The following is a 249,236-nucleotide window of genomic DNA, read 5'->3' as shown; positions in this document are numbered from 1 at the left end:
CATTTTAATTCTTCATTACAGTGTATGACCACAGCATTTTTCTGCTAAGGGGAGCAACATTTTAAATAACTAATTACATATTAGCTTATATTTTAAGGACCCATTTGTATGTCAATTATGCATATTCCTGCAGGGCCGATTCTAGCATATTTGCTGCCTGAGGCGAATATTAAAATGCTGCCCCCCCCCGATCCCTGTTAAGTAAATCCTTAAACTTTACTAACAATTAACAACCCTACAGACGGCTCCCTGACACTGTGTGACTGACACTGTGTGACAATCTCTTCCATCAGGAGGACTTTTTTCCAGGTTCTCCAATCCATGATGTATCACTGCTGAATTCACGGGCAGATATCTTCAGCTCCATGCAGCATCTCCACCCGGCGTCCCTAAAAATACCACAGTCACTTACAGTATGAAGTCTCTTAGATCACAACACTGTGCTCCTAAATAATATATTCCCCTCACAACACAACTGACCGCACTCTCCCCACATATAAAACATCCCTTCATTATATATATATATATATATATATATATATATATATATATATATATGTCTACTGGAATTATAGCATGCACAGCACCAATCAATATACAACACCCCCATTGTATTAATACAGACCCCCCCCCCCAACATTTGGTTTACATGCAAAGTAATCTGTATCCTATAACTAATATGTCCCACCCTGTTATTATGTTACATAATTTTACATACAGTGCAACCCTGATAAAATATATAGCACCCCCTAATGAATATATATATAAATAAATACACTCACCGGCCACTTTATTAGGTACACCATGCTAGTAACGGGTTGGACCCCCTATTGCCTTCAGAACTGCCTCAATTTTTCGTGGCATAGATTCAACAAGGTGCTGGAAGCTCCTCAGAGATTTTGGTCCATATTGACATGATGGCATCACACAGTTGCCGCAGATTTGTCGGCTGCACATCCATGATGCAAATCTCCCGTTCCACCACATCCCAAAGATGTTCTATTGGATTGAGATCTGGTGACTGTGGAGGCCATTTGAGTACAGTGACCTCATTGTCATGTTCAAGAAACCAGTCTGAGATGATTCCAGCTTTATGACATGGCGCATTATCCTGCTGAAAGTAGCCATCAGATGTTACAGGGTACATTGTGCTCATAAAGGGATGGACATGGTCAGCAACAATACTCAGGTAGGCTGTGGCGTTGCAACAATGCTCAATTGGTACCAAGGGGCCCAAAGAGTGCCAAGAAAATATTCCCCACACCATGACACCACCACCACCAGCCTGAACCGTTGATACAAGGCAGGATGGATCCAGGCTTTCATGTTGTTGACGCCAAATTCTGACCCTACCATCCGAATGTCGCAGCAGAAATCGAGACTCATTAGACCAGGCAACGTTTTTCCAATCTTCTACTGTCCAATTTCGATGAGCTTGTGCAAATTGTAGCCTCAGTTTCCTGTTCTTAGCTGAAAGGAGTGGCACCCGGTGTGGTCTTCTGCTGCTGTAGCCCATCTGCCTCAAAGTTCGACGTACTGTGCGTTCAGAGATGCTCTTCTGCCTACCTTGGTTGTAACGGGTGGCGATTTAAATCACTGTTGCCTTTCTATCAGCTCGAACCAGTCTGCCCATTCTCCTCTGACCTCTGGCATCAACAAGGCATTTCCGCCCACAGAACTGCCGCTCACTGGATGTTTTTTCTTTTTCGGACCATTCTCTGTAAACCCTAGAGATGGTTGTGCGTGAAAATCCCAATAGATCAGCAGTTTCTGAAATACTCAGACCAGCCCTTCTGGCACCAACAACCATGCCACGTTCAAAGGCACTCAAATCACCTTTCTTCCCCATACTGATGCTCGGTTTGAACTGCAGGAGATTGTCTTGACCATGTCTACATGCCTAAATGCACTGAGTTGCCGCCATGTGATTGGCTGATTAGAAATTAAGTGTTAACGAGCAGTTGGACAGGTGTACCTAATAAAGTGGCCGGTGAGTGTATGTATCCCATATACAGCCCCCCAGCTTAGTAATATACTGTATCCCATATACAGCCCCCCAGCTTAGTAATATATGTATCCCATATACAGCCCCCCAGCTTAGTAATATACTGTACCCCATATACAGCCTCCCAGCTTAGTAATATACTGTATCCTATATACAGCCCCCAGCTTAGTAATATACTGTATCCCATATACAGCCCCCCAGCTTAGTAATATACTGTATCCCATATACAGCCCCCCAGCTTAGTAATATATAATATATACAGCACCCCCCCAGTATAAAATGATTCTGTCCCCAAATAATATATACTGAATCCCCCCCAGTATAAAATAATTATAGCCCCAAATAATATATATATAGCACCCCCCCCCCAGTATAAAATAATTCTGGCCCCATATAATAAATACAGCATCCCCCCTAGTATAAACTAATTATAGCCCCAAATAAAATATACAGAAACCCCCTAGTATAAAATAATTATAGCCCCAAATAATATATATAGCATCCCCCCTAGTATAAAATAATTATGGCCCCATATGATATATATAGCGCCCCCCCCCCCCCAGTATTAAACGTTTTCTAGTCCCATGTAATACATACAGTACCCCCCCTTCCGTCCCAGGAAAACATGACACATCCCCACACGCTTATTAGCGAGATTTAATTAATTAAAGTACATGAAAAATAATAAAATAATACTCTCCTGCAGGTAGCTGCTCCCTCGGCGCGCGGCTCCCGTCTTCAACCGGCTCTTCTGTGAGCCGCAGCTCCGCACAGTGACACAGGCGGCGTGACGTCATGACGTGTCACTGCTTAGAACGGAGCGACGCAGCTGCCGGAAAGGCGCTGCGTCGCTCCGCATATAAATCGCGCCTGTGTCTTAAAGAGACAGGCGCGATTTATTTAGCTGGTGGGCGATTCGGGAGTTAATGGACGCCCGAATCGCCCACTTTAGAGCGGTAAATTTCAGCGCCCTTTACAGGGAACGGCATTCTGCCGCTAGTGATGCATGGATATTAGATTTCTCTAAATCTCACAGCGCATGCGCCACAAATCGACACAGGCACAGTACAGTTGAAGACAGGCCATGATGTCATGTTGGATAAGGGCAGCAGAACAGTAAATCTAGAAATAACCTCAAACCGACTGTCTTTATTTTCTCGGCAGTATCCCTACTTAAAGGAGACTTGCTCCAGAAAAAGAAGAGGACACAGTGTCAGTATAAATGCCTTTATCTTAAAGTGGTATTCCCATGAAGACAAGTTTCTTATATGTACTCAGGATAACAAAATAACACATTTTCTATTTCACTGTTAGTAACAAAAATGGCTTGGGGTTAGCCACCATCTTGGATGACATTGTGCAGATGAGATTTCTGTCTGTCTCTGCTGTGTGACTGTACCCCCTCCCCTGAGCTCAGAGACACTCACTGACTACATCCTGCCTGCACATGGTGAACAGAGAGAGAGGCTGCAAACTACGAGCTACAAGGAGATAAGTGATCCAGGGGAAGGGGGAGGCAGGCACATGTATGTGAGATGTAGCAGAGCTCACAGTTTAATAGTGTAATAGTTTATCAGCCTGTGTTATCATCTCAAAAATACATGAAAAAATCCCTAAGAAGAGAGATTAAAAAACTTGTCTGTGTGTTGCTGAACAAGATCCACATGTCCCGCCGGATGATGTAGGAGGGAAGGTGTGGTTATGCTGAAGAGGAGCGGAGGACCCCGTCTTGTCCGTACAGGCCACGCCCACTTCGTCTTGCTACATTACCTGCCTGGTTACCAAGTAGGAAATCAAAGTTCATTATATGCATTTTGCAGCAGGATGTTTTCTAACTGAATCAAGACTGCCCTTGTGGTATAAGGGCTCTATGGCAAAATTTCAGCCAAAAGTGACAAGTTCCCTTTAATCGCATTTCGTTTCAACTTTGTTGGCCCCTAATCTCACTCACTGCTGAATGACCTCCCAAAGAGGTTGGTCTTGCTTCCACCAATACAGTACATTATCTTGGCTTCTATCAAACTATTAAAATAAAATAGATCATTGACTTGGAAGGATTCAATGCAAATACACAACACAAATGACAATATGAAAATATTGGGAATGAGTCTTCGGCGAATTGCAGAAATGTTATTATTGTAATTATTCTTACGTTGCTAAAATATTTTGCATGGCGACTATGTCTTCTACTGAGGACACAGGATGTATGGAATCTCTGGACATCTATAGCTGTGCTTTTAGCATAGGACACGGGCAGGAAGCTATGGGTGATGGGGCACATATATATATATTGGTACCCAGGCTACTCTGAATGGATCAAGGTTATCTAAAAAGTAATATACTAGTTACATAATATATGCCAATACACATCTGAAAATGTATGCACAATGACAACAACCTCTTTTATATGCAAAATCAAACTTTGGGAAGATCTTGACATTTCACACTCGCCATCATGGCACTAGTTTGCTCTTACCCCTCAACTAATGTTTCCATTAGAACTCATACCCCTTCTTGATATAACAATACCCTATCATTTTGAAGATTCAGGATGTGTGTAGAGAAGAGGGTGTCAGTCTAGGTTAGATCACACCAGAGTATCCTTGGTGTCACCTGATGACATTCCAGGGAGGGGAGCAACAAAATCTCACAGAAGAAGGAGCTGAGTGAGAGAGAAGAAGACTGAGGTTTTCTTTCTCAATCCAACTGCTTTATTCACATTAAATGGAACCTGTCATCAAGGAGGTGATTCTCCAATAGCCTATGGCATGTTCATTTAAAAAATAGCAGCAATATAATTGAATCCAGGTCTTTCTAATTGATTATATAACATTACCTGGCTCCCTGCCAGCGGTGTGTGGTGAGTCCCTGGTTGTTGGGGTCCCAGTTCAAATAGCACAAATCATCCTCCTCCATTCCTTCTCCTCACTCAGCAGGGGAGAGTCTGAGTGGGGAGGAGGGATTAAGGAGATGACAACACATGCACTCTTATGTTATCAACCACTCCCTAACCCGGGACTCACCACATGCTGCTGGCAGGGAGCCTGGGAATGTAAAATAATTAAATAAAAAGCACTGGATTTATTCCCATTCACAAAGGCATTTTTACATGAATGCTATTGGAATCTGTTTTCAAGTAACACTGACTTATCTTATGACAGGTTCCCTTTAATACTGTTCATTACTTATCTATAATGTCTCCCACACTGCTTGTAAGTCAGTTTGATCAAGGGAACAGAACATAAAAATTTTTCCCTTGTGGTCATTACAGAGGATATTAGCGTCAGTCCCTCCTGTCTCCTAAGATAATTTAGGATTAGAGATGGGACAGTGGCTAAAGGAACAAAGTAAAGGATTTTCATTGTCCATGTCATTTCCTCATGAAGACAAACACATGGAAGCCAACTGAGGTCCTTTTTTGGCCTTTTAAAAATGTCTCTGTAGCATTATCCTCTTCCAGACTGTCCACTAACTTTATACTTTGGGGAAGAGACTTATGTTTGAAATGACAGAAACAGAGGAGCAAAAATATATTCAGTCTTTAATGGGATCCCAATATGTTGCAAATTTTTTTGTCCCAAATTTGTGATTCTGCAACAGGCTCTAATACATGAGTCAAATCTTACTAACAACAAGTAAGAAAGTTGATTATTGATTTTTTTTGTTTGCATTAGAATAAGGCTTAAAGGTGAAAGTCAATACTATACATTGTATGTTATTATATATAAGGTAATATTTCTACTACCGGATTATTGTATATAGGGCAGCACGGTGGCTCAGTGGTTAGCATTGCAGCCTTGCAGTGGTGTGGACCTGGGTTCAAGTCCCAGGGTCAACATCTGTAATGAGTTTGTATGTTCTTTCTGTGTTTGTGTGGCTTTCCTCCGGTTTCCTCCCACACTCCAAAACATACTGGTAGGTTGATTAGATTGTGAGCCCCATTGGGGACAGGGACTGATTTGGCAAACTCTGTGCAGCGCTGCATAATCTGTGTGCGCTATATAAATAAAGAATTATTATTATGTGTTATTATTAGTGTAATGATTTCTTTTGAAACAAACCATTTCATGCATTACCACATTATTGCACTAGATGGCAGCATAACCCTGTACATTTTTGCACTGTATCATGAATTTTAGCCTGAACTTCTAACTCTCTGTGTAATTAACCCCTTAAGGATGTGGCCTTATTTGGGCTTCAGGGGTGCAGATTTTTTTTTTCTTTTAATCTCTCTATATTGAATACCAGATATTTTTAGATTTTATCCATCAATGTGAAATCAGATACGTCTTTTTTTCAATTTTTTCCAACAATATCATACAGTTCCAGTACGGCAACTTCCATAATCCAGAGCAAGAGAACTGCTCAGTATACGACACACCAATCACATAGCAAGTTTATACTGACAATCAAGTTCCTTCTCACTGTAATGTTGTTCCCAATAGTCCAACCAGTCCCATTCTGTCTCTCAGTAATGTCAAAGAAGCCGGTCCTGGGGTACCCAATCAGGGACCCCATATCTATTTGGCAGGTGTACCCCTGATTGCTCTCTCCAGACATTCAGATATAGTAGGAGTTATCTGCTGGAGCATTCATGTGTCACCTGCAGCACATGGCCAATACCAAGCTCGCCACAATTACCTAATGGCAAGTCAATTGTATATTGTAGTCTACACACTAGTACATTCCTAAGAAGGCGAAAAGTAAAATACTTTAGTACATTTAACACCCCCAGACCAAAATGTGAAGAGATAGATACAGGACCAAAGCACATGTGGCTTTTGTGCAGGGAGGAATCCACACAAGAAGGGTCAGGGGACACCCCAATATTACTCAAAAAGTCATGTATACCCTATTATGTATATCTAAAATAGGCTTCTCACTTCACTCAAACAGTCTATTATCTCCAATGTTCGTCACTACGAGTTCCTACTGCAGGCTTCCACTTTTATCTCACCCGGAGAGGATAGAAAACATGAAATGTATCTAACAATAAGTGATACAATAAGGATATCAATCCTGCTGTGTAACCGGACGTAACAAAACAATGGATGACCTCATTAGGTTGTATTTCCAGCTGCCTAATGCTCTATTATATACTATATATGCTATAAAAACTATGACTAGGAGGGTAAATAGGGATTGTAGCTGCTGGAATAACTTTATCTGGGATCCATCCGTTGAGGAAGCTTATAGAGACCTATCAATTGCCAATAGGAAGCGCATTCCAACATACACAGTTCATAAAGTACATAGTGCCATAAGGAGAAAGTTGCATAAAACCAGTCACTCCCTTATCCCACAGCTTATGTACAAGCATTGAGTTGTATTTTTATTGCTGTTTGCCTCTGTCTCCTTTAGCATACCTTCCATATTTCGGTCTAGAGAAAGAGGGATGAAAAGTGCTTCCCCCTTTTTCATAAACCGCACCCATTTCCACGCCTGTTGTCCCAACCTCAAGCTTAGTATAATATAGTATAATGCCCCCTTCCTGTGGCCAACCCCCTTAAGGACCAATATAATTCCTAATGCAACTAAGCAACATATAATGCCCCTCTTTAATTTTATTCCCCCTTTACATATGGTCACCCACTTTTATTTATCTCCCCAGACTTATAAAGCCCTTTCTGTACTCCTACACCCTTCCCTATCCCTCTCTGTCCTTATTCCCCCTCAAATTGTGGCCCCCTTTCCTCCATCCCCTTCATATTATGCCCCTCTGTCCTCCATCCTCCTCATACTTTTGCATACTGTCCTCCATCCTCCCGCATATTGTTTCCCCTGCCCTCCATATCCCTCATATTGTGGCCCCCTGTCCACCACCACCCTCATATTGTGGCTTCCTTTCCCCCATCCTCCTCATATTGTGACCCCTCTCCTCCTCCTGTTGCTGTTATTAAGCAAAATAAAAAAAAATAGTTGCTTACCTTTTCCCGTTCCCACGCAGCAGTCCTACTTTCTCTTCTGCTGGTGCTCTAAAGATCACTCAAAGAGGGGGGCGGGACCAGTCTAGGGGAGGAGCTACCTCCTCACGTGTCTACTGAAGAAATGATCACCCCATGGACAGTAATTCTAGTTGGCTGGTTATTGGTTGCCTTAACTTTATTGATCATGAACATTGGACATCTTGGGAATCCATACAACAGTCTATTGAAGGAATGTTTAATGTAAGGTCTTCTTCAAAGCTGATTACTGCGCTAACCATTTAGAATTCTCTAAACCCTACCATCAATATGTTCTATTATCATTTTTTTTATTATACTTTGACAAAACTCTGATATCCAGTATTTGATTTAGATATTTAGATTTTTTTTCTTGATAATGTGATACAATTACTAATAATAATGGATCAGAAATGTTCAACAATTATTTTGGACACGTTTTTGTTCTTTGCCACGAAGAGGGAAAGTTTTCATTGATCAATTGTATCAATTTTTTTGGCAATTTTTATACCACCAATGGGTGGTTTGAAGTTTTACCATAAATTAGCACCAGATTTATCATTTAGCATGGAGCCATTTGATACATGTGGCTCACAATACCCCGCTGTCACTCTCCTGACCCCTCACCCTTGCAGGTCTCTGTAGTAAGTGTTCATCTACCCTGGAGACCCTCTGTAAGGGTTACAGTCTGGTCTTACAATATAAAGGAATTCTAGACCATGGGGGACAGAGGTTATTCTTCTCCAATATGAAATGGTTATGGATTTAATAGCAGGTACATTGTGCTTTAACCTTTTCTTTGTGACATTTAATAATCTGAAAGGGCAGACACATTCTATTCCGAGTACAAGTTTATATAAGATTTAACAGATAAATATCTTCAGATTCTCCAATATGGGAAACTAGTGAAGACTCATTTTATGGTTTCATAACAGATTGAAAGAAGTTTCTAGAGGGACTTCTACCTACAGTAAAAATTCCAATACTTCAGCATTTCCAGAATTAAAAATATTGGATTATTGGAAGAACAAGTTTTAAAAATAAATTGCAGATAAGTGCAAAAAATTAATTGAGAAATATACCACAATGCAGATAAAAAGAAAAGTCAATGTGAAGTCTTAACAAGAAATTGGATACAAAATCAAGAAAACAAAAGCATAGTCAAACAGTCCGGGCAAGCAACAAACAAATAACAGACAACATAGCAACAGTGAAAGTCACAAAAAGTAATCACCGGCAAGGAAATCCAATACCAGAAGTGTTTTTTCCCAATCCAGGTTATGGTACCCAACGCTAGTAGCTGCAGAATGTGGTGGACAAGGCAGGAGATGTTTGGCTGTGTAGCAGTAGTAAAATATGGACAACATCTAGAATTTCACCAAAAGCAAAAAAATCCAAAGTACTTTATACTTTTCAGTTTTTGGAAAGTTGTGTTTAAAGGGTTCTGCTGTCTAAGCGGCACAGAGGAATTGTGTAAACCAACTGAAATAAAATCACTCTAATCGTCTCTAATCTCTACATGAGAATTTTCTTCCTCTATCAATCATCTTTCGAAACCACTATCCTTGGTCTCTGTTTCTGGACTGATATTGAAGTTACTATGAAGAAGAGCTGAAATGAGCAACAGACACAGCACTTTAGTTGTATACACAGGTATTCCCAGAGCCAAAACTACAGTTGCTCTGGCTACTATGGGGCCCGCGAGGCACATGGGCCTGTGATGCATGGGCAAATCATATCACGGTAGTCTTCCTCTCTGTAGCCTCCATTTGTTTCCTCTATGTATTTGTAGTTGGATTCCGACTGGGAATCACTGCTCCCCTCTCTTCTTCATGGAATACTGAGCTTTTGTTTTTCTTGTAAGCAAAAAGGAATTCAGCTGGAGGCGAGAATCAGATTAGGGAAACCGGAGGATGGTAAGAGTAAATTTTTCCTAATATATTAAAGAAATATTACAAAGTAACTTGTGGTCACTTGTACAATTGATTTGTGCAAAGTTTATGGAAATGCGGTGGGTAGCACTACAGCCTTGCAGCGCTGGGGTCCTGGGTTCAAATCCCATCCAGGTCAACATCTGCAAAGAGTTTGTATGTTCTCTCCGTGTTTGCGTGGGTTTCCTCCGGTTTCCTCCCACACTCCAAAACATACTGGCAGGTTAATTAGATTGTGAGCCCCATTGGGGACAGGGACTGATTTGGCAAACTCTGTGCAGCGCTGCATAATCTATGTGCACTATATACATAAAGAATTATTATCTCATCTGAACTATTGATATAATGATATAATACGAGCGCCATGCTGGCACTATACCCGTATTCGGGTGTCCATCCTTCAAAGTTTACATGAGAACTATATCCTACCACCCAAGGGGGTGGTAACCTTTTGGGGCAGATTTATTAAGCAGTCTGAAAGTCAGAATATTTCCAGTTGCCCATGGCAACCAATCACAGCTCAGCTTTCATTTCACCAGTGCTCATGAATATTTTAAAGGGGAGCTGTGATTGGTTGCCATGGGCAATTGGAAATATTCTGACTTTCAGACTGCTTGATAAATCTGCCCCTTTATCTTCTTTGGGGGTGCTCTGTATGAAGATATAAGGCTACCACCATTTTGGCTTGTATGTACTAAATCTATATAAAATAGGGACCAACAAAGAAAAGTAATAAATTAAAAAATAAAAAAAATGTAATATTGCGATGAAACGAGTTCTCTTTTGTGTTTGGGACCTCTTAAAGGCAATAATACTCTAACAGGAGAAGGACAACAAGGGGTTTGTGTAACATGAAGTCCTTGTGTATAACAGGACATTGTAAGGTCAGGCAGAGCGTTGTCATGAAATTCAGATTTGGTTAAGGCGCTGAATGTGTGATATTCTTCATAGTAATGTGCGTATTATCTAAGAAGATGATCCAGGAGACAATAGGAGAGCGAATATTATCTGTATTTATTCATATCCAGGCCACTCATAGCAGCCCAAGGTCAATGTCCCGTCTATGTGCCCCGCATGGAAATACACAGAATTCCTGCTATTTATTGAAAGCTTCTTCCGAATATTCATATTCTCCCGACCAGATTTAATTAGTAATGTTTAAAAGGTGACAGATAATTATTCAACTGACCTCCTTTCTTGTATCAATCACTGTCCCTGTTTTATTTTATAGCCAATCATTGTGTCACCTGATGCCATCCTTCCAGAACTGATTGGTTATAAAGGGCAATTGTCATACAGTCGGACAGGCGTTGGGTTGTCTGCTTTTGGTTGTTGTTATACTATGGGCCCAAGGTGGACTTAAAGGACATCTACCACTAGGATGAAATACTGTATGCAAATGAGCCTGTGGGGCTCCAGGCTCCATTAACACCAAAGGAGCCTGCAGCCCCAAAGGCTTATTTGCATACAGGCCTCCATCCTGAGAACTAATACTTACCTAGTCTGTGCATCTGGTTCTGTCCAGCACTTCTCACAACCATTGGTTTACGTTGATATACCGATGCTTAGTGGTGATGTCACATCGACTGTGTTCCTCCGCTCCAGCCTCTGGACACTATCCATCACTTTAACTGGACATAGACTATAACTACTGTAGGAAAAAATCTCGAGTCGGTCAGGAAACCTTCTTTCAAGACATTCTTTTTTGGATTACTGTTTCCATAAATGGTGCCCAACAATAGTGGATTATGATATAGGTGGCTTCGGCAGTAGCCCGGGGCCCAAGCCTTCTACGGGGCCCATAGCCACCAAAATCACCCATTAATTTTATGCTGAGAAGGACCTTCACTTTGTACATCTGTTCCTGCTCTCAGTACACATGTACACAAGAGCCATTTCAGGACCTTTGAAGGTCATCCAAAGGTCCTGAAACCACAAATTGAAATCAGGAAGAAGGGACGTATCCTCCAACCCCAAGAAGCTGATTCTAGTACCATATGTAGGAAGTCATTCCAGACTTGTAGGGGCTTCAATATTTATACAGCCCAGGGCCCATCGCAGTCTTAATCCTCCCCAGGTGCCAAGTCAGCTCCCACTCTACCTATCCCTTGCCTAAGGCTTTATGGGGCAGATTCACTTACCCGGTCATGTCGCGATCCCCGAGGTGCGTTCTCCGACGAGGATGAAGTCCGGCACGATTCTTCAAGATCGTGCATCCATTTTTCTGCATCTGTCGCTTCCCCGTTGAGGTCCGCCGAAGTTCACCTTCTTCTTCCCGGTGCATGCGAGTGCATTGTCTCGCGACACAATTTGAATTGTAAATCCTGCGCTTAGTCCGAATCAGTTGGGTTGTGCGATGCCCCCCCCCCCCCCGATTTCTGTTGCAAGACGGCGCAATTGTGCCAAAATCCGATCGCTTGCGCCAAAAACCCCACTTAAATGTGGCGCAAATTGAAAATAGTTGGGAAACCCAATGAAAATGAGCCGTGCGGACCCTTAGTAAATGTGCCCCAATGTTTCCAAAAAATTTCATAAATCGTTAAAAAAGTGTTTTGACCTAAAATTCTATGTCCGCCAGTATGAGAATAAAATAACGTTTAGTGTTACCCAGCAGAGGACTGAGTTTCCTGCCATCCAGTGACATAAAATCCACCACCAGGACATTAACATAAGAAGGTCAAAATGTCACCATAAGGATTTTATGTGATTCTAAGAAATTGATGTTCCATCTCTATGTGAATTGTGGAGGAGAACAGGTGGCAAAGCATTAAATATTTTACAGTAATAGTTATAGCGCCTCATTATCATAATAATATAACAGCAGAGAGAGTTATGGGAAGGAAAACATGAATTAAAAAAACCCATGGCGCTTCTCAGAAAAAAAAAACGGCAACTACTATCAGCCCGGGAGTGCAAGGACATTACAAGGTCACTCAGGGAGATGAGATTTAGATTCGGTTCAATCTACCAGTGAAGGTGTGATATTCTTCATACGTATTATCTAACAAGATGATCCAGGAGACCACAGGAGAGCGACCATTATTTAGGCCGCCAAGGTCAGCGCCCGTGTCCTGTTTATGTGATCCGCATAGAAATCCATGGAAATGCTGCTATTTATAGAAAGCTTTTACTGTATATTGCTCCGCTGGAAACTGTTAAAATGTTAAGTAAACGGCACTGAACGTCCATGTTTTATGCGCTGAATGTCCATGTTTTATGCTAAGCTTACCCCTTGCATTTGTGATTCATCACAGCGACACAATACTATATATACTATATACTAACTACACACTGAAACTTGCTGTATTACTACAGTTAAAGGGCTAGTCTCATCACAGAAGATCCCTTTAACATGGAGACTGATTACCATGGGTTGAAAGTTGACATAATGCTCATGGGAGGTGGGGATAACATCTGTATCTGCATGATGCTTAGGTTAGATCTAAACCCAAAGGGAATCCATCATCAATTTCAACCAAATTAAACTGCAAACATAATAGACCCTGGACATTTCTGTAACCATACCATGGGTGTAATGTAGCAGCATGACTGAAAAGTGACTTCTCAATCCAGGTTTGCAGTTCCCCCTCCAAGTACTCTTTCATCCTGAAGAGCTTTCTGCTCTTTGTAGTGAACTGTTCTACAGCGCCTCCTCTCTCTTTTGAGTGACAGCTGTAAGCATCCAACCAAAATCCAGGATACAGCTCCTACATGCAGCACAGTGCAGAGAGCAGAAAACTCTTCAGGCTGAAAAACCCGCCCAGAGCCCTCACAAGAGCTGGATTATAACTTAACTATACACAGTCATGTCACTACTAACAAGACACATAAACAAGTTGTTCTTCTACTTCATTTTAGCTAAATAATGAAAGGGTTCTAGTGTAAATTTAGCATAAGTGACATGTAGGGGACAAGGGGGTCACTGGTGAATGACCGGCATATTGTCTCCCATACACAGCACACCATAGAAGATCTGCTCCTTTCTCTGGAATGGAAGCACAAGCCTGGAGGATATGATACAACAGTACGGAGCAATGTAGTTGTGGACCCAGCACTGGGGTGAGAGGGGCCGCATCTCTGCACCTCTTTCTCTGCAGAGGGTCACTCCATCTCCTCTACGTAACCTACTTCCAAAAATCCATCTGCTCTAGGCATTGCTTATAGATTTTATCAGTGTGCGTTGAATGATTAATTTCCATGTGCAACACCCTCGCCGATGCAAGGCAGAGAGGTTGTTGCGAATACGTCCCACCATGTAGCTTGCAGCCTGTGAAGGGTCTGATCAACCCCACAGCAGTTCACTACATAACACAAATGAGCACTCCAGCGGTAGAGCCTGCCTGGTAAGACAGGAGTTAATTGTTTTCTGTGATGTAATTCCAGCAACCAATCACATGTGTTATACTGTATGTCTGTGAGCTGAGATGTAATTGGAGGAGTAGCCACCACCTGACCAGTGGGAGTAACAAAACCCCTGGTCAGGAAACTTCTAGAGGAGAGTTTAATCTAGTTAGACAGGAAGAGTCCAGAGTGTGAGGAGAGAGTTCACTCTCTCAGATTACAGACTCAGAAGAGTCAGTGCAGCCATCACACCAGACAAGAGCAGGTGAGCCCAGCTCCCTGCCTTAGTGTAGTGAGTAAGTGAGTGAGGAAAGGGGTATCATCCTACCTTCAAGGGTGATACCTGAAGCAACCCAGGACAAGCTGAAGCATCCTTCCAGGACACAGCTATCTTCCAGCCTGCCCATTGCATCCAGGCTGAGGATCCATCCTGTGGCTCCCTCCAACTGCATCTCCAGCATGCTACCATTCTGTTAAAGGCACGTTGCTACGGTTCCTGTCGGTTCCAATAAAGAACTGTAAGTTATTTCTGTTCAACATCTGCCTCCGTCTGGTCCCTGCTACTACGGCTCTCACCATCACTGGCACCCTGTCCACCACACAGAGACTCATACTCCAGACACCAAAGGGTTGCCCCAGGGAGAAAAGCTATAGCAGCCTCTCCCTCATCATTTCTTGCCAACACCACCCTGCTGGAGACCTGCCAGGCTGTAGGACAGCCCTCCGGTTCCCCATACCAAGCACTGTGACACTAGCGTGCCTAGGCCGCATCCACCAGCCACTCAGGTACTGCGGGCCCCGGCTGTCTGTAGGCCCCAAGAAAAGGCTAGGCCCCGGTGGGGGATGTTGCACATGTAGTGACTTAGATTTCACTTATGAATATGTCCAAAGATTTTGAAAGATTTTAAAGTGTTCCTCATCTTTCAATTGGATTTGCAAATATCTGTAGTTCAGTGTGTGCCCAGGAGGAGCTACCAGTTTGTGGACATTTTGTGACTCTGTAAATCTCTGAAACCTGTAACTCTTTATTCTGTAGGTGGATGTTATAATAATAATTCCTTTATTTATATAGTGCACACAGAGTTTGCCAAGTCAGTCCCTGTCCCCAATGGGACTCAGAATCTAATCAACCTACCAGTATGTTTTGGAGTGTAGAAGGAAACCAGAGGACCCAAAGGAAACACACGCAAACACAGAGAGAAGATACAAACTCTTTGCAAATGTTGACCTGGATGGGACTTGAACCCAGGAGACCAGCGCTGTAAGGCTGTAGTGCTAACCACTGAGCCACCTTGCTGCCTGATACTGCTGTGACTCAATCCTCCTCTTCATAGAAATTTTGATGCACTCTGACAACTCAGTGAGCATCTGTCAGTCTTGTTGGTAAGACAGAATTCAGCAGAGATTGCAGAGTGAAAAGCAGATTGGAGGATGATAAAAGCCAAAGTAAGTGGAGAAGGAAGAACTTTACTCTGAAAGGTTGTATGGCAAAGTTAATGAAGTTAGTGTTCAATCACTTAGTTTAGGAGTCAGGGGAGTAAGTAATAGGTTTAGTTATTCATGGGTTGTGATTGGCCAAATGGATTGACCTATGTCAAGGAATGGGGTGTAATTGAAAAATGCTCCACTGTCCTATAGGATGTCCAAATTAATGATTCCTAAAGTAGCATCAAAAACTAAATTTAAAGGGGTTGGCCATTAATAACAAACTACACCTGGGTAAGTCAAAGACCTCAAGAATGTTACCAATATTGGACTTAACCCGGTAAGGTTTGCTTGAAGTCCACAGGAGCCATAAGTTATGTGATTCATCAGCAACAGGATTAAGGACTCCTGTGATGTCCTGTCTTCTGCTGGCTTCCGGCAGATAAAGGAGGATGGACAGTCATTACTGTATGCACGCCCCTTCCGTCATAACCACTCCCTCATAAGTGGTTGGAAGAGCCCTTGGTATGCCCTTCCAAACACTGATATGGCAGTGGTTATCATGGAGGGGACGTGCAGACAGTAATAGCTGTACACTCCTCCTTCATCTGGCAGCAGGACAGAGGACGTCCCAGGAAGTCCTGAACCCTGCTGCCAGTTGGTCAGCTCTTAAGGGCTTCAGATAAAGTTTACAAGTGTAACTAAAATATGGGTGACCCGATACAGTCTTAGACTTACCCTGGTAAGGTTTTTTTAATTAATGGCCAACTCCTTTAAGTAGAATAAAAATCTATGACCACATATTAAGAAAACAGTCTTTATTGTCTACCAGCATGTTACCTGTTTCTTCCAATGCCAATTGAAGGACTTTAAGGATCACACATAGAAAATTTACAACCCAATGTAACACACAATAAAAACAGCGGACCATAGGAGATCTATTATTGCCGTACAGGTTGCATAGTATATTGCTGGCTCCGATTCATTCTTCATATATTGGAAACAGGTCATTGAGATCGAATGAATATAATAATGTACACTAGAAGCAGAAATGGGCTGGAATTTGGAGAAAAAGTTAGAACGCTTCTCAATTAATTATCCAGTTCAACAATCACGAAACAGTTCAGTGACGCGACAAAATACTCATTTTATTAGGTGGCCGGGCTCCAACAACACTCCAGCCCTTCATTTTCTCATTTAAGCCAAAGAGCGACCGATGAGGACTCATTTCCAAGTCAAAACGAACTTGTGCTGTTTTGTTTTTTTTTTACTTCGGATTAAAAAAATATTTGAATATTCTTCTCAAAATTGTGTTTTTTTTTTTTTTAAATATAAATATGCATCCCAACGCGTTTTTGTGATTTTTATATTGAAATCCTTTCAAACAAACAGCAGTCACCAGTTAATATAAAATGCGCCACTACTATCCGGTGGCTCAAAAACCTCCCTCATTGACAGTCTCGGCTGTATTCCCGACAAGTGGATTTCGTCGCGGCTACCGACAGATACAACTTTCCGTCTGGGCAGACACATATTTCATAGAGTTCCTGAGAGCTGTCAGCTGAGTTAGTCTTTGTACCTTGAGGCAGTTTGGGTAGAAATATTTTTTCAGCATCCAGCACCACCTGTGTTATGGAGAAGACAAGAAATTGTGTATATACAGATATCTCAGGATTATATAATATATAATAATACAGAGTGTTAGAACCCCCCCCCCCATCCCCTCCATATCCTAGTTTAAATACAGGCAGTCCCCAAGTTACAAACAAGATAGGTTCCGTAGGTTTGTTCTTAAGTTGAATTTGTATGCGAGTCAGAACTGTATACTTTGTAATTGTAATCCCAGATAGAATTTTTTGGTCTCTGTGACAACTGGATTTTAAAAATGTTGGGTTATCATAAGAACCAGAATTAACAAGAAAGCTTCATTACAAACACCATTGCTCTTACAGCAGATCATTATATCCTAGGGCTAAAGTACAGTGAATTACCAACATCAGAGGTCCGTTTGTAGCTAGGGGTCGTCTGTAAGTCAGGTGTTCTTAAGTAGGGGACCTCCTGTACATATGTCTCCTATTGATTCAGTTAAGGATTGTGTAACTTTTGATTTCCCCTGTGGGGGAACTGCAAGGAATTTTAATAGATGAAGTGGACATACACATATTGTATCATGACTCATAATTGTTAGGGCACATTCAGTAGTGGATGGTAATATACCGTATATACTTATGTATAAGACAAGTTTTTCAGCACAAAAAATGTGCTGAAAAACCTCACGAGTCAATAAAAAAAACTTACAATTTCCCCCCCGACGCCCCGATGCCCAGCACAGCTCCCGATCCACAGTGCGGCTCCTCTTCTGGCTTCGCTATGCTGTAACAGCTTGCAGAGACACGTCCACGCGATCTGCCGGCCGCTGCACACTATGATGACGTCATAGATCACGAGCCGTGCCGAGCATCGGGGTATCGGAGGGTGAGTATGTAAGTTTGTTTTTTTTTTCAGCACATTTTTTGGCTTGCTGGCTGTATACTACATGGGTCTGGCTGGTTGTATACTATATGGGGCTGGCTGTATACTACATGGGGCTGGGTGGCTGTATTCTACTGGGGGCTAGCTGGCTGTATACTACATGGGGACGTCTGGATGTATGCTACTGGTGGCTGTCTGGCTGTATACTACATGGGGGCTGGCTGGCTTTATACTACATTGGGATGGCTGGCTGTATACTACAGGGGGCTGGCTGTATACTACATGGGGCTGGCTGTATACTACAGGGGGGCTGGCTGGCTGTATACTACATTGGGATAGCTGGCTGTATACTACATGGGGCTGGCTGTATACACCATGGGGCTGGCTGTATACCACATGGGGCTGACTATATACTAGAGGGGGATGGCAGGCAATGTACTACAGGGGCTGGCTGTATACTACTGGGGGCTGGCTGGCTATATACTACTGAGGGCTGGCTATATACTACAGGGGGCTGGCTATATACTGGGAGGCTGTGACCAATGCATTCAAAGGATCCACGTACCCTTAGTAAATAAGCCCCAAGTTGCCCCTAAATACATATGCATGCCATCAGTTTTTTAATTAGCAAACATTTGTAAAAGCGTGTATCATTTTCTTCATGCTTCACTAATATTTGATACTTTATGTTGTTACATCACATAAAATATCAGTAAAATAGATTTAACTGGGCTCAGTGGTTATGTGAACAAAAAGAACAGGTGTCTGCTGAGCCAGGTCAGCGGCTAAATAGTCTCATGTAAGATGAATGTGCAGTCGTAACTCCAGGCCAGTCAGAGATCAGTAGCTTGCAGCCATGGTACAGAATGTCCTTCATGTTCTCATGATCATGGTACAGTAGGTCCTTCATCTTTTCCTGATCATGGTACAGTAGGTCCTTCTTCTTATCCTGTTCATGGTACAGTAGGTCCTTCTTCTTTTCCTGATCATGGTATGGTAGGGCCTTCTTCTCCTGATCATGGTACAATAGCTCCTTCTTCTTCTCTTGATCATGGTATGGTAGGTCCTTCTTCTTCTCCTGATCATGGAATGGTAGGTCCTTCTTCTTTTCCTGATCATGCTACGATAAGTTCTTCTTCTTATCCTGATCATGGTACAGTAGGTCCTTCTTCTTTTCCTGATCATGGTATGGTAGGGCCTTCTTCTCCTGATCATGGTACAATAGCTCCTTCTTCTTCTCTTGATCATGGTATGGTAGGTCCTTCTTCTTCTCCTGATCATGGAATGGTAGGTCCTTCTTCTTTTCCTGATCATGCTACGATAAGTTCTTCTTCTTATCCTGATCATGGTATGGTAGGTCCTTCTTCTTCTCTTGATCATGGTACAGTGCATACTTCTTCTTCTTCTGATCATGGCATGGAAGGTCTTTCTTCTTCTCCTGATCATAGTATGGTAGGTCCTTCTTCTTCTCCTGATCACGGTATGGTAGGTCCTTCTTCTTTTCCTGATCATTCTATGATAGGTTCTTCTTCTTATCCTGATCATTGTACAGTGAGTCCTTCTTCTTCTTCTGATCATTGTACAGTGAGTCCTTCTTCTTCTTCTGATCATTGTACAGTGAGTCCTTCTTCTTCTTCTGATCATAGCAGGATAGGTCCTTCTTCTCCTGAACATGGTATGGTAGGTCCTTCTTCACTTGATCATGTACAGTAGGTCCTTCTTATTTTCCTGATCATGGTACGGTACGTCCTTCTCATGATCATGGTACGGTAGGTCCTTCTTTTCATGATCATGGTACGGTAGGTCTTTCTTCTCATGATCATGGTACGGTAGGTCCTTCTTTTCCTGATCATGGTACGGTAGGTCCTTCTTATCCTTATCATGGTACGGTAGGTCCTTGTTCTTCGTTAGGAAAGGGTGCATTATAATGAGTGAATTACATGAAAAGTGGCATTATAAGGGGGGCAACTGCAGGAAATGGGACACGATAAGGGGGGGGGGGTTATTATATTGTTTGTAGTTAGGTAAGGGCAAGGCACGCACATTTTTTCCCCCAGGGATCATGGGTGAAGGGGGCGTGCAAACCCTTGCGGTCCCTGAAAATCTTTTTTAGGTGTAGCTTGTCCCCGGTTACAAAAGGTCGGGGACCACTGCTTTTGTTTTTGTGTTCATGAATAATGTTGAAAATTCTCTCAATACTTTCAATAAAGAAAAGGGAGCTGACGGGTAATGATAAAGTATCTACCACAAATGCCAATCAGTCTCTAAAAGTTAAAGGAGCCTCGATCACTGGTCCTACTCACCACACAGATATGACAAAACAAGGTTCCTCCCGCACTGTATGTCTATGGCTGAAGTGCAAAGTATTTGTAGCCTGAAGTTCAAGAAACTTATAAAAGTTCAAGATGCTTTTGTGGTTTTAAGGGTGAGAAGCCTTTATGCCCAGAAGACTGGCAGCGTAGTGCGATTTTAAAAGCCTGACCTGGCCCCCATGGACTTTTTTTTCCAGGCCATTATAAATAATGACATTTTAGAAGCCAATATCCCAGTGTGACTTCTGCAGGGTTTCCATAATGGCCCCAATGCTATTATTTTGCAGTGTGAACATAAAAAGTGTCAAGTGCCTTGTTCATCCTAGAAATGATTGATGGGTTTGTAGAGCGGCCGCACAGCACTGGAATGATTTCTATCAGGTAATGGCTGATATTTTGGTAAGAAAACTGGAAACACATAGAAACGTGTATTTCAATTAATAGTGAATGTAATTTCTATGAATAATTGCACCAAGCGATGAATATGCTAATGACATGGAAAGTAGAACTTTAAAATGAATATACAACTATATCGTTCTTTTTAGCTCTTTCCTTTTACTCATTTTAGATAAACTCTTAGCTATGACCAAGGTATTAACCCATTAATGCTGCAGCCGTCTTCCTGTTTTTAAATCGCCTCCTTCAATAGTCAAGACTTTTTTATTTTTCCATTTACAATGCTGCAAGGGCTTGTACTAGGAAGTTGGTCCCGCCTTGATCCGCCTTGTTACCTGCTGTACCACGACCATTTTTTAAAGTGATGCATGTGGTACGAAAAGATGTAATTTCCACTTTTCCATGCCATATACACCAAAAAGGGTGGTGAGCAAGGACTGAAACAGCAGATCCTTTGATTTTACACCTCTCACTGTGCGGTCCATAGGACACGTTCCCTCTATCCCTCAAACAAAGTATATTGAGGCATTAGATATATGGGAAATATAGAGGCTTTATCAAACGGAAGACCAATCAATTGTGCTCAACAACCACCTTCGGCATCACAAGAAATAATGCAATAAATATAAATAGGGTGACAAGCTGCGACGTTAATTTATTACTTCCACATGTGTTTGTCTATCCTTCCAAAAGGACATACAGGGGCTGATTTACCGACCATTTTTGTCAGATTTCCCTACGATTTACGTTTTGTGCCGCATCGCGCCAGGGATTGTGTCGCAAAAATCGGGGGGGGGGGGGGTTGATTGGGTTTTTCGTAGGACAACCCGACGGATTCCGACGGCGCGCGGGATTTAACATTTAGAATTGTGTCGAAAGACACGCACTTACAAGCACCGGGAAGAAGAAGGTGAACTCCAGCGGACTTCGCCGGGGAAGCGAAACGGGGATCGTGACAGTACCAGGTAAGTAAATTTGCCCCATAGTTTTTATATTAAAAATACCCAAATTTATTCAAATTTAAAATAATAAATAAAAACTTGTATAACAACTTGTACAAATGTAAACCCAACATATATACGTTGTGCTTTTAACTTCTTAACTTACAAATTTTCCAGCCAAAGTACAATGTTAATAAGTTTGTTAATAAAGTCTTGTTGTACTCAAAACGTCCACCTCTAACAATACCAGCTTAAAATGGTTACCTCACTGTCGTGTGGATACTCTGGGATTTCAGTTTGGTATAGTTTTGGTCAAAACCTTTAGAGAGTGGCTGTAGAGTGTGCGCAGGCCCACAGGCCATTCCGGCAATGTCCGTGCCCCCTCCATGCCCACTTGACCTGGAAGTGGTGTGAAGGGGAAAATAATCCCCTATCTTCCTATCACGTGTACCAAATACTACAACACAGCAAGATATAATATTTTATACACATGTAAGGGCTTGTTGTAAAATACTTCCTCTACAACTCTATAGCTTCAACCTGCTCTTTGAAACTTGAAGACATTAGCAGGTGGTTGGAAATGTAGATGTAGGTGTTGGGAAAGGTGTCCCTGATAACATGTATCACCCTTCCTTATATAACATAATGGAAGAGTGAGATACTTTTGCCCCAAAACCTTATCTCCATCATCTATGAAGATCACTAACCGATCCATCACTGCTCTGTAATTTTATATCTCTCCGTGAAATAGCCTCGATTTCTCCAGTCTGAGCTTTGATGTAGACTCCTTTTGGGGCGTCCATGCTCAAGGATCGGGTTGGGGACTCCAGTCTGAAACATAAATAAGAAATAATATCTGAAGTTATCAACATATAAATAACCACTGGACAAATTGATCAATCAAAAGTAACAATGGATGAAGAAACCAATCATGAATTTACAAATTCTAATCTCCGTCTTTGGGCAACCCACTATTCGTCTACACATCCTGGTGATCATTATGGGTCAGGGGGGGAGGGGGGTTGCTTTCAGAGATTGGCTGGAAAAGAGTGACATTTGGGAAGGGGAAAGGAGCAGGGATCATAGTGATTATCACTTGCATCCAGTGTTGGGTCTTATTCACACATCAGTGATTTAGTCAGTATTTGGGTCAAAAACACAGAATAGTTTTAATTATGTCTATTATACCTTATATCTGTGTAGTCTCTATGTGTGGTTTTAACTCACAAAAACTAATCTGAAACACTGACCAAATTATTGACATGTGAATAAGGCCTAAGGCAGATGGAGAGAAGTAAGGTAAAACAGTGTAAGGCTGCGGTCACACGTGGCGTTTTGAACAAGTTTTTGTCCTGATTTTAAGCAGTCCGTTAAAAGACACATGCGTTTTTGCTGTTTTAAAAAAAAGTAAAACATGACAGAAGAGGAAATATAGGGAAAAGCAGTCCATCCATTCCAAGCCTAAAATATTCTATAGAAAGTAGGGAGAGCAGAGGCTAAGAAGCCTTACTCTGCGTAAAATGCCTGGTATAAGGCTATGTGTACACAGCTGTAAATGAGGGCTGTAAGCTAGACATGAAAATGGCAACTAGCTCATGGCCTGCATTGAGGTATATTGTGGATGGGGCGATGAGCTCCCCATGTCTCACTGCACCATGCCCGAGTTGGGTGGCTGCAATGCAAATTGTAGAGCAGGTCCTTTTCCTGCCGCCTTCCCATTCAGCTCCTCCCTCACCTCTCCAATCTCCACCTGGCCAAAAAGGGCCACAAACTTTTTCCAGTTTTGTTCTGTTTGTGTACATGGTCGTGCGCACATGGCCTAAATCCTAATTTTTATATTCCAGCCTCTTCTCTATAAAGTCCTAGCTTTTGGGAAGAATGTTATGTTATACTACTATACAGATAGGATTTTGTCTTTTATCTACTGACACTGTTAAAAATGGGAGAGGAAAGAATGAGCAGTGAGTGTTACACACAAAAGGGAAGGGTGTGGCTGAAGCAGGGAAGCAGCAGAATTGTGCTGTATCAGACTGAGCTGTCTGCTATGAGAAGGGGTAAGGCTGGGGGAGGTATTCAGTATTAGTGTGCTGTATCAGACTGAGCTGTCTGCTGTGAGATGGGGGTGAAACTCGGGAAGGGATTCAGTATTAGTGAGCTGTATCAGTCTGAACTGTCTGCTGTGAGATGGGGTGTGGCTGGGATAGGGATTCAGCATTAGTGAACTATATCAGACTGAGCTATCTGCTGTGAGATGGGGTGTGGCTGGGGGAAAGATTCAGTATTTCTGAGCTGTATCAGACTGAGCTGTCTGCTGTGAGATGGGGGTGTGGCTTGGGAAGGGATTCAGTATTAGTGAGCTGTATCAGTCTGAACTGTCTGCTGTGAGATGGGGTGTAGCTCGGGAAGAGATTCAGTATTAGTGAGCTGTATTAGACTGAGCTGTCTGCTGTGAGATGGGGGTGTGGCTCGGGAAGGGATTCAGTATTAGTGAGCTGTATCAGTCTGAACTGTCTGCTGTGAGATGGGGTGTAGCTCGGGAAGGGATTCAGTATTAGTGAGCTGTATTAGACTGAGATGTCTGCTGTGAGATGGGGGTGTGGCTCGGGAAGGGATTCAGTATTAGTGAGCTGTATCAGTCTGAACTGTCTGCTGTGAGATGGGGTGTGGCTCGGGAAGGGATTCAGTATTAGTGAGCTGTATCAGTCTGAACTGTCTGCTGTGAGATGGGCTGTAGCTCGGGAAGGGATTCAGTATTAGTGAGCTGTATTAGACTGAGCTGTCTGCTGTGAGATGGGGTGTGGCTGAGGGAGGTATTGAGTATTAGAGAGCTGTATCAGACTGAGCTGTCTGCTGTGAGATGGGGTGTGGCTGGGAGAGGGATTCATTATTAGTGACCTGTATTATACTGAGCTGTCTGCTGTGAGATGGCGTGTGGCTGGGGGAAGGATTCAGTATTAGTGAGCTGTATCAGATTGTGCTCTCTGCTGTGAGATGGAGTGTGGCTGGGGAAGGGATTCAGTACTAGTGAGCTGTATTAGACTGAGCTGTCTGCTGTGAAATGGAGTGTGGCTCGGGAAGGGATTCAGTATTAGTAAGCTGTATTAGACTGAGCTGTCTGCTGTGAGATGGGGTGCGGCTAGGGGAGGGATTCAATATTAGTGAGCTGTATTAGACTGAACTGTCTGCTGTGAAATGGGGAGCGAGGTGTGGCAGAGTTCCCTGGCTTAATGGAACTTGCACAGAGGTTGGTGCATGAGGATAGAGAAAGAGTTGATCATCTGAATCTTACTTACTACTGATTGTAGTGGAGAAGTTGAACAACAGTCTTCAATGCAAACAATCAACAGAAAGGTTATGGCGTTTTTCTTGCATCCCTATTGGTAAAATTATTTTATTTTCTGTATAAAAAAAATAGTCAATAAAGAAAAAAGTTGGCAAAGGTGAACGTAGCCTTTAAAGGGTAAGCAGAGCTCAAACTTTGGCTACAAATAGTTAAAGACTCCAGTTTTATCCAGATGTGCTGCTATGATGTTGTCTGCTACTTGAAAGTCAGCAAGTTTTTGCTTTTTTGGTCCCTATAAATGAATTCCCCTTGTGTAAACACTGCTTGTATTTTATCATTTCCATTTATTTTTGTTTCGCTAAGACTCAGGGTTTTGAAATCAACTTGACCTTCTTCAGAAAGCTTAGAAAATGTTCACAAAGAACCGAAGAGACATCCCATGTTCCATTCTCCGGTTGAAGAAAGGAGACAGATGAAGAGATTTGGGGTCTTTCAATGAAAGCATGACAGAGCCCAAAAGGTTACAAAAAAGCTCAAAAGCTCAAAAAAGAACATTATTGATACAAGAGTTGCTGCCCCTTAAGTCACCTCTGTGCGCAGGGAATATAATAAGGCTGTTTTTACGTTGTCCTTTTTGAATGGAATGATCCAAAAAATTGCTGCCAATTATAATAGTATCTAATGATAAGATTAATACAAAAAATACTAATGTGTAATTCCTCAGAACCTCAAGTTCCTCATCCTCTCAGGCTTAGGATAATTGAATGTGACACCTTTCTGTGCGCCATTCTTTGGTCGCTCCCTTTATTAGCGTTCTTCGGAAATGAGACGTTTTACCTTAAAAGACACAATGCTACGTTCACACCAATTGATTTATTCTATAACGCTTGCGGAGCAATAAAGCTTCTGCTGTGACATGTGAGCCGCCGCATAAAAGTGTCAAATAAAATTCAGTAGCCGCGTAAAAGCTGTAAAATTAGCAAAAAAGAAATAAAAATAAAACAAACTCTGATCAAGACGGAACTCTACAGTAAATAACCAATTATGCTACAGATGCTGGACCCGCGTCGGGAATGCTGGCAGAGACTCGGAGTAGACTGGGAAGATATAAATATGAGCGGTCATTAAGAGAAGTTATCACAGTATTAGGGCCACTACTAAGTAGTAGGGCCATAAACGGTGATGTTAAGGTGGGGGGCACTATGGGAGCAACATATAACTAAGGCCAAGAGCAATAATTTAAATACCTTAAATACATAAGTGTTCATTACTTCTATAGCACAGTCATGATAATGGAGTATTCCGAAATGGATAACCCCTCTTTATATGTAATATAAAACCCATAGAGTGAATTTCTCAGTTCGAGACCTTCTACAAGACTGAAGAGTCACTATAAAGAGGTGATCTTGCTGTGATAGACTCATGGTGAGCTCATGCAACACAGCATTGCATATCCCTTACAGATTTCCTTGCCATTAGAAAATGCAGATTATTGAAAGCCTGTATTGTTTGCTTTATATAAGAGGCTGTTTTATTTTATTTACCGAAACAGGACTCCTAGGAAAGACAGGGAAAGTCCTAATAACCCCACCCACACACAAACAGATGGAAAGTGAAAGTTCTAACTGCTCCAGCCACACATAGTGATTGGCAGTGAGAGTCCTGATTACTCCGCCCACACACTGACACTGATAATCCAGATTACCCCACCCACACACAGTGATTGACAGGGAGAGTCCTGATTACCACACCCACACACAGTGATTGACAGGGAGAGTCCTGATTACCCCACCCACACACAGTGATTGACAGGGAGAGTCCTGATTACTGGTTCTTTGTTAAGGCCACTATAGATTAAATTGAACTTTCTACTTCTTGCTGTATTGAAACTCAACCTGTTTGGCATTGATGACCTAAGGATACAACACAATCTCACAACACACTAACTAAACCCATGAAAGCCTGCAATACGAAACACACATATCATATTCTGATGCTGGGATTCTGTGCATATGAACTCAGCATTGACAGGGCCCACTGGATACCTAAACCATCTAACCTCCCTCAAAACTGAGTGAGATTTACATTTTACCATGTGAAAGATCAACTTCTCTCTCAATCTAGGAAGCTAAAAACCCTTCCTGCACCATATGATTAAGTGAAAAGGTTTGTGGACCTGTGAGCAACGACACTTCAAGCAAGACCCAACCAAATCCATCCCTCCTAAGAGAGAAATACTTTTCTAAAGGTGGAGATTCTCCACAAAAATCCCTAAAATCCCTATGAAATGGAAAAACTCCATCAAAGCCATTAAGTCGCTTGAAGAAGGATTAAAAGTTTTGGAGATGTGGGGATTAACAAAAGAGCAAGACCAACTCATCAGTGGATCCAGAGTGGCGAGTGAACGGACTGACATAACTTCAGCTCCTTTAGAAGTTAAGAATTGATGACCCCTAAGAAAGTACTACGTGCATTGTGGGTATCAAAACACATGTTAATAATTGTTATGTATGTTTGTTCTCTTTATGTTTTGACTGTAGGCCTCTCAAACTACCATGGAAAGCGAATTCTAGGCATTTTGTGTGTAGATATGCTTTATAGTTATCAAGCAGGTAACTCTCAGATACATGAATAACTCTCCTATCACTTAATGTGAAGGGACTAAAAGCCACTTCAGACATTCTACTCTTTGGAGGGAGGCACTGAAAGAAAAGTGCAGAAATTTTGGGTGACAGGTCCTCTTTAAGTAATCTTGTAGGTAACTGTGTATTCTGTAATCTGAGTTTCCAAATTGTTGAGGGATTTCTGTAGACAGGCGCCCACTTGCCTTATTATTATAATTTAATAATAGAAGTATAGGTGGTGGCAGTGAGGATTGAAGCAAGTGCCAGGGCTAAGAGAGTAAAATTTCGAGTTAAGTTGCCATCTTGTATAAGTGGACGGGGCTTTATGTGCTAAATTTTGAGGCTTTCTAGCTTAGGTACATCCCATAACGTAACTCCAGAGTGGATTCATCACAGGACACTAATAGGGAAGTCCTGTCTATATAGAGGTGGATAACAAAATCAACGCTTCCCTTTAACAACTACCCTAATGATTTCTGTATCCCACCACAGTTCTTTGTGCCTACATAAAAGCTGGTCTAGGACATCATCTTTGTAAACATCTATCATGTACTTTGAGGACAAAGAGTTGGCAAAACAAATTCAGCACAAAGAACAGGTAATAGCTGGGCCACTTCAGCAGATATATGACTAACAGATTACATAGAGTTTTATATGCAGGGAGCACGATGACCTTTCTTTAATAATGCCGTAACTCATAAGATAATTAGAAGAAGACAAAGGTCCACATCAAATCATTGCATTAGTCAGGGTGCAGATGTTGTCAGACTCCTTAAGTCATGTTAATTATCTCTTCAGATAACATTGGCGCAGAATCATAGCATCTTTACCTTGAACAAGAAACATGGGCGATACTTGATTTATGGTTAGCGCTGTCACAGACCACAACGTTCTCGACAAGGCTATCCTCAGTGTTTTTTTCCTGCTTGAAGGCTGTCTGATTATTTTCAAGGTGTATTAAACCTTGGCAACACACAGTAGCCACTTCAAACCAATAGGATGACAGCTCAAAGTAATGTACAATATACACTAGAAAACAGATGCGTACCCACTGTACCACCTAACCTATGGCTTTGGGCTAATCACAAGACATTTGGCAAAGTGTCCTTTGCTGGTTTTCAGCCTTACTTCCAGTGACATTCTGGAACCCTTCTGTCAGGTCAATTAGTTATTGTTATATAGACAACCCATGAACACATGGGTTCAGGGAGACACAGAAAGTGAGATAAAGTTGTCTACTCAACCTCCGGTATGGCACAACACTCGCCCATAATCCTGAAAATCCCCTTTCACTCGCCTCAGCACGATAGTCTTCCACCAACTTCTCATTTAATATAAGCCTAGTCTGTAAAGGAATGATATCAGGCCAGAAGTCAGCCCAGGTAGCATATATATCACTTAGACACAATCATGGGGATTCGTGGCTCAAGATAAAAGAACATTGCCTAGACAGACCTGGGATGGATTCTAACTTCTCAATGGGAGGTCACAGGGAGGTCTATGGTTGCAGTGCCATCAGACCCATCTGAATCTCTAGTGTCTTTTAAGAATGATTATTACCCACTTACTCTGCTTCAATTGAGAATTCTGCATATTTCCTCCTTAATAGAATAAGACCCAGGTGTGTGTTCACCCCGATACAAGAAATGTATTTGGCATATGGCTGGAATGGCCCATAATTCCATATATGACACATGAAGTTAATGGCCATATATTCTTTTTTAATTATGAAGTGAATTCTTGGTGCCTATGAGTCTGCTCAAAGTCTGAAAAGGCTTACACCCCCAGTGGAGTTAAAGGGATATTCCAATTTGAGAAAATTAATGTTATTGTTGCACCTGTGTGACCATGGTAAGTTTTATGTCTATTGGAAAAAAACATGGAAGCTTTCTATAGAAGCACAGCAAGCAGAGAACTAGAAAACCGTGAGGAATTGATACAGAAAGTGTATTGTATTGGAAAGTTGTATAACCTTTTATAATACAAACAATAACATTAATTTGCTGTAATGGGAACATCCCTTTAATGGTCCTATACAGCTTGCATTAAAAGACATCTACCACCAGGTTGAAGAATTGTAAACCAAACACATTTACACGCTGGTGTGTGCCCCCTCTGGTAGGATCCACTCTTCTTTTAGCTTCTTATGCTATGGTCTTTCAAAATCATGCAAATGAGCCCTCATCATGCAACATCTATGGAGCCGGCAGCCCCTCAGGCTAAGAAAACAAGGGCAGAAGAAGCTAAAAGAAGAGGGGATTTTTGCCAGAGGGGACACACACCTGCAAATAAGTGTGCTTGGTTTACAATCCTTGTTCCTGGTGGTAGATGTGCTTTTAGGCTGGGGGAGGTGGGGGGTAGTTGTGACATGTATAATGCACTAATGTACATGAAAAGACCTGACATGCAATCCCCCATTGCTGTATATTTCTATATTCATGACACCGCCTATATAGGGATCTCAACTTCATTGCAACAAGGTCAAATGCTACCTGCTACCTTTCAGAGTTGTTCTGGTGGAGGGGACAGCTGGCCCAGGAAGGTAGGAGTATGCCGGTGGTGAAGCACCATATATGAGGCAGCTAGTTGTCAGAGACATACCAAGTTCAGGGCAGACAACAGAAAGACAAAGGGGCACATTTACTTACCTATCCGGTGGAGTTATAACAAAAGTGCATTTTCCGATGATAATGCTCTCTGCTGGGACTCACATAGACTGTGGGGGTCATTTACTAAGGGCCCGAATCGCGTTTTTCCGTTGTGTTTCCCGAATATTACCGTTTTGCGCCGAATTGCCCCGGGTTTTTGGCGCATGCAATTTTTAAATGTGTGCTTGACACGCACTTACCTGCACCCAGGGTGGCTTGGTGAACTCCAGCGGACTTCAGCGCAGCAGCAACACCTAGTGGACATCGGGCACACTACCATAGTGAATCGCCGGAAGACACAAATCAGCGTCGGAAAACCTGCCGCTGGATCGCGAATAGACCGGGTAAGTAAATCTGCCCGTGTGTCGCTTCCCCGCTCAGGTCCGCCGGAGTTCACCTTCCTCTTCCTGGTGCATCTAAGTGCTTGGCTTGCGACACAATTTGAAACTTAAATCCCGCGAATCAGTCAGATTGTCCAATGGCACGCCACCCTATTTCTGTCGCATGAAAGCCAGCGCAGCTGCGCCAAAATCCGTACCTGTGCGATACAATCCACTGTTACCCGAAAACATTGTAAAATCCAACGAAAGTGTGTTCAGGGAAGGCAGACAGAATTCAAGGAAGAGTCAAAAGGGTTTTGCAAGGTCATCAATAGAACAGAAACCAGGATCACAATTGTAGACTTAGAATACAGATGTGATGGGAACATGGACATCCAGATAACGCAGATACAAAACACCTAGGGAACACAAAGAGCCACAATGCCCATGCACCTCCATGTCTCTGTATAGGGCGCATACACATAATTGCTTCTATTATTGCTCTTTTCAATGTACATATAAATATGAAGTTTATAATGTAGTTTTTCAACCTCCACCCTGGGCATTCCTCTCCCACAGCATACGCGATAATTCTCGGTAAGTAGGTGGGATTCCCATATTTTTGTACATAAAATGCAGGTACTTCTACTTTCACTTGGAATAATGGGGTTTACATAGACAAAGTAAAAATAAATTTGTTGTGTTGGAGGATGTACTGGAAGAGACTTGTTGCCTTGGTCAATTTCTTCTCCAAATCCTCTCCATCACAGTCTTCACTGGAAGCTGCAGCTATGAAGCAGTCTTGTGAGTCTACTACTACAATACCGCAATGTTTCCTTTTCCCTCTTTTATTAGAGATAGTTCTTGAAGGTGTCCTTGGTCGTACTGTTTGTTCTACACGGTCCTTCACCTGTATCTCTGCTAACATCTCACATGTCTGATGAAGTTCATGATGAAGGATGCTGACGCATGGAACCACTGCTTGTTCCACATCTGGTACAAAATATTAATATATATTTGAGTGAGGATGACTTTACATGGCCATCAAATATCGAGAATATGTTTTCCTATAACTGAAAGTTGTGTCATTCCTTATTTATATTGTTATTTCCAATTGAGTTTTGCTACATAGTCTGACAGCTTAAAGGGAACCTGTCATCAGGGACCTCATTTTCACTAAAGATAGATTGTAAAAGCCTATAAATCCTGCAGTGCACATCTGCCTCTCTGCCTTTTCTAAGCATTTGCATTACAATATAATTGTATGTTATAACTTACTCTTGCATCCTGACAAAATCCTGGGGTAGTCACAGGGGCTGGACTTTGGTTTGGATGCATTTCAAAAAACAACATGTGACTTGTGTGTTACTCACTCCTCAGAGCTTGGCCCCCACCTTTGTGCTCCTGTACAGCTCTACCTCCTGCTTCTTCTCAGAGGTCACAGCCTGGTCAACCTGACATCAGTACAGGAGCACAAACATGGAGACAGCCTGCAGCTCAGACAAGTCACATGTTGTTTGAAATGCATGCAAACCAAACCCCAACCCCTAGGACTACTCCAGGATTTTGTCAGGATGCAAGAGTAAGTTATAACACAATTATATTGTAATGCAAATGCTTAGAAACGGCAGAGAAACATTTTTGCACTGCAGGTGTCATGGGCTTTTGCAACCTGTCTTTAGTGAAAATGAGGTGCCTGGTGACAGGTTCCCTTTAAGTAATGGTTGGAGAATGTGACCCACAAATGGCGACACCCAGTTATCAGTTTATTAAGACATTTTGAGTTGGAATAACATTCAATGAAATCTCTCTGAATCTAAGCTACATTAACCTGCATTAGCTGCATAAACTTGCCGCAGGCACTACACAATGAATGGAGCTGCGCTTCCAGGGTCCCCAGTTCTCAAGGTGAGCAGTTGCTGTGATCATCTGATTGCTGGGGGTGACCCCACTGATATTAATGACCTACACTTTTAGCTATTTTACCCTATTTTACGGCTTTGATTTCAGGGTCTTACCATAGACAGGCTAGACATTGCTTGAGAGAACAAGAGATGCTGTAGGTGGTAGAGACAGACCTTTTTTTCCCAAAACTTGCATCTTATTGAGAAAAATACAGAATCCAAAACACGTAGATGTCAGTACCTGAGTTGTTTAGATGAGTCGGCTCTAACTAGAGGGGTTTCCACCGAATGTTCAAACAAAGCACCTCCTGGTCCTGCAACAATATAACAATATTATATTTTTTTAACTACTGAATGGAATGAAAACTTAAAGGCGCGCTATTATTTCAGCACATAATACATAATAATAGTACAAGCAAATATGAGGAACATTGCTTCTTGCCTCATTTATCAGACTCCTTTCCTCCTTGCAGCCGTTTTCTAAACTTCTCGTTCACTAGGGGAGATTCATCAGACGTGTCTGAGGTAAAACCGCTTCCCCGCTGAGGTCCGTCGGAGTTCACCTTCTTCTTCCTGGTGTATGTGAGTGCTGATCTTGCAACACAATTTGCTATGTTAAATCCAGTGCGTTATCTGAATCCCTCGGATTGTCCGACGGCCCATGCCCCGATTTGTGTCGCGTGAAAGCCGGCGCTGATGCGCAAAAATCCAATTGTGTGCACAAAAAAAACCCTGTTAAATGCGGCACAACACAGAAATCATCAGGAAACCCAGCGAAAAACCCTTAGTAAATGAGTCCTAATGACTGCTTGACTTTGTTCTCGATAAAATGCATCAAAAAGATGATAGTTAAAGGGATTGTACAAACTTGTTTTCACAACACATAGACAGTCAATGAGATATCCCACAGGAGATATCGGAGCACTGTACACTATCATTCCCAGTACTGAATGGAGCGTCCAGAAACATTCTTGACCTTCTGTTTCATTCAATTATTTTGAACATGACCCCATTACAGTTGACTGCGGGGGCCAGTTCTCATGATCGGTAGGAGTCTTAGCAGTCAGACCCCCACCAATCAGATGAGCACTATTATGAATACAGCCTGATTTTGATATTGTATATTCCCTGTTGTGATGTGCAGTATGATATGATGGATGGACATTTAGATGAATGGCCATCCATTATCTTAGGACCGATTAGGACTCATGTGGGCCAGTGTCAAGGATGCCTTGCCTTAAAGGAAATCTACAATTAGTTTTTATGTATTGTGAACCAAACATACCTTATGAATGCAGTAGCTACACTGATGATGAAACATATCTTGTTTAATCCCTTATCCGGGTGCTTTTGCTCCAATAAAATTCAGGACCTTGGAAAAGCTGGGTTGCATGCAGGTTGCTTGCATAAACTCATTATACCGAACTTCCTGAACTGTCCAGACAGGACTAATCAACCTGAGCTGGATGACTCATACACAGCAGCTGGGGTATAGTGCACCGATTACATCTGCCTGTCAGGGACAACACAGTGTTGACTTATTCTTGGCTTATGCTGGGAAGGACAAGGCGGGAGCAGCGGATAATAAGGGTAAGGAGAAGTGCTGAGCCAGCCACAGTAGCGATAGAGCCCCAATATTATAAATTTAGAATTGTTTTTTCAGCAAAACCACTCGGTTCAGGGATTAAACAAGATATGTTTCTGCATCAGTGTAGCTACAGCATTCTCAAGGTATGGTTGGTTCATAATGCATCAAATCAAATGGTAGATTTCCTTTAAAGGGGTTTTTTAGTTCATCAGAGGTACTGCTGGCACTTCAGACCTCTTTACTCTGCCCCTCCATGGATTTTCCAATAAAAACCTCTTTAACCTCCCAGTGTAGATTGAAACCGACATTTTTATTTAAAAGCCAATTTCTAGATGTTCCATAATCCCTTTACATTTTACTGTAAGGGTCATTGCCAGCAAGTTTAGTATACATTAATACATACACTTATCGTAATAAAAATAAATTCCAATGCCAGCATAAATCATCCGGGAGCTCTACCTTTCCGAAATCCACTGTGCGCTGCTAATGGCCGGTGCTCTGACTGTCCTATATTACAGCTGTGGTGGAAATTGCTGAGAATCTGTCATCTCCCGACCTAACATAAAGATTCCAGACAACAATATAAGCCTATTGTTCCAGTTTTATAGAGATATCCGGATGTTCTCTCTCCGAAGCCCAGGCCATCTATTAAGTCGTCTAATTGGACCACAGGAGGTTTGGCATTTTGTATAATTATTTTTCATTCCAAGTTTAGGTTATTTTTGCCAAAGGTACAGATATAAAAGCTGTGGTGATTACATGGCATTTCCAGCTCCATGGATCCCATAGGATACATGAAGACTAGGAGATGAATCCTGGAAATTTTTCAAATATTTTTGTTGAAATTCTGGCTCTGAAGGATTGTAATGTATGTATCAAGTGCTAATATGTAACTACCCATTAGGAGTCATACAGGCTGTCTAATTATAGAGGGCCGGTATGACTCCCCATAAGATGTAGTTCACCATAGGGATGGGATAATTCCAAAAAATTTGATTTTGGTGGTTATGTGTTTTATATTAAATAGGTAATGAAGACATCAACATTAGCATTTATGCTGTAGTCAAAACCTGTGTCTGCCTAAAATCTATTAAGGATCCAATAAAAGAAAATATGGATCGAGACCTGACATAGAAATAGTCTTATGGAGTTGGGGAATGAGTTGGATACAGTTTGTTAAATGTATTCACATTGCTGGTGTTCCCAAAGGCCAAACTACATTATTAACATCTACCACCAGGATGAAGGATTGTAAACCAAGCACACTGACAGGGAGGATCTGCTCTTCTTTGAGCTTCTTATGCCCCCTATAGCAAAAACGGCTATATAAATTATGCAAATGAGCCGGAGCAGGCTCATTTATACCCGTGGACCCAACAGCCCCTGAGGCTCATTTGCATAATGGAAAGCCTTTTTTTTAAAGCAGTGGATAACAAGCTAAAAGAAGAGCAAATCCTGCCATAGGGGGCACAGACCAGTATGTCAGTGTGCTTGGTTTACAATGATTGATTCTGGTGGTAGGTGTCCTTTAAGTGTGATTGTATTGAAGTACATGGAGTAGGTCCTTCAGGTCCTACTGTGCAGGTCTTCAAGTCAAAGATGAAATGTATATAAAAGACCCAGTTGGAATAGCTGCTAAATGTTGCAATGACTGATGTAACAGATATAGTTCATTGTAATAATAACCCCAATACTTTGGTCATTTCAAGGTTTTAAAGGAAATCTACCATCAAACTCAAGGGACAGTTACTCATAGATCCAGGCACTGTCACTGTGATAATCTTCTTATATGTGTTATCAATGGCCTCCTTCCTTCTAAAATCAACTATTACTATTATGCTAATGAACCATAAGGGTTATAGAAGACGTTACTAGAGCCCCTCCGTGCTACAGCTTCACAGCCTAAAATTATGGTGACGAGCCTGCAAGGCTAATGGGACGTTACCAGAGCCCCTCCGTGCTGCAGGCTGTTAGTGTGTCACCCTCTGCTCCTACACTACACTTCCCTCTGCCTCATGTAATCTCATTGTAGCACACGAGGTATCAGCACACAGTGAAAGGGGGAAGTGCTCCGTGCTCACTGCAACAGCCTATGAATCTGTAGCACGGAGGGGCTCCTGGAACCACCCCAGTAGACCTTTAGGCATCTTAGTGTAAGTTTACATTGATTTTAGAACATATATAAGAAGATCACCACAGTCACGGTGCCTGGATCTATGAGTAAGTGTTTTTCATGCTTGATTTGATGGTAGATTTCCTTTAATAAGAAAAATATAGGAATAATATTTTTACTGCACAACCTCTGCGGGAATATTAGACCCCTGGTAGACGCTGTACAGGACGTACGCGGCATTACGCCTATATGCAATAAATCACATTTGTAGAGTAAATTAGATAAAGAAAATGAGGAGAGGATAATTACGTTTTACTTTAATTCCGTCAATCTATTATCAGCACAAATCCTGTTAGGACTTCATAAACTCTTATTAAAAATGGGGTAAATAAATCCCCCGTGTAATTTAATATGGCAGTAAATACCGGGAAAGATTAATGTGGCGCTTGTTATCTAGTATTGCCGTTAGGATACTTCCTTTTTTATTATGCCTTGATGTGATCTTTATGGAGACACTGGACTGGTTACATCCCTGTTTTATTAGGAACATAAAAAACTTGTCCTGCACTTTTTTTTAAGAACTTCTGTTTAAAGCCCCTGCTGCATGATATAGTCACGTGGTTAAATAGTTACAATGGGGCTTATTTACTAAGGGTCCGGGGATTGCACTTCCATGGTCAGACAATCCGACTGATTCGGACTGATTTAACTTTCGAATTGTGTCGCAAGACAATGCACTTACATGCACCAGGAAGAAGAAGGTGAACTCTGTCGGACCTGAGCGGGGAAGCGACACATGCAGGATATCATGCGCACAATCTTAGTGAGTCGCTGCAGATGTGTGAATCGCGGACAATGCACTTTCGGGGAACGCGGTCAGGACAGGTAAATGTGCCCCAATGAGAATAAGAGCGAGCTCAATGGAAGAAGGGAGCAAACCTGTACATCACATCCGGTCACACAACCATCTTCCTTCTGCTCCAGCCTTAGAAGGGAGATAAGTGAAGGATGCACAACTATAAGCGGGACCACCAGGGCCACAGGTACAGAAGCTGCAATGGGGCACATCAATCAAAGAGCCCATTTATAGTTGGACATACAAACAGTGATGTCAGTGGAAGGTGGAAAGAGAAATGTAACTGAACAGTGATAATTGTGTGTGTTATCCCTGTACTGTGACATCACATCCCTGTCCTGGACATCACTGTGTGTATTATCCCTGTACTGTGACACCACTGTGTGTATTATCCCTGTACTGTGACATCACTGTGTGTATTATCCCTGTACTGTGACATCACTGTGTGTAATATCCCTGTCCTGGACATCACTGTGTGTATTATCCCTGTACTGTGACACCACTGTGTGTATCATCCCTGTACTGTGACATCACTGTGTGTATTATCCCTGTACTGTGACATCACTGTGTGTATTATCTCTGTACTGTGACATCACTGTGTGTATTATCCCTGTACTGTGACATCACTGTGTGTAATATCCCTGTCCTGGACATCACTGTGTGTATTATCCCTGTACTGTGACACCACTGTGTGTATCATCCCTGTACTGTGACATCACTGTGTGTATTATCCCTGTACTGTGACATCACTGTGTGTATTATCTCTGTACTGTGACATCACTGTGTGTATTATCCCTGTACTGTGACATCACTGTGTGTATTATCCCTGTACTGTGACATCACTGTGTGTAATATCCCTGTCCTGGACATCACTGTGTGTATTATCCCTGTACTGTGACACCACTGTGTGTATCATCCCTGTACTGTGACATCACTGTGTGTATTATCTCTGTACTGTGAAATCACTGTGTGTAATATCCCTGTCCTGGACATCACTGTGTGTAATATCCCTGTACTGTGACATCACTGTGTGTATTATCCCTGTACTGTGACATCACTGTGTGTAATATCCCTGTCCTGGACATCACTGTGTGTATTATCCCTGTACTGTGACACCACTGTGTGTATCATCCCTGTACTGTGACATCACTGTGTGTATTATCCCTGTACTGTGACATCACTGTGTGTATTATCTCTGTACTGTGACATCACTGTGTGTATTATCCCTGTACTGTGACATCACTGTGTGTATTATCCCTGTACTGTGACATCACTGTGTGTAATATCCCTGTCCTGGACATCACTGTGTGTATTATCCCTGTACTGTGACACCACTGTGTGTATCATCCCTGTACTGTGACATCACTGTGTGTATTATCTCTGTACTGTGAAATCACTGTGTGTAATATCCCTGTCCTGGACATCACTGTGTGTAATATCCCTGTACTGTGACATCACTGTGTGTATTATCCCTGTACTGTGACATCACTGTGTGTAGTATCCCTGTACTGTGACATCACTGTGTGTATTATCCCTGTACTGTGACATCACTGTGTGTATTATCCCTGTAGTGTGACATCGCTGTGTGTATTATCCCTGTACTGTGACATCACTGTGTGTATTATCCCTGTACTGTGACATCACTGTGTGTATTATCCCTGTACTGTGACATCGCTGTGTGTATTAACCCTGTACTGTGACATCACTGTGTGTGTTATCTCTGTACTGTGACATCACTGTGTGCATTATCCCTGTACTGTGACATCACTGTGTGTATTATCCCTGTACTGTGACATCACTGTGTGTATTACCTCTGTACTGTGACATCACTGTGTGTATTATCCCTGTACTGTGACATCACTGTGTGTATTATCCCTGTACTGTGACATCACTGTGTGTATTACCTCTGTACTGTGACATCACTGTGTGTATTATCCCTGTACTGTGACATCACTGTGTGTAATATCCCTGTCCTGGACATCACTGTGTGTATTATCCCTGTACTGTGACACCACTGTGTGTATCATCCCTGTACTGTGACATCACTGTGTGTATTATCTCTGTACTGTGACATCACTGTGTGTAACATCCCTGTCCTGGACATCACTGTGTGTAATATCCCTGTACTGTGACATCACTGTGTGTATTATCCCTGTACTGTGACATCACTGTGTGTAGTATCCCTGTACTGTGACATCACTGTGTGTATTATCCCTGTACTGTGACATCACTGTGTGTATTATCCCTGTAGTGTGACATCGCTGTGTGTATTATACCTGTACTGTGACATCACTGTGTGTATTATCCCTGTACTGTGACATCACTGTGTGTATTATCCCTGTACTGTGACATCGCTGTGTGTATTAACCCTGTACTGTGACATCACTGTGTGTGTTATCTCTGTACTGTGACATCACTGTGTGTATTATCCCTGTACTGTGACATCACTGTGTGTATTATCCCTGTACTGTGACATCACTGTGTGTATTACCTCTGTACTGTGACATCACTGTGTGTATTATCTCTGTATTGTGAAATGACTGTGTGTATTATCTCTGTACTGTGACATCACTGTGTGTATTATCTCTGTATTGTGAAATGACTGTGTGTATTTCCTCTGTACTGTGACATCACCTCGGGTATTATCCCTGTACTGTGACATCACTGTGTGTGTTATCTCTGTATTGTAACATGACTGTGTGTATTACCTCTGTACTGTGACATCACTGCGGGTACTATAACTGCACTGTGACATCACTGTGTGTATTATACCTGTCATGTGACATCACTGTATGTGTTATCCTTGATATTTTGGGACTTTCTTTGCAGCTGTTTTTCTAAATCTGCCTGAACTTTTTCACAGTACTGAATGTGTAAGAGGCCTGAGGCATAAAAGCCTGAGCCACCGCGCAGAGCGGAGCTTAATAATCCGCAATTCACTGTCCAGGCCTCTATGATTAGTCAGATTGTTCCCCTCCATAAAATGTAACATGTATTTTGCATCACTCTTCTTTACCACAGGACGTGGATCTCACGTGGAAATCTCAGGAAATAGAATAAAATCACAAGTGAGGGGTTTTTTTTTTTTACCAAGTTGAAAGCAAAGTGCAGCGACTGTGACACTCACAAAGATTTCTACTAATGGCTTTGGCCGGTGAATGGACTTTGCATAAAGTGCGCACTTACCGGATTTCTCACACCGGCGCTATTAATGTCAGTACTGGGAACACTTCACGCATTGTATTTTTAACCGACTGCATTATTTTACCTTTTACATTCTGTCATCCAGTCGAAATTGGTTGCCATAGAACAACAATGCCTGGGAAAAGAGGGAATGTATTTCCAGGTCTATTGTGACTGTACCAGGCGTCCAGTGGGCAACAAATTATTTATTTCAACCCCTCTGTACATGCAGTACTCTACACGGGAAGTACTAGTCGGGTAGCATCAGTCTCTACTTCTTTAGTTTTGAATTCTAGAAAATGTGTTTCATTTGAATTTTTATTTTAAATAGAATTTATTATTGAGTTTTTTTTTAAATGGTTCCATAGTGTAAAACAGTAGTTTTACAGGGAGTTAAAGGAAATGTACCATGAGGAACCTACTATCAGAAGTAGATCTGCTGGTAGATACCTTCTGCCTGCCTCTGCCCTAATATGTAATTAAATAATCCTGGAACCTAACCTAACTTGTTAAAAACTTAATTTTAGCAATATGTAAATTGACTGCAGAGGCTACTGGGGCGTGGAGTAGCCTTAGCTCCCAGTGCCCGCCCAGGCTAGTACAAGCCCCAGAAGGCTCTGCAGTTACTTTACATATTACCAAAATAAAGTTTTTAACAAGTTGGGTTCTAGGATTATTAAATTACAGATTAGGGCAGAGGCAGACAGGAGGAATCTACCATCAAATCCACTTCTGATGGAACAGAACGGGACAGCTAACAGAGCGGGAAAGCTAGATTCCTTGGGATTTTTTCCAGGGTGAATCCCAGAATAGGCTGCCTCGGAAGTTCCTTTCTGTATGGGAAGTGTTAGGCCCTTTTCACACTTGCGTTTTTCACGCACATTTTCTGCACGTGCTTTTGACATGCAGAACTTGCATTGCATTCTGACCCATTGTAATCAATGGGTCTTTCAGACTTGCATTTTTTTCATGCACACACGCACGTTTTTTTAAACACGCCTGAAAAACGCATCATACAAGTCTATGGAGATGCATAGTCTGAGACACATGCAAGTGCAATGCGTTTTTGACGCATCAATTGCCATAGAAAAGATAGAGCTCAGTCCTGAGTCCTTTTCACGCGCATTATCTGCGGGTGAAAAACGTATTGAAATTGCATTGAAAATGCACGTAAAAAACTGAAGACACTGAAAAAACTGTGACTAAAACCTGATTGAACTCTGATGAAAAATGTCAGTTTTTCACTGACCAAACCCTGATCGCACCCTGATCAAACTCTGACGTGATCTGCAACGCAAGTGTGGAAGGGGCCTAAGTGGGAATTTTTGTCCCCCATTTTGCTGATTGCATGGTCTACAGGACGGACCCCCCAGCAAGTAGACTTTTCTCTACTATCCTGTCCCCTATTCCAAAACCACTTTCAATTAGAGGGGATCTGTCTCTTGTCACCACTGCCGATCAGGTGTTTGAAGTGAAACCTATCATCGGAAATCTACCTATTAAGTTAGATCTGATGGTAGTTTCCTACAGAAGATGGCAAAATGAAGATATATTTTTTTTTTGTACAGAAGGTTTTAATTAATAAACATTACCATATTGAACTTTGGTATCAGGACTTGGCTCACCTGTGACCACCAGCTTGTCTGTACCGACTAGAACTTCCTTTTCATCCACAGAAAATAACATCTTTCCTTTGTCAGAGTTGATCTGGAACTGTTGACCATGAGTTTCTACTAGACCAGGACCTGAAATGAAGAACACATTATAAATGAGGTCCACTGGTGCATCATCCAATGACAGAGACATCCGGGTCTCCAATAATGAGTATTTTATGGGCGCTATATGGCAATATAAAGTGTTTTGAATGTATTATGTGATGGCAAAGTGGGAAGATTAGCAAGAAAAGCCAGGGACTTGGACTGAGTAAGAGTTCTGGGTCAGGAACCTGATACCCCTGGCTATAGACCTTGGAGAGGCAGGTGGACATCTTTCAAAGATAATCTACTGTAGCTTGCATAATAGTTGTTTGAGCAGAACGACTCTAGGAAGCCATTTACCTACCATCCCAGGTTTCTGGCCACGGTAGGTGGTACCGTTTCCCGGCCCATTTATGCTGGGACCTGAAACCCTGTCCTGAAGACTCAACTTTTCCCAATCTATGTGAACGAACGTAGAATGAATTTCAAAAGTTTTGGATACAGGCGGTCCTTGGGTTGATACAAGGTTTGTTCTGAAGTTGAATGTGTATGTAAGTCGAAATTGTATACTTTATAATTGTAACCCCAGACAAATTTTTTTTGGTCTCTGTGACAATTGGATTTTAAAAATGTTGGATTGTCATAAAAACCAGAATTAGCAAAAAAGCTTTATATCAGACACCTTTGTTAACTGTTATAGCTGTTTATAGTAGCCTTGGGCTAAAGTAGAGTAAATTACCAACATCCAGAGATCTGTTTGTAACTAGGGGTCGTCTGTAAATCGGGTTTTCTTAAGTAGGGGACCGCCTGTATATGTCTTAAGCTTAAATTTTATACAGAGAGAAAATTTGTACTAAATCAATTCTGCTTCTAAATGAATGAGCATTCGTAGTGATGTTTTTACTGGATCCCCTAATATGGCGCTAACCGTATCCCACAACTGGTTACGGACCCTCTGATTTACAAGTCAATGTTATACATTATGTTAAATGATTTCCCATCTGGTCCATATTTATAGCTTATGTGCTGTAGACATGAATATTGATCCGTCAATGGCTCGAGCCCTAATGTGATTGCCTGCTGTGTTGATTTTAACACAGTGTCCCTTACACGCAAATAAGCAGATCATTACCATATAGATTATTGGGTTATAAATACATACAAGTAAATTAATGTAGATATAGTAGTATGGAAAATATACACTTCTGATGTACCATCTCCAATACTTAGCTATGATATTAGGTCTTAGACTAGATACAATTATGAAAATTCAAAGGAAGGTGACTTGTATAATCAGCTCACACTGTATCACATCCATGTGTTGTACTATAGGTTTTATGTACTTGAACTGACTTTTAGTGCTTCAGTATTAGTTTTTTTTTACGTATCCCATAGCCATTGATAGAGCAATACTGCTGAAAGGTGTCCATTTCCATTTTATGATATGAAACCGCATTGGGAAGGGCAAGTTCTACTGTGGGCCAGTACAATTGTATAAATACCAAATTTTGTATGGTTTTCATTATGTTGTAATTTCTTATATGTTTTTTTTCATATGGAAATATTCTAACATTCATTTTATACTACTTTATTGGGAAATGGGTAAGGCATCAATTTTTGAGTCGTAAGTTGTTTGTTATGACAAAGAAAGGGGTAGCCGACCCTAAACTCACCCACAACCCCAATTACCTACCTAATTGCCCAGGCTGTGCTAGTCACGGAGGACAACCCGAAGACTATCTCTAGTCTATGTGTGTGAGTATGTGGCAAGCAACAGAAACAAATGAACATACAGACACTTAAGAAACAGTGATTGGGTACAGGATTGAGGTACAGGCTCAGGATAACGGTGCTGGCTCAATACAGGGTTCAGTGTACCAGATCAGGATCGGGGTAAAGGGTACAAGTTCAGGCTAGATACAGGCTCCACTTCAGGTTGTGCTTAAGGGGTCCTGGCTAAGGCTTGAAACAGGCTCAGTCATAGATTCCACTTCAGGTTGGGGTTCAGGGAACCGTCTTAGGATGGATGTAGGCTTGGGGATCATTCTCAGGGCCGTACTGGGGACCTTGATCTGGCCGTATGCTTTGCAACCAGATCACAGCCCACATGGACCTCTATGGCTCCCGGTTATGGCGTGGTAAGCACATCACACTGTGGCGGTCCTATACTTTGGCGGATATGGGGCACTGTTGCTTGTCTGCATATGGAGGGAGGAGGGATAAAGAGCAGTCACTCCTGCCATCTCCTCCTCCCGGTCTGGGCGAGTACACGGCCGTGGGAATGGAGCCTCAGATATAGCTTAATGTTTAGGCTGAGATTCAGAGTACAGGGTCAGGCTGGATACAGGCTCAGGTACCGATTTCAGTTCAGGTTGGGATTTGGAGTACAGACTCAGGCTAGGTACAGGCTCAGGTATAGGTTCCAGTGCAGGCTGCAGTTTAGGGAATTGGCTCATAATGGATACAGGCTCAGGTATAGGTTCCCAGCTCAGACTGGGGTTCAGGGTACTGACCTAGGCTGGGTACAGGCTCAGGTATGGGTTACCGTTCAGGCTGGGGTTCAGGATACTGGCTCAGGAAGGACACAAGGCTCAGATACAGGTTACAGTTAAGGTTGAGGTTCGGGGTACTGTCTCAGGATGGATACATGCTCATGTACGGATTCAGATCCATCACAACACAAACAGAGAGAAGTACTGCAAGTCACAGGAGAGGGTATGACCAGCCTGAATAAACTGGGAATTAGCTATTTATCCTGTTCCTGGATGCTACCCTGGAAGCTGAATCACTCAACCGATAGGTAAGACTAACACTGAGCTCCAGAACGAACTACCCAGCTTTCCAAAGAACAGAAACAGGAAGATACTTGTCAATCACAGCTCACTGCTTGAGAAAGGCTCTATATTGTAAAAGGCGAAACATTGTGGGAAAAAAGTAACCCTTTTCTTGGATTGAAACCTGTGAGTATTACTATTTTTATTGATTCTATACCTATAGATTTTTTTTAACTTATTCTTTATATGGTTTGTATCACTGCAACATTATATATATTGTATTCTGTGGTAAAAACATTGCCAGGAGCAATACTAGTAGGCATGCCTGGAAGCCTACAGACACAAGTTAGTAGATTCTCTTGAACAATATACTACCAGGATGAAGGATTGTAAACTAAGCAAGCTTACATATTGGTGTGTGCCCCCTTCTATCAGGATCCACTCGTGTTTTAGCGTCTTATAACCTTGTTTTTTTAAGATTTAATAATTATGCAAATGACCCTGAGGTGCTCAGGGCTCCATAGTTGTTAATTGAGCCAGAGCCCCTCAAGCTCATTTGCATAATTTAAAAAACCCTTTTTAGTAAAAACAAGGGCATAAGAAGCTAAATGAAGAGCAGATCCTGCCAGAGGGGGCACACACCAGATTATCAGTGTGTTTGGTTTACAATCCTTCATCCTGGTTGTCGAGTTCCTTTAACCTGTACATTTTCCATAATATTTAGCGCATTAAGAACATGGGAAAGTTTTAGAAATATAAAAATGAAGTTTAACATAAAAACCTGATTTAAACAGCCGTCCATTTTCTGATGACACATTTCATATAAAAGTTATCTTACAAAGAAAAATGTAGTGAACTGCCTAAATGAATAAATTTCCATGAGACGAGCCTCGTGAATAATTATACAGTGTCAACGCTACAACATGTAATTACATCTCATCAGATCAGCATTATTTTAACTTCCATTCCATTGTTCATTAGGAATCCTTCATAACCGCAGTTAATACGCTTCTAGATAATTTGATAGACTTTGTAATATATCGTCGGCAATCACCTCTCTATTAAATCGGTGGCCCTAATGGACCGGCTCCATATTAATTAAAAAAAAAAAGTACAAAAGACTTTTGTAGGCGACAGATCAGAAACAAAAGAATCTCTTTCTTTAGTAAGAACAGGCGATTTAGTAAAATGAATTCTAAGCCGCCCTCATTTGAGATTCATAAAGGATACAACCCTAATGAGATTATGATGTTGGTCATTAAGACAAGTTTGCAAACCTGGCTTTAGGGTGTTTGGTGAAGAAGTACCCTCTGCACACGCTTCATTAACGCCGAGCAATCATTTCCCATAGAGTCGTAATGAACTAATATGTGCTTAAAAAACATATTTGGCTAAACGAGACCTCTATAACATGCACAAAATAATTTCCTCCTAGATGTTATTATAGAGAGTAAACAACAGACTGAAGCTTAGTTAATAACGTGGTAAAAAAATGAGTTTCGTCTTATCACCACGTCTTGGGGCAGATTGGAGCTTAGGCAGCACTTTGCTTGATTGCTTTAGTCTCCTGTTATTTGGGTACAAGTTATCATTTATTTGGGTAAATTTATATTATTGATACCGAGATAACGCTACAGTAATTTTTTAATTGACTTTGAAGTTTGTCCAGATGCTAAATATCTCGTCATTTGTCAAACCAAAGGCTCCAGTCCATGTGCTAGGCCACCACAATACGTGTCCTTGTCGTACTGTTGTCTGGATTTGTTTTCTTGCATCTACATAAAAGTAAATGAACTGCATCATTTATCCTTATTTATAGCTGGTTTTATCATTCAGCTGGTTGTCAATTAAAGCCATCAGCAATATTGTTGACAAACAGATTCAGCTTAAAGCCTTATTAGGGTCATCAATATTACACCTACCCTGTTAAAGTTTGGCGCTCACACCCCGGGAGCCATGGGTTACATGACCCCCGGGCAGCAGAACTCTGGACTTCCTGTGACATCCCGTTTCCTGCTGATTTCAACAGATGGAGGGGGCCAGGAAGTCATTACTATCCGCATCTTCTTCTGGATGTATCTGACCGCAGACTGACTGACTACATGGCCACCTCCAGTGGTGAGCGCCATACTTTAACAGGATAAGTATAATATGAGTATATAATATAACTTGAGGGGGGGGGGCAGAGGGTGTGGTCACAACTGGGAAGGAATCCTTTGTGTAGAGGTGTCGGGTAAGTGGCAGAGCAGGGACCACGTCATCAGGGAAATATCATGAACTGTCCTTTTAGGGTGTTTCTACATCTCCCAGTGGGGGTATTTACTGACACAAGAGGGGGGGGCATATTTATCAGGGCTTCAGTGCCTAAACACTGTGGATACATCAAGAGGTATCCGGCTGTGTCTTTTGGGCGCCGGGGCTATGATAAGCTATCACACGAACGCCAGCATATCAAATTTTTTGGTCCATCCGGGCTTTAAACTCACAACCTTCATGCTTGCCATACCAACCTGCCATAGGAATACAGTGCCTCTATCCACTAGACCATTGATGGCAAACCTTTTAGACACTGAGTGTCCAAACTACAACCAAAACCCACGTATTTTTCGCAAAGTGCCAATGCGACCATTTAAGCAGTAACTTATTACTACCTGCTTTTTCAAAGGTTTAAATTGTATAGGCACCTGAGGACACCAATACAGTAGAAAGAAGGAGAAGAAGTTTGGATTATCATTGTAGCTTCCTTCTGGTGTCCTGGGCTGCCTGGGACTGTAAGAGGCCCTGAGTCCTGTCTGGCGAACTCTACCCTGGGGTGATGGCAAGGGTGCCCATAAAGAGAGCTCTGAGTGCCGCCTCTGGCACCCGTGCCATAGGTTTGCCACCACTGCACTAGACTATGGACTTACTGGTTGTCAATGAGAACATTTTTTCTCACTAAACACAATGTTAACACCCATGTGACTGCACCCTTAACATATAATTCAGATAATCCTTTTTTTTTTCTTGAAAGTATTGTATCGGTATCAAATATCGGGATACTTCTTTGGACATCGTATTGCACTCAAAATTCTGGTATTGGTTCAACCCTACTCTGAATTTTTTCATTTCTCCCTCTTTCTCTTCTGCATTCATTGGTTCCTAATTTCATGATGCCTCAGCACGACATCACATTAACAGATGGGGCAGAACCATCTCTGCTTGCTAAGGGTGCACCGTGTTCTTCCACTCATCTCAGATATCATAAGTAAACAGTCAGGGAGGCTGAACTGCAAGGACTTCAGGATAAGGGTCAGAAAATCTCCATTCTTAAGATAGGTGTGGACGGTTATCTTATGTAGCAATAGCTCTTCCACTTCATCATAGTTTAAAGCCAATTCTCTAACAGCAATATGTCACATCTCAATCTTTAGTGTCTGACTCCCAGGAACCTACATTAATCCATGAGTAATGGGTCTCTTTTACTTTTTTGAGTGAATGCAGTGCAGTTGTGAAACCTTTCCATTCATATCAATAAGACTGCCCCAGATAACACAGGATTACGAATAATAATAGGTAACAGGTAGGTCACATCCTGTGGCCATTGTTTGTAGTGACTGAAAAAGAGCAACATTTCCCTTAAAGCAAATAGGTAATTTTTCTCTTTTAGTTTTTTTGGCTTTAATGTTTTTTTATCTTTAATTAAAATGTCAAGAGCTGATGTTACAAAAACATATAGTAAACGAAACAAAAAATATACAGCCAAAAAATCTGGTAATAAAAAAAAGGAGAGAATGGACCAGAAGAGAGAACTCTGCACCTATTACGGCACATAACTGTTTCCTCAATTACCGGGCGAGAATGCGGACCGTATCCGGCTGCCTGGACGCCAATGTGTGAATGTCGCCCCAATGGCTGACTCTAATCACAGTCTGCAATGTACTAGTATAGCAGCCAGTATTATTTGGTGTGCTCTTTCAAACAGTCAGTATGGAAATAGTTTGCATATTCATTCAAATAAACATAAAACATGTACAACACGTAGAAAAAATTCTACAATTGAGTCACAGCCTTTATCTGCTGCAAATGCAATGCAAGGTGTAAGGTCTCCCGCTGAGGTAATAATCTTTTGCATTTGGCTAAAAATTACATAGCAACAAAAAAAGGAACAAAACTGAAATTTTGGATATTTTTCTGCTTGGTAGTTAAATTTACAGCAAAACTACAGAAAAGGGAAAATGTTTATTTATTGAAAAAATTCTTTCAATTGAAATCTTTAAAAAGGGGGTCCAACCAAACACCATGCACTTTGGAGGACACTTATCAGGGCCCTAAAATAATTGCTACTACTTGCGAAACGCCAGTAACTATGATTCATTTCCTCTTCATGACATCTTCCTGCTATGTGGAAGGGGCGTTAAGTGGGCGGGGCCAGTGGCAGAGTGGGCCGGCACAGCCCTGCGCACTGCTTAGACCAGTGGTGTGAACCTATGGCATGGGTGCCACACATGGAACTCAGAGCTCTCTCTGTGGGCACCCAGGGCATCAACCCAACACAGTTCAGCAGACAAGGCCTTCTTCTGCAGTCTAAGGAAGCCCAGGACATACTATGTTGAGCGCTATTTTAAAGTGTCACATCCTGGGTTACTCGGAACTAACGAAGAAGGTGTGGACAGACCTAGATTAATCACTGAGCTCCTGCTCTGGTCCCCCCTATTGTTCTCCCCCCTCCTTCTATCTACTGTATTGGTGTCCTCAAGATGCCGATACGATTGAAAGCTGTGACAGAGAAGTGAACAATAAGCTAGTTCTTATATTACCATGTTGGCACTTCGCAATAAATTATTAGGTTTTGGTTGTAGTTTGGACACTCTGAAAGGTTCACCATCACTGGCTTAGACCAACCGAATGTTTACCTTGACCGATCACATGGTCTTCACGCAAAACTATTACTAGCCATAACGACCTTGTATGCAATGTTCACCGATATCCACATGATCATAGACTCCGCACATACTACAAGCCGTGACCATGTTTCTCGAGTTTACACCGATCCAAACACAAATTAATAATAAGTGAAGGAAAACTTGACGTTTTTTAATGACAGGATTCTGAACATTTTAATTTGACATCAGAACACAAATTCCCTTTGCTCTGACAGAAAATTATTGAGCCGACTGTCATAAGGGGGAGACGTGGAGGATAACTGTGATTAGGATAATGAATGACTTACATAATTAATGACTTTATCCAAAGTTCTTTCCTGAAATAGATCAAACATAGTTTGTGAAGAGAAGATGCGGTTATGCGCTTACATAAATCCACGAGAAGATAGAAGGAACACACACGATATGTTGTGCTTCATCCAAGACGTAGCTAAATATACACTGTACTAACCTCTTCTCTATGTCATCCTTTCATATAGTGTGAAAGGATGACATAGGGAAACAAGCAGAGGTGGTCTAGACAAGGTCGGGGGTCATCTCACAAGCCCCACAGAACAGAAGACCTTCTTTTGATTTTATTTTTATGTAAGGTCTACTGTGATTTTCTGAAATTTAAGGAAAATGTGTTACCTATTTTAAAATAAAAAACAGGCTTTTGCCAGAGAAATAACCTATATGATCTGTCCACATACTGTATGTATTTCTGAAAGGGCTTTCATGTGAAGGCAGTGTCTTATTTGGAAATTAGCCTATTTTTGATTGAATATATCACCTTGGAACTTTGTTGTAGAGCGTTCTGTAGTATGATCACAGCCACGGTGCCAAGGGTGGCCTTGGCCCGGTGAGGGGGGTACTGGCGGAGCAGGGTGTGTATGATATAGAGGGAACATGTGGCGTAGACATGTGATGACACATTTGGATGCGCAAGGTCAAAGGTCTATGGGCGAAACTGACCCCGCACAGGTGGATGTCTGATGTTATCACACGTTGCCTGCACCAGAGGCAGAAGGTGAGTATGGTTTTTTTTCTCTATTGGCTACTGGGGTATTCTCTTTAGAGCGATTCCTGTGCATAAAACTTAACTTTTATTCAAACCACATGAAATAGCACAAAAATGTATGTGATGAGATATTATAAAGATACTGGCATATCCTAATGTTATTTAGTAAAGCCGCATTTTTATCGTAGTACAGTTAAAATTGTCAATTATACTCCATCACCATAGCTACCTGCTCATGGAACCTTCAGCAATATCAACAAGATATCCCTTACCGTGGTTCAGGCGTGTGATGTTGGTGGGGAGAATGGGCATAAGTTCTCTGTCCCTAGATCCACCATTGGCTCCCGCCTTTACAAGGGCAGTCCTTTGACTCGCCCTATTGACAAAAAAATTACCCCCATACATACACAGATTTCCCTGACCCATTTTATCTTCCATGTGATTCATCAGAGAGATTTACGTGTTTGAGGTTAAAAAAGATTCTGTTCGGTAGATTAAACCAGGTAGAAAGGGGCACGCTGTAAGCTGCAGCCCCGTAATGACAGCTGGGAGTCAGACATCCAAGTGGTGGATATGCAGACTGGTTTGGCAGGTTGGTGCCGGGTCCACGCCACTACTGACTACTTCCGAATATTTACGTCAAAGCCCCCCCTTACTCGTACTCGATTGGATATTCACTACAAAGCAGGGCCTAGTGCTGACACATGCCTCCGATCAGCCGGCTTGTTGTGATGGATGCTTCAAAGTACGAAGGTAAAATATATTTTACACCAATTAAAATATCCTTGTTGGGTGGTACCGGGTGCCGACAGTACTACACTTGGCTTTTCCCTCTGTCTCAGATTTATGTTGGCGCTGTGGAAAGGAGAAGGGGGACATGCTGCACATCTGGTGGACTTGTGATGCCCTCAAGCGGTTCTGGGATCAGGTATTTGCCACGTACCAACAAATAACAGGTAAACAAGTGACAACTTCCCCAGAGATAGCGTTGCTGTCGATGCTCCCAGGTTCCATTAGCCTCCAAAAGAAAAACATTCTGAGGTTCTGCTTGATAGCAGCACGAGCGGTAATCCCCAGACACTGGTGATCGGCGGTCTGCCCGTCCATGGCGGAATGGGCCCAAGAGATGTTGGCGCTGTCCCGCATGGAGGAGCTGGCCGCGGTGACACCGGACGCTTATGAAAGGTACTTTCACGTGTGGCAGTCGTGGCTGGATTTCAAGGAAACTAAAGCCTTTAGCGACCTCATGGGGGGAAGGGATGCTAAGCCACCGTTCTCCTTTATCTATCTACTCACCATTCATGCCCTCCACTACATGTTGCCCAAGCATCTAAATCTGCAATGGTTTCCCTTTCCCTTTAAGGGGAGCCCCTCTCTCTCTCCCTCCCCCCTGCTATTCCCTTTCCTGCCCTCCTACTCTTTCCTGTTGATATTTGTCCGTTATTTTTATAACTCATAGAAAGGAGGCGCTAGCAGTTAGCTGGGAATAATTGGGTGATTGCTCAAATATGCACTAGTTATTGCCGTCGTCATATTATGCCTCTTCAGACGCAGAAGCTAATATCACCTGGACCGCTAGGGACTTTGGGTCCGACACGGGGCCCATCCATAAGAGCCTAGCGGTTTCTCAAGACTGGTATTGTTTATATCTGTGTAATTTTGAGAAGTATCACCATACCTTATGTCTAGTACCCCTCCATAGTATGTATTGATATTGTAAATCATACTGTTGTTATCCCTGCGTGGAAAACTTTCTTATGTTCTTACCTGTTTTGTTTTTCTGTTTTTTGTTATTGTTTATCGTTTGTTGAACTGTCTCAATAAACTGATTCAACATAAAATATCCTTGTTGGTCGCACAACAGCAAAGCACACATAGCTATGTTTCATCCATACATTTACACACATAGCTCTGCTACATCCATACATTAATATAAATAGCTCTGCTATATCCGTACATTAACATAAATAGCTCTGCTACATGCATACATTTACACACACAGCTCAGCTGTACACAAACACAAACAGAAATAGGAACACACTGTTATACACTGTCAGGGGTTCTCCTGCGACCCATGTCCCGGATCGCAAACGCACCCGTGCCCCTCTCCGCTTCCCAGGACCCCGTGGCTGTCTGACTCCCCTTGCCGCGTTCCAGCAATGGTTCCGGCAGCCGATAATTGGTGCTGGCCGGCTGCCCATTCTGTTACATTTCTGGCCCCTTCCTGTGTCCCCTGCAGGATCTTTGTGCTTCCATGCCTCAGAGAAAGCTGTGTTTCATGCCCTGTTCTGGTCCTGATCTTGCTTCTTCGCTGCCTGCCCTGACCTCCTGCTTTGCCTATGACGTTGATCCTGTGCTGCCTGTCTCAGCCCATATATACTGGTTGACACGCGGTGCAAGTGGATAGCACCACTATCAGGGAGGTTGTACATATACAGCACCATCGCAAATACATAATTTTTTTTACAAAGTATTAGAAATTAACATTTTATTTACAGTTATTCAAATTGTCCAGTTACTTTTTTGCAATCATTTTGTTCAACCCAGTGAATTAAAGCTAAAAGTCTTAACTCCAACTGCAGACAAATTATTTTGTTCAATATTCATTATTGTAATGTACAGAACCAAAATGAGAAAAATGTTGTCTCTGTCCAAATATTTATGGACCTAACTGTACCTCATCACCCAAGGTGCCGCCCTCTGTCGTCTCTTTGTGTGCTTCTTTTTTTTGTAAAGTAAATGGCTACAGACAGGCAGAGGTCACATCAGGTGGTTGTAAAGCCACAGGTCAGGGAAGGCCGCTATGGTTCAGCGTCTGGTCAAGACGGGGCCATCACTAAAAATTGGAGGCGCTGGTCAAAGAGGGAATCATATACAGGAACCTGCTAGTTGGACCACACAATCCTCAATGTTCAAAGGACTGAAATACCTTTCATATGTAAACTGTGTATAGTATGTATGATGTCTTTTCATACAGAAGACCCCATAAACTGAATGAAACTTGACTTAACAAGTCATTAAAACTGTGTTTCTATTGAGATGTCACAGGAATAGATGAGCTTTCCTCTGTATGGCGCCTCGTGCCTGTTCATTACTCTGTCCTAATGGCCACATACACCAGGAGGTTATTGATTCCCTCTGTCTGTCTGTCTGTACGCTGAAGGCCTCAGCAGCATTAATGAGGCACAAAGTTTCAGTGGAAATATAAGTTTGCACCAGTGAAACAAATCATTTCATTATTTATCATCCTTGCTAAGGAAGAAGCAAATATGTATGGTAAAGGACGGATCATCACAATGCCAAACCACACAGAGGCAAAAGTCAATCGTTAGTTACAATCAAATTTTTCTGTAAAATATGATCTGCAATGAGGCGTATTATGAATGGGAGGGGCGGCACTGTGGGCATCAAATACATTTTCTCCCAAGTAATAAGTTACTATAGTACTGGTAATTACCTGGGCTGCCAAGGAGGGATGGTTACTGCAGTGTAGCGGCCTTGGCAGATAGGGCGATAGGGAGGAGACGGACAATATATCGGTAGGCAATTGGACAAACTTGGTGCTCTTCAGACAAGCCAACTGCATGACTGTTCAATACAGAACTTAAAGGCCATGTACACAGTTAACAATGTATTGCTCCAGTGCATAGGAAATGTAAAATAAAGCACCTCTACCAATAGGTTTCATTACAAATTATCAAAAACAGTGTGCACCAGGTTCATGAATTGTGGCGCACGTTCTTCATGAATCTGGCAATTTGTACTGGAAACAATGTGCATAGTCAGACATAAAACTGGTGCAGGGGCTTTAATAAATGTGGGCCATTGTGTCTACAGCTGCTATGCAGATCTCTAAGTCACCATAGTAACAGACAACAAACCCTGTGTAGTCTGATCTTGAGGAATTATGACCTACAATCTGTCTCGCGTTACCCATGTACTAAATAAAAGAAGAGGAGAAATGGAAGGTGCCAGACTACAAAGAGTTTGATTGCCATCTCCGGCACGCATGCCATGGGTTCACCACCACTGGTGTGAATGGAGCCCATAAACATCTGACAAAACTTGGCCAACTTTGGTGGAATCAAATGAGAATATTTTTTACTTTGCAAAGCCATAAACTTACATGTTACAAGTCCTGCTGCCTCAACTACAGAGCCGAAACCAAATAGGAACTTGTATTTTCATGCTGATCGAATTTCCCTCATTTATTTACCATGAAAAAGAGGGAACCTAGTCCTGGTTGGTGCCATTGGCCTGCTATTCGGAGTTGCAAATCGCCCAAGGGCTTGCAAAAACTGGGTATCCGGTAAAAGGGTATAAACTAACAGATCCGTTAGTACACTTGCCGACTTAGGACACCCAAATTACTGATGACCCCTAGTTACAGACGGACCCCTCTGCCCCCTGTGACCTCTGGTGAAGCTCTCTGGATGGTCTCTGGATGCTTTACTTTAATCCCAGGATGCACTGATCAGCTGTAAGGTGTCTGGAGCTACAATGATAAAGTATAGATGATACAAAATCAACTTAAGAACAAACCTAAAGAACCTATCTTGTATGTAAGCTGGGGACTGCCTGTATAGAAGAGCCCCACACTAGAGTAATAGTGGCCCAATTCGATCTTTTCTAAAAGGTGGAATCTTTTTCCATTCAAGAAAGTAAGCAAAATTGAGAATTCCATCCATTGATCATAATAGGTATCGCTTGCCCCCGAAACACTCTTTATTCCTAAATCAAAATTTGACATTTGAGTGAAGGCAAATTACACAAGGAGGGGACTTGTCATCCCTGAGTTTAGAAACCACCACTTAAGTCTTAGTTCAGATTTGACAACCTCTCCATTACATTCAGCTAATGCCATTTCCAAGTCGAGAACACATCAATGGAGTCAATTATTACCTTTCATACAGTTCAGGTCAGTGATAAGTAGCTGCTGTGGTTCTCCTCCTTAAGAAGTTATTAATAGATATGTATGTATACTGTGTGCCAGTCACTGCATTGTCACCCACAAATCGCAGCAAAAAGTAACCCAACACAAGGGCTGACAGGTTGTCATGTGGTGTGTTATTGCCGCCTGCCGACCCCTGTAACACAGCCTTTAATGTGACTGTTTATTGCAAGCCAGACAAGTTCTTAAAGGTCCTGCGTGCGGCAGACCCCATCGGATGATGTAATCTGCCATAATGGTGGAGCGGGAAGCTGATGTACACATCTAAAGCAGAAAAGAGAAGAAGACTGCTGCGGCAGAATGTGAAAAGATCTGAGAAGAAAAGAAGATGGGTGTGTGGGCTATGATGAAAAGAGGGCCCTTATAACCATGAGAGCTTCAAAAATGGGGACATTTTTGGTTCTACAGGAAAGTGACCTTAAAGGGGTTTTCCCACGAGAGAAAATTCTCATATCTCAATCCGCTAGTGAGATACACAATAAATATAATTTTTTTTACTTTACAATTTTACTGCTGTTTTAGCTCCTATCACTCCCTAGGCTGCTCAGTGAAAAGTTCCAGGGTGTGGACAGGGCCTCTCTAAGCAGACACATTGGTGCTCATTTACTAAGGGTCCGGCGGACACATTTTCATCGGGTTTCCCGACGATTTCCGTTTTGTGCCGAATTGCCCCTGGATTTTGGCGCACGCGATCAGATTTTGGCGCATCGACGCTGGCTTGCACGTGACAGTAATTGGGGGGCGTGGACGTGGGACAACTTGACGGATTTGGACAAACGGCGGAATTTAAAAAAGGAATTGTGTCGCAAGATCAAGCACTCACATGCACCGGGAAGAAGCAGGTGAACTCCTGCGGACCTCAGCGCGGAAGCGATGGATGCAGTAACTCAGGCGCATGAGCTTAGTGAATCGTGGCAGACCCGAATCCTCGTCGGACAACGAACCACGGGATCACGACAGGACCGGGTAAGTAAATCTGCCCTATTATTATCCATCTTGTTCTGTGGGGTGACAATGTGGTTAGATTATCAGGGTACAGGTGTATATACACTTTCATCTGGCCTCTGTACTAACACACTGACACATAGAGATGAGACAGATCAGAGATGATGAGATGCCTATTACACAGAGGCTGACAGACTTTTACACTGTCAGCACTGCTACTTCTCTGTTCTCACAGATATTTGCCTGCCTCCCCCTCCCCTGGATCACTTTTCTTCTTGTACTTTGCAGCTTCTCTCTCCTCACAGTGGGGGAGATTTATCAAGCAGTCTGAAAGTCAGAATATTTCCAATTGCCCATGGCAACCAATCACAGCTCCCCTTTAAAATATTCATGAGCACTGGTGAAATGAAAGCTGAGCTGTGATTGGTTGCCATGGGCAATTGGAAATATTCTGACTTTCAGACTGCTTGATAAATCTGCCCCAATGTGTTTGCTGGCAGGAAGTGAATCGGTGTGTGTCTGTGAGCTCCATGCAGGGGGCGTGGCTAAAGGCTCAGAGCAGAAAGACATAGAAACTCAGTAAGCTCGACTGTCACACAGGAATCCAAGATGCTGGCCACCCGACCCTAAGTCAGAAGATACAGAGTTGTGTCTAGGAGCAACTGAAATTTGTCTTCATGGGAATAGCCCTTTAAATACGGAGGCAACAGAAAGGTTGACATTACTGAGTGGCCAGAGAAATGGAGGCATTATTGGGAGGGAATAGAGAAAAGGAAGCATTATAAGGAGGGGCTAGAGAAAAGAGAGTACTATAAGGAGGGGCTAGAGAAAAGGGGGCATTATAAGGAGGGGCTAGAGAAAAGAGAGTACTATAAGGAGGGGCTAGAGAAAAGGGGGCATTATAAGGAGGGGCTAGAGAAAAGAGAGTACTATAAGGAGGGTCTAGAGAAAAGGGGGCATTATAAGGAGGGGCTAGAGAAAAGAGAGTACTATAAGGAGGGGCTAGAGAAAAGGGGGCATTATAAGGAGGGGCTAGAGAAAAGAGAGTACTATAAGGGGGGGCTAGAGAAAAGGGGGCATTATAAGGAAGGGCTAGAGAAAAGAGAGTACTATAAGGAGGGGCTAGAGAAAAGGGGGCATTATAAGGAGGGGCTAGAGAAAAGAGAGTACTATAAGGAGGGGCTAGAGAAAAGGGGGCATTATAAGGAGGGGCTAGAGAAAAGAGAGTACTATAAGGAGGGGCTAAAGAAAAGGGGGCATTATAAGGAGGGGCTAGAGAAAAGAGAGTATTATAAGGAGGGGCTAGAGAAAAGGGGGCATTATAAGGAGGGGCTAGAGAAAAGAGAGTATTATAAGGAGGGGCTAGAGAAAAGAGGGCATTATAAGGAGGTGCTAGAGAAAGGGAGCATTATATGGAAGGGCTAGAGAAAAGGTAGTGTTATATGGAGGGGCTAGAGAAAAGGAGCATTGTAAGGAGGGGCTAGAGAAAAGGGGGCATTATAAGGAGGGGCTAGAGAAAAGGCGGCGTTATAAGGATGGACTACAGAAAAGGGGGCATTATAAGAAGGGGCTAGAGTAAAGGGGGAATTATAAGGAGGGGCTAGAAACATGGGTGCAGCTTTTCCTCTAGCAACCTTTGTTCAGAGACCCCCGCAGGTCAAATGAAGCATTACACATCTACCATTGAAACTGGTTAGGTATGGTCCTCCAGAGTTAGAGTCCGTCTTTGCATCTGTTCTCTTTTCTGGCTAATATAGTAAAGTTGGTTTTTAAAAACTAGGCAACCCTTTAAAAGAATAATAGGCCATTGAAGTTATAGGTAGAAATACACAAACAGCTCAGGAGTTTTTTTTCTTTTCCGCCTTTCTGTAATGTTTTAGGCTCACTCTCCTAATGTTTCCACACTTCAGCTGTCCAATATTTCTCATTTATAGTAGCACAATTGAGTATTCTTTCATCTTATAATGATCTACAGTAGCATTGTGACTAATACACAGCCCATTGGAGAATACGCAAGTTTTCTGCTGTTTAATCAATCCTCGGCTTCTACCTAAATATATCGAACATTACGCTGAGAAATACTGTCACGGAATATGTTGTTTATTTGTCATATTCCGAATTTCCTGCTTCATTATTTAGTGCAGTAAGCATATTCCTTACACAGAAACATACAGTTTTCTGATAATTATCATCCCGAGGCCATTAATTATGTTAGTGTTGTACAGATACATTAATAGTGGTGGTTTTTGTTTATTCTGAGAATTGCAGCCACACAATCTCATGCTGGTGCTATGTCAAAGAGCAACTTTGATTTGATTCAGTTTTCCAGGTTTTTCAGGTTCCCTGGGGCTATTTTTTATATTGATGAGTAATATGCTGATAGGTCATTAGCAGGGTTGGACTAGCCCACAAGAACCGGGAGGATCATCTGGTAGGCCCAGGCTCTAACACATTGAGGCGCCCCAATGTCAAGCAGAAGACAACCCAATGTGGAGGTTACTTTTTTATTCTAGAAGATGATGAATGGTGGGCCCCCCACTAAATTTTTTATCTGTTGGGCCCAAGGAGCCCCAGTTCTACTGTACAATGGTCATCTATATAAGATCGGTGACAGTCCAACACCCTGTTCAAGGCCAACTATGGTACTGACACTATGGGGCAGATTTACTTACCCGATCCATTCGCGATCCAGCGGTGCGTTCTCTGTGGTGGATTCGGGTCTTCCAGCCATTCACTAAGGCAGTTCCTCCGACGTCCACCAGGTGTCGCTGCTGCGCTGAATGCACTGGAGTTCACCAAGCCGGGCTGAGTGAAGGTAAGCGCGTGTCGAGCAACACTTTTTTTTTTAATGCGGTGGTTTCTCCGAATCCGTCGGGTTTTCGTTCGGCCACACACACGCCGATGCGCCACAATCCGATCGCGTGCGCCAAAAACCTGGGGCAATTCAGGAAAAATCTGCGCAAATCGGAAATATTCAGGGAACATGTTGGGAAAAAGCGAATCGGCCCTTAGTAAATGACCCCCAATGTGGTTAAAGTGGCTACAAGCAGAAAGGTCAATCCAAAGAATGGGATATTAGCTATGCTGTCGCCTGGAAAGCTGCCTGGTACAACTGATGATGTATATGTGTACGTTCTGGGTTTTGTATAGGTCATCAAAAAAAAAAAAGAAGCAGAAAATCGTTAGGATCCATGTGTTCTCACCCTCATATGTTGACTTACCTACTGTCAATCTGCCGGTAATTTGCCCTTCAGAGTTTCTTGCATTTACAGTTACATTTTGAGAAGAATGCAAATGCAGGGAATTGTCCTATGGGAAAAGAGAGAAGCATTAACGTAAGATTCCTGGAAAACCGCATGTCTGGCAGAACTGTATGTTATGTCCGGTTAATAAATGTTTTAGGAAATACTTACCATATGTAAATAGTTGGCCATCTTCTCATACTATTTGAAATTACCCAGATGCCTCGGTCTGTGGATTATGTGGCCACACTTGCAAACTGCTTTTACATGGGGGAGGCACAGTACATGTCCCTCCTCAAACCTATTCCACAAGTGATTATGTGATGCCCCTATAGATGCTCCACATCTTTCAGTTTAGCACAGGCTGAATTCAGCATGAAAATGACAAGTCTATAATTGGTGCTTCCATGTCTGGCACAGCATAAGCTCCGTGAGTACAGCGCAGGCTAAATACTGAATGAGATGGCCTCACTGAGCCAGTGCTGGATATGGGAGAGGTACAGGTATCTTCTCAAGTACTCACAGAATAATGTGGCTGAATATTGTGGCGCCACTAGGTCTAGACTTGTCATTTCCTACTGAATTCAGCCTGTGCTGGACTGAACACTTTACCACAGCTTGTGCTGTACTCACTGAGATACCGGTACGGCTGAAAACAGTGGACTGTGCCTGCCCCGGACTGGAAAACGCCACCAGTTGAGAATGTCCTAATCGTTGTGGCACCTCGCTCCGTCCAGCGCAAGTGTAACCATGTCATCTCACATAGAATTAAGCCTGTACTGGACTGAATAATGTGTCACAGCTATTATCCAAAAATCCTGCTTTGGATAAAGCAGTCACAGTAGGTGCGTAACTGCAGGGGTTGTAGCCGCTATGGGGCCCTCATTGGCAGGGGGCCCAAGGATCTAGGGTATTGGGTGAATATTGGTTGTGAATATGCTATATATGTGTGTGGTGTATAAATACTGTAATTGTATGTCTGTGCATATATACGCTGTATGGCTGTATATGGTATTATATATGTGTTTATTTGTTGTATGTGTGTATATGTGATGTGTATATGCTGTATGTCTGTGTATATGATGCATGGGTGCATATGGTACTGTATGTATGTGTGTATATGATGTATGTATATATATATAGTGTAAGAAATTACACAGAAATGGGTCAATGCGTAAGAAATTGAAATCCTCTTTAAGGAATTAATGGAATATTTTTAGCAGGCTGGACCAATATTACCACCATAGATAACTAAAATGACTCCGGAGACTGCTCCACCGCTTTCCACTTTTTAGTTTTTATAGTCGGTCAGACCCTTTAATATATAATGAAACAGGAAGCAGACAGCTCCATTGCTAGTGTAAGTGGCCAGACCAGGTTACAGCAGATGAGTTCCAATTCATTTATCTGTGCTCTTAGACGCAGTGACTCAGTTCAGCCACTATTTAGACAATGGCGCTGTCTGCTTTCTCTGAATCAGTTACTCAGAACAGCTGATCTGTGGGGGTTTTGGGTGATGGATCTGACCAATCTGATACTGATGACCTATCCTTAGTATAAGCCATCAATAATTTTATCCCTTTAATCTTATAAACCGTAGAACCCTGTGCCTCAGACACATATAATAACTTCTATGAGTTTTTCTTCCTTGACCCTCCATAACCTCCTATTTATTTGTTTCTCTCTTTTTTACATTCTCTAATGTTCTTGCTACACTTACGTCTGAGATCAGAACATAAAATACATGATCCATCTAATGACTATAGCAGATCAATGCTAATGTAATATTTCATTGCCATTGTTGTCCGGTATTAATTGTGAACATAATTGAGGACACCACGAGAACCAAAGCAAAATAAAAAGATTGTTTTCAACAAAAAACATTTATTACAATAGATTAAATGCCACAAAGGAACATACAGAAAATAAATCACATTGGATTTAGTTAAGAAGTAGAACTCTATTAACGCCGACAGTCTTTAATAGCGACATTTAATCCATCGCTAGGAATGACTGTGGAGATCTGCTAGTCCCCAATTAGAGAAGATGAAATAGTTATATAATCAGCGGAGAAAATGCAAACTTCTCAAAACACAAACAAGTGAATCATTTCTGGCAAATAATGCACGTGTTATAGTGTAACCCATTAATAAACATTACAGAAAGCGGTGATCCAGGGTGTGTAAGGGGGCATTACCCCAGCCTGGATCCTGGGCGAGCATGGGGCCGAGCGGAGGAGGAGTATGTGCTTGGCATCTCTCTTCCCTCAATAGGCAGAAGAGCGACCACTCGACACGGTCATAGTGCGCTCACCATGCTGTGACCTGGCGCCATAGAAATCTATAGGGGCCCTGAACTGGTTGCAAATCATGTGACCAGATTAAGGCCCCCATAAAGGCCATATAAATGAGCCCTAAGGGAGAAGTAAAACATTGGGGCAAATTTACTTACCCGTACCGTTCGCGATCCAGCGGCGCGTTTTCTGCGGTGGATTCGGGTCCGGCCGGGATTCATTAAGGCAGTTCCTCTGCCGTCCACCAGGTGGCGCTGCTGCGCTGAAGAGCATCGGAACGCACTCAAATACACCGGCCTATCCTGGATGAAGGTAAGTGCAAGCTCCGCGACACTTTCGGTTTTTTAAATGCGGCGGTTTTTCCAAACCCTTCGGGTTTTCGTTCGGCCACGCCCCCCCCCCGATTTCCGTTGCGTGCATGCTAGCGCCGATGCGCCAAAATCCGATCGCGTGCGCCAAAAACCTGGGGCAATACAGGGAAAATCGGCGCAAATCGGAAATATTCGGGTAACACGTCGGGAAAACGCGAATCAGGCCCTTAGTAAATGACCCCCATTGTTTCTAGAAATTATGGGACTTGTAGTCTTCATTTTCTAGAAGCTTTACTCTCTTCACTGTATGGAGACCTAGCTGCTGTGACTCACTTTCCCCCCTCCCCTCTCCATGGAACTTCAATGTAATCTGACACTTTAGTGAGTTTTTGTCCATCTTGCTAGAAAGAAAGAATTAAGAAGATTTCAGATTGAAAATTAGATTAAGGAGGGAAGGAAGATGATAAGAGCCATTGTCAGTAAAGAAAGAAGCACTCTGGAAATTATTAATTTATACAAATTTTTGTCAAACAATTCTGACCATTTTAGTCTGTCGATAATTTGATAATTATATGACCTTTGCTCTTCATTTATAACAACTTTGTCTGCAGTCACTTTCTCTAATTCTTGCGTCAACTTTAATCTTTTGTCTTGCTGCTAGCAAGATGGAATTCAGAAGAAATTTCAGAGAAAAAAGTAGATTAGGAATGAAGGAGGAAGGATGACAAGAGCCAAAGAAAACGGAGAAAGAGGGATATTTTCCTTATAAGAAATTGTAAGTTTACCTTGCACTATTAATTTATGTAAAGTTTGTTAAAAAGTTACCAACTAATGTTGAGCATACTCGAATGGCAAAGTTCAGGTCCGTGCCAAACAGGTTTAGTCCGAAGTCGGGTTCAACCCTCTCCCAAGAACACCTGGCATCTCTATGTGTTATCTCTATGTGTGGTACCAGCACCGATCGCGGGTGTAACCGATCCTGGCCGATTTTAAGGTCCAATATTTAAGGGTCAGTAATAGTGATGAGTGGACCCGATGAAGTTGGAAAACTTGAAAATTCTGCTTGGGTCCTCTCATCACTATTACTGACCCCAAAATATTAAAATGACAATTTCTTGTGTTTTCATATCTCCATAGAATTGTAATAAATACTCACCACCCTTGAACGAATTTCTTTGGCATACAACGGATAAAGGAACTCAGATTCCCCCTCAAGGCGAAGACCTTCACTTGTAACGCGTAAGTGTCCCATTCCAGACTGCAAGGAAAGGAAATAAATATAAATTTTAAAAAATATATTAAAAAAAATAAATGGAATGTTTTTGCGATTCATTTAAAAAAGTTTTCTTAATACGGATGAATCCTTCCTTACTTTTTCCATTGGTTGATCGCAGGATGAGCAGATTTTTTAGATAATGCTGTTCTGTGATATTGTGTCACTAATTAGGTGCCTAATTGTGGACAACCAGTCTTTGTGTTGTGAATTGTAGTAGTCTTGTTAGCATGTTGCAATATTGTATTAATTATTTTGTTCATGAAATTCACTCCATTGACCAAATTTGAGCTAAGTTAAAGGGGTTGTAGCAAGATATATTATCCCCTATACAAAGAATAGAGGAAAGCAATGTTATTAGTGGGGGTCCAACTGCTGAAATCACGAACATGAGAATGTGGGGCCCATCCTTATTTATTGATAGCTTGCCGCTTTATTAGTGGTTTATGAGAGTCCTGGAAGTTACGGAGCACAGCACTTGGCTATATCAGGCACTCTAATAGACAGACAATGGAATCACAGGAGATGCTCCTCCTCTAGATAGGGGACACATCCCATATCTTGTGTACTTACCCCCACTGTGCTAATACTGCTCCGATCCACAGCCACACTCCACTTTCTGTATAGTCTCTTGACGTTACAGGAAATTCAAGGGAGACAAGGAGCAGTGCAAAGGAGAAGTATGGTATAGTACAGTACAGTGAGGAGACGTACAGTATATACTCGAGTATAAGCCGACCTGAATATAAGCCAAGGTACCTAATTTTACCACCAAAATCTGAGAACACCTATTGACTGAAGTATAAGCCTAGGATGGGAAATGCATTGGTCAAAGTCTCCACCCATAGCTATCCGGCCCATAACCCCCAGTTTATAGCCATCTGCTTGCCCCCAGTATATAGCCAGCTAGCTCGGCCCCAGTATATGGTCTGCCAGCCAGCCTTCCCCTAGTATATAGCCAGACAGCCAGCCCAAGTATATAGCCAGCAAGCCTGTCACAGTATAAAGCCATCCAGCCCACCCCCAGTATATAGCCAGCCCCCACTGTATAGCCAGCCAGCCCCAAGATTATAGCCAGCTAGCCTGGCCCCAGTATATGGCCTGCCAGCCTGCCTTCCCCCAGTATATAGCCAGACAGCCAGCCCAAGTTTATAGCCAGCCAGCCTGTCACAGTATAAAGCCATCCAGCCCACCCCCAGTATATAGCCAGCCCCCAGTGTATAGCCAGCCTGCCCCAGTATATAGTCAGCCAGCCCACCCCCAGTATATAGCAAGCATATATAGCTAGCCCGTTCACCCCCCAGTATATAGAACGCCAACCACCCAGTATATAGCCAGCCAGCCCGCCCCAGTATATAGCCAGCCCCCAGTATATAGCCAGCCAACCCCCACTGACCTGCCGCTGCCAGAAGAAAAAAGAGGACTTGGGGGAGCATTGGAAAGCTGAGTATAGTTTTCTTTTACTCAAATATAAGCTCAAATATAAGGCTTATATTCCAGTATATACAATAAGCTGAACCAAGTGTGCTGCATAATCTGTAGGCGCTATATAAATAAAGAATTTATATTATTATTTAAGTCCTAGTGCCATCCTAGTGCAATCCAAATGTTTTTGCCCTCCTAGTGTAAACCAAGTTGTGTCATATTTCCACAGCTCTCAGCTACTTTCTTAAAACATGTGCAGGAAAAACTGACCACACTAGGACCCAATGCATGACTCGGATGGGAGTAGTGCATCCATGTTCTCAGATAGGATCAGATCACATCAACGGACCCTGAAAAATGTGTGTATACCACAATAGACTATTAATAAGTCAGAGTTCTGTGCAAATGCAAATCATTCATGGGCCAGGAACCGTAATGTATTGCCAGCCCCCAACAACATAGGGAAGACTCCTGGGAAGACTCCCTTATAGATTTTACTCGTATATGGTGCATGGTCTATTTTTTTTTAATGATTGTAAAATTCTTTGGATATTTTCTTTCTTTGAGTAGATCCTCTAGTCATATATAGATGGTCTCCCATCAGCAAAAACTTGTACTGTAGATAACCTGCTAGAAAAACTTGCATTATTACCCTTGGAATCCCTTTTCCGAAGGATGAAGTAGGCACACGCCATAAAGCAGCAGGAATATCCGAGCAGTGAGCTTTTTGGTTTATATATATCCTGTTTATGTGATCTGCATGTGCATACGGTTCTGGTTTTTATGTCTGCTCACCATGTTTTATGAGACTAATATTGCCTGGCGACTCTCGAATACTCATAAAGGGGGTTTCCTGGTTCCTGCGTGTGGTGAGGCTGCGCTGTAGTGAAGCACACAGATCCCTGGCACCTCTGCTCCGGTAGCTGGAAAGGATTTTTAATGAGCAGCAGCTATTACTGCTTTTGGAAAGCGTCAAAGAAGAAAGTAGGTTGCAGAAGAGTAGCTGTGGAGCTCCTCAAACTTTTGTAAATAAGGTAAGATCCATAAAAGTTAATGTTTAGCTGTAAAGTTTGATACCTGTATTGTAAGGGTTAATACTATACACTAAATCAAATTGTAGACCCCTTAAAATGATTCACTCTTTGTTTAAAGAGGTTTTCCCACAAATTCAAGTGATGAGACCCCCACAGATCACAAGAACAAGTGTTCAGATGGGGTGCCAGGTACCTCAGTCGGACCCCTCGTTGCTCCTAGAGATGAGTGGAGCAATGGCTGTGCATGACCGTTCTGCTCCATCCATCTCTATGAAGCTCAGCAATTTCCATTGGCTCCATTGAGATGTACGGAGCAGAACGGTCATGTGTATTTAGACCCTTTGCTGTGACACAATAGGGCACATTTACTTACCCGGTCCCTGCCCGATCCGGACTGTTCGACGAGTATGAACTCTGCCGCGATTCACGTAGATTGTGCTCCCGATTTCCTGCTTGTGTCGCTTCCCCGCTCAGGTCCGCCGGAGTTCACCTTCTTCTTCCTGGTGCATGTAAGTGCTTGGCTTGCGACACAAATGTAAATGTTAAATCCTGTGGTTGCAGTGATTGAGCCCAGCCACTATAGGAACACAGAGCCATCTTGATCTGTGAGCTTTGTTTAAGTGTCTGTACACCACTATTGGTCCAAACTGTTGTTAGCCTATCCAGAGGAGAGGCCATTGGCACCAAATTCTGGAAAACCCTTTGAAATCACTGACTGGACAGTGTTAGCGTGTAGCGACATCTCCCACTGACACAGAATTATCAGTTTTTTAATACAGAAGGATGTCTCCTTTAAAATCCTATAAAAAGATGCTCCAGAATTTCCTATAACTGAGATGTCGGAAGGGCTGACAGGTCCTCCTTAAATTAGGTGGAAGACAAGGCATCAGTAATATAAAGTATATAAAGCCATTTTGGCTTGTTTTATGTGTAAATGATGCTTGTTACCGCGTCTGTATCTCTGTACATCACGGTGATAAAAACATGGCGTTTAATAGGCCGCGCTGCTTCCGTATTCCCACAAGCATTGAGCTCGGCTGTTGACCTCAATGACAGTTTCAGCACCAGCAGCGTCAGCCACCTCCGAGAGCGATGATACAGGCTATAAGCTTTAATGTGGAGACCGCCAGCACGCTTATAGTTTAGTGCTGCCGTCTATTATACAGCAGAGGGTATTAGACCAGTGTTTTCCTACAGAGATCTGTTATTATGTCACTTGTGTAATAGACGTTAAATTACAGAAATGAAGGAGAACTGTCATCATACTGTGATAACAGAAAAGAGACATTCCTGCTTGTGTAGGCGTGAAAGGCGTTTTATGTTGGGATATTAGACTATAGTGCATTACATGGGCACATGGTACATATGCAACTTAGTCCTATGCAAGTGACATGGGACTGAGCAACAATACCAAGAACAGCCACTAGGTAATGTATTGTGCCATCCTTGATAAGCACTGAAGGGACCATAAAGCCACGCACCTAGTGGACGTTCCAGTGGGGGTGGGACATGCTGCCGTCTCGGACAACAAAAAAAATTACCCCCCATTGTGAATGCCAGTGGCATCCTGTGGTACATAGAGGCCACTGTTTGTCCCATGAACCTTGGAACTTTGGCCAGGCTCAGTGGCAAAAAATGGAAATATTGGAAAGAGGCCGAAACCAGGTGCCACCCCTTCACTGGCCCACTGGGAAAAGCCCATTAATTACCTATCCTAAGGCCAGTCTATTAATTTCGTAGTTTAATTAAAACCTTTTGATTTCCAAGAAGCAATATATTCCCATTTTTCATTAGATATACCATACCATCACATACCATATTCAGAAATATTATTTGGTGTGGATTTCATAAGTCCCTATACTATACTTTTGTACACTGTGCCATCTCTGAATGGAGCCCCAGATTTACTCACAGTAGCCAAGATTGCCATTAGGTCTAACCCATCTATCCACTAGATAATGACCAAAGGGGCTGCCGGGACTCCACAGTAGGTTTGGGGACTATAAGTCCCTCTCAGCTGCCCAGTAGTGATTTGGGTTTCCAGGAAGGGCTGTCCTCATTTGGTCCAATGCAAATCAAACTGGACTTCCAGGGCAGCCCATCGTAAAAGTCCTATGCAGGGTAGCTGATCACCAGAGAAAATAGCCGTCATACCCCCAGTGATCAATTACGCCTTACCCTTAGCGTCATAACCCCAGTGATCAATTATTCCTTTCCGTTAATTACCGACAATTAATAAGTTTTGATTGTTGAAAGTCCAAAAACGGAACCCTAAAAGATCTCAAAGTTGAGCACTAGTACCTTAAATTCTGTTCATCTCTCTCCACAACGATCGTATACATTTTCTTAAAAGTTTGTATAATTTTTATGAACCCTTCCACTTTTTGCCCCAAAAGCCTTCTAAAAACAGAAAGAAAGGGGTACAATGATGGGTTGAGCACTTCAACCACTAGCTACTGTATTGGTGGGGCTACCAGCACCTGACTCATCCCCATTAAAATGTTTGATTTATTAATTTGACACTTTAGACCTCCACAGAGACAGTCTATCTTCAAGTACAGGCGTCTCACTCCTCGCTGTATTTACTTTCTAAATCCTATTTTCCAGTTTTTGTTCCATCGCCAACAGCAAAGTTTTCTCCGTGGATTAGATGGGAGCTAAGATAATGTTCTCTGGCTGAATCTCATCCTGGTGCACTATATTTAATCAGACATTTGTATTTTATTCACATTATGGTGTAATTAACAGGGTGTTAAAAAATCTGCAATAATCTGCACTCGTTACCCTGACCATACCGCGTTACGTCAGGCCCGAAACATCTGGGGTTAAACGAGTGCATTGCTACTGATTTACTGACGGTTCCCATAAAATCTCGCTGGCGGTTCTACTTTGCAGCGACTGCCAGGATACTTTGGTAAACAGGTCAGGCCTTTACTAAATGAGACTGCACAGTACGAGACTTCTGAATCGAATATGTTACATCCTGGATTTGCAGGTACTGAAATGTTACTATTTGGAAGTTTAAAAAAGCTGTCTCATATTAATGGAAACTCTTTTTTCATGGCACTTTGAACCAGAATTACAGTAGTCTTTTGCATTTTTGGAGTGAGGATTAATTTTTCCCTTGTGCTGTAGACCAATCAGCCTCCTCCATGATTTGTTGGACCTATGTCTTTATTCAGAATAACTGATCATGATGCATCCTTTCGTCCTTTTTTAGTTTCTTCCAAAAAGAAAGAAATTCTTGTGCTTTATTTTATTTGGAAACTTTGAAGAGTGAAGGTCGTGTAAAAGATGGTCAAAATGTAGACATTTTAGTCTTACCTTCAGGACTAGCCCAACCCAACTATAAATGCCCCTTTTGGACAGTGTTAGCATAAACCTTACCGCTTTTTTGGGCAAAATTATTTTTAAAGAAAATCTACCCTCAAAATCCATCATGATAAACCAGGGACACTTAGGCTATATTCATAAGAACGTATGGGGGACGTATATACGGCCGACGTATATACGGCCGATATACGTCCCCCATACACTCCTATGGGCGCACGGCACCCTACGGGGAGCGTACCGTTCCGTACCCGGGAAAAAGATAGGACCTGTCCTATCTTTTCCCGTAATACGGCGCCGTGCGCCATAGGTTGCTATGGAGAGTGGCGGGGGTGAGCTGCGCTCACCTCCTCCTCCTCTCCCCGTACACTGCCGTTGCCCGCTACGGTACGGTACGGGCGGGCAACGGCAGTGTGAATATAGCCTAACTCATAGATGCAGGCACCATGACTGTTGTAATCTTCTTATATTTGTTATTCATGGCCTCCTTCCTTCTAAACTCAACTTTTAAATTATGCTAATGAGTCTGAAGAACTCTTGCGAGTGTTACCAGAGTTCCTTCATGCTCCACTTGGTGTAAAGCTATTTATAAGGATCCCCAAAGCATAACTTTGGTTGGAGCCCCAGAAATACTTCATCTGCCCCTGTCTATAAATAACCCTGTAAATGCCCTGTTGTATCCATTTAGTGGACAAAAACAGCACAGCCGCGTATCTCATAACATTTTTAGTATTTTGAGATGAATAATGCTGCAGAAGGTCCCACATTTTGATAACATAATGCCCCCTCTTTTGTTGTAATGTTAGGGCAGAATGTGAACAATCAGAGACTAAAAAGACAATGTCCAAAAGTTCTAACTAACATCTTAACACCTAATCATTTTATAACTGATCCAGGTTGTGCTATTGTATTATTCTCTGCAATTTTTTACCTAGAAATCTAAGTGATAACCAATCCAGTCACCAGTAAAATTCCTTCATGAATTAATCTTTACTTTACCAGATACTCCCGGGTAATAATGACTACCAGAATTATTAAAACATGGACCGAAGAGGATAACTTTATTATGAGAAATAAGATTTTCTGGTCTGATGAGACAAAAAGAACATTTTGGTGTTACTTCTAAGCGGTATGTGTGGGGAAAACCAGGCGCTGCTCATCACCTGCCAAATACACTCCCAGCAGTGACACAGGGTGGTGGCAGCATCAGGCTATGGGGGGAGGGACAGGACCAATGGTTGTAATGGAAGGAAAGATGAATTCGGCCAAGTACAGAGACATCCTTGATGAAACCTCTTCCAGAGCTCTGGATCTCAGACTGGGCCAAAGGTTCAACTTCCAATAAGACAATGACCCTGAGCTCACAGCTAAAATAACAAAGCAGCGGCTTCAGAACATCTCTGTGACCGTTCCTGAATGGCACAGCCAGAGCCCGGACCTAAACCCAATGGATCATCTATGGAGGCACGTGAAAATGGCCTCCACCAATGTTCACTATCCAACCTGAGGGAACAGGAGAGGATCTGCAAGGAAGAGGCAGAGGATCCCCAAATCCAGGGGTGAGAAACTTGTTGCATCTTCCTAAGATGACCCATGGCTGTACTAGCTCTAAAGCTGCTTCTACTCAACACTGAGCAAAGGGACTGAATACTTAAGACCTGTGATATTTCATTTTTTCCTGTTTTAATAAATTAACAAAGATATCTACTGTGCACTGCCCTATGTTCATTTGGTGCAAAGGAAAGTCACAAAAACATCAATTGCAATACAACTGTGCCAAAACAGCGCCAAACATAGACAAAAAACAATGATGCATGACTCCCAATGTGTTTTAGAAGGTTATTCAGTTCTGATTGCGTGGTGAGAGGACACAAGTAAGAGAGGTAACGGGAGTCTGCAGAGTGTTCTACATTTTGCGAAATGCAAAAAGATGCTTTATTTAGTAGTAAAGGTTATCCGTAAATTACATTAAGGTGTTTTTTTATAAAAACTTAGCAGCATTGTAAATTTATGTTGCTCCTATTTCCAACACCACAGGAAATACTAGGGGAGGCCACTCAGCCAATCATTTGTAGTATCAGTAACCCGCCTCAACCACTGATTGGCTGAACGGCATCTCCTAGTGTTTACTGTGGGGACTGGAGACGCAGAGGAAGTACAGTGCAGTGGGAACCCGAAGCAGCACTACCAGTACAGTTTTATTAGCAATTCCCAGTAGGACTTCTTTTAGCATAGTTTTACACTCACCGGCCACTTTATTAGGTACACCTGTCCAACTGCTCGTTAACACTTAATTTCTAATCAGCCAATCACATGGCGGCAACTCAGTGCATTTAGGCATGTAGACATGTGGCATGGTTGTTGGTGCCAGAAGGGCTGGTCTGAGTATTTCAGAAACTGCTGATCTACTGGGATTTTCACGCACAACCATGTCTAGGGTTTACAGATAATGGTCCGAAAAAGAAAAAACATCCAGTGAGCGGCAGTTCTGTGGGCGGAAATGCCTTGTTGATGCCAGAGGTCAGAGGAGAATGGGCAGACTGGTTCTAGCTGATAGAAAGGCAACAGTGACTCGCCACCCGTTACAACCAAGGTAGGCAGAAGAGCATCTCTGAACGCACAGTACGTCGAACTTCGAGGCAGATGGGCTACAGCAACAAAAGAACACACCGGGTGCCACTCCTTTCAGCTAAGAACAGGAAACTGAGGCTACAATTTGCACAAGCTCATCGAAATTGGACAGTAGAAGATTGGAAAAACGTTGCCTGGTCTGATGAGTCTTGATTTCTGCTGCGACATTGGGATGGTAGGGTCAGAATTTGGCGTCAACAACATGAAAGCATGGATCCATCCTGCCTTGTATCAACGGTTCAGGCTGGTGGTGGTGGTGTCATGGTGTGGGGAATATTTTCTTGGCACTCTTTGGGCCCCTTGGTACCAATTGAGCATCGTTGCAACGCCACAGCCTACCTGAGTATTGTTGCTGACCATGTCCATCCCTTTATGAGCACAATGTACCCTGTAACATCTGATGGCTACTTTCAGCAGGATAATGCGCCATGTCATAAAGCTGGAATCATCTCAGACTGGTTTCTTGAACATGACAATGAGTTCACTGTACTCAAATGGCCTCCACAGTCACCAGATCTCAATCCAATAGAGCATCTTTGGGATGTGGTGGAACGGGAGATTCGCATCATGGATGTGCAGCCGACAAATCTGCGGCAACTGTGTGATGCCATCATGTCAATATGGATCAAAATCTCTGAGGAATGCTTCCAGCACCTTGTTGAATCTATGCCACGAAGAATTGAAGCAGTTCTGAAGGCAAAAGGGAGTCCAATCCGTTACTAGCATGGTGTACCTAATAAAGTGACCGGGGAGTGTATAGCACCAGAAAACCTCTTTTTGAAACAATGTGTGCCTACAGTCCCAATTTAGTCCCAATAAACAGCTATAAAGAGTCAAATCTTCCTACTGTGTATGTATGGTTGTATGCTATGTGCTGTAGCACAGGGACTATTGGAGTATAGAGATGTTTGATGGACAGTCCTGGGAGATACTGGAATATTCGTTGGTTTTACACAGTTTTTAGAAATGAATGGCAAGATATTTTTTATAAATATGAAAGAAGAGGAAATTTCTCATGAAGTGATTTATTTTTATCATCTAGTACAGGACAAGATAAAAGTTGATGATGCTCCTGTGGGAAAGACTACAGATCTATAAAAGTGAATATTATTTGCACTGCTCCTGTGCATTGTCGTGGTATATTTTTTACAAATAGGTTACGCACTCAAGTATAGACATTGGGGGAAATTTATCAGAAGTGTCTGAGAGAAAAACTGTTCTAATTGCCCAAAGCAACCAATCAGAGCTCAGCTTTCAATTTCCCGCATCTTCTTACAAAATTAAAACTGAACTCTGTATTCTGTTCTTGGACTCTTCTGGTACATCAGAGTGTAAAATCAGACAACATAGCACTGTAGTCTGTAACCATGGAAATGATTAGGTGTTAGGTATCACAGACAGTAGTGGATTTTAATATAGGCAGTTTGGGTGGTAGCCCGGGGCCCAAGCCTTCTAGGGGCCCATGGCCACCCAAACACCCACCAAATTTTGATGGCACTATATAAATAAAGATTATTATTATTATTGAAGGTTCTCCAAATGTCCTGAAACCGCAGATTGAAAGCAGGCTGAAGGGATGGATTGTCATTCCCCAAGAAGCTGATTCTAGTACCATATGTAGGAAGTAGGGACTATAGTATTCATACAGCCCAGGGGCCATGGTAATCTTAATCCGCCTCTGATTACAGATTCATCTACTCAAGGTGATCAACCATGTTTAGTTAGCACAGAAAAGGACAAGCAAATGGATATACCAGACACTGATTGAAACAGATATCATCATACCACCTAATGTCCCATTATTGTTGTTAACTGTGCCTAATTGGATGCCCAAAAACTGTGTTGTTGGTAACAGCAGTACATATTTGAAATCTATGCCAAAGATTTGTTTTCTACCTCTACAAACAGTGAACCCACCAATATCCTTACTCTCTTCGATTGAGTGTTTGCATCCGCCATGCAAGTAGTGTCTTCGCATCCGTGTCTTGCACTTTGACAAAGGAATGGAATATCAACTAGTGATCCCATACTGCTTACGGTAGATGAGGCAGTTAGGTAGGGACAGATGGAAAAAGGGTTTAATTTTAGGGCCCAATGTTTTTTTCTGTGTCATCTGTCCATTCTCAGATCCTACATTTAATATTGTCTGTGTCAGGAAAACGTATCCAATTTTCCAATATACTTTCTGCATCGATTCTTTGTGGTTTTCTAGAGCTCTGCTTGCTGTCAGTCAGTAAAAACTGGTTCCTGGTCATGCGATGCCACACAGCTGCACAACTTGTTATATACCTGCTCATGTGATACAGGTGCCGACGATGGGCGCGCAATGCCGTACAGGAGTGGTATGGTGCCGTGCGCCATATATCCCATGAAAAGGGGCGGGGGGAGGAGCGCTCACTCTCTCCTCCTCTCCCAGGCACCGACGTGTGCCCGTTGTGCGACAGTACAGCGGGCACACGTGTGTCTGAATGTAGCCTAAGAGTCACCTATTCACAACCTCAAACACTCACACTCCAAACTCCACTATGGTAAAGACCAAAGAGCTGTTGAAAGACACCAGAAACAAAATTGTAGACCTGCACCAGGTTGGGGCGACTGAATCAAAAATAGGCAGTAGATTGGTGTGAGGAGATCAACTGTGGTAGCAATAATTAGAAAATGGAAGAATATAGGACACTGATAATCTCTCTCGATCAGGGCTCCACACAAGATCTCACCCTGGGAGGTCAATGATCACAAGACCGGTGAGCAAAAATCCCAGAACTACACGGGGAGCAGGGCTAGTGAGTGACCTGCAGAAAGCTGGGACCAACGTAACAGCTACCAACAGCTACTACACCACCAGCTATTCTGTAGTGCCAGTACATATCTTGGCCTGTCTGAAGTTTGCTATGGACCATTTGGATGTTCGAGAAGAGTATTGGAAGAATGTTTTGTAGAAACACAACTCGTCTTATTTGGAGTTGCATCCAAAGAACACCAGACCTACCGTGAAGCATGCGGTGGGGGCAGTATCATGATGAGGGGCTGTTTCTCTGAAAAGGGACCAGGATGACTGATCCGTGTACATGAAAGAATGGATGGGGCCATGTATCCTGAAATTTTGAGTGCAAACCTCCAACCATCAGCAAGGGCTGTAAGATGAAACATGTCTTTCAGCATGACATTGATCCCAAGCACACCGCCAGGGCAATGAAGGAACAGCTTAATGAGAAGCATATCAAGGTCCTGGAGGGTCCTAGCCAATCTCCAGATCTTAGAACCCCATAGAAAACCTTTGGAGGGAGTTAAAAGTCTTTGTTGACCAGCGACAGCCCCAAAACATCACTGCTCTAGTAGAGATCTGCATGGAGGAATGGGACAAAACACCATGGTGTGTACCAACCTTGTGAAGACCTACAGAAAATGATTGAATTCTGTCATTGCCAACAAAGGAAATATAACAAAGTATTGAGATGAACATTTATTATTGACCAAATACATATTTTTCACCATAATTTGCAAATAATTATTTCAAAATCAGACAATGTGATTTTCTGGATGTCTTTTCTCATTTTGTCTCTCATAGTTGAGGTTCTTCCTATTATGTCAGTTACAGGCCCATCTTTCTTTTTACATGGGAGAACTTGCACAATTGGTGGCTGACTAAATACTTTTTTTACCCACTGTATTTTCTATATATATTAATAACACAATTTTGTTTTGGTAACAGAATACTTGGCCAGAGAACACTTTCTATTCTTATTTCATTTTATGTTATTATGTTGCTAATATTATGTTTTATTATTACCAATGCCACTGTAATAGACAAAAACAACCCTACAATTTTAACACCATTTTTACTGACGACCCAAACATTTACAAGAACAATAAAGAACGATGCATGAAACAGATCTATTATTCAATAAAGGTCAGAGCTTTAATGGATGATTTGCTATGTTATTGCTGACTGTGCATGTTTCAGGTTTTGCCACAGCTCATTTATCATGGTCTGCGGTCGTATAAAATATGTATTCTCCGGTCTCATAAATCAGGATCAGCATCATGTCTGAAGCATGTCACTTCCATCTGACTGACCAGCAATGGTTCTTTAACCAGGATTTAAAGTGCACCAATTCTTAACTTTGCATAGCTCTCTATATCACTTGTATACACAAGAGGTGGACCAGCACTGCCCAACAGTAACCACTGATCAAAACATGCCAAAATATATAATCAAAAGCCACAAAAAGAACAGAGGCATGAAAAATAGATCAAGCAAATAATATCTTTATTAATAGAAAAATACACCACAAAACATGCTTAAAAACCTTTAAAAATTGTGAACGAAGTCACAAATGAATGACATCCTCGGGAAAGTGCTCAACACATGATAATGTGCACTGTTCCCGGAACTCCAGCTCCCCCTACTGGCCACAATATAGTATACAACAATGTACAGCAATAAATATTATCAATGGTGAGCTAATCAAATCTTTGGACAAGTCCATACAAATGCAGGATAACAACAAAAAGAGGGGTGAAACACAATAATGGATGGACACACAATTCAAGGATCAGCACAGAACCATGTACAAATAAGAAAGTTGTATACCTAAATGCTCAGGCCATGAGAGCGGGGTGCTGGGGATAGATGCCCCACGCGTATCGCTACCTCGTGGTAGCTTCCTCAGGGGTAAAGATATCATCTATATCACTTGGACCTGTAAAACAACTTCTACAGATTGAGTATTAATAGTATAGGGGTTCAGAAAACCCCTCTAAGGCACTTGCACATGACCGTGGGGGTGCCAGGACTAAATCCCAGGCATAGCACATGGTCAGGTTGAGAAGGATGGGGGAGTGAGTGATCCTCGCCCCTCCTCTCTCTATTGAAAAATGAGCGGCAATAAATATGGTTCTCGCCCAGTTGTAGCCGCACGGGCACACGTCAGAGCCGTTTGGCCGTTCTTACAGCCAAAGATAGAGCAGGCTTTATCTTTTTTGTGGCCACGGCACAGTACGGTGAGCACATATTGTGCTTACCGTACCGAGCCCGGGCACCATAGAAAACTATGCAGGATGTATATGCGGCCGTCAATATACACGTCCCCAATACGTTAGTGTGCATGGACCCTTACATTGAGAAAATTCTCACCTTACCCATATTATATGCAGTTCCTTGGTCATGGTGAGGAAGGGGGTACGCAAAATGCGCATTTGGGTGCTGCGCCATTGACCAAGGAACTGCATTTAATATACGTAAGATGAGAATTTTCTCAATATTACTATGAGAACCATATTTTTGTCACTAATTGTATTATATACATGTATATTTTATATTAAATATATATATATTTTTTTTCTTTTTTATAAAACAGTTTTTATTATTTTTGACAACCAATAATGATTTACATATATGTACTTTGTGTCAAAGATTTCAAAGTATTTGCAACGGACAATGTACAGTTTAGTAGAATTAGGTGATAATATTCTTGCTACATCTCTATATTGTTAGATCTAACATCTCACATTTTATGGCTACAAAGTTGGCAATCACAAGATTTTGGACGGACAGTAGAAGTCCCAATATTGGGGATGTGATAGCACAAATGAACAGAACATATGCCTATGAAAAGGCAATATCCATACAAAACAACAAATATAGTTAATTCCATTCAATGTGGAACATATGGTCCAAAAGCACATACAGGCAGTCCCCCCCGGGTTACGTACAAGGTTCTATGGGGCATATTTATCATACGCTGGCGCCCTCCGCTCGGCCGTCCGCGCCCCCCCCCCCCTTCACGCCCCACTGGCGTGAAGGTGGCGGATCGGGGCAAATAATCGCAAGTGCTAGCAAGAGGCGCAGAGGTCCTGATAAATATGCCCCTATAGGTTTGTTCTTAAGTTGAATCTGTATGTAAGTCGGAACTGCATACTTTATAATTGTAACCCCAGCCAAATTTATTTTGGTCTCTGTGACAATTGGATTTTAAAAATGTTGGATTGTCATAAGAACCAGAATTAATTATAAATCTTAATTTCAGACACCTGTGATAACAGTTTTTGCTGTTTATTTTAGCCTAAGGCTAAAGTACAGTAAATTACCAACATCCAGAGGTCCGTTTGTAACTAGGGGTCGTCTGTAAGTCAGGGAGTAAGGGACCCCCTGTACTTCTCCAAATAAATACCTTCCATAATTCACAAGAAAAAATCAGCTCAAGGCCTCTTTGTTATCTTTGTTATCCTTTTTTCTTTTTGTTTGGTACCTCGATGTTTTATTTGCTTTTGACTGTTTTACCTGGGAAGATTTGTATAATACGAGTGATAATCACCTGTGTATAATACATGCACAAGCAGTTTCCTTAGAGGTTGAATCTTGTGGCAATTGCTTAATATATGGAACACATCAATAATTAAACAATTGTATTGTCTACCCTTTTATTATTCTATATTTGGAATAAAGGAATTTATTTTTATAGGATACAAGTATACTATTGTCGTTCTTGGACTATAAACACTAGTTTTTGAACGTGGTTGTTTAATAACAAATATAAGCTATCCTATGCTGGTTATCTGGTTGTTAATTATGCTTTTCAGTAGTTGCCTACTAGCTTGCCAAACTTCTGACGTTTTATGTTATAGGGCAGTGGTGGCGAACCTATGGCACTGGTGCCAGAGGTGGCACTCAAAGCCCTTTCTGTGGGCACCCAGGCCATCACCAGAGATGACTCCAGGTATCTTCCTACAGTCCCAGACAGCCCAGGACTTGCTGTGCACAGAGCTATATTAAAGTGACAGCTGTACCTGGGACTATTTTCTGCTTTATTGGTGTCCTCAGGGTGCTGGTATCAATGAAAGCTGTGACCGAGAAGGGAGTATAAATCACAAATTAAATTTCTGTGTTGGCACTTTGCGATAAATAGGCGGGTCTTTGTTGTAGTTTGGGCACTCGGCCTCTAAAAGGTTCGCCATCACTGTTATAGGGGTTCAGTTAGTAACCTGCTGCCTAGCTTATGCCCCTGACTTTTTTGGGGGATCCTGTCAGTAGCTTCTGCCTCTCCCTGGCATCTGACTGTTTCTTTTAGCTGGTCCTGTCAGTAGCTTCTGCCTCTCCCTGGCATCTGACTGTTTCTTTTAGCTGGTCCTGTCAGTAGCTTGTTGCTTAGCCCTTGCCTCTGACATTTCTGTTATAAGGTACTGTCAGTAGCATTTTTGTAGGGGTCCTGTCAGTGGCCTGCTGCCTAGCACAAGACTCTGACTTTTATGTTATAGGGCACCGGTCAGTATCATGCTGCCTAGCCCTTAACTCTGTCTGTTTATTTTACTTGGCGATGTCGGTAGCCTGTTGCTTATCCCAGACCTCTGATTGTATGGGGGTCTTGTTAATATCCTGTTTCCTAGCCCTTTCCTCTGACAGTTTCTCTTATAAGGTATGGTCAGTAGCTGGCTGACTAGCCCTGTCTCTGGCTCTTTCTGTTATAGGGATCCTGTCAGTAGCCGGCTGACTAGCTTATTCATTTGACTTTTTCATAGGTAACCTGTCAGTGGCCTGTTGACTAGCCCAAACCTCTGACATTTTCTGTTCCCAGGTCTCTGTCAGTTATCTGTTGCCTAGCACATGTTCTTGTCTCTTTCTGTTATAGGGGTTGTTCCAATTACTTTTTCTGTTGAGGGAGTCCTGTCAGCATCCTGCTGCCTTGCTTCTCACTTTTTCTGCTAGTGGTATCCCGTCAGTAGCCTGCTACCTAGCCCTTATTTCTGACTGTATCTGTCATAGGGGTCCTGTCAGTAGCCTGCTGTCTAGCCCCTACCTCTGGCTGTATCTTACATAGGGGTCCTGTCAGTAGCCTGCTGTCTAGCCCCTACCTCTGGCTGTATCTTACATAGGGGTCCTGTCAGTATCCTGCTGTCTAGCCCCTACCTCTGGCTGTATCTTCCATAGGGGTCATGTCAGTAGCCTGGTGTCTAGCCACTACCTCTGGCTGTATCTTACATAGGGGTCCTGTCAGTAGCCTGGTGTCTAGCCACTACCTCTGGCTGTATCTTACATAGGGGTCCTGTCAGTAGCCTGGTGTCTAGCCCCTACCTCTGGCTGTATCTTACATAGGGTTACTGTCAGTAGCATGCTGCCTAGCCCTTACCTCTGACTGTATCATTAATGGGGGTCCTGTCAGTAGCTTGATGCCTAGCCCTTACCTCTGATTGTATCAGTTATGGGGGTCCTGTCAGCAGCCTGCTGCCTAGCCCTTACCTCTGTTTCTTTTAAAGGGTTCTGGCAATTGTCCGCTGCCTTTGCCTTTTTGCTATTTTTCTGTTCCCTCAGTGACAGAGGATAAGTGTTCTGTATAAGAACTACCCAAATACTAGCAGTAAAATTACCTTTGTATTATCTAGAATGTAATTTATATGACATTTATATATTTGTTGGCCACAGGTGGTGCATATAATCTGTACAATACATTTACAAGTAAATATTAGATTACTGCTGACACGTCCAGGAGAACATGAGCCACACTTATATAGACCTAATAAAAAGCATCAGCTAAACTGGAGAGCCTTACTAGGCTAATTTTATATGATTTTACATGCACTTACAATGCCGTCATTGCACGCCAGGCTATAGGACGCCCTTGAAAATCACTTCAGTCCTAATTGTATATTGTAAAAAAAAAAATGGTAGTTTTTTTCTCTGGTCAACCCTATTGACATTAGTCAAGCTCACAGTAACATTACATCGCACAGAACAGATCCCACCAACATATAAGTGGATCAGCTGGTGTCTTGCTGCTGTGACTCACAACAATCATACAGAATATAAAGGAAGGTTTTCCATTCCCCTGCAGCGCCTCCAGAGGGTAAATGAAGTATTACAAAGCGCCCACTGAATATAAGGAGGTTGTCATGTAATGCACAAATGCGACACATCCCCAGGAGTAAGATATGCTGTTTGTAGCTGTTACCTGTTCTGACTTGTAGATCCCCAGAGGTGTAAGTTTTGAAACGAATGCAAATCTGTAATTGGAACCACCAATAATCAGAGTCATGTCACTGAGAGTGATGTCACACACCAATGTGGTGGTCAAAATGAACACAAGAAAAGGTAAAAGTACAGTGATAAGTCACAAATTGGTGTCACTTAATGGAGATAATATAAGCAGATAAGTTAACCATGAGCATAAGAGTGACCTATTAGTGACAAACTGGCTACTGGAAATGTAAGGGGAGACTTTTGTGTAGACTATAGAGAGTACTACACTAGACTGCGGTAGACTGTTGTATGAACTGAGGGATAGCACAACAAGTTAATGGGAAAGGCCACTATGAGTCTAGAAAAGAAGTCCCGGATTCGGCAGGACAGTCCCGGTTATTGGGTGCTGTCCCGCTGATGGAGGAGGACAGGAGGCCACTATATGGGGGCAGATGGAGGAGGACAGGAGGCCACTATATGGGGGCAAATGGAGGAGGACAGGAGGCCACTATACGAGGGAAGATGGAGGAAGACAGGAGGCCACTATACGAGGGAAGATGGAAGAATAAAAGAGGCCACTCTATAAGAGGAGATGTAGTTGGACAGAAGATAAAATTAAAGAGGGGTATTATATGATGCTGAGTTGCATTAGAAATTAGTATTATATGGGTCCTCAGTGGGCGGTTGACCACCATTAAGGTTGATATTATACTATGTTTGGTTTCTGAAAAAGGGAGGGACTTTTTGTCCCTCTTTCTCTAGCCTGAGAGGTATGACAGGCCTATGACCTGTATAGTTGGTACTAAGAACTGTCATCTGTTCTGCCATGCTGTGTGATTCCGCCAAGAGTAAGGCCTCTTCCACACTAGCGTTGCATTTCACATCAGGGTGCAATGCGTGAAAAACTGACGTTTTTGGCTGCGTTTTTGTTCCATTTTTCCTTGAAGTAATTAGCGTTTTTGCGTTTTTCACGCGCATGTTGTTAGCGGTTTTTTTGCGTTTTCGGCGCATTTTTCACGCGTGAGTCAATGGGAGAATCGAGCATTTTTCAAAGGGACCATGGTTTGGGATTAAAATGTGTTATTTAATTGAAAAATAATGTCTTCTGATAAGTTGCAAACATCTGCGATCTATTCTTCACTGTTCCCCGTGTATATTATCTCCCGACAAGTTAGCAGATGTGAAGAACAGTGAAGAATAGAATAAAAACAGTGAACACAGGATCATTTAAGAGAAAAACACAGTGCAGAACACAGTGCAGAATAGATTACAGATGTTCGGCACATCTGCTTACTTGTCGGGAGATACGCGCGGAACGGTGCGCCCAAAATAGCATGTGAAGAACAATATATATGTGTGTGAAGAACAAATTGCAGATGTTTAAATACATCTGCAATGTGTTCTTCACACATATATATTGTTCTTCACATGCTATTTTGGGCGCACCGTTCCGCGCGTATCTCCCGACAAGTAAGCAGATGTGCCGAACATCTGTAATCTATTCTGCACTGTGTTCTGCACTGTGTTTTTCTCTTAAATGATCCTGTGTTCACTGTGTTCACTGTTTTTATTCTATTCTTCACTGTTCTTCATTGTGTTTTTTTAATTAAATGATCGTTCTCGAGCAGGGGAAATACTGTTATTCTGGTCACCTAGCAACCCTTACGTTTAAAACGCATTGCACTCGCATTGCACTTGCAATGTTCGCGAGTGCAATGCGTTTTTGATACGTCCCCATAGACTTGAATGGGGCGTGAAAAACGGGCGTGAAACGCAAAAATAGAGCATGCTGCGATTTTGACGCACGTGCAAACGAACGCAAGCACGCGCGTGAAAAACAACGCTAATGAAGAAAGAGCCATTGAATACAATGGGACAGAGTGCAATGCAAGTTCTGCGCGTCAAATGCACGCACAGAACTCGCGCGTGAAAAACGCCAGTGTAGAAGGGGCTTAAAACCACCAAGAACGTTGCCTCTGTTTAGACAAGTGCCAAGCCCAATCTCCTAATTAGAAACCAACTATCTTGTCTACACCATACTTAAAGGGATTAACCACATAAAAGAAAGTTTACCAAGGTAAGTAGAATCCCCTAATACGGATGCCGTGGTAACCTTTGCCTTTATCCCCAAAGGAGTTGTGGGTCAAGTAACTGTCTGGCAGCTGCTTTCGGGACTTCTGTGATGTCCTGTATTCTGCGCTCTCTTTAGGGGGTCTGGTGGCAGTGTACTTATTATCAAATAGGGATGTCCTAGACGTGCTCCGCTGTTTAGAGGTGTTCATGGAGGGAATCCAATAATTTGCACATGGCCCTGCTCAACTGGAACGCAGGACGCAGGATGTCACAGGAAGTCCTGAAAGCAGCTACCAGTCAATCACATATCAATTCATTAATAACGGATTGTACTTACCCTGGTAAATGTTCTTGTAGGTGGCCAAAATCTTTAAATGGGGACGCAAATCATACCACTCATAACTAGAGATGATCGGACCTGATGATCGGGTTTGGCCACCAATCAAGCAATCAGTCAGGAGCCCGCACCAGTAACCAACCAATGGGTCCGGTCATCTCTACACATACCACCAATAATCTTGGTAAGAACAGACTCTCCTTACAAGAGGACAATTGCCGATGCAATCATAAGGAAATTCTGTTAATGTGCTCAATCTTTTGCCAGACTTCGATCTCAATAATACAGAATAAGAAATGGCGCTCAACACAACAACATATAGTACAAGACCCTGAGCCAGGGACTGTATACAAGTCTAAGTGTGTTATCTGAACCTGCGCTTGTAGTGCAGTCTAGAGTTAATGCAGTGAAGCAGGTGACATGAAGAAATGTTTGTAGATTTAGTGATGTGTGTAGACAGTTTGGAACATAATGTAATATGCAGGTGTTTAGTGGTGTGCATAGAAGTTTGGGTACAGTCAGTAGGGATGACAGCTGAATGATTGATCTATTTCATTTTATTTTCATTACCAGAGCTGGAATGTCAAATTGCAGGCAAAAAAGCATCACAACAACAAATAACTGGAAGTTACTCCAACAGATGAGCTCCGAACAGTGGAATACGGCAGAATCCTATAACCAGCCTGCCACGGGTACAGCCGATTGCACATACATGTGATCCAAATCCGAGATGGACCAAGGATTGGGAAACCTGCCCTCTCTTTTCCCAATCCTGCTCCATTATTCAGGCTTTTACAAAAAGCCAACTTTGGTTAGTCTCCACTTTTCATTACATACAAATTCCCTGGAACCAAAGACACACAAGACAAGACACATTGATATATCTCCCCTCAATGACCTTACCTGTCCATATCTCACACCATGTACATGAAACCCATGAGAAATAAATATGGGGGTGCTGAAAAGAGGAGAATTAAAGTGTAACTGTAAAGCTATAGTCATTTTACCAAATTATTATATGTGATTCCCCCTTTGAAAACAGACAGCAGGATGCCTATGATGCCCTTTTCTTTACAAAGTTAAGGCATTTTCTGTTCTGAAAGTGTTTGACAAAAATCTTTCTCACCAGAGGTGAAGTGGGTGGAGACTAATATGTGTCAGTCTATGCCCTCAAGCTGAGACCAGTTAGCTTGCCCACAGATCCCATGATGCCTTGTTTTGTCTCATAAAGTAATTTAGCATTAAATTCATTTAGTTTCCCACAAGTAATTCCACTGAACACTGCACATTGCACATACAGGATGTATATGGTGACCAGCCTGGCAGCTTCCATCACATGGGGGATCAGGGAACATGTACAGCACATACAGGATGTATGTGGTGACCAGCCTGGCAGCTTCCATCACAAGGAGAAGTACGGAACATGTAATAAGTGGTAGAAATCATTAGGACATGAAATCTATAGCCTGTACTGCGTGACCACTAAGGGTTAATAGCTTATCTGCACAAAGCTGATGTTGGGGGAGGGGAGCAACATGAGGTGCAGGGAGACAAAGAAAGTTCTGTAGAATCACACACTGGGATGGAGGGTCTGATAGGAAACAAGGAGATCTTGTACCTCACTATTATGTGCAGGAGACATCTCTGTCTTGGACCCATCCAGCTCTGCTACATACACTGTCACATGGCCTCCTCCCCTGTGAGCAGGGAGCAGCAGCTCCTCCCCTCCCATGAAACCGACTAAGAAACAAAGTGTAAATAAAGTACGAATTCCCAGGGAGAGGAAGCAGAGATTGCAGCTCTGAGGTAATCTGAGGAATATAGCAAAGAAACTACTGCATATAGGTAACAAAGATAATAGGCAAAGTTGTTTTACATCCCAAGAGCTATTGATTTGTGGAAAAATAAACCTTTACAGTTACTCTTTAAGTGCCCATGGGCCTTTAATATACACACATAGGGGAGTATTTATCAGAGAATCTGCGCCAGGACACTTTTGAACGTGCAGTCCACTTCAGACACAGATCATCAGAGTAAGGGCAGCATTTATTCATTCTATAGATCGACAGAGCAGCAACGGAAAAGCCCGAAAAGTTCAGAATATGCGATGCTTACAGAGCGGGCATCATAGATGGAAGGTAAGCTCAGCATCGCTTACAATGCATTTTATACTATGTTACAAACATCATTATCATAAGGTCATATACAACATATGTATACAAATGTTAATGGTTACACATCACAGTTTAGGACACTATATATATTTATATATATATATATATATATATATATATATATATATATATATATATATTAATTTGGGATATGTCTAACTTGACCCATTGAACCTCTTCCACTAACTGTATGTTGACATCTGATGGCATGAATTATATCCTCAGCCAGTCTCCAGCTGATCATTCTCATGGGGATGTTGTGATGGCATACCATTAGTCCCCTTGTTTATTTCCACCATGTCCACAATAGGGTTATTCTATACTTACATTTTCAGCTATAAGTACATATAATATTAGACTAACATATATCTCTCTATTTGACCATAAAACTATTGTGGACCTCCATTTACTCATTAGTTTTGGATACATAAATTTTAGGTTCTACCACATCTCATGACACTTCTATCCACCAAGCTCACATAACCACAATATCCGTTGTCAGAGCTTTTCTGAATTTGCTTCCTATGCTGTCATCTTTACAGAGAAACTCTCTTGAGTAAAAATACTTTTACTGAGATCCATTTATTGATTAGGAATGTTCTATCTTTCCTAAGAAATCAAGATGGCTGACTTACATGGCTTCTTCTTTCTAAACTATATTCTCTTACAGACACCCTGAAATAATCACTGCAATCGGCAACTTTTCATGTGTCTAGAGCCTTTTGATTTATCTGGCTGCATCCGGAGGGGCGGGGAGGGGGGCGGGGCAATCATTCACTGGTGCTCGAAATAGACCTGGCGTAGAATAGACGCTACGCAGCCATCTGCTGGATACGTTAAAAGGCTGGAGCCAATTGATGTATCTGGCTATGCCTGGAGGGACGGCGGGGCTATCATTCGCTGGCGCATAAGTGTCGGCATGAGACTGAATGAGCCTCAATGTTATCTAAAAGGTTAAAAAAAAGCAAATTTCAATGTATTCAATTACTTTGCACCACAATCTACATTAGACATTGGAGATAATTCTTACTAATGTATAACGGCACCAAAAAAACAATTCTTTAGAGATGTTATAACTATTTTAAGGGGACTACAATGCAAACACTGTGTTCCGGGTAATTCCAACTTCACAAAAGACAATATGGTAAAACACAATTTTTAAAAAAAATTCTACAAATGGGATATACTACCATTTAAACAGAACTGTGGTTTTAGGCTGCATTCAAGGGCGACTTTGAAAAGCAACGCAAATCCTGTGGGGGAGTGGCTTGCCCTGTCATCTATGCGTTTCCATTGAAACGCTTGCGATTGGGAACAAGCTCACAGGTTTTACATATAAACAATGGAAAATACACTCACCGGCCACTTTATTAGGTACACCATGCTAGTAACGGGTTGGACCCCCTTTTGCCTTCAGAACTGCCTCAATTCTTCGTGGCATAGATTCAATAAGGTGCTGGAAGCATTCCTCAGAGATTTTGGTCCATGTTGACATGATGGCATCACACAGTTGCTGCAGATTTGTCGGCTGCACATCCTTGATGCGAATCTCCCGTTCCACCGCATCCCAAAGATGCTCTATTGGATTGAGATCTGGTGACTGTGGAAGCCATTTGAGTCCAGTGACCTCATTGTCATGTTCAAGAAACCAGTCTGAGATGATTCCAGCTTTATGACATGGTGCATTATCCTGCTGAAAGTAGCCATCAGATGTTACAGGGTACATTGTGGTCAAAAAGGGATGGACATGGTCAGCAACAATACTCAGGTAGGCTGTGGCGTTGCAACGATGCTCAATTGGTACCAAGGGGCCCAAAGAGTGCCAAGAAAATATTCCCCACACCATGACACCACCACCACCAGCCTGAACCGTTGATACAAGGCAGGATGGATACATGCTTTCATGTTCTTGCATTCATCCGAATGTCGCAGCAGAAATCGAGACCAGTCAATGTTTTTCCAATCTTCTACTGTCCAATTTCGATGAGCTTGTGCAAATTGTAGCCTCAGTTTCCTGTTCTTAGCTGAAAGGAGTGGCACCCGGTTTGGTCTTCTGCTGCTGTAGCCCATCTGCCTCAAAGTTCGATGTACTGTGCGTTCAGAGATGCTCTTCTGCCTACCTTGGTTGTAACGGGTGGCGATTTGAGTCACTGTTGCCTTTCTATCAGCTCTAACCAGTCTGCCCATTCTCCTCTGACCTCTGGCATGAACAAGGCATTTCCACCCACAGAACTGCCGCTCACTGGATGTTTTTCCTTTTTCGGACCATTCTCTGTAAACCCTAGAGATGGTTGTGCGTGAAAATCCCAGTAGATCAGCAGTTTCTGAAATACTCAGACCAGCCCTTCTGGCACCAACAACCATGCCACGTTCAAAGGCACTCAAATCACCTTTCTTCCCCATACTGATGCTCGGTTTGAACTGCAGGAGATTGTCTTGACCATGTCTACATGCCTAAATGCACTGAGTTGCCGCCATGTGATTGGCTGATTAGAAATTAAGTGTTAACGAGCAGTTGGACAGGTGTACCTAATAAAGTGGCCGGTGAGTGTATGTGGTGCTTGTTAATGATCGTAAGCGCTTAAGTAGAAATGCATGTAGACCCTCCCACGTAACACTTTTGTTGCATTTTAAAACGTAAAACAAACGCTGCACGTACTACTGCCACCAGCTTCTGGATTGGGCTGATTATTTTGTTATTTTAGGACACCATTAGAAAGTCGATGAAAATTATGCATTTCTCTTAGACTTCTTAAATCATTAAACTGAAAATGAACAATTAGCAGACACACCTAAGCGGAGACGCAAATGAAACTAAATTGAATCATGGAACATTAACAGGCTGATATCCATAATAATTAACATCAATTGAAAAAAGATTAATTACAACATTAGGCTCTAGAACTTCTTATAATCGCTTAAGCAAAAACCTTTAGCAATGTGATTAACTGTGTAACCAGCACGAAGAGAAATACAAATGAAAACATTAACTAAACAATAAAAGAACTGGCAAACAATTACATTGTGGCTGACAATTAAAATAGATGGAAGCGGAGATGTAATAAAGAAGATGAACGCTTTCACTCAAATGGCTTTCAAGACCGTAAATAATTAAAATAAAATTTGGAGTAATATAAAAATGACATTTTACAAGCTTGGAAATAATAATCTTCAGACCAATTTAAGATCAATTTTTCTATTGTTTGCCAAACAGGCCTTGTCATAAAATTATCATTAAAGGGGCATTCTTTCATCTTTCTGTTAGTGTGTTCTATGCTTAGTGTCAGAATGGGACAGGGATACCAGCAATGAGTCAGGGGTGCGTCTCAGAATACCACAGACTTCCCGTAGACAGGGTCGCTAGATTGTAGTCACAGATAACAGCTGTGATCTAAAGGAAATCTGCTAGCTCATGGATCGCATATCAACTAAACATGTGTAATTGTAGGGGGGCATCCTCTAGTCTAGAGGAGAGGCAGTTCTACCATCACCATAGACATCCTTTACACCAAGAGGAGAAGCAGCTCTACCATTAACATAGATGGGGGCATCATCTACTCCTAGAGAAAAGGCAATTCCACCATCGCCATAGACAAGGACATCCTCTAACCTAGAGGAGAAGCATTTCTACCATCGCTATATACAGGGGGCATCCTCTACACCTAGAGGAGAGGTGGTCATACCATCACCATAGACAGGGGGCATCCTCTACACCTAGAGGAGAGGCGGTTCTACCATCATCATAGACAGGGGCATCCTCTACCCGTAGAGGAGAGTTGGTTCTACCATCGCCATAGACAGGGGGCATCCTCTACACCTAGAGGAGAGGAGATTCTACCATCGCCATAGACAGGGGGCAACCTCTACACCTAGAGGAGAGGTGGTTCTACCATCACCATAGACAGGGGGCATCCTCTACACCTAGAGAAGAGGAGGTTCTACCATCACCATAGACAGGGGGCATCCTCTACACCTAGAGGAGAGATGGTTATACCATCACCATAGACAGGGGCATCCTCTACACCTAGAGGAGAGGTGGATCTACCATCACCATAGACAGGGAGGATCCTCTACACCTAGAGGAGAGGCGGTTCTACCATCACCATAGACAGGAGGCATCCTCTACACCTAGAGGAGGTTGTACCATCACCATAGACAGGGGCATCCTCTACACCTAGAGGAGAGGAGGTTCTACCATCACCATAGACAGGGGGCATCCTCTACACCTAGACGAGAGGAGGTTCTACCATCACCATAGACAAGGGGCATCCTCTACACCTAGAGGAGAGAAGGTACTACCATCACCATAGACAGGGGACCCCCTCTACACCTAGAGGAGAGGAGGTTCTACCATCACCATAGACAGGGGGGCATCATCTACACCTAGAGGAGAGGAGGTTCTACCATCACCATAGACAGGGGGCAACCTCTACACCTAGAGGAGAGGAGGTTCTACCATCACCATAGACAGGGGACATCCTCTACACCTAGAGGAGAAGTGGTTCTACCATCACCATAGACTGGGGGCATCCTCTACACCTAGAGGAGAGGTGGTTCTATCATCACCATAGACAGGGGGCATCCTCTACACCTAGAGGAGAGGAGGTTCTACCATCACCATAGACAGGGGACCCCCTCTACACCTAGAGGAGAGGAGGTTCTACCATCACCATAGACAGGGGGGCATCATCTACACCTAGAGGAGAGGAGGTTCTACCATCACCATAGACAGGGGGCATCCTCTACACCTAGAGGAGAGGCGGTTATACCATCACCATAGACAGGGGCATCCTCTACACCTAGAGGAGAGGTGGTTCTACCATCACCATAGACAGGGGGCATCCTCTACACCTAGAGGAGAGGTGGTTCTACCATCACCATAGATACAACAGGAGATGGACGGCACTCTGCAGGTATGCGGTGCTCCGGGTACGGCCTGGGCCTCAGTATCAGTAGCAAAGAAGATCCCGGCACTCGCAAAATAAATGCAAATCGTGTTTTAATAGTAAGATAAACTTACAGCATGATGTGCAGGGACACAAAAACAGGAACGCGTTTTCGGCTCGATACACGAGCCTTTGTCAACCACATTGTATAGTTAAACATCACACACTTAAATACAAAGTTGCGATCTAAACCCCGCTCACTGACGTCACATCCTACCGGAAACGGGATCTCCGTGGTGTGACGTAGTGGCTTCAGGTATTCTCCTCGTTCTGATTGCGTTTCTAGAAGGAGAGATTAGGAACAAGAATCAAAGTGTTAATGCATCGTTATCATGTCAAAATTGAAAAATAGAACAAAGATAGAGTTAGTGTAACCTAAGAACATCTCAAATGAAACTCTCACAGTACTATGAAAAATCTCTTAAATCGTAATCGCGATTTAACCCTTGTGGTTCCAAGGTCCCCAAGGTATGTATCCAATAGGCCTCGCGGCGACGAAGAAGAACCTTAATATTGCCACCTCTACGGGGAACTTGGACCTGTTCGATCACTTGGAACCTGAGCAGGGAGATAGAGTGTTTCCTTTCGTGGAAGTGGTAAGGAATGGGCAATAATCTATTATTGCACCTAATGGTTGACTTGTGTTTATTGATGCGGGATTTCACGGGTTGCATCGTTTCCCCTATGTATAGGTATCCGCAAGGACACTTTATGGAGTAAATTACATTGTGGGAGTTACATGTAAAAAATCCCTGTATCTTAAAGGGCTGCCCGGTATGGGGATGATGTAATGTATCACCGCGAAGAATATTCGAACATTCAGAACAGCTGGATTCCATCTCATCCAGCCTATTCACCCTAGTGCTCTCATCTGACACTATTCTATGGACTCTTTGGAACTGGGAATTAGGGACAGATTTTTTTGTGGCATAAGGATGATTGCTGCGGTAGTGTAAAACACTATTCCTATCTGTATCTTTCCTATATAAGTCCGTACCTAGAGTCCCATCGGTCCTTTTGTATACCACTGTATCCAAGAAGCTGATGTTCACTTCGTTATAGGTCATAGTGAACTGAAGTTCACCACGTATCGAATTGAGATATTGTAAAAAGATCTCCAGGGTCTCATGTGGCCCCGCCCATACGCAAAACACATCGTCAATAAAGCGACGCCAAATTTTAACATGTCTTGAAAAAAGAGGATGTGTGTATACGTATTCCTCTTCAAAGGTTGCCATATAACAGTTTGCGTAGGGCGGGGCCACATTGGACCCCATTGCTGTCCCTCTCTTCTGCAGATAGTAGTTATCCTCTACGAGGAAATAATTTTCAGAGAGGACAATTTCCAGTAGTTCCAACAAAAAGGATCTTACTTCTACAGAAATGGATGCATCACGGTCCAACATTTTACCGACTGCTTCAATTCCCAGCTTATGTTCAATTGATGTATACAAGCTGACTACATCTATTGTAACCAATAGGTCGGTAGGTGTGATATCATCCAAACGTTTAATTACATCAAGAAAAGATGTTGTGTCTAAAAGAAAAGAGGTAGTCTCCTTCACGTAAGGTGTCAGAATCTTTTCTAGCACTTTAGCAGGGGGTGTCAATACAGAGTTAGTGGAGGCCACAATCGGTCTTCCCGGGGGATTGACCAGGGTCTTATGGACCTTAGGTAAGATGTATAAAACCGGTATTACCGGATCATGATTAATTAAGAATCTAGCCATATTGTTGTCTATTAAACCCTTCCGTTCAGCTGTATTGACCAATGTCAGGAGTCTGGTTTTAATCCGGGCCGTTGGATTAGACGATAGTTTCTCATAGGTCGCCTGGTCGGACAATTGGCGATATATTTCTTTACTGTAGGCTGCCTTGTCCATAATGACTATGGCACCGCCCTTATCTGCGGGCTTCAAAATTATATCCTTGTCCGACCCGAGAGACCTAAGAGCTCTGTATTCGTCACCTGTGAGATTATTAGATATTTCACAATCTTCTAGTTGGAACTGTTGGTTGGTAATGGCTACATCCCTTTTCACTACATCAATAAAAGTCTCCACTGGGTGAAACCTTTTAGGGGGATTGAATGAACTTTTATTTCTCAGACCCAGATCACCCAATTTAAGAAGAGCCCCTGTGTCGGAAAAAATAGCATTAGAAGACACGGTGGCCATATCAGTGTTTATAGGATCGGCAAAATATGCCTTCAATCTCACATTTCTAAAGAACTTCTGCAGATCCAAGTCCATAAGAAAAGAGTCATATTTTCCAACGGGACTAAACGACAGTCCTTTTTGTAGTAGACTCAATTGGGCTGGATCCAAGTTCTTAGAAGAGATGTTGATAACTAAGCTGGGTACAGTACCTGAGACCGGGTCATCTTTTCTTGATGTAATTAAACGTTTGGATGATATCACACCTACCGACCTATTGGTTACAATAGATGTAGTCAGCTTGTATACATCAATTGAACATAAGCTGGGAATTGAAGCAGTCGGTAAAATGTTGGACCGTGATGCATCCATTTCTGTAGAAGTAAGATCCTTTTTGTTGGAACTACTGGAAATTGTCCTCTCTGAAAATTATTTCCTCGTAGAGGATAACTACTATCTGCAGAAGAGAGGGACAGCAATGGGGTCCAATGTGGCCCCGCCCTACGCAAACTGTTATATGGCAACCTTTGAAGAGGAATACGTATACACACATCCTCTTTTTTCAAGACATGTTAAAATTTGGCGTCGCTTTATTGACGATGTGTTTTGCGTATGGGCGGGGCCACATGAGACCCTGGAGATCTTTTTACAATATCTCAATTCGATACGTGGTGAACTTCAGTTCACTATGACCTATACCGAAGTGAACATCAGCTTCTTGGATACAGTGGTATACAAAAGGACCGATGGGACTCTAGGTACGGACTTATATAGGAAAGATACAGATAGGAATAGTGTTTTACACTACCGCAGCAATCATCCTTATGCCACAAAAAAATCTGTCCCTAATTCCCAGTTCCAAAGAGTCCATAGAATAGTGTCAGATGAGAGCACTAGGGTGAATAGGCTGGATGAGATGGAATCCAGATTCCGTGACAGAGGGTACCCCGAACACCTCTTGAAAGGGGCCAGAAGTTCTGCCTCTATGGGTTCAACTAGACCTCAAGTACGAGCGGAAAAAAGGATAATTTTTAGCCACCAACACCATCCCTTTAATAGCAGGATTGACACAATAGTCAGGAAACACTGGCGCATACTTCAAACATCGTTCCCTAAAGTTGAGGAATTTCAGAATCCACCTTTAATTTGTAACAAGAGGGCTCCAAATTTACAGAACAAACTTATACGGGCTGACATGGGAGGCACACAAAGATTACCAAAACAAGTTTTTCTTGCGACACAGAAGAGAGGCACGTTCCCATGTTTAAGCTGTTCTGAATGTTCGAATATTCTTCGCGGTGATACATTACATCATCCCCATACCGGGCAGCCCTTTAAGATACAGGGATTTTTTACATGTAACTCCCACAATGTAATTTACTCCATAAAGTGTCCTTGCGGATACCTATACATAGGGGAAACGATGCAACCCGTGAAATCCCGCATCAATAAACACAAGTCAACCATTAGGTGCAATAATAGATTATTGCCCATTCCTTACCACTTCCACGAAAGGAAACACTCTATCTCCCAGCTCAGGTTCCAAGTGATCGAACAGGTCCAAGTTCCCCGTAGAGGTGGCAATATTAAGGTTCTTCTTCGTCGCCGCGAGGCCTATTGGATACATACCTTGGGGACCTTGGAACCACGAGGGTTAAATCGCGATTACGATTTAAGAGATTTTTCATAGTACTGTGAGAGTTTCATTTGAGATGTTCTTAGGTTACACTAACTCTATCTTTGTTCTATTTTTCAATTTTGACATGATAACGATGCATTAACACTTTGATTCTTGTTCCTAATCTCTCCTTCTAGAAACGCAATCAGAACGAGGAGAATACCTAAAGCCACTACGTCACACCACGGAGATCCCGTTTCCGGTAGGATGTGACGTCAGTGGGCGGGGTTTAGATCGCAACTTTGTATTTAAGTGTGTGATGTTTAACTATACAATGTGGTTGACAAAGGCTCATGTATCGAGCCGAAAACGCGTTCCTGTTTTTGTGTCCCTGCACATCATGCTGTAAGTTTATCTTACTATTAAAACACAATTTGCATTTATTTTGCGAGTGCCGGGATCTTCTTTGCTACCATCACCATAGACTGGGGGCATCCTCTACACCTAGAGGAGAAGTGGTTCTACCATCACCATAGACTGGGGGCATCCTCTACACCTAGAGGAGAGGAGGTTCTACCACCACCATAGACAGGGGCATCCTATACACCTAGAAGAGAGGCGGTTCTACCATCACCATAGACAGGGGACATCCTCTACACCTAGAGGAGAGGCGGTTCTACCATCACCATAGTCAGGGGACATCCTCTACACCTAGAGGAGAGGTGGTTCTTCCACCCCCATAGTCAGAGGACATCCTCTAAACCAAGAGGTGGTTCTATGATCACAATATAAAGAGGGCATCTGCTATACCTATAAGTGTGGAGATTCTACCATCACCAAGGACAGGGGGCATCCTCTACACCAAGAGGAGTAGCGGCTCTACCAACACCATAGACATGGTGCAGCCTCTACACCTAGAGGAGAGGTGGTTCTACCATCGCCACAGTCAGGGGACATCCTCTACACCTAGAGGAGAGGTGGTTCTTCCACCGCCATAGTCAGGGGACATCCTCTACACCTAGAGGAGAAGCGGTTCTACCATCACCGTAGACAGGGGGCATCCTCTAAACCAAAAAGAAGTGTTGGTTCTATGATCACAATAGACAGGGGGCATCCTCTACACCTAGAAGTGAAGCAATTCTACCATCACCATAGACAGGGGGCATTCTCTACACCTAGAGGAGAGGCAGTTCTATGATCACAATGGACAGGGGGCATCCTCTACACCTATAAGTGAGGCGAGTATGCTGATTCTGAACATTACACAATCCCAATTCAAATGAAAGACCAGTACTACAGGGTAAACTACTGTCTTTGTAATCATTATCTTCTCAGTACATTAAAAAGGTTTTCTTAATATGGGTCCTTCATGTAAAGGCCTATTAGTTCTACTAAAGAAGATGTAATTGGCAAAATAAATGTATATTTGCTGTATAGTAGCAACTGATGGAACATACTAGATTCTCAGATACCCAAATGTTAATCTTTTATCTAATCTGTTCCTTGACCTTCTGGAAGGAGAATCAATATGATGTCTCATAAGAAAGCATTGGACTTCATTCTCGGATTTTGTATACCAGTATAATATAAAATAAAATGTGACCTTTACTCACCGGTGAGAACCACATGACCTTAAGAATCCAAATGGTGAGAGCAAAATTCACTACTAAGACGATGAGAAGGAGGAGGACAAACAAGTAGAGGCAGCGTTTTCTCCAGCCGTAGATCCCAATATTGTAGACATATTGCCTCTCCGGACGCTCTAGGCTCGATCCGTCTGTAGTTGTGGTGTATTGCTCCCGGACCATCTGCTGTGAAGATCATAACAAAACAGATTTGAGTGACTTTGTTGTTAAAGAGGTTTGACCATGAAAGAAAATTCCAAATTCTAGAAAATCCCCTAGTGATGTTTACACATTAAAGATATTTTTAACCCCTTACTTTACAATTTTACTCAGTTTTATTCCTGTTTTAGCTCCTATAATTCAGTGATGGTCAGTGTAATATTCTAGGGCAGTGATGGCAAACCTTTTAGACACCGAGTGCCCAAACTACAACCAAAACGCATATTTTTCACAAAGTGCCAATTGCGACAATTTAAGCATTAACTTATTACTCCCTGCTCTGTCACGTTTAAATTGTATAGGCACCTGAGGACACCAATACAGTAGAAAGGAGAAGAAGTTTGGATTATCATTGTAGCTTCCTTCTAGGGTCCTGGGCTGCCTGGGGCTGCTAGAGGCCTTGAGTCCTATTTGGCAAACTCTACCCTGGGGTGATGGCGCAGGTGCCCATATAGAGGGCTCTGATTGCCACCTCTGGCACCCGTGCCATAGGTTCGCCACCGCTGTTCTAGGGTGTTGGCAGGGGCTCTCTAAGTAGACACTTCATGATCCCTCTGTGCTATGAGATGCTGGGAACTGACAATGTGCTGAGATTATCAGGGTATAGGTTTATATACACACATGGGAATATTCCTCTAACAAACATCTTCAATAATTTGTCATAATGGACATAATATATGCCTTACATAATACCATAAATCATTAAAAATAAAATTGTAAAAACAATCCAGTTGTACATTTTGATGTGACAGGGTCACCCCGGTTGGTGTAGCCCCAGTATAGGTGACAGCTGACCTTAGCTGGGATCACCAGAAGTCAGTCAGGAACAAGCCAAGGTTAGGTGTAATTTAATTGTGGTAGGAGAAACAGGCTGTAGGTCAGCATGGGTTTGTAGTCAGGACTAATTCATCTCAGAACTACAGGTACAGATCCTGATGAGGGACATATAAAACATATAAAGGAAATCTAGCACCAGGATGAAGGATTGTAAACCAAACACACATTGGTTTACAATCCTTCATCCTGATGGTAGATTACCTTTAAGTAGGAGTCAGGATACCCCTGAAGGACAATAGGAAACTTTATGGTCAAGCACCATCCCATGGGTGAAGGTGCCTTTTATCATTGTCTAATTTCATTGTCTAATTTGTTTTTTAAGAGTCAAGATGGATACACAACCTATGGGACATCACATATGAATGAGGAGGAAGAAGAAAGCACTTGCCTACATTCAAAGAATGATGGGTGGCGCCAGCTGGCATAAGTTTGCCTTGAAACCAGGTTATGAAATTTGTACTAGTTGCCTGTACTATTTGCACTGTTGAAATGCACTATGACAGAGAATTAAAATGCTACTGGCCCTTCAATCAGTTAGTTCCACATCAATACTAGGGTAACAGAGCAGGACAGTTTGTTAAATCATCACTAGGAGCAGAGTATAAGAGGGAGGAGGAGTTACTGAGAACTAAAGGTTCATGGGACTTGTAGTTTCCAGTGGTGGCCATCTTAATGATAACTCCACCTACTTTGGAAAGCCCATAACATTTTGTGAATCATAAAATCAAAATATTTAAGCTCCATTTTGTGACTAATGACATTGAGTTTTGTTCATTTATTTATAGCATTATGGGTTTTTGTATCAGACGTGTATGTTCCCGGTATATCCCTTTAAGTAACACTTTTAGATTTGGTTTACAGGCATCTTAAACTTTAGCCTCTCCCTCTGTGCAGTTAATACCATAGGTGGTGGTGTTATTTACCTAGAATGCACTGTTACTCCTGTATAACATCAATGTTTCCCTGAGGGATAAAAGGCTGTGCAGAAATTGCAAAGGTAATCATTGACATTATACACAACAAGGATTTTGCTGTGACTCATGGGCGCAAAAATCTATCCCAAAAGTCCTTGTGTTAAATATTTGCTGTTATCTGTTCATCAAGGACCTAATGCTTCAGGTACAAGTTTCTGAATGCATTACAAAGTTAATTCCTTTAGATTTATATGTGCTTTGTATAACTATGCTTTTAATAGATAGTCTTGAACTACCCTTATTGAATTCTTCTCCTCCAATAACCACGATCAGTGATATTTGCAGTAACTACACCTAATGAAAGACACTATTAAAGTTAATGGACTGTAAAGTTAAAGTGTATATTACTTCACACTGAGTAGTTCCTGGCATAGAGGTTTACTATATTTACAGTGCAGTTCTAATGCCAAACCTATACCACAGAATTTGCAATGTATAATCTCATTAACTTATATAATATAATGTTACTTATATAGAGTATAAGGTAGAGATGCTTATTTCTGCACCTCTTAGCGCAGGGTCTACATATGGTCTGGTTGCAACCGATTAAGATCTGTGGTCCCGGTGGTGGCTAACCTGCTATAAACCTATGAAGTTGAACATTGCACAAGACCCTATGGGGCAGATTTACTTACCCGGTCCTGTCGCAATCCCGCGGTGCGCTGTAGGACAAGGATTCGGGTCCGGCGTGATTCACTAACATTGAGCATCCGAGTTCCTACATCCGTCGCTGCTGCGCCGAGGTCCGCTGGAGTTCACCTGCTTCTTCCTGGTGCATGTGAGTGCTTGATCTTGCAACACAAATGCTTTTTTAAATTCCGCGGTTTGTCCGAATCCGTAAGGCTATGCGACGGCCTGCCCCCCGATGTCTGCCGCGTACTAGCCGGTGCGCTGAAATCCCAGGGCAATTTGGCGCATAAAGGAAATATTTGGGAAACCCGACGAAAGTGCGGTGTTCGGACCCTTATTAAATGAGCCCCTACGTGTCAGTAGGAATGCCACTTTTAAGGCAACCCTTTTTCGGCAGAAGTCATTGTCTGGAAGTCCTCCAGAAAGAAAAAACATGTCCTGATTATTGAGATCCAACATCTGGAACCACTAATGGATGATAGAACCGTTAGAAACTGGCACTACCTAAAGAGAATGTTCCATTGTTGTATCTAATGTCCTATCCATCACTGGGACAGCCAACAATCTGGTGTAATAAGGACCAAAAGTTGCACATTTGTGACCAACACTGCTGCGTTTCAATGGCGTGGTGGGATCTTGCCTCCTGTGGATTAATTGACGTAAATATAATAGACTTTCCATTTCTATTTCTCATTTCTGTTCCGTGACCTTCTGGAAGGAGAATCAATATCATGTTTCTCCTTTGATAAGAAAGTACTGGACTTCATTCTCGAATTTTGGATACCAGTATAATGTAGAATAAAATGTGACCTTTACTCACCGGGGAGAACCACATGACCTTAAGAATCCAAATGGTGAGAGCAAAATTCACTACTAAAATGATGAGAAGGAGGACATAGGTCCCATAGGTGGAGGTCACGATTGATAGAGGTCCTATCGGTGAGACCACCAGTAATTGGTAACCAACATGTACTGATGTGCAGTCAACTACTAGAACATTCCTTAGCTTGGAGCCATTTGTACTACTAAACAATGAATAAGCAATCCTCGGCCTTGCTTGTACTGGATAGGGTCTATATTGGTATGGGGTCTACATGTAGACAAGCTTTGACTGCAAATAGAGATTGGGGAAATGGTGACGGACTAAAGCACACAGCGAAGAATTTATTGATGCTGGTGTTTCATATTGTCTACACTTGCTATGAGTTGGTGTAGAGAGATTAGTTCCAATGTCTTGCAAAAAAAAAACAAACAAAAAAAAATATATATATAAATGATATGATATATATAAAACATGTGATATCATATAGGGGCGTAATAGCTAATTACGGAAACAATGAAAATTACAATAGGGGTGCTGGGAAACTTAAGGCTATAGGTAACATATTGTTAATAGTTACTTGTAAAGTAAAGCTGCGATTGTGCTCAGCAGAGAACCCCTGTAAGGTCATAGGTCATAGACTGAAGGTTAGTTCCTAAAGAAGATTCCCATGTCTGCCATGCATGTAGTATTGGACTAGTGCGGTCCTTGAGCACACACAAAAAATGATTAATGCGCTCCATCTATACAGATGATATAATAGTCCTATAACTACACACATATGACATTTACAGGTCTACTAGGATATTTGTATGTAACCCATTGGAAATAGATGAGTAGCAAGTAATTGGCTACAAAATCTGGTTTACCTGGGGCTGCTCTACTATGGTCTAACCCCCCTATAAAAGGCATAAAGATTGCTGAAGACCATGGGGCTTATTTACTAAGGGTCCGCGGACGCACTTTCATTGGACTTCCCGACGTTTTCCAGTTTTGCACGGCTGTGACAGGTATTTGGGGATTAAGCTGCACGCGATATAAAACGTGTGGTGTGCCGTCGGACGACCTGACTGATTCGGACTGAGCGCAGAATTTAACATTCAAATTGTGTTGCAAGACAATGCACTTACATGCACCAGGAAGAAGAAGGTGAACTCCTGTGGACCTGAGCGAGGAAGCGACACATGTAGGATACCGGGCGCACGATTTTAGGGAATTGCAGCAGAGTGCATTATACATGGACACTCCATACTTGGTGAACTCCTCCGGCCAGGTAAGTAAATGTGCCCCTATATGTGGTGCCGGAGAGAACCCATGAGTAAGAGGAGCGCTGCTTCTAGACAACCTCTCGAAACTATTGTTATGATTCCAACCACATCCATTAAATCTTACAGATCTAGTTAGAGAAATTAGACTTTTGTTGGATGGAGGAAACTGATTAAAGCTTGTTATTGAACGGAAACATAAATTATTTATCCGCTACAATATTATAAGACGTACTTAAAACAAAAATCATTATCCCCATTCCTGAGCTAAAGCTAATGCCTGGGTGACGGGCAGAGCCATGGAATAGTTAATTGGTAAATTTCACATTTTCAGTAAGATATTAATAATTCCTCAGAAATATAGTCTTCACAAGATATTTTTTTAATTGAAGGAAGTAAATCACACAGCCGCCGTCCTTCCCTTCAGTCCCCACATATCAAAACACAGTTTGACTATGAAGTATAGAGAGGAGCCAGCCTTTGTTCCCCTTTTCATTTTAAGGTTCAATTAAGGGTGGTAACGTTAATGTGATGCTGGAGGACAACTAAAGCCAAAACAAAATGTGTTATCGGATGCACCAATTATACGAAAATATTTGACAAATTCTCCTCCCCCCGAGGATCACTCATTGATTAAAGCATATCCGTCCGCTGAAGATTGCTTTGAAGTCGATTAGCTTGTCCACTTCTTCTGAACCAGCGGGTCACTGCCACAGATTGGGCTTCAGCATTGAAGGACTTGATCAGAAGTGCCGGTCACAAAGCATAAGGACTGTGTTACAGCTAAAACGGGGTCACCAGAAACGGGGCAGCCATAGAGTTACAGTACAGAGGATCTCTGTTAATACTGACTATTACGATATTAAAACGAATACTTTATTAATTTTTAATAAAGTTTTAATTGTTTTAAAACAGTAAAAAATGGATCAACATACGTTGTCTTTTTCTTTCTTATAGTTTTCTTCTCTTTGGTATTACACTAAATTGACTTTAAAGGTAATCTAACACCAGGATGAAGGATTGTAAACAAAGCACACTGACATACTGGTGTGTGCACCCTCTGGCAGGATCCTCTCTTCTTTTATCTTCTTATGTGCTTGTTTTTAGGGAAAAAAAGTTTTAAAAATGATTCAAATAAGCCTGAGAGGCTCCGGGTTCCATTGATGTCAATGGAGACTGGTGGCGCTCAGGTTCTTTTGCATAATTTTTAAAACATTATTTTGAAAAAAACAAGATCCTAAACAGCTAAAAAAAAAAAAAAAAAAGAACGGATCCTGCCAGAGGGGGGAAACACTGGCATGTAAGTGTGCTTGGTTTACAATCCTTCATCCTGGTAGATATCCTTTAAGCTCTCACAAGCTCACATGTTCAGAGAAGTTATGAGCAAACTTTTATCTGTACATTTGTCTACATTAAAACTAATAGCTTATTTGAATGAATAACATAAAAAAGTTCCTCCAATCTGTCTAGATATAGACAGCTGTTCCTTTCTATAAGAGGAAGTGTTAAATTTATGGCTGAAGTTTTCCAACATAAAAGAGCTCATAAAAGAGAAGAAAAATGCTATGTGTACTCTGCAATGTCTGGTTGTCACCAAAAATTTTCTCAAAGCTGCGTATTGGATCAGTATATATTGTTATGCCTGTATCGCAATGCACTTTGTCCGTGTTTGGACACATCTGGAGATCTGGAGTGTAAGACCCGAGAGTCCTTGAGGTTCTTATAATGTTCTACACCTCATCCTTCCATAGAACACTAACATATGAGCACTGACTATCCTCATCTACTAATTCTTCCTCATAAACCATAAACCCTAGCAGGCAGGGCCCCCTTCTTCCAGGCTGCTCTCCGGCAGCATAAATAGCGTCATATTAAAGGAAATCTACAATCAAAATCCAGCACTTACTCATAGATCCAGGGACCATGATTGTGGTAATCTTCTTATATTTGTTATTCATGGCCTCCTTCCTTCTTAAATCAACTTTGGGCCAATGAGCGTGAAGGACTTCTGGGGGTGTTAACAGAGTCTCTACGTGCTGCAGATTCACAGGCTGTTACACTTGCCAGAACCCCCCACGTACACACATACTGGGGGTCATTTACTAAGGGCCCAATTCGCGTTTTCACGTGTTACCCGAATATTTCCGATTTGCGCCGATTTTCCCTGTATTGCCCCAGGTTTTTGGCGCACGCGATCGGATTGTGGCGCATCGGCGCCGGCATGCACACGACAGAAAAGGGGGGGGCGTGGCCGAACGATAACCCGAAGGATTCGGAAAAACTGCTGCATTTAAGAAAAAAAGTGTCGTGGGACACACGCTTACCTTCACCAGGTATAGGATGGTGCAGTCCGGCGGACCTCGGGGAACTTCAGCGCAGCAGCGACATCTGGTGGACGTCGGAGGAACTGCCTTAGTGAATCGCCGGAAGACCCGAATCCACCGCAGAGAACGCGCCGCTGGATCGCGAATGGACCGGGTAAGTAAATCTGCCCCACCTCCTCTGCTGCTGTGAGATAACATCAGGTAGAGAGAGGGGGACGAGCTGAGGGAGCAGAGGGGGAGACAGTGTAACACCCTGTAAAGCTACAGCACAGAGGTGCTCCTGTAACACCCCCAGTAGCCCTTCAGGCTCATAAGCATGATTTAAAAGTTAATTTTAGTAGTAAGGAGGCCATATATAACAAATATGAGAGGATTACCACAGTCACTGTGCCTAAGTGTCTCTGGGTTTATCATGCTTGATTTTGATGGTAGATTGTCTTTAAAATTACAACTAATGTATTATATATTAAAAACTAGGGTAAAAACACAAAAAAAACTAATTTATTTTGCCTCCTTTTCTACATTGTTCATGGCAGACCTAAACAAGGTATATAACAAAGGGGGGGAGGGTTTACTCCCTTGTACAGAACACTCACTAACATTAGAATGTTCAATAAAGAGGCTTTTATTGTAAACCAGAACTTATGAATTCTGATCTCTGACTATTCGGCTCCTTTATCCTGTAGATATGTAAGTGGAGTCGGACTGTTAGTTCTGAAAGCTGAAAGTCTGTGTAAGCCTAATCCGAGAGGTAAGTCATCAATACCCCAAGGCCTCACCAATAGCCTATATAGTGAATTGACCTGAAACCAGAGGGCTCCATCCACTGTATAGTGGCAGTGCCCAGGTACTGCAACACAGACTATTTACTATTGGAAGCCCCAGTGATCGTGGGGTCTCAGGTTTTTGGGGCCTACCAATTGGATGCTTATGACCTAATCTGTGTTTAGTATAAAAATCTAATCAGAAACAATAAAACCCTTTGAAGGGATTTTTCTTTCAGAAAGAGTGCCCCTCTGGTGTACAGGCTCTGTCTGGTATTGCAGCTTAGCTCTACTGTGATGCACAGACAGAAGCTCATGAAGGGAAGTAGTACATACTAATCCAGATGAAGCCCAAATTGATTTATTACAGCTTTCTACTAACTCTGAGGTAAAATAGAAAAATCAATGCAGTTTTGTTTCGCGCGCCGGTGTCCAGGCGATAGTAGACTAATAATACACCAAATCTGTGCAATTTCTACTTGTTGCCTTCATTCCTCCAGACAGTACATGGTACAGTTCATAAACAATACCCTGCGGGTCACACGCGAGACACAGGCCTGTCACCGGGCTGAGGAGTAATGGCCGCCTGCTTATAGACAGCTGCTTGTGTCTGCCTGGAGGACGTCACCCTTCAGTCTATTATTGGAAAGTGCAGCTGCTCCCGAACACATATGAAGTGAGACGGAGGGGGTCATACATGTTCAATAAGTCCTTCTTCTTTATTAAATGTCATTATTTTCAATTTTTGCAAATGGTTTATTGTAGTATTCAGTAATAATGGGAGATGTCAAGGAGAAAGAAGATTAGGGCATCTGATGAGATAATCATTTCAACGGGGGTGACAGCTCATGTTCGGTGGCTCTACAGTCATGGCCATAAGTTGTGAGAATGACACAAATATTATATTTCTTTTTTCACATACAGAAATACAAGTGCAATCATATTATGAGTAACAAAAGCTTTTATAGACAGTTACAATGAGTTACTGCAGCAAGTCAGTATTTGCAGTGTTGACCCTTCTTCTTCAGGACCTCTGCAATTCTCCCTGGCAGCTCTCAATCACCTTCTGGGCCAAATCCTGACTGATAGTCGTCCATTCCTGCACAATCACTGCTGCATTTTGTCACAATTTGTTGTTTTTGTGTTTCTCGGACAATCTCAACCCACTGCATCACCCACTTATTACATTGGAAAAATGGGTCTACCTAACTCCGAAACGCATTGTGACATTAAGACATCATTTATTAATAAAATAATACTTTCATTAATATAATCTATGTCCCTCTTCTTTACCTGAGTGCGCCATTCTAGGAATGACTGTCATACAGAAGCTAAGTTCTGTACTTGGCTATCTCCATACAGTTTCTGGGGGTTATTTATCATACTATGATAGTCCTGCTGCTGCTCCGGTGCAGCCTTTACATCAAGAGGCTCCTGTCCCTGCACCTGCGCACTTGCTGGAGACAGTAACACCCGCATCTATCCACTCCCTGACGGCCATGCCCACCCCCTGACCAGTCACGCCACACCGGTGTGAAGGTCGCGGATTGGGAGAAAATAATTGCAAGTGCTACCTGATGTGGCCCAAAAGCCCTGATAAATATCCCCCTTTGGCTGTGTGCCATCCATAGCTCATTCAATGGATAGCAAACTGGCCAATGCATTTCTATGGGTTGGTATCCAACTGCCCAGGCCACCAACACTCGGCAATTTCCGTCAGCAGAGCGAACGTCTGCTCCATTAGGGGTCTGACGGACTCCTCGTTTTCGTGATTTGAGAGGGGTCTCAGCACTGAGACCCCCACTGACCAGCAAGTTAGGCCCTAACCCATGGGTAGGGCCTAACTTTTGTTTGAGGGAATACTCCTTTAACTTGGTGAAATAATAATAATAATTCTTTATTTATATCGCGCTCAGATTATGCAGCACTACACAGACCTTGCCAAATCGATCACTGTCCCCATGGGGGTTTACAATCTAATCAACCTACCAGTATGTTTTTTTGGAGTGTGGGAGGAAACTGGAGGACCCGGAGGAAACCCACGCAAACATGAAGAGAACATACAAACTCTTTGCAGATGCTGGCCTGGATGGGACTTGAACCCAGGACGCCAATGCTCCAAGGATGTAGTGCTAACCACTGAGCCACCGTGCAAACTTATTGCATTGGTGTATAGGGAGAGATATATGATAAGCGTTGCCAGTCTCTCAAAGCAACCAGAACAGTTCTGCTCTCAGACACTTCTAATAAATCTCCCCCTAATTGGCAATGACTAGTTTCCATGTCAGCATTGTATTTTCAGAAGTGTATGTAGGAAGATTGTCCCATGCACCACTGTGTAGTGAAGCACAGGGTGCTCCTATAGTTGTATAATACTATGATATTCCTCTTACTACTTGCCTTGTTATGTCATTTCTACAGGATCTATCCGGTAATAATAACAGTTTAATATAATCTAGCTACACGGTGAACTCTGGGATGTACTCCTGCCTTTGTAGTTTCCCAGTTTGTCCCTACAGTGGAGCTTTGATTTGCCGGCAGAGGGGATAGCTTGCTAAAAAAAAAAGGTGATGGCATTTTCTTAGTAAAAAAGTTTCCACGTGAGATAATTGGAGAAATTTTCCTATGAGAAATGACTAATGAAGCAGGGCTGCTAGACTCACTGAATTGGGGTCAAGATACTGTATTTAAAATATCAATATAAGGAAAAGGATAAAAAAAGAAGAGCTGGGAGACTTACAAGAGCAGACACTCGACTGGGGTCAGCTGAGATTTTAACTGGTCCAGGGTGTTGTGGACTTTTTTAGTATGCATATGTTTAACAGTTAAATAATGCAATCCTAAAATACCTAATACCTAATGTAATTTTGGTGGGGAAAACTTTGGGGGTCAATACTGTCATATTGTCCCAGTTTCACAGAGATTGTTGGGTTAACCATAAACTGATAAACTTAATGTATACAGGCGGTCCCCTACTTAAGAAAACCCCGACTTATGGACGACCCCTAGCTACAAACAGACCTCTGGATGTTGCTACTTTAGCCTTAGGCTACAATGATCAGCTGTAACAGTTATCACAGGTGTCTGTAATTAAGATTTAGTGTTAATCCTGATTCTTATGACAACCCAACATTTTTAAAATCCAATTGTCACAGAGAACAAAAAAGTTTGTTTGGCGTTACAATTAAAAATATACAGTTCCGACTTACATACAAATTCAACTTAAGAACAAACCTACAGAAACTATCTTGAACGTAACCCAGGGACTGCCTGTAGTATTATAAGTTAACAATAGTGTTTATTGGGGGGGGGGGGGTTATGGGACTTCTGTTTAGGGTCCTCTTCTTGATCTCTTAGTCAGATGAAAAGGTCCTACAGGACTTACACAGAGGAATGGTTAGAGCATATGCAATGCCAAATGGGCCCAGGTCTGACCATGTCAACACGCCAAATCAGGTGTGTGTTTTATGTGGCACATCACTCCTTGCTGTAGGTGCTGCTTGGGGAGGGGACCAAGCAGATCCAGTCTGTACTACCTGTGGTAGCACTGGCAGGAGCCAGCATGGGGGCCGGTGGCAGCACTGGACATACCTGGACAAGTGCCGGGGACCAGAACTGCTGGGGGTAGGGCCCACATAAGATTGTACATAAGGATTCCATGCGGGTGAGGGGGGCTTATATAAAACAACCATGAGGGGGCTGTGATATTTAAGAGAACAAGAGACTGTTTTTGTTTCTGAATTTTTAATGCTGCCACATGAGTTCACTGCAGAGGGGCCAACTAAGGCTCTGTCGCCCAGGGGCCTACTGAAACCTGGAGCCGACCCTGGCCAGCTTTATGTTGTTTTTGCAGTGTAATAAGAAGCCTGTTAATGTCAGTGCTGGGTGGCCTACCAGTTGTTGGGGTGGATGTCTAAAAAGAAGAATGTAAGGAAAATGTCTATGCAAAGTTGCCCGGGATTCTCAAAGGATAATGAGAAGAATGTCCCTGATAGGGATATTTGCAATAAGGAGAAGGTCCATGATGGACAATAGCCCTTTAAGGCTGACCTAGTGAAGTAAAGGTTGACAACCATGGAGTAGAGAAACTGACTTCTTGTTCATACTTCAGCTGCTCATTATTGGTCGTAACCCCCCCGATACAGCCACTAGTAAGATTCCCATCATTATCATTTACGTTATGGACCTTTCTAACAGTCCAGAGATCCTGAAAATTTTTATTAAAATTTTTACTCGACATAATTTGAAGGCCAAACACGTTAGAAATCTAGTCTAGGTCAACATCATATTGGGTTTCTTTGGACCCACCAGAAGATATTATATTGTGTCCCATACTCCATCCCTTTAAAATTTGTGCACATCCACTTATAACTGCATTGTACTTTTGGTGGTTAAACACAAGACATATCATTAAAATTAACTATGTATTTTTTTAGTTTATCCTCTAATATGAATCCTAGAAGTGAGTGACCACAAATATTTTTTAAAATAAAGGACTGTTCATGTAATGGATTGAATTTAATGTAATGGAGCAAACATGTCCCCGGGAATGTCATTTATAGCTGGTGACAGGTTCCAATAGCCTATTCTATGCTGATTTTAATATGCCTTTTTCAGCATTCAAAACTATTTCAGTAGTTTATAAAATTTTATTTCACAATACCTGGCTCCCAGCCAGTAGTGTGTGGTAAGTCCAGCAGGGGGAATGGGGAGGGCAGCTGCAGCCTGTATCCCTGTGTCAGTCTCCTCTGCTCCACACTCATGCAGCTCCCTCCCCCTTCCCAAACCATGAGATCATTTTCCAAACCATAAAATGACTTTAGTTACCATCATCCTTCCCATCATCCTGGTCACATGTCTACATTTATGTTTAGACAGCAGTGAGTCTTAATTTAATTTTGGCAGAAATATTTCAGATTGCCATAAATAACTGGAAACACTAAAGTTATTCTCATGTATTTCCATCAGAGATCTTTTGCCTTTGGGTGGGTCTGTGAAGACAAGAGACTCTCTGTATCAAAAGGGAAAGGTTTCATCTTATAAACATCATGTGACGTAAGTTGTTCCCTACTGCTGAGAGTTATACTAAAGTACTGTATTTTGCGACATACAAGACATTTAAGCCCCGAAAATATTTTTACAGGTCAGGGGTCGTCTTATATGCCAGGTCAGGAGGTGAGGGGGCACCTTATTGAAGCAAGGTGCAATATATGCAGAAAAAAGAAGTTAAAATAAATATATTAATTAATAAAACCCTAAAAATACCCCCCCCTTTTCCCTAGATCTGATATAAAATAAACAGGAAAAATCATAAACATATTAGGAATCGCTGCATCAGAAAAAGGCCGAACTATCAAATTATAATAACGGTTATTCCAGCGTTTAACCACATAACGGAAAGTAATGCCCAAATGTCTATGGTGCCACTTTTTCGCCATTTTGCAACAAATACATTTTTTTAAGTCAGCAAAGGCCGTACAGTCCTCAAAATGGTGGCAATGAAAACATCATCTCATCTCACAAAAAATGACACCACACACAGGTCTGTACACTGAAGTCCGAAAAAGTTATTAGCACCAGAAGATGGGGAACTGAAGGTTTTTTTTTACAGAAGGTTTAAATGAATTGAAATTACCATATTGAATTAAAATTTCATGTTTTTAAAAAAATTTTTACCACGTGTACATTATACGAATATATATCACAAACTCCATATTTTAACTGGGGGGGGGGGGTTGCCTTATACACCAGAAAATATGGTATTAATCCAAATATTATCAAACCCTAGCGTCCAATATATTACATAGAAATGTGATGGGGTTTGTAAGAGAATCAAAAGTTGAAATACATTTATTAGTACTTTTAAAATGATAAATTATGGCTATAGACTTCTAATGGTCACTTAGTTTTTAATTTAACAATGTCATTCACACAAAGGTTATGGATAGAATTGTGTTATTTTGGTTAATTTATTCCGTTGATGCAAAATTAAGTAACTTTCTTAATAAATTAGTTTGCATTTTTCACTGCTTCAGGCTCTCCTCATGGCGTCACTCACTGTGTCTCTCTCTCACAGTCTTCCCTCATTGACAGAGACAGGAAGAGGGGAAGAGGGAGCAGGATATCCCTGCTGCTACAGCTCCTCCTATTCATCAGTGCTCACACATGTAAACAAAAAAATCACATAGAGCCTGCAGACAGCACTAAAGTAAGAACCAAGAATGGTGAATCGCTTGATGAATATTCAGGGATTATTATTAAGGCAGTAAGGGCACATGGGCAATTTATGTAAAAGCAGGGCTGTGGAATCGGAGTCATGGAGTTGGAGTCAGTAACACTTTTGGTGTCAGAGGCATGATAAAATGGACTGACTCTGACTCCACGACATATAATAAATTCCTTTAAATGTGTGTTCTAATCCTGATGAATATGCAAATACATTTCCCAAGGTGGGAAATGTAAAACAATGCCTCCCTTTGCTGCCTTGAAGGGAAAACATATTTGAATATTTTGCAGAATCCCCTGGTGGAGCATCAATGGCTATAAGTCTCCACACACCTATGAGACAGCCTTAATTGGCAACCCTCCATAAGACCCTTCCTGACCCTGTTCTATTCCTGATCTAAGGATTTAGGCCAGGAGTGAGCAAGATTTATTGGTCAAAGGGTGGCACCTACATCCACAGAACAAAATGCCCCCTCGCCCTGAAAAAAACCCCCACAGGGCATACCACTACAAATACTGGAGACCACATAGCAAATTATAATACTGAACACCCACAATCCTTTCCTTTCTTGGCTCCTCTTCTCCTCCCTGCACCACACTGCAGCTTCTTCTCTCCGACATATGCCGCTATGCTCTATGCCCCATACTATTTATATTAGTACCCAGAGCAGAGCGGCGCCAGTAGCAGTAGAGGACCCGGGATCAGGTACAGCTAACACTCCTGGGTCCTGTTCTACTCCTGGGGGCACTCTGATCTGGGTCCTGAATTTCACGTTTACAACCAGTGTCAGGAGTCAGGACACAGAGCAGAGAGGACCCCGGAGTAGTTAGGACTTCTCAGCTCCACTCACTGCTACCTGGCCCCCTGCACCCATGGGCCCTTCCATCAGTTATGGAACTCTAGTTTAATTCTAGTCTAATAGGACTCTGACTGTCAGAAGGGTGCAGACCGCAACACATTGCTTGATAGGCTGCATGTGGCCTGTTGGTGAGGGTTGTGCATCCTGATCCCCGTTTCAGTTAAGATCAATGTGTACTGCACTTTATGTACATGCTCAGGAGCATAGCTCCTCTGCTTTAGAAGAAGAATAAGGTACTGGGAAGAAATGCCTACATTTATCTCAAGCACTGCTATCGGGACCCGGAAAATAGGACTTTGGAGTTGGAGTTGTGAAGTCCAAGACTATTTTGGGAAATTGAGAAGTCGGAGTTGGAATCAGATGTTTGGCTTCCCACCTCCACAGCTCTGTGTATAAGAGTGGTCAACCTCTTTAACATAGCTGGATGTGCTGCTGCTTCTTACATAGACCTATTTTATCTACCCTTCCCATTCCCCAGTGTTAGAGACAGTAGCAGGGCAGGGATGGAAAAAGCTGATCAGAGTGGAGAGTTGGTGAGTAAGTTTTTATTGCTACACTGTAACACATTGAAAATAAGGTTGAGTGTGGAAAGTACTGCATGGGTGCATAGCAGGGCAAGAGATCATCCACTGCAGATTTAGCAACACAATCACAATTCAGTGGGGGGCATGTATTATCGTATCTGCGCCCAAAAAAATGCCAGGATTTTACTTTTTTTGGAGCAGAGTTGTTGAGGATCATTTATGAGTTTGTGGGCATGGCCTAATTTTTCCACATTATCCGTCACATTTATGTGTGTTTTGTCGACATCTTTAGGCACAAATTTTGGCGCACAATAGACCTGGAAAAAAATGGTCAGAAAGCAAAATAAAAGCGCAGTCCATGTAAGATTTTGGCGCACATCTCATTGATGTCGGGATTTTTATGGAGCACGACTGATTAGTTCCGTCTACCCATTAATTACTGACAGCTGTGCACCACTTTAATACATCCGATGCCGACAGTCTTGCTTGTGCCAGAATTAATAAATCACCCCCAGTGTGTCCGTAAAAAAAAGCCTGCATTTATTCAACTGCGCCAGTTTCGGTCTGACTTTGCACTGAAACTGCTTGCACAACTGTTTATGAAGTGTTTGCGGCAGTTTTGTGGTACAGCTCCACTGTGTCTGCTGTGCCACAAAATTCTGCACCTAAAGGGATTTTCCTGTGCCGATTCACACCATGGGAGCAGATTTATCAAGCTGTCTGAAAGTCAGAATATTTCTAGTTGCCCATGGCAACCAATCACAGCTCAGCTTTAAAAAAATTCATGAGCACTGGTAAAATGAAAGCTGAGCTGTGATTGGTTGCCATGGGCAACTAGAAATATTCTGACTTTTAGACAGCTTGATAAATCTGCCCCACGTGCCACATCTTTTTACAGCGACTTGACAGAAATGTGGCGCATGCCCTTTAAACTGTGTGCACCAAAAAAATAATCTGGCGCACTCTGGACATAGTACAGTTTATATCACTACTGATAAATCTGGTCCAAAAACTAAGCACAACTTTTCTCACTCAAGGTGCCCCCTGAGGCTTTGTTCACATCAGCGTTAAAGCTTTGTGTTTTTCATTTTTGTATGCAGTACTTTTTCATCCATTATTTTTGATGATACTGTGTTTCCTCGAAAATAAGGCAGTGGGGCACATTTACTTACATTGCCGCTGGAGTTCACTGAATTCTCTGCACTATGCAGCAATTCACTAAGGTCTTGCACCCGATATCCTGCATGTGTTGCTTCCCCGCACTGCTCCGACAGAGTTCACCATCTTTTTTGTTTTGCACCCTTAATATAGGGTGTGCAAAACAATTTGGTGCTCAGTCCAAATCAGTCGGACTGTCTGACGGCACGCCCCCTAATATGTGTTGCATGGAGGGCAGCTGCGCCACAAAAGGGTCACATGCAACACAATCGCATCGTGCACACTTCTTAAATACCTGTGAAAGCCATTTTAGCCATGAAAAACGTGAACAGTCCCACTAAAGTGCAGCGCAAAGCCCTTAGTAAATGGGCCCCTTACATTAATTTTTGCTCCTAAAGAGGCACTGGGGCATATTTATCAGGACCTGAAATAAAGCCCTGAAATAATCGCAAATGCTAGCTTATTGCTAGCACTTACGATTATTTACCCCAATCTGCCACCTTCACGCCACTGGGGCGTGAAGGGGTGTGAAGGGGGGGAGGGGGCGCGGCTGGCCGATCGGAGGGCCGGCCGAGCCTCCCCTTCACACTCTTTTGAAGGTGGCAGATTGGGGCAAATAATCGCGAATCACTGGCGATTATCAGAGGTCCTGATAAATATGCCCCTATAACTCTCCAAACTCATGCTGAATTTCTTGTGACTCCACAGGGGGAAATCACAAAAACAGTCTAAAATGCCTTCCCATACATTTATGAAGGCTTTTAGACCATTTTTTGGCCGTTTTCCGACTGGTCCGACAAAAGGGGCATGGTTTTGGAGAAAGGGGGCGTAGGTCTTATTTTCAAGGGATGCCTTATATTTCCAATCTTGAAAATAATTGTACTAGGTCTTATTTTCAGGAGAAACAAATGTCCTCACTAATGCTGCTGGTGAGATCTTACATGTTTGAACATTTGCTTTCTATGTCAAGCAAGGGATATTTTTACTCTTTATTGGCTTTGCCTCTATTAACCACCTAATATCCCAGGCTGTGTATGTTCCTCGCCTTTCTTCCTAAACAGAGAACAGTTCACGCCTAAGGAGGAACATACAAGTCCTGGTGATCTGACAGTGACAGCCTGGTTTCTATTGCATATGCTCTAAATTGAGAAAAAATACATCCCAACCTGCAAATAACAAAGCCTTGTATGCTAATAATGTCTTCTGAATTGCAAGGATGGAAAACTTTAAAAAATTGCTTAAGGACCAAACAGGCCCAGTCCTTAAAGAAAATCTACCGTTAAAATCCATCATGATAAATTGGGGACACTTACTCATAGATCCAGGCACCGTGACTGTGGTAATCTTCTTTTATTTGTTATCCATGGCCTCCTTCCTTCTAAAAACAACTTTTAAAATTATGCTAAGGAGTTAGAAAAGCTCCTGGGGATGTTACCAGAGCCCCTTCATGCTGAACATTCACAGGCTGTTACTCTGTGCAAGAGCACTTCCCCCTCCCCCTGTGTGCTGAAACTTTATCTGCTGTAGCAAGATTACATGAAGCAGAGGGAGGGTGAAAGTGCTAAGGGAGCTTCAGCTCTGGTAACACCCCCAGAATCCTTCTGGTTCCTTAGCATACTTTTAAAAGTTGATTTTAGAAGGAAAGATGCCATGGATAACAAATATAAGAAGATAACCACAGTCACAGTGCCCGGATCTATGAGTAAGTGTCCCTGGTTTATCATGATGGATTTTGGTAGTAGATTTCCTTTAAAGGGATATTCCAGGAATATGAACATCTAATAGAAAAACCCATAAAGCTATATATAAATGAAAACAACAAAACTCAATGGGGCACATTTACTACATTACATTTAATTACATATTAGCGTATATACTAATGAACTATTTAAATATGAATTATGCTTATTCCTGGAGTACCCCTTTAAGGAGTAGATGTATGATAGAGTATGTTAAAATGAGTTTTATTAACAGGTTTTTATCTGTTGTCAATTGTAAAAGTGTCAAGAAATATATATGTAGTATAGAGATGTAGCCTATCATAGAGGGACACATAGATAACTCCTCAGGAGACGTGTTCTCTATAGAAATATTAGAGCTATAAAATGACATTAAAGAGGAATGAGTGACCTTTACAAAGAGGAACCCGGCTCTGTCTAAGAGCAAGAATGATTTTTTACATTATGTCTTAAAGACAGATAAAGTCATATGAAGTGGTCTATACATTTGTAGCATGAGCCAGGGTGACTGAGGCTGCTTGTCACTGAGATACCACCCCTGCATGATCTCCATGATCTCAGGAGAGGAAACAAGACATTTGTAGAATGAAAGGGTTTTGCCACTTTACCTCATGTTTTTGTAATGTGTGTAAGTGTGGGGGGTAGCATAAGAGGTAATTTATCAATATACATCTCTCATACCACCCAAAAGTCACGATTTTTGGGCTCTGTCCCCAGTCACAGGAGGAATGTCCCGGGTTCCCCCCGCCTCCCCGGTTTGTCCCGCCTCCTCCTGGTCCCCTGGAGTACAGGAGGCTACAGGAGGAGGCTGAAGGACAGGAGGAGGATGAAGGACAGGAGGAAGCTGGAGGACAAAAAGCTACTGGAGTTGTGTGGAAGACAAGGGGCTACAGGAGGAAACTGGAGGACAGGGGGCCACAGGAGGAGGCTGGAAGACAGGGGGCCACAGGAGGAGGATGAAGGACAGTAGGCCACAGAATTAGGCTGGAGGGCAGGACAAGGCTGGATGACAGGAGGAGGCTGGAGGACAGGAGGCTACAGGAGGAGGCAGGAGGATAGGAGGAGGCTGGAGGACAGGAGGAGGCTGGAGGACAAGGGGCTACAGGAGGAGGCTGGAGGCAGGGGACCACAGGAGGAGGCTGGAGGACAGGGGGCCACAAAATGAGGATAAAGAACAGTAGGCCACTGAATGAGGCTGGGGGACAGGAGGAGGCTGGAGGACATGAGGAGGCTGGAGGACAAGAAGCTACTGGAGTTGGCTGGAGGACAAGGGGCTACAGAAGGAGGCTGGAGGACAGGGAACCACAGGAGGAGGCTAGAGGACCGGGGGCCCCAAAAGGAGGATAAAGGACAGTAGGCCACAGAATGAGGCTTGAGGACAGGAGGAGGCTGGCGGACAGGAGGGCACAGGAGGAAGATAGAGGACAGGAAGCTACAGGAGGCTTCAGGGGGAGGCTGGAGGACAGGAGGAGGCTGGAGGACAGGAGACTACAGGAGGAGGATCAAGAACATGGAAAACACCATGTGAGCAGGGTTAAGGGTAGGAGTAGGGATAGTATTATATGTAAGTTTGGAGAGATAAATAAAAGTGGAAAACCAAATTTAAAGGGAGACTAAAGGGTTTCATAAGGGTGTATTATACGGGTCCATAAGTATGAGGGGGGGGGGTGGCCAAAGTAAGGGGCATTGTACTATGTGGGGACCGTTAAGGTCGATAATAAACTATGCTTATGGATGGGACAATGGGCGTAGTTTTGTATTCATGAATATAGGAGTTAGCTCCTGGCAGGGTTGTTAATGGGCAGAGATCACATGACCATCCATCTGCAGCCATTTTATGCACAGGGATGTTCGGCTGATGAGGTAAAATACAGGAGGCTTCACTTTACATATCAAGAATGCGGAGCAGAACTATTAATAGATGTATATTGGTAAATTACCTAATATCCTGCCCCCCACACTTACACACATTACAAAAACAATGAGGTAAAGTGACCAACCCCTTTAAGGGTTGACAAAAAAGGGGTAGAGAACAGTTCTGTCTTCAGTACCACTGACTTGATTTATCCAAAACTAGTGCAAAATAAACAACGAAGATACATATTTATAAAAAGTTCCATTTTTAGAATTATTCTCCAAAATCGGGCTCTGAAATAGCTCGGGCTTTGCGTGCGTAAATGCCTGTAAAAGTGTCATTGTAATATAGGTTTATAAATGATTCCCTCTCTGGCTAAGCAGGAATAAGTATGTTAAAAGCCTGTTTAAGTGTTGAGCTGCGAGCCAATAACCTAGGACTTCAATAGGAAATTGTGACAGCGAGACCAGAGCGAGACTAGCGGGGAGTGCGAAAAAATGGGGAGCGATTTGCAATTCATCAAGCATGCCCGCTACTCTGGTGACAAGGCATCAGCCGCGCTCGTAAAGAAGAGAAGGATTCGGGCTCTTGTGGTAAATACAATTACGGATCTTATCAAATATGGCTTATACACAATATCCCCTCCGCTGTGACAGTGCATTAATAAAAACCTCACACTGTTCGGGCGCGCGAGAGGGGGGTGCGCTTCGCTCTTCATCAGCACTTTTTCTCCTCGGCTCGGTTTTGATTACACAATGCCTGGGAGAACGTTTTTGCAAAATAATATATGCACAGGAGTTAAATGTTATGGAAAATACCTCAAATAATTGGGATTTCTTTTTATAGCAAGACGAGACAAAGCAGTTTTTGGGAAAAGGGACCTGTTCCTGTGAAGGTTAACTCTGTGCTGACTGGACAATTTTCTCACCAGTTAAAGGTATATTAACGAAATTGTTGACCTGTCCAAAATGAGTAAGGTGTCTGTCACTTTGAGCCCCTATGGATCAGAATATTCTGAAAGCCTCCAGAATGATAATAAAAAAGAGGACATGGGGGCACATTTACTAAGGACCTTGCGCCAGTTTTCTGTCGGACTGCTTGCACAGGTATTTAAGAAGTGTCCGAGCCACATTTGTGTCGCAAACACAACCGTTTTGTGGCGCAGCTGCGCTGTTCTTCATGTAACACAAATTAGGGGACATTCCAGTGCACAGTCGGACCGTGCACCAGATTTAACATACAGGGGCTCATTTACTAAGGGTCCATGGAGTGAATTTTCGGCGGGTTTGCCGACGATTTCCATTTTGCAAGGCATTTAACAGGGGATTTTGGCGCACGCGATCAGATTTTGGCAGATTTTGGCGCCGGCTTGCACACGACACAAATCGGGGGGCGGGCCGTTGGACAGCCCAAAGGATTCAGACTATGAGCAGGATTTAACATTTCGAATTGTGTCGCAAGACATGCACTTACAAGCACCGGAAAGAAGAAGGTGAACTCCGGCGGACCTCGGCGGGGAAGCGACGGATGCAGGAACTCAGGCACACGAGCTACGTGAATCACGCCGGACTTCATCTTCGTCGGACCGTCTGAATCGGGAATCTCGACAGGACCAGGTAAGTAAATTTGCCCCACAGAGTCCAACAAAAGTCTGTCGCACGCCCCATGTTAAAGGAGTACTAAAAAAAGTGGTGCGCTCTGTCGGAGCTGTGCAGGGAGCCCCAGATTCATGAAGAATATACGCCAGAAATCCTGAATCTGGAGCCCCTGTACTATACACAGGTAAACTGCACATAGTCTTAGTAAATGTGCCCCATAGTCTTGCAGTGGCCAGCAGTGCGAAAAATGCAGTTAAGCTCCTGCTGCTGCAGTTCCAAGCACTGACCACTGTAAAGAGAATGGAGCTGGACTGAATTATTAGTAAGGTAAGATAGAACATCCTATGATCTGATGTCCTGGTAGTATATGTAAAACCTTCAAATTCTGATATTTTCTGCTAGTTATCTAGAGATCCTCACAATTCCAAAGCTTTTGGGGACTCCAGTTTATGTGACACACAGGAAATTACATCTCAGCCAATCAGGAGGTGAGACAGGTCCCTACGGATGTCAGTGATTGGCTGTATGGTCATTTCCTGTGTGACAAGATGGGATCAGGAAGTAGACACCAACAAAGAACCATTTAGTATTTGAAATCGAATCAGGGAGGGGGAGGGGGGGTCAGTTAATATTGTTTAATTTATGTTTTCGCTCCAAAGGAACCTATTTGGCAATATACTTATCGGACCTAAACTCCTTTAACCTTTGTGTATTTTATTATTTGATTTGGAAACAGTGTCTATAATAAATGTTCTACCACCACCATTATCCTTAAAATTTTTAGAGAACAAGAGAACATCCAAATATCATAGAATGTGACTACAAATTCCAAGAAGGGAGACTTTGTAGGTGGCCCTGTCATCACCCAACCAGGACATTCCATGAGATGACCCATCAGTGGAGATCATGTTTAGCCCAGCATTCTACAACACTATCTATGCTGTGAGAACCTCACCATATTATGAATTATATGAATATTACAAGTCACTGATGAGTCACTTGAACACACAAAAGCACAGGACCTCAGACCAAGTGTTGTATATAGGTCAATGGGCTCTTAAAGGGGTATTTTCATCTTATTCTCCATCTCTTTATTATCTGTTAGACTCCAACCCTGAGACCTCCACACTACTGAGAACTAATGAACCAAAACTCGGATTCATTACTTTGGTCCCTTCACTATTTACCGTAATGGAGGTGAGGGGTGCCAGAGCATCCTTGTACTAGGACAGAGTAAAGATCCCATATTTTAATAATATAAACCTCAGCTGCTGCTGAACCTCTTTTTGAAGGCAAGAATCCTATTCATTGTTTGTTTATGGACATAAAATCTATTCTTCAGCCTCATTGAACTCAAAAAGAAAGTCTGCAGCATCGGTAGTGTGTATTGTGATGTTCTGCAGCAGCTGAAGTGTGTATTGTGATGTTCTGCAGCAGCTGAAGTGTGTATTGTGATGTTCTGCAGCAGCTGACGTGTGTATTGTGATGTTCTACAGCAGTAGATGTGTGTATTATGATATTCTGCAGCAGCTGAGGTGTGTATTATCATGTTCGACAGCAGCTGAGGTATGTATTTTGATGTTCTGCAGCATCTGAAGTGTGTATTGTGATGTTCTACAGCAGTAGATGTGTGTATTATGATATTCTGCAGCAGCTTAGGTGTGTATTATCATGTTCTGCAGCAGCTGAGGTATGTATTTTGATGTTCTGCAGCAGCTGAAGTGTGTATTGTGAAGTTCTGCAGCAGTAGAGGTGTTTATTATGATGTTCTGCAGCAGCTGAGGTGTGTATTATGATGTTCTACAGAATCCCTGACACTTGATGGCATGACATACTGTAACCAGCAGCTATATTACTATTAAAGTATAAATCCCCATACTATAAGCACTCCTTAGTTTAAATTATAGGAGTTTAAGTATTCTACATCTTTCCATACTGACATTTATGATACACTCGAAGCCTGTCATCACCCAGGCTCAGCCTCTCCTGCTGTCTCCAGTTAGGACACTATGTACAATCTGCTCAGCTCCTCCTGCTCTATAATATGCTGCCTGCAGATAGGACACTATGTACAACGTGCTCAGCTCCTCCTGCTCTATAATATGCTGCCTGCAGATAGGACACTATGTACAGTCTTCTTCACTACTCATGCTCTATAACATGCTGCGTGCAGATAGGATACTATGTACAGTCTGCTCCACTCCTCTTGCTCTATAGCATGCTGTCTCCATGCAGATAGGACACTATGTACAGTCTGCTTTACTCCTCTGGCTCTATACCATGCTGCCTGCAGATAGGACACTATGTGCAGTCTGCTTCACTCCTCATGCTCTATAACATGCTGCGTGCAGATAGGATACTATGTACAGTCTGCTCCACTCTTCTTGCTCTATAGCATGCTGTCTCCATGCAGATAGGACACTATGTACAGTCTGCTTCACTCCTCTGGCTCTATAACATGCTGCCTGCAGATAGGACACTATGTGCAGTCTGCTTCACTCCTCTTGCTCTATAGCAAGCTGCCTGCAGATAGGACACTATGTACAGTCTGCTCCACTCCTCCTGCTCTATAGCATGCGGCCTGCAGATAGGACACTATGTACAGTGTGCTCCACTCCTCCTGCTCTATAGAATGCGGCCTGCAGATAGGACACTATGTGCAGTCTGCTACACTCCTCTTGCTCTATAACATGCGGCCTGCAGATAGGACACTATGTGCAGTCTGCTTCACTCCTCTTGCTCTATAGCATGCTGTCTCCATGCAGATAGAACATGATGGAGGAGATATTCCTTTTTACAAGAATAAAGGAGAACCCATAGCAGGACGATGCTACTTAGACTTGTTTTCCATATTAAATTTCCTTTTTACAGTCACATGGCCTGCGTAAGGACAAGACTCCTTATACATCTGTTCTCCTCATGTCCTGTGGATAATTTGGTTGCTAGGGACAAGCACTGAAAACACTGAGGTTTTTAGACAGTTAAGATCTGCCAACCATTCTGCCTTAGATGACTCAGAGATGGGGAAATTCTTTCAACAAGTTATATTTGATATCTAAGCTACGGTATGAATAATTATTTGTAAAACTCTTTTCAAAGCGTAACTGTAAAGTTATAATGACTTTATCAAATTTATTATGTGTGATTCCCCCTTTGAAAACAAACAGAACGATGCCTACTTTGTGCTGCTCGTCCTTGTGATTCCAAAGTTTGGCATTTTCTGTTCTGAAAGTGTTTGACAAAAATCTTTCTCATGAGAGGGGAAGTGGGCGGAGACTAATGTCTGTCTGTCTATGCCCCCGGCGGAGGCCAGTTAGCTTGCCCACAGATCCCATGATGCCTTGTGTTCTCTCTTAAAGTAATTTAGCATTAAGTCAATTTAGTTTCCCACAAGTAAATACACTGAACAGTGCACAGAGCACATACAGAATGTATAGGGTGACAGCCTGGCAGCTTCCATCACATGCAGGATCAGGGAACATGTAATAAATGGTAGAAATCATAAGTAACCCAGTTACATGAAGTCTATATCCTGTGCTGTGTGAGCATTAAGGGTTAATAGGTTATCTGCATAGCTGATAGTGCCGAATACAAGGTGGGGTAAGAGAGCAGCATGAGGAGAGGAGAGACAGAGAAAGTTCTGTAGAATCTGGGAGACTGGGATCGAGGAAATGATAAGGAACAGGGAGATCTTGTACCTCACTATTCTGTGCAGGAGACATCTGTATCCACAGCACTGAACACACTGAGTTCTGCTACATACACAGAGAGAGCTCTGTCACATGACCTCCTTTGTAGAGTTTGTTTATACTAAGGACTTCAAGGCTTAGCAGAGGGAGAGGAACCAGCTCATACAGCACTCACATAATCTTAGGGGGATAGCAAAATAAATGCTGTGAGCTCCATTGGGGACAGGGACTGATTTAGTAAGCTCTGTGTAGCGCTGCGTAATCTGTGTGCGCTATATAAGTAAAATAATTATTATTATTAATTATTGTTAGTCTTCTAAAGGCCTTGAACAAAATACAACTAAAATACAAACCACTCCCCCACTGATCCTAGTCTCTGCCACACTCTGCTTCCAGAGCAAACACCAAACTATTCCTACCAGTGAGTATTAATTGCGGTGTCCAGAGACAATAAGGAAGGGAAATGTGTTGCCAGAAACTGGAAAGGGTGCTGCAGGAGACTGGGAAATGTGTTGCTGGATACTTGGATGGTGCTAAGCAAGATTAGGAGGGGTGCTGCTGGATACTTGGATGGTGCTGAGCAAGATTAGAAGGGGTGCTGCTGGATACTTGGAGGGTGGTACCGGTTACTAGGAGATGTCCTGCTGGAGGCTGGGAGGGGTGCTGTCAGAAACTGGAAGGGATGCTGCCGGAGACTGGGGGGGTTTGCTGTTGGATACTTGGAGGGGTGCTGCTGGAGAATAGGAGGGGTACTGCCAGAGAGTGGGAGGGGTGCTGCAATAGACTGGGGGGGGGGGTGCTGATGGAGAATAGGAGGGGTACTGCCAGAAAGTGGGAGGGGTGCTGCAATAGACTGGGGGGGGGGTGCTGATGGAGAATAGGAGGGGTACTGCCAGAAAGTGGGAGGGGTGCTGCTGGAGAATAGTGTGGACAAGCAGAAGAGTGAAGTATATTTTCATTAAATTACTCGGCCCCAGAAGACCCTATCTTAGTATAATTTCATTGCCTAAATTCAGACCACAGACCCATTAATTCAAACACAAAACTATGAACATGACTTCTATCCAGGCCCTTCCATATTGTATCTCAGTCCTAGGTTTCTCTGCAGATGGTCCAACTCCTTATCTTGGAAGCATCAAAGCACAGGAACAGAGCAGCTTTAAGTTACACATCTGTCAATGTAATCTGTCATAGTTTATACACCTAGTTCGGGTATTGGGCGGCACCTGGAGCTGAAGAGGCTTATTAGATTCAGTACACAACACCGGGTATGGAGCTTATTGACCAGCAGTGTAGATTATCAGTCCAGGTCTGATACTAACATCAGTTTACCCATAAGTCCCATTAGTATATTTTCTGTTATGTTCCCCATAGAATTAAAAAGATCCCATTATCACTGGAGGGGAACACTTCTTAAAACTCTCTGTAACATGCAGCCTGTAGATTGGACACTATGTACAATCTGCTCAGCTCCTCCTGCTCTGTAACATTCTGTCTGCAGATAGGATACTATGTACAATCTGCTCAGCTTCTCCTGCTCTGTAACATTCTGTCTGCAGATAGGACACTATGTACAATCTACTCAGCTCCTCCTGCTCTGTAACATTCTGTCTGCAGATAGGACACTATGTACAATCTGCTTTTCTCCTCCTGCTCTATAACATGCTGCCTGCAGATAGGACACTATGTACACTCTGTTCAACCGTTTCTAGCTTAAAAAAACACTGAAAAACTTTCCTTCTATCCCCAGTCAGCTGTTCTACAACTATAACTTCCAGCACATGCTGAGAGTTGTAGTCTTACTATTAGCTAGAGACAATTTCTCAAGTATATAAGTATATAAAGTTTAATATTCCAGGAAAGATACAATACATTTTATTTCTAGAACACATCTAAAAGCCCAATAATGAAACACCATAAAATGCATAATAAATAATAAGATGGTAACTGACCTCTGCCGTCTGTAGCTCAGTTTCTTACTGATTGTATCAACGAAAAACAGAGTTTAGTAAAGTTTAATGCAGCCGGTGTTTCTGTCTTGAAGTTCCCCACCGCCTACAGATCGGGAGTGGAAGATATTTTAAGACTGGCCAAATATCAGGGAGGCAGAATGTATTCACATGTTTGGCTGTATTGTACATTCCAGCCCTGCGCAGCCACATACTCAGCTAATTTTACTCTCTCATATTGGAGCCGACTCCTTTACTCTAAATCTACAAACCTCAGGGAGAAGAAAGGAGGAGAAATGACGGCAGACGTCAGGCAATTCATGGAATTTCATGGGGATGGAAGAGGCAGCTGCTGGAAAGTGGGTTTTGGATGATCGTTATTAATGCAGGTTAATAGAACATTTTACGTTACATGGAAAGGACTCATTGACAATGTCCTTAAAATAAAGTCGTGTCAATGTGACCTGCTCAGACATTGTTATAAGACATAGTATAAGACTACACCCAAACCTATTAAATATCTGATTGAGAAGAGCATCAATGAACCTCTCCACTCTGGAGTTAAAGAGAACCGTTATGCAAAATAACCCCCCTAAACTAAATATATTTTCATACACTGCCATTAGAGAGCATTGCCTCTATCCCTTCATTGTCCCTCTACATGCCTGTAAACCTAAGCAATGAGGTCCTAAAGCTGTATGCAAATGACCTGTGAAATGTCCAATGAAGCATTAGCATATTCAAGCTGTCCACCTTATTCATGAGTGGGAGGCACAGCCACACCCCCAGTGCATGACTGACAGCCTGTATAATGATGTGAGGCTGTATAATGATGTGCTTCCTGGTGCTGGTGACCACGCCCCCTACAGCCTGTGTGTGCATGTGTGTGTGTGTATAGGAGAGATACAACAGCTCCAGGCAGCCATGTTACAGCAGAACATGTCAGGTACTTGTGTAGCTGATGTCTGTGTGTCTGTGTATTAGGACCATGCAGCATGTCAGCAGAAACAGCGCACACACACTAGCCATGCTTTACTGTACATTACACACAGACATGAGCAGGGGGAGGAGAGGGGAGGGGGAACAGGAGTGACATCACAGCCTCTGACCATGTGACCAGCCTCATTTACATAATAAAGAATAGATGATTTTACAATGATTAATGTATAAAATAACTAGATAAAGGCTGGGATGGGATCCTTGTGAGCTGCTCCAACAGGTAGTAGTGACAGGACAAGTGACACAGACCTGATGACAGGTGTCCTTTAAGTGTTAAACACAATGGGGGTCATTTACTAAGGGCCTGATTCACGTTTTCCCGACGTGTTACCCGAATATTTGCGATTTGCACCGATTTCCCCTGAATTGCCCCGGGATTTTGGCGCACGTGATCGGATTGTGGCGCATCGGCGCTGGCATGCACTCGACGGAAATGGGGGGGGGGGGGCGTGACTGAATGAAAACCTGACGGATTTGGAAAAACCGCCGCATTTAAAAAAAAAATCTGTCGCGGAGCTTGCACTTACCTTCACTCAGCCCGGCTCGGTGAACTCCAGTGCGTTGCGATGCTTTTCAGCGCAGCAGCGCCACCTGGTGGACGGCAGAGGAACTACCTTAATAAATCCTGACCCGAATCCACCGCAGAGAACGCGCCGCTGGATCGCGAATGGACCAGGTAAGTAAATCTGCCCCAATAAGGAACCCCAAAGATGCTCCAGAGGACAACCATATTTATAGGTGATGTTGTACCCAGTACTTACCACTAGGGTCTATTCCTTATAAAATGCAGTAAAAAGGATTGTCCATGAAATAGATTATATTCACAACTTTGTGGGGGCTTTTGTTGTTCTGCTCCGACCTTGGATAGAAGCCCCTTAACGTGTTAACTGATAGACAACGACCTTGCCCCAAAAGACCCTTTTGTCTATAATGAGGGTCTGTTGGGCTTCCAGTGGGGTGTCTATTCATTTTCTGAACTTAAAAAAATAATCAGTGACTCCTGACTTGTCTCGATGTAGGAGGGAATTTAGCTAGAAAGTCATTTCTGAGGTAACCGCTACATAAATGTTGTGTCAGTGACTGACCTCAGGGAAGGCCACCATTGAGCCCTGTGATCACCTGTGTCAGTGACATTTCCCGGAATAGCATTGAATCAAGCAGCTCTAGAGTAGAAGCTAATGTAAGATCTGTGTCAGCGGAGGTGCTGATTGTATCTTTTTGCCTTTCTTGAACACTGACAGTGTGAACATGGATTTATGCTTGCTAGCTATTTGGATTGATTAGCACCACACCCTTCATTCTATAACAGGCACCCTTACTAGGGTCCAGACACTACAAAGTGATTGGGTCAGAACTCAGAAATCCAGAAGCAATAGAGAAGCAAGGGAGTAATGTTAGTAGATGGAGAACCTTATTTGAACTTTGATGCAGGGAGGGAATGTCTCCTAGTTGTCTCTTATCTCTAGGGTTTAAGAGACAATCAGGTAGGAAAAGAGTGTCTAGCATTAAGGCCCACTGTCTTGGTCTTCTGTTGTAGTCTGTTCCCAGACCCAGGGCCAGCACCAGCACCCGGCATACCTGGGCCCAGAGCTGCTTGGAGGGCCCAATCTAGGTGGGAAGGGTGTGTCCCAGTGATTCAACTCCCGAGTTGATTACAATAATATTGCCTTAGGCTCTATCTCTGTGGCAATATTTGGGAGGTATAGAAAAGGGCCCACAGAGGCTCTGTTGCCCAGACCAATGCATTCCAGCTAGCTATCATTATTTTGAGTGGTTTTCCAGGAATCCTGAGCAGGAGGCTCCTATGACCAATGCTTGTTACTTCTGTTGACCATGAGAGGTCACTTCCTTTGTTGCTCCACATTTGCTGCCGGAATTACCGGAGTGTGGTGGAAACTTAGTGCCAGAACTTAGTGACACCCCCCCCCCATCCCTGCCCTGGTCCCCTTTAACATATTTTATCAATTATTGCTTTAGAGCATCAAAACTATCATCATGAAATGTATCCGGAGAGTATGAATCAACCTTAAAAACCTGTATTCACTTCACTTCTTTGATCCTTACCTACATTCTCTTAGGGCATCCATAGTGATGACAAGCCAAGTGACCATGAGGACTACCTGATGTGTCACCCCTATGGATTTCACATCAACAGAGCCTTTGCTGGGGATCAAAGCATAAAAAGATTTTTCTATTGTATCAGGAGGCCTCTATCATAACATCATCCCATCCATTTTTTTTTCTATTGTTACCAAATATTTTCTTCTGTACTGTACAGTAGGTTATGAAATGTGCAAAGCTGCAAGGTAAGGAAAAAATGAATAAAGTAGCAAAAGTAAATCATGAGACATTGATGAGCGAATGGGGAAAGACATGACATAAACATGAGGTGAAGAACAAATATATGAAAACCTAGGAAGTTATTTATAGACTATGCTATGGGATACATATGTAAGGGCAGCGATGAATATGTTATGATGACAGTTTATCATAGGAGTGAATAATCCATTTGTCCTTAGTATAAAAATTCTCCTTTATAGGCTGATGCCGCTATTTTCTGTAATATACAGTAACTGTAACATTCTCTTATATATTCATGGGTAAAGAACTTTTTTTAATTTAACTGTGTTTTTATTGAAAAAGTTTTGTGTTATTTTTTAACTACTGTCTGCATGCTAATGCTAAAAAAAAAGAAAATAGAGAAAAAAAAGTCCAAATGTGGCCTACAAGAAGCAAATGACAATGCATTATATCTTTAGTCCTAGATAACTGTAGACATTACATCCACAGATCTAAGAACAGCATGTGGTTCATGTACTGGAAAACAAGAAACTTTTCAACCCAGCAACCAAAATCATTGACATACAGGACCAACACACAAAAGGGAAAACCATAAGGAATAGGGGACTTCTCACAGGGCTTATTCTGCCCCCTGATGTAAGATCACACCCCAAAAAGCATATGTAAAGGACTTTGAAATAAAAAAAAAACAATATAAAAAAGGTTGGAGCCATATTGTAGAGTGATAAGTCTTTTCAGTCTGCTCCCAGCCATTCTTCTGCACCTGAAAAGATATATATGTGTGTAACATTCCCCACAAGGGCCTGGCCTGTGTCACGGTGCTTGGTATGAGGACCGGAGGGATGTCCCACAGCCTAGCAGGTCTCCAGCAGGTGGTGTGTGCAAGAAATATGGAGGGATTGACTGATGTACTGCTTCTCCCTGGGGAAGCAACTGAGTGTCTTTAAGGTATGTCCCTGGGTGATGGATAGGGAGCCTGTGGTGGTAACAGCCGTATCCAGGGATCAGACTTCTCAGAGGCAACGTTGTGCAAATCAACTCACAGTTCTTTATTGAACAACAGGTAGCAGGCAACGGGCCTAAACAGTCTAACAGCAGATCTGGATTGGTCAGGGAGAGCGGTCCTCAGGAATAATGCACCAGCCTGATAGTAGATGCTGGCTGGGATAATGGAGATGGAGGTGTGTACAAACTGTGAAAGCTGTAGCTCTGGATTAGAGTCTCCTGACTCAGTTCCTGGGATTGGTTTCTGTGGTAGCACTGAAAGTGTACTCCACACTGGCGAACTTCAGCGCAGCAGCGACACCTGGTGGACATCGGGCGCACTACCTTAGTGAATCGCCGGAAGACCCGAATCCTCAACAGAGAACGCCCCGCTGGATCGCGAATGGACCGGGTAAGTAAATCTGCCCCAATGTCTGGTGGGAATCAGCACCAGAAAGCCTCTTTAGCTGCACAGGTTTGCAGCCGTGACACAAAACTGGCGCAAACACTATGAATACATGAGAAGGATGAAATCTGGGCTAATTATTTGAGAAACAAATTTGAGTTATGAAAAAATTGGAATGTTTGCCTCAGGGCTAACGAGTCCATGGGGGACATGAGATATTTTCTTAATTTAAAAAATGAATTTCTATATTAAGGCTCAAAGGTCACTATACTTACAATCTAAAAATGAATGCAGATCTTAGTAGTGCATAGGCTGGGAAGATAAAAGCACTAATGTAACAAAAACAATCCCAATATATTTCTGTTATTCCTGGCCAGAGGAAGAAGAAGTCTCTTTTCGCCAATTAAGGTTATAACGGGAGCGCTGTGAGCTCCACAGGAACTTCTCGTTACTTACAGTACGAGCCAGGGTGCTCCATTAAGCCAACCACATGCAGATTTCTCAGGCAAGTCCAGGCAGTTAGGGATCCTCTGATTAATCACATATAATATTTTATATGATAAGCGAGTAACAAAAAATGCAGCGAAAGAAGTTTTAGCAAGTACAGTTCATGATAGCAGAAAACAGAGGAATAAAAAAGCACAGTAAGCTACACAGTTGTGTTGTTCCTGAAAAACATTTCGGATGTGAGATGTTACTCCCCTATCTTTTGAGGAGCCTGCACTCAACAGAAAAATCCATCTGCCCAACTATACATTCTTTGTATCAGATGTCCTATCGTGGAGGTATCATAAGGAACGCTAGAGTATAATGTAATACAAAACTGATAGAAGCAGCTTGTGCTTGTTAGTAATAATATAGGCGGAAAAATACCCTGATGTTAGACTCAAGAAGTATGGACCAACTCTGTGACCAAACCTCTTCAAATATGGGCCACTTCTAATGGTACTGTGTTAGTATGGTATCCCATTTTATGCTACCTCTTGGAGGGCTCCCGATGTTAGCAGCACTTGACCCAAGTAACTTGAGGGGCCTTGGTGCATGCAGAGACCTAGTCGAAGGTACAGGCTGAGATCTTACTTACCCGGCCACAGGAGTTCCCGAAATACGGAGTGTCTGACGATTATGCACTGCGGCGTGATTCACTAAGATCGTGCGCCCGATTTCCTGCATGTGTCGGTTCCCCGCTCAGGTCCGCCGGAGCGCACCTTCTTCTTCCTGGTGTATGTAAGTGCATTGGTTGCAACACAATTTGAATATTAAATCCTGTGCTCAGTCGGATCGTCCAATTACGCTCCCGATTTCTGTTGCATGAAAGCCGGCACAAATCCTGAAAATTTCTAAAATCCGACGAAAGTGTGATCCACGGAACCCTTAGTAAATAAGCCCCGTTATCCTGTCCGTAGTTTGCAGAGCTTGTCGGCAGGCAGTGCCTGTGTATGTAGTGCAATTCTCGTAATGCAGGGGGAGGGGCAGGAGGCAGAGAACACTGCAGCGTGCAGACAAGAGAAGCTATTCATGAGAAGAATCTGCCAGCCATGGTCAGGAAGTTCCAGTCAGATCCAGGGACAACCAAATTGTAAAAACCCCACGGGATAGGGCCTAAGTTGCTGATCAGCGCTGAGACCTCCACATATCGCAAAAGTGAGGGGTCCGACTGACCCCTCACCGCTCTTCAGACTAATGGAACAGACGGCTTTGCATGACCGTCCTGCACCATTAATCTCTTTGGAGCTGACAGAGATCACCAAGCACTGAGACCCCCACTGATCAGCAAGCCCCATGGATAGGGCCTAACTTGTCTACGTGGGAAAACCCCTTTAATAACATTAAATTAGAAAATGTGTACATTTTTATCCTGAGTATATTAAAGAATTGTGTCTTTGTGGAAATACCCCTTTAAGGCAAGGATTGGAGCATAGCACTAGGAGTAGAGAAGATGCTGGCAAAAATCATCACAAGTACTAATTCCATGCTCGGACTGGTGCACAGGTGAACAGGTGAATCCACCAATGGTCCTGAAGCTAGGTAGGCCCCCAGGCCCTGCATGTGCACTGGATGATAGAGTTTCCTCGCTGTATTTCACACAAATATTCAGCATTCATCCTCTAAACCATCCCATGTATTCATATAATAAGTTAAAGGCAGTTACTTAAAGGGGCGTCCGAACCAAAGAAAAAGTCAAGGGTAGGAAGTGAGTGGCTGACAGGTAACATTTGCTGGTGGGCAGCAAGAACAGGTTATACCGGTGGACCCTAGTCTGACGCTGGTTACACCTGTAAATCATTGTCAGCGGAAGACAATGGGGGTCATTTACTAAGGGCCCGAATCGCGTTTTTGCGGCGATTTACCCGAATTTTTCCGTTTTGCGACGATTTTTCCTGAATTGCCTGTTTTTGGCGCACGTGATCAGATTGTGGCGCATCGGCCCCGACATGCACGCAACGGAAATCGGGGTGCGTGGCCGTACGAAAACCCGACGGATTTGGAAAAACTGCCGCATTTAAAAAAAAAAGTGTCGCTGGACACGCGCTTACCTGCACCCGGCCCGGCTTGGTGAACTTCAGTGCATTCCGATGAACTTCAGCGCAGCAGCGACACCTGGTGGACGTCGGAGGAACTACCTTAGTGAATCGCCGGAAGACCCGAATCCTCCACAAATAACGCGCCGCTGGATGGCGAATCTGCAAATCGTAAATCTGCCCCAATAGATGGAGATGGATGATGGAGAGTACGGAGAATGTCTACGTGGCCACCTTGTCACTTACCTAGAATCCCAGAATCAGAACATCAGTAATATGTCATCTCGTTAATGTAAACTGTTATATCTTAATGAAAACATATCAGTCTAGGTTTTCTGATAGTAGCTGGCTGCTGACATTGCAGTATTCCCTCAAGTTATAAAATCAATTTGTTCTGGGTCCATAACTCTACTTATTGGTTTGGAAGCCACCAAAGCAAGTCCTTACGTGTATTAGTTAGAAAGCGCCGCTGGAGGCTGGTGAATTATTTTCTATATGACAGAAACCTTATGAGGAGTCATTATACTGTATAAAATATATAGCCACCCTTAAAGGGAACCTGTCAGGAGCTTTTACACCTCTAAACTACCAGCCCCCTCGGGTGCGGTATGAAATGTATTTTCTAGAATTCCCTCTTATGTTAAATCTTGCCTTTTTACCAGTTAAAAAATTCACTTCTAAAGTCATATGCAAGTGAGCTGAGAAGAGTCACTTTTGGAGGCTGGAGGGGGATTGTAATTTCAGATGCTTCTATCTAGGGCTCTAAGACACCTAGAACTATGGTATAATGCTAAAAATATAAATCACATATGTTTCTGTGAACTACACAACCGGAGATACAGCAAGTTAAAGACATATTTAGGAATGTGAGCTCCCTATTTTTTAAACTTCTTGTATCTTACAGATGCAGAATAGCTGCACATATAAAGCTTACAGAACCACCAGACTGATGTGATCTGAAAGATGAGATTCTTATCTTTAATATGAGACCAAATGTGACCATAGAGCCCAAGATATAGACATCTGATGTGACACAGCTTCTCAGCCTGACTCACCTAAGGTAAAAAGTGACTCTTCTTAGCTAGATTTCACATGACATTGGAAGATACTTTTGATATGTTAACAAGTGAGATTTAAAAACCTGGCACCTTGTTTAACCCTACAAGTCCACAAACAGTACCTTGTTTCCCCCATTTGTAAGTCCACATGTGGTCTTTTAAAATCTTTTTAATGTTGATGCATGTCCAAAAAAAGTACTTTTGTTCCATCCTAAGATGGAGTCAAGGAGGTGGGGAGCACGACCAAGCACTTACGCAATCCTGCCCCCTGACCTCTATTTGCACTGCCTACTTTGCCTCCAATCATCATCTTGCACTTCCCTCTGCAGCCTCCTCTTGCCGACATCTAACTTCGGCTATCCGGTGTTCTCACATGTGCAACGTATTACAGCTCTTGGAGCTCCTCTTGTCCAGCTATTTTTTAAGCGGTACACACAGCGCATGCGTGAGAACTCTGGATAGCCGTAGCGTGCCATCAGCGAGAGTAGGCTGTAGTGGGTAGTGCCAGATGATGGTCGGAGGCAAAGTAGGCAGTGCAAACGGCAGTCTGGAGGCGGGGTTGTCTGACTGCTTGGTCGAGTTCCCCACCTCCTTGACTGCATTTTAGGATAGAATAAAGGTATTTTTTTGGACATTCTGCAACATTAAATAGATAAAAACATAAATAGATATAAAAAGACTTTTTTTTAACAATACTAGTGCTTTCTCTACTACGTGCAGTTGCCTGTGGAGTGTGCAGAGGGCGCCAGATTCATCAAATCTGGTGCATGTTCTTCATGAATCTGGTACACAAATCAGTAATAAATGTAGTGCAAACAACTACTAAGCAGTAACAGCCCCTTTAGGTGGACATGTTTTCTGTCTTGTAGGACGCGGCACAACCGCACCACAAAACTGGCGCAAACACTTCATTAATACATGTGTAAGCAGTTTCTATGTTCTTTCTAGTGCAAAGTCAGAAAACTGGAGCAGGCGGTTTAATAGATCTGACCCAGTGTCCCTGTAACTGGTATACATAGGTGCAACTTGCCCTGGCATAAATACTACCCAATACTAGTACAATTAGATCCATGGAATTCTAATATAATTAGGAATTTTTGTCTTAACAGAAGAAAACTTCACAAAGTCCCACAAGCTACCTACAAACTAACATGTCAGAGTCTATAGCAACAAGTGTACACCATCGATAGGGTAGGTCTTGGCACCAGGTTGCCACTCTGGCTCCATGTGTTAGACTGTCAATGCTGCCTCATGGTTAAAGGGGTGTTCCTATTTTAGCCAATTATTGTTATTGTTTTAATGATAAAAGTTATACAATTTTCCAATATACTTTCTCTGCTTGCTGTCCTTCTATAGAAAGCTTCTATGTTTATCACAAGCGGACATAAATCTGACCATGGTCACACAGGTGCACTGCTCGTTATATCAGAGTCAGTGGGGGTCATTTACTAAGGGCCCAATTGGCGTTTTCCCGACGTGTTACCCGAATATTTCCGGTTTGCGCCGATTGTACCTGAATTGCCCCAGGATTTTGGCGCACGCGATCGGATTGTGGCGCATCGGCGCTGGCATGCACGCGACGGAAATCGGGGGGCGTGGCCGAACGAAAACCCGACGTATTCGGAAAAACCGTCGCATTTAAAAAACGAAAATGTGTCGCTTGGGAAGCGCTTACCTTCACCTGGTCCAGCTCGGTGTATTCCGGCGCGTTCAGATGATTTTCAGCGCAGCAGCGCCACCTGGTGGACGGTGGAGGAACTACCTTCATAAATCCCGTCCGGACCCGAATCCTGTTCAGAGAACGCGCCGCTGGATCGCGAATGGGCCGGGTAAGTAAATCTGCCCCAGTAATCAGAGCCGTGTGATATAACGAGGTGTCCACTAGTTGCCACATAATGGGGCACATTTACTTACAGGGTCACCGGAGTTCACTGAAACTGCATTTTCGTTGCATGTTGTTAATGCACTGTGCGGCGATTCACTAAGATCATGCGCCAGATATCCTGCATGTGTCGCTTTTGCGCTCAGGCCCGACTGAGTTCACCATCTTTTTTGTGGTGCACCTTTAACATAGGGCGTGCAACATAATTTAAAAGTTAAATACGGAGCTCGGTCCAAATCAGTCGGCATGCTCCTAATTTGTGTTGCAGGAGGCCAGCGCAGCTGCATCACAAAAGGGTCACATGCGCCACTTATTAAATTCCGGTGCAAGCCGTTTTAGGCCGGAAAAAGGTGCACAGTCCGACAAAAGTGCGCAGCGTGACCCTTAGTAAATGAGCCCCAGAAGCTTTCTACAGAATGACAGCAAGCAGAGATCTAAAAAACCATGAGGAATTGATATAGAAAGAGTATTGGAAAATTGTACAACTTTTTATCATAAAAAATGCATTAATTTGCTGTAATGGGAACCCCCCTTTAATAAACAAGGACTAGAAGGAGAAACTATGCCAGGAGAAATACAGGAGGGGACAGTAGTTACTACTGCAAACAGACAAGCCAAGGGAGAGCGCACAAAGTCATGGAACAGGGAACGTTTTTTTTATTAATAAACGGAATATCTTACATTATAACCTCAGAGCAAAGTCCTTTTAAAATCCTTCTCTATTTTTAAACTATGATTTTTCGCTTTGATCCATCTTATTGTAGCTCCGCTGAGACCTGAAAGATACGAACACTACGTCTGCGGAGCGGATTTGGCAGCGCACTAAAAGTACGGCAAGTGAACTAATCCATACCGATCCCTGCAAACTTATTCCTTGATTTTGCCTGAGATAAACTTGGCCTCCGGTGAGTTATGACTCCATTGATTTACATGAGAAGTGAGCACATGCCGCATTAATATTTGCTGTACAGTACAATAATTACATTTCTTCACAAAGTCACTGCAAATATCATTCATCAAAAGCAACACGCCAGCAATTATACCCGCCGTCATTTGTCATGAGCGTTTTAATCAGCAGCTGAACCGTGATTTCATTTTTAATAGTAATGAAGCAAAGTCACGGAAGAGGAAACAATTTCACTTATTCCTGATTTTATCCGGCTGTCATGAAGGTCCGGACCAAATACTGTGTAGCCGCATTTGGATAGAATGATTTAAAGGGGTTGCAGGAAATTTGAATATCCCGTCTGCTGTTTTTATCAAAAACAGCGCCACGCTTTATCATAGGTTGTGTTTGGTATTGCAGCTCAGCTTCATACACATAAATAGGGCTAAGCAATACCAGATGAAAAGGTCTATGGGCAAGAGACTTACTGTTTCTCTAAAACAAAAAACTCAAATAACTCCTTTAACTGCTGTAAAAGAAGACAAGAATCCACATGATGCCTGTGTTGCTCTTCAGAACAAGTAGCTTAAAGGAAATCTACCACCAGGATAGGACTGTAAACCGAGCAGGTAGGATCTGCTCTTCTTTTAGCTTTTTATGCTCTTGTTTTAAGAAAAAAAAGCTTTAACATTATGCAAATGAGCCTGAGGGGCTCCAGGCTCTACGGGAGAGCTCCTCAGGTTCATTTGCACAAGTTTATAAACCGTTTTTGTAAAAATCAAAAAATAAGAAGTTAAAATAAGAGCAGATACTGCCAGAGGGGGCACACACCTGATTCTGATGGTAGATGTCCTTTGGTCTCCACTTAAAGAGGTTGAGCATGTTTTTTAATTTCCCCCCCTCCCATCAGCTCTTCAGATCTGTAGTCAGGCCAGCATAATACAAAAATTATTAGGAGGAAAACTTGGATTAGCCTATCGGATAGGTTACCAGGACCCATTCAGTTGGTGGCCACCTTGGTAATGGAAGTAAAACAGAGGATTGAACCGAAATTACAGCTCTGGTTACTGTGTAGTGGTCAGCCCCTGGAACAGCAGTTTGGCTGCTGTTCACATGAATGGGAGCAGAACTGCAATTCCTGGTGCCGACCACAACACAGAGAATGGAGCTGTACATTTGGCTCTGTTCTGTGTTGATTTTCATAGTGGATGCCAGCTAGTGTTAGTCCAGAGAGTTGGATCCACAATGATTTAAAAGCGCCTTGATGACGTGTTGGCGAAAGTAGGTGCCCCCGTGCCACCCGAACTGGGGATGCGGTTGGAGACTGCAAAACGTAAAAGTTAGGAATGGTACGTGGGTCTGTAAGAAACAATGTATAAAACAATGGTCATATTTTGTTTGTTTGCCTCGGCACCAAAATGCCTTGTGTGATCTTTACTATGGAGAAAGTGGGGATTTCCTCTCTAAACTCGTGTAGCACAGGCAGTGTCGGACTGGGTTTCCTTAGGCCCACCAGAGAAAATCAATCTGGGGGCCCACTCTTCATTATCCCCCGGGAAATATACTCTAGCAGCCTTCAAATTATGTTGTTTTCTGATGCACCTCTGGGGGCCCACCGGAAGATCCTCTGGTACTCTAGTGGGCCAGTCCGATACTGGGCAGGCTATGCTGGCTACATGTGCTACTCTATGGAATAGCCAACTATGGACAGGCCAATGTACAGTTAAGGGGACTTCTCTAATTTAGCAATGTAGCTCATAGTGGACAACCCCTTAAAGTTTCTAACCTTCATACAACTTCCTCCTCTGATTTCAAGTTCACTTAAGCTTGGTGTGTATCTCACATAAAACTTTCTCCTGTAATGAGGATGTGTTTGTGCATAAAAGACGAATGGACTCGGTCAGCAGAGCTCTGCAGGTAAATAACATATTGATTTGCTGCTTGTCTGGTATCTTGGATGTGGTGACCCCTGGACACAAACATCATACCTGAAAGAAATGACCTTGTTTATTACATCTCACAGAGCAATAGCAATTAAACCAAGAATAGTGAGAATAGAGATGATGTGGGACCCTATTAGGGTCTCTCGTCTGTACAATATATTAGATTTGTTCTATCAATCTAATTTATAAAGTGATAGAGAAATTCAGCTTAAGAAAGTTTGTCCTGTAAAAGAGCATATACAGGGGCCACAAGATAAGTGTTGGAAAAATCTAATCATCAAATGAAGAAGAATAAATTCCATCATCCTGATCAAGAGAAACATCAGTAATTTTGGTCCCCAAAATGTAGGCTGGAATCCCCTCCTAATTTCATACAGTACTGTACATGTGGTGCCACCCCCAATTCATGGAGACCAATAAAGGTGAGATTGACTATGTATTCATACGCTTCCATTGCTATAGTTCCATATATTCAATTAACTGTATCTTGTCTATCTCTTCCATTTAATTTTTTTTTTATAGTTTCTTAATTGACTTGGATTATGGTGCTGAGTTAATCCAGGTGGGACTCCAAAAAAAGACATTGAAAGTCCTGATCTGATTCAGTATCAATCACTGTGTGTAGGCGGGGTAGAGTCCTGATAACTCCAACCGCATACCGTGATCTTGATTACTCCACCCACACACAGTGATTGATAGGGAGAGTCCTGATTACCATGCCCACACACAGTAATTGACACGGAGAGTCCTGATTACCCCACCCACACACAGTGATTGACAGTGGAGAGTCCTGATTACTCCGTCCACAAAAGGTGATTGACATGGAGAGTCCTGATTACCCGGCCCACACACAGTAATTGACAGGGAGAGTCCTGATTAACCCGCCCACACACAGTAATTGATAGTGAGAGTCCTGATTAATCTGCCCCCACACATTGATTGAAAGACTTTTGTGTACACACACTAAAAGAGGGGAGGCTTTTACTCGCTCTAAATCTGCATTCACACGACTGTATGAAAATAGCCATATGCTACCCCTACTGTAGTGTTTTTTTATGGGTTACATATGGCCACATTCATATTAATGGACAATTCCTCCATCCATTTATATTTCCGTTGTTTACACTGTACCGTATATGAGCCATATAAAAATATAGAGGATGTTCTATTCTCTCTCGTATTTCAGTTCCGTATGCTCTTAGAAGTCTATGGGGACGTATAAATAGGGGTTGATATGTGCTGCATACAGATGAAAAACGTCATGTATATACGGTCTCATACGGCACCAAAATATGGGACTAAGGCTACATTCACACGAACGTATGGGGGCGTATATATGGCCGAGGTATATACGGTGTATATACTTCCCCCAAACACTTCAGTGGTCTCACGGCCCTGTACGGGGACGGTACGGTGAAGCACACGTGCGGCACCATATCGTTCCGTAGCCCATAGAAAGATACGACATGTCCTATTTTTCGACAGAATATGGCGTGTGCGCTGTGTATTCCTATGGAGAAATCCATGAGCAGCGGTCATCCCCTGCTCCTCTCCCTGGATACAGATAGCGCAGGTTAAGTCACCAGGTAGAGTCATTGTAAAAGATATACTCATCCAGAGAATGTACCATGAATCCTCCTAGGTTATGTTATATTACCCACATCTAGGACCTACAGAACCAGTGGAAAAGAGTTTCATGACCATGTTTGGTTCTTTGGGCTACTCTTGAAAACCTGAATAAATTGATCTGCTTATAGGCAAGGCCTTCTAATCATTAACTTCAATCAGGAAAAACTAGAAAAAGGTGGCCAGAAGTCCGTCTTCTTTTTGATGGGTGAGAGGGTGCAGCCACACGTTCAGTTTTTCAGATGCAGTTTTTGAAGCCAAAAGCAGGTGCGGATCATAATGGGTGAGAACATATCATTAAGAACTGCTCCTCCTCTATTTTCACTACACTCCTCGTTTGGGCATCAAAAACTGCATCTGAAAAACTGAACGTGTGGAATGCCACATGTGCCGCCACCCTTAGGGGTTTTCCCATCTCTCAGACCCTATGGGTGGTGGCACACGTGCCGTTTCGAACCTGCTTCGGACTGCTTTAAAACGGCCAGCACCCTTGCATATAACCCATGACAGCTGATTGTTCTCCCTTCTGACCTTATATTAATTGGTCAATTGGTCAAATATTTCCGTGAAGCTCAACCTAATAGACTCTATAGATTCTCTATATACTTGCAATGAACTGCTCAGAGATTACAAACTGTGTATCTACAAATATGACTTCCCCAGCTGTTTTGACTGGGAAACCCCTTTAAACATAATTGTGTTCTTTATGTCAAGCTTATTTTTATATGAAAAACTAGAAGTCCATCACCGGCATCAGCTACAGCCATCAGCTCCCATTCTTATTCTCACCACGTCGCCTTTTTAACTTGATTTTGTCTGCAGAAAATGACTGTATTTGTGGGTGATCTCATGTGTCTTTTGAACACAAACAAAAAGGGAGTCAAGTAACAATCCTAAGCGAGACATTAATAAAAAGGGACAAAACATAAGCGGTCAGAAACCATTGGTAGCAAGGCTCAAGCTGTTAGCTATTGGCATCTGATTTTTATGTAGTAATATTAGATACAGAAGCTGAGGGCAAAACTAAGTTCTCATTGTTCTCAATCTTCATCTCTACATTTTCTACTTAAAAGAAATCTACTACCTACAAAACATCTTTTTAAATCACACACACCTCTAGCTAGCTGCGGCACGCTGAGGCCGGGTGTTCGTCTCTTTAGCCATAAAACCCAGCGATTATGCAAAAAAAATTATGCTAATTAGACTTAGGCCTATTGATGTGTATTGGAGGGCGGCACGGCCGCCGGGCAAAACTTTTCTTCGCTGGTTTTTCAAACGAACGCGGTCATGGGGCAGGAACACCCCTCTATGCCGCCTCTGCGTCCGCATGAAGTGGAGGTAGCATATTTGCAATGTTAATTATTATTCATCAGAAAACTGGTGTAGAAACTGTGATAAACGTTCCTCAGCGTGAGGCTCTGTATAGTTCTGCTTACCCAGGAGGAAAGAAACCGAAAAAGGAGAGCTCAGTGATGTTACCAGCATACAGGATGGGGAATGGGTGGGAGGACGGGGGGCTGGAGGCATGTATGAGCAGAGGAGAGCACCCAGCACCTCGGTATGATGTGACAGGAAAGTAATTAGCATATTTTAAAAGGGTTTTTTTAAGTGGAATTGCTGGGTTTTAAGGCTAAAGAAGCTAACATCTTCCCTCAGCATGCCTGCAGCTAGCTAGAGGTATGTGTGCTGTAAAAAGCTGTTTTGTAAGTGGTAGATATCCTTTAAAGGGATATTATATTCTTGTATGATACATGGAGGCATAGGGGGATATTTATCAGGGCCTCAATGGCGTAGAAGCCCTGAAATAAACGCAAATGCTAGCTTATTGCTTACTGCTTATTGCTAGCACTTACGATTATTCTCTCCAATCCCCCAACTTCACAATCGGAGGGCACGGCTGGGCGTGAGTGGGCCGGCGCGGAGCGTTACTGGCAGGGCCTGGCGTAGAGATAAGTGCTGCACAGGACTCCCCCAGTTGATGTATTGCACTGCGCAAGAGTAGCGGCGGGGCTATCATATGCCGATGCATGAGCGAGCCGAACACCATCTAACCAGCAACATTGAACCAGATGAATCGTTATCTACTGTTGTTGCCGTTTTCGTGTTCTGGAATAAAGGAACTGAATGTTTATGGTTGACGTCCCTTTTCTCCACGTGATCCGCGTGCTTAAAGCTGCTAAAATCAAGGGTGTCCCATTTACCATCCAACTAGAGATCCCTACACCTATATCATAAGTGCCTCAGGGAGATCTATCTTCCAGTCCTCTGGTAACCAACGGCCGTGACCCAGACGAGTGCTAGGCCGCGCTCAGCCAGCCACTCGGGTACCAAAGGGAATCCAGCTGCCCCAAGCCCAAAAGGGCTAGGCCCCGATGGGGCATTTTGCATATATGTATGAATTTCAAGAACAACTGGAGCAACATTGATTTGAACTGAATAGATGTGGACTCTAATCAAATCAAAAAAATTAGGAAAAGCGTCAGCAAAATTACATGTTTAATCATTTGCTCATCTTTGTACGATTTTAGTGAATTTGCTGATATAACCACCAGACTTGACCCAAAATGTGGCACAAGTTTGTCTCAATTCTAACAGTGCTGCTTGTTCTACATCAGAAGAAGATAATCCCATTCAACCTTTTGTAAGATGGTGGCAGTGTGTCTTCTCTCTGTTCTTATCGGACGTCTACTGTCTGCGGCTTCCATCGCTGCCTCCTTATTCATGCGTGTAGATGAGCTGGCAAGTGTCAGATATTGTGTGGAATAACAAACGCTTTATTTGTATTAGAAGTACGACACATAGAAATACGCTGAACACAAAGTAACTTCCAGCTGAGTAAAGGAGAAATAAAAACTGCTGGCTATGTCAGATAGGACGGAAGCCACCGGGGAATTTGTTGTGATGGAGCGTGAATACGGAGAACCCTACAGAGTCCTGACCATAACATATCTCACTAACAAGAAATAAGCCGCACAGGGATGGGGCCATATACATCCTACTTATTCCCAAGCCGGATGATTACATTGTATCCTGTCTACTAGGACATAGAATCTGTAGTAAATATTGAATGGACCTCCTTATGATTTATGGAAATGAGAGATAAAGCTTATACCAATGGACGCATTTGATAAGCACACATCCTTTGTATCCGTTAATCCGATTTGACTCCTTACATACACAACCATATTAGGGCTTCATACATATTACATGTCTTAGGTATATGTGAATGACTCTTAACCACTATTAACTCGGGAGCCCTAACACCTCCGATAAGCAGGTTGTTGAATTTATAAAACTCCCTAAAGCATCACTTTCCTGATCTGTAAAAGTGGCCACCATCTGTTTAGTTTTTTTTGTGTATTTAAAGCTCAGCTCCAGCCATTTGGTGTATTCGGGGGAGTGTGGGAAACCACTAATGTTGATCTGTATGCTGACTGTAAATCTCATTACCTGTTCTTATTCTCTCGGCATGCACCATTGACGCTGAAAGTAATTTATGCAATTGAAAAACATGTGCCTCCTGTGGTGCACTCGCTATGTTCTTGTCCAAAAACACCCATACGGATAGAGACTGCATGTTAAGGTCCACTAAGGCATGAAATTCTATATCTTCTGAGGAAGATTGGACTGCTCCTTTGTAAAAGGGTGGCCAACTAGCGGTGGACTAAGAATATCTGCAGAGTATGATAGAAGCACTGGATAACCTGGATGTATTGAAATTTCTTTTATTTAATTTATTTCTTTTAGTTATTTAAAAAAAGATATTTTCACACTCAGTTTTCAGATTCAAATCAGACTACAGCTAAAATTCAGGATTGTGTTTTTGTATTGCAGCAGAGTTTTTGGCTTAACCCCAGTGTCGAATTACGGGGAGGGATCCCAGGGCGCACACCCCAGGACCCCAACCACTGTGGGATGAAATGTAATCTGTCATCAGATATAGGCCTAATAAACCATTATCATTATGTTGTCAAGCTTCTGAACAGCTTCTAGATCACGTTTGGCTCATGGCCCAGCTTGGTGGGAAATTGACTTTTGAAGTGAGATGTTAGCTGGTTGTATAAAGTCATGGAGGCGGAAAGTTCAACACTGAAGTCAAGTTCTCCCTGCCTTTAAACACCTCAACCTATATGATTCACATAATGCACCAAACTTCAGTAGATCTGATGTCCTTGAATGCAGGGCCTTCAATTACACTGAAGAGGACATTCTAAGGCAGTAAAGGCTTGACTTCAGTGTTAAACTCTCCGCCTCCTTGACTTCATACAACCAAGTAACATCTCACTTCAAAGTTGATTTTTTTTGTGGACGATGCCACTACACCGGTCCATTAAAGAAACCTTATCTAGAAGCTGCTCAGCTGCTTAACAACATACTGGTAGTGGTTCATTAGGCTGATTTCCGATGGCAGGTTAAGAGAACCAGGTGGTAGCTGTCACTATGGCAGAGTGAGGGAACAATATGCTCCCTGCTCTGCCATAGACCGCGTATTACACAGGACTTCAGCACCCTTGCGCAGGTGACAAAGTGACATCTCACACTGCGATGCCCACGCCAGAATTTCTTAGACCTTTGGAAAGTGCTTGCATCATTTTTCTGTTGGACTTTGCACATTTGTTTATGTGCAAACTGCTTGCACGGGTATTTAAGTAGTAGCTGCGCCACATATATGTACATATATGTTGCACTATTCTCGATGCAACACAATTTCTGCACTGTACAGTCGGAGGATGCACCACATTTGTCATGCAGAATCCAACAGAAGTTATTGCACGACCCATGTTAGAGGTGCACCGAAAAAAAGTTGCTGCACTCTGCCGGATCAGTGCAGAGGGTGTCAAATTCATGAAATCCTGAATCTGGCGCACCCTGCACACTACACAGGCAAACTGCAAATTTTCATGTTTTTGATAAATGTGACCTCTTGTGTTTAGAAATAAAAATCATGATATACAATTCGATGGAAAATATTTTTTTTTAAAAGCCTGAAAAAAACAGGGAGACCCTATTATTACAGGGTTTGCAAACTTTTCTTGACAAAGATTTCATAGTGGAATCTACAGGGTGAGTTTCAGGACACCCTTTTATTTCCAAAACCAATGGTAAATATCTGATACCCTAGGACAGTGTTGGAGAAGGTGGTCTATATGTTAGGTCATATGGAAAGCCACCATATTGTACAAAGGGAAAGCTTTCCTATTGATAAGTTGGTCATGTACCATATTAAAGAAAACCAAAATGGTCTTGCACAGATTGCAATATCTCTTGTGGTTCAAAAGATACCAACACAGATAGTTGTAACCGCAACCAGGAAAGTTCCCTGTGATGCACAGCTATGTGACCTGTAATCACTGGTGCTGAAGGCCCTGGATCCAGTTATTATAAACCTGCATGAGAATAGATGTGTTGATAACACTTGAAATTCAAGAACATTTTATTATTTTTTTAGAAGAAAAGACAAACAGTAGGTGTAGTCATTATCCCTGAAGTGAAAGCCCTCCTGTGTTTCCTAGTGTTCCTCCGTGTTCCAGCGTTTCCAGGATTCCTCTGTGTGTCTGTACTCCAATGTTCCTCCGTGTTGCTGGTTTTCCTGTGTTTCCGATATTCCTATGGCGTTCCTTTATTCCTATGGCGGTCCTGTATACCAGTGGTAGTCCTGCCGAGGTCCTGCCATCTTCCTGCCATCCTGCCGAGGTCCTGACATCCTGTCGAGGTCCTGCCATCCTGAGGGTCCTGCCATCCTGAGGGTCCTGCCATCTTCTTGCCATCCTGCCGAGGTCCTGCCATCCTGCCGAGGTCCTGACATCCTGTCGAGGTCCTGCCATCCTGAGGGTCCTGCCATCCTGAGGTCTGTTTCTGTGTCCAGCTCCTATTCTGTCTGGTTCCTACTCCGGTGATCCGTCCCTTTGGTTCCTGTGCCATCCTGTGGTTCCTGCTTCCCTACCTTGGCTGCCACCGCGGGCCTAGTCGCACCCATAGAACAACCTGGTGGCACCCCACCGCAGTAAGAACATCCTGGTCTCTGGTGAAGACCAGGTGCCACTTAGACTCAGGTCCTGGGTTGCGGCTAGTACCATCTTCCCCCACGGTGGTCCAGAGGATCCAGAAACTCTTCCTTTTGAGACTTTTCCCTACACTTGTCTCCAGAAGTGTGACAGTAAGTGGGTAAATCTCTAAACATTAGGGGGAGAGATTTATCATAAATGTCTGAGAGCAGAACTGTTCTAGTTGCACATGGCAACCAATCAGAACTCAGTTTTTATTTTCCCATAGCTGTTTAAAAAATGAAAGGTCAGATCTGATTGATTTCCATGGGCAACTAGAACAGTTTTACCTCAGACACTTCAGATAAATCTCCCCAAATTTGTTGATCTCTTTTGAACCATAAGAGATATTGCAGACCTGATTCCAATCCACTTTTGCCTTTTACAAATGACCAACCTGTGGTTTTTTTACGTCCTTTAAATAATCAATATGTTACTACATTTTTTGCTATAGAGCTCATAACCCTCAAAACATATATAAAGTATGCAGTACGCTCCAAAATTGAACATTTTTTACTGTTTTAGACCACCCACAGCACAGGACAAGGTATGGGTGGGGTTCTGTGGGAGGGGGCCCTATGGCACACAGGGAAAGAAATGAGAGAAAAAAGCAAGACAGTGAGAAAAAAGAGAGCATACTTACCCTGATACAACTCCTGATTTTCTGGTATTTCCAGTTTTTTGGTGGGTCTGGTGAATTTCTGGTGGGTCAAAGGACCCACTTCAGCCAATGAGCTAATGGTCCTTCTTGGACCATAACTTCAGTTGACCATGGGAGATCACTCACTTTCCTGTTCCCAGGTCCAAGGAGACAACTTATTGGCTGAAGGGTGCCCCCTGACTCCCCATAACTTCCAGCCAGGAGCAAATGCTGAAAACTGGAAATACTTGAACAAAAAAAGACTGAGAGTACTTTTTTGCCCCAAGGCTTTTGTATGAGACCTATCTTCCTATTGGGTAAAAATAGTAAATCTTGCTCAATCTCCCCCTTCTGTCTACAGTATATTAATGACAAACCTGTTTCGAGGGACATTTCCTGTTTTCTAAGTAATATATCCCGAAACTATTTTATGGTAATATTCACTTTGACCTTAAGAAATTTCTTTCGGTTGTGCTAAAACGGGGTCAATGATTGATCTTCTGATGGATTGTCTTCAAATATTATATAGTTAATCTGTCTTCTAAATCAACCTTAACAATTGTTCCCCTGGGTCTGTGATCTCTTTATTATGTGTTTCTATTATAGCAGCATGATCATTGTTCAGGCTGACATGCTAAACTACCGTTTCCTTTTCTGTGCAGGTAAATGGCTTCTTCTAGGTTTATTCTTCTAGGTGAGCATTGAGCTACAAAGAAATGTCATCTGAAAATTGTTTTTCACGAGGGTATCCTACTTTTTCTAATTCCGATTTTTCCAAACTGGACTATTTTGTTCTTTGTATTACGAAATGATTCAAAAAGTGTTTAAAAAAATTTCTGAACCAGCAGCTTTCATGTCCATAGACATTGCAGTTTATTCCCATATACTGAACTGTAATATATGGCACAAGCGATGTTATGCTACCCATTTTACCAGCACCATAAACTTCAACTACCTTAATCATTGTCAGGCTCGTGCATCATGCACCTCAAAAATATTCCCTGTTTCCATCTATTTTGTATAATAAAAAGCTCTGAAATCAAAATTGTCGATCTGATTCACTTTAATCTTGATTACTGTAACTCCCTACTAATTGGTCTTCCACTCACTAAACTTTCTCCTCTACAATCTATTCTTAAAGGGGTTGTCCGAGAGTTATGAAAATAAACTAAAGGTGGCCGGAGGGGGCTGCTTAAAAAAATAAACATCCACTTACCTTCCGGTGCCCTCCGGTGTCCCGCGCTGCTGTCGCTCCGGTCCAGGTGCCATGTAAACAAACATGGCCGCCGGAGCAGTGGTGGACTCAGCTTCCGGCTGGACCCGGCAACCTTCCGGCCCGCATTCACAATGCTGTGAATAGGGACGGGTAGGCGTGGCTGGCCAAACCGGCCGGAAGCTGGCGCCCGGACCGGAGCAACAGCAGCATGGAATACCGGAGGGCACCGGAAGGTAAGTAGATCTTAATTTTTTTAAGCAGCCCCCTCCGGCCACCTTTTGTTTATTTTCATAACTCTCGGACAACCCCTTTAACGCATCAGCCAGGTGTCCCGCATCTGTCCAGAAAACAGTGCAACCACAACCAGACCTGGCGCAAGCGTGGTGGCGAACTAACCCTGCAATGTCCCTGTGGACTATGGCCCTGCTTGCAGCAGATAATACCACTCTGACCATGGCAAAACCACTATCAGAAACCTGGTAACAGATCCTGAGAGACCATTATAGGGGAACTTACTTTGTCTGGCAGCTACTGGATGGTGACAGGTAACAGAAAAACAGAGATAGATTTGTTCATGTTCACACAAGAACAAAGAAAAACTTCAAGCAAAACCAAACACTAGTCTGAGTCAGGAAAAATGGAGACACACCGGGAGAGACAAGACACAGAGGAACAAACAATGGATACTAGCAAAGTCTGACAAAACCAAGTCAAATCCAAGATATCGAGAGAATGGTCGAATAAAAGTAGCTGAGGTCAGATAAACAGAATAGAAAAGATAAAGCAACAGCAAAAATCAAAGAGTTGGACTGCAATAACCAGCAACCTCTGAAAATATGAATACTGTGAACTTCTGTGTACATTGGATATTATATGCTCCAAATGAATACAATCTTTACTATACAAGATTGTGTTGTGCTGTATCCTTTGAACTCTGATGGAACTGGGCAGAATATAAAGGGAGTATTGGACGCCGCCCCAAGCAACTGACTTTTTCAGCAGACCATCACTGCAGACAAAACAACTCAAACTCACAACCAGCTTTCCTTAAAGAAGAGATCCTGAAGGAAGCTGTTAATCAAAGGCAGCCCTGTGCTTTCCAAGCAAAGAGCCTGAAACCTGATCCCATGGAGATCAATTCAGTGACCCCAGGTTTGTTTTTCATTCCATTTGCTACACGGATGCCTCCAGTCACTGCACAGGTTGCCCAAATAAAGTTTAAATGAATCCCCCCTCATCCACAAAACACTGCACAGTACTAGTTCTTTGTTACTACACAAACCTTTAAGCCTATGGACACCTTTGTGCAAGAAAAATCAATATATATTTACGGTTCCTGTAGTAAAATAAGATGCACTTACTCTGAGCTTTTCTTTTCATGAATTCATGAAGTCACATTTATTAAACTGTGTGAGCCAGTTTTAAGTCGTACTTTGCATTGAAAAGAACGTGCAAACTGCTTGCACATGTATTCATGTATTGTCTGCGCCAGTTTTGTGGCGCACACCATTAAACTAAGTGCACCAAAAAAAACCTGTTGCTGTATCACACTGAGCTATCTGCTGTGAGATGTGAGGAGTGTGTGCAGTAGTAGAGAGCTGTATCACACTGAGCTGTCTGCTATGAGATATGAGGGGTGTGTGTAGTAGTAGAGATCTGTATCACATTGATCTGTCTTCTGTGAGATGGGAAGAAATGAGGCTGAGTGACAGGACATGACTGAGGAAGGGATGCAGCAGTAATGAGTTGTCTCACACTGTTGTTAGCTGTGATATTGTAGAGTAAGGGGCATGGTGGAGCTGCCTTGTTGCAGAATCTTGCATGCAAACTGCCTGTCACAAAGGATAGCAAATGTTTAATTCATCCCCATCTGTAAAACGATTTTAGTCTCTCAATTAATTATATAGGAAGAAAAAAAAGTTGGCAAAAGTGTACATCACGTTTAAGTTTCTCCATGTATTTTTGCTCATGAATTTATTATTAACAGTAAAAGGAAACACCATACTGTTAGACTGTGAACTCTCAGTCTGCTGGGCAAACTTTCAAGAAGCAGCCGGATAATGAGTGCAGCGGTGGCTTTACTGTGCACTTTCCAAAGGTTATGGTTTCACACATTCTGGATTCTCTTGTTGCCTTGGGAAATACAGAAATCCGATGCCTTCCAGATTGAAGTTTCTGTTTGGACAACTGGTTTTTAATGAGATTGACAAGTGGGAGCAGGGGGACCCAGCCCTTGATATAAGCAGTCTACACAGCTTAGACCAGGGGTCTCAAACTCGCGGCCCGCGGGACAATATTTTGCGGCCCCCACCTGGTCGCGCTGCATGGAGAGGGCTCACGCGCTGAGCCCTCTCCATAGCCGGTAAGTCTTTTCTGCATATTGCAGCAAAGGCTTACCGGTAACACCCGCGATCGGTGCTAGCACCGATCGCGGGTGCTTTCACAGCGATGGCTGCCGACAAAGCTGCCGGCAGCCTCAAAAAGATAGCGGCGCATGGGCGCCGCCATCTTACCTGGGATCACCGCTCCCCGTGACGTCATCGGGAGGCGGAGATCCGTCTCCATGGTAGCCTCGGGTCTTCCGAAGACCCGAGGCTATTTCGTTTTAACCCCTTCATTACAATGTGCTGATAGCACATTGTAATGAATGAGGAGGAAAATCTCCATATACTGCCATACTGTAGTATGGCAGTATATGATAGGATCGATCAGACAACCTAGGGTTAAAGTACCCTAGGGAGTCTGAAAAATAGTATAAATAAAAATAAAAAAAAGTTTAAAAAAAAAAAATAATAATAAAAAAACCTAAAATTTCAAATAACCCCCCTTTCCCTAGAACTGACATAAATATAAATAAACAGTAAAAATCATAAACATATCAGGTATCGACGCGTCCGAAAATGCCCGATCTATCAAAATATGATGACGGTTTTTCAGTGCGTTTAACCCCGTTACGGAAAATAGCGCCCAAATTCGAAAATGGCACTTTTTTGCCATTTTGAAAAATATAAAAAAAATCTATAAAAAGTGATCAAAAGGTTGTACAGTCCTAAAAATGATATCATTGAACATATTATCAAATTTCACAAAAAATGACAGCACCCACAGCTCCGTACACCAAAGTATGAAAAAGTTATTAGCGCCAGAATTTGGCAAAATAAAAAAAAATATTTTTGTACAGTAGGTTTTAATTTTTGTAAATGTATGAAAACATTATAAAACCTATACAAATTTGGTATCCCCTTAATCGTACCGACCCAAAAAATAAAGTAGACATGTCATTTGGGGCGCTCAGTGAAAGACGTAATATCCAAGCCCACAAGAAAATGGCGCAAATGCATTTTCATTGCATTTGGAATTTTTTTCCCGCTTCCGAGTACATGGCATGGAATATTTAATAGCCTTCACTATGAAGTGCAGAAAACAATCCATCACACAGCTCTTTACGTGTAAAAATAAAAAAGTTATAGTTTTTTGAAGGTGGGGAGTGAAAAATGGACATGAAAAAACAGGAAAGGGCCCGTAACCGGTTAATCCCCTTCCCTCCGGTACTTGAAGAAGATGAAGTCGCCGCTCTGAACGCACTTGGTGCAGGTCAGAGCGGCGACTTCATCTTCTTCGATGGGAGGGACACGGGGAAGCAAGTACCGGGTGGGGGGGGGGGGGGAATGGAGTGTCCCTGACTGGGCTCAGTGCGGTAGGAGCTTGGGACCCCTCGGTACACAGGACGCGTTCATAGAGAAAACACGTCTCCCAGCTTGGGGCTTTCCTTGCACTGGGAGACGCCGTGACATTTGAATCTGAATAATGATATTTTGTAAGCGCATTTTGTGTGGAAAACTTGATGCGGCCCAGCTTTACCCAGAATCTACCTCCAACGGCCCCCAGGTAAATTGAGTTTGAGACCCCTGGCTTAGACCGTAGCTACATGGAAATAGATATATTGATTATTTGATATTATTGGTTTATTTTCACAAAAAAAAACTATCATTTCTGTGACAATTCAAGATCTTTCCAATGAAAGCCTGTCGTGCTGCCCCCCCCTCCCATAGACAACAGGTAGACTGACTCTGCTCAAAATGGTGGGTCAGGACTATTTTTATCTTATGTGTACTGCTAGATTGACTGATACACGCCGACTGGGTGATGACACACGTTGCATTTTTGGACCGTTTTAAAGCATGCTTTTTCAGTCTGTTTAAAAACGCATGCGTTTTTGAATATTTACCGTGCGTTTGGCTGCTTTGAACCTGTTTGTCTTCATCTCTAGAAGTGGGGGCAGCTGTGAAACAGATTGAAACCAGCCAAACATATGGTAAACATTCAAAATTATGCGTTTTTAATGGACTGACAGCTGTGCTCAATTCGGGGAGGGCAAGGGGTCTGACTGGGTTACATGGGACCCCATCGGACACCCAGTTCTCGTGATCTGTGGGGGTCACCTCACTGAGACCCACACCGATCAGCAAGTTAGTCCCTATCCTGTGGGATCCCTTTAAAACTTTTACACAGTACTGTACAAGTAATAGCCTGTCGTAGTTCCCCAAGATGAGCGGAGCAGCCGGTCATGCATGGCCGGGCCTCCCCGTTCATCTCTATGGAGCCGTACTCCGCAATCTACATCGGGTCCAGTCCATCCGTGACTGACAGCTGTGCTCATTTCAGGGAGAGGCAAGGGGTCTGACTGGGGTACATGGGACCCCATCGGACACCCAGTTCTCATGATCTGTGGGGGTCACCTCACTGAGACCCACAGCGATCAGCAAGTTAGTCCCTATCCTGTGGGATCTCTTTAAAACTTTTGCACAGTACTGTAGAAGTAATAGCCTTTCTAAATAAAAGTATACAAATACATAGCCGTTACTGAAGGGGTAGCTGCAATGTACAGCAAGAGTCCCCTAATTCTGGGAATAAATCTGTGTCTCAGCTCAAATATATAAACCTAAAATCCTACACTGTAGAGTTGTGTGTTCTGTGTCGTCAGATCTATTTTCAGCATGCCGGATACATGAATGAGGTCAGGCATTGAATTTCCCTGTTTACTTGTTGTTCTCCGTTGTCTATGAGTCCACATAACTTTGAGGAGGAAAAACAAACAAATTAAGAATGCGGCTTAGATGAAAGCGCGGCTCTGCGGTGCGCTCTGTTGTGAATTCACTTGTATTAATTATATGATTACACAAGAAAATCCCCCATGGATGTTATTAAGCCAAGGGAACATATTATGGGGAAATATTGAAGGTAAGCCATCTAATTAAATTAAAATGAAATCAGCACACGCTATAAATTATGAAAATCAAGTCAGAACTTAGAATTTTTTTTTAACAATTAATGATATAAAATAGAATATCAATTAATATGTGATAAGAACTTTCCAGATTGTGGGATAATTAAAGTGATTTACATAGAGGGAGCAGATCAGACGTCTCGTAGACTCTCTACTACGTCACAGCTGGAGTCTGTGCTAGTTGTGACTGCTAAAAAGTAGTGATCTAAGCCATCGAGTAACATTGTAGGGAATGAAACATTAGCAGAGCAGAGGGTGAAAGTTATAGTATTTCCTTTTTTTAAATTTTAAATTTTGATAATTTTCAGAATCATTGGAATCCCAGCAAATTTAAAGCTCCACTCTAACCCCAGAGCAGGGTTCTCATCTTCAGGTTTTTGCACTCAGAACAAGAAACGGATTGAGAAAATGAGGAGTTGCACCTCTCACTATTTTGCTTCAATTCCATTTGTGACCCACAACTGATTTTGGCTTTTAAAAGTGTATAAAAATAAAGCATTCTTACTCTGCATCAAGGTGATATGACTTTAATTTCATCTGGACCTGCTGAGGCCGCTGATTCACAACAGCAGCTCCATTGAGCACTATCACTTCCGACCAAGACTGGAGTATTGGAGTATTGGAGTCGGCCCACTGGGAAAGTTCCTGGTGGGTTGCTGAACTGATGCTCACCGCAACTATGATATCAGGAGCTATAGCAGGGTAAGCTAGTTGTTTTTCTGCAGCTGTAGCTCAAGGGGAGGTTTTCTGAGATTTCCCATGTTTTGAGTTTTACAGGTTTACATGTTCAGTCACCTATTTTGATCTTATTTTTCAATAAAAACTATTGTTATATGATATGACAATCCACCTTTTATTTTAATAACCTACTTAAAGGGGTTAGGTACCCTAACAGGGTCAATCCTTATTTCTCAGAGGCCCCTTGCTCATGAACATTTGGGGACCATTGATACGGCCAATTAGCAGGCGCATCACCTCCCCCATGAATGTCTATGGGAGACGGTGCGGTGTGCACACGCTGTCTCTCCTCACCATGACCTAGCCGGTTGGCATTCAAAGGAGAGCGAAGAGGTGAGGGGCTCTTCTCCTCCCTCCGGCACGTGCCTGGGGGAGCATACATTTGTGTGCAAGGGGCCTTACTCAGTAAAACTTTTCACTTCTGCCCAAGGGAGCGCGGTGTTATGCAACCTGTGGCTCTTTCGAGCAGAAGGGGAAAGTTTACCAGGGTAAAATTTGGATGACCTTATTAATGTATTGTACTTACTTCATGTTTATGGCAACCCCATTACATCCTGTATGGAAGATCTGGTAGACAATCCCCCCATAGATTTATTGCATATAATAAATGTGACATATGTAGCTATACCCTACATGCAGGGAAGTTCAGCTATCATTAGTCATATTGGAATACTGTTTTGTCACCGATGGGATGCCTGTCTTCAGTCTTGCTGTCCTTCCTGTCAATCAGAGTGACAGTATTCCCATTCCGAATCTTTAGCCAAAGATGGGAAATATGATGGGTATCAGTGAAAAATCTTTAGAAGATGTCCCAGTCTTCATGATTTTTATCTTATTTACGTCCCAGAATTCAGACGATTAGCCTGGAACAAAACTGAATGAACCGAGAGCCAAGACAATGGACTGTCTAACAAACCAATGCACTGTGTACTTCCATCTCTGAAATGCTCTGCGCACACACTAGTTCTTATGTGAACCCAATATCAGTCTGTGCTGTGTATGTTTTGTGTTGACTCCATTTGCAGGAGTTCACTGGGTTTAATGTGAAGCTTTGAAAAACATGACATATTTCGATCTAATGTTAAGTGCTGATTCATTTTATCATCTTCTTCTATCTAGTTTTGTTGGTACAGGGAGAATCAAGATGCTCATGTCTAACTGTTTGTGATAAATGAGTTACATCTCTTTGCAATTAGTAAAGAGTTCATTACTACATGTGTTACTATCTTATTAAGGTGGGACCCACTCTCCCGCACAGGCTGTGAATGGACTGCATAGTGTCAACCCCAACACTAACCTCACCAAGACCGTCCCCTTTAACAAATAATAAATACAGACCCCATTTTCTATTTTAAATTGTGGTATGACGACTGGAAGTAACAGCTTAATTTAGAAATAATTAACATTATACTTTGTATAACTTTTAACAGTTAAACATAGGCACCTGTATACCGCCCTGCTTGAAGGGCATGTAGGTACAAACGCATTTAGACACCGCCAGCTGTGACATTATTAAGCCAAATAAGCACAAATAACAGGGAGGGAGGGGGTCAAGATTTCCGGCAAAGAGGATGAGTAGCACCACCAGCCACCTCTTTATGAACTAAGCCCCTCCCCGCAAATGCAAATTAATATTTAAGAATCATACATTGTGATATTCCAGATTTTTTTTAGATTCTGTTTCTCACAGGTAAAGTGTACTTATGATTAAAAATTACAGACCTCTCCATTCTTGGTAGGTGGTAAAACTTGTAAAACCAGGAGTGTATCAAATACTTATTTTCCCCACTGTATATATATATAGAATATAAAGAAACAATCTGTAGATCAGGGCGTTGCCCGGTATAGTAAATAACTGCTCTTAGCTATACCAAAATAAATGCATTAACAAAAATTTTTTTTGTATCTATCTCTCTCTCTGAATGTTTCTGTCTGTATCTGTCTGTGTCTCCGACTGAGACTGAACGTCTCTGTCTCTGATTGTCTCAATCGGTCTCCAACTGTCTGTCTCCGACTATCTCCAACAATTGTCTTTCTCTGACCGTTTTTGTCTCTGATTGTCTCTGACTGTGTGTCTCTGTCTCTGACTGTCTCTGTTTCTGTCTCTGACTATTTCTGTCTCCGACTGTCTCTAACTTTTTCCGACTGGCTCTGGTTTTCTCTGTCTGTCTCAGCCTGTCACTGTCTCTGACCATATCTGTATTTGTCTCTAACTGTCACTTTCTCTATTGGTGGATTTATCAGAAGTGTCTAAAAACAGAGTTGTTCTAATTGCCCATGGCAACCAATCAGAGCTCAAGTTTCAATTTCCCACAGATGTTTATAAAATGACAGCTTATCTCTGCTTGGTTTCCATGGGCAACTGGAACAGCTTTACCTCAGACATTTCTGATAAATCTCCTCCTGTCTCTGTATCCCTATCCATCCTACATCACACATAAGCGTCTTATACTCACTGCCTATAGTAACCAATCACAGCTCAGAGCTCATATGAATGACCTGTGGCAAAATAGCAACCAATCACAGCTCAGCTTCTAATTGCGACAGCAGCAGCAGACAATGGCTCCTGTGTATGGTGGGTAATAAGTGGATTTTGGAAAGCGCAAAATTTCAGTTCATATAACGTTCCCTAAGTGCAAAATTTGGTGATTGCGATGGTGCAAATTCCTTTAGCGGACATAGGTACAAACACACATACACTCAGCTTTATATATTAGATACATAAACACTTCCTATCTCCAGACACACATTTTTCATGCCGCTTACTCTGACAGTCTCTTCACTAAAATTAGCAATGATGTCACCAGAAAGGCTTAAGTAACCGCTGACCTTATGGATTCTTGTCTTCCGTCATTTTTTACACATTGACAGTTTTATTGATTTTTCTATTTTTTCATGGCCCTGAGCACATAAACACAATGCACTTACCGAGATCTGCATAGAATAGACACTGACAGCAGTAGTATCTATGTATTTGTGCAGTATTAAGACATTTCTAGATTTTGGTGATGATATTTATGCACCATGCAATATATATGTTTATATACTATGTATAACATGACTCTGAGTATGGTAGTAGGTGCAGATAATAGACAAGTGTTGTATGGGCTCAACACTGCTACAGTATATGGTGTTCATATGGGCATTTGCAGTGGTTTCAATGTGAAAAAAGAAGCTTATGTTCCTTCAACTCTGTACACATGATGAAAATTAAGGATCCATCCATTTTATTATATAACCCATTACACAATGCAGGCTCCATCACGACATTGGCCGGACATGAATAGACTTGGAGACCACAATAAAACCTTGATGAACCCTATTCTGTTTTAGAACAGTAAAACTAGCATTGCATGTTGTGTTGGACGTCCCATTAAATATGGTAGAGATGCCAACAAAACTTGAATGATAAGATTCTGGCTACCTGAAACTACCACAAGAGGGAGCTCAATAATATAAAAATATAACAATATCTGATCGGTAAGAGTCAAACTGCCGAGACACTTACTGGTCCCGAAAATGTGGGTCCCGTTTTCGCTAATTGAATGAAGCTGCTGCTTCTGCATGCATCTTTATGCTCTATTCAATAAAATGGAAGTGGTGGAAATTGCCAAGCACAGCACTTCCAGTACCCTCAATCACTCTCTACGGGAGTACCCAAGATACCTGTGCGCATGTACTCAGCAATTTCCATCTTTCCCATAGTATTGAATGGACAGGCAATATGCATCCTTGACCAACCAATTCATTAAATTAGTGAAAATGGGACCCCCATTCTTGTGATCGATGGAAAACACACTTGCTACAACCACTTTAAAATTGTGGGAGACAGGTCACATTGGGGGTGGGTGGTATGTTGAGAACCTCAACAATTAGGAACAAAATGGGCCCTGGTTGTGTCTACATAGAGGGCAGTTACACATGCAGTTGCACATGCTCTATTCTACTACTACTTCTATTAGACTTGAACATGTGCTGCATTCAGTACGGGGCACTTCGGGCACTTCAGAAGACTAACAGCTCCCCATCAGTCCACTGGCCGGACCTCAAGCAATAAAACACCTATCTCCCATCCTGACAATAGTGGATAAGTATCTTTTGTAACACTTTAAAGGGGCTTTGCCAATATGGATGTTTGTTAGCTATTGGCAGAATAGATAGTAAATGTGTCCGATTGATCGCTAGAATGGGGGTCCTCAGCCTCTATGTTACTATGTAGCAGAGTGATACATTCTGTACAGGTAATGTAAGGGTAAATGCTATGGAGATATGTACTGTGGTGCTATAATTAGTGGGTGGGGGTTAGTCACCCCCACAGCTCCTTTTAATTCTCAACTTTGTACAAATGCTGTTAATTCCGACTCCCAAATATCTCCCAAAAAATCAAGATGACTTTCTTATTTTATCTTTGCCTGTTCCATCAGAAGCTATTACCTTATTATAGTAATAGCTATGCTAAATCTCCCGTACCTGCCAGTCATGGGAAAAAAAGATTTGGATGTCATTTTAGTAAAGCGTTTTAATTAGAAATTATGCACAATTCTTTCCTAAATCATATATTCTCTTGATCTCGGCATGTGTTCATGAATTACCAGGCTTCACCGGCTCCTTAACACTGCGGGATATTGATAAGCGACATTGTCATGTTTAAGTTAAACTGCGCTGGGGATGAAAGTCTATTCCCGGAGTGAGGAGCCAAATCAGAATGTGAGGCCGCTCCGTACTTCTGTGATATGGATTATGGGAGTTGATGCTTCAAAGTCAAAATATCAGGCGTTTTTTTAAGAAAAATATTTTTTAAAAAACCCTGAAACTTGAGTAAAAGTTTCCCATCCAAAAAACTTTTCAGAATGCGTTTCATTCTGACAGTCAGTGCTCGATCCCTAAAGGTATCATAGCAAAACAGACAAATTTCAACATGATCACCATAGATCGGTCCTAAAGGGAACCTGTCATGAATATTTTGGTCCACAAACAACCACCAATGTTATCGGATCACACTGATGTCTTTCTGTATTCCGGGGGATTTAGCACAATGCAGTAATATATCTTTGAGTAATGAGTTCAAAGACCTGTAAAGAGTCACATGGGTGGGTTAGAGTCATATTGGCATGGTCACAGGATTAATTGGTATCTCATATTTCCGGTAGATTATCACACGTCTTATTGAAAGCTTTTGGCAGTAGATTATGATAGTGGGATATACCCTATGGCAGTGATGGCGAACCTTTTAGAGACCGAGTGCCCAAACTGCAACCCAAAACCTAATTACTTATGGCAAAGTGCCAGTACGGCAATTTAACCTGAAAACTGACGGTTTAGTTTAGAATAAATTTTCACAGGACTGTCTGAGCTCGGATTACAGCAGTCCTATACACACTGAAACGCCACTTTTACACCATTTTACATCACATAAAAGAGTAATAAAAAGTTATCAAAAGGTCACGCAGTCCTCAAAATGGTAGCAATGAAAACAACGGCTCATTAAGCAAAAAAATCACCCCTCCCCAGCTCCGTGCACTAAAGTTATTAGCGTCACAAGATGGCGAAACTATTTTCTTTTTCGTACACTTTTTTAATGATAGGAAAAGTATTAAAACACAATAAAACCTACAAATCTGGTATTTTCTGTGATTTTATCGAACCAAAGAATAAAGGACACAAATGATTTGGACCGCACAGCGAAAGTATTAAAATCCGGCTTCCCAGTACACGACATGGAATAATAAATAAATGAGAAGTAAAATATAAGTCCTCACACTGCTATATATAAATGCACATATAAATTTATAATATAATATGCATATACATAAATACATACATAAAATTCACCAAAAAACCGAGCATAACTCGGGTGGTGTGTCAGCTTGACAAAAAAACATAATTTTGTGATATTTATAGTTTAAATAACAAATATGTATAATTATTTAACTTCTAGGGTACTTTAATTCTAGGCTGTGTGATTGATCCTACCATGTACTACAGTCTGGCAGTATATGGGGATTTTCCACATCGTCTATTTATTACAATGTGCTGGACAATCTCTCAGCCTCCCGGCTACTGCACCTGGCTGTGTAGGAGCCGAGGATGAAACTTAACTCTCCGGCGGCCGCGTGTCACAGAAAATGGCTGTGCGTGTCAGCACTGACACACGTGTCATAGGTTGGCCATCACTGTCTTACTTGCTCTTGCTCAGGTGTCTGTTTTTCCAGGGGGTGGGGGGTAATGCAACATCTGGAGTTCGGGGCAGTGTGGTTATGAGGCATGAGTTCCAGGGGAGGGGGTGATGGGGGGCAGTGACCGGAGTTGAGCGGGGGGGGGGTGAGAGCGGCCGGAGTTCTTCCGGGGGGGGGGGGATTGGGTGCGATAGCGGGCAGAACAGGCTGGAGTTCGGGCGCGGGGTGGGTTGGGGGTTGTGGTAGCGGGCGCAGTTTGTGCAGTGACTTTCGGGCTGGTTGCGGAGTTTTATGGGAGGAGCGGGCAGGAAATCAGCCTCCTGCTGATCTATTATGCCCCGTGGATGCGCTGAATTAAAAAAATAAATATATACACTCATCTCAGACTCCGCGTTCCTCCGGCTGATCACTGCAACGCACACGGAGTAAGGTTCCCCAGCGCTGGCAGCATAATGACATCATTTCGCTGCCAGCGCTGGGACGCTTTACCGTCCTGTGCGCTGCTGTGATAAGAGTGACAGAGCAGGCAGTGTCGGCGCCCTGCCCTGTCATGGCTGTTAGCAGTATCGGAGCACAGCGGAGTGGATTGTACGTAATGTCCTTTTTGTAAGTTATGTTATAGAGGAGGAAGAGCTAAGCATGTTGTACACAGCATCCTTTCTGAATGTGGCATGTTATAGAGCAGGAGCAGCTAAGCAGGTTGTACATGGCATCCTTTCTGCAAGCAGCATGTTATAGAATTCAATTATCTGTTCCTTATTTAGCTGCGATTGTTTATATCATGTGTGATATGTATCGTGACCATCCAGCTCTCACTGGCACACAGGTGTAACACATGGTCAGTACTACACAAATAGATAACACCAGGTTATAAAACTGAACTACTGTGCACCCCCTGCACCCATGTGCATCATAGCAGGAGCTGAATGACTCCTGGCACCCATATACATGTTAAATCACTACCAAGTCACCACCTCACTACCTGCACCCATACACAGTAACATATACAGCTCCATGTCACTACATGCATCCATATAAAGTAATATATACAGCTCCAAGTCACTACATGCATCCATATAAAGTAAAACATACAGCACCAAGTCACTCCCTCTTGCCATAAACAGTAATACTTACAGAACCTGGTCAGTACCTGCACCCATATACAGTAATACATAAAGCACCAGGTCAGTACCTGCACCCATATACAGTAATGCATATAGCACTAGGTCAATACCTGCACCCATATACGGTAATACATACAGCACCTGCACCCATATACAGTAATACGTAAAGCACCAGGTCAGTACCTGCACCCATATACAGTAATACATAAAGCACCAGGTCAGTACCTGCACCCATAAACAGTAATAGATACAGCACCAGGTCAGCACCTGCACCCATATACAGAAATACATACAGCACCAGGTGAGCACCTGCACCCATATACAGTAATACATACAGCACCTGCACCCATATGCAGTAATACCAGGTCACTACCTGCACCCATATACAGAAATACATACAGCACCAGGTGAGCACCTGCACCCATATACAGTAATACATAAAGCACCAGGTCAGCACCTGCACCCATATACAGTAATACATACAGCACCAGGTGAGCACCTGCACCCATATACAGTAATACATAAAGCACCAGGTCAGCACCTGCACCCATATACAGTAATACATACAACACCAGGTCACTACCTGCATCCATATTCAGTAATACATATAGCACTAGGTCACTACCTGCACCCATATACGGTAATACATACAACACCAGGTCAGTACCTGCACCCATATACCGTAATACATACAGCACCTGGTCTCTACCTGCACCCATATACAGTAATACATATAGCACTAGGTCACTACCTGCACCCATATACGGTAATACATACAACACCAGGTCAGTACCTGCACCCATATACCGTAATACATACAGCACCTGGTCTCTACCTGCACCCATGAACAGTAATACATACAGCACCTGCACCCATATACAGTAATACATACAGCACCAGGTAAGCACCTGCACCCATATACAGTAATACATATAGCACTAGGTCACTACCTGCACCCATATACAGTAATACATATAGCACTAGGTCTCTACCTGCACCCATATACAGTAATACATATAGCACTAGGTCACTACCTGCACCCATATACGGTAATACATACAACACCAGGTCAGTACCTGCACCCATATACCGTAATACATACAGCACCTAGTCTCTACCTGCACCCATATACAGTAATACATATAGCACTAGGTCACTACCTGCACCCATATACAGTAATACATACAGCACCTGGTCTCTACCTGCACCCATATACAGTAATACATATAGCACTAGGTCACTACCTGCACCCATATACAGTAATACATATAGCACTAGGTCAGTACCTGCACCCATATACAGTAATACATACAGCACTAGGTCACTACCTGCACCCATATACAGTAATACATATAGCACTAGGTCACTACCTGCACCCATATACAGTAATACATACAGCACCTGGTCTCTACCTGCACCCATATACAGTAATACATATAGCACTAGGTCACTACCTGCACCCATATACAGTAATACATATAGCACTAGGTCACTACCTGCACCCATATACAGTAATACATACAGCACCTGGTCTCTACCTGCACCCATATACAGTAATACATACAGCACCTGCACCCATATACAGTAATACATACAACACCAGGTCAGTACATGCACCCATATACAGTAATACATACAACACCAGGTCAGTACCTGCACCCATATACAGTAATACATACAGCACCAGGTCACTACCTGCACCCATATACAGTAATACATACAGCACCAGGTCACTACCTGCACCCATATACAGTAATACATACAGCACCTGGTCTCTACCTGCACCCATATACAGTAATACATATAGCACTAGGTCACTACCTGCACCCATATACAGTAATACATATAGCACTAGGTCAGTACCTGCACCCATATACAGTAATACATACAGCACCTGGTCTCTACCTGCACCCATATACAGTAATACATATAGCACTAGGTCACTACCTGCACCCATATACAGTAATACATATAGCACTAGGTCACTACCTGCACCCATATACAGTAATACATACAGCACCTGGTCTCTACCTGCACCCATATACAGTAATACATATAGCACTAGGTCACTACCTGCACCCATATACAGTAATACATATAGCACTAGGTCACTACCTGCACCCATATACAGTAATACATACAGCACCTGGTCTCTACCTGCACCCATATACAGTAATACATACAGCACCTGCACCCATATACAGTAATACATACAACACCAGGTCAGTACATGCACCCATATACAGTAATACATACAACACCAGGTCAGTACCTGCACCCATATACAGTAATACATACAGCACCAGGTCACTACCTGCACCCATATACAGTAATACATACAGCACCAGGTCACTACCTGCACCCATATGCAGTAATACATACAGCACCTGGTCTCTACCTGCACCCATATACAGTAATACATACAGCACCTGCACCCATATACAGTAATACCAGGTCACTACCTGCACCCATATACAGTAATACCAGATCACTATCTGCATGTACACGGTGCTGGCAGGGTGCAGGCAGGGTGCTGGCTCCGCTCACCTGATGTCCCGGTTCCTCTATGGAGATGGTGTCCGATTCTAAATTCATTCCCAGGGGGATGTCGGTGCCGGGACGGACTGGGCTTCATCCAGGCAACTTTCCCCGCTCCTCCGTCCTCCCGGGTGTCAGGGTGCGATGTGCTGCAGGCGGCTCCTCTCCTGCGGCTGTGCAGGGTGTGAGCCGGGAGACACCTGTGCCCTCCTCCTCCTCCTCCTCCTCCGGGCAGGGGTGCGGGTGCCCCTCACACCACGTGACCGGCAGCTGGGGACAACATCTGGGGGCACCCACCGGGGTTAACCCTCTCCCTCCCGCTCACTGTGCAGCAGAGGAGGGCACCGCAGTCATCCTGCCCAGCACACACCCAGCAGCCTGGCATGTGTCTATAGCCTGTCCCATAGAGAGATGGAGAAGAGGCACTGACATAGATAACAGGTACATAGATATGGGATGGATCAGAGAGAGAAAATAGTAGATAGATATGAGATAGATAGATAGATAGATAGATAGATAGATAGATAGATAGATAGGAGATAGATAGACAGATAGATAGATAGATAGCTATGATATAGATATGAGATAGATAGATAGCTATGAGATATATACGAGATATATAGCTATGAGATAGATAGATAGATAGATAGATAGATAGATAGATAGATAGATAGATAGATAGATATGAGATAGATAGATAGATGTGAGATAGATAGATAGATAGATAGATAGAAGATAGATAGATAGATAGATAGATAGTTAGATAGCTATGAGATATATATGAGATATATAGCTATGAGATAGATAGATAGATAGATAGGAGATAGATAGATAGATAGATAGATAGGAGATAGATAGATAGATAGATAGATAGATAGATAGATAGATAGGAGATAGATAGATAGATAGATAGATAGATAGATAGATAGATAGGAGATAGATAGATAGATAGATAGATATGAGATATATATGAGATATATAGCTATGAGATAGATAGATAGATAGATAGATATGAGATATATATGAGATATATAGCTATGAGATAGATAGATAGATAGATAGATAGATAGATAGGAGATAGATAGATAGTTAGATAGCTATGAGATATATATGAGATATATAGCTATGAGATAGATAGATAGATAGATAGGAGATAGATAGATAGATAGATAGATAGATAGGAGATAGATAGATAGATAGATAGATAGATAGATAGATAGATAGGAGATAGATAGATAGATAGATAGATAGATAGATAGATAGGAGATAGATAGACAGACAGATAGATAGATAGGAGATAGTGTAGATGATAGGAGATAGATATAAGGTAGATATGAGATAGATAGAAATAATAGATAGATATGAGATAGTGTAGCTGATAGGAGATAGATGAGTGATAGATAATAGAGGATGCAGTAGTGATAGCAGAGTCATATGAACAGGGAATAATTGTGCTCACACATACCGGACCTACTAGTCTCCTAAAGTCCACCATGCTTAATGTCCACCTAGTTTCATGTGTATAATCTGATTTGTGGGGGTCCGACTGCAGGGACCCTCCATCTTGCACAAAATGGACCCTTGCCAATGATTAGGATGGGGGTCCCATTCTCACTAAATGGTGGAGTGACTTGTTGAGCATATTTCCTGCTGCTCCATTCATTGTCCCTGTGGGTGGTGGAGACACAGCCCTGTGTTCTGTATAATATAGTGCTCCCATAGACACTGAATGAAGAGGAAGGACGCATGCTCCATCAGTCACTCCCTCCATTAGTGGGCATCAAACTCTTATTCTCCACATCATTGGGGTTCCCAAAAGTCAGATCATCGCTTATCAAATTGTTATCCTCTATCCTGCAGGGTAGGGGATCCAATGCAACTTGGCACAACCCCTTTAAAGGGAACCTGTCATCAGAAGCCCTTTTTCTGTCTTCCCCATGCCCCCATAGAGAATAGTGTGCACATTGCCAAAGAGTTTTTATAGTAAAAGTGGATTATTATGAAAAAGTTAGATGAAAGTTTACCTTTCTGAATGCAGAACTGTTTTCCTAGTCCCATGGGAGTGGCCAGTGAGGAGCGGTTATCCCTCCCCTGCTCAAGAAACCGCTCCATCAAACTTCAATTTCAAATTTTAAAAACCTCCCATGTCCCTCATATCCCCCCCCCCCTTCCCTGTCGCTTCCTCCCTAAGGACGTCATACATGTCTGACCCGCTCCTCACTGGCCGCTCCCAGGGGACTAGGAACACAGCTCTACATATAGATACTTTCATCTAACATATCTTTATTTGGAAAAAGCCATTTTACTATAAAAACTATTTGGCAATGGGTACACTATTCTATATGCGGACATGGAGGAGCAAGAACAAGGGCTCCTGATGACAGGTTCCCTATAATTGAATGAAAATTTACTTTTCTATGATACTATGGTCACAGTAGCATTGAGGCTTCCATTATTGTATTGGAAAATGTATTGGTTGAACCGCAGATGCAATGTCCTTAAAGGGATTTTTCTGGACCCAAATCTACTGACAAGCTTTAATGGGATCAGTTGGGGTCTGACTCCCTGTACCCCACCCTGTTAGACTGTTTATCTATAGGGGGGGAGTTAGTTACATTAGGATAATATCAGGTCACCCGAGGTCACACTCTGTCTCCGCACCCATAATACATTGTCTCCCCGCGCAGTCTACGGTGAAATATAGCGGCAATTTTTCTCTAAAGGCGACTGACTCTTACAGAAAGCGACAATACAGTTGCACAAGGGGAAGAAATCTAAAGGTGCAATAAAAAAGATAAAGAGTTTGGATGAAGTCATTGAACTTCTATTGTTTGACTCATTATATATCGTTCTCTCAGTCTGTTATACGGGGTATAGTACTACACCCATTAACAAGATAGATGGTCAGGTATAAAGTGTAGGCACAGAATTATAGGATGAATCTAGTCCGGCGCCTTCCCTCTACATCACTGGAGCTGAGCCTTATGTGAGCTGCGGTGCTGTTACAATGTCCTTGTTCGGAGATTATTCTATCATAAAATGTCATAATAACTGCACGTAATAGAACCATTTTCAGACATTTTGGCTAATAAAGAGGGTAGAGAATCCTTTTGCAAAAAAAAAATATATACATAAAAATTATGTATTCATAAAAGGGGTATTGTGATGAAACATGCATTGGCAGTCAAATGTAAAGGGGTTGTCCAATACCAACAAATCACAGGTCTCAGTGATGTGCAATACATAGTGGATGTGCCAATTTATGAAGAAGTGCTCTGGAAACTACTGATGTAGGACCCAAACTGATCTGTTATTGATCCATTATGTTAAGAATGTTAAGAATTGGGTGTGAAGATACAAAAAAGAGAATACCAAATTAAAGGGGTTATCCATTTTTTGAGTAATTTTTATACTAAAAGGTCAGTATTTTATCATATTTACCATATTATTGCCACGTGGGCGGTGCCTCCATGTTCAGAGCACTGATTGGCTGCTGCAATCACATCCCATTTGCAAGTAAAAAGAGAAATGGTACAATGGAAAGCAGCACTAGAACCTACCTTTAACATCCGTTACTTTAGGCGATGTATCCTCGGATTGTGCTTGTTCCCGTTCCGTTTCTTCTCCATTAGTTCCACCAATAATTTGTCACTTCCTCCAGTCACACGCCACACAGACATTTTATGTTCTTCACTTTTTTATTGTCTCCTAACAATGTTATTCTTCTGCTATCCCTAATACTGTGCCCCCCAAACTGTAATGGAGCTATACAGTACCTCCTTAACCCTCCCCCACACTCTGACCCAGTATTAGTAAGGATCCTACTGTGACCCAGGTTTAATAATAATGCATTTACTCTGCCCCAGTCCTGATAACAATGCCCCCAGCCTGCCCCAGTCCTGAAAATAATGCCCTCTGCCTGCCCCAGTCTTAATAACAATGCCCCCAGCCTGCCCCAGTCTTGATAATAATGGCCCAGCCTGCCCCAGTCTTAATAAAAATGCCCCCAGCCTACCCCAGTCTTAACAACAATGCCCACAGTCTGCCCCAGTCTTGATAACAATGCCCCCAGTCTGCCCCTAGCATGCCCCAGTCTTAATAATAATGTCCCCAAACTCCCCAGTCTTGATAATAATGCCTCTACACAGTCGCAGTATGCATGATAATGCCCTCTGACTGCCCCAGTATTGATAATAATGCCCTAAGCCTGCCCCAGTCATAAGATTAATGCCTCTACTCTGTCCCATAAGTTCGAATCCCACTTCTCTACTCCAGTCTTCTATAATAATTCCCCCAGCCTGTCAAAATCATAAAATAAACACCCCCAGTCTGCCCCGGTATTGAAAATGTCCCTACTCTGCCCAAGACTTGATAACAATGCCCCCAGCCTGCCCAGTCTTGATAATAATGCCCCCCAGTCTTGAAAATAATGCCCCCCAGCCTGCCCAAGACTTGATAACAATGCCCCCAGCCTGCCCAGTCTTGATAATAATGCCCCCCAGTCTTGAAAATAATACCCCCCAGCCTGCCCAAGTCTTGATAATAATTCCCCCTGCCTGCCCAGGTCTTAATAACAACGCCCCCAGCCTGCCCCAGTCTTAATAAAAATTCCCCCAACCTGCCCCAGTCTTGATAATAATGCCCCCCAGTCTTGAAAATAATGCCCCCCAGCCTGCCCAAGTCTTGATAATAATGCCCCCTGCCTGCCCAGGTCTTAATAACAATGCCCCCAGCCTGCCCCAGTCTTAATAAAAATGCCCCAGCCTGCCCCAGTCTTGATAATAATGGCCCCAGCCTACCCCAGTCTTGATAATAATGGCCCCAGCCTACCCCAGTCTTAACAACAATGCCCACAGTCTGCCCCAGTCTTGATAACAATGCCCCCAGTCTGCCCCTAGCATGCCCCAGTCTTAATAATAATGTCCCCAAACTCCCCAGTCTTGATAATAATGCCTCTACACTGTCGCAGTATACATAATAATGCCCTCCGACTGCCCCAGTCTTGATAATAATGCCCTATGCCTGCCCCAGTCATAAGATTAATGCCTCTACTCTGTCCCATAAGTTCTAATGCCACTTCTCTACTCCAGTCTTCTATAATATTTCCCTCAGCCTGTCAAAATCATAGAATAAACACCCCCAGTCTGCCCCGGTATTGAAAATGTCCCTACTCTGTCCAAGACTTGATAACAATGCCCCCAGCCTGCCCAGTCTTGATAATAATGCCCCCCAGCCTGCCCAAGTCTTGATAATAATGCCCCCAGCCTGCCCAAGTCTTGATAATAATGCCCCCAGCTTGCCCAAGTCTTGATAATAATGCCCCCAGCTTGCCCAAGTCTTGATAATAATGCCCCCAGCCTGCCCAAGTCTTGATAATAATGCCCCCAGCTTGCCCAAGTCTTGATAATAATGCACCCAGCTTGCCCCAGTCTTGATAATAATGCCCCCAGCTTGCCCCAGTTTTGATAATAATGCCCCCAGCTTGCCCCAGTCTTGATAATAATGCCCCCAGCGTTCCCCAGTCTTGATAATAATGTCCCCAGCCTGTTCCAGTCTTGATAATAATGCCCCCAGCCTGTTCCAGTCTTGATAATAATGCCCCCAGCCTGTTCCAGTCTTGATAATAATGCCCCCAGCGTTCCCCAGTCTTGAGAATAATGCCCCCAGCGTTCCCCAGTCTTGAGAATAATGCCCCCAGCCTGCCTCAGTCTTGATAATAATGCGCCCAGCCTGCCCCAGTTTTAATAATAATGCCCCCAGCCTGATTTGAATTATCAAAAATTATCAACACAGAAAGTTACAACAACAATCAGGAACGTTCCCTGTGATGCACAGCTATGTGACGTGTTGTCCATGGTGCTGAACCCAGAGCGGAAGGTGCTGGATGTGAGTGTTATGAACCTGCATGAGAGTCTATAGAGATTCTTCTGTGTTGATAACTTTCGATATACAAGAGATATTACAAAGCAATCAATTTTTCATACTATTCTTCTTCAATAAGTTACATCTTGACATTGTAAAGACTAACCCTAGGTCCAATATGGCGGCTTTCAGCAGAGGGCGTCCTTTCTCAGGACATGGTCTTCTATCTATCTGACTGTCTTTCTTTACAGTAAATATATTGAATACGTTATATAAACGCACAAACAAATCCCTCATCATAATTTTTGATATTTCAGAAAACGAAAACGAATGTGTGAGACCTGGAAGGACAGTTACTTCCAGAGTAGGAAGCATGACAGCCAGGCATGCGGAAAATAAGGGTCCTCCTAAAGGACAGCGGGAAGGTGAAGGGGCCTGCAGAAAGGGCAATAGAGAAAGCACATTGTCATTTTGTGTCTCAGTCTTTATGGGGGAGATTGTGCGGTGTCCGCTGTGTAACAGTCACCGCTCAATGGTCGCTCCGCCCTGGAACACGTAAAACAAATTAGACGCCGAACTGCAAAAGTCTCACGTTGAAAGGGCGTTTAGTAGAAGCAAAGATGTCAACAAACCGCAGTATTGCATCCGTTATTCCTGAGCCTGGATGATATCATTACTCCCAGCAAACAGCGTGCACAGCGCAAAATCATATATACCGCATATATACCGCAAAGCATTTACAACTTATAAAATATGTATCCATTGTGTCCCGTGATAGAATGAGCCCAAATCTTACTAAATGCACTCCTATACTTATTCAATCATTTTTACCAAAAATTGTACCTGCTCTTTTTTGGGTTTTTCCTCTAAACTATTCACTAATTGAGACAGCTTAAGCTTGATCTCATTTTAGCCCTCTGTGGCAAGGATACGTGGGATGGATTTAAAATAGGTCGTATCCCAGTGTATGAACCATACAATGGAATGTATCGCCCTCTTCTTTCCCTTAGCGGGGAGAGGAGTGAACCCCGATGTTCAGGGTGTTTCCCCATATGTGGACAGTTACAGCACTGGGGAACATACATTCAGCAAAGGCTGGGGATGGATGCATTACTGTTGCATCTGTCCCCCATTGCCTTCAGTGGCCTCCATCCGTATATACATTAATCAGCAAAAGACAGAAGAGACAGATCTCTACAGACAGAGGCAAAAAGCATGCCCCCACCTGTACAATGTACAGAATGGGGGTCATTTACTAAGGGCCCGATTCGGGTTTTCCCGACGTGTTACCCGAATATTTCCGATTTGCACCTGAATTGCCCTGGGCAATTTTTTGGCGCACGCGATCGGATTGTGGCGCATCGGCGCCGGCATGCGCGTGACGGAAATCGGGGGCGTGGCCGAACGAAAACCCGACAAATTCGGAAAAACCGCCGCATTTTTAAAAAAAAATTGTGTCACAAAAATTACACTTACCTTCATCCTGGATAGGCCGGTGTATTTCGAGGCATTCCAGCGGACTTCAGCGCAGCAGCGCCACCTGGTGGACGTCGGAGGAACTGCTTTGATGAATCCCGGCAGGACCCGAATCTGCCCCAATGTGTTCATGATATACACAGGGAGCGTTCCTGAATGAATCCATAAAACAATCATGTTGTTTTATGCTGAGGCATGAATATACAAGGTGTTTCAGAAGTCCCAGGATGCACTTTTATTGATAAAATGAAAGGGAAAGTGACATATGTCAATACCCTAGGACTGTGATGGCGAACCTTTTGAAGACAGAGTGCCCAAGCTACAACCACAACCCACTTATATGTCGTAAAGTGCCAACATGACAATTTAAGCAGTAACTTATTGATCCCTGCTGTATCACAGGTTTTAATCGTATTGGCGTCCTAAGTTCACCAATACAATAGAAAGATGATGGAGAAATTTGAATTGTAGCTTCCCTCCAGGGTGCCCTAAAGAGGAAGAATCAGGAGACCCAGAGCAGGAGCTCCAATGACAATCCATCTCTATCCACACCTTCTCACTCCTTCTGTAGTCCTGGCAGCCAAGGATGTGGCTTTAAAATAACGCTGAGCGTGGCGTGCCCTGGGATGTATTGGATCACAGGAGAAAGCCTTGAGTCCTAGCTGGTAAACTCTGTGTGGGGTGAAGGCCTGGGTGCCCAAAGAAAGGGCTCTGAGTGCCACCTCTGGCACCCGTGCCATAGGTTCGCCACCACTGCCCTAAGAAGTAATAGGGGAGGGGAACTATCTTTTTAGGTTATATTCAGAACATTACCGCCATCTTGAAAGCCGGTACAACTGATGAAAGGCAGGTTTTTCAGATTGGAAAGTGCTTACGATCGATTGCCACAATCAGATTTGCAATATCTCTTGTGGTGCAAAAAATTTTAAACACAGAGATTCTCCATATATTCTCATGAGGGTTCATAACAATTTGGACCTGGCACCTTCAGCTCTGTGTTGAGCTCTATGGACCACCTGTCACATTGCTGTACATCACAGGGAACATTCTCAGTTGTTGTTTTAACTTTCTGTATTGCTAACCTTTGATCCACAAAAGATATTGCAAATTTGATTGTAACTATCGAGTTTTTCAGACAACTTTTTGAGGTGCCACATGACCACTTACCCATTGGAAAAAAATTGGACAAACTTGCCCTTGATCCAATATGGAGACTTTCAAGAAGGTGGCCAGGTCCAGGACACCTAAAATATAGGTCCCCTCACTCGTTACTGCTGATTTTTCCTTTCGTTTATCAAATAAATGGGTGTCCTGGGACTTGTTGCTCACCCTGTATAATCCCTCACTATAGGAATCCATAAGCATAAATAAAGGAGCATTATATTTTTTGGACTTTGCGTGAACATACATATAGGGGCACATTTACTTACCCGTTCCGCTGACGCCACCGATACGGAATGTCCGACGTGGATTCGGAGCTGCCGCGATTCACTAAGATCGTGCATACAATTTCCTGCATGTGTCGCTTCCCCGCTGAGGTCCGCCGGAGTTCACCTTCCTCTTCCTGGTGCATGTGAGTGCTGATCTTGCGACACATTTTCTTTTTAAATTCCCCGGTTTGTCCGAATCAGTCAGGTTGTTCGACGTCCATGCCCCCTGATTTGTGTCGCATGACAGCCGGCGCCTATGCCCCACAAACGATTGCGTGCGCCAAATACCCGGGGCAATTCAGGGAAAATCGTAAAAAAATTGTGAAACCTGATGGAAATGCGTCCGACGGACCCTTAGTAAGTGTTCCCCATAGTTTCACATCAAAATCTTGTGTCTGCCAAATATATTGAGGTCTCTGGATCCCATAGCTGCCCCCTGCTACTCCTATATTGATGCATTAAAGCAATGAGCCATAAGTAACCCCATTTATGGGGATGTAAAGTAGATGCTATACTATCATTAGGAAACCATGATGAAATTTAGGGTCAGTTACTTTTCGAGGCCATGTAGATAAGGTAGGACACTTTCTCATGTAGGGTCCTAGCTCCATGGTGTACATTGTTTTGCAAAACATTTTTCATAGATTTGGAGAAATTGCACTAGTCTCTGTATTAGAACATTTTTAAGCTTTCCCATATTCACATACCACGCTGGTTAAAAGCCTTTCACAGTTTAATTTTATCTATAAAGAATTACCATTTTGCTCCATTATAAGTAATCACTGCCTACTGCTTGCTAAATAACCAATAAACTCTAATGGAACCCGAAAATAATCGTTTTTATTTGTTGTAGTGCTTGCATTGCTTACCAACAGGGTTTTTATCCATAATCATACACTTCTGTGATCGGGACTGAAGGAACAAATGACATACTGAGCTGTTATGTTATAGGTGGTTGTGGCAATAGTGCATTTTTTCTAACATATCGGGGGTCATTTACTAAGGGCCCGATTCGAGTTTTCCCGACGTGTTACCCGAATATTTCCGATTTGCGCCGATTTTCCCTGAATTGCCCTGGGATTTTGGCGCACGCGATCGGATTGTATCGCGTCGGCGCCGGCATGCACGTGACAGGGGGCGTGGCCAAACAAAAACCCTACGGATTCGGAAAAACTGCCGCATTTTAAAAAAAAAAGTGTCGCTGGACTCACGCTTACCTTCACCAGGAATAGGCCGGTGAACTTCAGTGCATTCCAGCGGGCCTCGGCGGACTTCAGCGCAGCAGGGACACCTGGTGGACGTCGGAGGAACTACCTTAGTGAATCCTGGCCGGACCCAAATCCACCGCAGAGAACGCGCCGCTGGATCGCGAAGGGACCGGGTAAGTAAATCTGCCCCATCATCTTCTGCATAGCACACACAGAGTTGAAACCAGCCACCTCGAAAACATAAAAAAAAACAATTAATGAGCAAATTTGTCTGTCCTCTAGTCCATCCAGACACTTACTCATCATCCCTCGTCTTCATCCCTTCCTGCTTATTCTTCTCTACCCTCCCACTCTTTCTTTTTTCATGTTCCTCCACACCATGCTTGGTGTATGCACCGAAATGTGCGAAGGGTGGACTATTAAAATAATAAATATTGTAGTGACTTTGCATTCTAATACAAAGATAATGTCAGGCTTCTGGGGTAGTGACCACCACGGACGATGACACAAGCCGACACTTTGGACCGGAATCTAAGTGGCACCCGGTCTTAAACAGAGCCTAAGGCAAAGAGAGTTGGACTTGCTGCGGCGTGGTACAAAGGGCATCTTGTCCGCGGTGGCAGCCAAGGTCAAGGTACAAAGTCAGCAGGCAATCTCGTGGTCGGGGACAGGCAGGAGGTCAAGACAGGCGGCAAAGGTTCAGGGTCAGAGATGGAGCAGGAGGTCAGGACTGGCAGAAGAGGAGCATAATCGGGAACTGGTCGAGGGTCACAACGGGAGGTCAATACGAGCGCACACGCGCCCTAGGAAACGGGGACGCGCACGCTGGGAAGCCAGGATGGGAGCAGGACCGTGGAGAGGTGAGTGATAAAGGGGAGAGCGGGATCCGCAGAGAGGGGCACGGGTGCGCCTGCGACCCGGGATGTGTGTCGCAGGAGCACCCGTGACAGATAAAAGGGGTATTCCTATTGTGGCATATGCACAGTCTGCTTGGGTATTTTGAGAAAACCCATAGACGTGACTAATGAGAGCCAAGCATGCATGTCCCCGTTTACATTCACATCTGGTACAAGACAGGAGTTTAGGGACCTCAGTTTTTGCAATACATGCAGATTCCAGAAGTGTGATCCCCGTTTGTCACACATATATGTCATATCAATACTCTTACTGCTTTCATTTCCATGGACCTGAGCAGAGAGAGCCGAGCATGCACATACACTTCTCCTTTGTTACTAGCAATAGATGCAAGTTAGAACCCATATTTTGTAAAATTGCCATAATTTTGTATAAACCCTTTAAATTTATCACATACTTAGATGTCCTTGACCAATGATACAAAATCCTCTTGACCTTGGCAGTTTCCTATGACCATGTCTGATGAACACGGCAGAGACAAAACAGCATTGATGCCAATGAGAGCGTTTATTATGGATATTTCAGAATTTCATTATTTTCCCATTATTAGTTTAAGAAGATTAATGATATTTTCTTATAATCTGACGAGTCTTGGTTCTTTTTTTAATTGCAATTAAAATCCACCGATGTTTCTACGCCGTCTTCTCCATGCTACAATTATCCCCGAGATAACTCTTTCTAATGCTTAGTCATGTGAACATAAATCTAATAGTAAAATCATCATGACATTGTAATAGCGGGATTGCTTTTCTAAACCTTTTGAGCCTTTCATACTCCATAGATCAGTACATGACTCTATGACAAAACATGTCAAATTGGCTTTCAAAATTACACACCCCCTTTGAGAGAGATTATTATTTAAGGGATTTTTACAGGAGTAAAATATTGATGACCTATACATAGGCCAGGTCATTGTTATCAGATTTTGAGGGGTCAGCAGTCCCATCCACACTTCATGTAACTGTTGTGCCTATGATTTCTACCATGTTTCATGCTCCTCTATGTGTCGGACGTTGCCAGGCTAGTCACCATATACATCCTGTATATACACTATACAGTTTTCTCTGGATTTACTTAAAGGGAATCTCACTGGATTTGTTGCTAAATTACTTTGAGAGAAAACACATGGCAGCATAAGATCTTGGGCAAAATGAACTGGACTCAGCTTCAGGGCAGACTAGTAAGTTGGCTAGTCTCCTCCCACTCAATGGAGTATATTTATATAAGCGGTACGGGAGGGCGTCCAGGGTCTTCACCTTCTCTGGGGCCCTTGCCTGCCCATACCTGGGCCTATATACAGATCGACAGGTTAAAAAAACACTATACTCACCTCCTCCTTCCCCACGCAGCTTCTTCTTCTCCTTTTCCTACAAACACAATGACATGGTGGAGTCACGGCTCAGAAGAGACAAAGACAAAGCCGCGGGGAGAAAAGTCGGAGGTGAGTATAGCGTTTTTTTCAATCATGTTTCATGTGGACATTTCTGTAAAGTGAGGGGCCCTGCTGTGAAAAAAACATCCAAGGAGGGGCCCTGCTGTGGCCATTTCATTAAAGGGGCCTCTGCTGTGGCCATTTCATTAAAGGAGGGCTTTGCAGTGGACATTTATTAAAGGAGTCTCTGCAGTGGACATTTCATTAAAGGTGGGCTCTGGAGTGGACATTTTATTAAAGGGGTCTCTGCAGTGGACATTTCAGTTTGATAAGTTAAAGTGTTAAAAGTTATTATGAAACGGAGAGACACTTGTCACTTTAAAAAAAAATCTTTATAACTTTGGAGTTATTTAAAAGACAAATATTTTATAATGATTATGGTATGTTTGCCCAAAGCTGTTCTATCACTTTAAATAGAACTTATCAGGTTGATTTGGGACCTTAACCCAACTACAGGTCACTATGGACCTGTGGTTTAGGGTCCCAAATAAACCTTTTTGAAGTTTTTAAATGATACGAAAATAAAAAGATAAACTTAAATACTTACCTGGATGAGATTCCGATGAGGCACATCTTACTTGCATCAGGAGATCCCGATCAGGAGATCCAGGTGTGAAGTGAAGCCACATAATACAGTATCCCGGCATCACTGTGCATGTGCCACACATAAGGCGCTTGTGAAGTGAAGCCGGGGTGCAATGTTCTGGCTTCACTTCCCGGAGATCCGCTGTCGCCAAGGGTTGGAGGGTCCATGGTAAGTATTTTTTTTTTTAACTTGAATGCCCAAAATGATATGGGGCCATTTGGGACACTAAATCACTGGTCAAAAGTGGCATTTCATGTTCCCTTTAAATCTGATTTATTATAGTGCTTAAAATAAACCCAATATATTGAAATGAAATTCAGCTCTGCTACATCTACATATGAGAGAGCCGGACTCTGTAGTAGAACAGTTGCCTTTGTTTCCAGCCCCCCTCCCCAAACTGATCAGTATAAACTGTTCCATATGCTTTGTGTCTCATTATCAATCTGCCCCATCAGTGGTGTCTGGCAGATGTCAGTGGTGAATATACTTTATGTCTTACTGCTTCACCAACTTTCAATCTGTTCCAGCATATTTGAAGCTTCATGCTGATATAAACTATAAAACCAGAGCGTGGAGGATAAATAACAAGGAAGCTACGTGTAGCGTTAAAATGAAGAGTCACATCGTAAGCGTTACTTTTATGGGCTTTACTGGGTTTACAATATTAACTGAACTCTTATCATCTATGAGAATAAGAAAGTGAGAATATTCTACTTAATAGCAGCTTTATTTCATTCAATGGAATAGAAAGACACTACTTAAGATTGGCCTTCAATATTGCAATTCCAGAAAACCCCAATACGCCCTTTACCAAGCCCTTACCAATCTCTACCATAAAAGTTTGGCAAATGTCAGCAGTTCCAAATGGTGCCCGATCATCTCCTGATGAAGTGCCTGCGCAGTTTTACACAACATAGACACAGCAACATAGACCCTAATGGGAGATAACTCGGATCACAGGCCCGCAACTCTTTAGGTACCCTGGTCTAATAAGACTATATAATAAAGGAGGGCTTACATGAAAGTGCATGGGCGTAACTAGTGATTGGTTGGCACTCTTGGAAATCCCCAGATCTGGAAGTTTTTAAATATTCCCTCTGGCTGGATTTTTAGGTCTTTGGTGATTTTGTCTGTCCTAGAGACAGGACCGAGGCTGCAGTCCAGATTGCTGTATAAGAAACAGAGCCCTTCCTGGCTCTTACTAGTCAGTCCCTAAACATAGGACCAGGGCTGAGTTAAGGTCCAAAACAATGACTCCACAGCCAACCAATCCTCCCCTTTGTGGGAGTCTGCAGAGAGGAAAGTTTGTACCCTGATACCTGCTATTACCACACACACCCGTAAAGACCCCAGGGGGATCCCTTCACTACACAGCAGCTTCCCCTCTTGTTGCATCTCCCCATTGGCCCTTACGTGCGTGGACATGGCCTTTCTCCTGGACCAAGCCATCCATGACATGAGCTGTCATGCTACGAAGATGCCAGGGAATTCCACTGCCCCCACACCGCGATCAGGCCCCAGTGCGGGGGATGTTACATAACCAATTTCAGGAGAGTGAAGTCGAGTCTGACCCTGTGATCTTATATAAACTGAAACCTCTTTTAGATGACAACTCAAAATTGCAAAAAGATGTATTTTAAAGGATTTGTGTTGCATGTAAGCCGGCGCGAAAATCCGATCGCGTGCGCCAAAAAAACCCTTTTAAAACCCTGTCCCAGCAGCGCAAAATGGAAATTTTTGGGATGTCCGACGAAAGTGTGGTCTGCGGGGCCCTTAGTAAATGAGCCCTATAAAGTCAGATAAAAATTCTTCATGATTAGACATTGGAGTTCCACTGACCAACAGGAATATGTATGTCCCCATTATTTAGTGCCTCTGCTGGCACAGATATTAATCCTCTGTAAGGACCGTGCCTGCAGAGTAAACCTCTGTATTGCGAACGCTTTTAGGACAATCATCCTCACTTTCCTGTAAGTATAATCCGTCCTCTAATTTTCTCCCTGGAAAATCATCTATAATTTCAGCTATTCAGCAAAAACACCTAAGTATGAGACCTAAGAGCACCGAGTCAATGGAAATCAGCTATTAATTCATCACCCACATTCTCCCCGTGCTGTCACTTTTACTGCTGTTTTCTGATCAATATTTCACCTTGCCAGGGGTTACTAATATTTTATGTCCCCGTAGAAGGGGGCGACTCTGTGCTGCAGGGTCGAATCCTCTGATAATATTAGTGCGATGATTGTTCACATCAATGATCAGGACTTAAAGGGGCCACTGTAAGTCCACATGTTCTCTTAAAGGGAGTTTATTAACAACAACAGGGGTTAAAACAGCATTAAGTAGGTTTTTATTTTTTAACCTTTTCCAGATTTACCTTTTTTTGTCTTCCAGTGTTAATACAGCAAAGTCAGTTTTTATCTATGTGATAAAATATTAATCATAGTTTGTACCATTGGTTAACTGGGCGGCAATTATCACCATTTGAAGTGGCCTGGTGGCTCTTACGAAATCCTGGAGACCTGAAGACTGGTCTGTGCAGACTTCAAAAGACACATGAGGGCACATTCACTTACCCGGTCCTGTCGCGATTCCCACTGTGCGTTCCCCGGCAATCATGGACTTTGGCGCGATTAACTAAGACCGTGCGCCCGATATCCTGCATGTGTCGCTTCCCCACTCAGGTCCGACAGAGTTCACTTTCTTCTTCCTGGTGCATTTAAGTGCATGTCTTGCAACACAATTTAAATGTTAAACCCCATGCTCAGTCCGAATCCGTTGGATTGTCCGATGCCCCCCCCCCCCCCCGATTCATGTCGTATGAAAGCCAGCAACAAAATCTGATCACATGTGCCACAATACCCTTTTAAATGCGGCGCATAAGAGTAATCGTCGGAATATCCGATGTTTGTGGGGTCTTACCCCCCCCCACTTACCCTACCTCCAAAAAGACAGAGAACTTTTTAAATATTCCTGGACTCTCCTCCTTCATTAGCCTTTTGGCCAATCATGAAAGACATTGTTGGCTAATTAACCTATGGGGGTTCTGAAACCTGAACCAAACAGAACATGCTGGAGGTAGCTTTAGACTGAAAGTGATCCTTATTTCTCCTACCTCCAAAGAAAATCAGGATTGACTTTAATGTGTAAGTTTCTGTTTGCTGTGTTGTGTGTCATTTTATTTTGTAAGTTTTTAGCATCTTTATATAAGCACTGAACTCCTTTTTGAATCAAAGCTTTTTACTTTTAATGTTGGTCTCTGTATTCTGAATCTATAGCCTTGTAAAGTGTGGTTAGCTGTGTGACTGCTAGAGTGCTGAGCGTGTCTAATGGGGTAATAGGGTGACTGCTTGGATGTATATTGGGAATTCCTATTGATCCCAGTTTTAATTCAATAAGTGGTGGAAGCATATGTTCATAATTGGAGTGTGAGGACTGTCTGAGGTGTGATTTATGCTCAATATGTGTCCTGAGTGAAAGGTGAAGGCAAGATTGACTGAGCTAAATAAATTAACCTCGCACCCCAATGGCACCCAAGTCCCATAACGTGGTAGTGCTTTTCTGTGACAATGATTAAAGTTCCCTATTGAAGAAAAAACGGTGAAGAAGGGGCCCTTCCTGCTGGTGCACCCTTCCTTTTTCTATGGGGAACTTCAATCATTGTGTAAAGTAAGTGGCACCATGCAAATGTAAATACAGATCCAATGGGGCACTGAGAAGCTCAGTTTACAAAGAAAGGTAGTGCATTTTCTCTAAAATTACAGATTATTGAGGTAAAGGAAAGTTATGTTTAGGTCTTTACTAAGCTTGGGGTTAGGTTGGACTGGACTATAAAAGTGCCTGGATCATTTAACAAAATCTTGGGCCCAGGTGAGCTGGCACCATCCATACTTCCCTTAGGTTATGCCTCAATTTAGAGGTGACTTTAAAGGGTCCCCATAGCTTCCCTAAGTGGCCTTCACTTTGTATAATGCCTCCACTCTAGCGTCCCACCAACAGTGTATTATGCACCACTGCCTGTGGCACACCACTACTGTACCCTCATTGTAATGCCTGCTTCACGGGGGGCCCCACCCACTTTTAATGCCTCCGCTTCTTATTCTCCCCTCCCCTTATAGTGCCCTCTTTCCTTTAGTTTTTACTTTAAATGCCCATTTCTTTTATAACTCCTCTCTGAATGTGCCCCCACTGATAAAAGCCCCCTACCATTGCCAATTAACCCGCCACTCCTTGTTTTTCCCCATCAGCTGAAACTTTACCGCCAGAGTAATCATAACCTGTGTTTTTTTATAACCTTCCAGGCGTGATGACATCATAACATCTGACCCCCTCGGCCTCAGAGCTGCAACAGAATGGTGGAATGGGAAGTGGACAACTTTTTTCTTCACCAGTTTATTCAATTATAGTTGAATCTGGTACATACACCCTCCACTGGGACCCTGAAATCCAAGTCTATCCCACCGAATCCTGGATCCAGGAGGTATTTGTGTAGGTTCAATGGGTGGTACCTGCATCGATCAGACATAGGAACAATTCTTTAACTTTATACAGATAAGATTTACAAAAAACATGATTATATGTCTAGCTGTACATAATAAACACGTTCTGTACCCAAATGGAGTCAAGATTATCCTTCAAAATCTCAAAACATTATAATCATATGTAGAAAAACAGTTTAGAAAAATGTCACAGGCAAGAACAATTTCAAACTATGGTAAAAAGAACATTCATAGATTCATAGATGGGTCCGTCCCATCGCAGCTCCTATATTACAGTCTCCTATAAACCTTCATATTACAATGTCACTTTTTGAATAATTCCGTCCTCCCTCTTGAAAAGAGCAGCCTCTGTACTTAGCCGTGATTAATGATATCAGGGACATTACACAGACCGCATGCAGGTGTAGATGTCACCGATAAGGACTTTTTGTACCAAGTACAGCACAAGACAAACCGAGGGATGTTTTTTTTTTCTTTACCATGTGATGCAGACACAAAGAATATGGATGAGATGGATGACATTGCAGAGAAATTGAAATGTACGGCTGCAGAGTCACCGCTGTCTGGGACTGGTATTGTTCTCCGTACTGCTTGCACTCTATACACACTATGTTACAATTATTATTGTCCATAAGTATAAATTATACATGAACTATTGTTATTCTGAACACTCACAACTTCTCCAGGCAGGCGGCTGCACATCACATTCCTAGAACAGCTGATTTATCCGAATTCCAGGGATAAACATCCGCAGTAAAGCAAACTCAGAACTGCTGCTAAGTTGGAGCGGATGATACAATATCTGTAGGTTCCAGATATGAGGAGTTATTCATTCATGACTATTGTCTGTGGCATATGAAGTCAACCAAAAACTTTTTGTGTAGCTAACTTTTGAAAAACGGGCACAGTGTTAGGGCTAATACAAACAGACATAGTAAGATGGGCAGCACTGTGGTTCAGTGGTTAGCACTACAGCTTTGCAGCGCTGGGTCACATCCAGGACAACATCTGCAAAGAGTTTGTACGTTCTTTCTGTGTTTGCGTGGGTTTCCTCTGGTTTCCTCCCACACTCCAAAACATACTGATTCGATTGTGAGCCCCTTGGCAGCTTTGTACAGCGCTGCGTAATCTGTGTGCGCTATATAAATAAAGGAATTATTATTAAATCCATGAAACATGGACCAGGGCCTAATAATATGTGGGGGTAGACGCTACACCCTACCAAGTGATGGCTGAAGGATGCCATGGTAGCGCTTTCCTGGCGCTGGGACTCATTCACACTCATCAGGGCCAACACGGTAAAACAAGAAGAACGGGGCCATGTGGTGACAAGGTTCCCCTCGGGCACTCCCTGTGTATATGACGAATCATAGCTATTGTTAATGGGGGGACGTTTTAACTATTATGATTGTTTATTAAAGTAGGTATCAATTTTTCTCATGACGTGCTACTATAATAAGAAAATGACATGTAAAATGCACTTTATATTAATATAATATTTAAATCAACCATTTTTGTATCTAAAAGCGATTTTATTAACATTCGTCAACTTTATAGCCTAGAATTTAAAATAAACATTGAGCCAACTATGAATAAAATTGTTCACATACCTACTGTACCTGTATAGACTATGTAGTTATACAGCAGATCTATATGCACTTATATAGAGAGAACAATACAACTCCTTAAAATCCCATAAATACAAAAGAATGTTGCGTCCACAAGATCCACAAGGTACAACACAAACAACATCATACCCAAGGTAAATACAGCAGCAGAGCCAAGATCATACCATAGATACAGCCCCAGAAATAAGTTTCTACATATTTACAGCACCAGAACAGAGAGAAGTAGAAAAAATAAAGCCCCAGAACCCGACTCGGTGCCATCTTAGCACAAACTTAATATTGTTATATAGATCACGATTATTTCCCTACAGTAGCCACTGCAGTGCACTCACAGTAGCCAACAAAGTCAAAGTGGCCACCTAATATAGTCAATATAGTAACGGTGCACCCAAAGTACTCAATATAGTGACAAAGCCCCCACACAGTAGGCAATATAGTCATCTTGCTCCAATACAGTAGCAAATGTAGCCAGCATGCCCCCACACTGTAGCCAATATAGTTACAGTGCTCCCACAGTACCCAATATAGTAACTGTGCCCCACAATAGCCAATATAGTAACAGTGCCCAACTACTCTAGTCAACCAGTTATGATGCACCTAAAGTTGCCAGTATAGTCACAGTGCCCCCATACAGTAGTCGAGATAGTCTCAGCCCCCCCAAAGAGTAGCCAATATAGTCACAGTGCCCCAAACAGTAGCCAATACAGTCATAGTGCATCTACATAGCCATCATAGTCCCAGGGTCCCCAACAATAGCCAATGTAGTCGCAGGGTCCCCAACAATAGCCAATAAAGTAATGGTGCCTCCACAGTAGCTTTATAGTAAGGGTCGTTCTCATCATTTTGTCCCTAGAAAATAGTTGAAGTGACATTTAACTTCTGTACCTCACAACTGTTGGGTGACCCTTGAGAATAAGAGGGACCCCACTCAGTGATGGGATGTAGGTTCATTCAAACATGCCCAGATGTGCTCTCATACCCCTCATTTTAGTTTCTTCCACCACTTGTGCTAGTGGTGAAATCTGAAGTACTGCATCACTTCAAGGGCCCAAGTTTTAGCAGAACCCCAAAAAAATTGTATCTTGGGATACCAAGATGCAGTAGTTCCAGACCTTCTCTTATCTTTGATCTATCCCGCTCATTCTAGGGCATCACACCAAGGGGCAAAGTCTAGAATTAGGGGGCCTCAAGACCTAGGTTTACATGGGGCCCCCAAAATACCAATGTCATTTTAAAATTTACTGAGCATCATCACTTGGAGTAACCAATCTTATTGAGAGATATAGCAAGCCCCGAGCACAGTTACTACTAGCAGGATTATAACATTTGTTGTTGACAGAAAGGATAAAATAGAAGCAAAATGCAAGAAAACAAATAACTCAACATGAAGAATTTGGGCAATAAAGAAATTACGATGAAGAAAATAAATATGTTTTGTCCAATCTTTCACAAAACGTTTCCTGGGGGTTTATGTACTAATGATTCGAGAAGCGTGACAATTATTTCTCAATGTTTCCGCTGTTCTACAAGCCTGAAATTCCTTCATTTGGAATGCTCATGGCAAATTCCAGGGAATGAACAGACTTCTCATCTGTAATCCTGACCAGTGTATTTTGTCTAGATGTCAACTTTATCCTTAAAGGGGTTTTCCTGGAATTACAATTGATGACCTATCCTCTGGACTAACCATCAATATCATTTCATCATTTGCATCCTGGTGGTCTAGAGTATAAAAATACATTTCTGTTGAGTGCATCGGTTTTGCTGTCATAGGACCCACTACAGACAGTGGGCCACATTTATAAATCCAGTATTCTGGCGTAAACTGCACATAAATATATGTGCAAACTACTTGAACATGTATTTATGAAGGGTTTTATGCCAGTACAATGTGCACCTAAAGGGTCATTCCAGTGCTTATTTGCACTGGCCGCTACATTTATGCCGGGATTAATGCAGACAATGGGACAGATTTACTTACCCGGTCCTGTCGTGATCCCGCGGTACATTGTCTGACGTGTATTCGGGTCTGCCGGGATTCACTAAGATCGTGCGCCCGATTTCCTGCAGGTGTCGCTTCTGCGCCGAGGTCCGCCGGAGTTCACCTTCTTCTTCCTAGTGGATGTAAGTACTTGATCTTGTGGCAGAATTGTTTTTTTAAATTCTGTGTTTTTTCCGAATCCGTTGGGTTATAGGACGGCCACGCCCCCTGATTTTTGTCGCGTGAAAGCCGGCGCTGGTGCGCCACAATCCGATCGTGCGCGCCAAAAACCCGGGGCAATTCACCCCAAATCAGTGATATTTGGGAAACCCGACGAAAGTGCGTCGTTTGGACCCTTAGTAAACGACCCCCAATGCGCCAGTCTTCAATAATTAATTAGTTTCCAGCATTGAAATAAGTTGTACCCCATACTTCTGGATAGAACTTTTAAAAATTTTATATTGATCAATTTTATTTATGACCCTTCAAACTAGAGTAAAACTTCTCAATGTAAAGTCTTTTTCAATGTAGGGCCTGCTAAGCTGTAGCCTACCCTGCTTATAACTAGTGATGAGCAAACTGCAATGGTTGGTTCCATGACGAACATTGCGGACCCAGGTTCAGCATCAAGTTTACCCCCCTGCTGGTAACATCTGCGATCCATGCTGACACCAATCATAGGTGTCAACTTTTTAAATTTCACCATACACTCTACCATTTTTCCTAGGTCCATTGCTCCTCGCCACAGGGATCCTCAGGAAAATGCAGGGTCCACTCATCCCTACTTATAACATTAAGAAGCAATATTGACCAGGGCCAAATCCTGCATAGGGCTAATTTCCTTCTAGAATTACAGTTACACCCACATGTATTGTGCAGGATGAAGAAGGGTTTGCAATATTTACTGGGGTCATATATCACGAAAACAGAGCTTCTGATGCCAATTGTTATGTTATAGTAGGGTGTTACAGGCGGTCCCCTACTTAAGGACACCCGACTTACAGACGACCCATAGTTACAGACGGACCCCTCTGCCCCCTGTGACCTCTGGTGAAGTCTCTGGATGCTTTACTATAGTCCCAGACTGCAATAATCAGCTGTAAGGTTTCTGTAATGAAGCTTTATTGATAATCCTTGGTCCCATTACAGCAAAAAATTTAGAAACTCCAATTGTCACTGGGGCAAAAAAATTTTTTGTCTCAATCTACCATTAAAAAATATACAGTTCTGACTTACATACAAATTCAACTTAAGAACAAACCCATGGACCCTATCTTGTATGTAACCCGGGGACTGCTGGTATAGCCTTACAAATTGGGAACATAATTAGTATACAATGGAGCTTTGGTCCACAATGGAAACCCTAATTGTATGCCGTCACAGTATGGATGCCAAAGGTGTATGATGGAGAACATTGGCGTTCCTTTGGGTTTTGTAGTGGTTATCTTTACTTTGCCAGCAAGAATAGAGCTGTATGATGCACAATTCTGCAAGAGCCGCCAACAAAGCCTCCAATAGAAATGGGAATATTGTCTTATACTGAATATTAAAGGAACTCTATGGGGCACATTTACTTACCCGGTCCTGTGGCAATCCCCAATCCGGACTGTCCGACGAGGATGAAGTCTTCCACGATTCACTAAGATTGTGCTCCCCAGATCCAGTAAGTGTCGCTTCCACGCTGAGGTCCGCCGCAGTTCACCTTATTCTTCCCAGTGTATGTGAGTGCATGTCTTGTGACACAATTTAAATGTAAAATCCTGCCCCCACAATTTCTGTCGCATGAAAGCTGGTGTGGATGTGGCAAAATCTGATAGCGTGCGCCAAAATCCCCTTTTAAATGCGCCGCAAAATGGTAATTGTCGGAATATCCAACGTTTGTGCGGTCCGCGCTCCCTTAATAAATGAGCCCCTATATTCTGGATTCTGCTGAAACAATGAAGAGAAGACTTCTCATATCATAGGAACTCCTACCACAATGTTATAGACCATTGATGGAGAACCTTTTAGAGATCGAGTGCCCAAAATGAGACCCAAGACACACTAGCTTTTCCCAAAGTGCCAACACGGCAATTTAGGCAGTAACAAACCTATTGCTACCAGAATCTTTGAGCTCCAATTCCACCCTGTCCACACCTTCTTACTCTTTGGACAGGACCATGCAGCACAGGATGGGTCACTTTACAATAGCAGGGCACTACTTGGACTGCCTGAGACTGCAGGAAGATGCCTTGTCTGGCAAACTCTGTGCATGGGAGACAGCCCGTGTGCCCACAGAGAGGCCTCTGAGTGCCATCTCTGGCACCAGTGCCATAGGTTCGCCACCACTGTTATAGACTGTGCTGTGTCTTTACTTATCTCCACAATTTTTATGAACATCCATCACTTGGCATTCATTTGTCCAATTTTTTCTCTCTATCAAATCTACAGTGGAAACCGCTAATGGTGATGCATTAACACTAATTACATTGTCCGGAGCTACAATTAGCAGCAATGATCATGGAATGAGCAATATGTAGAAATACCTATAATTAATTCCACTTAGCATGACCCAACCTATTGTGGACGAATGACTCATTTCAGGGATAATGGATTACATCCAGAAACACAGCATGGGTATAGTGCCAGCTGCTTTGTGCCAGGAGCATGGCACGGGTTTACTATATTGTACAGATGTGTGAGCTATTTCTGAAAGGTTTTGTGTCCCCGTGGTGAAAATATATTTTGTGTAACTCATCTAAAACCTATTTATTTATTTTGTACGCCACCTTTAAATGAATGTGATTGCAGTATTTCTGCTTGCCCACTACATGTGGATGGAGCCTTTTGCCTCCAGCTCCATAATATTTAAAGTTCTGCAAGTGGGGCGATTTATCACAAGTGTCAGAGCAGAACTCTACTAGTTGCCCCTGGCAACCAATCAGAGCTCAGCTTTCATTTTCCCACATCTCTTTATAAAACTAAAGCTGAGCTCTGATTGGTTTCCATTGGTAACTAGAACAGTTTTACCTCAGAAACTTCCGATACATCTCCCCCCTGATGCTAGAATTAGCAAAAGACAGCTAATATATATATATCATACACACCATAAACACACAAACAGCATATATAAATATAAATATATATATATATATATACACACAGATACATTTAAAGATACATGTAAATATACATAGGTACATATATTTTACTTACCTCCTGCACCTCCATGTTGCTGCGTCGTACCCATCATGTGACCTCACGTAACCCGCCATGTGACATCGTTTGAGGAGGACTGAGGTGGGCGGGCCAGGACAGGCAGCTGCTCATCAGGGACATAGAGGGACGGGAAAGGGGTCACGGCCGAATCATATTGGGGCACATTTACTAAGGGCTTTTTCCGCACTTTGCACGTTCTTTTGGTGGAGATCATTTTTCAAGAGTATTTAAGAAGTGCCTGTGCTGGGATTGTGTCTTCCGCGACCCTTTTGTGGTGCCCGATGCCGTCCGATGGTTCGACTGATTCAGACTGAGCGCCATATTTAACTTTCAAATTGTGTCGCATGCCCTATGTTAAAGGTGCACCATAAAAAAGATGGTGAACTCTGTCAGACCAGTGCGGGGAAGCGACAGATCCATGATTTCTGGCGCACGATCTTAGCGAACATTATACACAGAAAAAGCACTTTTAGTGCATTTTCCGACTTCCTAAGTAAATAAGCCCCAATGAGTGCATGCTGTTCTCTCGGGCCCCTCCCTCTATGTCCATGCTGCTGAGCGTAGCCGCAAACAGGACCCAGGGCCCCACGCTGCGCATGGACATATCGGGAAGGGCCAGGGGATGTGAAATGAATACATTATGATTCGGCCATGCTCCCTGATCCCATAAACATGGTGGCGGCTGCTACGGCGGTAGTTACATTATACAGAGTTGATTGCTGTGCCCCAGTGCTGCAACTGTCCAAATATGTTAAGTACGTAAGTTGGGAGGACCCTGAACATTGGTAGCAACAAATAATGTCCTGCTTCAGATTTTAGAATTGTTATTTTGACTTCCATCCACTCACTATTTTAGTGCTTACTACAACCAAAATGTTTAGGACTTTGTGGAATATTGGGGACTAATCCAAAATGAGAATTTATTTGGTTTGCTATACAAATAGTTATTAGCTGCAGTATATCTAAAGTTATCACTGTGATCTGGGCAGGTGGAGAAGAAAAAATATGACAGCGACTTCAATAAAAGATGTTACAAGGGAGTAGACAGATTTTAAGGGGCCATGGGATCAATTTGTAATGACCAGGCAAAATTTAAAGGACATGTACCATCAGTTTAGTGATGGTAGATATGTCCTAGTAAGAAGTTACTGTGGACCATCGTTGCTCAGACTTTTTTAATTATAACTTTTTATCTCGCGGAAATATAAAATTATTATTATTATTACGGCACCCGGACGCCTCAGGGAGCCTTGTATTTTACTGTATGCAGTACCCCCTAGCGCTAGAGGCCCCACCGGTTGCACCGGGAACACTTGTGCTATGGGGTTGGGTGTACACCAGGGCCAGCGCCAGCACACGGCAAACCCGGGCAAGTGCGGGGCCCCCAGCTGTTGGCAGGGCCCACTCCTGGCCACATCCCCGTCCCTGGCATCATGGGCGTGCCGGGTGCTGGTGCCGTAAGGCCACGGTCACACTATCCGCTAGCGTTGTGTGCATATTAATTAATTTGTGGAGGTGAAGAAGCTGTATATAATGAATCCATGCCGTTATGCAAGTTTACTGCAAAGGGGCCCACTGAGGCTCAAGGACCCACTGAAACCTGAAGCCGGCCCTGGTGCACACATTAAAATATGGAAGTCTCGGGTGATGTAGCCTGACCGCCCCAGGGTAATTAACATAGCTTCTAAAACTCTATATTTCCGTGATTGCAGCGTATAGAAAGATTATATATTTCTGGGACACATCTTCCATCACTAAACTGATTGTAGATGTCCTTTACAAAACTGTAGACTGTGCTCCGGAAAGCCATGTAGCTTACAGTAAGTGATCCACAAACCATGGGTGCGAGAACTTTTTAGGGCAGAAAGCAGGGGTAATAGTTGTGACTGGGTCTTGAAGGCTTCTCTGCCACATAATATGGTACATGACAAGGGTATTGCACTGGAGCCTTAGACCTTCAAAAGACAAATTTATTTTTTCAATTCTACAGGCGGTCCCCTACTTAAGGACACCCGACTTACAGACAACCCATAGTTACAGACAGACCCCTCTGCCCACTGTGACCTCTGGTGAAGCTCTCTGGATGCTTTAAAATAGTCCCAGACTGCAATAATCAGCTTAAAATTGTCTGCAATGAAGCTTTATTGATAATTCTTGGTCCTATTACAGCAAAAAAATTTGAAACTCCAATTGTCACTGGGGCAAAAAAAAAAAATTGTCGGGAACTACAATGATAAAATATACAGTTTCGACTTACATACAAATTCAACTTAAGAACAAACCTACAGTCCCTATCTTGTATGTAACCCGGGGACTGCCTGTATTTCAGATGAAAATCCTGGAAGTGAGTGTAAGAGTCAGAACAATTCAATCCGTAAAATATATACTTTACTTTGTTCCGAAAAGACAAGTACATTTTATATAGAGCCGCAAGATATATTAATGTCACCGCAGACTTTTGTGGTCTTTCATCAAAAGTTCAGCTTTTCCCTTATGTTCTAGAAACTTTAGACTCTGTAAATTATTGACGAACAGCTGGTACTAATCATAAGTGACTAGACGTATCCCCACACTGTATAATCCAACATGGCCATGATTAGAAAGGGACCACAATCTTTAGGGGCATTGGGGGGGGGGGGCATTAGTAGAGGCAGGTGGCAGTTATTCAGTGACTATGGATAAAAAACGGGCAATTAGTCTATTTTTATTATAAGGATTCATTGGTTAGTTTATTCAAAGATTACTTAAAATATTTCTTTCTTGTTCAACAAATGTACAATAATTGTCTGTAAATATTTTTTTTAAATAAAAAACAGAACTATTCACGGATAAGACACTTAATATTCCTAATAGTTGCAACAAAAAATAAACACATATAGATGGATATATATGGATCCAGGGGTTAATTACATAGGATAGCAGGGCCCTGCTTACCCCCACATACTGTATGTAAAAATCTTTTCAATCCAGATATCTTAATAGCCGTTATATCAATACCGTCTTTACAGTGTCTTACACAATTGTAATATAAAAAATTTGGATTGAAAAGATTTTTACGTGCCGCCTCAAATAATGTTTTTTTATTGAGTGTGGATTGCATACGGAAGAAATTTTTAAGGTTAATCCCCAATATATGTTTACACAATAAAGATCATTTTAACCCATTAACTTGCAATTTTACACTGTTTTTGCTCCTTTCACTGTGTAATATTCAGCAGTGTGGGTGGCACTAGCTGAGCAGACACTTCATGATCCCCCTGTGCTATGAGATGCTTTGTGCTGACAATGTGCTTAGATTATCAGGTTACAGGGTTTATCTACACTTTCATTTAGCTTCTGAACATTGTACTAATATCTGACACATAAAAAAGAGAGAGAAGACAGATCAGTGTCATAAGATGGATATAAGACACAATGACACTCACAACTTGAGATGAGAGGCCACAATATGGGGAGGAGATGAGAGTGGATACAAAATGAGGAGGTCACAAGAGGAGCTGGAAAAGGCACTGATTGCTTTTTACAAGAGGCTTTACCTAATGCTGGTCCTTATACCCAGCAAGTAGCTACAAGTGTTTTTTTAAACACAGCAAAACACGTTACTACTTTAGGGAGAAGACCCTCCAGATATGCATGAAATTCATTCTTGTGCACATGGTCTTTGGCTGAATTCAAATACGCTTGAAAAAGATTCACATTTGAATCGAAACGTTGCTTTTTTATGCCTGGATGATGTACCAATAAAGACTTCTTTGCATTTTACTCCTCGGTGCTGTGGCTTTCTCCTTCCAATAAAACTGTGTACATCACACTCCTATGACTAGTTCAACAAAGGGGTGTGGCCTATTAAAAGGGTACTTGTCTCAGGACAAAACGGTTAGTGATTAAGAACATTAGTACATTTATAAGAACATTTTTTTAAAAAGGCGAAGCCATTTTAATTTATCTGATAGGCAGCGCAGTTTCAAAAATAGACATAGATCTGTCCCAAGGAGCAGCCTAATGATAAATAAACCCCCCAATATTTCCATGTAGCATTAAATGGGCCCCCATAATCAATTTCACTGCTCGGTCCTAGGATCCCTAGTCTAACCGTGGGGTGGGGAAATGAGGAATCATGACTCTCATTGGGAATCACTGTGTGTGGGCGGAGTAATCATGACTCTCACTTTCAATCACTGTGTCTGGGCTGAGTAATGTGGACTCTCACTTTCAATCACTGTGTGTGGGCGGAGTAATCAGGACTCTCACTTTCAATCACTGTGTGTGGGCGGAGTAATCAGGACTCTCACTTTCAATCACTGTGTGTGGGCGGAGTAATCAGGACTCTCACTTTCAATCACTGTGTGTGGGCGGAGTAATCAGGACTCTCACTTTCAATCACTGTGTGTGGGTGGAGTAATCAGGACTCTCACTTTCAATCACTATGTGTGGGTGGGGTAATCGGGACTCTCAATTTCAATCACTGTGTGTGGGCGGGGTAATCGGGACTCTCAATTTCAATCACTGTGTGTGGGCGGAGTAATCAGGACTCTCACTTCAATCACTGTGTGTGGGCGGGAAATCAGGACTCTCACTTCAATCACTGTGTGTGGGTGGAGTAATCAGGACTCTCACTTTCAATCACTGTGTGTGGGTGGAGTAATCAGGACCCTCACGTTAATCACTGTGTGTGAGTGGGTGAATCAGAACTCTCACTGTCAATCACACTACGTGGGCGGAGTAATCAGGACTCTCACTGTCAATCATTGTGTGGTGGCAGGATAATCAGGACTCTAACTTTCAATTACTTTGTGTGGGTGGGTAATAAGGATGTTCACTTTCAATCACTGTGTGTGGGCGGGGCAATCAGGACACCCCTGTTTCTCCTAGGAGTCCTGTCAGGATTTCTTTTTTTACTTTTTACTCAGAAATCCTGCTTCAAACCATATGAACCTATATATCACAGAGCTCAGCTTTTCTTTTTCTATCATATCCTGCTTTTAGATATAACAGCAGAAGTCACCCATAAGCTTCACTTTAACAAGTGTTGAAGTTTTTCCATTTAAGATGTGTTCATAGATATTTCGCAAATGTTCCAATAACATGAGCTTTAGTTATATTGCCCCAGGATCAGCAAGGTTGCCAAGAGCACCAAATCTTATACTACGGTACAAAGAATTTATATCCTAATTTAGAACCTTCTATTGAACTTGCGGCTAATGGGCCGATTATAAACCTAAACATGACCCAAGGGCATCTATTTTTCTATGAAGACAGTGACTTTTGGCATCAAACTGTTTCAAGAGATCTTTTATTGTAAAGGAATAAAAGATAATACAACAAAAGATATCAACCTTCATCTCTTGGTTTCTTGTAAGAAAAGAACAAGACATTCATCCAATTCTGGCATATTTTTAAATAAAGGATCTAGAAAGCTCCTCTGTGAAAATATTTTTTGTGTTGGTCCCTAAATAAATCAGTTTCTAGCAAAGCAACAGAATAAACTAACCAGAGACCCAGATCAAATTTTAGTTCCCCAAATTTTGTCACCCAAAGGGGATTTGAAACTGTAAATCAATATTGGCAACTAGTTCACTTGGCAACTGAGGTTTTCAGCAATATTAAGGAGTTAAAGGGATTGACCCACAACAGAAATTTATCACAAATCCGCAACATGACATCCTCAAATGTCATTTAAGTCCGACGAAGATTAAGTCCATCGTGATTCACCAACATTGTGCGCCCGAGATCCTGCATCCATCGCTTCCCCGCTGAGGTCTGCCGGAGTTCACCTTCTTCTTCCTGGTGCATGTAAGTGCATTGTCTTGCGGCACAATTTAAATGTTAAATCCCGCGCTCAGTCCGAATCCGTCAGTTCGTCCAACTCCCGATTTATGTGGCGCCGATGCACCAAAATCCAAATAAAGGGGAAAAATGGTAAAAAATGGTAAGCGTCGGAATATCTGCCGTTTGTGCGGTCTGCGCACCCTTAGTAAATGAGCCCCACTGTGTCTGAATCTATGATTAAGTGTCCCTGGTTTATCATGTTCAATAGTAATGGTAGATTTCCTTTAAAGGGTTTTTCCCACAAAGCAAAGTTAGGCCCTATCCCGTGGATAACTTGCTGATCACCCTGCAGATCGCGAGTACGAGGGATCTTACCGATCCCTCGTCGCTCCATAAGAGTAATGGAGTAGCCGGCCGTTGCCGAGCGCTGCGCTCACTAATGTCATAGAGATTAATGGAGCAGAATGGTCATCCGCGGCCGTCTGCTCCATTAGTCTGAGGAGCGGCAAGGGGTTGGTCGGATCCCTCGTTTTCGTGATCTGCAAGATTTCACTCGTTTTAACTGATCAGCAAGTTAGACCCTATGGATAGGGCCTAACTTTGCTTTGTGGGAAAACCCCTTTAAGGATTAGGGTGTAGGATTTTGTGACTACCGACTTTTCTTTGTCTCTTCACTTTTACAACATCTACCCAGCTGACAACCACAAGATCCCTTATGGCACCAATGATACCAATATCTTTATAACAATAAATCTATGGTTACTCTACCATGTGTGCAAACACCCTAAAAGTGTGGCCTGTTCCCTTCTGTGTTGTTCTTACCTTCTACACACGTCTATATAACATGTGCCTTATGACTCTCTCTTAAGATGCCGTTTTATTACACATGGGATGAGATTAAATAGCATTTGCTTGCTGAAGAAAAAAGCTTATTGCTCAGGCCGTCTGTGTCATTAAAAAAAAAATAATTAAAATAGAAGCCGTTTTAGAGCCGGGTAAATAAAAGTTTATTTTTCCGAGGGTTTGAGATAATGGGATTCTGGTAATTAAATACTCGGGTGCTGCTTCAGTAACTCCATTCGCCCGGCCTGGTGTTTATTGTGTGCGGGTTGATAATGAATTTGCATATTGTTAATGCCGTTAAAAACAGGAATTTCATTTTTGCGCCACCGTTTAGTCTTGTAGCCCTTATACCTGAACACATATTATTTTAGACATAGTAATGATAAGACTTGAAAGCATCCACTTTACCTTAATTACTTTACAACTGTGAATAGGATGCGAAGTGGGAGCTAATAATATCAAATAATTGTAATGCATAAAGCATCCGCGGGCCAGCTGATAATGGATTCGCAAAAATCGTACGCTCGCTGTGGTATATTACGTGACGCTTATGGAAAAAGTTTTTGTTATGGGATAAGCTAGAATTTTGTAGGTTTATGGATTTATGGAGTAATACTTTTAGTCACAATTATGGGACTTGTATTTCACTTTTTTTTAATCAGTTTTTCCTTCTACAGACTCTGGGGCTTATTTGGTAAGGCCGCACTTTCATTGGTTTTTCCGACGTTTTCGGGATTTGCACAACTGGGAAAGGTATTTAACTGGGGACTGTGTCGCATGCGATGGGATGGTGGCGTGGCTGCGCTGGCTTTCATGCAACAGAAATCAGGGGGTGGGCCATCGGACGATCCAACTGATTCGGACGGAGTGCGGGATTTAATTTTCAAATGGTGTCGCAAGATCATGCACTTACATACACCAGGAAGAAGAAGGTGAACTCCGGCGGACCTGAGCGGGGAGCGGGGTGCACGATCTTAGTGAATTGCGGCAGAGGGCATTATCGCCGGACAATCCACTTTCGTGAACTCCGCAGGTCCGGGTAAGTAAATGTGCCCCTAAATCTCTGATTCTCAGCTCTCTCTGAGATAGTGAGTGGAGACTAACTACTATTATGTCCCCTATAGAAATCATGTAGACAAGAATCAATCAAAAACATCATGGAAAGAAGTAAGAAAGTAACGGACGAATAGCAGGTATTGATGTGAGATTAAAAAAAACCCCACTAACTAGTTTAAGGAGAATGTTTGTGTCTCTGTGGAAATTTTAGTTAGCAGACAATGGGGCAGATTTACGTACCCAGTCCATTCGCGATCCAGCGGCGCGTTCTCTGCGCTGGATTCGGGTCCGGACGGGATTTATTAAGGTAGTTCCTCCGCCATCCACCAGGTGGCGCTGCTGCGCTGAAAAGCATCGGAACGCGCTGGAGTTCACCGGCTCGGGCTGAGTGAAGGTAAGTGCAAGCTCCACAACAGATTTTTTGTTTTAAATGTGGCGGTTTTTCCGAATCCGTCGGGTTTTCGTTCGGCCACGCCCCCCGATTTCCGTTGCGTGCATGCCAGCGCCGATGCGCCACAATCCGATCGCGTGTGCCAAAATCCCGGGGCACTTCAGGGGAAATCGGCGCAAATCGGAAATATTCGTGTAACACGTCGGGAAAACGCGAATCGGGCCCTTAGTAAATGACCCCCAGTATGTCTTGGGAGACCATGACAGATTGAAGAGAGTCTTCAGAGTTAATTTTTGTTTTCACAACCAAAGCCAAATCAACCCCTATATTATATAGTATATCATATTCAACTCTTAAACTACAAAAGCCAAAAGTACCAAATAGAAATAGCTGCAAAATTATCAATAAAAATATATATTCTTTATTAAGGTTCTATTAAGGTACCTATCACCCCCCTTCGGTATGCCCCAAAGTCAACAAATGGCCAGAATTTATAAAAAGTAGTCGGTCCAACAGTAAGACCGATAAGGGTAAAGTGGCAATTGTGCAATGAAACAAATAATGAAATGAACCGGAGGTACCTTCCGGTATTAAAAATTCCATATCTCTAAAGCACAAATAGCAAAAGCATGGTAAGGGCAGACAAGGGGCAGTCAAAGGGAGGCCAAATGGTACGTTTGCGTTTCGCACAAATGCTTTGTCAGCATAATATTGATATTTGATGCATAGAGCCCTTGTTTTCCCGATATGCAGCAGATCCAGCAGTACAGTGTCGGCTCAGCTGCATATCAGGGAAACAAGAGCTCCATGCATCATATATCTACACTACCATATCATACTTTTGATAAATGCGGGTCATTGGCATTTTGGTTTTCCTTGGCTGTAAGCCATAATCACCATCATTGAAATAAACACTTGAAAAGTTCACTCTGTAATGAATTCTAAGATATTGAAACACTGTTAGCATAAGCCAGTGATGGACAACCTTTTGAGCTTGGTGTGTCAAAATTCGCCAAAAATGAGCATAACTCAGGTGGTGTGTCACCTTGACAAAAAAAAACATAATTTTGTGATATTTATAGTTTAAATAACAAATATGTATAATTATTTAACTTCTAGGGTACTTTAATCCTAGGTTGTGTGATTGATCCTACAATGTACTGCCATACTACATCTATTTATTACAATGTGCTGGACAATCTCTCAGCCTCCCGGCTACTGCACCTGGCCATGTAGGAGCAGAGGATGAAACTTAACTCTCCGGCGGCCGCGTGTCACTGAAAATGGCTATGCGTGTCAGCACTGACACGCGTGTCATAGGTTGGCCATCACTGGCATAAGCCAGGTTTTTGTGCCCATGTGCTAGAAGCCAAAGTATTTCACACAGTCTCATAGCAGTAATAACAGCAGGAAGGATGGAAGAGTTTGTGACCAATATTTAGTTTCCAATAGTCTTAAAGGGGTTTTCCCACAAAATAAAATTCTCACATCTCAATCCCCTAACACAATAAAGATAATTTTAACCTTGTTCTTTATAATTTTACTCTTTATAATGTTACTTTTCTTTTATCTCTAATCACTCTCTAGGCTGCTCAGTGTAAAATCCTAGGGTGTGGGCGGGGCCTCTCTAAGCAGACACATTATGACCAATCTAGATCTGTTGGGTGACAATGTTGTTACATTGTCAGTGTACAGGTGTATATCCACTTTCATCCGGATTTTGTACTAACACATTGACAAATAGAGAGATGAGACAGATCAGAGATGCATGAGATGCATGATTCCTATTACACAGGGGCTGCAGACTGTTACACTGTGGGCACTGCTACATCTCCCAGACATGTACCTGCCTCCCACTTCCCACAATCACTTATCTCCTTGTAGCTTGTAGTTTGCAGCTCCTCTCTCTGCTCTCAGTTCTGTCATGGCAGGAAGTGATCAGTGAGTCTCTGAGCTCCGTGCAGGGGGCGGGCTACAGCCTCACAGCAGAGAGAGAGAAATCTCATCTGCACGATCTCACACAAAAATCCAAGATGGAGGAAATTACTAAGTCAGAAATTACTGGATCGTTTCTAGGGGAAACTGAAATTGTGTACACCAGGACTGGTAGAGACAGGTTAAACTTATATATGTTAAATGCTGTATTTATTTTAATAAAAGTGAATTAGAGAATGTGTTATTTTGTTATCCTGAGTACATATAAGAAACTTCCCACCTCAATGTGTAACACTGGTATGCTGACCATATGATAGAAGAAGGATTGGTTCAAAAAATGTGTATATATATGATAGCATATAACCTAGAAGCAAGCCAATGATTATGCCTCAAACAGATATATAGAGTACATTTCCTGAGAAGGCAGTAACAAAAATCTGGAAGTTTTTAATAATAACCTTTTTGAGAAAAATGAACAGAGCATCTAGGAAGATAAATAGGGTAAATGACATACAATATGAATACTAACGAACTGCATATGAGTAATTCAGACTACAACAAAAAACATAAGCAAGTGAAGGAACCACTGAACATATATGGAAGTGGTTTTCCAGGAATCCTGGAAAATCTCATGGGCCCCAGGCAAACATCAGCTCCAGGTCATTAGCAGTGGTGGTCAACAGTTTTCCAACAGATATGGAAATGTCTGTCACCTTCTGCAGCCAATTGGTGTCCTTAAAGGAAATCTACCACCGGGATGAAGGATTGAAAACCAAGCACACTGACATACTGGTGTGACCCCTCTGTTAGGATCCACTTTTTTTAGCTTCTTATGCCCCGGTTTTTACAAAAAAAGGCTTTTTAAATTATGCAAATTATGAGCCTGAGGGATCTGTGCTTCATAGGTGTTAATTTTCTTAAAAACAAGGGCATAAGAAGATAAAAGAAGAGCAGATCCTGACAGAGGGGGCACACACCAGCATGTAAGTGTGCTTGGTTTACAATCCTTCATCCTGGTGGTAAACATCCTTTAAAGTTCACTGGTGACATAGAATAAGAATGAGGGGGTGCCTGGGCACTGGCCACTACCATGGCACCGGAACAGATTACGTACACTCAATTATTATTTGGTGTATCCCAGCTGCGGTAGGGTTTTCCAGAATTCCTGTTGGTACTGAAAGCAAAAAGTAAAAAACAAATATTGAAACATCCAAAGAAAAAATAAGGTGTGAAAAGTAGAAATGAAGGAGAAACGTCAGAAAGGAAAGGTAATAAATTGTGCAGGGGCGGATGAAAAAGAACCCCTAAACATCATTAAAGGAAACCTACCATTTGATTTGATGCATCATGAGGCAAACATATCTGGAGACTGCTGTAGCTACACTGATGCAGGAACAGATTTTGGTTAATCCCTGTGCTGAGGGGTTGTGCTAATAAAAAACATATACAATTATGATAATGAAGCTGTCTGGTCTTTCCCAAGGTCCTGAATGTTATAATTGTTTTTTTCGCTAAAACCACTCAGCTCAGGGATTAACCAAGATATGATCCTGCATAAGTGTAGCTACAACATTCTCAAGGTATGTTTGCTTCATGATGCATCAAATCAAATGGTAGGTTTACTTTCATTTTTTTTTTCCGTCCTAGGGCACATTGGGAGTGACATTCACAATGTAAAACTGAGAGAAAATCTCACTCTATATATCCAAAAAACTTCTTTGTACCATTACAGTTATCATCCGTCTTTACTGGTTTGCTCTTTTACGCTAAAAGTTTTCAAGTATATAAAGTATATAATTTTGTTCGCTAGACTTTTAAACGCCTTATAAATGGAACATAAAGGTCGCTGTGAGCGGATGTGAATACAGATAACTCATCCTGCCACTGCGGGACTGTTGTGTACCTATATTGTCCAATGCTCAGACTAATTTGTCACAATTAAGATAGAAGTCGGAGAAGATAATCTCGAAACGCGGTGAACGCCGAGGACGAGTCCATAAATAAACAGAACTGATATTTCCTTTAATTAATGATTAAAATCTTTTTCCTCCAAAAGATCTGCATTGTGATCTTGATTAATAATCCTGGCCGGCAGGTAAAGCATGATTTATAGCATGGCGTACTCCAGCTGATAAAATAGATGATGTACAATACATCCATTGCAACTTTTCTTGTATAAATTACGGGCTGGACAAGACTTTTTGGGTTGTACTAAGAAAACTGCTTTGTGTATTACTTGTTATATCTCTTGGACATCACAAAGAGTCATCAGTCACTCTCCCCCTATTCCATGAGCAAGGACAGAGTGTAACAGCAGATCGGCAACATCCACCACACAGTAGGCAAAAGTCGGGAGAAGACCCTCGCATTACATTCGACCATCCACAACCGTGCCAGCTTGGCTGCAGTACCGTGGCATGGCCACAGCACAGTGCATGGAGCTGCCTGCTTTCGTCTCTATCTAAGGATAGTTCATTGATATGTTTTGTCCCACGATCACAACTTATAACCTATTCAGAGGACAACCCCTTTTATTCCTAGACTGGTGTTCGTGAACTTAAATTTAGTGGTGTGTAAGGACTGCATTCAAAATATGGGGGATTTGAGAACAGAGCTGAATGGTCTTCAGTCCTACAGGGACCGATTGATGTTGCAGTGAGCATCCACACCACGGAACATTACCATGATTGCTACAGGTTTTTGCTTTAAAGGGGAACCCCGTTAAAGAAGACCACATCTGCAAATATTCCTTTCTGCCTTTTCTAAGCATTTGCATTACAATATAATTGTGTGTTATAACTTACCTTGCACCCTGACAGAATCCTCTTTGTATTCCCAGGGGTTGGGCTTTGGTTTGTACAGCTCCTTCCTCTTGCTCCTTCACAGTGGTCACATACTGGTGAACTGACATCAGTGGGGGAGGGAGGAGCTGTACAGGAGCATAAAGGTGGGAGTTGAGAGCTGAGTAGTCTGCAGCACAGACAAGTCACATGTTGTTTTGAAATGCATCCAAACTGACGCAGTCTTCGTGACGTCAGCCACACGCTGATGCTCTAATGTGTGTATCGGCACACACTATGATGTCAACTTGCGGCTGATGTCATGGTGCCTGCGATGGACCAGGAGCCGATGTTGGAGCTGCAATGGATGCCGGGGAGCGTAGGAAGGTGAGTTCACTTTTCTTTTTTTTTTCCCTAAAGGCAGGGGCAGGCAGGCTATATACTCGTGGGGGCAGGCAGGCTATATACTCGTGGGGGCAGGCAGGCAGGCTATATACTCGTGGGGGCAGGCAGGCTATATACTCAAGGGGGCAGGCAGGCAGGCTATATACTCTAGGGGGCAGGCAGGCTATATACTCGTGGGGGCAGGCAGGCAGGCTATATACTCGAGGGGGCAGGCAGGCTATATACTCGTGGGGGTAGGCAGGCTATATACTCGTGGGGGCAGGCAGGCTATATACTCGAGGGGGCTGACTATATACTCCAGGGGGCGTGCAGGCTATATCCTGGGGGAGCTGTGACCAATGCATTTCCCACCCTCTGCTTATACTTGAGTCAATATTTTTTCTGTTTTTTTGTGTCAAATTTAGGGGTCTCGGCTGTAGGTGTCTATAATGAAGCTTTATTGATAATCCTTGTTCCCATTAAAGCAAAAAAAAGTGAAAATCCAATATTTACTCGGACAACTTTTCTTTTCTAGAGTTACAATTATAAAATATACAGTTCTGACTTACATACAAATTCAATTTAAGAACAAACCTAAAGAACCTATCTTGTGCATAACCCGGGTACTGCCTATATACAATATAAGGAGGGCACTTAGAGGGGTTTTATGGGTTCCCATTTGGGGATCAATTTGTAGGAACTTAGCTATCACCGATTGTTGTATTAAGAATCTGAACCGTTTAAGACGTTCCAAGAAAACTGGAAGAAGGAAGAAAATGTCTGTAGAAATATTAGAAGACAGGACAGAAGTGTCTGATTAATTACAACTTTCAGTGGGAAAGATGAATGAGTTTCCCTTCCACAAGCGTCTGTTTTATCACTACGGATTACGGCCGCATCACTGCTCATTGGTAGAAGTGTCGCTTCCCTGCATCAACGGTTTTGTCTGGGAAGGTGACAGATCTACATTTCTATGAGTATTTTTAATTTGTTTATATATTTTGCTTGTAAAAATCCACCTCTGAGAAACCCTTAAAGCTGTTATCCGATTCCTGCAAAGAAAAATGTCCAGAAATTTGTGAACTGAATGTAAACGCAAATCGTAATGGTGGGCCATTTAAAGGGGAGTTAAGTGTTTTTTTAATTCCCATTAATTAATACATTTATTTGCAGATGTCAAATATTCTGGCGGAATTTCTGTCCTAGGGCAAATTCAGACAAACGTATGGCCGCCTGGTGCAGCGTGCTAGAGAAGAGAAGGGGTGATCCCCCTCCTCTCCATAGAGATGCATGGCGCATGGCACCATGTACACGGGGAAAGATAGGACATGTTTTATCTTTTCTCAGTGTATGGAGCACACCGTGCCACACATGTGTGGCACGGTATCAATTTGTGAGCCTATTGCCGTCTATGGGGGATGTATGTATCTATGTGAATCTATCATTAATGGGTAATGCAGCTGATTGGTGACATATCGAAAAACTTTTAAAAAAGTGCCGGGTAATGAGGACAAGGTGGCACAGAAATGAATTTGTATTTACTGTAATCAGGGAAGGGAAGGTCCCAGTACTGGGCATACCCGGGCAAGTGCTGGGACCCAGGGCTGCTGAGGGGGCCCACATAAGCCTGTACATAAGTAATCCATAGGGGGGACTTTGTATAAAATAACCATGAGGAGGCTGTATAAAAAATAATTAATGAGAGGGCTAATTGGTATGTTAAAATATTTCATAGTTTCTTTATTTTTAATGCCGCCATGTGAGTTCACTGAAAAGGGGCCCTATGAGGCTGCGTCGGCCGGGGGCCTGCTGAAAACTGGAGCTGACCCTGACTGTAATCGTTGCTTGGTGTTCTTAGACTGGCATCTGTGTACTAGCTATACAGTAAATCTCTCTTAGTGTGCCAGCTCATATTCACTGGCATGAAATAGAGAAATTGATAGGAAATTCACTTTAATTGAATTCTCTGCAGAATATGAATGATTGCTTGGCGATCTAAATATGAATTGGCAAACATATGGTATTTCCCTACTAATTCTATTAATACTTTAATTTTAGTCTAACATTTGGAGAGCAAAGTGTGAATTGTAGAATGATGAATGTCACTTACTGATAACTGCTGCTCTGACATAAATCTGCTGGTTCTAAATCAAGAATTCCTTGGGGGAGAAGGCACTTGAATCTATCCGACCCTGCCAGTTTTCTGGCTTCTCCAACACACGTGCCACTTTGGGTATGTCAGGGAAGAGAGCGGCAGCAGAGCTGGGTGGGTGGAGAGTTTGCAGGAGCATGAACACCCGGCTTGCCACATATACTATAGTATACGCCTGAGACTATAGCAAAAAACTCTTCCAGTTCCAATCTGGTCTACAGGTCCGCATTGGTGGAGTTTGGGGCAGTATTCACTAGGGGGTAGGAGCCTCTTAGTAGATATATGTGACGGTCTGTCAAAGGGGGAACTTTAAGGCTGGTGTTCAACACGCCTGTCTTAATTAATTCCCGTCATCAACGGGTGGGGGGGGGGGGGATTTATTAAGATTGACATTCCCCCTGCTAACACTTTGACACTCTTATCCACTAAGTGGCTCCAAAGTGGTGTGCGGGTTGAAGAAGCCTGAAAACTGGCCGGGAGACGAAGATTCAAGTTCCTTCTTCGCCAGAAAACTGCGGAGAAGCCATAATGAATCTACCCCAGTTGGTTTTAGACATAATGCCAACTGGGCCGAAAGTGTCAGTGGCCCCAGGACCTAGTGCAGCCACAGGGTCCCGTGACTTCTAACACTAAGTCAAACAGAAAATTTCTCAGTTAGTTAATGTTTTATATACTTGATATTATCTTAACTTATATCCTTAGCTTATATCCTTATGTCTCCGTATAGGCCACACCCTTTTTTGTTGGCTGAATCCACCATTCCGTATTAACCCCTCATGGACCAGGCATGGAAAAATCGTAATGACCAAACATATTTTGCAAACATGGTGGTTGTTTGATGGCCCCCATTTTCTTTGGCGCAATCTTACATCCACAGATTTGTGCGTAGTTCTCCAAGGTGTTTGGGACAACCTCCCTGCTGAATTCTTTCAACAAACCGTGTGGAAGTCTATCTAGAAGAACTGATTACACCAAATATTTATGTGATTTATATTTCTATTTTGTGTTTTCACTTTTCATTTGGTTAATTAATAATAAACTATCTGCCCTTCTATATTTAGGAGTATTTTTAAATTGCAATATGTTTTCCCCATATGAGTAAATCTTTTACACATTAGTGTAAATTCTGCTTTCCTTAGCATGAGAGCCATGGGATCCACAATAAGTGCTTAGGTGCAATAGACTACATGCTATTATCCCTCCACAAATACATTGGGGCAGATTTACTTACCCGGTCCATTCGCGATCCAGCGGCGCGTTCTCTGCGGTGGATTCGAGTCCGGCCGGGATTTATTAAGGTAGTTCCTCCGCCGTCCACCAGGTGGCGCTGCTGCGCTGAAAAGCATCGGAACGCGATGGAGTTCACCGAGCCGGGCTGAGTGAAGGTAAGTTCAAGCTCCGCGACAGATTTTTTGTTTTAAATGCGGCGGTTTTTCCAAATCCGTTGGGTTTTCGTTCGGCCACGCCCCCCGATTTCCGTTGCGTGCATGCCAGCGCCGATGCGCCACAATCCGATCGCGTGCGCCAAAATCCCGGGGGAAGTCGGCGCAAATTGGAAATATTCGGGTAACACGTCGGGAAAACGTGAATCGGGCCCTTAGTAAATGACCCCCATTATATTCTTTCTATATATGACTCCACAAGTTGACAAAGCAGTTTAAGTAGTAGGGGCTGCATTTTTGCACAAGCATAAAGGACTGTAATAGTGGCTGCTTATGTAACCCCCTTCTGCCGACGCCCTTTTTCATTTCTGCGTTTCCATTTTTTGTTCCCCTTCTTTAACCCCTTAAGGACACAAGGTTTTTTCGCTCATTTCTCGCTCTCCACCTTCAAAAATCCGTAACTTTTTCATTTTTACGTGTACAGACCTGTGTAAGGGCTTATTTTGTGCGTAACTAATTTTACTTTCCCATAAGGTTATTTATTTTAACATGCCGTGTACTGCGAAGCTGAAAAAAAATTCCAAATGTGGAAAAATCACGTTCTTGTGGGCTCAGTTTTTACGACTTTGACTGTGCACTCAAAATAACACCTCAGATTTATTCTTTGGTTCAGTGTGATCGCGGTGATACCAAATTTATATAGGTTTTATTGTGTTTTAATAAATTTTTAAAAATTAAACGAATGTGTACAAAAAAGAAAAAAATTTTTTTGCCATCTTCTGAAGCTAATAACTTTTTCATACTTTGGCGCACGGAGCTGCGAAATGGGCCGACCTTTACATTGCTACCATTTTGAGGTCTGTGCGACATTTTGATCATTTTTTATTCCATTTTTTATGTGATGTAAAAAGGTGTAAAAGTCGCATTTCGAACATTTGGGCGCCATTTCCTGTCTCGGAGGTCACCGCCGGCCGTAACCGTTTTTATATTTTGATAGATAGGGCATTTTGGGACGCGGCGATACCTAATGTGTCTGTTATTTTTACTGTTTATTATGTTTTATATCCGTTCTAGGGAAAGGGGAGTGATTTGAATTTTTAATATTTTATTAATTTTTTTTATTTTTTAAACTTTTTTTTTCACTAATTCTTAGACCATCTAGGGTACATTAACCCTAGATAGTCAGATCGCTCCTACCATATACTGCAATACTTCTGTATTGCAATATATGGCATTTTTGCAGCTCATTCATTACTATGAGCCACTGGCTCATTGTAACGAATCTGCAGAAGCCATTAAGCCTCGGGTCAAACGAAGACCCGAGGCTACCATGGCAACCGATCGCCGCCCCCTGATGACGTTTGTGGGCGTGGCGATCGGAATAAAGATGGCGCCGCCCGCGCGCCGCCGTCTTTTAAATGCCGCCGGCGACTTTGCTGGCGGCAATCAAAGGGTTGATAGCCGCGATCGGTGCAAGCACTGACCGCGGTTATTAGCGGTGGGGGTTTGCTGCAATATGCAACAACCTCCACCTTTGTATGAAGAGGCCCGTGAGCCCTCTTCATACATTTCCTGTACCTCTGCGCCGTAGAGCTACGGCGCAGAGCGTTAAGGGGTTAAAAATCCCAAACTTATTTTTCCATGTACAAAGTGTAACAAATTAAACTTCCTATTGTTGGTAATTAATTTTTTATGCCTTCTACCGGGAAGCTGAAAAAAATTTCCAAATGCTGTGAACTTGACGAAAAAACACTTCTGTGCCATTTTCTTATGGGCTGTGTTTTGATGGCTTTCCCTGTGCACCCCAAATGACACCTCCTTATTATTTATTCATTTTTATACAGATTTTATTAGGTTTAAAACATGAAAAGCTTTGGTATGAAAAATAATTTCTTCATTTTGCCATATTCTAATGCTAATAACCTTTTTGTACTTTGTATGGAGTTGCAAAATGAAGTGTTTTGGGCACTATTTTCCATTACGTGGTTTAGAGCCGGAAATAACTGTTTCGTATATTGATAGACCTGGACTTTTGGGACTCGACAATACCTGACATGTTTATGATTTATATTGTTTATTTACTTTAATATCAAATATAGAGAAAAAAAACTTTTTTTTTCTTTATTTTTTAACTTTTCTTTTAAAAAAAATTATATTATATTTTTTAGACCACCTAGGGCAGTGATGCCGAACCTTTTAGAGACTCAGTGCCCAAACTACATCAACAGCCTACTTATTTATCATAAAGTGCCAACATACAAATGAAGCAGTAACTTATTGCTCCTTGGTTTGTCACCAATACAGTAGAAAGAAAGAGTCGAATTTCAGATTATTATTGTAGCTTCCCTTGAGGGTCCCCTGAACAGGAAGAAATTGCTGGACCCTTAGCAGGAGCTCCAATGAATATCTCGCTCTGTCTACATCTCCTCGATCCTTTTGTAGTCCCAGGCACCCAAGAATATGTCACTTTAAAATAGCCCTGATTACGATACAACCTGTGTTGCCTGGGACACTAAGAGGAGGCCTTAAATACTGAACGATCCTGGGACACTGTGCTGGGTTGACTGCCTGGGTGCCCACAGAGAGGGTTCTGAGTAGCGAATCTGGCAGCTGTCCCTTATGTTCACCACAACAGCCCTAGGGTACTTTAACTCGAGGGAGTCTAGCATATACTTCAGCATAGCAGAATATGGCGTTTCTGCACATGATCTGTAACAATGTGCCACCGGCACATTGTAACATATCTGTACAAATGGAAAGTCCAGGCTGTTATGACGACAGATCATAGCTCCCCGATGACGTCACAGCTGTTACATGCTGTTGGCAGCTTTTCAAAGGTTAAACAAGAAAGGGTTAAACAATGGAGCGGAAGAGATGTTCTGGAGTAGAACTTGCAAGTCTCTGTTATGTTAAGTGCTTGTCCTCTCTATTACTGTAGGTTTAATGCAATTGATCGTCTCTGCAGTTTGCTATTTCAGTAGTAAGCAAGTCATAAATGGTTTACTGCAAGTCCCAACATAACAAAGCCTCCCGTCCTATACATTACAGGCTAATGACACCGGTGTCCTGCGCTCCTTCCACCGCTGAATTATTTATCAGCTAAGCACAGATATAAATCTCATTTAAGGTCTACCTGGACGGCACTCAATGTTCTCCAGCCTTCCATGTGAACGCGGCCAAGTTGTGCCTGGTGTTAGGATTTTATCCCCGTTCTTCTTTCCTGCGGTTCCAGGCTGAAAACATCGGCCTCTGAAGTTGGATATCATGAAGGCAGCACCATACAAAGACCGTCGGTAGTTCAATACAACACAACAGAAGTCTCTCCGTGACCTTTTCTCTGCCAGGGGCCATTCTGCCCTCCTGCCGGGGTCAAAGCCAAACTCACGTTTGGGTTTTGCAGCTTTTTATTTTTGTATGCAATGCATAGTCTTCTCTCGCTCCGGTACACAGACACTAATAAAAACCTAAAATATGCCAAATATTAACTTTGAGCATAACTGTATATCCCATCTTATTTATAGTGTATATTAGAGTATTTTTCATATGCAAGTTGTCTTTTTAGCCTGGGCTTAAAGGGAATCTGTCAGCAAAAAAATAAAAATAAAGCAGTAGCGCAACTCAATTTTATTGAAGTATTTGATTTTTTCATATGTTGCATCTGCTGGGACAATGCATATTTATTATCATGCCAACCAGCACTGTGCCAATAACAGCAGAGGGCATGGGCCAGGGAGGCTTGTAGCCAGAGCTATTGTGTCGAGTGTGGAAAGGGGGATTGTACTGAGTGTTTATTATTAAGGGGGCGCTATTAATGAGTAGGGGGCTCTGTTACTGGTGTTAGGTGAAGCATAGAAAGCACAGCGGAGGGATAGATCCCTCTTAGTGCCATACAGGTGGTACGCGCATACAGCCAGCGGCATGGGCATCAGCTGTAATGAATAGATGACCCATCATAATTAGAGATGAGCGAGCACTAAAATGCTCGGGTGCTCGTTATTTGAGACGAACTTTTCCCGATGCTCGAGTGCTCGTCTCGAATAACGAGCCCCATTGAAGTCAATGGGAGACTCGAGCATTTTTCAAAGGGACCATGGTTCAGGAATAAAATGTGTTATTTAATTGAAAAAGAATGTCTTCTGATAAGTTAGCAGATGTCTGCAAACATCTGCAATCCATTCTTCACTGTTCCGCGCGTATATTATCTCCCGACAAGTTAACAGATGTGAAGAACAGTGAAGAATAGAATAAAAACAGTGAACACAGTGAACACAGGATCATTTAAGTGAAAAATGCAGTGAAAAACACAGTGAAGAATAGATTACAGATGTTCGTCACATCTGCTTACTTGTCGGGAGATACGTTGTCTCAGGATCCGCTCCTCTTCTTCCACTGAAGTCTCCCCGTGCTGCCCGATGTCTCCCCATGCTGCCCGATGTCTCCCCCGTGCTGCCCGATGTCTCCCCCGTGCTGCCCGATGTCTCCCCCGTGCTGCCCGATGTCTCCCCGTGCTGCCCGATGTCTCCCCCGTGCGGGCCGATGTCTCCCCCGTGCTGGCCGATGTCTCCCCCGTGCTGGCCGATGTCTCCCCCGTGCTGGCCGATGTCTCCCCCGTGCTGGCCGATGTCTCCCCCGTGCTGCCCGATGTCTCCCCCGTGCTGCCCGATGTCTCCCCCGTGCTGCCCGATGTCTCCCCGCTGCCTGATGTCTCCCCGCTGCCTGATGTCTCCCCGTGCTGCCCGATGTCTCCCCCGTGCTGCCCGATGTCTCCCCCGTGCTGCCTGATGTCTCCCCCGTGCTGCCCGATGTCTCCCCCGTGCTGCTTGATGTCTCCCTGCTGCTTGATGTCTCCCTGCTGCCGTTCTGCGCGTATCTTCCGACAAGTAAGCAGATGTGCCGAACATCTGTAATCTATTCTTCACTGTGTTTTTCACTTAAATGATCCTGTGTTCACTGTGTTCACTGTTTTTATTCTATTTTTCATTGTTCTTCACTGTGTTTTTTTAATTAAATGCCCGATCTCGAGCAGGGGAAATAATCGTCCGAGCAACGAGCCGTTTCGAGTACCTTAATACTCGAACGAGCATCAAGCTCGGACGAGTATACTCGCTCATCTCTAATCATAATAAATAATATGTTTAACCACTGAGATGCCATGTTCAAAAGTAACCGCAGCATCTAAATGGTCCTTTGTAAAGGCCCTCCGACAAGAAACAATCAGGGAGGAGAATACTCTCATGGCCACCATCTTCCACTTTGTATCAAGTCCACATGCTGACAGCCAGAATACATTGCAGTACATTGGAAAAGAGGAAAAAATGATTTAATAATTTCATAGTATAGTCACTTATTGGGACTGAAAAAAGCACATTTTTAAAAAATTAAAGGGAACCTGTCACCAGGAAGGTGAAGACAGGATCAATAGCCTCTGGCATGCTATTGAGTCCTGGGGGGGGGGGGGGGGAGTGGCAGTTTAAACAGAATTGCTTGTGGCAGGGAGAGGGGGAGGGGAGAAGGCATTGAGGAGAAGACAAGCTGTGCCGTTTGAACTGCCCCCTCAGGACTCAGCACACACTGCTAACAGGGAGCCAGTTAATGTTAAAGAAACAATTAAAAAGTAGTGGAATTATTTATATGCACAACAAAAGCATTTTTGACATCAACATGCCAGAAGCTATTGGAACCTGACATCATATGAAAATTAATTGTTGATGACAGGTTCCCTTTAAAAGTATTTTCATATTTCTTATAATGTACAGTGAAGAAATTACATTTTACACAGAAAGATTATGTGATCATAAACTGAATAAAAACTGATCAAAAAGGTATCTGAGGATGGTATCAACAAACATAACAGCTCATCCCCCATAAAAAAAGACCGCAAACAATGTAATAATGCAAACATTCCGAAACATTGTTTTAAATCCTTTACATATTTGTTAAATGAGTAAAGTGAAAACAAATCTATAATGTTTGTTATGTCTGTAATCATTCTGTCCAGTAGGAAAAATTGTGTCAAATGTATAAAGTAAAAAAAAAATGCGTGGAAAATGACATTTTTTATTTTTCCCAGAAATAGTTCAATGAAATGAATTTAATTATATATATACTGGGGTCCTGGGTTCAAGTCCCATCCAGGTCAACATCTGCAAAGAGTTTGCATGTTCTCTCCGTGTTTGCGTGGGTTTTCTCCAGGTCCTCTGGTTTCCTCCCACACTCCATACTGGTAAGTTGATTAGATTGTGAGCCCCATTGGGGACAGGGACCGATTTGGCAAACTCGCTGCATAATCTAAGTGTGCTATATAAATAAAGGAATTATTTATTATTATTATTACATAGAAGGGTTGAATGGCTGTGGGATATGTCGTGTGTGTAAAGTTTATGTGGAATTGTTTATCTACTAAACTATGCCAAGGGACTTTAAATCATTGTGAATAGCGCTCCCCCTAGTGGCTTCCGATGGTATTAATATACATATTTTGGAAATTTTGTTTTGCAGTAACCACTAATGGGCTGAATTTGCTGCTCCTCGATTTAGCCCATTACACATCTGCAATGTAAGGAATAACCCCGGCCTATATATTACTGCTGATTATGTCCTGGATTTTGCTGAAACCTTTATTTTAATGGCAGCTATTTTCCCTAAGTTTACATGGCAGGTTTTCTTGATGTTATCGATACCCTATACCATATGCATAGAAATATATGACACAGAGTTTCTGCTACAAAGTCATGAGCAGGATTTCAGGCGTATAAATCATGATGAAACAGCCACACGAGATACATAACAATGTGTGCTCAGCACTAGGAAGAAATGAACGGCTCTCTGAAAGTCCCAATGGACGACACGGCACTGCGTAAGGAAGATAAATGCGGGACTCACAAAAAAGCCAATTCTAACTTATTATCACATAGATTTATCAGAAGTGTCTGAGAGCAGAACTGTGCTAGTTGCCCACTGTAACCAATCAGAGCTCAGTTGTTATTTTCCCACAGCTGTTTACTAAATGAAAGCTGAGCTCTGGTTTGCCATGGGCAACTAGAACAGTTTTACCGCAGACACTTCTGCTAAATCACTGAATACAGTATATGTGGTGGAAGGGGATACATAGAAGAGTCTGGTGCAGGCTTCTTGATGGAAGCTACAGCTTTTAATCAGACTAAAAACAAACCAGGACCATTTGGTACATTTTCTCCTGTTGCAGATTTTACAGTCGTGCTCCCAGGATTAGTCATACATGTTGACAAATATGAAAAAATAGAATAGATGGGGAAGGGGACAAATATATTTTCACAGCATTGTACTGTATGTGCATTGGGTTGATTGTTATCAATGGTGGGTTTCCTCCGGGTCCTCCGGTTTCCTCCCACACTCCAAAACATACTGGTAGGCTGATTAGATTGTGAGCCCCATTGGGGACAGGGATTGATTTGACAAACTCTGTGCAGCGCTGCGTAATCTGTGTGCACTACATAAATAAAGAATTATTATTATTATTATTATTATTATTATTATGAACAAATGTTTAGGACACAGAGCGGAAATTAGAAACAGGCAAAGAGATTCATAAGTTTTATATTTATCAAAATGTTAATAATTTGTTTAAAACTTCTCCTTTTAGCCGCCTCTCCCTTTTCTTAAATTTGGCGCTCAGATTTGTATTACATGCACAATTATTACACAAATATTACTCATTAAATAGTAAAAGCTTATAGTAACCCATAAATATACTACGTATGCTGAGGTATATGGGTACACCATTGCCCTATATGAATTTCTGCAGTTTTATAGAGTTCTAGCGGCATCTAGTGGGTAAAATGTATAAAAGCATCCCAAAAAAAGTTTGTGGATTCTTAAAATTGGCAGAATGCATCCATTCCGAATATTTACTTTAGTTATGACATTGGGTGGCACAAATAGTTTGTAAGGAATAATACTTGTAGTAAGAAGGTACCCAACGTATTCTTTATTGTGTACATAACATTGTAGATCAGGATAAGCTGTTATCTACTTCTCAGTTGTTCCTGGTTCTATGAAACCTTACATACAGTGGGATATGCAAGATATTCCGCTTCCTAACCCTCACTCTTCCAGAAACATTGTAATGATATGCTGAAAATGACTGATGTGAATACTTATCATTAGCTGCAGCAGGCTGGTAATACTGGTGTAAGTAAAAAATATATGGATGTACACATTATCACAAATAAAAAAATATAAAAAATAACAGTAAGAATCTAGAAAGACAGGATCAGGGAGATGATCAGCTCTGGCCAAAATAGATGACAGTGTTTGGCTGTGTATATAAAGGCATTCCCCGACTTAAGAACACCTGACTTACATGAACCCCTTGTTACAAAAGAGCTGCTTGGGTTAATGTGACCTCTGAATACACTTTGGCCCCAACTGTAATAGTTATCAAAGGTGTCCGCAATAAAACTTTATAGATAGTATTTGTTGCCATGACAGCCCAAAATTATGAAAATGTCATAGGGATGAAAAAATACTTTGCCGCGTCTAAAAAATGTACTGTCAAGCTCAGTACAGAACAGCAGAACCCATAGCAAGCCCAGCACATAAATACAACACCAGAACCTAGCTCACTATATAAATACAACACTGAATCCGAGCTTGGTACAGAAATATACTACAGTCAAACTTAGCACATAAATACAGCACCAGAACTAAGCCCCAATATATAAACACAGCATTGGATATAAGCTCAGTATGTAAATACTGCACCCCAGCCAAGCTCAGCTCATAAATAAAGCACTAGAACCAAGTTCACTATATAAATACAGCACCCGATCCAGACTCAGTACATAAATGCAGCACCAGAACCAATCTCAGTAGATAAAAGTACAGTACCGGAACTCAGCTCTATACAAATAGTAAACAACATAAATACATTTCCAGAAAGTCCTATACTTTGTGGCACAGCCACCCGTCACAGTGCGGTGATACCGTGCTGTGACCTGGAGCCAAAGGAACCTATGGAGGCCGTGATCTTGTCGCAAATCATGCAAACAGATCATGACCGCCAAAGCGTCCGTGTGAATGAGGAAGAAAGTCTCTATATAGGTAGCCATCGTAGGAGGAAGTAACAGAGGGTCACAGCACAGAAATGATGCAAAATGAAAAAAATGAGTATCCAATACAGCAGTCACAGTAAATCTGGTAATTTACAGATGACATCTCTTTCATCATCTTCTATGACCGTCATTTTTGCAGATTCAGCAACACAGAAATGTTATTTTCCTCACTTCATCATAGTAGCCATTATAGTAGCAGTTCCCCACAGTAGGCAACTTTGTAACTATAACCCCACTGTAGCCAGTATTGTAATGGTGCCCCCATAGTAGTCATTGTATATACAGTGTCCCTACAGTAGCTGAAACATTAAAAGTGTTCCTAGAGTCGCCAATATATAGCCAATATAGTCAAAGGGGCCCTCACAGTAGCCCTTATAGTCACAGAAATTTAGCAGACATGCCTTCGTAGTTGTCAGTATATTAATGATGCCCAGACAGAAGCCATGGTAGTAGCCAATGTAGTTACGATGCCCTCCACTGCAGCCAATATAATCATAGTGCTCCCACTATAGTCTATATAGTAAACAAAATAGTAACAGTGTCCCCACAGTCATCTATATAGTCACAGAGACCCCCACAGCAGCCAACATATTAACAGTTCCCCCCACAGTAGCCTACATGATCACAGGGCCAACAACCCTAGTGACAGGGTTTCCAATGTAGCCAAGATAGTCACAGGAACCTACTGTAGTCAGAATAGTCACAGGCTCTGCAGGGACAGTCACAGGGACACCACAGAAGCTGGTATAATTACAAGATCCACACAGTAGCAAATATAGTCACAGGGCCCCCACAGTATCAAGTTAAGTCACAGGGTGCACCACTGTAGCCAACACAGTAAAAGGGCCCCCACAGTAGCAAGTATAGTCACGCGGCCCCCACAGCAGCCATTATTATCATAAGGGCCCCACAGCAGCCATTATTGTCACAGGGCCCCTACAGCAGACACTTGTGTCACCGGACCTTCTTATTGTAGTTGAGATTCTTTTAGACAAAAAAGGATAATACCACTTTCTTCTAGTGGCCATAACTACTTCTGCTGTGCCCTTGAAGTTTTGTGATGTGGTAGATACACTGGCTCACAGAATACTCAGGCTTAGTCCCATGACCAGCAAGTGTTGGCCCAGCAGAAAATTCTACAATCACCCGGTGACCCCATCAAGTGCTAACTTTAGAGCTTTCAGTGGCTCTAGGGCCAACAAGCCACTAGACAACACTTTGATCTCCTTTGACATTTTGGCTATTACAGCATGATCAAGTATAGAGATGTCCTGGATGATACCTCTTCCAGATGCTCTGGGCCTCAGACTGGGCCAAAGTTTCACCTTCCAACAAGACAATGGCCCTAAGCCCAAACCTAAAATAACAAAGCAGCAGCTTCAGGACATCTCTGTGACCATTACTGACCGGCCCAGCCAGAGCCAGGACCTAAACCCAATTGGGCATCTCTGCAGAGACTTGAAAATGGCCTCCGCCAATGTTCACCATCCAACCTGAGGGAACTGGAGAGGATCTACAAGGAAGAGGCAGAGGATCCCCAAATCCAGGTGTGAAAAAGTTGTTGCATCTTCCCAGGAAGACTCCTGGCTGTACTAGCTCCAAAGCTGCTTCTACTCAATACTGTGGAAAAGGGCTGAATACTTATGACCTGTGATATTTGAGTTTTCCTTGTTTAATAAATTTGAAAAAATAGCTACATTTCTGTTTTTCCTGTCAACATGGGTGCAGAGTGACCATTAATGAGCAAAAAAAAAAAAACTTTTTTTGGCTGCAATGAAACAAAGAGTGAAAAATGTAAAGGGGTCTGAATATTTTCCAGTTGCCCCAGTACCCAAACTGGCAGCCATAGCCCCCATAGCTCTGGACCCCGGGTCCCCACCAACACCGCACGGCAGAAGCAGCGGATGTCATACAACACCGCACCACGTGAACAGGACAGCAATGCTTACCATGTGTGAACAGGTTTTGAAAACTCCCTGTTCCATGCGGTCTCGGACACTGAAAGTAGGCGGCCACTACATGCTGTCTCCTGCTAATTTCAAAACACCAAATGGGGTGGAGTGCTGGTACCAGGCAAAAAAACACTAAATAAATGAGGGGATAGAATGGAACTAAACCAACACTGGGAGAGAAAAGAACTGGGCCACATATCCACACACTACACAATGGGGGGGTACGGTGGCTGAGTGAGTAGCACTTCTGCCTTGCAGTGCTGGTGTCCTGCGTTCAAATCCCACCCAGGTCAACATCTGCAAAGAGTTTGTATGTTCTCTCCGTGTTTGCGTGGGTTTCCTCCGGGCACTCCAGTTTCTTCCCACAATTCAAAACCTACTGGTAGGTTGTTTAGATTGCGAGCCCCATGGGGACAGGGACCAATTTCTCATGCTTTGTGCAGCGCTGCGTAATCTGTGTGCGCTATATAAATAAAGAATTATTATTATTATTATGATCTGTTGCCGTTAGGCTACAAATACAAAACGAACTTGAGGTTCTTAGTTTCATTTTTATCGAATTGCATAAGCCCACTAACCACTATAATATTTCTATAAGTTTTATACAGCAATAAGATCCCCAAATGAATTTAGGTAGAGCACACGCCCTCATTAGTTATGTTATATGCCCTGCCGACACCCCCTCACTAATACATAGCATTAACTAATATACAGCACACAGTTCTTGCACAGTTTAATCTTATCCCACAGCTTCATCCAAGGAACTTTTTGGTGGAGCTTTATTGTTTGCCAAGCTCAGGAACATGTGTCACAAGGGGCCAATTTACCCTTACACCCATTGTGTCCAGGACAAGAAGTGTAAAGCTGAGGACTTAAGGCAAGGCAATTAAAGGATCCTAATTTACTGTGATCCTTGCATACCATCTAGTATACCTCACCAAGGCTAGACATGTTCTACGTAGACCTCCAAGAGCAACAAGATGAGATCCAGATAGCCAGGTCAGTACCAATATCTCTCATACCTCCGGCATTTCTCTTCATTGGTTTGGTTGTACGTCCTATTATGTTCCATTGGGATCACATTTGTTAGTGGGTAGAAATGTCTTGACTGGAGCCAGTAATAACACTCAATGTCATTTGACCTTGGCAGTCGTGACACTTTCTCAACACTTTATCCCTTGTTTTATTTTTCTTGTAGCCTCGCTTTACATATCACACTGGAGCGTTTAAGTGAAAGTATGACACGGAGACAATGCCAGTTTTTAAGTTATGTGTGAAAGCCTCGAGGCCATAAAATGTTATTATTACTCAAAGCCCACTGGTGTTAACAATCATATACAAGGTACTGAAAGTGGGAAATTAAGACCAGTCTACGTATGGAACTTCAACATCTGTTTCCTGAGGCTTAGGATATTTTGTACTGGATTTGGCGTAGGGTTACGACACTGAACTCTATTTTCATTCAGTATGGTATATAATGCAATCTTCAGAAAACAGACAGCTAGAGACATCCTAAGAAACCGTTCCATGACCTACTGTCTGACCACGTGTCAAGGGAGGGACAGTGACTTTTGGTTGCATACACAGCTATTTTGTTACAGAAATGTTTGGGCAAAAAAATCTGTCCCATAAGCTCTGTTGGTCCCAGTGGTCTACTGAAACCAGCCCTACTTGCCCCCTTTAAGCCAAGGCCACTACTTTTCCTTTTAAAAAGGAAAAGCCCCTTTTGGCGCACCAGTTGCAAAAGTGTCTAAAAACTGTATGAAACCATTTGATAAATGTGGTGTAATATGTTTTAGACTTACTTTTCCAGTAATAACAGAATTGTATAGAACATTAACCTCTCAACACTCTGCTACCACAAGGTAAGCCCCCGTCATACAGAGGTGGGGTTTGCTGCACCTCCCGCTAATACCAGTGATCGGGGCTAGAGTATTAAGCCCTTGATCACCACCAGGGGCATATAAAATATGGTAGCGCGTGGCATCTTTGTTAAGATTTCCGCTCTCCATGACTTCAACGGGGAGCGGAGATTGGTAGCCTAGGGTCTTTATAAGACCTGGGGTCGTATGGCTTCTGTATATGTGTTACTATGTGCCTTTGCACAATCCTATGTAGATCCTGCAGTAGTATTGCAGTACATGGTAGGAACAATCAGACAATCATGGGGATAAAGTACCCTGGAGTGTCTAAAAAATAGTAAAATAAAAAATAAAAGAAGTCATAAAAAAATCACCCCCCCTTTCCCTAGAACTAATATAAAATTATATAAACAGAAAAAAATCATAAAAATGTTAGGTATCACTGTGTCCCAAAATGCCCGATCTATCAAAATATAAAAACGTTAATTCTGGAAGGGAACCACATAAAGGAAAATAGCGACCTGATATCTGAAACGCAATTTTTACACCATTTTTCATCACATAAAAAAATGTATAAAAAGTGACCAAAAGGTTGCACTGTCCTCAAAATGGTAGCAATGACAATGTAATTTCATCTCACAAAAGTCTCACAAAATATCTCACACAGCTCCGTACACTGAAGTATGAAAAAGTTATTGTATCAGAATACGGCAAAGCTATTTTTTTTCATACACATTATTTAATTTTTTTTTAAATGTATTAAAACACAATAAAACCTCTTAAATTTGGTATCACTGTGATGGTACCAAACCAAAGAATAAAGTAGATGCATCAGTTGGAGTGCACAGTGAGTCGTAAAAACTGAGCCTACAGGAAAGTGGTTTATAATATTTGGGATTCCCCTCCCTTATATTACAGAACATAAATGATCAAAAACAAAAAAAAATGTGGTACCTATTGGTTTCTACTTCCTGGTCAACTATCTACACCCAGGAAATGCCTGCTCAGCCAATCAGTGACTACTGTGAAGACCCGCCTTGGCTGAGCTTGCACTTCCTTTGTGTCTAGATTAAAACAGAAAGTAGAATCTAGCGGTAACCTGATTGGAATTGGTTTTGTGCAGGATATAAAGAATATTTTTATTCTTTTTTTATTACTTTTTTGATGTTTATTATTATTTTAACTGATTCTGATCTTTTTTGAAAATATCTTTTTTGCCAGCTGGAAAACCTCTAACCCATCCATTTAACTATAGCACTTCTCTATGGACTTTTAATAATGTTCGTATCGTGTTATTCCATTGAACCTCTCACTTAATTGTAGTAACAACCTTTTATTACATTTCGGATGCCGTTTAATATCAATGTTAATTGAGTCTTATGAGATGATGGCTATTTCAGTTAATCTTTCTCAGTAAAGCTCCGATTTAGTGGAGCAGAACCTTTATGATAGCCCTTTCATCAGTGACCCATACATCAGACGTAATTGAGCCCATACCAGGTGGAATCACAACCTCTCATGATTAAAAGGCCAATGCAGCTGGGCCATAACTTACAATGAATTTCAAGGTAAATCCCCTGTAATTGGGGAGAGAACACATATGGTTCCTGTTGTGACAGTTGACTAAAAATAATTACTGTAATTAGTTTCCTTAGTTATTAGGAAATATAGTCTTACAATATGGGCTTTGGTTTAACATAACTGGACTTGTCTTCCTGTAATTCTGGGAAATTAGAGAACGGGGGTAGGTGGCTCCTGATACGGGACTGCTGGTTGCCTGAACTTGTTGCTTCACATCTTCTAAGATGATACTGTGAATTTGTGGAAGAATGTTTAGCACCTCTATAGACAGGGCTATATTTTCTTAGAGTTTTGGGGTGTTTAGGGTTTTAGGTAATAAACAACACCCTCTAAAACATTCATCACCTCCTTTCCATTAATTGATAGTTTTCCTATCCCTTTGTCGTAAGAGGTTGTTTTGGAAACCCCTGTATTATGAGTGTAACACCCCTGCCGATGCAAGGCAGAGGGGTTGTTGCGAATACGTCCCACCATGTAGCTTGCAGCCTGTGTAGGGTCTGATCAACCCCACAGCAGGTCACTACATAACACAGGGGAACACTGCAGTGGTAGAGTCTGCCTGGTAAGGCAGGAGTTAAGTGTAGAATGTGATGTAATATGTGTTAATCAATCACATGTGTTATCCTATGGGATGCGATTGGAGGAGGAACCACCACCTGACCAGTGGGAGTAATAAAACCCCTGGTCAGGAAAGTTCTAGAGTTAGTGGATTAGAGTCAGAGTCAGTTCAGTTAGACCAGGGAGTCTGAACAGATCAATTGAGTCAGTCTTAGGCTGGACTCAGTACAGCTAGCACATCAGACCAGATCAGACCAGTTGGTCAGAGTGCAACCAGAGCTCAGCTCACTGCCTGAGCAGCTCTGCAGAGTTAGTTCATGAGAGAAAGGGGTATCATCCTACCTTTAAGGGTGATATCTGAAGCAACCCAGGACAAGCTGAAGCATCCTATTAGGGCACAGATATCTCCCAGCCTGCCCTTGCATCCAGGCTGAAGATCCATTCCTGTGGTTCCATCTCCAACTGCAGCCCCAGCATTCTACCATTTGTCAAGGCACGTTGCTACTGTTCCTGTCGGTTCCAATAAAGAACTGTAAGTTATTTTTGTTCAACATCTGCCTCCGTCTGGTCCCTGCTACTACGGCTGTCACCATCACGGGCACCCTATTCATCACCCAGGGACTCATACCAAAGGGTTGCCCCAGGGAGAACCGCTATAGCAGCCTCTCCCTCGTCATTTCTTGCCAACACCACCCTGCTGGAGACCTGCCAGGCTGTAGGACAGCCCTCCGGCTCCCCATACCAAGCACCGTGTCACTAGCGTGCCTTGGCAGCAACCGCCAGCCACTCAGGTACTGCAGGCCCCGGCTGACTCCAGGCCCCAAGAAAAGTCTAGGCCCCGGTGGGGGATGTTGCATGAGCATTGTATCCGGTGCCCCCGGGAGGATGTCAACAAAAGGACTACATGGCTTTTACTGATTGACTACGACAACAAGATTCAAAATAGGGAGGGAGGGTGAAGGGCTAAAGTTTGCTATTGTCTCATAGACTGTAAGTTCTTGCAAGCAGGGCCCTCCTTCCTTTTGTGCCATATGAATGTTTGTGATCTGTCATGTTTTATCTTATTTGTATATGTCCCCTATGGTTTGGGGGCAGAATGTCCCCAACGGTTTGCGCTGCGTAATATGATGGCTTGGCTTCTTTTTACTGGAGGTTTTTTTTTTTTAAAAACTTATTAAATAGGTTTACTCTATGGTTTGACCACTTGGACAAGCAGGGATTAAAAGACAGGGTTCACCAGGGCCTAATGTTAATTGAAGTGATGTATTCACCTCTATAGGATTTTGGAAATCATCATTCTCCAGTCCTATACACATAAATGGAACTGCTCATCCACTTTACTTACACGGTTCACTTGGGACATTCAGTTTTCTTAATTCCCGGGGGTCCTACTGACTGATCCCAATAGTGATTATCCTGTGTATGGCAATAAGTGCATACTTACCTACAATCCCAGCAACCAGTGGTGTTATGGAGTATACGTCACTGACTGTATTATAGTGTATCTGTCACTAGCAGTGTTAAGCTAAATTCACACGACCGTATTGGGGATGTATGTATGGCCGCAAGCTTGTGGCCGTACATACGTCCCCCATAGATGGCAATGGCCGCACGGACATGTAGCCTCTTTCGATCCTCCTACCCAGAGATCTTCAGTGTGCAGCCCCTGGTAGCTGTGTGCACTCGTCCACGCTCTGCATAGACTGTGTATGCAGAGCCGCACAAGCTGGGCATACTCGGTGCCGAAGTCGGAACACAGCACACGCAACTGCCAGCCCAAACGTAGACGAGTGCTACCAGGAGCTGCACGCTGAAGATATAGTAGGAGGATTGATAGAGGCTACTGGGGTGTGGAGTAGCTGTGCCATGTAGCTTCAGCTCCGGCAACGCCACGCCCTTGTAGCCTTTTTCACTAATTAGCATATTAAGGCAATAAAAGATTTACAAATCTTATCGGGCACTGAAAGATTAGCCCTGAAAAGGGCTGTGATGGGATTTATTAGAGGAACCTACTACCGGATCTACTTTAACAGGTAGATCTGAGATGGTAGGTTTCTTTTAACTTGTCACATCGGAATAACAAATGAGCATCAGAAATGACAAACCACATTAATGGAGGGGTTTAGAAATAAGAAGACTGGCTATTTGTTGAATTAATCATGTGACAAAACTTGCACCACAAAAATTGGAAAGTGCAGGAAAAGTGTCAGGATTCAAAGGCTGCGGGGCTGAATCGGGGCAGAAGTTATGGGTGTCAGAAAAAGGTTTTTTGTAGCACCGACAATCTGTTGGAACAGGGGCAAAAGAACAAAAGCCTGCGATTACACAAACTGTTAATAAATGTGCCCCCCTATGCGGATTAGTTTGTAGCTAATGGGGCAGATTTACTTACCCGGTCCCGTCGCGATCCCGCGGTGCATTGTCCGACGAGGATTTCGGTCCGCGATTCACTAACATCGTGCATCCAAGTTCCTGCATGTGTCGCTGCTGCGCCGAGGTCCGCCGGAGTTCACCTGCTTCTTCCTGGTGCATGTGGGTGCTGATCTTGCGACACAAATCCTTTTTTAAATTCCGCGGTTTGTCCGAATCCGTCGGGTTGTCCAATGGCCCACCCCCCAATTTCTGTTGCGTGCAAGCCGGCGCCGATGCGACACAATCCGATGCAATTCGGCGCAAAACGGAAATATTTGGGAAACCAGACGAAAGTTCGGACCCTTAGTAAATGAGCCCCAATGTTTTTGGGAGCTTCTGTTGCTCTCACATTATTGTGTTACTACAGTTTGTTACTACAGTTTTTGAAAAAATGAGCAGTCACTTGCAGCAAAATTGTTTTTTATAATAACAAAATAATTAATTTCTAACATTCTGATCTTTCTGGAAAATCTGGAAAGGCGGCAGTGCTACTACAGGGCTGTATCACAGAAGGAATCTCTGTACAGGCAGTCCCCGGGTTACGCACAAGATAGGGTTTATGTTTGTTTTTAAGTTGAATTTGTATGCAAGTCGGAACAGGTATATTCTATAATTGTGACTATAAACAATTTTATGTCCCAGTGACAATTGGATTTTCAATTTTTTGCTGTCATGGTAAAAAGGATGATCAATACTTCATTACAGACACCTTACAGTTAATCACTGCAGTCTAGGACTAAAGTAAAAAAACATCCAGAGAGGTCACAGAGGGCAGAGGAGTCCATCTGTAACTAGGGGTAGTCTGTAAGTCCGGTGTCCTTAAGTCGGGGACCGCCTGTACATATCTATCTTTAAACCATATAGGCACGTACCTTAATGGACATCTACCACCAGGATGAAGGATTGTAAACCAAGCACACTGACATGTGTGTGCTCCTTCTGGTAGGATCTGCTGTTCTTTAAGCTTCCAGTACCCTGGTTTCTACAAAAAAAGGATTTTAAAATTATACAAATGACCATGAGGGGCCCCAGGCTCCATAGGTTTTAATGGAACCAGAAGCCCCTGAGGCTCATTTGCATTTAAAGGCTTTAATTCTTAAAGACAAGGACATAAGAAGCTAAAAGAGCAGATCCTGCAAGAGGGGGAACACAATGGAATGTCAGTGTGCTTGGTTTACAATCCTTCATCCTGGTTAAATCAGTACAAAACTGAAAAAAGAATTATTGCATTTTGCAAGATCAGACAGAGAAAATGGGTGTTCTTTCTAGATACACCCCACAAATAAATCACTTTTCCTGTAGATGTTGATACCTACATCTCTCCATTAATGAATATTCACCCATTTTGCTGCATTTTTACCACTGCTGTCATTTACTTCAATGGCTAATTATATCTGACCTGCTGCATATATAAGGAATGTTAAAAAATGTTTTTAAATATTTTATAATATGACTTTGCCTATTATACATTAATGCAGCTGAAACCTCAATGTTATATATTTTAAAAGGTGTCATTGTTTATTAGTGGATTATTATCCAAATAATATTTTCATCTGCAATATTGTATGTGTATTGTATAACTGGTAATGAATAAAACTTTCTTCAGTACTCAACCTCTTTACTAGGGTTTTGACAATGATATTTTAACCCTAGTGTGAGTTACATTTAGTCATCGCCCTCCATATAGAATACTGCATGTAATACTTATATTGTCCACTGGGAGGCAATCACTAAACAAGTTTGGAATCCTCAAATTCTCTCCCCTTACCTGCACTTCACAGTAATCTGCTGTCCACTACCAGACTTCATAGCAGCTATAAAGAGCTGTATAACTTGGAAAACGCGTTATTTTGTAAATTTTATTTGACATGTTGATGCAATACATGGTCATAATTTTTCTTTTTGCTAACTATACTGTAATAAACACATTTCTGTTTATGAACATAAGTACCAACTCAATCCCCTTAAAGGGGTTCTCTGGAGGTGGAAAAACATGGCTGCAGTCTTCCAAAAACAGCGCCTCACCTGACCATGGGTAGTGTGTGGTATTGCAACTAAGCTCCATTCATTTCTATACAGCTGAGCTGCAGTACTGGCAGTAACCATGGTCAGGTGTGGTGCTGTTTTTGGAAGACTGCAGCTATGTTTTTCCACCTCCTGAGAACCCCTTTAAAGGAAACCTATCACCAGGTTTTACCAAACTAAACTACATGTAAAAAATTGCCAACAAAGTCATGTAAAAATGAGCAGAGGAGTCAGATTTTACCTAAAACGAGTCAAGTAGTACCCTGCTCTCAAACATGGTGTCAAATTAAAAAGAAAGTCATTTGGCATGTGGTTCTATGATCTATAACACCATATATGAACAAAAAAAAATTAAATTCCCACTTTTCTTTAACTGTCTGTATCACCACTACTGAAAGATGAGATTCTTATCTTTCCTCTGATACCAAAAGCATGGACTTAGGTGCTATAGAGCCCAATACTTGATCATCTGAAGTGACACTGCCCCTGCAATCCAATCTTTAAACTTGACCCTTCTTGTGGTAAATATGACTCTTCTCTGCTGATTTGTAAATATCTTTGTAGGAGATTTTTTTTTTATAGTTAAACGGATAAGATTTCACATAAAAGAGGGAATTCTAGATAGGACATTTCATACCCCACCTGGTAGATAAATAGGGTGAAAACTGGTGACAGTTATAGCAGTGATCAGGGTTGTTTTTTTGTTTTTTTCCTGTGCTAGATGTTTATTTCTGGTGTTTCATATATAGACATATATTTAGCTATTAAAGGCAATGAAAACGTCTTTTCCATATGTAACAGGTAACTCTTTACCCCAATATGCAGTTTGTAACCTGCTCTTTGCTTCAGACTTTCCTGTGTAAACATGTTCCTCCTGGTAACACATGATGGGACAGGAATCAATGGAGGTAACTTATCATTAGGCGGCTACTTGTGACAGTTCTATGTCTATCTTTGGGGCTTTGCGGCCTTCAGATGTATTAAAGTGGCTTTTGGCCCTTGATAAAGCTGCTGGAAGTGTATTATGCTATAGGGGGTTGTTTGCGACAGTCACATATTAATTTCTATCAAACGTTTCTTCCACCGGGTAGGGTGGCCTATTGCCCAGAGCGCCACCCTGTGTAGGAAACAGGGAGCACTGACCCAGCACATACAAAAAAAATAAACTCATTACTCACCTTGGAGACACTCCCTGCGCCTCCTCTTCTCTCCTCTTCTTTTGCAGCTCTGCCTGCAATGCCCGACGCACAACTTTTTTCCCCTTGCACGGTGTATAAGGGATCTCCTCTCTAATGGGCAGACAGATGTTGATCCTAAATAGTGATTTTTTTCCCCTTCCTTTGTTCTGCAGAGTCAACAGTGGGTGCTCTCCTTTCTCTCTAAACTCATACACAGTCTGTGTAATTCCCCCACCCTGTCCTAAACGCTCATATCTTTGTTTCTTGCCTGATTTCCCATTTTACAGCATATGAGGGATCTCTTCACCATTGGGATGACAGACATTGACCCTGAGAAGTGTGTGATATCCCCCTCCCTTCCCCTGCAGAGTCCACCATGGGTGCTCTTCGTTCTCTCTACACTCATACACCACCTGTGTGATCTGCCTTCTATGAACCCTGGGATATCCCCCTATTTCTCTACTTTCTGATCCACAAAAACCTTCCCCTCTTCTGCTTGTACCTCTAACCCTAGGATTTTGTTGGGGAGAGCAGTGAATGCAAATCCAGCCATGAACATTGTACAGTACAGGGCAAGTGATGGAGGAAATATTCTTTTTTTTAAATAAAAGACATATTTAGGACATAAAGTATTGCAGTATATTATACATCATAAACTTTATGTAAATTAGTGTATTGGATTTATTATACTTACAGCGTATTAGAGTAAGATCATGCTGTAGTCCAATCATAGGTAGAAAAATTATGTTTAGAAAAGTATAGAAAAAAATTAGGCTTACAGGGCATCTACCACCAGGATGAAGGACTGTATGCAAATGCGCCTGAGGGGCTCCATTTACACCTCTGGTGCCCCTCAGGCTCATTTGCATACAGTCCTTCATCCTGGTGGTAGTACATACTCTGCCAAAGTGTTTTTGTATTAAAGATTGGTTTTACAGAAAAAAAGATATGTTATATTGTACCTTTCATTACCTTCTGCTGTATGACTAGGCACTTGTCCACTGGGAGTGGCTGGAAAGGAGCAGTTTCCCCCCCACCCTTGGGAAACAGCTCCTCCATGTGTCCTTTTCCTATATTTGAAAAGGTCACATGGAGGAGCAGTTTCCGAAGGGTGGGGGGAACTGCTCCTTTCCAGCCACTCCCAGTGGACGAGTGCCTAGTCACACAGCAGATGTTAATGAAAGGTACAATATAACATATCTTTTTTTCTGTAAAACCTATTTTTTATACAAAAACACTTTGGCAGTGTATATACTATGCTCTGTGGGGACTGTGGAGTGCTAAAAATGTCTGATGGTGGATGATAAATGTAACGTAGCCTAAGTTGTCTGGTCTAATTTTGTGCCTCCTATACTTTGGATTACTTAGCCAAAATTTTAGCTGGATTTGCATATTTTGTGATGCACACCCCTTTCTCATTAAAGCCACTCCCCTTTTAATAGTCCATACCCCTTTTGTCATACTAATTTTAAAAGTGTTTAAAAACTGTCTAAAACCCTTGATTAGTATGGAGGTAAGTAGAAAAAGACACCACACAAGTCCAAACCAAAATTCTGCCTTCGTGCCTGGGGAACACAATTACAGTACATGCCTCTGTTTTGGTGTTGAATCATGATTAGTGCTGAGCTGAATCACAATGATTTGGTCCTCAGTGAACAGTCCCCAAACCCGAACTGCAGCCAGAACTGGACCCATCTTGCTGCGTTGGACTGGGCCCAGGCTTGGCTCAATCATGTGACTAAGAAGTTGAAAAGAAGACATCCACTTTTAGGAGGTACTAGGGGCTGCTTTATAGGGGAGGGGCACCAAGATTATTTTTTTTTTGTGGTCCCAAATACCCCAAGTTATTAGGTTAAACCTTTAAGTGACTGTTCACTTTGTTCAGTAAATAATTATGTAATATTTATACATTTTTCCAATATACTTTCTATATTAATTCCTTACGGTTTTCTAGATCTCTGCTTGCTGTCACTCTGCAGGAAGCTTCTATTATTACTTCCTGTGGATTTAAACCAGTCCCAGTTTATGTAATGTCACGCAATTTCACGATTTATTATATCACTGGTCATGTGATGTCACACAGGTGCAAGGCTCGTTGTGTCACTGGTCATGGGATGTCACACAAGTGCACAGCTTGTTATATCCCTGGTCATGTGATGTCACACAGTTGCACTGCTTGTTATATCCCTGGTCAAGGGATGTCACACAGGTGCTCGGCTTGTTATATCACAGAGCTGTGATTACTCTCTATGACAAGCCTGTGTGACATCAGGGATACAATGAGCTATCTGCCTGTGTGACATCACATGAGCAGGGATATAACGAGCCGTGCGCCTGTGTGACATCACATGACCAGGGATATAACGAGCCCTTGAGCCTGTGTGACATCACATGACCAGGTATATAACGAGCCGTGCACCTGTGTGACATCACATGACCAGGTATATAACGAGCCGTGCACCTGTGTGACATCACATGACCAGGGATATAACGAGCCGTGCACCTGTGTGACATCACATGACCAGGGATATAACAAGCCGTGCACCTGTGTGACATCACATGACTAGGAATATAACAAGCCGTGCACCTGTGTGACATCACATGACCAGGGATATAAAAAGCCGAGCACCTGTGTGTCATCACATGACCAGGGATATAACGAGCCCTTGAGCCTGTGTGACATCACATGACCAGGTATATAACGAGCCGTGCACCTGTGTGACATCACATGACCAGGGATATAACGAGCCGTGCACCTGTGTGACATCACATGACCAGGGATATAACAAGCCGTGCACCTGTGTGACATCACATGACTAGGAATATAACAAGCCGTGCACCTGTGTGACATCACATGACCAGGGATATAAAAAGCCGAGCACCTGTGTGTCATCACATGACCAGGGATATAACAAGCCGTGCACCTGTGTGACATCACATGACCAGGGAAATAACGAGCCGTGCACCTGTGTGACATCACATGACCAGGGAAATAACGAGCCGTGCACCTGTGTGACATCACATGACCAGGGATATAAAAAGCCGTGCACCAGTGTGACATCACATGACCAGGGATATAACAAGCCGTGCACCTGTGTGACATCACATGATGAGGGATATAAGAACCATGCACCTGTGTGACACCACATGACCAGGGCAAGTTTTTATCCACAGGAAGTAAACAAAGAAGCCTCTTATAGAATGACAACATGCAGAGATCTAGGAAACCATGAGGAATTGATACAGAAAGTATATAAGAAAATTGTATTGGGTCCCCTAACATGGGTCCCTATGAGCCTATGGTGCATGTACAGTACATCTGGTGAAGCAGCAAACTGTACATCTTCCTTAAGTGCGTAAAAACCCAGTATCCAGATCATGCGCAAGGCTCCCCACCTCTGGTTCACCAGACGCAGTGCACCGGCAGATCACACAGTCCCATCCCAGTGGACCCACGGCACCCTTCCTCCTGGTTTCCTCTGCTCTGTACGGCAGATGGTGAAGGTGAGTTATTATGTTTGTGACCCATGCTGGTAGTTTAAGTTTCCTCTTATACTTTTTATAGCACAAGCCCTGGGACTATGCGTAATATATTCCTGGAGACCACAGAAAATGATAGTTCCATATACCCCTTTTTTTAGCCTGAAAGCATAAGCAGGACCTCAGATATTATTATACTATTATATCACAATGATGGCACTGCCTAAAGAACACCACGGGGGATTTATTAAATGGTTCCCCCCTGACACAAATGCTGGGATTTTGGAAAGTTCTGTCCCTCATCACTCTCAGCACTATGATCACTATACTGTACAGCGTCCCAATTCTTAAATCACAATGGGCATAGTATCACCGTGATGATTGCCTGGAGCCAGGTTAGAGTCACAGGGTGGTCTCTTTTGGAGGTCTTCAGTATTGCCTAATAGATGCCTGAGCATATTTCTATAAACAAGCAATATATACTTGTATACATAAAACTGTCAGTATATTGTATACTTCACCACCTTCTCAGAACATACAGAAGGCTCCCCCAAAAAGAAGAAATCATCCTGGACTGGAATATTACATTTAGAAAAAAATTACACAAACTCTATTTATTTAAAATAAAAAGTTTTATTTTTAAGGAAAAACACACACACACATATATATATATATATATATATATATATATATATATATATATATATATATATGTTAATATATAATTATAGGAAATTGACAGTACCATCAAAATCAAACCAGGGACACTTACTGTAAGATCCAGGTACAGTGACTGTGGTCATTTATATTTGTTTTCCATGTCCTCCTTCCTTCTAAAAATTATGCTAATGAGCCAGAAGAGGTCTGAATGTGTTACCAGAGCCCCTCTGTGCAGCAGTTTAACAGGCTGCTACGCTGGGGCAGATTTACTTACCCGGTCCTGTCACGATCCCGGAGGTGCATTCTCCGACGAGGATGAAGTCCGGCGCGATTGTTCAAGATCGTGCGTCCATTTTCCTGCATGTGTCGCTTCCCCACTGAGGTCCGCCGGAGTTCACCTTCTTCTTCCCGATGCATGTGAGTGAATGTCTTGCGACACAATTTGAATTGTAAATCCCGCGCTTAGTCAGAATCAGTCGGGTCGTCCGTCGGCCACACCCCCTGATTTGTTTCGCATGCAAGTCGGCACGATTGAACCAAAATCCAATCGCGTGCGGCAAAACCCCCACTTAAATGCGGCGCAAATCGGAAATAGTCAGGAAACCCAACGAAAATGCGCTGTGCGGACCCTTAGTTAATGTGCCCCACTGTCTCCTCTTCACCTCTGCTCCCTCAGCACTTCCACATCACTCCGCCTCTGATATAATGTTACACAGTGGGAGCGGGAAGTGCTCTTGCAGTGTAACAGCCTGTGAAGACATAATTGTTAACACTGATTTTAGAAGGAAGGAGAAAATTACTACAGTTGCAGTGCCTGAATCTATGAGTAAGTGTCCCTTTGTTTTGGAATGCTTGATTTATTTATATACTTTTGCTTACCCCCAAAATTTAAACAAATACAAGTTACAACATATTCTGCTGCATTTATACAAAAAAAAAAAAAAAAGAATTAAATGCTATTTGTCCTAAATGGGAAGATTAAAAAAAACTAAATTAAAAAAATTGGCCCAAAATTTTTGTGTCAGCAAGAAGGTCAAAAACGGTGGGGTCCCGGAGAAGTTAAAGATGCTAAATTGCATAAAAAGAAGGAAATATGAGAATAATTCATGTTTTCTAAACAGACAATACCTACATGACAATGTGTGGTATGTAAACTGCATTTGGGAAAGCTTACTTAGTCATACATCATGGAAAAAGGGCTCTGCTTCACATATTTTGGTCAGCTAAAGCATTTAACCTTCGAGAATTCATTATTAACTTTGTACCGTTCACTTTATGTCAACAGAGTCCAGCTGTTTGTTTTACAATACCTCCAATTACACGTCCCTTTAAAGAGGAGACCAACCACGTAGACAGTCGGCAGCTGAGCCTAGGGGAGCAGGCCATGCGAATCAATTACACGTACAAACATCACTCATCTCCATCAATGGGAGATCTTTATTCGCCCTTGACATATTCTCCGCCAGATCTTTCCATCAGTGGATCCCCAGGACAGATGCCCATTAAAATCCGTCCGTTATGGCATCCATTTACTGCATGCGCCAAAGGGGGGGGGGGTATAAAATATTATATGGGAATGATTATTAAACCTTTCTAGACATCAGGAGGGTTTGGCAGCCCAACGCTCTTCTAGTAAATAGTTATAGTCACTCGGTGCTCGGTAAAATACTTGATTAGAATTACAGAGCGGAATTTTGCACCAGATTTGGGGGGGGGATTCTGTTTGAATGTAATGATTGTACAATATGAGATGATCATACAAGCGGAGTGTATAAGATACATATATAAAACATAGAATATAGAAATAAAATATCAATTAATGCTATCCAAAATTCAAATGATGAATTGAGCAAATTTTTGGGATTTTTTAGCTGTTTTCAAGGCTGAAAATACAGACACCATATTCATAGGAAGGTTTCCAACATCATCCAAGAACTAGCACACCGACCGTACTGCGGATTTTAGTAGATATTAAACAGAGACTGGAACTGGAAGAAGACAGCGCCGTGTCGTGGTTGAACAGAGTAACTGCAGATCAACTCTGATTCCGCTAAAGTGCAGTATCCTGTTCTGACCACTACACAGAAAACGGAGCTGTCTGCTTCCTGTTTTATTTTGTGTTTATGAGTTATGGAGGAAAGCTGTTCTGTAGGGGTACTGGCTATTACACCCACAAATCTGAGGACCTATGCTATAGATATGTTATCAGAATTTTTTGCTTAGAAACCCCTTTTAGAGAGGTTTCCCTGAATGCAAGTGCTCTAAGTGTTTTGTGTTGCAATTTTAATTGTTTGCTTGTTTTAATTTGAATGTTTTGTAAAAGAGATAGACAGGTCTTTTTACATGGGACATGCGCCACTTCATCTTAGGGGCTGTGTTTGGTATTGAAGTTTTCCCTTATATTTTTATTCCCCTCAAAATAATTCTGTAAACTTAAAATGTCACTTTACGTAAATACTTATATTCTCTGGAAGGGAAAATATTTTCTTTTGACTCTGATTTATGTGTGTATATAGTGGGGCTCATTTACTCAGGGTCGCACTGCTCATTTTCATCAGACTGTGCATTTTTTTTCGGGGATGACTTGTACTAGTGTCTGCGATGGGATCGTGTCGCACGTGACCCTTTTTTGGCGCAGCTGTGCTGTCTTCCATGCGACACAAGTTGGGGGGCGCACGATGCGGCTGTTTCGGACTGGGCGCGCGATTAAACATTCAAATTATGTCACAAGCCCAAGCACTTCCATGCACCACTAAAAAGATGGTGAACTCTGTCCAACCTGAGTGGGGAAGCGACACATGCAGGATATCGGGCGCACGATCTTAGTGAATCGCGGCACAGTGCATTATCATCGGACAATGCACTTTCGGTGAACTCCAGGGGAAGGGGAAGTAAATGTGCCCCAGTGTGTATAGGATAGTGTATGTATGTGTGTATATATTGGGGGAGATTTATCAAGCTGTGCAGATTATTGAATACTGTCTACACAATTCTGTTTAGTCCTCGTAATAAATGTGGCGCACAGTCCGACTCTGCATAAGAACGCAACGGATACAGAGCAGCTGTGACACAAAACTGGCGCAGACACTGGGGGTCATTTACTAAGGGCCCGATTCGCGTTTTCCCGACGTGTTACCCGAATATTTCCGATTTGCGCCGATTGTACCTGAATTGCCCCGGGTTTTTGGCGCACGCGATCGGAATTTGGCGCATCGGCGCCGGCATGCGCGCGACGGAAATCGGGGGGCGTGGCCGAACGAAAACCCGACGTATTCGGAAAAACCGCCGCATTTAAAAAAAAAATTGTGTCGCGAAAATTTCACTCACCTTCATCCTGGATAGGCCGGTGTATTTCGAGGCAATCCAGCGGACTTCAGCGCAGCAGCGCCACCTGGTGGACGTCGGAGGAACTGCATTGATGAATCCCGGCCGGACCCGAATCCACCGCAGAGAACGCGCCGCTGGATCGCGAACGGACCGGGTAAGTAAATGTGCCCCACTGTATTAATACATGTGCAGTTTGCACATTCTTTTCAGTGCAAAGGCGGACAAAAAATTGGAGCAAACACTTCTGTGTATGAGGTGTATATATAAGTCTATAAATGTATATTTGAGTGTATAAATGTGTGTGTGTTTATATAAGATTATAAATGTGTGTGAGTGTACTAATAAGTATATTTCAGAAGTCTGCTATGAAGTCCAGCCTCTCGCAGTAAGCAGTCCATATGGTGTTTTCCACTGTATCTGTCTTCTCACAGTCTGTCCTCACTGACAGAGAAAGAAAGAAAGAGGGGACTTGGGGGAGCATGGTGAGTCATAACTCTCCTACTACAGCTCCTCCTATTCAGCAGAGCTCACATATATAAACAAAGAAGCATGGAGTGTGAACACAACACAAAAGTAAGTAGCAGGAGTGCAGAATCACTTGATGGACATTCAGGGAATCTCCACAAGGCAGGAAAGGCACATGGACAACTTGTGTAAAAAAGTAGACATCGCCATTTGAAGAGTTTGACTGAAGATTAATAATAATAATAATAAATCTTTATTTATATAAGATTCATTCTTTCCTCCCACTACCTTATACTGTATGTAGATAATTCTATATAAATAAATATGAGAAAATAATTCTACCCATTTTATTGTATGGTGAACAATGATGAAGGACATTTACTCGGGCTGCAGTCTATAATCATTGATGTCATACCTCAGTTGCGCTGTCTTAAAGACTTCATGTCACATTTGCTGTAGTTGAAGATGACATTAATAAGTTCACTCCTTGTATGCCGGGTCTCCAGAAGCCAAATCCTATAAGATCAACTCAAGTGCAATTATTGGCCATTCAGCAAAAAATTCAGAGTGACCTCAGTTCTGAAGGAGGTGATATTATACCACCACGGAGAGGTCATAGCGTTCATCTGAGCTCAGATCTGGGCTCCTTTGCAAACACTAGATTTCTGCTGAACATAGCAAATTATTTTGTAATGATGATGATCCACTGCTGCCGTGGTTCTGCTGTCTCTGCTGATGCTGGACCTGTAGTTCTAAGAGTTCTGGCCACATGTTTCTAATCTGTTTCCTGCTATATCTCATGCACCTTCCCCCTATGGCAGGTGCCTGAGCAATGTTGCTTTTTGTGTACTTTCCCTGCAATTTCTGGATATGTGACCCCAGCTCTGTTCCAAGAATATGGGGGTTATTATTAATCATTGGTTTTCCAGAGATTTTTTGGCATTAAAAAAGTTACAAAAAAGTGTCATTGAGGTTTTCTGGGACTGCTAAAAAGTATCACAGGACTATTTCCACATCTTCATTAATGTGGCGTAAACATAGAAGTACTGCTAGTGCAACGCTGTGCAAAGCCACATTCATGACTTGAGACTTTTGCAAAAAGTCCCATACAAAGCCTCATAATTACTCCAGTCCCCGTCTGGTGTACATACTGGGGCATTTTATGCATTTTGAGACCTTTTTGGGACTTTTTAAATAAAAAAAATTGCAGACGTAAAGTAGACCATAAGAACATTTATTAAAGGGCCAAAGTCACTTTAATGAATCTGATGGGCAACACAGCTCCAAAAATAGACAAAGAACTGTCCCAAGGAGATGTTTAATGATAAATAACCCTCTATGTTTCTAATCCTGGACTCTGTTCTGTTGAGGACCTTGGTCTTAGCTGACAGACCTGCCCCTTGCCTCTGGTCTGTATCTGGAATTACTTCCGCCTGCTTCCTGCCCTGACTTCTGGTTTTATTCTGAATTTTGCCTTACATTTTGCCCTACATTTAAACTCTTGTGAGAGATAGCAGACTTGTTTCCTTCTTGGAGGAAATTTCAGATGCCTTTTTTAGGAGTCAAAAGTTAAAAACCAACAAGGACACTTAAGGAACGCCATTGGGAATAGCCCAACGCGAACCTAGTTAGGGGGCATAGGGGCCCACGACCTGCTCTCTCTTACATGATTCTTGAACTTCTATAGTTATTTAATTTTTCCCTAAACAAAGATTGGTGTGTATAATTGTAAAAAGCATATGAACTCCCAAAGGGTAAGTGATAGTCAAGGTCATGGTAGTGAAACTCCTAAAAAGACAAAGCAGACAAAGCAGTAGAACCCTTTTCAATAGAGCAGTTCTTCAGAGGCAGGACCTGGGCGGAGCTTAGTAATTCATCATCCGGTCCTCCCCTGAAGAGTCAATTGTAATTATTTTTTTTCCTTTATGGCTCATATGCACCAAAGGAAAACAGTCATCAGGGATCTATTACAGAAGCAGCTGCTTGAACAGAGAGTCATGATGGAAAAGAAATTCAAAGCCAACTTAGTCTAAATGTTAATCCCTAAACATCTGCCTACTTTGCCTTCTACTGGTCCCAACCTTTGTACTCCAACATGTTACTATGTATGTTGGAGGTGCAGATTTTTGATTACCAAAACTGCTACCGCTGCTTGTGGACAATTTGCTCCTATGACATGAGCGACACTTAGTATAACAAGCCTATTACCAGGAGAATGGGTTCTTTGTGGCTGGGACAGTATAAATTTGGAATTTGCTACCCATGGAGATTGTGATTAAAAATAGTTGGACATCTAGTACAGACAAAAAAATAATACACACTCATTCCAGAAACAAAACATTGAGCACAGGATGAGCATTGATCCAGCAGAAATGTAATATCCAATATTTTAGCCAGGAAAGATTTTTCTTGCTCTAGTAAGGCATTGGCAATTGTCCCTTCATGGTATTTACTGACTTCTAGAGATCAATGGTACAAAAATACAAGTGCTGGACCTGACAAGTGTAATTTAATCCACTATCTTAGCGTGTCTCATGTCTCAGAAATGACAGCATTGGGATAGGCAAGTGCATTGAAACTGATGATATAGGGGCAATTTATAATAACTGCAGGTTACATATGGTTTAACTTTATTCAGTTTATGACATGATATCTGGTCAGAGTCTAGAGGATTTGTTCTTATATTGTATTGTAGCATTATAGCATAGTATAATATTTACATACTTTATAATATGGTGCTACTACTTTATTTACTCGCTATATGGTGTTATTAGTTGGTCACATATAGGTATGTCACAATCATTCATATGTTACATAGTATAGGATATACTGATGGTTCCACTGATGCCTCTTTCCATGGGATTTGAGCCATCATTCTTCTAAAAAAAAGGCCTTTTATTGATAACCTCTGTTTCAATCAAGGAGGCAGGGAGTTACAGGTAGTATTCGGTCAAGCTACTTCACCCTCACTGACACTGACATTACTCCTAAGGGAGGAATAAAGGTTCCTTTTCACACCCCCTCCTTCCTGATGGAGTGGTCAATGATGTAGCAGAGCCATGTTACACACAACCACTGTCTCTCTCTCTCTCTGTCAATGTTCCAGCAAGGCATTGTGTAGCATTTTCTAACCCTGATATTAAGTAAATGGAGCTGTATATGTCTGAAGTAGAATATTGGCAGACATTCCCTAAATACTAGTTCCATACCAGCAGCATGGTGCTAGCAGTGAAACCTGTCAATCGGGAACAGGGAGACAGGGCAGTTCAGGGAACAATAAATATGCAGTACTCACTTACTATGATTGGACTCACATCAGGTGAGTTGCATACAAGTTTAACTTTTGTCTGTACCTTGACCAGTGTTTTTCCTCATAATTTTGTACCCTGTCGTAATTTTGGCCGTGACTTGGTTTTCCAGACTTTGCTTGCTTGTCTGTCTTGTCCCTCTTAATTGTCAAATGTGCATATTTTCTGCTTAGGGATTGCCACCCAGTTGTCAACTGCGGTTTAGAGCAGGGTCAGCAAGTAGGCAGGGGCAAAGATTGTAGGCAGCACATGACTCACACTTCCCTGACTAGACAGTAAGTTTCCTTCAATCCTTCTTTCTCTTTATATAATCCTAGATTGACTGGATAATGTTGGGATCACTGCTTAGTTGTGCCGTATAATCACATCTAGGGCTCTGAAGATAGTTCTTCATTAAATTGACCGTAATTTTGATGTCCTTGTCCTGCTACAGAATCCATTTAAAAAAAAACTTCTATTAACACTTCTATTTTTGAAGCACCTTTACTTTGCAGCATTTTTACCACACCTGCCTAAAACTTTTGCACAATACTGTACCAGAGTGCAATATATGTAATGTAGACATTAGCATAGTATAATAAAGTAGCCAAAGGTACCAATGCTATAAAAGCAAACCATGAATCTACTATCTACTTAGATGGAGATGGCTTGGTCTTTGTTTGTTCCATTCCCTCTTGCCTAAGAGACATGGAAAGAGTGTGGATAGGTAAACGACATAGGCCCTTCTGTCCTGGCTTGAAAAACCGGTGGCCACAATATATGGGTCTTCTCTTGTTTCCAGGGCTCTGGTTACTCAGGAAATAATCTCTGGCGTGCCAGTTCTGGAGGAATAAATAATTAGATACATGTGGTGATTGGGAGTGGTAGTTATTGTAGATCTTTATCATATTGTATCACTCATTTATTGAATTTGATATGGAAGTAGAACGAACACACTTTTTAGAGTCTTACGAGGGTTTTGAGAATAATTTTGTAACAGAATATTAAGTTTCATAACTTCCATCAATATCAACACATGGATGGAGCACTAATCTCCAATTAAAGAGATATGCGTCATGATTATGCGTGGCTGACGTCAATGCCAACGTCAACACAAGTTAATAAAATATAATCCAAACCATAATGGAATCAAATGGGAAATTTCATTACTTTGTCATCACATTTAATCATTTGCAAATAGCATCTTAAAATTAGTCATAAAGAAACACCTGGTAGTGGTTAAATAAAAAAAAAAGTTTCATATCTTGTAGTTCTAAAAGTAAAACAGAAAAACTTTACTCATTCTTATCCATCCCCGCTGCTGCGGATCCAACATGGTCCATTCCCATGCGGTCAGCGGAGAACTGCTCAAGCCAAACACTGGCTATAGAAAAGTCACCATTGCTGTCTATGGTTGGCACCTGCTGCTTTATGCCCCAAATTTTTGCACCTGGAAGAAAATACCGGTGGGGTACCAGGCTCAAGACTTGCAGCTATACTTCATCCATTATTACAGATACAGATGTCTAAAAAAGCTTCTCTAGAACCCTTCCAACACCTTTCACACAGTTGTAAAACTTAGAGGACCGAGGGGGGTATTTATCAGGAGTTCTGTGCCAAGCCAGTGCCGTAGAAGCCGTGAAATAATCACAAATGCTAGTTTTTTTGATAGCACTTGCGATTATTTTCCTCTTTCCGCCACTTCCACACTAGGGGAACGTGTAGGAAGGTGAAGGGGGCTGCCTCTTGATGTATCATATAATATATTTCATATAATATAACATGATATACAGGCGGTCCCCTACTTAAGAACACCTGACTTACAGACGACCACTAGTTACATACATTTGGTAATTTTTAGTACTTTACAATAAACAGCTATTACAGTTATTAAAGGTGTCTGTAATTAAGATTTATTGTTAATCCTGGGTCTTATGACAACCCAACATTTTTAAAATCCAATAGTTATAGAGATCAAAAACTTTGTGACTGGGGTTACGATTATAAATTATACAGTTCCGGCTTACATATAAATTCAAACAAACAAACCAAAGAACAAACCAGCAGAACCGATCTTGTATGTAAAGCGGGGACTGCCTGTATATGATAAATATCCCTCTGGGGATCCAAGCAAACTCTTCACTTTCCTAAAACCAATCCAGGTATCCAAGTACAGGCAGTCCCCGGGTTACGTACAAGATAGGGTCCGGAGGTTTGTTTTTAAGTTGAAACTGTATATTTTATCATTGAAGTTCTAGACAAATTTTTTTCCTTTTGTCCCAGTGACAATTGGAGTTTCAAAATTTTAGCTGTAATTGGACCAAGGATTATCAATAAATCTTCATTACAGACATCTTACAGCTGATCATTGCAGTCTGGGACTATAGTAAAGCATCCAGAGAGCTTCACCAGAGGTCACAGTGGGCAGAGGGGTTCGTCTGTAACTATGAGTCGTCTGTAAGTCGGGTGTCCTTAAGTAGGGGACCACCTGTACAATGATGGAACATTGGATTACGAGTAATGGTCTGTAAGCGTTTTGAAAGACAAGCTTGCAATTTTACAAAAAATTTTTTTAGTTTTCAAGCAAGATTTCCTAATACAAGCACTGCGGGAGCCCTTCCCACCCTTATACTGTACTGCGCCTCCCTCTAACAAAAATTGTGACACAATATTGAAGAAGTAAAAGCAATAAACGAGTGAGATGATGTACTACAGATGATTAAATACTTTTGGGGTGTGGAACGAATCGTCTGAGATTTAATGATTTCTTATGGGAAATATCAGCTTTGATATATAATTCTGAGCAATTTCTAATGGGAAAATTTCATTTAAGATACAAGCAATTTGGATTACAAGCACGCTCCCAGAACATGCTCGTAATCCAAGATCACATATGATGCTCTCATGGATCTTCCTTCCCAACCTGCCTGGTTCTTGTAATTGCTCCTAAATTCTGAAGCTGAAATTCCTGGTTCCCTGTTGTTTTCCGATTTCTGACTTGTGAGACTCTTCTTGACATTGATTTTGTTTGCTCACTTTAGCCTAGACCTTCAGGCTGTGACCCAGGGCTTGTTACCTTGAATTTTGAAACTTATCCATGTCCCAGATTTCTCTCAAGACTCATTCTGTGCCCTGTCGCAGGGCGTATGCTCTTCTTGTGTAACCCAGATGCACTTATGATGTGACTCCTCACCAGATCAGGAGACTTGCGCTATTAATTAAACATTATTGTTTGGGATCTGGAACCTTCAGGTTCTACTTCTACTGAAAACGATTGTCTCTTTTCTTGGATGTTCTCTGTCTCACACTTAAAGAGTTAAAGGAAATCTATTATCAAAACCAAGCATGACAATCTGGGGGTAATCTTTGTATATTTGTTATCCATGGCCTCCTTCCTTCTAGAGTCAATTATTCAACTTATACTAATGAGTCAGAAGGGCCCTGGGTGCTTGCTTCTGTAGCATCACAGGCTGTTACACTGTGCAGGAGCTATTTCCTGCCCTCCCACTGTGTGCTCCCTGCTGCTGTCAGATTACAGTAGGTAGTAGGATGGGGGTAGCACTGCGGGAGCAAGGGGAGAGTGAGACAGTGTAACATCCTTTGAATCCTGAGCATGGAGGGGTAATGCCTCACAGAGGACTTCATTAGCATAATTGTAAAAGTGGATATTAGAAAGAAGGAGGCCCTGAATGAGAACTATAAGAAGATTATAACAGTCACAGTGCCTGGATCTATGGGTAAGTGTCCCTGATTTATCCATGCTGGATTTTGATGATAGATTTACTTTAAGGGCTTATTCTGGAAAGTTTTTGACCGGACCTGGTCGAGGCTGTGGATGTTGTATATCTGGACTTTTTCATGGTATTCTACCATCACCATAGACAGGGGGCATTCTCTACACCTAGAGGAGAGGGGCTACTGCCATCACCATAGACAGGGGGCATCCTCTACACCTAGAGGAGAGGCGGTTCTACCATCACCATAGACAGGGGCATCCTCTACACCTAGAGGAGAGGCGGTTCTACCATCACCATAGACAGGGGGCATTCTCTACACCTAGAGGAGAGGGGCTACTGCCATCAGCATAGAAAGGGGGCATCCTCTACACCTAGAGGAGAGGCGGTTCTACCATCACCATAGACAGGGGGCATCCTCTACACCTAGAGGAGAGGTGGTCCTACCATCACCATAGACAGGGGACATCCTCTTCACCTAGAGGAGAGGGGCTACTGCCATCACCATAGACAGGAGGCATCCTCTGCACCTAGAGGAGAGGCGCTTCTACCATCACCATAGACAGGAGACATTCTCTACACCTAGAGGAGAGGCGCTTCTACCATCACCATAGACAGGGGCATCCTCTACACCTAGAGGATAGATGGTTCTACCATCACCATAGACAGGGGGCATCCTCTACACCTAGAGGAGAGATGGTTCTACCATCACCATAGACAGGGGCATCCTCTACACCTAGAGGAGAGATGGTTCTACCATCACCATAGACAGGGGACATCCTCTACACCTAGAGGAGAGGAGCTTCTACCATCACCATAGACAGGAGGCATCCTCTACACCTAGAGGAGAGGCGCTTTTACCATCACCATAGACAGGGGACATCCTCTACACCTAGAGGAGAGGCGCTTCTACCATCACCATAGACAGGGGGATCCTCTACACCTAGAGGAGAGATGGTTCTACCATCACCATAGACAGGGGGCATCCTCTACACCTAGAGGAGAGATGGTTCTACCATCACCATAGACAGGGGCATCCTCTACACCTAGAGGAGAGATGGTTCTACCATCACCATAGACAGGGGACATCCTCTACACCTAGAGGAGAGGAGGTTCTACCATCGCCATAGACAGGGTGCATCCTCTACACCTAGAGGAGAGGCGGTTCTACCAGCACAATAGACAGGGGACATCCTCTACACCTAGAGGAGCTTCTACCATCACCATAGACAGGAGGCATCCTCTACACCTACAGGAGAGGCGCTTCTACCATCACCATAGACAGGGGACATCCTCTACACCTAGAGGAGAGGAGGTTCTACCATCACCATAGACAGAGGCATTCTCCACACCTAGAGGAGAGGAGGTTCTACCATCACCATAGACAGGGGGCATCCTCTACACCTAGAGGAGAGGTGGTTCTACCATCACCATAGACAGGGGGAATCCTCTACACCTAGAGGAGAGGTGGTTGTACCATCACCATAGACAGGGGGCATCCTCTACACCTAGAGGAGAGGAGGTTCTACCATCACCATAGACAGGGGGCATCCTCTACACCCAGAGGAGAGGTGGTTGTACCATCACCATAGACAGGGGGCATCCTCTACACCTAGAGGAGAGGAGGTTCTACCATCTCCATAGACAGGGTGCATCCTCTACACCTAGAGGAGAGGAGGTTCTATCAACGCCGTTGACAAAGGTTCTTTACTGTAAGAGCACTGAGACTGTGGAGGTTGTTATGTTTCACTCTATGTACATGTTCAAGAGAGGCCTGGATGACTTCCTGGATAGCAAAAATATCTCTGGTTATGTGGAAAAACATTTGGTTGGACTTAAAGGTAGGACTTGATGGACTTGTGCCTTATTCCAGCCTTATATACTATGATACTAAGATACATGACCGCTAGGGGAGACTTGATCATGTGACCACATCATGGCTCCCATATATCTCTATGGCCCTAGGTCGCACCGTGCATCACCGCACACCGTGACTGCGTTGGGGCGGCGACACCTCTGCCTATGGAGGGAGGGGGGGTAACAAGCACTCACCCCCTCCCCCTCCTTTTCGTGGCCCTGTGCTTGCCCGCCATCCTATGCGGGCAACACACGGCTGCATGGGAATGCCCCACAAGAGTTCGATAAGCCACCTATGAATTACAAATCATATTTGTCATGTTGGCATCCTTACGTTGAAATGAGTGGTATACACTCATGCTGCTGGTCTAGTCTACAGGCTCCCATGAAGGAAAGTGGTCATGAGTGGGTGTCAGAGGATGCCCCATTTTTGAGCTGCTGGTTCCAGCGGTGGGACCCACAAATATTAGTCATTTTTGTTATATTGTGGGGATATATCACAAACACTTAGGCTGCATTTACTTTAACGGTACGGTGCCACACATGTGTGTATCTACCAATATTGTGTACAGAATTGAGAAAGAGTAAGGAATACCATGAAATCACCTCAACAAATACAATCAAAACATGAATTTGGAAAAGAGCGTAAAACATAAGCGTCTTATTAAAACTGAAAATCTTGAACAAAATATCTTGTTAATGCATTACTTGGCAAAACTAATTTCCTCCACCTCCAAATTTGCCTCAGTATACTTTTCTTCACATATTTCTTGGAATATTGGGGGAATTTCTGTGTATTGTCACTGTTCTTATAAACCAAAATATTTATTTGTGGGAAGTAATGATGGGATGTCAGCCCCTGCTGCAACATTTTCATCCGGCAATGAGTAACAGCCTAGACTTGGCTATATAGTATTTATCTTTTTCAGACCTATGTGTCAGTATATACTGCATCAATCACATTCTATTCCCCACTTTTTGGCCTGTCTTGTTCTATCCCTACTGCATATAATGTGGGCAATTCCAGGTTATGAAAAGGAAAACTTTACTTCTGTGCTGCCTTAGAAGGCAGCTCCTTCTACATCGAAGTCCAATTTTCAAGGAGCCTATTGACATGATGGGGGTCATTTACTAAAGGCCCGAACCACTATTTTTTGCCGGGTTTTCCGAATATTTCTGTTTTGCGGCGTTTTTCCCTGAATTGCCCCAGGTTTTTGGCGCACGCGATCGGATTGTGGCGCATCGGCGCCGGCATGCATGCAACGGAAATCGGGAGCCGTTTCGGAAAAAACGAAAAATGTGTCGCTTGACACGCACTTACCTGCACCAGGAATAGGATAATGAACTCCGGTGAACTCCAGCGGACTGCAGCGCAGCAGCGACACCTGGTGGACATCGGGCGCACTACCTTAGTAATCCCGGCCGGACCCGATTCAGCATCGGAGAACCCGACGCTGGATCACGACTGGACTGGGTAAGTAAAGTGCCCCGATATGACTTGTGGATAGTGCTGTTTCTATGCTATTACATCTCATCAGTAAAAAGAATGGCCATGGACGAAGTTCAGGAAGAAGTTAGTTCTACTTATGGAAATAGGCCTTTGCAGGCCATCTTTTTGATTATACAGTGGGGGTCATTTACTAAGGGCCCGATTCACGTTTTCCCGGCGTGTTACCCAAATATTTCCGATTTGCACCGATTGTACCTGCCCGCCTACCCTGTGATCTTCGGCGCGCAGCTCCTGGCAGCTGCGCGCCCTCGTCCGAGAAGCCGGAGTTCTGCGCATGCGCAGTAACTCCGGCCTCGTTCCCGAGATCGCGCATCTTGGCCGGAGTTACTGCGCATGCGCAGAACTCCGGCTTCTCGGACGAGGGCGCGCAGCTGCCAGGAGCTGCGCGCCGAAGATCACAGGGTAGGCGGGGGAAAGCAGCTACTGGGGCGTGGAGTAGCCGCGCCGTGTAGCCTCGTGTCCGGCTACTCCACGCCCCGGTAGCCGCTTAATTAAATTAACATATTAGGGCAATAAAGTTTATGGTACGCTAGCGGGGACGTGAGGATTAGCTCTAAAAAGGGCTATCCTCACGTCCCATACATCCACCTACCACCCGATCTACCTTTATAGGTAGATTCGTGGTGGTAGGTGCCCTTTAAGGCAGCACTGAGGCATAGGTGGAGATTTATCAGTTTCTTAGAAGCACTGAAATAATTGCAATTGCTTGCGCACCATAATTGCTCCATGCGTGAAGGGGCATGGCTTCCGGCCCACGCCTTCGTACTTTCTAACAACCTGTGAACATCCACTGCTGAATGTTTGAAGGTTTTTACGCAAAACTACGTCAGATCAGACCGGCTGTTGTTTTGTCCGCCAGCCCAGCGCAGCCGGCAGATACATCATAAGGTCTAAGCCCCATTATGTATCTGTCGTGGGGATGGGGCTTTATCATACGCCAGCGCACAGGGAGCCAGCAGATAATAAATCTCCCCCATAATCTTATTTTTTCCCACTAAGTCATTTTATTTTGTTGCATTGCGTTGTTTTCTTCTGGTTTTCCTCATGGTCAGTACCTTTTATATTATATATATTTGAATGTTGTTTGTAGGATTTCTCCTCCATTTTTGTAGGCGGCTGGGCCAGGCCAGGGCTGTAAATATTAATGACTGATGTTTCCAGTATCAGATAGTTGGGGGCCTTGCACCCAGCACCCCCCAGCTGTTCTCAGCAGTCACTGCACAAAAAATGATAAAAGAAAGCAGACAGCTCCGCTCTCTGTATAGTGGCTGAGCCAAGTCATTGCAGCTCAGCTTCCAACCTGATGTGCAGGAACTAGGTCTGGCCACTTCATAGAGAATTGAGCTCTCTTCTTCCTCTCCCATTCTCTGTGCATTGACATGTGAGAACCCTTTAAACCACATTAGATCTGTCACCCAGTGAAATCAGTTCCAAAAATGCATTATTTATCCCAAAAATGCTTCACATTTGTCTCAATAAATGTGCGCTTGAAATTCCTTACAAAGCATCTCTTGGATCGCACTCGTCGGCCGTAATCTAAATAGTTCTCCAGAGTGAGTCCCATCAGACGGTGTCACCGGGTGCAGCGCCAGGACTAGATTAACATGTGAATCTTCCTCAGAACATCTGTGCACCCGGGCGCCTCAGACGTAGTTTTCTAATGCTTCAAATACTTCTCATTCTACAAAATAAATCCCTCGCAGAAAAAATAAGGAAGGCTCGAAATGTTTTGTAAATATAATAAGGATGACCTAATAAAGTTATTCAAGGGTTTATGTGGAATTTAACTCCTTCTGCCCCTTTCTTGTATTTCAGGGCCAAGAGTTTGAAATCCTGATATAAAAAAAATCCTTACCTAAAATTATTTAATAATAATGTTCTTGATATACCGGCTACTATGGGGTCCCATCTGCACTCATAAGGTGTAGGTGTACTGTGACATCACTGTGTGCATGATCCCTGTAGTGTAACATCCCTGTGAGTATTATCTGTGTACTGCTACATCACTGTGTGTATTATCCCTCTACTGTGACATCACTGTGTGTTTTATCCCTGTACTGTGATATCACTGTGTGTATTATCCCTGTCCTGTAACATCACTGTGTGTATTATCCCTCTACTGTGACATCACTGTGTGCATTATCCCTGAACTGTTACATCACTGTGTGTATTATCTCTGTACTGTGACATCACTGTGTATTATCCCTGTACTGTGACATCACTGTGTGTATTATCTCTGTACTGTGACATCACTGTGTATTATCCCTGCACTGTCACATCACTGTGTGTATTATCTCTGTACTGTGACATCACTGTGTGTATTATCCCTGTACTGTGACATCACTGTGTGTATTATCCCCGTACTGTGACATCACTGTGTGTATTATCCCAGTACTGTGACATCACAGTGTGTATTATCCCTGTACTGTGACATCACAGTGTGTATTATCTCTGTACTGTGACATCACTGTGTGTATTATCCCTGTACTGTGACATCACAGTGTGTATTATCCCTGTACTGTGACATCACTGTGTGTATTATCTCTGTACTGTGACATCAGTGTGTATTATCTCTGTACTTTGACATCGCTGTGTGTAGTGTCCCTGTACTGTGACATCACTGTGTGTATTATCTCTGTACTGTGACATCACTGTGTGTATTATCCCAGTACTGTGACATCGCTGTGTGTAGTGTCCCTGTACTGTGACATCGCTGTGTGTATTATCCCAGTACTGTGACATCACAGTGTGTATTATCCCTGTACTGTGACATCACAGTGTGTATTATCTCTGTACTGTGACATCACTGTGTGTATTATCCCTGTACTGTGACATCACAGTGTGTATTATCCCTGTACTGTGACATCACTGTGTGTATTATCTCTGTACTGTGACATCAGTGTGTATTATCTCTGTACTTTGACATCGCTGTGTGTAGTGTCCCTGTACTGTGACCTCACTGTGTGCATTATACCTGTACTGTGACATCACTGTGTGTATTATCCCTGTACTGTGACATCGCTGTGTGTATTATCCCTGTACTGTGACATCGCTGTGTGTATTATCCCTGTACTGTGACATCGCTGTGTGTAGTGTCCCTGTACTGTGACATCACTGTGTGTATTATCTCTGTACTGTGACATCACTGTGTGTATTATCCCAGTACTGTGACATCGCTGTGTGTAGTGTCCCTGTACTGTGACCTCACTGTGTGCATTATACCTGTACTGTGACATCACTGTGTGTATTATCCCTGTACTGTGACATCACAGTGTGTATTATCCCTGTACTGTGACATCGCTGTGTGTATTATCCCTGTACTGTGACATCACTGTGTGTATTATCTCTGTACTGTGACATCGCTGTGTGTAGTGTCCCTGTACTGTGACATCACTGTGTGTATTATCTCTGTACTGTGACATCACTGTGTGTATTATCTCTGTACTGTGACATCACTGTGTGCATTATCCCAGTACTGTGACATCGCTGTGTGTAGTGTCCCTGTACTGTGACATCACTGTGTGTATTATCCCTGTACTGTGACATCACAGTGTGTATTATCCCTGTACTGTGACATCGCTGTGTGTATTATCCCTGTACTGTGACATCACTCTGTGTATTATCTCTGTACTGTGACATCGCTGTGTGTAGTGTCCCTGTACTGTGACATCACTGTGTGTATTATCTCTGTACTGTGACATCACTGTGTGCATTATCCCAGTACTGTGACATCGCTGTGTGTAGTGTCCCTGTACTGTGACCTCACTGTGTGTATTACCTCTGTACTGTGACATCACTGTGTGTATTATCCCTGTACTGTGACATCACAGTGTGTATTATCCCTGTACTGTGACATCGCTGTGTGTATTATCCCTGTACTGTGACATCACTGTGTGTATTATCTCTGTACTGTGACATCGCTGTGTGTAGTGTCCCTGTACTGTGACATCACTGTGTGTATTATCTCTGTACTGTGACATCACTGTGTGTATTATCTCTGTACTGTGACATCACTGTGTGTATTATCCCTGTGCTTTGACATCACTGTGTGTATTATCTCTGTACTGTGACATCACTGTGTGTATCCTCCTTGTCCCAGGGGTGGATTTTTCCATAAAGCACACCAAGTAATTGCTTGGTGCCACAGACCTCACACAGTGGTGTGAGTTGGGTGCTCTACAAGATCTCTATACGGTTTAATATCTTCCTGTCTGACCATTGTAAAATTACATCAACCAGTTGTGAAGGGGCTTTCTCCAAACAGGGCTCTATTTCACCAATGTGATAGGTGCTGGCACTGATAGTGGCTGTTAACCTGTCAGTTGCCAAGATCAAACCATGAAGTCATTGGAGGACACCAATCAATTTCCATGACAGCTGGGAGCCTGTAATAGCCTCCAATGGTTGTCAATCCTCTCAATCCTTAAGACTTTATCACACAAACAGTTACAGAAAAATTATATCCACAATATACTACAATGCAGTTGTATTAGGATTAAAGACCCTAGAGGGCCTGAAATAATTGTAGAAATAAATAAAATCAAAAAGGTAAAAAAATCCAATCACATGCCTCTCTAGATTTTATATATTAACAAACAAATAAAATTATAAAGTATCCTGGCCAAATAATAAAAAAAAAATCATCCCATACGGAGGAAGCTATAAAGGCCGTCCCCTACGTAAGGACACCTGAGTTACAGACGACCCTCAGATGGACCTCTCTTACCACTGTGACCTCTGGTGAAGCTTTCTGGATGCGATTACTTTAGTCCCAGACTGCAATGATTAGCTGTAAGGTGTCTGTAATAAATCCTTGGTCCCAATTGTCACATGGGCAAAAAAAAATTGTCTGGATCTATAATTATATAATATACAATTTCGACTTTCAACCTGGATGACAGAGCCTCAATGGGCCCCTTTGCAGTGAACTCACGTGGCAGCATTCAAAATTCAGAAACTAAAAGAGTCTCCTGTCCTAAAATACACCAAACAGCTCCCTATGGGTTATTTCATATAAGCCCCACTCACACCCTATGGATACATCAGATACAGCCCCCTCTCCCCCATGGATTCCTTGTGGACAGCCTTATGTAGGCCCCCCAGCTGCTCTGGGCCCCAGAACTTGCCCAGGTATACCCAGAGCCGGCGTCGTCCCTGTATTCAAGGTTGTGATATGGGAGTAATAGATCATGCTGTCTGTGTCCTAGAGATATCTCTCTCCCTGCACCTTCTCCTACTCTACTTTATCTACATCATAACTGTTAGTTATTTGTTACCATTATAAATATAATGGCAGCTCTTCTTTTCCATTTTGGCTGTACAAGCTCATCAGGAGGATATGATGCTATGCACTACCAGAGTTTTAAAAATAGGGCTTATATTTGACCAATGAGATTTAATGAATCTACTTTTAAATTCTCACAAAATTCTAAACAGGTTGATAGAAAAGGTTAACAATAAATTCTATTTGGCAGACAGAGCATTTTCATACATATTCGACAATGTGAAGTAAATCAGAACTGGACAGGCAGCCACTTACCTTAAAGACGTCCTGGCTTCTCTTCTTGCACTTCAACTGGCTGGTGGCATCTTGCTCCTAAGCCATGACCAAATTTTAAAAATTAAAGGGTCAGTAAGTTCCCGCTTTAAAGTGTCCCCAACCTATCCAGTCCGACCAACAGCTATATATTAATCAGCATGCTTTCTACCCTTCTGACCTGCCACTCCCTTTGAACAAGTATGGCTTATTACCAGGGGCATATTAAACCTGCCATGGGTCCTAGACAATATCAATGTTATACCCCCTACAAGTCGGGAATCACTTACTCACCTACATCTGGTACTAGAATCAGCTCCTTGTAGAATAGAGGATGAGTCCCTCCTGCCTGCTTTCAATCTGTGGTTTCAGAACCTTTGGAGGACCTTCATAGCTCCTGCAATGGCTCTTGTTAGCAGGAACAGATGTACAAGGATTTCATGGGTTAAGTTCCTTTGGAGTAAAAAAATTTGGTGGGTGGTTTAGGTGGACAGGGCCCCCTATAAGTCTTGGGCCCTGGGCTACCGCCCAAACTGTCTATCTTATGATCCACTACTACTTATTACTGACCTAGGAACCTTCTGCCGGCCTTGACCATCTACCTGTCTTACACATCTCACACTGACCTCAGCTGGTTATTGACCCTTCTTCTTCCACTGCGTGGGCTGCTGTATGCATCAGCACAACCCTTCAGTGGTAGTGGCCTTCAGATCCAATAACATGGATAATGGGAAAGCCTAGTAGAGGAGACGACTGTATAACAGCACTGTGTATTACAACATTGGATACATACAAACCTGTACAACCTGTTTGTACAGACAGGCAGAGGGCCCAGTGAACTCTATTTTGTCACTTGAACATTTTTTTAAAGGGAGCGAGTAAAATTACAAATTTCATTAGAGGTTTTATTAAATATAAACTTGTATTCTGGAGACAAACCCTTTAACATTCAACATCTGTTACATTGTTGCAACATATATTCCGTACATGAAGCAGGCATCAATGTAAAAATAGCAAAGTGTTATGTGAAACACACATGGACACTTCTGATTCGGGATTGTTACTACATTTAGTAAGGGGCAAAGTGGATTCTCCGAATTTGTATATTCTAATTAAAACAATAACATTTATTTTGGGAATCAAATGTGCAATTGGTGGAATCCATCAACAGCTGTGGCGAAATGAAGTCTTGAATTTCCTTTCATTTTGCACATTCATTTTGACCACAGAATTTGTTTTCCCTCATAGCCTGGACTTTCTCCAAGGCCCTTCTGTATCTCTCTGCAGGGTTGGGCAGCAGCCGTGAACAGTATGTTCATCATTAGAGCTCTCAATAACCAGTTGTCTATGTTATGACTGGAGAGATCTGGTTCTATTTGAGATAGTTCTCAGATGGTACATGATTGGCTTACATAAGTACTCCTAAATTGTGAGAATTCAAGAAGACCACAATGAGTGAAGCAGAAGGGAACTCAATTCTAAGGAGTTATATTGGGAGAGGTAATCTCTCCAATTCCTTAGAGAAACTCTCCTGGATCACCACTCCAGGATAGGACCCACTCCCTTTAGTAATATGCGGGGCAGGTTCCTAATCTTTCTCTCCCTGGTCCCATACAACTTTTTCTCATCCTCATCAGTACCCATCAGAAGCAAATATGACCCATTGCTACATCACTAGCAGGCAATTTCATTACACTGTACTTACCTTTCTGACGTCCCCCGTAGGTCCTCTTCTGCTTCCGATGCTCCGGTGCCGCCTTGGGTTCCTTGAATCCTCTTCGGGTACCCTCGTGATTACAAACAATGACGTCGGCAAGCGGCTGACCTCATTCTGTGTGCCGGCCGAGCACGAAGACCAGAAGAGGAGCGGAACATCCCAAAGAGGAGCCAAAGAGGTGCAGAAGAACCTGAAGAGGACCAAAGCACCTGTGGCAGCACCAGAGCATCGGAAGCAGAAGAGGACCTACGGGGGATGTACGAAAGGTAAGTACAGTGTTAATTTATTTTTTTTACTACAGG

At 42.6% G+C, this 249,236-nt stretch overlaps 1 protein-coding gene and 3 long non-coding RNA genes across 5 annotated transcripts in view; 2 read left to right on the top strand and 2 right to left on the bottom strand.

The window, feature by feature from the left end:
* Nucleotides 1–16,900: 16,900 nt before the first annotated feature.
* SGCG (sarcoglycan gamma) lies at nucleotides 16,901–161,992 on the bottom strand. Of its 2 annotated transcripts, none has more exons than XM_072134299.1 (8): nucleotides 161,804–161,992; nucleotides 95,983–96,180; nucleotides 63,576–63,677; nucleotides 59,795–59,882; nucleotides 41,910–42,029; nucleotides 32,786–32,858; nucleotides 22,473–22,596; nucleotides 16,901–17,269 (listed from the first exon to the last, which is right to left on the bottom strand). In XM_072134299.1, the coding sequence occupies exons 1-8, from the start codon at nucleotides 161,849–161,851 to the stop codon at nucleotides 17,093–17,095; spliced, it is 930 nt and encodes a 309-aa protein (XP_071990400.1). In that variant the 5' UTR covers nucleotides 161,852–161,992; the 3' UTR covers nucleotides 16,901–17,092. The 2 variants fall into 2 exon arrangements, with proteins under 2 accessions (XP_071990400.1, XP_071990402.1); XM_072134301.1 differs by lacking the exon at nucleotides 161,804–161,992 and adding an exon at nucleotides 123,428–123,607.
* On the top strand, nucleotides 66,083–97,488 carry LOC140117507 (uncharacterized). Its single transcript, XR_011853032.1, has 4 exons — nucleotides 66,083–66,151; nucleotides 84,049–84,167; nucleotides 85,537–85,613; nucleotides 97,373–97,488. It is a non-coding gene; the product is annotated as an uncharacterized lncRNA (long non-coding RNA).
* On the top strand, nucleotides 150,957–179,199 carry LOC140117506 (uncharacterized). The gene is made up of 3 exons (XR_011853031.1): nucleotides 150,957–151,172; nucleotides 151,527–151,920; nucleotides 179,005–179,199. It is a non-coding gene; the product is annotated as an uncharacterized lncRNA (long non-coding RNA).
* A 55,866-nt stretch (nucleotides 179,200–235,065) lies between these two features.
* LOC140116455 (uncharacterized) overlaps nucleotides 235,066–249,236 on the bottom strand; it is a 19,940-nt gene continuing 5,769 nt past the window's right edge. Inside the window, exon 3 of the long non-coding RNA XR_011852764.1 lies at nucleotides 235,066–235,422. This is a non-coding gene — a long non-coding RNA (uncharacterized lncRNA). The remainder of the gene's footprint in view (nucleotides 235,423–249,236) is intronic.

Source organism: Engystomops pustulosus, chromosome 2 (assembly GCF_040894005.1).
Source record: "Engystomops pustulosus chromosome 2, aEngPut4.maternal, whole genome shotgun sequence".
Taxonomy (NCBI): domain Eukaryota; kingdom Metazoa; phylum Chordata; class Amphibia; order Anura; family Leptodactylidae; genus Engystomops; species Engystomops pustulosus.
This window is presented reverse-complemented; position numbering and strand designations above follow the sequence as displayed.

Coding starts and splice junctions, on each gene's coding strand:
- SGCG (XM_072134299.1), bottom strand. CDS start 161,851: ATGAATTTAGAATCGGACACCATCTCCATAGAGGAACCGGGACATCAG. Junction 63,678..95,982: donor AGGTCATGTGGTTCTCACCG/GTGAGTAAAGGT, acceptor CTTTCCTTGCAG/TCTGGAATGGGACACTTACG. Junction 59,883..63,575: donor AAGAAATTCGTTCAAGGGTG/GTGAGTATTTAT, acceptor CTTTTCCCATAG/GACAATTCCCTGCATTTGCA.